The 238,105-nt window shown below is 39.3% G+C and overlaps 4 protein-coding genes and 2 long non-coding RNA genes across 11 annotated transcripts; 4 read left to right on the plus strand and 2 right to left on the minus strand.

The window, feature by feature from the left end:
* The first annotated feature begins 2,125 nt into the window (after positions 1 to 2,125).
* LOC135407043 (uncharacterized) lies at positions 2,126 to 27,094 on the plus strand. The gene is made up of 3 exons (XR_010426658.1): positions 2,126 to 2,782; positions 22,131 to 22,227; positions 26,847 to 27,094. It is a non-coding gene; the product is annotated as an uncharacterized LOC135407043 (long non-coding RNA).
* Positions 27,095 to 34,313: 7,219 nt separating this feature from the next.
* Positions 34,314 to 39,440, plus strand: LOC135407047 (uncharacterized). Its single transcript, XR_010426660.1, has 3 exons — positions 34,314 to 34,369; positions 34,827 to 36,103; positions 39,292 to 39,440. It is a non-coding gene; the product is annotated as an uncharacterized LOC135407047 (long non-coding RNA).
* Positions 39,441 to 78,216: 38,776 nt separating this feature from the next.
* PPP2R3B (protein phosphatase 2 regulatory subunit B''beta) lies at positions 78,217 to 126,185 on the plus strand. Of its 3 annotated transcripts, none has more exons than XM_064646207.1 (14): positions 78,217 to 78,411; positions 79,825 to 80,276; positions 109,213 to 109,398; positions 111,080 to 111,183; positions 111,744 to 111,846; positions 112,609 to 112,683; positions 116,083 to 116,169; positions 116,595 to 116,751; positions 118,647 to 118,695; positions 119,923 to 120,012; positions 120,718 to 120,893; positions 123,511 to 123,629; positions 123,714 to 123,820; positions 124,989 to 126,185. In XM_064646207.1, the coding sequence occupies exons 2-14, from the start codon at positions 79,929 to 79,931 to the stop codon at positions 125,131 to 125,133; spliced, it is 1,746 nt and encodes a 581-aa protein (XP_064502277.1). In that variant the 5' UTR covers positions 78,217 to 78,411; positions 79,825 to 79,928; the 3' UTR covers positions 125,134 to 126,185. The 3 variants fall into 3 exon arrangements, with proteins under 3 accessions (XP_064502277.1, XP_064502278.1, XP_064502279.1); XM_064646208.1 differs by having other exon boundaries at positions 78,217 to 78,361; XM_064646209.1 differs by lacking the exons at positions 78,217 to 78,411; positions 79,825 to 80,276 and adding an exon at positions 94,720 to 95,049.
* Positions 126,186 to 127,526: 1,341 nt separating this feature from the next.
* Positions 127,527 to 184,506, minus strand: LOC135409976 (cohesin subunit SA-2-like). 4 transcript variants are annotated; one of them, XM_064646191.1, is made up of 34 exons: positions 184,369 to 184,506; positions 184,088 to 184,257; positions 180,312 to 180,519; positions 179,674 to 179,758; positions 178,889 to 179,035; positions 176,057 to 176,153; positions 174,980 to 175,056; positions 172,222 to 172,293; positions 169,862 to 170,066; positions 168,650 to 168,801; positions 167,335 to 167,408; positions 166,768 to 166,891; positions 161,044 to 161,142; positions 158,945 to 159,024; positions 150,974 to 151,081; positions 148,952 to 149,060; positions 148,033 to 148,150; positions 147,619 to 147,722; positions 147,083 to 147,175; positions 146,907 to 146,996; positions 145,687 to 145,890; positions 144,055 to 144,131; positions 143,627 to 143,714; positions 142,532 to 142,609; positions 140,763 to 140,855; positions 139,915 to 140,083; positions 138,912 to 139,063; positions 137,996 to 138,097; positions 136,530 to 136,684; positions 136,292 to 136,420; positions 132,431 to 132,621; positions 131,168 to 131,342; positions 130,087 to 130,180; positions 127,527 to 128,551 (listed from the first exon to the last, which is right to left on the minus strand). In XM_064646191.1, the coding sequence occupies exons 3-34, from the start codon at positions 180,335 to 180,337 to the stop codon at positions 128,543 to 128,545; spliced, it is 3,576 nt and encodes a 1,191-aa protein (XP_064502261.1). In that variant the 5' UTR covers positions 180,338 to 180,519; positions 184,088 to 184,257; positions 184,369 to 184,506; the 3' UTR covers positions 127,527 to 128,542. The 4 variants fall into 4 exon arrangements, with proteins under 4 accessions (XP_064502261.1, XP_064502260.1, XP_064502262.1 ...); XM_064646190.1 differs by lacking the exon at positions 180,312 to 180,519; XM_064646192.1 differs by lacking the exons at positions 172,222 to 172,293; positions 180,312 to 180,519.
* On the plus strand, positions 184,189 to 195,302 carry GTPBP6 (GTP binding protein 6 (putative)). The gene is made up of 10 exons (XM_064646211.1): positions 184,189 to 184,926; positions 187,493 to 187,630; positions 188,053 to 188,123; positions 189,694 to 189,824; positions 190,542 to 190,612; positions 191,047 to 191,205; positions 192,127 to 192,335; positions 193,699 to 193,847; positions 194,153 to 194,305; positions 194,606 to 195,302. The coding sequence occupies exons 1-10, from the start codon at positions 184,341 to 184,343 to the stop codon at positions 194,745 to 194,747; spliced, it is 1,809 nt and encodes a 602-aa protein (XP_064502281.1). The 5' UTR covers positions 184,189 to 184,340; the 3' UTR covers positions 194,748 to 195,302.
* Positions 195,303 to 195,520: 218 nt separating this feature from the next.
* On the minus strand, positions 195,521 to 216,209 carry PLCXD1 (phosphatidylinositol specific phospholipase C X domain containing 1). Its single transcript, XM_064646218.1, has 7 exons — positions 215,920 to 216,209; positions 210,395 to 210,542; positions 206,977 to 207,113; positions 204,194 to 204,322; positions 202,894 to 203,049; positions 198,501 to 198,684; positions 195,521 to 197,224 (listed from the first exon to the last, which is right to left on the minus strand). The coding sequence occupies exons 2-7, from the start codon at positions 210,498 to 210,500 to the stop codon at positions 196,932 to 196,934; spliced, it is 1,005 nt and encodes a 334-aa protein (XP_064502288.1). The 5' UTR covers positions 210,501 to 210,542; positions 215,920 to 216,209; the 3' UTR covers positions 195,521 to 196,931.
* Positions 216,210 to 238,105: the final 21,896 nt, after the last annotated feature.

Consider the following 238,105-nt stretch of genomic DNA (forward strand, 5'->3'; position numbering starts at 1 on the left):
CTCATCTCACCTTCATGAGAGTAGGTGTAATAAACTCTCCTCATAGTGTAACAAAAATTGTCACTTGCACTGCAATAGTATAAATTGAGTTAATTAGTCCAAATGGCCCATGCAGTCTATACATTCTGCTGCCTCTTTTTCCCCATGGCCTCAAAGGACATCAGGAACAGTTGTTAGGAAAGCACACAGAGTACAAAAGCCATTTGGAAACCTCTTGCACTTCCAGGACATGGTTGGGTATTTGGAGCTATGAGTGGCCACCACCACATCAGACATGGAGACAGTTCCCAGGCTGGCATTCAGGTCCAGTCCAACTGAGACTGTTGAGACACCATTGGTTTTAATGTACACAGGGAGGTAAGGAAGAACACAAAACACGTGCCTGCAGCAAGGCAGATCTGCTTGGGAAGAGACTTACTTCTCAGGATTTGGGGCTCTGTGAACGCTAAGCCTAAGGGTTTATAAACAGGATTCCAAACCTTCTCTGAAAATGTCACTGCATTTCATCCAAAGAATCCCAACCTGCTGACAATCAAAACAATCTTTTCCAAATCCAGCAATGGCCTTTTCTGTCAGTGTTCTTTCGCAGTTTGTAGGCTTAAATGTCAGCTGTTTTTATTAGAACCCAGTTCTCAAGGAATGCTTAAAATGGTTTATTTGTGACAGCAAAAAATTATTTCCATTTCTTTCATCTCCAATACCTTAAAAAACCAAAAGGATTGCATTTGAACATTTCAAAACTGAGATGTGCACCACTGAAATTGTTCACTCCTGTGCCAATAAAATCAATTAGCACAGCTTCTCAAACAAATTATTTGAAATGTCAATGGGATTTTTTTGAAATCATTCTGTATAGTTGAAAAAAACACAATTACTTTGTCTCAGCTATCAATTATATCATAGTAAGTACCTCATTGCATTGTTTTAGGACTACAATAGATGAACATATAATAGCAATATGAAAATATGAGGTCATCAAATTCAACAGCTTCACAGTGACTCTAACCAAGTATTTTAAGACATTAATCACAGCACTGATTCACAAAAATATGCAATAAACTGCTCACACAGTGTTCATGGTAAACAGCTCTGCACCTTCTCTCCCAGTATTAAAAGGCCATATAGAAAAGTGATCATTTCCTAAAAAAAAAAAAAAAAAAAAAAAAAAACAAAAACTCGCTTCTGACAGATAAATCCCCTTAAGCTAAAAAAAGGCAAATACGATGCAATAATTAGGGTGAGTTATCCAACATGCAAATCAGTTCTCGTGGATTGCTCAGAAGATGCTGAAGGTTATTCAGCAGGTTTATCCAGAGACAGTGGATTTCTTAAAAAAAAATATATCCTAGGAGAAAGCACAATGGAATGAGTGGGCCCTGCCCTTTCACAGAAGATCTAGCTGACATGTAGCTTGCTAAAAAGTGTAAATGATTTAAAGAAAGGCTAAGCAGAAATGTACATCAAGTGCCATTATTTTATCACCCACTTTAATCACAGGCTGCTGTTCAGAATGGTTTGAGATGTTGGTTGTTACAGAAGAGATTTCTGTACCATTATTAGTACCTCTGAACAAATGCGGTGAGCAGGGGGAAAAAAAAGACGGTGGCGGGGAAAGAGGGTGAGAAGGAAAATGTAGCAGCAGTTAAAGCATAGTTTAATAACTCCAATCTCAGTCACTTTCTTCATGTGTATTGTATGTGCAAGTCCATAGTACAGCATAATGTGTCATAATTTGGCCTCCAATTCTGACAGCACTGCTTGACTTGGGCATTAAATCATTGCCCCGAGGAATTCACATTCTGGCAATTCCTGATGGTAGGACTGTCATCTCCTCCCACACATGACCTATCATTTTTGACATGATTGAATCAAAATTAGTCAGTACATTTAGATGTAAATTAGAGACATCCAAGAATAATAATGAGCACAAAAATATAGCTCTGTGTAATTGACACGGCAACAGCTTAGTACAGTCTTCCACAGTGTCCTCGAAATTATTAATATCATGATAACAGAAGTACTGTATCAAAAAAGTGAGAAAACTTTTCCCTTTTTTTTTAGAAGGGCATATTTAACTAACCCTTAAATCCCAGGGAAATCTATAAGTGTTTGCTCATCTGGTATTTGCATTATCCATGTGGTCCTAACCAGAGACAGACATAACCAGACAGCCAAGGAGTGCGGGAGGGCTCTCACATCCTGCCCCAACTCATGTCCCATACTTCCACCTTCTCCGCCATTCTCCCTTCAGTCACCGGTCACTATCTGCCCCGGTGCCACTGGGGGTCTCTGAGGGGGACAGCCACTTGCTCCAGGAGATGATGCCTTCCAAAACCAGGCAGAAACCTTGTGCGCTTCCAAGTCCTGCCCCACAGCAATATTGCACCCAGCATTTTCCCTGCTATAAGCCCCTTTTCCATGTATTTGTACTGACCCAGACTGGTGATGCTGTCAGGAAGGTGCCAGAAGGCACACTGCCCCATGGGCCCAGCTCTCCCCACACCTCCCATTACCCCTGGGGCAGCTCTGTCCGGCCAGGACCCAGCCTACCCTTGGGCTCCATCACCCCTTCCCAGAAGGGAGCACATGAGGGAGGAGGCCTGAAACTCTTGAAGATAAACTACGCCAGTATTTCTCCAGAGCTCTTTCCTTCCCTGAGCAAAGGGCTCTCCATCTCACCACTACCTGGGGGAGTGCCTGCACCCAGAGTGGGTGTGAGGGGTACAAGAAACAGCCACAGACTTTAGGGAAGAGAGACACCCCCAATTTCTCTAAAAAGTCGGTAATGTAACACTCTTAAAGTACTCTTCTGTCAGGTGGGAAGAGGGAGAAACAGGAGCAGCTCTTGGTTTTTCTCCTGTTTCCCCACTTCCAAAATGGTCATGTGCCCTTAAGGTGGGCAGGTGCCTGAGAAAAGGACAGGCCTTAAAGCCAGAGCCACGGTACACACAGGGAGGAGGCACACAAAACTAAGATTTCAAAATATTTCCAAGTGGTTTCTGCCTTTTCCCTATGAAATGCCATCTAATGTTTCTGGTGGTGGCACTTTGCCCATGGGGTGTGCCAGCACTGCTATCCTGGAGGAAAGGCTGCCCACCATCGCCTCTTCCAGAGCTGCAGGGTGCATCACAAGGGTAGAGCCTGATTTTGTTCCCATGTGCCCCATAGGAAAACAGGTAACTGTTTAGAACGAAAACAATTGAGTCTTTTTTTTTTTTTTTTTAAGATGGTGGGAGCATTTACATGTGTTAATGTGGCACTCAGTGATCTTGATAACCCAAGTCTGTATTACTACCTTGAAACAAACCTAAAATCTCCTGGGGTCATGCCAACATCTCAATGGTTGCGTACTGAGTATCTCCCTAAAGTCTTTGATTACCATGTTGCCGGGGGAGAAAAGAAATTAGCTGGAACAATTTCTGTGTCAGTTGTCTGTGATGAAAGAGGAAGTGCCCAAGATTACTATGTCCTCGATGTGCTTGCCATACCTTCACTCAACAGAGATGTTAATATTTTGAGCAACCAGGTGAAGCAAGTGCCAAAGCTGTTTCATTGGAATATGTTTTTCTGGAAGCTACAAATCATAAAGCCATTTCTGAAACAATATTGCAAACACTACAAAAGTTTCCCTGTGCAGAGTATATATGGCCAGAAACACTGCTTCATGAAAAAAGTGCTGATAAGAAAGAAAATTGTCTGCCTCTTGCAACTCAGTTTTCAGGGCTAGTTAGTAACTTGTACACTGAACACTGGAGTTTTCAGGAGCTTAACACCTTTGAGAACATGGTTAATGAGGGCACACAATTTGTGAGACTTAAATGCCAAAGCTTACTGGGTGGAAAAAAACTCACAGTATACATGATCTCACTGGTTCTGTTTAAACAATAAAAATAAAATCCAGGAATATTTCTGAGAGAGAAGAGAAACACAAGCAGTTCTTATGTACTTCAGACAGATGCTTACCGTTATTCTCTTTGACAGGAGTTGAAGGTAAAATGATTGTTTTCTATCTGGTTTTGACCCTGTAGTGTCACTGGATAGTTACTGCCTTTTGAGTTTGCCATACCACCTGTGCTAAAGTATCACATCTCACATTCAGAACAAACTCAGTACAGATTGTTTCTTGGGGTTAGAAATGACAGAAAAGCCAGAGAAAGTAAACCTAAACCCAAACCCAGGTGCATCTTGTGCCAGCTTTGGCTGGAATTAGCTCTGTAGGACCTATAATAAAGTTCAATTGGACTCAGGTAAGTTGGCAGCAATTACACATATGTAAAGATTGTGTACTAGACAAACATTCTCGGTGATATTAACAAATCTATGCTAATTTAACAAAAATTAAGCGCATTTCAAAATACTGTTCAGATTTGATGAAGAATTCTACTAAGAGGACTGACATTTGTGAATGTAAAATAATGTTCTCTGGTAACAAAGGGCTTTGAAATCAACACAGAATGCCTAGCTTTCCTTCAATGACTATGCCTGAAAATGGCTATCATCTCCCACTTCCTCTTAGCAAGGACTGACTTATTTAAAAGGCTTGTCTATTTTTTTTTTTGCTCAAGAGGTGTTGCTTCTAGTAGAGATGACCATTGTCATGGGAAGAAACAAAAGAATAAAAATGAGGTTAAAAAAAGGAAAGGAGGAGTCCCTTCTTATTTTATTTCCCTATGGGGAACTGAAGAAATAGAGGATGAGGAAGATTGAGAAGTAAATATATAAAGTAGGAGATAGGAATAGGACTGGAATGCCTTTTTGGAACAACATTATTGGCTAGGTTCAAAAGTTTCAGGAGAAGGAAAAATGAAGAAGTTGGCAAAGGTCCAAGTGAAGCACACTCCACAATTTATGGGAGGTGCAGCTGAGACTCAGGGAAGCTCCAGTGGACTGCCAATGAAAATGAGCATGAAGAGGAAAGGCCTCCATTTTAGTGTTACCAGAGGTGAAAATCTAAATTCACCAACTACAAATTCAGGGTGAGAATCTCTCACTAAAGTTGAAAATAGCCAAGACATAAACCCTCACACTTGACAACATTCTATTTTAAGTCCTTGTATTTAGCTTCCAGTCATACTGGTTCTGATAAGTTTCCCTTGCAGTCTGCACTACATTTAGCAATCAAAAAACTCAGAATAGGGACAGAATTCAACATTTCTAAGCAGCCACAGAAATGAAACATGATTTTTGTAGATACTTGAGCAGGCTGCTAAATGTTACAATAAGCCCAGACCACAGACCCCTCATATTTGCAATTGTTTGACTGACTTTCAGGCATACACACCTCACATTTGAGCCCTACCCCTTCAAACACCTTATAGCGTTAAATCAAGGGGAGAAATAGCCTAGCGTGTGCTATGCTGTGTTTCTCCATGCATCAAACTGGAAACTGTTTTCTTGCTTAGTGACAACACTCGGGTGGAATTACCTACATGAAGGATGAGAAATGCTCTGGCAGGTGCCTGCAGCATCAGGACCCTACTCCTTAGTCATCCAGCTGGTTGTGTATAGTTTGGCATATTAATTGCCAAAGCAACACTTACACTTTTGTATCTGCTTTTTTTCCCATGTCCTACCCTAATGGTACCAAGGAAACCAAATGCAAAAAACAAAGGTATTAAATATTACATTATAAGAGAGAGCATAAAGTGCCTTGATAAAGCTGACAAGCCAGCCTTGTGGGAAAATGTTACAAAAATAATTCTCTTGCAAACTTTAGCTATGTTCTTTTGAAACGAGTCTTCAAAAATTGAGGCAAATCCCACCTCAGTTTGACATGCAACAATAATAAAAGACACACATGATATACAAAATTTCTGTCTGATAAACAGATCGACCAAGCTACATTAAATTAGGTAATTAATACTTACTTAGTTTGCCAGACATGTTTAGGGGAGCAGCTGATTCTTTAAAATGTCAGTATGCATATAGACAATTTCCTCTAGCATTTCTTTACTTGCCCAAGAAAAGCCCCATACACTTAAAACTACAGGATCTCTGTATACAGCTGTATTTAATGATTGCCTCAACATTGTATCAATGACTGGTCTAACTAGGACAAGGTGAAAACCCGCCTCCAGCTCTGTAGAGGCAGGAAAGCAGAGTGTATGTTTATTATCACCCCGGTGAACAGAAATTCACAACTAAAATAATAACACATTGTTATAAATAGGGCAACTCAAAATCCACCTGAAGAGTATCAGTACCTTACAGAAGCGCTTCAGCAAAATAAACTATAATAAGCCACATGAAAAAACTTCTTTTTGTAATAGCTATTTTAATCTCCTTTGCCATCCATAGGTATTTTTCCTTGTACTTCCACTACAGCAAATGGGAAACATTTTGAATATTCTGAAGGATTTCAGTTTAATAGTCTTCATGGCACCAGGGGAAAATTCTGTTACTACAGAGCCCTGCAGAGATGATAGAAAAATGGTCTTAATCCCAGATTATGTTCTGTTTGCCTCAAGTAATCAGGATTTTTGAGTGGTAATAAGTATTCAGCAAAAAACATTTATCTCAAAAAAACCTAAGCAAACAAACAAAAACCAAGCAAAACCCCCAAACTTTCTTCCCCATCCTACCTTTGAAATTAACTGACATTTTCTGATTTTCAGAATGTGTCATTCTGTGACATTGCAGGATTTATGCAACCCCTGATACCATCTGTGTCACAGAAAGACTGCATTCTGGAAATTCTTTAGTAAATTAACAAACACCTAGAAGATTTCACAGGAGAGAGAAAAACTAGGAGTTTCATACTCAGTTGGCTCCTCTTGTATATTCCTTAATGTGGTTCCCGAAGATATTCTCACAGAAGTCTAACGTTAACTCTGTTTTCTTGTTAGCACACTTCTTCTTCAAATAATGATAGAGAAACAAAAATTTGTTGTCATATTATGTGACAATATTTCACAGTCTCACATATATTCTTTATGTATAGAAATGCATTTTCACAAGGACTGGTGCATTGTCTAAAAGATTTTTGATGGGTAAAAGATTTGCATGGGAACAGTAACTGGTTTTATTTGCAGAGTTCCAGATCAAAATATTTTCTTTAGACCATATTAGGTGTTATCAAGGTTTTTAAATGTCCCCTTCATTCACACATAATCAACAAATTTAAGAGTGAGCCTCAGGAAAAGATCATCTTTTAATTCCCCGGGCTACCTTGGAATATATAGTATTTTAACTGCCAGATTCTCAAAAGTTTTCCCTGAACCCTTTACACACGTTGTCCATCTGCATCTCTAATACCCTTGTTCCTGAATGCTGCATCGCTCTTAGACCAGTGCCACAGATGTCTTTGACCAGATGTTGAAAAAAAAGTTCTCAATTGGCTGCAGTACAGCTGACCTTGTCTTGGATTTTTTTTTTTTTTGTTTAATTTATTTATTTATTTTACTCAGTTCATTCTATAAATCTTTCATCTGCAAATTGAATAAGGAAAAAATGAGCAGTTCATATGAGCAACCTATGCATATTTCCTGTCAGAAGGTGAACTAGGTAAACTCAAGACACTCTGAACAAACACACCTCTCTTTATTGTAAACATGATAAATGAGAAATTACCCAAAGTTACATTCTTATGAGCACAAAAAAAGAGAAACCAAAAAAGTGTGGCTGTTTTAGAACAAGTTCAAATGTCCTCCATAGTAACAAGTACATTTTTTAATGAAATACAGAATTTATCATGGAGATATATCATGCCTCACAAGAAGCCACTTGCCATGTTTTGAGGTAAAGGATCACATGGCAAACAGCAATCACATACCTTAGGTTTTGAATATTCTAAAGACACTAACCTCTACTGATCATTTTTCTTCTTGTTTCTTGCATATTTGATCATCAGCTAAATAATAGCATGAACTCTGAGACAGTCATCATTAGGCTTCAGAGTCAACAAGATATTGAAGTGAAAGGATGGAATATAGGCCATTCTGAGCTGCTGTCTCCAGTTATTACAAAAGCTAGAGGCAACACAGCATCAACTTGCTGTCAGTCCAAGTGGGGAAGGCTATTTTTGCAATTATATGCTAGAGGCTATTTTTAATGAAGGATTAGAATTTGGAGCACAAGATGACAGCTTCCTAAAACAATAGGACTTGTTCAGCTGCTGTGAGCCAACATCATTCATCTGCTGAGTCGTGGCCCTGATCCGTCAAAGCACTGGATCTTCAAGGAGACTATCTGCATATTTTTCAGTTTTATTACTTGAACACCTGAGAGCTTTTTGTCATGGGCAAGAATGCCACTCTGAAAGTCACTGTATGGACACTGGCAAAACAGCCCTGTCCCTAGCAGCTTAGAGTCTAAGCTTTCTTCAAGTTTAGGGTTCTGTCAGATGAAGGACTTCCTGTATCTCCTAATCCAGTTCTAGTAACGCAGATGTTATGAGACAGTGGCCAGGCACAGTATTTCTCTCTTCCAAACTGTACCAGTTAAAAAAATAGCCAGGGAGAAATATTAAAATGACAGTAGAAAACCCTTCCTTGGGCTGGAATACGAGTAGGAAAATGCAGTTTACCAGCTCAAAATTCTGAATCCAAGCTGGTATTTTCTTCACTTAGGAATAAGAATGTGCTCTGTAATATTCTATTTTAGAAAGTGCACTCTATTCTAAGGAGTCTGCAGTTTGGCTTCAAAAGCCACCAAGTTCTTTATTATGTAATTAATTTACTCCACTAAAACATACTGCAAATTCCTTGGCTGAAAGCAACAGTCTTATTGAAGGCATAAGCTGGATTCTCAGCTGCCAACCCTTCAGCTTAGTGAAGTAATGGAATTAAAATGGGCTTAAATTGTCATTTTTGGAAGAGCTCTGTTTCCCTTAGTGTTTTGGCTCATCACAACACGGATTGTTGACATGCACAAAAATCTAATGCAACATGGTGAGTCAAATTATTTGGCTAGTGACACTCTGCAGAAGTCTGTCACTGTGTTAATACCCAGATTTGATATATTTTGGAAAAATGTCACTGTATGTCCAGTGTTCAAGCTTTTTCTGATGGGAGTATAGTGAAAGCTATCGGACTTCTTATGTTGCATAGAATACTCTGGCAGGCACTTACCCTGAAGTTTTGTCATCTTAATTTAGCATGCAACTACAGAATATTACAGAGAAATCTGCAGATAAATTAAAATAAACAAGCTCCAGTGTGAGAACAGCTCAACAGGAACTCAAAGTGTCTTACAGTGGCAAAAAAGAACAGCCCTTTTATGCTTAAACAGGGAATGTAGGAACAAGAGAGGGTTAATGACAATGGTGAATACCTGTGGTGTCCGTGCTCTAAGAAGGAAATGGAAAAAATTAAAAGTGTGAAGAAAGCATCCCAAGAACTAAAGAAAATGCTTTATACTCTAGGAGCTCTGTATATTTATTTTATTGAAGCAAGACTGAGATGTTACGTGATTTCAGTAACATCTTCTCAGGTAGCAAATACTGTAAAAAATTCTAGAAGAGAGAAGTATAGCAAGAACCCAAAGGCTGGGAAGCTTAAGCCAGACAATTCAGATCAGTATAAATGTATCTGGGGTTTATGATGCAGGACAGCGATTAAGCTTGGGAACCCTCTACCACTACAAATAGTAGGATTCGTTTACATTTTTGGACTTCTTCCATGTAAGACTGGTTGGCTTTATGAAGATATTCTTTCACCAAAGTACAAGTTATTTGGGTTCTATATCTGTAATTTGGGATACGTAATGGTTTATGATAATACTAAAGGCTAGACGAGATGATTACTTCCTGGCCTTCAACTCTACATGTTCTGGGAAAAGAACAGATACAATTTCTACAGCAAGGATTTTCTCTCTCCATTAAAACATTCAAATTTAAAATAAACTCCTCCTTAACAGCCTAATTCTGCCAACTGAGAAAAATGGGAGCCTAGGTTGGCTAATTCTTGTTTGAGTGTGTAATATCAGATTAGAAAACTCAGCCTACTAGTAGGCAAACGAGATCACAGTCCCATTCTGCTCAATATTATATAAACAGGGAATAACCAATAACCACTGCTCCCAAGAGCCTACATTTCAAACCTGACAAACAAGAGAAAAGTATAGCATTATGACAGCAAATGTTCTGTTGATGCTACAGTTATTTTTCGTGAAAGGGCAGTGTAGCAGGAACACTATCCTCCTAAGGACACAGCTACCTGCTTTGTCTGCATCACCTTCAGTCTCCAGGGTGTTAGTAGTGGGATGTCAACAAGGGGGAAAAAAGTTACTACAAACAGGTGAATGTCACATCTTTCTCCCAGTACCAGTCAGTGTTCACTGGCAAGATATTTAATTCAGTCACTAAGTAATCATGGGTTATGAAGGGAAAAAATAACAGTACAATAAAACATAATTTCCAGTCCAAGTTCTAACCAACTGGGTCATTCCAACACTATTAATTCATAATGTCTGTGTGTCATTACAGCAGTGTCACAGTTCCAGTGGCACTCACGTGAATTACTCCACACAAGTTTTTCCCAGCTAAAAAGATGCATCATAAATAGAAACCCCATAATTGTCTAGTAGTCACAGAGGTTTTTTTGTATGGTACATGATGTAACTGCTTATGGCAAATGAACCACCTCTAGAAACTATAATTGTTGCCATTCTTCTGCACCATATGCATCCTTCTGCACCTAAATGCTTCCTATGGCTTCCAAGTTAGCTAATATATTTGCCTGCATTTGATTGCATGTATATTTCTAATGTGTGGTTGTGTAGAGCATTATTAGAGAGATACAGAGAAGATTAAAATGTAGTAAAAGAAGAATTAAAATACATCCAGTTAAGCATGAGCAAACATACACACGAGGTAAAAAAAAGTGTGCAGAATGACAAAATAGGTTTTCCACAGAAACTATGTCCCACATGAGGTGCCAAAGGCTGTCACTGTCAGAAAAATCACCCCACAGAACACTTGGGACACCTGGCCACTCTGTAGAGGATGCTGGGTTCACCCCAAGTGAACATCCAAGGCCCCACATCCTGACTGCAGTGATTGCACTGCTCCATGAAGTGCCTTAGCAAGGGAAGTGTTTCAGAGAGAGAGACTTTGGCTGATCTCTATCTGTCCCATCACTCCAGCAGACAGGGTGGTTTGCCCCTCCATACATAGAGCGAGAAAACTACAAAGTTTGGCAAATATGTGCTGGTTCCAGTTGGCTTTGTCTGTCTGAGTTCCACCTAGATAGTTATTTGATCATCAGGCACCCCCAAGCCTGATATGGCATGCCTCTTTTGGGGGGTTTAAATTAAAAAACAAATTACAGTAGTTAAAAAAACCAATACAGTTTGTGTCCTTTGAGGGCAAGGTTTTCAAAAGCAACTAGTGATTCTTGAAGGCTTCCATATGACATACACATGTCCAGCAGAGACCTCTTTAAAGTGTCCCAACTTCCAGAGGTTAGATACTCTTCAATTCCTTAAAGTCTAGTGCCTTTCAAAGATCTCAAGATGAGCATTCAAATGCTGAGAAGCCTAAAATCAATAAACTGCTCTGAAAAACTTGAGCTAAAAAATGTACCTAACTGCAAGAGATCGATTTCAGCTGCTTGACAGAAAAACTCAACAGTTGCCTTTTCTGAGGCCAAGAGCAAGGCTTACTTTGTGTGATAAAGTGTTCTCCAAAAGGAACTCATTGCATCTGACGTAAAATTAACACAGGGCATAGAAGATCACAAAAGACTATGACCTTTCTCCTATATAAATATTTAATCAGGTACTTGACCTCACCGGATTACAAATTAACAGTAATTGGGACCCAAAAGGTTTCCTCCTCTTAACAATTTTTTTCAATTGAACATGTTATTAAATTGGTTCAACTATTTTTTTTTAGTAGAAGGGAATTTTTTACTTACAAAAAATATATTGAGGGACATTAGGAAGGCTGTCATCCCTCTTACGAGTTCTCTGAATCCATGTGTTCCTCTTCTTCCACACAAAGAAAGTCACCCAGCCTACCTAAGTTTCACCTGAAGAGATTGTAGGCACAAGGTGCAATGTTGTTTGTCCTGGACCCCAAATCCCAGACAGCAACTGAGATGCTTAGAGACCCCAGTTAATATCCTTTTCATCTTATACACGTACACAACAGAAACAGGGGAACTTCCTCCAAAGCTCTTGATCATTTTTTGAAGCAGCAAAGAATGGATTTTGATCTAAGCTGGGACCTCACTTCCAGTCAAGACAATGATTTTCCAGCCTGGGAATTTTGTTTGCAGTCATCCTATTAAATAAGATGCACATCTCATAAAGATTAAATGGGCATGTCCACTCACAGTGCTCATGAGTCCATAATCCGCACTCAAGCAAAACTATCACTGAAGTTTCCAAGAGGATTTTTATTTGCCCTAGGCTTTCTGAATCCAAAAATTGTTTCTTTCTTTCTTCATTAGTGCAGCAGTCTCTACTGTTTATGCTATATTTTTATCAACAGTGCAATTATTCACCCTGCTTTTTCAAAAGTTCATAAAACATACGGAAAAAATTCATATGAGAGGGAATAGCCAACACATTTATGGGAGAGGACTTTTGCTGGACATAAAGTAATTTGGTTCAGCTGTATACAAGTTAAAAGAGAAGAAAAAACAAATACAGCAATTTTGTGGAATTCGCTGCTTTTTCTTTACATCTATAATTCAAAAACAACTGTGAAATGACAACTGTGTGTTAGCACAGATACATTCTTATCGGCAAAATGCCATGGGCATGATTGCTGCCCTGCCCTAGAGGAAAAATCTCCGTGTGATGATGACCTCTGCCCTCCTAAACAGGAAGGGTCTCTTTCCCTAGGACTACACATCTGCAGCTTCCATTTCAGCACTGCACAGTTGCAACCCTTCAGATCTAATAAAACCTGCTTTGGATGTCCAGAGACTGACTTGGATACAGAATATGAAGAAGAAGCCTGTGGAAGGAACAGCTCAGAGTGATCCTATCAGTCTCAGTGGGAGGCAGTTTTACATGCGAACTGGCCACAGCATAAGTGAAAGAACTCAAGAAATGACTTTAGGAAACAGGCCTTCAGATTAGTTCAGCTATTTCCTGAGTCAATGTCAATGCCAGAGCTGATGGAAGTAAAAAGGTGACTTTGGGCTCAGCCTTGACAGGCAAGTACCAGTGATCAAAGAGACATGTTGTTCTTGAAGCTCTTCGGTGTCTGTTCTTCATGTCCTGAAGACCAAGGTCATGTTCACTTGCACCCTGGCAATAGCCAAAAACCATGTTAAACACCAGGCCCTTACATGCTACATGTGCTGTACCAGCCTTGTGCTGGGCTAGCTAATCAGGGAAATTCTCCAGCTCTTTCATAGGGTGACCTTGTAGCTCTAATTTAAAAAAAAAAAAAAAAAAAAAGGACAGGGATATCAGCCAAATACCAAAATCTAAGTAAGTTTTCCTATAAGCACAGTACCGAGGTGATAAGTTTGTCTGAAAGTCCATTCACTGGCTCAAATCCCAGAATGTAAACCAGGTCATGTATCTTCTGACAGCAGTCATCTTGCCAAAGTCTGTATTTCTGGGCTGTGGCAAACACCTGATGACTGTTACAGTTCTGTGTCCATTCTGACTTCTCAAGGCTATTTGCCAAAAATCACAGTTATATGTTGTTCTTTGACTGAAGTTTGTTTATGTCTCAGGTGTCTATGCAGACTTGTATGGATGATTTCCCTTTTTTTTTCCCCCCAGGGTTCCCTTGTGCCAAGTGTTTCCTCAGCAAATTCTTCCTTATGCAGAGAGTGTGCTCTGGTGTGCCTCTGATATCTATGGTTAAAGCCTTACTTGAGTCTTTATGGTACATATGGGTACTTATGGGATTTGAGATGCCCTAATGTGTCCACCATGGCCTCCAGCTCACACTGTAGTAATACACTGTAGTAATATACAGTAGTAATACAGTAATATACTGTAGTAATACTCCTTTAAGCCTTGTGGATGTTTCAGGTAGTGTGTGCATCTTAAATAGAATAAGAAGCCTATACGTGGGTGAGGGATCAAGCCTTTGATGTCTTATGTTAAAATGCATACGCTGTAGAAACATTTGGGAGTTCAGAACTTGTGAACTGAAGTACAATAATAACCATTCCCTTTCTTAACAGTTATGCATCAGCTGTAACACACTTGATCACAGCTAAACCTGTGGTCTTTTCAATTAGTTATATGCCTTGAGAGATGCCATGCTTATCCACATAAATCATGTTTCACTTCTGATTTGGAACCTGGAACATACGAATAATACAGACATTACAAGCTAACTTACAGAGATCCTACTTGATGCATTTAAACCAGTCTTTATTTATGTTCACCATTTATGATATCTGTCTTCATCTGTGAAAAAAGTGCAACTTCAGCAGTATGTTTTTCAACTGGTAATTCCAAGGTCTCCTTGTTGATGAATGTCCTTCCTACATTTTATTTTGCTTTACTGTGGTAACTGCCATCCTTGTACTTTTTGTGACTGATCTCCAGATGATCCAATGTGAACATGAGAAGTGTTTTCCATCATTCTCTGCTTATAGTTCACATGACTGCTTGCATAACTCATCCCACATCCAGGGTAAATACAGAGCTTCATATATTTGTAGTGGTCATACGCTGCGTTATAGTTCATTCTAGGTCTTGTGGTGGCTTACAATTACTAGTTAATGTCTTAGAAGGACCTCCCTATTCACAGCCTCCTCTCTGCCTTTGAAAAAAAAAATTGCAGTAAGTTTGTTTGGCAATGTTTCACCGAGTCCTTTCCTGTGTTTCATAAAAATGGTCTGTGCTTAGTGTCTTGTCTTTTGATTCCAGACAAAATCACAGAACTTTCTCTGGATGTTGCATGTTCTGCTTAGAATATGCATTCATACACTTGTCCTATGTCACTGTCATGGCCCTTGAGGCCTCTTTGGTAGATGAGTTAGGCATCATTTGTTTTGTGGTCTATTTCTCTCACTAGCTTAAGATTCACGATTTGGAGGTGTTCAGTTTAAGGTTGTTTCTTCTTACAATTTTCAGTATTCTCCACAATTCTCCACATCCTGATGTATTCTCCACATTCCTGATGTTCAGTAGTGCTGCTGCCCTTTTGTCTTATGTCATTCACATGTATTTTCATCCCTGGGAGACCTCCTAGTGTTTGGGTTGTTGTGCTGCAACACGCTTCTGGTGGTAAATGGATTCCAAAAGGCAATCTCAGGAAGCGGCATCTGAAAAATGGTGATTTGAAAGCAAATTTCAAAGCCTTCAGTGTCCAGGGGAGTCTGTCAAAACCCTCCCTCTGTATCTAATCTTCTGAAGAACTTGCCTTCTGCCTTCTCAGCAAACATTTCGTTCCTTGAGGGCAAATGAAAATCCCCCTTTTTAAAGGGGAAACATTGTTCAGCATCTTGTGGTCACTGCAAAATCTAAGGCCAACCCTTTTTGCTAATTTTCTCCACATCTACAAAGAACAAGCCTATTTTATTGCCCTGGTTGATCCTGTGAATGAAGCCATCTGTTGTCATGTTTTGCTGCACTTTTATTAGTGCCACATGTAAGAGATTCTGCATCTTCCATTAACTGTACCTTGAATGTCACCAGGTGACCCCTTTTTTCTGCAAGCACACTTCACTTCACGCATTGGCACATTCCTCTCTGGTTCAGGTTTGTTTCCAGGGCTATGAATCTGGGATTTGGCACACATTCCAGTGACGAGACCAAGTTTATGCCCATGGACTACTTGCTCTCCTTAGTGCATTACCACAACGTCTTGTTTTACTTTTTGTGCCTTTGAACATCAGTGACACTTCACACTTGGCCAGGCCTGGAATTTGTCCCTTGCTTTCAGATTTCAGTCTCACCTTTGACTTCTCCAACTTTATACTTTCTTTTGAACAAGTGTGTTTTAGTTTTTCTCACTTCTTTCATTTTTGCTCCTGGGCCTAATTTGTACATCACATGGAGGCCATTTGTGCTTTGTTTTATTCCTCATTCTTTTGACTTTGCAGCATCTTTCTTTGTTGAGCAAATGCACAGCTCTCCTCTGCACACTATTTATTAATTTCATTACCTTCTCCAGTCTAAGTGTTTTTGCAAACGTATGGCTTCTTTTCCTTTCTTGATACTGGCACATATACTGGACCATTTTATATCCATTCACATCAGCTGAAAAAGCTATTTTTGTTCTTTAAAAAAAAAAAAGTACCTTCATTTCTGCTACAGACCCATTCTGTGTTCTTAGACACGGGCCCAAGCACTTAGTCTGAACATTGAGCTTTCTACTGATTCACCACCAAAGTGTGTAGTTTTGAACGAGGGTACTTTTCAATTCACAAGGACTGGCCTGCTAATTTTGAGTCTATGCTAAATTACTCTACTGTTCCATCGTTATTATTGATAATATCTCTTCTAGAGGCTTTTTTATCCCCTGATGGAACTCTGAAGATCAAATGCCCATGTCTTTCACTTTGCTCTCATGAGAAATGAGGTACTTCTATGCACCAAACTCAATCAAAAACTGTGTTCCTCTTCTGTTTTGTTTGCCTTTACAGCTTTCATATAGCCTCTAAATATCTGCCTGAGTTTTCCCCTTACCTTTTCAGCATTCACTATAATCTTAAAATATTGGAAAATTTTATCTACTCCAAGCACTGGTTCCTTAGCAGGGAGAAAAACAAATTTCTATTTTTCTGCTCAAGGATCAGCCCCAGTTGGCTCAGCTTTTGTTTTTGTTTTTCTGGACTCTGAAATAGATCATTTTGGTGGTCTGCTGATGAAATTGGAGAGCTACTTTAATTGTGTGTCTATGTGACGAAAGCAACGTCTCCCATCCATAAGTCAGAAACAACTCCATAATCCACCCTGTGAGTGATCACTGCACTTCCAGCCCTTGCACCTCTACAGGCAATCACAGATTTCCAGACCTGCCAGCTCTCCATCAGTTTGTGAAAGTTAGTCCTAATGAGAACAGGGAAATGTCACACCAGATTACACTTCCCTGGATTTTTTTGCCAAATCCAAAGCTCTGTTTCACTTTCCTCTTATCATTTGTTCTCTTTCTTGGACTCTTAACACCCTGACTTGAGGTGCGTTGCTCAGGTAGACCTTCAGATTGGTGTGACAGTCAGGCAAACTACTAAATTTGGAGCTGCAGCTGGTAGAGCAATGTTATACAACAGGCATCACCTGTAACTTCCTACTTTTGCGATGTATTTTCCTGGAAACCTGTGGCATTATTTTATAAATCAAACAAAAATTACCATGAAAAATTATGAATCTGTGTAACAGCAGGTTTGAAAGACAAGATAGCACATTTGGAGCCAAACAAATGGTCAAGTATTTAATATACTGCAAGTAACCTGAACAAACCTAATAGTTTGTCTCTCCTTTTCTCTGAAACTGCCTTGCCAGACTTCCTTCCAGGCTTTATGCAGAACAATTTTTAATAGGATAAAATAGTTTTGTCATCTCTCCTAGGTGAGAAAACACCTCATTGACATCATCTCCATGAGTTATTCCTTGGAGTTCTTTCTGCTTCGCTCACTTTGCTCCATATGGATACAGAGTTTTACCTCATATCTGGTGTTAGCACAGTGATGGAAAGTTGCACAGGTGGACCAGAAATAGTTGACATGTTTGGGTTGGAGTTGTGGAGTTTTTTTCCATTTATTTTTTCCTCGTGAAGGTAGTTAACTGTAGTCCCAAGAAGCCCAGTGTAAGCACTCTGAAGTTCACTTAGTACTAAATTAGGCCAGTTTATCCCGGAGAAGGACTTGCCGTGTAGCTGTGGGACTTTAACTGTCACCACGTTCCTCAATAATGCAGCAGCCGAGAGAGGGCTGAGTATTGTATTCAGCCATTTGAAGTGTGCAGCAAGGTGGGTTGTATTTTTCATACAAAAGTGGGCATGTCAAAGGGGTTACAGTGTGAGTGGAGAGCTGTGATGAGAGGGAGATAATGTTAGGACCATTGTATTGTGTTAAAACCTTATTCTGAACCTGAGGTTTTTCTGAACTTGAGGTTTTTCTGGTTTCAGTCAGTTTCAGACTGCTTTGAAAAATCATAGTTCTGATACCTTATTTTAAATATATATACATGTATTTAAAAAAACCCCAAACATGCTTCAACATACTGTTTCAAAGTATGCATGCAACAAGGATCCCAAATGAAAATACTGATGGACTCTAATTCCCTTAGAGTGGTTTGCTCACTTGTTTGCTTTTGGAAATGAAAGAAATAATTCCAGCTTTACACATGAAAGAGTGTATTCTCTTTCATGTTTAATTCTTTATTCTCATGGTTTGACTTTATTTTAAGAGTCAAAATATTTGTACTCAAACCAGCCCAAATATGTACCTATGGTCGAACACTAAGGAATCTCATTCTTGTGTACATCATACAAACCCACTCAAGCTACTTAGGCACCTGCACGTATTTCCAAGATGGAATTGAAGGGTTTGGGGATAAAGGAGGTGTCCGGAAACCCCATCCAAAAGAAGACATCAAGTTTAAATTTTACCACCAGGATCAAACTCAAATTTAAATTTAAATTTCATTATATATAAATATTTTTCAAATAGTTTGTCTTTAAAATATCAACGATTAGTGGGAATTTTCTTGAAGCCGTGACCATCCAGATGTTGTAGCATAAGAACAGGAAGAGAGTCATGAGCCATATAAAAAGACTTGGATGCAAAAATGTGAGATTAGCTGGCCATACATGTTATCCAATAGGCATGAAAAAAAACAAAACCAATGCAAATGATGGGAAGTCACTTTTTTGCAAGTCTTTGCCTCCTTCATGAGATTTGAAAGCATTTTTTTATTTTTTACATAATTTTATCCCTGATAATTTTCCCATAAGAATTGTGCTTAATTTTAACAGTATCCACTGTCACACCCTTTAATGCTAAAAAATCCTGTTCCTTTGCATGAGCCTCTTCTGCTAAAGTAAAAATATGTCATTACCATGCAAGCAGCCCATCCCACTGTGCATTTCACTTGTGCATTGAGTGTTCTCTGTAAATAAGAAGTAAAACCTACAAACTCTCAGCATCCAAACAATTGTTTCTTTTAACATAGAAACTCAAGTTAAGGTCTAGAATAGGCAGATATTAAACATGATTAGGCTAAATATACGCCTAAGGACAGCTTTATGGTAATTCTATGTACCACCCCCTCCACAGTCCATTGAGTTAAAAGCAAAAGCACAAACATGAGGCAAACATGGAAAATGCCATTACAGTATTTTGAGAAAAGCAGCAATCCAGTGTCTATGAAAATTTAATAACCATTGACTTTTTTTTTATTTCTTACTGCAAATCCAGGACAAACTTTTATTTGACAACCATATGTCCTTTAAAAGAGATCCATAAGTCTTCAAATAACCCAGACTGTTCTTCCCTCTCTCTTCCCCTCTCTCTCTCTCTCTCAGTCTCTCTCTGTCTCCCCTTTTAATGCCCACATCTCCACTATCAGGAACAAATATGATTTCTGATTGAACATCACTTTATTTGCCAGTTCTGTGGTCTTTTCTTATCTTGTTCCACACTTCTCAGGCTTTGTGGTTAAATTATGTATTAAGGTCAATGTCAAAACACGGAAGATCTGTAATCTACAGGGAGCTCCCTTTTATTCGTTATTACAGTGAAGGCTGAGCGCAACTGTCAGGGAGCTTGGGATGTGCTCAGCATGGAGGCTTGCTACACAGCAGGGCTCTACAAAGCCTCTCTCCTTGTTCTCCCAGGACGAACCCTTGATAGATTTACCCAGATAACCCATCTCACTTTAAAGCTCTCTTGTCTCTGCTTCAATCTGAAAGCTGTCAAGTGCACCTATATAGTAATGTCATAAATCAAACGTAAAATGTGTACACTGGAGACACTGCAAGTGTCATGTATTCACTTGTACTTTGAGATCTTCTAAAGTAAAATGGTGTCAGAATAAGGAAGGCTGGGAGGAATGTTTTTTTCCTTAAAAACGACAGAATATTTGAAAAGGTTGGCTGTAAACTTTTTTTAAAAAAGTTCTGTTTTTATAAAGCCAAACTCTGGTTTATCCTAAATTAATCAGGGACAGCTATTTAGTAAACAAATAAAAAAAAATAAAAAGAAGACTTCCAAGATATCTATCTGCAAACAATGTGATTTAATGCAAGACCATGTATTGATTTTGTTTCTTTGGTTTTCTTCTTGACAAGCATTTGTCAACATGGATTTGTATTAGTTCTCAGGTTTGTTTATTAAAGACTCATCATTCTTTCCCTGAACTAGAAACAATTCTCTTGCAGCAGGAGTACCACATCAGAGGGATCCTAAAACAAGACACTAAGCATGACAAGAAAGAAAAGAAGCCCTCTGTGTGGAATGTACCATCACTGAACTTAATTTGTTCCTTACCTTTAGATAAAGAGAATTTTAATTTTTTATTGGCAGAAAAGCTTGCTGCTTCATATTTAGTGGAGTCTGTATTTTACTTTTCCTGTGGGAGGAAAGGATTGCATTTGCAACAGCCATATTGCCTCATAATCAGATAATTTCTAGCAAAACATCCTACAAAATTGCCTGTGCAGTTCAGACTTTCTTGACTTTAAATGTTCTGGTTCAAAGCATATCTATTTTGAGGCCAGTCTGCATATGACACTTAAGTAAAGGTACCTGTGAATCATACTGTGTTGGGAGATCATTAATCTATGTATTCCATACTGCATCTCAAACAAGTTTACATCATTAATCTGCAAAGAGCACTAGCATAACTGTGAAAGAATCTCACCCATAGAAGCCTTAAAAGAGGACTGTGTCTCCTTTTAAATCATCTGGAAGTGAAAAGTATCCAGTTCAGCTGGGATCCAGAGTGTGTGCGCTTTCTGGTGGAGGGCAAGGTGAGGCCCAAGAGGTGTTCAGCTCTGGAGACAGATGTGTGAGCCTGAGCTATAAACCAGCTGGTGCCAAAGGTCACCCCAGCGGGTGCCAGATTTTTAGGCTGGGGAACCAGCCTGAACAGGATGCGATACTAGTTTTTTCATTCCCCTCTTCAGTGCTGGTTGCAAATCTCTCCAGCTCCTTCACCAAACACACCTATGGTCTGCTTAGGTTCATGGAGGTATTTGGACCTCTTGAAGCTATAAAATCATTCACCTTTATTTCTGGTATTTATGACATTACATCATGCAACATTTCAAAAGGCTTCAGGTACAGGGAGTGACTTTCCCTGTAGTCCATACTACTGACAGAGGTAACTTTATTGCATGAGGTGTTACTTTTGCACATTCTTAATTATATCTTTTGTCTTGTTTTCATTTAAAACAAAGACCCTTCTGTGTAATAGCATCTGTTTCGTCCTCTTTGAATTTGAAAATGATGCAGAAATGCTTGGCCATCAAGATCTCAACATGATATCTCTGTGGAGACCAATTTCAAGAACATAAGTCTGCCCACCATGCTGGGTCAGATCAGAGGTCCATTTGTCCAGTATCTTCTCTCCATCTGTGACCAACCAAAGAGTACAGAAACAAGCCAAGTAATGATACTCCCACTAAACTGCTCACAACCCCCAGTAATTTGTCATTGAACAACCTCCTAAGCCAAAGATTGTGTCTGTATTTAATAGACATCAATTGACATTTCTTTCATGAATATGTCCATTCGCTGTGTCACTATTCAAATTTAAGCATCCACATCAGGAGTTCCACAGTCTAACTACACTCTGTGTCAAGAAAACCTCACTGCACACTTTTGAATAGTTTACCCAAGATCCATAAAATGGAAAAAGAGCAGAGGAATGCCAAAAAGAACCTGAGTTAAAGGAAGCCAGGAAGTGTTAGAGGCTGTCTAGTCTTCTTGTCATCATCTGGAATCTTTTGATTATTTCAAGCAGGAGAGGACCTTGTGCTTTTTACTTTGAAGTGTAACTAGATCTACAACTCTATTAGTGTTGTTATGTAGAAAGAAAAGGCTTACGAGAAAAGCAGTCCCAACTTCTGCATCTCCTTTACTAGGAGAAATTTGCCTGTTCCCTCTTAAATATTTTATTCATTACTGAAGACAAAAAAAATCTGAAAAAAGTTTTTTCTGCCATTCTTCAGCCATATTTCTTTGGGGTAATCCCTAAGTGTTCTGTGTTACTGAAATTTAAATGACTGTGATCTCACCAATTGTATTTCTGCATTGCAGGTTTAAATTCAGCTAAAGGAGGCATTGGCTATGACAAAGAAATTACTTTAGCTGTGTGCTTCAGTGGATGAATCCTTGTATACCTCCTCTTTCTTAGGTGAGTAACATTCTACTGAGACTGGTTATTACTAAAATTAAGAATGTGAGTGTTGAGAATCATGATTTCCCAGACTGTTGAAGTACAGAAAAGGTACATAGAGATGTGCTTTTAGATAAACATACAGTTTAAGATATCTAGAGAAAGTACACTTTTCAGTTAAAAAATTAGAAATTGGAATAATTTCACTTTCTTTAGCTGTCCGAGAAAATAAATACCAAACAATGTTCAGATTTACTCAACCCTTCCTCACAGAAAAGTTCTTGTAGCCTCTCAAAAGTACCTCTGGGTTCCAAGAGGACCTTGAACTTGTCTGTTTAATGTAGTAACTATTCTAACATGACTTTTTTCCCCTTTTTGTTTTTAATAAGAGACAAGTAGGTTTGTTGTTCAATGATTTTCTTTTCACAGAGGTCAGAGGGTATACCCTAAAAGCTCCTGGTTACATTATTATCAGCAGTAGCTGATCAAAGGAGGAATGAACATTCAGAAACACAAATCACATTATCATCCATCACCCATATTTTGCACTTCTACATTCTTTTCAGTGTCAACATTCCTAAGTGGCAACAACAGTAAAGAAAAGTCACTGGAAACCCTGCAGATTTTTTAACAGGTCACTCTAGAGAGCAAGTTTAGGGCTTTATCTTTAAATTCATGTTTTTATATTCACAAGTCTGTGAGTGTCAGGCTCACCGCTGCTCCACTTTACATGTATGCTTTCCACTTCAGAAGGAAAAGCCATGGTGCATCTGAAGCAAACCCTATCCGAAGAGCCATGAAAATAACTTCTGACTACCAGGCCTAATTAATGCCTCCATGCTGACCTCTACATCCAGCCCATATCAAAAATGTTACAGCAGTGCTGATTCAACATGAACTCAAGATCAGGCAAGACCTGGTACTAATGAATACTAATGAACAGTAATTACTGGAACTCTGCCACAGAAACCCACTGCAGAGACATATGCTAATGGGCTTTACACGACCAGACACAGGACTTCATATCCACTAAGAAACTTTTAGTAGCCTGAAAGCAAAAGGAACCATATGCCACATGCCACCCTGTTTGCATCCATTTCCTCCCTTACTCCCTTGTACCTGACATCCAGATTCTGTCCCCCCCCCCCATACAGGCCAGCTCAGACTCAGCTCAGTTCTGATTTACTTTAGCAGGCACATACGGTCATTTGCATCAACTTGGTAGCTGAGTTTGCTTTTCTGCTCTTGGTTCTCCTTTAATATGGGCAAAACTCTCTCCCTGAAGGCTGAAAGAATTGGGATTGTTCAGTCTGGAGAAGAGAAGGCTCTGGGAAGACCCTGTTGCAGCCTTCCAGTATTTGAAAGGGGCCTATAAGAAAAAGAGGGACAAACTTTTTAACAGGGCCTGCTACAATAGGAAAAGGGATACAGGTTTTAAACTGAAGGAGGGTCGATTTGAATAAAATATAAAAAAGAAGTTTTTTATAATGAGAGAGGTAAAACACTGTAAGAGGTTGCCCAGAGAGGTGGTGGATGCCCCATTCCTGGAAACATTTAAGATCAGGTTGGATGAGGCTCTGAGCAACCTGATCTAGTTGATGTCCTTGTTCATTGCAAGGGAGTTTGGACTAGATGACCTTTAAAAGGTGTCTTCCAACTCAAACTATTCTATGATTCTGTGAAACCGTAACCTAAGGCAAAGGAATTTTAGAAAGACAGATCTTCATCTGTAACAATTGTGCAGATAATGTTACATGCCTGCTAAAAGATTTGCACTCATCTTTGAGCACAGTACACTGTGACTGGCCCAGCTGGCTCCCCCTGAGAACACTCAGCTACCAGATTATTGCTGATCATAGCTCACTCAAGCTGTTTAACAAGCCCTGAATTTTCCACATGTTAGTGGTAGCTTCTGTGCTGGTCTGCATGTCCATAAATATAGAAAGGAGTTTCAGGGAGGAAAAGTTAACCATCCCTGCCAATTTCTATGGGGACAGAAAGAAAAGAGAAAGCACGAGGGCACACAGAAAGTTTATTTCTTCACTTGACTGCATGCTCCTACCTCTCCTTATAAGATTATTGAGGGTTCAACTTTTACCTGCCAAGAGATGATAACATAGCACATGATTACCTGATGTAAGGAAGAGAAATGACAGACATGACAAGCAACTGCATGCTGGGCCCTGTAGGGTCATGAACACTAAGGAACACAGGGATCTGTGGTGAGCACTGCCAGTCATCCGGTACCCAGCTACAAGTTTAGCTGTTATTTAGCACTCTGTCCATTCAGATATGTTGTTCTTTGTAACTTTTTGGTATTCAGTTATTCTCCAAAGGTATTTTCTGTCTCTAATCCTCATTCCTGGCCTTTTTCCACTCCATTTGCCCCTGATGTATGCAGAGGTGCCATAGTAACTAATGGTTCCTCATAATTCATGTTTCCTCTGACTTCAGACTTCACTGTTTGGTGAATTAGGATGGAGAGATTTTTGTGTTTTGAGGCATTGTTTTAGCTGGTGTATTCACTCAGCAAGAGTAATGGCTACACTTGCTAACAAATAAAGTTTCTATCCTTTTGGCTAGAACAGAAATATTCCAAGTTTTTCCCCTTTAAATAAAAACCCAAATTCTACAGAATCAGAACCTACCACGTAACCCATAGAAATGCAATAAAGAACCATCCCATGGACAACCTGTTTGACATCTGGTTCTTACTTCTGTACTTCTGCACTTCTGCATCTCCTCACCAACCTTCTCTTACACCTGTTGTGTTCGTATCTCGTTAATGAGCTTGAACTAAACAGGACATCACAATGAACCCATAACAGTCAGCAGAAACAGAGGTGTATTTGTCAACTATACTACTTAGGAAAAACATGCACCTCCCAGCTGAAAGACCTCAACACACTTGGCCTTCAGTCTGAAAAGACAAGCAACAGAGTTGCTTTGCTACCGCCCAGTCAATATATAAAAACCTATATTCCTTGTCCTCTAAGATATTAGTGAAGTTATCCCATTTCTAGAAATTAAGGGGTACTAAACTTTCCTTGTTTTGTTTTGGGGGTCTTTTTCCCTAAGCAGAAATATGATTTTTTTTTCCTCATTTTCTATTGTCCAAAATTAAGAAATCAGTTTAACTACAGGTGCCAGGATCTGACTGCACTGTTTCTGGAAAAGATCCACAGGATCTTTAATTAGCTACTACAAGCTGAAACAAACAACTGCAGTGTCTGCCTGCTTTGGCTGTAGAGCTGCTCCTCTTCATTTGTCCATCAGAACAGCAATCAAGCTGTTAAGCTAGAACTGGATTTTCTCGATCATGTTTTACAGAATTTAGTACATTAACATTTTTGGTCGTCTTCATCAATGCATTCCTTTTTTCCACATTTCTCTCATACGATATTCCTGTAGCTGATATATAAAATTCTCAGTGCTAACAGACCAGATTTCAGTTAAACGAAGGCTGTACATGCTCTGTGAAGTCTCTTAGTTCGACCATAAAACATTGTAAGCATTCATTAACATTTTTCAAACTATTCAAGAGCAATCGGTGAGATATACCACCTAGTAAAATCATTTAAACACCTGCTGATTTCAGTGGAGCCAGCAAGTATATCTGAAGGAAAGTGGTCCTACCACCAAGGTCATTCACTCATCATGCATATAGTCCTACAGCCTGATAATTTCTCCTTACAGCTGTTTGGTGCCCAGGTAGACTTTGAGGACGTGGGGTTGAATCTTTTGATATATGAAATTCTAGACAACATTGGCCCTAAATCTTGTCAACTGCCCATTTCTTCTAGCAGAGGTGGGGGGGGAGGTTCACTTGCAAAGACTGTAGCAGCAAAAGTCAACTTTGAGGACAATTTCATTCAGCCTACTAGTCACAAGAGACAGGTGCAGATTCACTAGAGGACAGACAAGGACATAGCTCTCAAACAGTCAAGGCCACTGCAGCATAGACATACTCAAAGTCACATGATGATGCAACATTTGCATACCTTTCCCACTCACTTTGCAGCTGTAAAGGACTCTGAGAAATTTTCATATTATATCAGATCATCCAGTCAAAGATATTAGTTTCCCTTACAAACTTTAACTGAATTGTAACCTTACATCCACACAGGTACCACAACACATCAATTATTTCTTTTTATAATTGCTTTAACACTAGAAATATTCCTGAACTGTGTATACACTTTACTTCAGGCTTTTTTTTTTAAGAGGTGTTTTTGGATTTTATATAGTGCTTTAGAGTTCATTAAGTCACAGAAACACAAAGTGTTACAGCAACTTTGGTACTACCTGTACCATTAAGTTCCTTTAAAAATATACTGTCCATGTCTGGAGATGAAAAGGGTTGAGTTCAATGCCTTGAATACTTTGATATCAACAGTGCAAGAGTCACATATGAGCAGAAACAGATCTGCACATTCAGCGATAAGTTTTGCCAGAAAGATTCCCATCCCACCTGGTAGTTTTTTATTACACCAGAAGACAAAACTTCTAGCTTGTCCTGTGGAGAACATGCTAAATTTGAGAGCGTTTTAAACACTGGCTTCTTTCAAAAGCTCATCTGCCATTTCTGAGGTCTTCCTTTTTACATGTGGTAAAATTTTATGTGTATTTTTGTAAAGGATTCCAGGTTTCTAGGAAACTTAGAATAGCTGTTGCTTCATTCCTAAAAAAAAGCTTCTCTGAATGATTAATAATCCATCCCTTACTGCACGTCTTGTTCCTCAGAATTTGAGCAGTCTGGTAAGTACCTGAAATGCTTTAATGTTTCAAAATACAGCATCTTTTAAGCCTAAGTGAAACTTAGCTTCAGCCTTCAAAGTCAAAACAAAACAAAAAACACTGGCAATATGTAGTGTATTACCCCCTTCCGAGCCTGTTTCCCATGTCATGTTCCTCAGAGTGCTTCACACATGTTAGCAAAGCTCCACACTTCTCTGTAGTACCAGATATAATTATGGATTTTTTAAATATGGTGGAATTTCTGAGGGATGAACAAGTTAAGCAATTTTAACCACACAATACATCAATTCTAGATTGGGACTTGAGCATTAAAACTTTACAGAATCAGGTTGCAAGTTGACTCAACACATCATTGACAACCTTTAAAATATGTGGTAAGCATAAAAACATTACATGTTCAAGCAATGGAAACAAATCAGATGGTCAGCAAGCAGGATTTTGCACAGAATTAGTCAAGATGAACTTAAGGGATTCAAATTTTAATGAAGGATGACAACAGGTCTTGTGCTTGCAACTTGAATTCTTGAAGACTAGTCCAAGGTTATCAAGCCAAAGGTCAAGTCAGGGTGAAAAAGCATAGATCTTGCAGTGCAAGTCACAGCAAAACTACAATCCAAAGCAGAGTAGAATAAAATATAAAGTATGCCAGATGTAGATATTTTAAAAAGCTAAGGAAAATTATGATCCTACAAATCTCTGGCTGACATCACTTCAAAACTAGTAGAATCCAACATACCCTTCCCATTACTATCTGGTTATGGGAGCGTTAAGCTGTTAACAGTTATTACATCATCAAAAAGGACATTGCTTTAATATGCTGTCAGAACAACATGCACTCCTTAAATATTTCATAAAGAAATGAGAACACCGTAAGGGGAAGCAAATGGTGTTTTAAGATACATCTTGATGGTATCCTTGTATTGCATCATTCAGGGCTCATTCAGTGAGCAGGTGCTTAAATAACATATTGAAATCACTGAAGTTTCTAGTCTGGAGGTGGACCAAAATAAGTGTGTCATGAGAATGAATCATTCATCTTTTACATTTTGTTGTAAATAGCAATGAAAAAGATCTGGACTTGATAATCAATGCTGAAAATATTCAATGAATTCTGCAGATTCAGTGAATGGTAGGAGTATCTGCTTATCTTGGTGACTGCTTGAAGAGTATTGTTACATACAGATGCTTGCCTAAGTAAGCTTTTCCACTGACTTTACTGCACCATAGACCAGGTCCTACAGCGCTGCAGTCTAATTTAGTTACAAAGAGATTAGGGAGTTTTTAGTGTATTATTAAAGACATGCTCACTAAGGCTCAGTGTTCCCCTGCTTCTTTATTCAATCATAGCTTGGTACTATTGTTTTTTATTTCTATCCAGAAGTGCTGCCAGTCTGTGTATACAGCAGAAATCTCCAGAGCTCTGGCATTTAGCTTCCATGTAACACCTCCTTTTGTTTTGCCACTACTAGCCTTTCTGCATGCCTGAAAGTACCATGGAGTCAGGGAACAGGCACTGAAATCCTGCTACCCAAAACATAATGGAGAAAGAGCAGAATTTACTTTTTAGTCAATCCCTGACTGTACTGTGTTGTCCCTGCAGATACCATTCTGCTCTTTTCCCACTGTGTCCACACTGTCAAAAGTGATAAGCCAAAAGCTTTCTTTTATAGAGTGGAAAAGATATATTTCCCAAGTCCCCTTTCAGATTTGATTGTACCACTTTTATCATAGATGAGATTAATGTGTATATGCAAGCACTCTTCATTCTAGATTCTTTATTTTTTATTAAAACAACCATTTACCAATTTTTGAATAATTTCTTTTTACTTTTGACAAAGATCTTCGTGATTCTTTCTCTGTTTCTTTTCTGAACTCAAATATTCAATCCAATTAAATCATCGTCTTTATCCAGTATTTAGCATGAAGAGTCTCACTGTTTAATACATGCAGTCGTCTCTTTCTTTTGTGCAATGCTCAGTTTTTTCTTCAACTGTTTGTACCTTGAGGAAGATACATATTTCATCAAAAGACCCAATAACACATTAAACACATAACTCCCTCGTACCTTCAAAAGATCATACCTAACCCCCTCTTAATTTGGCGAGGTACGCAGCCTTCATCCAGTTTCTGCTGAAGACAATGAAAATATAAAGTCCATCTTTAAAGGAGGTAATTCAAGCCCTTGACATGCAACTACAGCAAATCCAGGCTATATCCAGAAGGAGACATTATTGTCATAAATGGAAGAAGACATCGGTCTTGAAGCTATACGTCTGAGGTTCTCATGTGCTTAAAACCCATTAAAACTACTCCTTTAAAGAAATAGAGATAAAAAGCTCAGAATATCATGTGACACAATATAACCTATCATGACAATAAATCAAAGATTCTGACCATGATTACAGATATTATCCCTTATTACTTGCAAAAGAAAATATAAGTCAGATATCCTACTTTGTATCCAGAATTTCTCTAGTGGCTTAGCAGCTTTCTAATGAATATCAGCTTAAAATAAGCTCATCTCCTTAGAGAACTGCCTCTGTGAAGGCAATATTCCCAGAGAAAACCCATGACTGCTAAATAACCTTTGTTATACTCATATGGCAATGATCTATTGGCCTAGGAAGCATGTACATTTTGTATAATTTTCAGTAAAAGGTAATTTTTTCCCTGGGAGGTTTTAAGAAAATATCCCTTTTAAATGTTGATGTAAAAGTAATTCTCTTTCCTTGCTGATTAACAAAAAATATTGCTGCTGTGGAGGAGAAATGTCAATGAATGTGACAGCAACCTTGGCTTGATTTGAAAAACAGTAGAAGAAATTAAGAAGACTATAAGAGAACTATACAAAGGTAGTATTTTCAAAACAAACTACTTAGATGATGTGAAAACTTTTAAAATCTTGCATGTAAAAAATTATTTTTATCACTTCTATGTATTTCATATCAACTTACATTGAAGAATCCTAGCAGGCTCATGATGCAATTTTTATTCATCCCATGAAAGCTGTGAGAAATTTAACACATATTATCTTCTGCTAAATAAAGCAAATCAAAAGAAAATCCATTATTATTTGACTACACTTTTCTGACAGCTGTAGTGCAGTAATAGGAAACTTTTTCAGCAACTAATCTGTATCCAGCATAATTACAGTATTTGATAGTTTGGTTTTGACATATTTGTTACTTACCTCATTATCTCCCTATAAACCTAGATCATCATATTTAAAAATCCTCCATCCATGCTGAAAAGTTTTAAGCAACATTCTTTCCCTTGCTCTTTCAGTACCTCTGGAATCTGTTATTTGATTAGTGGATGCCCTGTCCTCATTTAAATATGCTAAAATACTCACCTCTTCTGATTAGCAGTCTGCCATGCAAAGCCTTTGTGTTGCACTTTCTACTGATTTGTACTGTATTTCACCAAGATCCAAGTATGTGTCTCCTCTTTTCTATTGAACTCATTTATCTTTGATGGTCAGCCTTACATGTGCATTTGGTGTCAAGTGCTGGAGAGAGAAGCAGTCACAGAAATGCCTCTGCTTCTTACTCTTAATTTTAGTACTGAAGGGAATGTGGATTCAATGCCTAGCAATTGCCTTTCAAGTCAGCAGCAGAACCACAGATAATTATCAGAGTTTGGATTTGAAAATACTGTGCCAGACAAAAGGCTTCTTGACAAGTTAGCCTCTAGGAGGTGGGAGAATGTAGCAGGACAAAAATCACAGTGGCCTAGTACAATGAGAAAGAGTAGTATACAACCAGTTCTTGGGTCAAGATGCCACAGTGGTTTTCTGACATTGTTGGTACCATTTCCCGCCCAGAGTAGGGAGGGTTGTATGGGTGCTCTGTGCCTTGCTGTGCCAGTATTTCTAGGGTTTCTAATAAAATAAAAGGTCTTTTGGCCTTTTTCCTGCTGCTTATCTTTCATTTCAGCTGATTTCAATGCAAATAAAGAGCCAAAGCTGTAGTTACTATACACGTCCCCCACCGCAAAGACAGAGGAAAACCTGACTTACTGAGGCAGTTGATAGCTCAGTGGAAAAACTGAAGCCTCCAGCACCCCTTTATCACTGGCACACCTACTGTGCTAACTGGGCAAATGTGGGAGGTCTGCACTGACCAAGCTGTCCCAGCAGGGAAGAGAAAGACTAGGCTCAGAATTATGCTAAAAACTAGACTTATATCTTCAGGTCTTCAGGTCTTTTGTATATGCTGAAAATCTTTAGAAGAGTAGACAGTAGAGCTGGAATCACTCAGGTGTCAGCTCTGAAACATTGTCCTTAACACCTTTGAGCAGGTACACCTAGTTTTTTGCTAGCAGTCTTTGCTTGCCTCAGATGAGCTCTCATGGAACAATGTGCATCAATCTTGAAAGGTACACAAGGCACGCAGCACATCCTACAGAATCAAAGGCGTCACACCAGCATCTCTCAGGTCAGAACTGAGCCTACAGGCTTTAAAGCTCTGTCAACATTCTCCGATAGCTGTTCAAACCACTTAGTTGCATTGGAAGCATATGTGTAGGCATCATACTGCGGTCAGCATAATCCGTACAAAAAGCATACCATCTGCAGAGCACCCAAGCCCAACATCCAAATTTAGCTCTGCAGTTCCATTACAGCAAGGCCAGGAACGGTTAGTTTTCCTCTGGGATGAGTAGACAAGCTGTGTTTATTCTGCCTCTATCTCTTGCAGCTTTCCTGTCCGTGTGGCTGCTTTTGTCCCACTCAGAACTTGTAACAAACACATCCAGGTGACATGGAGATCATACAAAACCTTCTGCAGTCCTTCCATCCCAGAAAACAAAATCAAGTTTGGTCTTAATGGACAATCAACTACATGCAACTAAGGAGTGGGAATGAGGGCCAGGGGGGAAAGCCATCCCTAAGTTACTGATTAATTTGTGACAAACGATACTGAGGAATTATTTACAGGGGAGAATGCTGAGATCCCATGAGGCAGGAAGGGATCTTTTGGGAGGGAAGTGTTGGCAACTCTAGAAACTGAGTGTCCATCTCTTGATGAAGACCTAATTTTTCAGTGTGCAAAAACAATGAAAAAAAGAGGAACAAAAAGAAAACATTTTCCCCTAGTAAGGCCATCTGATAAAAACTGTTCTTTCATCTAGCATTTGATACTCAAATGCACTTTCCCATTCACAGTTGGATGGAGATTTTTTTCAAGTTCAACCCTAATTTATTTATCTTAAAGCAGGCAATGTACTGTAATTTTACAATAAAGGACTCCCAATCAAAGCTTACCTTATCCAGAGGTAATTAATACAAAGATTGTTGAATTAAAGATGTGAGTCTTGACACTTTGGCGGGGGGTAAGGGACATGGTCTCAAAGGCACAAATTATGCCTGAAACAGACCAATTAACACCATGTATCTTCTTTTATGTTAACTTCAATTAAGGTTTCTTAAAATTTTTAAAGTTATTTTCTTCTTTACAATCTCAGAATGTCAGAAATGTACATCAAAGAAAAACGCTTCAGTGTGAACACCATAGGTAACGCTCATTTGCACACAAATCTGCATATTGCAAAGCAGTTCAGAGCCCATTTTGCATGAATTATTGCCGGATGTGAGTCAATGAATTAAACAGCTAAAAAATAACAACCATCCAAGCAATGATAAGCTGCATCTACTTATGTTGACATAATGAATTTTGAAAAAAAGCACATCAGAATTTGAGTTAAGTTACAATGGAAAAAAAGAGGTGATTTAAACTGCAATGCTAGTCAGGCCTGTGTATTTTACCACACTTTTCAAATTCATTTTGTTTATCATGTTTCACAATTCCTGCACTGAAAAAGGATATTTTTTTTTCTACCAGGTGAAACAGAAATGGATAAAATTTCACACTCTCATCTCTCTTGGTTTTGGCAGTGAATCCATGGACTTTTTTTCAGTATGTCATTTACGTAACTTTTATTCTGCAGTCAACCATCTTAATTTGCCACTTCATTTGCCAGAACCTCCTTCTTTTCCTTGTGCCAGTGCAAGCGACATATTTCTGAAAGTGTCATAGAAAAAAGGAATGTAGCCTAGCACAGCTACTGCAGAAATAGATGACTAAAGAAAGAGTTGATTCTTTGAAGATTTAAAGTCTAATCACAAATAAATAACCAAATAAAAATTAAAAATCCAAAATTTTCAGTATAAAGTCTTTTTTCCAGAGTCAAATCGATTCCTTCTAAAACCTGTATGTGGCTCCCACTGACTGCAATGTGCTCATTCCTAATCCGAACAGGCTGCAAACAATGGACTCCTCTGCTGGGGCCTTTTCTTTTCTCCTTCACAAATTCCCCACCCATGGAGTAAGATTTTTTTTTCTGAGCTTGTATGCTCTTTGTAATTGTTTTACTGATTGCTTTTATTAATATATTTGGGTTTAAGTATTTTCCAGCAGTATTCATAATGAGTGTTCCACAGGGCTTTTGCCATTTTGAATTCAAACCCCAGATTGTGTGAGTGGTTATATATGTCAGTTGGCATTCTGCTTCTCTCCTTGTTGGATTAACATCCCTCTTATATAAAGAATAGTATCTTGAGAAGGTTGAAGTTGACTACATTTTTCAAAAAATGAGAGAGGGATTTAAGGAGAAAGTGATAAGTAGGATTGCAAAAATTCTGATTGTACATAATTGGAATATATTCCACAGTGAGAGTGGTTATGAATGTGGCTACACAGAAAGACTGTGCGATCTGTCTGTCCTTGAAGACATTCAAAATGCGACTGGAAGGGCCCTGAGAAGCCTGATCTCATTTGGAAGTTAGGTCTGCTTGGAGCAGGGGGTTGGGACAAATCTCCTCCAGAGGTCCCTTCTGACCTAAATGTGTTCATGGCTCTAATCTGTGACTCTACAATTCAATATGAATGGAAAAAGAAATGCCAAAAATTGACTGGGCCAAAAGCCTGATGTAGTTAACAACAATGTCTAAATTTTCCCACATATTCTTTCTGCTCTCTTAATAGTTGCCACACTCACTACAATGCTTAAGCCAGTGACAATCTCCGAATGCATGCCCAGAGCAGAACTTGGGTGGTTTTGTGAGTAGTGTGTTTGGCTGTGTGTTGCACTTTTCTATAGGTTACTACATTTATTATAGTAATTAGAGCAGTTTGTCTTTTAAAGAGGTTTAAGAGAACTGGAGCATGAACCCAGCTTCCACTACATTAAAAATTACTTAATCATTCCCGACCACTACAAGAATGAGTAAGAGTTAAGGTCAAATGCAGGTTTTGTATGTACTTTGCTCTCTAAAGACCCTCAAGAGTTTGGTAGTTATAATAAATTTTACACCTGTATTACCTCCATCTTTTTATGTTTTTGATCACAGGGCAAAAAGAAAAAAAATGGGAAGAAGAAAGAAAAAGCCAGCTCAGCTTAAATTGTAAGGGCTCAAATTCCATCTGTTTTAGCTCATTTTTTGTCTGATATGTCAGTATTTTTTAAAGACCAACTGTGATAAAACTTATCTTTGATCAACAATTCTGAAAACCCTGGCCCTTGGCCAGAACTCATCTGTTTCTCAGTTTGGGCTCAATTAGAAGTCTCTACTTTTTCATGAACTCTGTCATGAAACTCAAAGAACTGCAGCTTCAATGGGAGGGGGCCATCCTGTCGAGTTACAGGCAACTTGTGTTACCCTTGCTACCTAAGTAAGCCTTTTCCTAAAATCAATTACAGAGCTTCATTCTTCTGAGCATCCCAAATCTTGCTCATTGGGATGAAAGAAAATCCTATTTGACTGAAAGTGAATTTTGGCCTTTGTAGAAGAGACATCTTAAATTCTTTTGGTTTTAAACCAGAAAAATTCTTTCTGTAATTCTGGCTCTTTTGTTTCTCAGCTGCAGATTGAGAAGAGAGACTGTGGTTGCTGACATTTTGCCTGATGATTGGATTGTACCAGCAAGTTGGTGTTTTCAATGAAAAGCCTGTGTACAGACACTTACCTGCAAGGAATGCAGGTGGTCTGTGTGCTATTTTAGGATTGACAGTGGACCATTGTCCAAAAAGCATGGAATCACTGGTTGAAACAACCACCATTGCTACAAAGTAAAGAGATGTCCATTTAGCACCTCTTCTGAAGAACACAATATCTGACTAGGAGGCCCAGCCATTAGTGTTTACCACCATAATACTCAATATGAGTCTGACTCCTGCTTGTACAACCTCAAAGAAAGAAACAGAGCTACCAAAAAAAAAAAAAAATAAAATAAAAAAAATCTTCTGCTTATGCACTCTTTACGTCAGAGTGCATTAGAGTCAGAGTTCCTCAGGACATAAGTAATAAGTATAATGTATGCTGCCAGTCATCTGAAAAAAAAAAAAAAAAAGACTGAGGCTGTTGGGCAAGTAGGGCAATCCTACACAGTACTGTACCAGGGCAGGCTAGTAGAGGAAGGGCTTGCTAGTCGTGAACATTCAGTTAGGGACAGGCTATTAAGGCTATTTAAGTACCTAAACTCCCATTAGAAATAAGCTGTGAGGCACATGAATTGGTGCATTCAAATCTCAGGAAAACACTGAATGCTTTAATCTGTGGCCAACCCCTTACAAACAGAATTGCAGAATTCAGTCTGCAAACATCATCATGAAACAAACCCTACAGAATTCTCACAATTATTACTATTAGACCAAGTAATCATCTCCAAAGGTAAATGATGGAAGCACTGTTGCTTGAGTTATTTAAAGCAGAATTGGACAATTCTCTAGGGAATATTTTGGGGGGGAAAGTGGGGACTTGGTTACAAGACTTAGTTGAGACAGAGGCTATAAATGGGAAGACATTAATGCAGTGCAGCATTACTTAAAAAACAGTGCTGTTTTATGGGGTTTTTATAATCTGAAACTAAGGAAATTCTTACTTCCCACAGCAGTCTCTGCCACCCTCAGTTGCTCCTATTACATTGACCAGTAATAACGCCTTGTGGCTTTTCATTCATTCTACAGTGCTGCAACTTCTGCCTTTCTTGTCATCTGATGTCAGAAACAGGAAGATCTTGTACCTTTCCCATGAGGTTGTGTATGGCTTTTGATTCCAAGGTTTACTGCCCACATGCATTCAGTTGATCCAGCAGGGCTTGGACCCTCAGCACGGAAGTCTTAGAGCAATGCGGTAAAAGTAAGCACAGTTTGGCATCTCTGTTCTATACCTTCAAAATGAGGACTGTGTAAAAGAGTCTCCAGTCTCTGCAACAAGCTGCAGATAAAGACGTGTTACCCATCCATTTAAAAGTAGACAGCATTTCAGTCCATACTTAATAGGCTTTGAAAGGTGTTATGTTTTCTTCTGGGTGGTAATATGTATTTTGGTTCAAGTAGTTGGAAGAATAAGTTCCAGGTTAACAAGATGGACACCTGGAAATAGTGGGGTGTTTCCTCAGCTCCCCATCATTGTAAGGATTTACATGTAGGCAAGTGAAGGTAAAACAGAGGTAGAAAATGTTTCTGGATCAGGAAAATCTGTGCCATGCCTCCCTACCTAAATGTAAAGACATGTACCATGCACACAGCACAGAAAAGCCAGATTTTCAGGTAACATATGCTATCCACAGTGGCAGGATTTCAAGGGAATCCGTACCAACAGGAGACTTTGATGACATCTTCTTCCTTTGTCTGATTTTTGTTTGCTTGTTTCAAGAATTACTTTTGCCTTGTCAGCTCAGTCCAGAGGCAGTGAAATTCAGACCCATAGCATCATTACAGGCACCAACATACAGTACAGTTTATCATTAAAACAAACCTTTTCTACATGGTCTGACTCATGTGCACTTCCAAGATACACAAGTTTCATTCTGAATTCACCAAGAAAATGGGATGTGACATCAGTATTATGGGATATTTAATCACTTCTGACCCACCTGCACACCTGGCTTGTCAAGGCCATGTGATTGTGTTCTCCACCAGCTCGCAACATCCTCACAAACATCACTTGGAGTGAGAACTTACTTTCTTCTCTTAGATTTTATGGTGTAGGTTAAAGATGAAGCTGAGGAAAATGTTCTATAGGCACATGCACTAGAGCTGGGCAGATGGCTTCAATAGGCTGGGTGGCATGCACACATGAAAACAAACATGCTTGAATGCACATGGGGAAACATTCTGCTGGCCTAATTCCCATCCTTCTGTCATCCATTTTTCTTGTAATGTAGCTATGCTTGTCACATTTTCCTTCAGGAATAACAGGTGAGTTTTGAGGACAGGTATGTGAAATAGCTACAGGAGTGCTATCAAGAAAATCAGTGTTCATTAAAATAAATAATAGCAGCACTTCCACTCTCCCCATGAATGCACAAGGGGACACATTGTGAAACACATCAAACCATTTACTAAGTCTTGTCTCAGTTCTTGCCCTAAATCCCACTGCTTCTTACTGAATACTAGTCCTTTTTAACAGTTTAAAAAATTCTTGGTACTGTGGCATTCCAGAAAGCACAAGCCATGCTCAGACCTCTCTTCTAGCATAGCCAATGTCTTTCTTCTGCCTGAGCAATGGTATTCTACTGCAGCTCACACAGAAGAAAAGTCCATCACTGCGACAAGTAGACCTTCAGAGACCAAGGCCCACCCCTTCCTGCCACTGCTGTGTGTGGCCTTCAGGCTTAAAAGTGCTTTCATTTTGCCGCAGCCACTGTATGTTTTAAGCCAGAATGTTATGCTAAGCATTTGCAAAGAAAAATGTCCTTCTAAGTATTGTTTAGGCATCCAGAATGAGGCAGATTCAATGCACATGATGCAACAAAAATTATCGCTGCCCTGTTTCAGCCACTTGCAGACACTGCACATAGAACTGCTTGTGGCATCTCAGCAGAAGAAAAGAAGCCCAGAAATTGACCAAGGAGAAGAAACACAGACCCTTCTTTTTTCCCATTCTGAAAGAAAACTTTTAAAATACAAAGACCTGCATTTCACTCCCCCTGAGTCTCGTACATGGTCAAAGTTCTTTCAGTAACAGTAATTCGATTTTAAGCATAGGAATGCACAGAGTGCTCCTCCCCCACCCCCGACCTGCACATAGAGATATGCCACAAGATGTTTTCCAAATCCCTCCTGCTGAATCAGGTTTAAAATCAACACACAAACAGCAGAACACAGGCTACGGTTGCTGTCCACATTAACAACTTCTTGTTGAAGGTAGAATTAGCAGGAAGGCATTTTCCCATTGACAAGAGGTAAAAAAATCACTGTTGCACTGTCTCTGACATAGATTCTGAAACACCACTGCTTACCTGTTCTGATTACTTTTATTTCAAGTGATTTATTTCAAGGATCTCTCAGTTCACTCAAATACAGGTCCCCAGCAGAAAGCAAACAGACCATAAAAACAGAGTCAGCAGGTCCACTCTTATCACAGCTTAGTCTTGCCCAATGTATTCATTTTTCTATTTCCATTTGCCTTTACGGCCACATATTGATTATTTCCCATAGTTCTAATTAAATACATTTGTAGCATGGATATTTTCGGAGCTGTGACTTCTTCCAGGACAATAGTACAAGGAAAAAGAAATTCATGTGACTATCAGGCTAAAACATTTGAATCTCACAAGTACTAATTTAGTGGTGGACACTGATGTCAGTCTTATGTGTCATTGCTATGCTAGTACTTTGCTCAGAAAATTGTCTTTAAGGAAGCTGCTTTTATCAATATCACATGATTTGGCAAATTTTAAAGGCGACTTCTGGAATGCAAAGGTAGATTTCTGAAAGACCATTTTAGGAAATGGAAGCTTTTCCTGGAGACTGCTAACTCTCATACCCCTCAGAGGATTTTCATGTGACACTTCTCTGCTATTCACTACTCTTTATAGCAAATTCCTGTGGAAATCTGAAATTATAAAGTGGAAAAAAAATCTTGGGTTTATTTTGTAGTATTGGGGGGTAGATTCTTTGTTGCTTTTTACGATACAGTGAAAACCTGTCTGACAGCTGACTCTTGTGACAGAGCACTTCATTTTTTCACAGCGCTGAGCAATCTAGAAACAACTGTCAGCTACATACAAAGGTGTAGTAATTAAGTAAATCCTAAAAGTCCGTTGACTTTTGAAATAATGTTTTCTACAAAAGTTGTGTAGCAGAAGGCAAACTAACCGACAGGTAACTGTCCCAGCCACAGCTGTAACAGCAAGGCTGCTTCTGCCATACAAGCAACCGTCTATTCAGTGCATTAAGTCTCTTCTCAATAGATTTTGGATAAAACAGTGCAATTTCAAAGCTGCAATTGAGAAAGGTAAACATATGCATTAAAAGAGTGCAAAATGTCTTCTGCAATTAGCTGCTTTTTTATGTTAAAGTTATTCAATATTTTTGCAGAGCACAAGGCAGAGAAACAAGAGAGGTGAATACAAGGAAGATAATCGCTTCTGTTTATCCAAGAAGTCCAACGTTCACACTAAATACTTCTTCTTTAATTCTTTGAAAAATGAGTCATGAAATAAGCGCAAGAGAGAACATACTCATGACTCAGGTGAGGTTTAAAACAGTAGTATACTTTCGGTCTCTTTTTATATCATTTTGCCAGTGTTTCCTTGGCGTGATGCTTGTCTGTAATGCAGTTAGTTAAAAGGGACCTGATTCATCACTTCTTCCTCTCCTTCAGATAGTAATATCTGAGAAAAGCACCATCAAGACAGAAGGAAAACATACAATGAAAATAACTACTAGAGATGCCAGGCAGCATTAACAAGAGCTCAGGGAGAGATTCAGAAATTAATTACATCTAAGTAATTAGGAAAGTCTATTTCTTGCAAGTTTTTTCCTCTAGCACTTGCCCAGGACTTGTGGATAATATTTTTGCCCTTCCAGCTAATAGCATTTAGGGTGGAAAAAATTAAAGCAGATAATTTTACATTTTCCTGAATTCCAGTGGGCTCTGAGTGGATCCAGAGAAATAAGTCTAACAAACTGCTAGTGCAAAGAACAAGTTCAATATTATATGTATTGAAATGCTGATTTAGGTATCGTATCAGTAGATTATACTGTCATCTAGTGGCAACTACTTAACTTGCATTCCAAAACACTGTAGAGCGGTCTACAGACTGCAGATTCCTATCAAGAACTTTTCTCTTGATCATCTTTCTAAAACAGTCAAATGATCAGGGACACCTTCAAGGGTTATCATTGAAAATAAAAAGCCCCTAAAAACTATCTCAGAAGATGCATAGCCCACCTAAACTTATTCTACTTTCTGAATAGTGGAAGGTAAAAATCATAAAAGTTAGAGAAAAAACAGAGCCCTCTATCGTGATGCAAAGAAAAACATACAAGTCCCTAACGCATCACATTAAGACTAGTTGGTGATATTTTATTCTTTTTTATAGGAATGCATTTTACTTGGATGTCACTGACATAAGAATGCATAAAGTCAAATACTAACTTGGAAATAGATTAAGCAATAAAGGCAAAGGAATTTCCAGATGTTCAGAGAACAGAAGTAAATGGAGGGAAAAGGACAAATTCGTCACTATATGAATACGAGCAGTGGTTTAAGTGTGATTAAGAACCCACAGGCTTGTTTAAGAGCCACAATTCTAAGTGTCCGGTCCATTCTAACATAAAACTGCCCATAAAATAGTTGATTAAAGGATTGTTAGAGTCTATTGACAGAGCCAGACAGAAAGAGCACAGTGGCATTAAACAGTTTGTCAGGCAAAAGTACTGACCAGTCTGCTCAGAGAAGCAACGGATTTAAACATCAAAGCACAGAATTCTTTCCCCTCCTGCACCCCTCTTGCAAAAAACCGCAAACAAGACACACCATACAAATCCATTCTAGATTGGATTTTAAATCATTGTGAGAAACATATAAATTCCTTTAAAATGGGTGGAAAAAATCAGTAGTTTTCAATTTTCTTATGTGACGAACCAAAGCATAAGTCGGGAATACTCTGCTATCTTTTACTTTTCTGAAGGATAATACAGATATGAAAGAGATCTGGAAGAGAGGAGAGGAAGACAGAAAATGACAAAGAAAGAGCAGACTTAGCCTGAGCAAACACTGAAGGGAAAAATGTACAAGACCTTTGGGGCCAGATGCTGACTGAAAGCAAGGAGTGTGGACACAGAGGCTGTGTATTGCTCTTTAGTTCATTCTGGTGTCCAGAGATAGGGATGGGTAAGAGGCACAGTCCAGTGTCTGTGACCTTATCCTGCAACAGAGATCCCCTGCATTCCTCACCCACGGATATAGCTCTACCTGCCCAGGGAGCTGTATTTGCACCCAAGAAGCATCTCTTCCTGTACTTACAACACCACAGATTTAACCAGCCCTTTTGAAGAAGGGTCATGACTCTTACAGTCAGGTTCTGCCTGCAGTGCTATTCCAGTGTAACCATAGCTCACACAGCTCACATGTCTATGTAAGAGAAAGCAGGAGTGAAAAGTAATTTCTAGCCTGCACCAAGAAGTCTGTTTTTCAGATATGTTGCTCTTATTGGGCATTTTTTGTTGGGTGTTTGTTTTGGGGGTTATTTTGATTGTTGTTTTTAAGGCAGATGGTTACACTGTTTTTCCAAACTATTTTATGTTCCACTTTTTTCACATCCTGCTATTTTGTTTGCTTTTGTGGATTGTTGTGGGAAAGATACTAATGTTTGCTGGACTAGACCTTTGGTTCGGACTTGTGCAGATGTCCTGGTTGTGAAATCCTGTGTACTCCATTATCTATCATCCATCTCCCAAGCCATCCAGTTCTCCAGTGAATTCTCTTTTTATGGCTGTAACAAGGAAATTTTCTGGCTTTCAGAACTCATGAGGAAAGGCAGTGTTCTATAATTTATTTATACTTATATTTTTGTAATTTGCACAAATGAAATGATCTACAGGAAGGGATTCTCAGTAGTATAAATACATGTTATCACAAAGAACACATTTGTAACAGCATTAAAGAAACTTCAAAACTAAAAAGCATTTTGATTGCAGCAGTCCATTTAATATGCATACCCCTCACTGAAATTAAGCTACATTAGCTAATCAGCGAAGAAATAAGAGAAGCAATATCTTGGTGTGAATTAACAATGCTGGTTCTGCAAGACAGTTAATTGAGATCTGAAACATAGGGAATTACAAACAAGAGACCAAAATATTCAGAATTAGAACACATTCTGAAGTCTGACAGCACTTCTAGTCAACGAAAAAATTCTCATTTTTTAGGTAGAAAAGCATGACCAAAAAATCAAACGCCAAGGCACGACAACTCATTCATCTAACTGTGGCTGTAGCTGAGCTTTATGGAGAAGGATAAGGGCAAAAGGAGGAGTAAACTTTTCATTCTGTGTTTCTAGACCTTTATTATCATATGGTTACTGCTACCAGTACTCACTGCCACAAGAGCAAGCAGTCCTGAACAAGAAACTCCTGTATTAGGCACTGCACAGGAAAACACAGGCATTTCTTAAATCCCATTCAGGAGACAACAGGTGGATAGAGACAGACTATGAATTGCAAGAACTTAAGGGGGAGGCAGGAGAGATCAGTCCCAGAGCATGGGCAGCCCAGCATTGGTCTGTGCTTTGAGAACAGCATTTAATTGAGGATCCTAACACTCTCCACAGTGGGATAATTGGATGGATTGTTTCCACTTCACAGATGGCACAATCTCAGCGAAAATATTAGCTGAATATGCACAAGTTTTATATATAAATATGATGATTACTGTACTGTACTGTACTGTACTGACACATGTCAGGGAAGCCTGTGGTACCCCACAAAGGTGCTTCAACTATCCAGATATGATGGTCAGAAACCAAATGCCCTTCAGCATAAGCATGCAATTGTGCACAACAACATCTCTTCCACATACTGCTCTCTGCCCAGCTCATGACAGAGCAGAGGCCTGGCTTGAGTCTGCCCATTCTCAGCCCCTTGATTTAATAGCGAAGATGGCAGCTCTGCAACATATACCCCTCTGCTATAACCTTATAATTTAAGACACTACTAAATAACTTCAGTTTTAACTGCTGTAGCAGCACAGGAATTATATTCTTATGCACCAACTTAATGCTCATTTTGTACACTGTTATAATCTTATATTGATTACACATTGTACTTTTTCATTATTTTTTATATAATTAACTCTCAAATACCAGAACACTGGGAAGACTGCAGACAAAATTATCCAGATAAAGCAAGAACATGGTCAAACATGATGCAAATTAAGTTGTAAGAACCAGAGTAAATATATTTAACTTTTAAAAAGTTGATACGAATAATGAGGCAGTAAATATAGCGAAAATGAGGGGGCAGGGGGAAGTGGTTAATCCACAGCTCAAATAATCTTCACAGAACTAATGAAAAGTTGGTTGGCCATGTTTACACCTGCGGTACAATTCACAGCTGCTCTTCTGATCAAAAATTGCAGGCCCTGGCTTGCTTAGGCCTGGGACTGTAGCAACTAGGGGAAAAAATTAAAATCTTATCTGTCTTGGTGAGGCAGATCCAGTCTCTCATGGATGTAGAGTTTCTCAAAGTGCAATTAGTAAAGGTAGAAATCATGGCTGGTACCTAATGCTTTGCAGGACATCGATGTCTAGCAGACTACAGACCTCTGGAGGTGGAAACTAATGGAAAGCGGCTTCCAGGTTCCACATGCATGCTGCACTTTCTTCAAAGCATCCTTAACCACTGTTGGACTGAGACAAATTCCAGCCTGGCTTAGCAGTAATTTTTGGGGCAATTCTACAAAATCGAGCTGTGCTTTATTCTCTTAGAACTTGTTAAGGACAAAAAAAATTTAAAAATGTTTCATTTTCCTGCAACAGCAAGAAAGAAACTTTGCCCCATCTCTTCCAAATACAGGTATCAGTTCCTCTGTCCTACTACTGCAGTCACAGATAGGTTTTTGTGCTCCGAGTTTTGTTCTAACAAAGAAGTAAAAGCAATAAAATCAGAAAATCCATGGATATTTTGTGATATTTTGAAAGCTGCTCTGAAAATATTATCTCCCATCCAAATCCTGGTCCCCAAGACCAATCCCAGAAATCAAGGCCAATGAAGAAATCACCGAAGAACATAATGCTATAGTTTTCAATACTGACTGAGAAGGACCAGAAAAAAGTGCCATCTGGAGAATTTAGAGTTTGAGGCTTCTGCTGTAACACAAAAACTTACTTCAAGAGCTCCTTCTAGTTTTTGACCTTAAAAAAAAATTATTTACTTCAAAAGGTTTGGGGCATTCCTGAAGAATCAGATTTATTTATTTGCACTGCCACAAAAAGCTTCAGAGGAAAACTGGATATGTGCCTGGTCCTGGATCTACTCTCAAAGAACTTACAATAAAAATGGACAAGACAACTGTATTCCAGTTTTACAAGTGTGAAACCAAAGCCTCAAATTACACTGAAAACCCATTACAGAGTTCAAAATTCAATTTACATTACTGAACCTGATTTGGTGCCTTACCTACAAATATCTCTGTCTTTTAATTGTACAAATTTACTTTATAATTTGCATCATTTACAAAGGTTATTAAAATTGACAACAGAATGTAAAAGTTGACAGTTTAAAGAATTAATAAGAGAACAAACAATGCAGTCTTGTGTCCAGCGCACATTCCTACAGCCTAACTTCTGCTGAAATTCATCAACACGGGAGTTCCTCTTGACTAGGTACCAGTGGTGGCCTACAGCCAGCCAAGGGGGACTAAATAGCACTCAGCTGGCTGAGGCTGGTATGACACTAATGTGTCCACAGCTCTGTGCTAGTACGTCAAGATTCGTCCTCATTTAGACAATCTCTCTGACAAGAATGAACTATCTTGAACAGCAATATCTTAGTTATGAGAAGATTAGTAATGGCAGAGGAGAAGCAGAACCAGCAGGCGACATTAATACCAACCATACATACATGTGGTGAAGCACTCTCCACTCATTCTGTCACTTCCCAGTATGGCAGGGGCAGCTCCAAAAAATTGACATCTGGTAATGCAGGCAGCTGCTCTGGGCATTCCCCACCCAGGGGATGGGGAGACAGAACTCCAGATCCTCTTGCAGACACTGTTTCTGTATTTCATGATAAGCACCCTGGGTGAGCGCTCCCATTATTAACATCCCAAAGACTTAGTCACAAGAGACACATAGAGATGCAGATGTGTCCCAGGGTGGTTTCCATACTCAGCATTCACAAGAGCATAAGTTCAGGTGTCCATTCATCATCTGTGAATACACAGTGCTACTTGAGATGCCTCAGGGTATCTGGCCCAGCCTCCAGCTGTCTTTCCAGAGACTGGATGTCTGCTATAGGACCTGAGACAGGATTGCTAGGCTTGTGTAAAAGAGCACTATTTTTACCTAGATCCACCAGAAAGACAGGAAATTACATCTGCTTGGAAGTTTTGTTCTAATAGATTTCCAGAGTTTAGCTAAGTATTTATAAAGGATGGATCTCAGCAGTTTGTTACTAACTGGAGTTTGATCCTAACTGTGAAAGATGTGAGCTTTCCTTGGGCTGCATTTGCTGTTCAGTATGCTCACAGGGATTTGTTCTTACCTCAGAGCTTAGAGCTCTCTGAGGCATGGAGAAGATTTGAGCCAGGCCTTTCTAGTCAAATAACACATTCCACAGCCACATGTCTTTTAATAGTCCCAAAAATCACATCTCCTGCAGAATTGATCATATGATCTATTTTAGGCAGTCCCACAAGGAGCAGGGAGTTGGACTCAATGATCCTTATGGGTCCTTCGAACTTGAGGTATTCTATAATTTTAATTACAAATAAAGCATCTGATACATTAAGCATATTTCCTTGGTTATGAACCAACACTTATTTCTACTGATGTCTTGGTTCTTTGTAACTTGCCACAAGCAGCTTGGACAAACAGGAGGTGGTTTACTTGGATCATTTACTTTGAATATTTGATATCTGTGACTTACATTGGGTGATCCCTACCTTAGATCAATACTCAGACATTTGTCCTCCTTGATCAGATGACAAAACTTAGTGAGAAAAAAATAGACAAATAGATAATGAACAATAACCGCTATTTACATTAATATTGCATTGCACCTTACTTAACCCCAAACCCAGACATTAACAAATCCAATGTAATTGACAAGCCACAGTTTAAGAGGCCACAGACATTGTCAAATGCAAGATGAGTAAAACCAATTTTTTTCCAAGTCCTTACATGCCGCATCTAGGCAGCTCTAGTCTATACTTCTTTGGTGTCTCTAAAAAATTGGGTTATTTGTACACACAATCAAGTTTTTTATAAGCCAGAGGGACACAAAATTGTAACAATGAGATTTTGCCTACCTCTTTTCCTTTCACCTAAAAATTAAACTCACTCAGTATGTTTCTGCAGAAACTTTACTAAAGATTTACTATTTTGAATAGGGGCCAAAAATCATAAAATTAAAAACTTAGGACTACAGAAATAAAATTAATAGCCTAGTGTGCCTGGGGGAGCTTATAAGGAACTACCATAAAATAATAACAACAATAATGTTCATATATAAGAAAAAGGGGGGGTGTTCACATGTTTCTGTTTGTTTATAGTTTCTCTTGGAAAGGTGTATTACACAATATAAAGCAGTAAAGCATCCATGAAAATTATTTCTAAAAGACACAATAAAGAACATACAGAAAATACTAATGTTAACTGCTGTCAGTAATAATTTCATATATCAGGTACGCTCTTTCTCACATCATGTGCATCTGATGGCAACTGCTTGCAGGACTGAACACCTAGGGCATGATGGGCTTTGAGGGAGATACTTGCTGGTACAAAGGCACCACATGAAGTGATCTTCACATTCTTGTGGAGCCACTTAAAAACCTCTTACAGGGAAATTTATTAGGACTCTGTTATGCATAATATAAACTCACACATAAACACTTTCGGGGTCCTGATCCAAAGTCTACCAAAACAGCAAAAATCTCCTTTTCTTTTGATGAGTCTGGCATTGCCTCTCATTTTTTTGAAGTCCAGCTCAGGCCTTCAGTTGTATGATGGCAAACCCCAGCTTCACAAAACTTGTTCATGACTTCCAGAAAATAATTTTCTAGCTAAAAATGGAAAGACCTTCAAATAGTAATAGTGTGAGGTGTTGCCTTCTGGTCTTTAAAAGCTATAGATCCAAACGTATTTACACCCCGTTTTTAAGTTGTTCCTGCCTCCCTAAGACTTAAAAAACCATCCTGCTTTTGTTAAAGTGTGTCTCTTGCTCCAAGGATCTAAGGCTTTAAGACAGACATATTTTGTGAAAGCACAAGGGTTAGCTTGTATTGACTTGTGGTTAACTTGTGTTAACTATGCTAAATAAGACTGAGCCATAGATCTGTGGGAAATAGTATCACTGAACAGTAAATTTGACATAAACTGATTTTCTGAGTGAGAATATTTGCCAAGTCAAATCAACTCTTACAGACTGTTTTAGAAAAAAGGAAAGGAAGAAGAAATGTCAAATATGTCAAAACACTTCTCAATATTTTGTTCAGCAAAACAGACACCTTGAATCCTCATTTTCCAAATAAGACACCAGTATTTTCTATTTAGAAAGGCACTTCTTCCTTAAAAATTGAATTGAGCTTCAGAAAGGAGATGTTAGAAAGCATTAAATAACCTGATAATTAAACACAAGGAATTGCCTCAAGTCAGTTGGTCTTGGCATGGTTTTTTAAAATCAAAATCTTCAAATCCATTGTAACTAGCTTCAAGGAAATCCATAGCTTCTTGTCTGTGAGGAGATGTCTTAGTAGTTTGAAATGATTAGGAAGGACTTGCCTCCCTAAATTTCCAGTTTTGACAATGTTTCCTCAATGACCTTGAGTACATCACTCAGCCATCTGTGCTTCAGCTTCCTCGTCTCTCTTCTTGGATTTTACTTGGATTCTGTCGAAATCATCTTGTGTCAAGAATATTCATTTACCAGTATAGATTGTCATTTACTTATCAGTTTATCTGTGACAAGGCTGTCCTGTAATATTATTGTAACTGGGGAAGTAGAGGTTTATATGTATTTTTATCCCACTATGGATTATAGGAGGTTTCCTGGTGTGGTTATTTCCATTCCTCTAATTAATCAAGTGATTCTTCTAATGTGTTTGTAGGCATTCTCAAACTGTTCCAGCTCATATTTGTACCTCGGTGTTTCCTTCAAAAATAATTGTATTGAACTGTTAAAAATAACAAAGAGAAAGCTTATTGTATGCATAGTGCAGCATGCAATTCCTTCCCTGATGGGGGAGGTTTCTGGCATGACCTACTGCATGCTCATGCTTTTGCTTTCCTCTCAAGGAAGTTGAGTTTCTACAACTGAGCTTTAACCACCAGTGAAATACCACCCCTCTGTGGCACTGGCCACTACAAGCAAGGTGAAGCAGCTCACACAGAAGCAGGTCCTTGTGCCTAATCTGTGCTCTGGCACCTCTCAGAAGTTTTGCAATATCAATTACTGGGACTGAGCCATCAGGGAGGTATTTGCACACAGTAAGTTTCCAAATTCTCTTTCTATGTATCCCACTCAGTGGCCACATGGGCTGCCAGGTGGCACCTGGACAGACACAATATGAGGCCTCTGCTCCCAGGGGAACCATGTGGATTGTGGCCTTGCTGCCAGGCACAGTGGCAGCCCCAAGTAATGCAATTTCTCAAGCATTTGCTGACAAAACCTGTCTCCTCCAGCAATAAGCAAGGAACAAAAATATTGGACAATTCCTAGTACCCACGAGATTCATTTTGTAGTAAATTGAAGAATTTTGCTCCTTAGCTACAAGAATGTGAACAAATGCGTTTATCTAGCTTACGCATCGATTATTTTCTACAATGCAAATGACCTCTGGCCAAATTCACACTCTTCCTAGGACCAAGAAAACCTTTCAACTCTGTCCTGCCTCAATTCCTAAGTAAAACAGTCCAGGGACTGTTTTGTCTCACATATGCCACCATTAAACTCTCCCCAGCAAGGTGGCCAAAGTCCAAATCATCTTACGGCAACAGCCTCAGGCAGGCACCAGGCTGCCCAGCAGAGCACCTGACTGCCCCAGCCAAAACCCACATCCAGCCCCTTGCTGAGGCTACAGACCCTGTACTGCTACTGGAGCATCTTGTGGGCACCAATGAATTTATCTGGGAATATAAGGGAGAATGGCACAGCTATCGTCTCAAGAATGGGATGCTGACACTAGTAGAGCTAAATCACATGCTCAGGGTTGCAGCAGCTGCCTGTGGGAGAGGCAGGCAAAGGGCCAGGGCACTGCCTGGCCACCTGAGCAATTTTATCACAAATCTGTCTTCTGAAAAGCCTCAGTATGCATTCTACAGCCTCTCTAGATTACAAATTATCACAGCAACGCTCCGCAAGCACGGAAGGATAAATCTTCAGCTGATGTGAGTTCAATTAAGCTATGACAATAGCAGGGGAGGGTATGACCACATGTACAAGATTTCACAGTTAAGGGAGAAACCAAGGGAAAACTCAAAAGTCACCTGCAGGACCTACCTTCTTTCTATGGAAAGCTGATTTCATAGTTCAAGGACCATCTGTTTCACAGTTTTCCAGTTTGTGATAGTGAGCAACAAATGAAAACACTTCTTCCAAGCAGAAGTACATATATTGGGAGATATTATTTGTTAAACACTTTAAATTAAATTATAAGTTTGATTGAGGGTAACATTATATGTAGCTTCATGGGTTTTATTCAATTCCAGCAATCATACCTCACAAATTCTTAATAGGAATTCCAATATAGGCTTGGCTGCTTTGCTGAGCAAAGTGGATTTCATCCTCCATCCAAAGATAAGCAAATGCTTAAATTTGCAAAGCAAATTTCTTGAATTCTTCCTGGAAGAGAGGTCAGAAGAAGCATGAACTTCCTTTTCAATCCTAATCCATAATTCTATTTTAATCATTTTTCTATTAGGCCTAGATTCAGATTTTTCTGTTCCTTGCTGAAACAGTTACAGAATATCTTGCATCATCTCAGCCTCTTAGAGAAATAAAAATATGCTTAGCACCACAAAAGATGTATTTAGCATGAAAACCCACAAATTTGACTAGATGTTGTTACATTTGTTAATATCTCTTTCAGTGCATGAACCATATTTGTGGAAGAGGGAATCTGCCCTGGTTTCCAAAATAATAATGCATATTTTTAAGAGAGCATTGTATTTTTTGATAAAGACTTTGTTTTATAAGGTGATACCCTCTGCAATCATCATATAAGCTTAGTTTTAAAGACACAAATTTGATTCCTGATGAAATATACAACAAAATTGCAATTGAATTATCCGCTAAATGTTCAGCACCTGCCTTCTTTCACCGCATGCCAGTATGGACAACCTTTCATTCATATACTTAAACCGTGTTTATAACTTCCCATAGGTTCTGAAGATACCACAAAAGGCTGATAATTAGTTTACATGCTACAGCTTTTCTTGGAACTCTATAGTTGCACACTGGCTGTTTGCAGTGTTCTTGTTTGTCACTGCCAGGCACCACCACATCTGCCTTTATACTTGCTGGGCTCTGCCTGCTATTATGATATCCAGGTGCTTTTTAACATAAAAATACCTTGATTTTAAATAGATTAGGGGAAAACATTTTGATCAAAAGATGAAGTTTTTAATTGTACTTTCAATGAAATAAGTTAATCTGAAGCATGAAATAGCCCCAGTCTTCAGAAACTCCATTTCCTATGAAGGGACATCTCCCAGAAGCAAATCTTCCATCACTGTTTGTGATCTGTTCCAGACAAAGTCCCAAAGAATTCGGTGGAAGCTCATCTTCATTGACTCTAAGGCTTGTTCTCCATGACTTGACAATGTGGATGATCAAACTATCAGAGACGTCTGAGGAAACACACACATTTGCTGTGGCAGAATGGCAAAAGCAAGACATATTAACAGCCACACTGCCACTGCTGTGCACTAAACAACCCAGCAGAGAAGACTCTTAAAGAAGAGGGATTTTTCTTTGGACATTTCATTTGTCTCAGATAATAATTTTTATTTGTCTTAGATAACATTTTCTCAGAGCATATGATTCTTTTTTTCTTTTTTTTAATGGCCATTACCACAACAGTACCTCTGCAAGAAAAAGATGTGGTAAGAAAAAAGACACTTAAAAATTTGATTTCTTCAGAAATTTGGTGTTCCCCAGAACTGATGTGGATTTGTTGGTTAGGTTTTTTTAACTGGCCTTGAAGAAGCACTGCTACATGCATTTTGGCTGGTTAGAAAAACCAAGCAAGAATGACTGCCAGGTATTTGAAATGCTTTCCCATCTTTTCCATTACACCAAGATGAATATTGCCCTCTGCTATAAACACAGGGCCTGTTCACATTACCATCAAAGTTAGAGGCAAATTTCCCATTGACTTTAACAGTGGAACACAAGGCCTTTACAAAACAGACAGGGCACCTTTGTATTTCTTACTGAATAAGAAAAAGAAAAACCTGAGTACCAAAGCCTTTGATCAAAAAGAAAATAAACACATCTTATGGGCTTTTTAATAACTTTTTCCCCAATAAAAAGAGTAAAGTTGGTCTGAAATTATTATACCTGTTTTAACAGAAAGCATATTTTCTTTCGAGCCAGGCATTATATCATTCCACCTATGAACCCAGAGATGTAATATAAAGTAATAAAGAGGAAATACAATATAAAGTAAGATTCAGACATATTAAATTGCTTAATGAAAACACAAGGGGAAAAGAGTGAGTAGAAAATATGGTTTCTTTTATTGAGAAAAATCTCCTTTCAAATGCTTAATCGATAATAAGGTTCATATTTCCTGACATTTTTTACATTTTTTAGAAAATTATTAAATATCTTTTATGAATATAGATTGTCATTTTTTCTGCAGCCTGTCCTGGCAGCATCCTGGATAGATTGTTCTCTGCTTAATCTGGTTCCCTTATGCCCCTGATTGTTCTAAGCAGCGTATTTCATAGTTTCGTTTCAGATCATTCTTGTCACTGAATTCTATCCAGTAAATGTAAATACGTACTTACAAATGCACCTGGGGAAAAGGAAATCCTGCAGGATCATGTTGCTGGTAATTTGGAGACAAGTCAAATTAACACTTGTTAACATTTAACATTTTTATGGTCTTGTATTGCAGAGCTATAGATTGAGGCTATAAGAGTATTGTAGTCAAACTACCAATATTCCTGTTTCCATATTCTTTGACCCTAATCCACTGTCTACAGGCTATTAAATATCTGGAGTCTAGTGACCAGGACAATACCCTCTGGGGAAGAGGTGGTAGGCACAGATGGGGAAAGCTGCAGGCAGCTCTCAGCCACATGAAGATGTCAGAAAGTTTGACCACTCCCAGACTGGCCCATTTCTTCTCTATTTTTTATATGACCTGATGTCAGGACAGCAATCCCTACACGTATGTGAGAACTGATGTTTTGGACTGCAGGCACCCAAAAAATGAGACCAGGGACAGTAGACACAATCAGGAACTTGTGGAAGATAGAGGTCCTTCTGGACTGGCACCTGATGTCCAGCTGGAAGGCTTCCAGCACGGCATCTATGCTTAGGTTGTACTTATTCTTTGTCAACTGGTCCCAAACTGAGATTAAAAAAAAGGCTTTCATGATGACAACAGGCTCTACAGGGTGTGTGATCTGCAAATAGCCAGACCTCCACATTACCCCACCCCAAACCACTGGGGATGTAAGCCCAAAACTCTCCCTCCCTGGATGATACCCCACGGGTGTCACTTGAGAGGTTACTAAAAATGAGTGAATATCATCTTTAACTGCACTTCACAAATAAGAGGTGGGAAAATAACAGTGTACAAAGTGCAATATCTGGCTTGAGCCAGACCTGTGGCTGAGTAGCAGGCACGTCAGGGTGCTGGAGCCCTCCACATACTACACATGTCATGGAACACCAGCTGCAGGGTAGGAGCAGCCCCTGGAGATGCTTTGGATGGTTGTGCTGGGGTGAGGGAAGTCACAGAGGGGGGTCAGGCAGAGAAAGAGCAACACACTATAGTGTATTGAAGTAATTTTATTTACATATTTGAGTTAAATTTGGCTAGTTTCTAAGGAGTATCACTACAGGCAGTGTGTACATATCACCTGGAGCATCATTTCCTTCCATTATAAGTTTCTAATAATGGTTTATATACAGAAATGCGGTCAAGCTAGAAATAAGCTGTCACACAAAATGCTGACATCTCTAAATATCAAGAGTATCTGAGAGATATTTTTTCCTCATTAAAAATATTGCATTTGTTTTTCTCAGAGGAAATAGAAATCACAAGAAAAATCAACATTACATTACCTAATTTTTCTCATTTTCATTTTTAATTCCCACAGCATGGAGCTGAGACAGCTCTGCTCCTTTGCACTGAGTGCCATGACAACCAACAGACCCATCAGGTATCTGCATTGCCATTCTGTGTTACCTGGGGAAAAATGTACACACCAAATGCTCAAACTCTTTTTAAACCTATTAAATATAAATAACTAATATGATTTGACCTAGATAGCTGAATGTAATGTACCATAACATCCCAATATAAAAAAAGACCCTAAGTGTAAAAGCTTTCATAAACATTATGGAGACTAAGTAAAGTTGCTACAATGACTTCATCAGTTGAATTATAAGTTTTCCTCCAACAAAATGCTTTCAACATCTAAAATGTGAGCACAGCGTTCACGACCTTAGGTACAAATTCTACACTATAAATGCAAAATTCCTTTAACAGTGTAATTAAACTACTTCGAACATGTACACTTTTATAAACTATAGACATCACAGATCTGGATAATGCTATCCCCAGACAAAAAATATATTTTAAGTTGCCCTTAGAGATCTAGCTTTTGCACCTTATTGGAATCTAAAGCACAGAAGTAAAATACCATAGCTTTTAGCAGTATTCATCTATGGAGATACATACACAGTCAAACACAAATAAGCAAAATGATGATATATTAATTTCTTGCCACTAGCCATTACACAAACACCACTTATGAATAGATGTATCCAATTCAACTGTCAGTCCTGTGTTTCTCTTTCATCTTGCGATTAATTGACAAATGCTAGAAATTCCGTGTGATACCAATGTCCAGTGCACCTTTAATGTGCAAACATCAACAATATATCCAGTTTTACTTCTTGCCCTTAGAAATTATGTTATAATTTTCAAAGATATTTTATTTAAATGTCCTAATGTTTTCCCTAAGAACCACCATCATCGTTCTGGCAGTTGGCTTTTGCAAGAGAATGTAAGATTCTCATCTGAAAAATGACAGAGAGCTGTAAGACCAAGCTCAGGCTCTTCAGCTGATGCAAAGTATTCATTTAATTAGCACATCTTTATCTCTGCCAAATTTAAATGAATGCCTTTCTTGTTGATAGAGGTAAAAGACCTAGCACTGGCACCCTTGACCAGTAACTGCTTTAAAGAGGAAGGGCTTAGAGTTCTCTGGCTGATCTTAACTTTAATCAGTTTAATTCTTTGGTTCTCTAATCAGTATTATTGTATTATCTCACTCTACTGAAGCCTTCCCCTCAAACATTTCTCCAGTCTTCTTCCCTCATATCATCAAATTCCAAAAGTCTTTATTTTGGATTTGATTTTTTTTTCCCTTAAATGTCTCCCTAAACACTTAATTGCTTTTTCAGTTCCCCAGATAACATCCAGGGACATTCAAGCATTAATGGCTTTTCTTCCAGCTACTGACCAGCCATATAAATCCGCTCACACACCACAACTCTTTTCATGAAAATTGGGTTCAACTCTGTCCAAACTTCAATATAAAATCTGTTCAAAATCTGCTGATTTAAACCAGTGTGCCATAAAAAACACAGTTGCCAATGCAAACTGACCACCTTTGTGACCCTAATGTTTTGACACATTTGAATCTGTCAGGAAGTCCCAAACAAATGAATTTCATTTGTAGCTGGGAGACAAATAAAATTATTTTGGGCGGAGGTTTCCCCGTAAACTAATTCCATTAGCCTCAGCTCTGCCTTTCATCTGGTACCACATCCATTTATCTTCTGCTCAGAAACAGGAAGAGCAGGCTACTTCTTCTGCCATCCCTGATTCAGACCACATGAGCCCCAGCAAAGAGGTACAAGTTGGCTTGAGCCCACAGGAGCTGGCAAAATCAGACCAAGCTACTCTCGCAGAAGTGCAGCAGAAAGAAGGACTGTAGGAAAATACAACTAAACTGCTTGTACATGTTGTCCTTTATGGAATATTCTACAATCTATTTAAAGTTCTTATTCCTCTCCTTCTTGACAATCTAAGGGGAAAAAAAAGATAAATCTTTAGTTAACATGTGAAGTCATCCCAATTATTCATTTTTAGGAGTTTTTATTTGTTTGTTTGTTTACAGCTGTTGCAAGAGAATTTCTTTCAGTGCCTGGCTGCAGTTTCCAACAGAAAATGTCATAAGTGGAATTAACTACGTACTAACCAGTACGTATTAACTGCGTACTAACCAGGTACTCAGAGCTGCACCATAGAAAACTATGTTATCTGGTCATCCCCTGCATGTTACCCCATATTTGTCCAGTATATTTGCCCCTATATGACCAGTATTAACTGCACTCGACTATTTATGAAATATATGTACATTTCTATGCGCAGGAACAGAAGTGTGAGAAGCGTGTTTTCAGCAAGTGAAGAAGTCTAACTGAATGATGCACAAGACCATTAGCCAAAGCCCTCGGGGAGCCAAACCAAATATATCATTGCTCATACAAGAAGAAGCAGGTAAAGAGGATAGAAAATGTAAAATTTTACAAACTACAGGACTATGGTCTGACATTGCAGAACATAATAAGCAAAAGCAAACAAGGACAATAAGTGATGTCACTGGTAGAGAAATCAGCTGAATTACATGCATAGGCAGAGGTACACAGTTCTGGGAATTCTGTATTTTGGAACTAACAGTGAACTACTTTTGCTGAACCAGTGATTACCAGCTCTGGAATGGTGTACCCTTTACAGGCAGGTAATATTGCTGAAAACCAATTTTGGGTTTCAAATGAGGGTGTTGGCAAAAACCAGTGGAAAATCTGATATGTGGGTAATGTAGGCAGATCCATTCTGGTCACCAGCAATGTGTAGCCAGACCATAGAACTTCAGCTTTGCGTGCAGTACTAACTGCATATCTCTACAACAAATTCCTCCTGGGTTCTTCAGCACCCAGCAAAATACTTGCTTCTCCTTCTTGTGCACAGTGCTAAAGTTACAAACAGAAGTTCCTTTAATTTATTCAATATGCTGTCCCCTTTTCTACATTGTGGTTGCACTGGATTGCCCTAAGCCCAGGTTCACTCTGCGTTTCATAGAATCAGAGAATCATTAAGGTTGGAAAAGATCTTCAAGATCATTGAGTCCAACCTTTGACTGAGCCACCACCATGTCTACTGAACCACAGCCCATTCCAATGCTGAACCACCCTTTCAGTGAAGAAATTCTTCCTGATGTCCAACCTGAAAATACCCTGGTGCAGCTTGAGGCTGCTTCCTTTTGTCCTGTTGCTGATTGCCTAGGCGATGAGACTGACCCCCGCAGCTACAACCTTCAGGTGGTTCTAGAGAGTGATAAGGTCTCCCCTGAGCCTCCTTTTCTCCAGGCTAAAGAACCCCAGATTCCTCAGCCGCTCCTCATAGGACTTCCTCAACTTGTCAGCAATGAGAGTTAGGCCAGTATCTGAGCCCTGTTTCACACTGCTCTTTTAGATCAGAAGACCATATGAGGATTGTGTGAAAATAATAAAATGAGTAACTCATCACCTTCCTTTGGACACACAAAACTGAACTTTTGATTGGTGCAATAACAGGGAGAGGGCTCACTGCTTCAGTGAGCAAGAAGTCCTGAGCCATGTTTGTGGAAGCATGGGATAGACATGCCACCCAAGCTTCTCAAACCTTTCAGTCCCAGGTGAACATCATAGGAATCCAAGACCCTGTTGTGCCCTGTTTGCATTTCAAACACAAATCATATGTATCCCACTCCCTTTCTTCATAGACTGCAGCCCACAGAAAAACAAGATATAAACAGAGCTGTTTTCTTGCATCACAGTGCCACCAGTGTTAAAGCTTCTCTGTCTCTCACCTTCAGCAAAATCTTCAGTCTATCAGTGAGAATCCTTGCTTGGGGTTCAAATAAGAGGGAAAGGAGGCTTGGTATGGTATTCGCTATATTTAATGTATGTGTGAGTCAATTTCTACTGCATTTAAGGGCACAGAATTGGGCATCTGAATTTTCCTCTTCCCTCTATCTCCTCTATCAGCCCAATGCTGCTTTTAGACATGTTATTTTCTGGCTTTTTTTCCCCTTCATTTTCATTTTCACTGTCATTCTCTCTGTCACAAGAATCAGTAGATACTAATACATGGGCAGGGGTGTCTGCCTTGCAATAACTTTTGGAGACACGGACACAGTTTATTAATTTGTCGTATATCTTTGAATCTTTGGCTGATTCTTTTCCCCTTTGCTCTCTTAGGTACCTTCCAGGGCCTCATGCTGGATAGCACTGAGAGGCTATAATGCACATCTTTGTTTTACTTAAATCAAGTGGTCAGGAAAAAGTTTTCTGTTTATACAAATATAAAATCAACTTTGCTAAGTATTACACTCACTTGTACCATGTCTAGGAATAACGAAACTTGCTCCTTGGTTTGTCAGACAGATATATGTAAAAATATTCCTGCTCAAAAATTCAACAACCAAAACCATTGTGAAAATGAGTTTTGCCACATGGAAAATGGAAGATTGCTAGTTTCCCAGTGACTGTCAGTTCCTTCTCCTAAATCTGGAAGATGACAACAGAAATGCTGAAAAACTATTTACAGTCTCATTTACAGTATTTTATTCTGTCTTATAGCACAATGCAGTTAGAAGCAGGGACACACACAATTCTATAACCTTCTCACATGATAAAACAGATGGACTGAGAAAGCAAAAATCAAAGAACATATGTTACAGGAGTTTCACCTAGTATTTCACAAGCAACAGTTTCTGACATTTAGAAGTATGGCCACACTTCCCACCACAAATGTCTGTGTAAATGCAATCAGTTTATACCAGGAACCACTGACCAAGAACATCTGCTACTCCTAATAGCAACTGCCTGTTGTATACCTTGTTTACTGACCTATTCCATAAGCTGCTTTGTTTACGTGAAAAAAACACCAAGATTATTCTTCCACTAACACATAGACAACAAAAATCTTGTTCCTAAAAACATGTTATATAAAACACTGGTTTGCTTTTTCAGCTCTGTCTGCCAAAATCTGTGCCTACTGTAAGGGTACAGGATCAGGCAGACTTGTCAGTACCGCAATCTGTGAGAATGAATATTGTCAACTTCTGAGCTGCCATCAGCAACAATAAAGGACAAAGAGTGACAACAACCCTTACACATAAATACTAGTATTATTTTTGCTGAAATCAAGGACTTCTTGTTTCATGGTATCTTTACAGACTACACTTCATATGCATTACATTAAAGGAAACAGTTACAAAGCAAGAATATTGTTACACTCCTTTTTATAGGTATATTAGAAATTGTGCAAAAGGAAAGGAAAATACTTTTTTAGTAGACCATGGAGACAGTATTGCACTTCAAGAGAATAAATAGTCCAGACTGATGCAGCATTCAAAAATCCTTCCTCTGCACAATCACAGGTTTTATTTAGACATTCAGAGTAAGGAATATTCTGCTGTAAGAGACATAGATGCCATTTGTTACTGGGAGAAAAGTCTTTCATGAATGCTTGTATAAGACAGCTTTATGTGTCTCCAACATATCATTTACCTGATTTCCCATAAATACATTGCTGTTTCAACTGCCTTGAAAACAGTAACAAAACCAATGGCACAGTCAGTCAGTCATAAAAATACATGTGTTACTGCCTCACAAGTAGCTCAAAGCTGAAATTTCTATTAGAAGAAAAAATAATTAAACAATAGATTGGAATTGCTCATTTTAACTCTGACTAACTCTTCACAAATAGTACAAAAATTCTCTTGTGATTTGGAAATCACATTTTAAGTGAATGAAAAAGGTGTCATGGTTTGAGATAGCTATCTCAAACCATGACAAAAGGTGATGAAACATTACAAGGAAAAAGTGAGGCAGACACGTCTTTTTACATGAGAGGAGAGTACTTATACTATGTCATTATCATTTGAGAGAGAAGGAGATATTATCTGATGTATCAGTTTTGATAAGGAGGAGAGAGATGATTCTTCCTTCAGTGAATAGGTAACATAGATATCCACAGATTTTTCTTAACTTTCAGCTACAAATACACTTGCATGTTTTCTCCTAATAGCTGGTGATGCAATTTATAAGCTTCACTTCAGAAACAGCAAATCTGATATCCCCAGTAAATGTTTGGGAATTTCGTAGTGTTAATGACGTAATGTATCATAACAAATGTGACCTAGAGGCACTGCAGCAGCAGGATGTGCACAGGATGTGCACAGCCTCCGGCATGTGCAGGTGCCAAAGAGAAGGAGAAGTACAAAAATCCTTTCCCTTTTGCATGTTCACATCATTTCCATTTCCTGAAAGACAGGATTAGGCACATGTCAGTTATACCAGGTCCTACAATGTAGGGAAAGGAAAAGGGTCCTTTAGCTGTGGCAGTAATGGGAGATTCTTTATAGTTTTCTTAGAGATTTGGAAGAGCAGTCTTGCAACTGAGGTCGAGGTTGCAAGAGAGGTTACTACAAGTTTCCAACTTTTAAGCAGTGAGGACTTATGAGAAATGGAGAAGAATTTTCTTATTCTCTCTCAAAATAAAATTCACCTGGGAGGCCTTTGGAGACTCTAGTGCTTCACTTCTTTAATACAGCTAGAAGTATTCCGTCTTGTTTCTACAGGGTGAAGAGGAATAGATAAAGATAACATGCACAGATCCTTTACATCTTAAGTTATTTAGAACAGATGAATTTGAAGTTTCCTTATTCATCCTCAGAGGAATTGTCTAAGGAGTTCAATATTCACAGTTATGTATTTTTAAGCAAAAAACTTAAAATTATATCAGTAGCCTACAAGCTGATGAGTGTTGTATGTCCTGTTGATATAAAAGCCCATTCAAATAACTGTGTTTCGGCCTTTGGGGATGGCAGGAAGGGAGGCTTTAGTTGATGAACTGCACAGTTACCACTGAGGAATCCCTGCCCACATCTCTAGCAATATAATTTTCATGTTCTTTCTTCAGCACACAGCAGCATGGTCATTAGAGAATATAAGAAAGAGTTTCCCAAAGCTTAATAGGCTTCCGCTTCCTACATCTATCAGCACCTTGTCCACAGTAAGCCTTTGTACTTGACTATGAACCTACAACTATGGGTTTGATCTATTTAGTTGAGGTTTTCTAGTTTTCCCCTTTCATGTCCCAGGAGGATGCTTTGAAAGTCCTACCCTCTAAAACATCACCTGGAGTTCAAAACTCAAGAGTTTTCACTTGGTGCTTAATTTTTCCTTTTCACTTTCTCCACCAGAACCTCACTTCCCACCAGGCAAGGCTGACAAGTCCATCATCATGCATATGTATTATACTCAGCTGAATTGTGTCTTTGGCAATCAGACTGTGGAAATAAAAGGTATGGCCTAAAGAGGATTTTGCTTTGGTTCTTATTTACTTGTAAAGTAGAAAAGAGGGAAAGGGATGATTCTTCTCTCTTTGTAAGAGACAAAAAAAAAAGTGTGGAAATTCTGTATCTACCAATCTGATAACTTTTTTTAAGAAAGACTGTTCTGCAACACATCCATGTAACCCAATTATACAATTGGCTTTATCATTTTATGTGTATTTCTTTCTTCCCAATGGCAAGCTAATCACTGCACTTTGCAGTTATGCAAAGCAACTTCTTGGACAAATTTTGCTTTAGAGTTTTACCAAATTATAGCTGTGTTTTAATAAGTCCACAATCCAACAGACAACAAAGTAAACACGGAAAGCTCTGCTGGAGCTAGATTCTCTCTGGGCTTTTCAGCTGTTTCAGTATGTAAAATGATTAGTACATGCGTACATATTCATGCACAGGGGAGAACAAGTTCAGATTTAGCTGTCCATATGCATATGTGCATACTACAGTACCTAATTTGTTGTTAATAAAAAAAGCTAATAAACAAGGCTTTGTGAGTTTACTTTTCCTTAGAAAGGCTCAATAGACACAAGTGCTGGCTTTCTCCTAATCTGCTCTCAGCAAATAACCTCAACATAACTTATTCTACCCACTGAAAACTTTCACTGTTGATCAGTTTAAAATTGATTGCTCTTTTCTTGTTTACTGTTGCAATAACAGGTCTGCAGCTGAAAGAAAAGAGCTTTATTCTTATAAATAAAAGAAGCACAGTCATATTCATGTTAAGATATTTCCCTCATATTGTAGAGTCATAAAAATGGAGAAGGAAACTGTTGGAGGGAGGGCTTGTCATTCTGCAAATTTCTATTAAATGGATGAAACAATTTCATGGAGTATGAATACCCAGTTCTGGCAGTTGCTGCCTGCTTTTACTCCACTTATATGTTACTGAATAAAACTGTCTTCCACTACATCTGCATCTTTAACTGTCCTGGTTAAGCAGTATCCTGCTGGCTGTAACAATAGGTTTTGCTGAAGTCATTGATAGATCAAGGTGTTCAACATATCACTTAGACTCTGATCCAAACTATATCGAGATAACTGATGCATTCCTTTTACCAGAGTACATTTCACATCGGTCACCTGGGCAGGCCCTTTTTCCACCAGGTGTTCTGTAACACTCTACGCCATTTGCACACTTGGCTGTTCAGAAACCATGGTGTTGACATGTGTCTAGGAAATTCCCTTATACCCAAGGTCTACACAACTGCACACTGCTGGCTAAGGCCATGTACCCTTAAAGTCAAAGATGACCCTTCCAGTAATATCAAGGGGAGCAGGAACGGATCCTTCAGTCAGCATACCATGACCCACAAAGCCAACACAATCTGTGAGCTGCTAAAGTTGAAAACTGCAGAGTGAAAAAAAAGGTGTGTTACATGTGCTGGGACAGCCAGAAAAAAATTTCACCTACTCAAGTAAGTTCCCTTCAGATGTCCTTCTCCAAAAATATATCTTCTATTCTTTCTGGACTTCTCTAGATATCTGGTTTATCTAAATTTGCTGCTGATAAAACAGCAGCATAACATACTGTTAAGCATTGATGCTAATTTTACAGGAGTCCAGCAGGGGTCATATGAGGGACAGCAACTTTTTTTTTTATACCCTTTTTCCTCCATTCCCTCCATTCTCCAGGGGCCACGTAGCCACAGAGGAAAAAGATAAGAGTCTGAATAGCTGCAAGGAGCCTGGCTTATCCCCTGGGCTGCCATCCATGATGCCGAGTGGTCAAAAGCAATTGTACAAGCGACTTGTCTCTAATGATACCAGCCATTCCACAAGGACATGTTGGTCTAGCAAAGTACCTTGTCTCGTACTCCATCTGTGTAATCTTTTCCCCACAGTGAAATACAACAGGGCTGAGCTGAGCTTACTTCCTCACCCATTGGGAACTCCTGACTATTGAATGTCTAATGTCACAATTCTAACACTGTGTGGAAAAGGTGTTTGATACTTAAAAAGTCTTCCCAAAAGTATTTGATTAAGTAGGTCAGTCTCTTGCCTAGACAACATGGTTCCTTCACTTTACTACAGAGCAGCTGTTAGACTGCACTATCAAGCAGTGTTTTACCATGTAAGCAATTTGCCTGCACTAAGGTGACAAATAAATACATGTGGCCTTTAAATGTTTATCTCTGGCCTTTTACATAATTTGTTTGGCCTTCCAAGTCCAAGCTGCCACCCAGTCTCAACTCCCACTGAGTTCACCTGAGCTGAGGATCTCCAGCATCTGCTTACAAGAGAGAGACAGTGCAAATCATCCTTAGACCCTTTGTATAACCCTTTTCCTTCTTTGTTGCCTGTGTCTTCTGGCCTATCTGTTTTTAAAGCAATACCTCTGAAGGGAAGTGAAGGTTTTCTATTATATTTTGCCTCTGCCCAACTACCACTTTACTGCATAAGCTCTATTTTGCTGCATTCTCCAGCAGTCCGTAACAGTTAGTTAAAAAAGAAAGTTCCTCTCTCTACAATCCAGGAGGTTGACATTAGTTTTAATTCCCTTTCCCAGATCTTAGGATTTAATCATCAAACTTCTACAGAAGGCCTACCCCATAGAACTTCACTCCCAAACACTGAGGCTTAAGTTTGCTTTGAAACATCAAGTGCATTTATTTTATATTTATCTTATTTTGGTGTCATACCTTTTCATTCTAATAATCACTTGGTTCAATTTTCTGCACTGTATATATTTTCTTTTGTTCCCATCACCCAAGTAGCTGTTTAATGGTTAGCTATAAATTTGCATTTGTTTGATCTCAGTGTCTTTCTGCCTAAAGAATTAGTGATGCTTTTGATAATATATACTCCAAAGGTATATTGTTTTGAAAAACTCTTTTGACCTACTTGTTTCCATTATGTCTGAGGTTTCTGTCAATGTGATTTCTCTTTATCATTTTTCTTCCCTTCCCTTTACCAAAGCCTGATTTTCTTCTAACAACCTATTTCAATTCAGTAAAACTCTTTTTATTTTTTAATTTTCTTAGGTTATTGAAGTCCCCAGATTCCAAAAACATTAATATTACATTTTGTCAAATAGAAGAAAGTTCAGTAGATTTAAACAGAACCAGACTGAATAATGTTACCTATGTAATGTACTTTTTCCTTTACTTTGAAAAATTCAGCAACTGTGGATGAAATTCTTGTTCCTGTGATAGGTTGAAAGGAAAATTAAAGTAAGTCTTATTTCATTAGATATTAAATAGAAAACTCTTTGTCACTTAAAAAAAAAAAATCAAATCTCATTATATAAGCAACATGCAGACACTCCTGATCCATCTAGTAGGAATTTTACTTTAGAAAAACCGCAATCTTGCAATCCAATCTGAAGAGCCCTTTCACTTCCACTGAAAGCCAGTGAATCTATTAAGCACTAGGCTTATAAAGGTGTTCTGGCACTTAAAATACAGAGAGGAGCATAATAAGATCTTAAAAAATCTAAAGAAAGTGAATTCCCACTGAAGTAATCTCATTCCAGTTCATTTCTGTGTCTATAACACAGCCCATTAGATTTTAAATGAAATAAGGCAACAAAATTGAAACATAATTTTAGTTTACAAAAAAAATAAATAATCCAAGAATTGAGATTTCTCTCCCATGGAAAAGGATGCTTTGGGGAGTGCTTGGGTCATTTGTTCTAAAGGACCAGTGAATCTGGGAGAAAATTATTCTTCTCTATGAACTCTGTCACACGTTCAGAGATGTGCTGGGTACTGTATCATTGTTTCCTAACAATACCAACTGCATGTGCTCACAAACAGGTAAAAGGCCTCATTTCACATCTGCATATACAATCTTTGCACCATTAGAGAACCAAGGTTGTGATTGCTAATTTCAGTTTTTTTAAGAGAGACTACTAAACTCAGAACTGGTATTTGTAGTATGAATGAAGTGCTCCTTAGAATTAAAATATATTTGACTGTTTGTTTATACATGGCACCATCTATTCTAACTAGAAAAACTATAAACAGTTATGAAATGATAAACTATTAAAAATTATCACTTACCAAATACAGGTTTCTGTAAATACCACAGTGACTTTTTCTTGGAAAGAACAAATGTTTAGGAAATGACTGCAAGCTAAACTGACAAATACAGACACTGAATAAGAACTCCTGAGTCATCTCAAACTAATTTTGCAAATCACTGTGTAATTTACAGATCACATTCATGAAGTTGCTAAATTAGCATTCCAGGATATCACTGGAAATCTCCTTTCCTCTAACATTACTCTCAGCATTAGCTCAAATGCCTTTAACAAGAGGAAACCTACCCCGCAGACACAGGTGTACCGGCAGCAGAGACACCAGCCATGCAGCTGAGAACTGAGCAAGCTCAGCAGTTCTTCGCTAAAGCATAGGCTGGATGTGTAATTGTTAATGTGTCAGAGGGCAAGGTCTGGTTAATTTTATAAGTTCTTGGTATCTACACTAAAACAAATAAAGAGAATCATTAAAAAAAATAAGGATGGCATAACATGGTGCTACGGCATAACACCGCTATGCTTCTACAATTATTTTGAACATTTATCATTTAATATTATGAGTTAAGGAGGGAAAAGGTCAGAAATTGTTATCACAAACTGTCTTAGAGGGGAAACTGATTACAAACATTTGAGAATTGTTCTTTCCTAACACGAGAATTTTATCCATACAAATTACTGCAATTAGATATTCATTATCTCTCCCCACAACTGATGAACAAGTTAAAACTGCAATGGTTAAGGCTATGGAGTGGTTAAGGCCACTCCATTCTCATATGGACTCTTACTACCTCTTTATAACCGATTAAGAATGTTTTCTGATTTATACTTTAAAAAAAAGTTTAAACCGCTTGACAAATATTCCATTGTTCTTATACAGCTCAGTGCTGCCACTTGTTTGGGAAAATGAAAGGTAAGTTGAAAAATGCACCTTTTCTATTTTCATCTCTAATTGAATTCTCTCTTGACCCCCTTATTCCCCATGGCTGTATTTCAGGTTTTGATGATAAGAAAAAGAATTTTGTATTTGGATAATACAATTTTCTCACTTGCCTTCAGCGACCTTCAGCTCAATTTCCTCTCCCTAGAGACACTGTATATTATAGAATTGAATCAAAATCCTTATTCATAGAAAAAAAGTTCCAATTTAATCTGAATATTCAGCATTTTACACTGGTCAGGGTGATGGATGGCAAATTGAAATGCTTTTGGTTCAGGTAATCAAATGGTAGAATTCAGACTTGTATTGAAAAAAATAATGAAGTCTATTCAATATTCTCATAAGGTGCAAAAAATGCACATTACCTGGTAGAACTGAGGCTTTTTCTTATTAGCTAAAAAATAACATCTCCACTGCAAAAAGTATAGTAAAACATTAAGAATTTATGTAGGTTAGAACACGTGAAAAGCAGCCACCTTTGGGGGAAAATGCAGGCATCTTCCTAAGAATGCTCAAGCAAATGAGTACAAAACTAGGGGGAAAACACAACTATTCCCAGTATGTACCTGCAGTGTTCAGTGGTGGCTTACCGAAGCCTTTCAATATGTTTTTAAATGCTTTTAGAGAAAGAAATACAGCCCTTTTAATCACTTCAAGTGGTTTGATATACTGAACTACTGTAATGCTTCATTTCCATCCCCAAAAGTTTTGTGAAGTAATGTCACCAGGTATCTCATTATTTCCCAAGGACTACCGATTTCATTTTGGAAAACCATCTTGCTACTTTTGAAGTTCAACTCCAAAACAACGATTGATTTGAACAACTTCAGCTTGGTACCACCCTATTGATGCAACTTGATTGGACATTTGGACTTGGACAAGATGCCTCCAGGAAAACAAGAGGATAATGACGTTGCATAAATATAGTTTGGTTCAAAAATTCCATCAATAGTTATTTTCTTTCCTTCTAGAGATGCATGGAGTTATGCTGTTTGGTTTCCAAGTACTCTATTCCAGTTATTTCTTTTCTTTTATCTGGCATATTTAAGCCACAAGGAATGCCAAATTGGCACCACTAGCATTGAATTATAAACGTAATTGCAGCAACCTAAATGTTAAGGCACTGTGTTAAACATGAGGTCCTAGACTGCCCCTACTGGTTGTACTACAACTTGTGCAAACAGAGAAGCCTCCTCCATGTTTTTCTCTCTCACTCCACACAACGTGCACCTGGTGCCCAGGCGTTAGTTATCCAGGCCAGGAAGATGAGGGGAATTTCTGTTCAGAGGAACTTCCCCAAACCTGGCAGACATGAGGTGGCCTTCACAACTGGGGAAGAACATTTTTCATCATTTTTCCTTCCTCCAGATCACAAGCAGCTCACAGGAACAGCACTCAAACTTGAGCTTCCTCTGTGGAAACAGAGAGCTCTGCACAATGCTGGACACACTCACAGGGCTTTTATTTTCCCTATGCAACCTGTCAATGGAGTTTCCCATAACAACATGTTCAGTTTCACAGCCACAGGGTAAAGATGGAGTGTGAAGCACACGGAAAAATCATGCACAGAAACTCTCAGGAGCAGGGTAAGTGCTCAGATTATCAAGGATAATAGCTACATTAAAAATACTTACAATTAGAAGCTCTTAATATTGAACTAACTCTTCCAAATTAAGAAACATTGGCAGGAAGTGGTGAATGCTAGCAAGAACAGTAACTTGTGATCCACAGCACAGTCATGGGAGAAGAGCTGAACCTAGGGAGACACACAAATATATTCATTTCAGTTAAGTCCCAGATTAAAAAGAATAATAAAAAATGCATTTTTTCAACCTTCTTTGCAAAAGCAATTTAGGAACCAAACATTACATGCAATGCTGTATGGTATGAAGGTGGTTATGCAATGCAACCCACTAAAAGCTACACCCATGAATATGAAAATAAAGCCCAATTACCGTTCCCAGATCCTTTACCTCCTCAGGACTTGCAGGAATAGAAGTCATTAAAATGCAATATTTTATAGGTTAAAGTGAATCAAATACCAAATGGATACACAAAGTCTGGGGTGTTTTACATAATCAGAAACACAAAAATGAGCTTAAGATGTCATAGAACAGGATTTAAGGATGTCATTTTGAAGTAATTAAAGTAGAAGTTTGACCTCTGTCCTGAATAGGATGGGAAACAAGTGCATAGTTTCTCTGGATCCCTTTCCCTCACATGGCGTGGGGAGGCCCAGTTCTAGTTCCATTTCCATCTGAGGAACCATTCCGACGTCTTGAAGGATAGGGAAAGGGAACTCCAGCATCAGGGGTTTCTTCAGGCCCTGAGCCTGGAGGGGAGAGGTGCCCTCCCCTCTTCTCCCCACCCACCTAGCTCCATGGCCTGCACGGAGACAGCACACACGCGTGGAGAGGAGGCAAGAGGGGGTTTATTGTTGGGGATGTTACATTTATAGGGTTTAGGAGGATTTACAGAGTAACCAATTAGAAGTCTCAAGGGGCTTACAGGAACACATAATCACAGGAAGGGGTTAACAAGGTCCAATGAGAACACCTTAGGACATCTTCCCAGGACATTCCCGCATGGGAGATAACAGTTGCTGTGGGGGGTGTTGGGAAGAAGAAACATGTTTGCAAGGAGACCACAAAAAGCCATTTTGAAACATGTTTAAACAACAGTTTTCTCATATAATGCAGGTTTAGTGCTACAAGTTTCAATTAACCTATCAGCTGCATTTCAAGGTCTAGAACAATTAATGATATTTGCTGCATGCGCTTATTTCTTCTGAGAGTTATTTGGAATTTCTTTTGTGAACAACTGCGTGGGAATATAAAAAGTATAAGACGTGTGACAGGAATTTGTGCAGTTCTGTACAAAAGAAAATTAGAAAAATATTTTAATTTTGTTGAAAAGTTGCATTCCAATCTTGATCCTTCCAGAAAAGCTCTTAGAACCAGTCCCTGTAGAAGGGCTAAGTATGGAGTTAGGACAGTAAAGGTATGTGAGGAGGTGCTCAAAAGACAGAAATGGCAGCATTAAAATACTAATAAAAGCTGGTTTCATTTTACCAGGGGGACTATTCCCAAAGGCCATATTAGCCTGTGGGCACTAAGCCTCACAGGGGAACTTTCACAACCAAGGCTCTTCTGGAGGTGGGTCAGATCAGGAACCGAGGTCCAACCCAGAGAAGCCTGCATCACCCAGATAAATTTAGCCCTTGTGAATGCTCCTCATACATCCAAATTATATCCTTTAGCTGCAATTATTTTCCCCAGGATCATGTGGAATATTATGCAAGCTTTGTCTTCTTCCAGCTTGCACTTTTCTCATTTCCATAATAGTCCAGTATTGGATCTATACCTTGGCAGTTGCTGGCTGCTGTCACATTCACTTCCCTTTTCAGCTAATAATATTAAAAGCTAAACATTAATTACAGGGACTATTTCTCTAACCTTGTCTCTGGGACAGAATATTTAGTTGGGAACAGTATAGTCTGTCACAGCTGCAGTCTATTTGATAAGTGCTTCTTAAAAGCCAGACTAAGTGTCTGCTGGGAACCCTGTCTCACTGACAACTGGAGGAGCTGGGGGCTTTTAAAAGGAGCAACGTGGCTCAAGGAAGCCATTTGTTAGTGCACCTCCAGTGCTTTCCACAGAGCAATGGACAAACATCGTTTGTGCAAAATACTATGTCCCAGCATTCCAGGGGCGTTTGTTCTTCCTCTGTAGGCTCACCCCAGTGGGCGTGGAGGGGAGCAGACGTTCCCATGTTAGCTGGCACACCACATGTGAGCTGCTGATACGCTGTGCCTTGTTCACTGCGAATGTACGCCAGCTTGGGTAGGAGTTTAATAAAGCAGCTGAAGCTAATACCATTTTTTGGCACCACATGAAAGAGTTTGTTGCAGGGTCACATATATGCATATAAGGGGTCATGTACCAGCAAATTTTCAGGAAATAGTAGACATGCACATTATTAGACTGAATTGCTGTCTGGCTCCAACATCTAAAATATGTGACCAACCAGCTCTTATCCTAAGTCTCAGCATTCTGATGCACTCAAATCAGAAAAACGTGTAGGTTTTTTGTGTCTTAAAAGAAGTTTCTAAAGAAGGAAAAGAATACAGAAACACTTGAAGAACAATAATGCTGAATTAGTACCCCTACTGACACAATATTTAGATTAATAAACACTTTTCAAAATCCAAGATTGCTTCTAAAATCTTGATTTTAAAGAAATTAATCTGAGGCTCATATATATATATTTAATTAGGATTTTTAAGCCATTAATTTTGTATTTCCAATACTTTCTTTGCAACTACAAGGGCTCTTTTTAATATACACATTTAATGGAAGATAACATTATTTCATAATCATAAGACTCTGGAGCTTTATAAGAAAAAACACTAAATCTTATTAAACCTGTGATAAAATTACTGGTGTTGGCAATCTTGCAGACATATGCCTAGAGCTGCACAGTGTTTTCCTCCTCTAACTACTGTAACTAAAATGACTTTAATGAGAGCAAAAGAATGTGGCTCTGTCTGCCCAGAATATTTTGGAATTTTCACTTTTCCCTAATGAAAATGAAAACAAATACTTTTTTTTTTTCTGTAAGCTTTTATGGACATCTGAACTGACTTTTGTAATGAAGAAGGATTAAGCAAACTCAGGAAAATTATAAATGTGGTTTGTATTAGTGTCCTAATTAGCTCATAAATTTAGAAATAGTTAATCTTTTAGTTTTGCTGAATGAAAATAGCAGTCAAATTGCAGATCAGATCTTGTAACTGGAGTAATGCAGTGCTGAATGAAACCCCCCAGAGCATAGATGTCTGATCCCATACCATTATGAAAAATGGAAATCTTGCTACTAGCTTTGAAGAGCACAAGGTGAATTTAACCAAAGTTGAAAATATTACTCAAGTAGCCAGATACTTAGCAGATAATAATAAAAAAATGTGATTTATTAGGTGTGTGCTTCTCATTGTGTTGCAATCCAAAGATTAACTATATTAATTATTTTTAGTTCAGTGAGCTAATTATAGCAGTGGCAGCTAGCATAATTCTGTGGTTTACTGCAGTTTCCATCTAACGTATGTATGTACATATGTACACAGACATTCTAAAACCATGCCTTAGAAATATACATGTTATTACAGAAGCAGTTGTGGGTACCAAGTGATAAAAATATACTTGTCCATTACATGATTTCCATTTCTTTAGAACTGCAAAAACAGAAAAGGAGTTGTAGTGGGTTGACCCTGGCCAGATGCCAGGTACCCACTAAAGCCACTCTCTCAATCTCCCTCTGCAACTGGACAGAGGAGAGAAAAAAAAAACTAGCAAAGGATTCATGAGTTAAGAGCTGGGAGAGGTCAGTTACTGATTACCCTCACGGGCAAAACAGACTCAAAGTGGGGATAGTACTTAAATTCATTACTAACAGGATAAGAGCAAAAGAGTGAGAAATTAAAAACCTTCCCCCCACCCCTCCTTCCTTCCATGTTTTCCCTTTTGTCCCCCAGCGGTGCAGGGAGATGAGGAATGGGTTTATGGTCAGTTGTTGTTTCTGCCACTGCTCAGGGAGAGGAGTCCTTTCCCACTCCTGTGGGGTCCCTCTCATGGGAGACAGTCCTTGATGGACCTCTCCAGCGTGAGTCCATCCCTCGGGCAACAGTTCTTCTCAAACTGCTGTCCCATGGGTCACTCCTCCATGGGGTGCAGTCCTTCATGAATGAGCTGTACCGGTGTGGGTCCCCTGCAGGGGCCACAAGTCCTACCTGGCAGAAACCTGCTCCAGCGTGGGCTTCCCCCTCCATGGGCTGCATGTCCCCAGCAGGACCCTGCTCCATCTTGGGCCTCCCATGGGGTCACAGCCTCCTTCATGCATCCACCTACTCCAGTATGGGCTCCTCCATGGGCTGCAGGTGGGTCTCTGCACCCCGATGGTCCTCCATGGGCTGCAGGGGCACAGCTGCCTCACCATGGTCTGCACCACGGGCTGCAGGGCCTCAGATCCGGCGCCTGGAGCACCTCCTGCCCCTCCTTCTGCACTGACCTTGGTGTCTGCGTTGTTGTTCCCATGTTCTCACTTCTCTCTTCCCTGGCTGGAATTCTTTCTGCGCAATACATTCTGTTCTTAAATATGTTATCACAGAGGCGTTACTATCACTCCTGATTGTCTTGGCCTTGGCCAGCGGAAGGAAGCCTGTCCTGGAGCTGGCTGGCATTGGCTCCATGGGACAGGGGAAGCTTCTAGCAGCTTCTAACAGAAGCCACCCCTGTAGCCCACCCACCCCCCCACTACCAAAACCCAGCCACAGAAATCCACTATAGGAGTACAGGCACTGTGTTTTACACGGCCTCCTCAATAATCTAATGAAGACTGCTCTGATGAAACATAGAGAAAAGTTGATTCTATCCCAAAACAAGTTTAGGTCTCAGTTCTTCTGGCTGGGTCCTAGCCAAGTGATGGAGATGAAAGAGCCAAGTACCTGGCATGGTAGCAGACAAGCAGCTGGCAGACACTGCAGGATGCTGCATACAATAGCTCAGAGTCTCCTCTCCCCTTTAATGATTGCACCAGGATGAGGTTGGAAGAGAACTGGGCTCAGTAACACTCAACGTGGAGAATGAATGGACTCCCATTCTCACACCCCATAAACATCCTCATGCACACCTTGTTAAACATCACCCCAGAGACTGCATTTCAAGCAGTTTTTCATAAACTCCATGTGACCTGGATACAATGCTAGATAAAACCATCGGATAAAATACAGCACTTGAAGTATGTGAACCTGGGATTAGAAGATCAGGGTGACTTAATGCGGAACCAGCCTTCACATCTGGACTGCTGTTAAACATTGCCCAGTCCAAGGCCCCTGTGGGAGAAAAACCAACACACCGATAGTAATTCAGTAAAATGTACCAGAACTGTTCATTGCTAGCCCTGCAGTGATATGCAGCAGGAATTAATCTAAAAACACGATGGCAAACAACTGCTAAACCAATTTTGTTCTTTGCTTTCTAGTGCACCTGCTCTTACAGCATCTACATTTTATACTCTCTTTTTTTTTCCTTGCAGAGATGTAAATGTTCCCACATTAAGCAACTGCTCCCATAAAGAGATAGCCAGTGACAAGGCATTAGAATCTAATTACACGGTGTGTGTGATGAGGAAACAAAATGTGTCTTCAAGTACAGATGTTTAAATGCCTCTACTCATGACACAAGCTGGCAAGTTAAAAAGCATTGTGTAATTTTATCTCTGCTTTGCTCTTAAAGAGTTGTACATCAGCAAGATAATAACCAGATCCTATATTGCTGCAGTATTCCACCTCAAGGTGGTGGAAGACAGAGAAAATTCAAGCCTAAAGTCTCAATATCATGCTCTTCTGAGAGCTTTGCTGGCTGCCAAACATGTGCACCAAGTCAGCATTGCTGACATTTTTTTGTCTGCATATGATGCTACTTCTGGAGGCCATATGACCTGTAGTTCACCATCCTAGCTCTATTTTTGGTAAGCTGCTGCAAGAAAGGATGGAGTGGCCTGGTTAGCTGGTATGGATGCATAGCTTAAGGCTTTCCCAGTTATTACCATTTTCTCAGCCTTTCCTTTCAGTTTAAATGAGACAGCGTAAGGCACCCAATGTCCTCTCCATGCTCCCCCAAAATTAGTACCAGGACTAGGAATTTTTGTTTGAGTGACAGTATCCCAGACTTTATCTTTCACTTAGTGGAAAGAAACATTGACACTCTGAGTGAAGTCTCTCTGACTGCATACCATAAGTAGGTTTAGAAGGAACGTCACCTTGGCAGCACAACCTCAATGAGCTCTTCTGGCCAAAATTTTCAATAACAGCAACTTAAATAAAAGTGACTGGTTTGCCAGAGACATTCAGCACACTTGCTTCCTACTAAGTTAGCACATTGGGAAATCAGGACAGTTATTTTAGTGCTTATATATAGGTTAGAACCAGATTTCAGATTTGAAAGTTGTGAAATGTGTCAGCAAAAGCATTATAAACACATTACAAAAGCAAAAGCCTGACCAAAAGGCAACAGTTTAAAGAGGTACTGTAGTTCTCCTCCCTATATAACAGGCTGTCACGATTTAACCCCAGTCAGCAGCCAAGCCCCACTCAGGCAACTTGCTCACTCCCCCACCAGCGGGATCGGGGAGAGAATCGGAGGGTAAAAGTGAGAAAACTCATGGGCTGAGACAAAGACAGCTTAACAGGAAAAGCAAAAGCTGTGCACACAAGCAAAACAAAACAAGGAATTAATTCACTGCTTTCATGGACAGGCAGGTGTTCAGCCATCTCCAGGAGAGCAGACCCCCCTAACAGTGACTTGAGAAGACAAATGCCATCACTCCAAACATCCCCACCTTCCTCCTTCTTCCCCCCACTGAGCATGATGTCATATAGTATTGGATATCCCTTTGGTCAGTTGGGGTCAGCTGTCCCAGCTCCCACTTTCCTGTGCACACCCAGTCTGCTCACCAGAGTGGCAGTATGGAAGGCAGAAAAGGCCTTGGCTCTGTGTTAGCACTGCTCAGTAATAACAAAAACATCTCTATATTATCAACCTTGTGTTCAGCACAAATCCAAAACACAGCCACATACCAGCCACTGTGAAGAAAAATAAGTCTACCCCAGAGAAAACCAGCACAAAGGCATATGAAAAGCTCTAGAATAAGGACTCATAAAGATCCTGCAGTGAACTGCATTTTGATCTCAGGCTTGTGTTCCACTTCAACCTCCCCCTCTGTTGAGTTATGACAACTCTGCTTTTGAGACCAGATGAGACTAAATCTAACACAGGTGTGTAAAAGTAAATATAATACCCCAAACACATTATTCTATCTAACTTTAGACTTCTAAAATGCGGTTGTGTATACCTCAGATACTAATTGAGATTCCTGTTAAATAGTGGAGAGGAACAGAACTTTTAAATCATGTTACTTCTGACCTAGGTTACATGTCTACCTCAGGATAACATTAATCAGGCCTTAGAAATGCTGTTTCACTCCCACTAGTACAGAGGGTGTGGAGACGCCTCTTTAATACCCATATGTCCAAGTTGTAGAGACCCAAGGTTATCAGGGAAGAAGCCCAGCCTTCACTGCAAAATGCTGATTAGGAACAGAAATATTCCCTATGAACAGCACACAGTTACAAATAAAGGCAAAGGGGGACCTTGATATATAGCCAGGAGTGTATACTGGCAGTACTGCTAATCACCTTCAGAGACAAGACCAGTAAAATAAAGCCAGAAACAAGCTGTATGCAACAGAGACAACAAGATCTAGAAGCTCATGTGGCTCTTCAGCTTCTCCATGAGGATTAGTAGCTCCACACACTGTACAGAGGGAAGTACTGTGCTACAAGGATATACTAGCGTGGGTGTACTAACTCCACTGCACTGTGTTGTTAGGCCCAAGCACTCCTGTCGTTAATTGGCATGAGCTATATCAATACACCACTCTCTTGCACTTGTTAAACAAGTGCCTTACCTAAAGTGTAGTGTGTGTCTTTTACAACAATGCTAAGTGTAACCCCATCACTAACCTTTCAGGTATCAGTTGGATATTGCACACTCAGTTCTTTATTATTCAATATTTATTCAGGGGATTTTTAAAGGAGCCCATCCTTAAACCAGGTAGATACATTTCACATAAAATGTAAGACACTAGAACAGATTTTTGTTTTCCCTACATTGAAAGCAACATAGAAAGGTACAGTTTCTGTACTTACTATGCCAGCAAGAACATGGAAATAGTGGTCAAAAAGGAATTTCAAGTTTAAATTCTCAGTGAAAGATCTGAACAAAGAGGTCCAACTTTAGTACTTCTCCATTTTTGGCCAAGCCTGGACTCCTCTATCTCTATAAACACACATCCCTAGCAGTGAATACACTGCTGAGTAGACCTAATTCATTCAGAGACACATTCAAAATATCCGTGTGAATTGCCAGTATTGGTATAACCTGGTGAGGATGCCCAAAGTGTCTTCTGTTTAACAGAAGGCATGGAATTGATTCCTCTCTCATACCAATGTTAATCATGACAAACTCTAATAAAGTCAGAATTAGAATGGCTTTGAATATACACTAACATGCATGAGAGAACACTGTGACTGTGTATATCTCTCATAGGTGTTTTTTTTCTTTTCTTTTTTCTTATTTCTCATGTTCCTCTGAGAGATCTCATTGACAGTTTCAACAAAGGGCATCATCTCTACACAGATAATATCCAACTCTACAACTCTGTCAAGTCACTCTCTGATCCACTTCTTGCCACCTGTCTTCAACGTGTCAATCAACAGATGGCTACACCATCACTAAGGAACGCTTCAAAGGCATTCAAAATGTTTTAAAAGTACTCTTTGTTCCATGTCTGTTGCTCTGCTATCAGTCTTCTTAATTCAGCCTTCAGTTCTCAGCCAAAAATCTTGCTACTGTCCATAACACGGGGTTTTCTTTTCCTCTGCTTTAAAGCTAGTTCCATAATATTTACAGATTTATCCCTACTTTGACATCTGCTTCCTCTGTGTTATGTTGAATGTTTTACTCCAGCTTAAAGTTATGGTGTTTGGTCCACTTAAGCTTTCCAAAAACATACTTTCCAGCTTCACCAACCAATGGGCAGGAAACAGAGTACTGCTCTACTTCAAAAAGTGGAGACTCTCTCAAGAACTTCCACCACTCTACAGGTTTCCTGGAATGCAGCATCTCATTTAAGACTTGTGAAAATATATTTCAGTGTCTACAGCAGTAAGTCAAAGTTCTCTGGTACACTTACAAGAGTTACACTGCTTTTTGCCAGATGACTCTGTTTCTACAAAAATGTAATTCTGCTATTATCAAAACATAATTGTGTTGGACTGTTCTGGATTTCTCTCACAGCATCTCATCTTTTGTTTCTCCTCAGCCCTTCATCTCTGTGCCCTTTGTCCAAGCTTCCAGACATGAGAAGGCAAGCTCATTCCTTCACTTACATAATCGATTTTAATCTTGTCTGCATTTTTAAGCCTTCCCTTCAAACCACTGTAACATGCAACTGGTATCATCTTTGGTACAGCCTCAGTTGCACAGTAGTAACGTTCTCAGGATTTGTGATAATAACCTGTCAGAAATCTGGAGTGTCTCTCACAGTAAAGGAAGTGGCAGAATGGTAAAATGGATAAACATGAGCAAATGAGCAAAACCACAAGAGCAAAATTCAGTGTAGTGGAAGTAGGGATCTGATGTAAAAACATGGATGACATGCTGAAGTACAAAAAACCAAGGAAAAGAACTATATGGGGCAAGGCTCAGCTATCTAAGACCCCACTGACAAGTGTACCTAGGAAGCCTCACAGAGGTGTCCCCGAAGGCTGGCAGCCACAAATTTCCAGTGTATATTTTCCAGTGCAAAAAAAAGGCTGCAAACAGATTGGCACAGATGGTTCACTTAATAAGGGGATTATTCTTTTGTTTGTTACTGCCTCCACTTCTCCTTTCATCCTATCATTTGCAATCCCATAACACTAGCACTAATCACAGCAATTGTGTAGAACGGGCATTTACTGTTCACCTTTTAACAGCATTTAACAGCTGGAACAGCTCACACACTTTCACAGAATCACAGAATGGGTAAGTTTGGAAGGGACCACAGTGGGTCATCTGATCCAACATCCCGGGGGATCCAAGCAGGATCATCCCACAGCACATTGCACAGGATTGTATCCAGACAGTTCTTGAGTATCTCCAGTGCAGGAAATTCCACAACCTCTCTGGGCAATCTATTCCAGTGCTCAGTCACCTGCATAGTAAAGTAGTTCTTCCTCATATGCAGGCAGAATTTCCTGTGCATCGGTTTCTTGCTGCTTGTTCTTGTCCTATTGCTTGGCACCACTGAGAAGAGCCCGGCTCCATCCTCTTGGCACCCTCCCTTCAGATACTTACACACGTTAATCATGTCCCCTCTCATTCGTCTCCTCTCAAGGCTGAGCAGGCCCAGCTCCCTCAGCCTCTCCTCATTAGACAGATGCTCCAGTCCACTTATCCTCTTTGTCACCTTCCACTGCACCTGTTCCAGGAGTTCCATGTCTCTCTGAGGAGCCCAAAACTGGACACAGCACTCTTGATCCAGCCTCACCAGGCCTGAGCAGAGGGGAACACCTCCCATGACCTGCTCTTCCTAATGCACTCCAAGGACACACTGCTGGCTCACAGACAGCTCATTGTCCACCAGCACCTCACACAGTGTGATTCTTGGGGATGGTCCTCTGCAGGGCTAGAAGTTGGACTCGATGATCCTTGTGGGTTCCTTCCAACTCAGCATATTCTGTGATTCTTCAGAGCCACTTTCCAGCAGGTCAGCCCCCAGCCTGTACAGGTGCCCGGGGCTACTCATCCCCAGGTGCAGGACACAGCATTTGCCTTTGTTGAATTTCAGACAGTTCTTCTCTGCCCATCTCTCCAACCTCTCGAGGTCCCTCTGGAGGGCTGCACAGCCCTCTGGGGTATTGGCCACTCGCCCCAGCTTTGTGTCGTCAGCGAACTCGCTGAGGAGGCATCTGCTTCCCCATCACTTTGCCAGCTCCTTTCAAAAAACCAGCCAGTGAGGAGCAGCCTGTGAGCTGCCGCAGCTCCGAGACACCGAGACCCTGTCTCAGCTCTAAGCTCGGCACAGGGGGCGGCGGTGCCACCGGTTGACACAGGCGGGGCGGTCCCACCGCCCCCCCCACCCCGGCCCGTCACCATGGCGACCGCCGCCGCGTCCTGCGGGGCGGAAGGGCCGCCCTCTCGCGAGACGCCGGGGCCGGGCCGGAAGGAGGCGCGTGTTTGAAGGCGGCGGCGGGAGGGGCGGCGGCGGAGCTGGGTGGGGGTGAGCGTCTGTCTTTCGGGACACTCCTGCGGCGGCGGAGCTGGGTAGGGGTGAGCGTCTGTCTTTCGGGACACTCCTGCGGCGGCGGAGCCGGGTAGGGGTGAGCATCTGCCCTTCGGGATACTCCTGTGGCGCGGAGCCACCTCCCCCCTGAGCTGCTGCTAGGGGCAGGTGCCGGCCCGAGGGACCGAGCGTGTGGCGGCGGCGGCGGTGGCGGCGGTGGTTCCCCACTCCCGGGGCGGCGCCGGGCTGGCCCTTCCCCAGAGCCGTTTCCTCACACGTCGATGGTGCTCGGGGCTGGCCGGGCACAGCCGCGGGTGTCGTGAAGGTGTTGGTCTGACAAAAAGGTAGCGAAACGACGTGACCTTCAGGTTCAGAGACGGAGTAACTGAACTGCTGAGTGGCGACAGTTCAAGTGATGCGGTGTTATAGGGCTTCCAGTTCTGCCACAGGATGAGGATGAGCATTGGTTTTTAATAGTATTGTTCGTTTGCTAGATGTTATTCATTTCCAAATTGAGGTGCTTATTTTAAGGCTTCTTCAGCAAAGTATTGACATATAGAATCATAGAATAGAATAATTTAGGTTGGAAGAGACCTCTAAGGTCATCGAGCCCAACCATACATCTTTACTGCCTTATGCATATAGATCAAATACTGACAAAGGCTTTTTAAAAAAAACCCAAAAGCAAACATGAGGAAGCATAGTTTTTGTTTAAACTGTACCAGATCTCGATAGTAACTTGGTTCTGTTAGCGTTTCATTCCAGTCCTCTATCTCTCTCTAAAAAACAATATGCATTCTGTTTGTTTCAGTTGAGTAGCTGAACTTGAAATCATACTATCCCAATTCTTGAGTCACATTGGGTTTTGCATTGGTTTTGAAAAACTGTAAAAATGGATGTCAAATATCAGTTTTTAAAATATTGAATGACTCTGTGATACCAAGCTTTGGGTATTCAGCTGGGCATCATGTGGGGGGATTGCAATATTTTAAGTCAGTAGCACTGACCTCTGAATGAAAATCGAACCTTCAGTCTTAGTTCTAAACCTCTTGACTGAAAGACTTGCTTCTTAAATCTTTCTTGTTCTATCATCAAGGCTTTGCATAAACTACTTAGACATTTAGTTCTTAGCGTGTGCAAGTCAAGTCTTATTCATCGTAATACATTGAGGTTTAGCACATTATTAGAGGATATTTGTTAGATATCTCTTGAGAAAGTCCAAGTGCAGTGTCTTTTTGTCCAGTCTCCATCATTTAAACAACATGCTTCTAAAAGAAGTTATCTATTATTTAGAAGAAATTATTGGAATTGAATCTGACTGATTAATGGGTAACACTTATAAAGTGTTGTTGAAGTCACGTATTAGAATGTAACTCTCAACTCCTGGTGGTATCTTGAGGGAATAAATATCAACACTTGGTTAAAACTGTAAGATTTAATAATCATATTTTTCTTAACAGGAACCATGAAGTCTGTGAAACACTAGAAGTCAAGTGGAATGTTTAGATGATTGTCAAATCTTTACTTTGAATTTGAACCAAGAAAACAAAGAAACTGGTAGAAAATGTCACCTGGGAAAATTTTGCAACCTGCAATGAAGATGAAGGTAGATGAACTCTTTTTGTGCTGGTTGAGTCAGCCTGCAACTCAGTCGACAATAAAGGACTGCTTGAGAAGAGTCAAGAATGAAGAGAAAACAGAGATTGGTAATGCAGATTCAGGAAACAGTAAAAATGAGAGGTTCACTAATAAAAATTCCAATTCCAAACAGTCCATATTAGGAGATACCAGATTGCCTTTAATGTCCTTCAGTCCTCCTCAGCTTTCTACTACTCTTCCATTGGCAACTCCAGCTACCTCAAGGAGCATTTCTAATGTTAGAGCAACACGTCAATCCTCAAGAACAAAAGTAGTAAGTTTGTTTCTTACTTATTAGACTTATTTGTTTAAATGGAACTGCATTTTGTGTTTGTGGTTTTGGTAAATTATGCAAGTAAGTAGTTTCCCCTCAGGAGGTATCTGGGGTGGAGAGAAGCAGCAGCACTGAACATAAAATTTCAATATTTGTGTGTCATTAGTTTTAACGGTTGGTGGCCTAAACTTCCAAAAGATTGTCTTGGCTCCTTGCAGTCTAACTGTGGACAAATGTAAGTCCTCATGTTTGTGCTCCTTTTATAACGTACTGCCTTGACTGCAAATATTCCTTTGTCTAATGATACCAGGCACTATTGTTAGTACAAGACTCAAATTTGGCCACACTGAATCTGCATATTAACAAAGTAATTGTTTTGGTACTGCATGGTACACTCAGTGCTTCCTTTCTAATGAGGTCTTCATTTATAACAGACAATACCCTCTGTGCAAGAATGACAACCCTGCCCCCAACCTGAAATACTCTTTTTAAACTTGCAGTTCAGTTCAATCTAGTTTCTAGCTCTTTTCATAAATAGTAAAAAAAAAAATGGATAGAAAATTATGTGGTGTTTGACAAAATTAAGCATTGCTTATGTATGATCTGCCTTCATAGGATCACAGAATTATAGAATGATTTGGACTGGAAGGCACCTTCAAGAGCATCTAGTTTCAGTCCCCCTGCTGAGCAGGGATACCTTCCACTAGAGCAGGTTGCACAAAGCCCATCCAGCGTGGCCTTGAACACTGCTGGGGATGGGGCATCCACAACTTCTCTGGGCAACCTGTTCCAGTGCCTCACCACCCTCACAGTAAAGAATTTGAAGATTTTCTTCCTAATATGTAATCTAAACCTACTCTTTCAGTTTAAGTCATTTAAATCCTTGTCTTGTCTCTACATGCCCTTGTAAAGAGTCCCTCCCCAGCTCTCTTGTCAGCCCCCTTTAGGTACTGGAAGGTGCTATAAGTTCTCCTCAGGGCCTTCTCCGGGCTGAAAATCCCAACTCTCTCAGCCTGTCTCCATAGGCATGGTGCTCCAGCCCTGTGATCATCTTCATGGCTCTCCTCTCGACTTGCTCCACCAGGTTCACATCCTTCTTACAGTGGGGACCCCAGACCTCGATGCAGCACTCCAGGTGGGGTCTCAGCAGAGCAGAGTAGACAGGCAGAATCACCTCCCTTGACCTGCTGGCCACGCTGCTTTTGATGCAGCCTGGGATACCATTGGCTTTCTGGGCTATGAGCACATGTTGCTGTGTCATGTTGAGCTTTTCATCCACCGGCACCCCCAAATCCTCCACCTCAGGGCTGCTTTCAATCCATTCCCCACCCTGCCTGTATTTGTGCTTGGGATTTCGCTGACCCAGGCAGGACCTTGCACTTGGCCTTGTTGAACTTCATGAGGTTCATGAGGACTTCGAAGAGTTGTTAAGAAGCATGCTGTTTGTGCTATAGGACTATAAATTCATATCTTTTAATAATACTGGGAAATTGTAAGAGGTCATCACTCCCAATTACTCTACATACTTTGGTATCTAACTCATTACACTGGCCAAACCTGCTGTCCCAGGGAAGCCTGCTCAGGTTGGTGAGGGTAGAGAGAACAGAGCTGAGGTTGTTTAAGAGTATTGGTTATTTTTAGTTTGTTGTCAATGTGCCTTGAGTGTGTATACTTACCTAGCTTGACAACTTTAAGTCCCCACTTCTTAGCTTCAAAACATCACACTTCCAGTCTAGTGTTTGTTTAGATTGGTTTTTCAATAATATGGACCTCTACTTATGTGTAATTACCAGCCAGACAGCAAGCCATGACAATTGATTTACGTATTTTTTTATGTTCACACCATTATGTTTTACTGCACATTTCACCTTCATTTCTAGTGAAATGCAGAAAGTCAGCAGATGCTCAGTTTATTGTATTAGATAGACGCAAGCAAAGGAAGAGTTGCCATTAAAACCCACTGTTACTTGATGTACTTGATTGCTAATTTGTGTAGTGTAACTTCTCTTCACGTGTCTTGGTTGATTACTTGAATAAGATCCCATAAAGAGGAATTAGAAGAGATTAATGAAGAGTAACATTCTTTACTTAATTGGAATTGTTTATATAGTGCTGAGAGAAAACCTAAGAGGGTTAAGTTTTTGATTGCCTGAAGAAGGTTAGGCAGGGGGAATTTCCAAGCAGTAAGAAATTTATTTATGGCTTTATTATTCAGCTGAACTGAAGCTTAATCCAAAAGTTTCTTAATCTTTAAGTGTAAATTGCATTTGCAGCTGACATCAGATCTTAAATACCACCAAGAGTTGCATAATTGCATGTGTACACCATGACTGTGTTTTCTCATAGAAAGCAAAATGTACCCTATTTCCTGTAAACTACCCGCTGCAGTGTCAAAACTAATGCATCTGGTTTTGTACACTTAATTATGTTTCGGAGATCAAATCACAAATGGTTTTACCTACCTCATATGAGTTTAAGTACGTTTGAGGCCCTCATCTCACTTCTAGAAATGCAAGAAGCTGTTTCAGATAGCTTTTTTAAAAAGAAAGCTTGTACCGTAGATCCAGTAATACAGATTTAAATTCTAAATAGCAGTCCTAGAAAGTGGTAAAAGTTAATGTGCTTAGCTCTGTGTGCCCAACAGTGATATTGGGAAAGAGCTTTTACATCCAACCATAAAGAGCTGGAAAATTATTTCTTTTAGGACTATATAAATCAACTGAAGCATCTTATTAAACTTTTTCTTACTGTACACTGGAATTCTCATAAAACATCATACAAGCAGTAAACTCATTTTGGCATGATATGTTTTCAGTGTCAGTGAGCTGAATCACTGCATTTGATTATGGGTAAGGTTGCTGTATTCCTTTTCATGTGTCTTAAAATGTTCTTGCAACTTTTTTGAAGGACACCAAACAATAAAGCTGATAACAGAAAACTGCCATGCTCAGGTTATTACCAGGTAGTAAATATGAATGTGTAGGAAAACATTTTCATACTACAGGTTTCTGCATTTATTAGAAAAACATGCTTTTCAGAATGGGAAGCATTCTCAGAAGACCAGTCTTGAATCTAACTAGATATTTAATTTTTGACACTTTAAACAGTAGCATATGAGCAAAATAAGTTGATGTGCTGATGGCTACCATTAAGCACTATTTATTCAAGGAGATCTTTCTTTTTTTTAAGAAGTTAGTTTGTAATTGAAGTCTGAGGGTTATATTTTTATCCAAAATTCAGAAGTTGCCATGTGTTTTGCTGAAACACTTATGTCTTGTCAGAGGAGAATTTGCCATCTTTCAAGATAGTTGAAGCCCTCCACTAATTAGCAAGTCTAAAGTACTTTCTCCAGTAATAAAAGAATTTACAAGATCTTTATATTAAAGATGAACAAAAAACTGAAGTGCTTCAAACAGGAATTATTTCATCTGAACAGGCTACTTAAAACCATATTCAGAGTAAACTATTGGCTTAAGCCACATGCACATTTTGAAATCTAGACAGAACTCTACCATGAAAATCTATCTTATAGTGTGTTTTAGTGCAAGTGAAAACAAAACAGTGTTTGGTTAGGGTTTTAGTTTTTCCTTCAGAGGAGGTGCTTTGCACTACTTGCATGGTTGCCATTCACAGTGGGGTTGTTGTCTGACTGTACCCATTGTACCAACACTGTACTTGCAAAGTTCTGGTCACTTTTCTTATGTGATGTGAAGTGCTTGCTAGCACTTCTTATTCTGCAAGCAGTCCCGTGCTAAATCTTAAAATAACAGAAAATCAGAGACATAGAAAAATTTCAACATTCTTAAATATTTTCTGAGTATATTGTTGAAGAAAGGAAATTCTAGAGCTGTAACTTTCCAGCTTGAAGAATAGCTGTTGTAGATTTCTTCTAACCCTCATCACTACTGTACATGGATTTAACAGTGTTTCTGGTGCCCTAGATTATATTAAACATATGGGGTGTACACAATTGTACACTATTCATCACATTGTCACAAATGCCAGTCCTCAAGGCCTAAAAAGTGCCATAGGCAAGATGTTTAATCCTAACCAGCTGGTGTACAAGGCATCTGGGGAAACAATTTACAGAATTCCCTATGGGCATTTTGTGGGGTGGTGGTGCAGAGAGAATGTGATACGATGTGAAGTGCTTGAAAGTTATTTTCCGTTTCTCTGCAGGGTCAACCTTTGATATAAAGGTACTTCTTGGAGTGGTTTCCCTATATTCTTTGCTCGATAAGCATATGTTCACACTTGATATCCTGTGACAGTTAAAGCTTATTGCCTCATATTTCTGTAACTTGTAATTTTTTTTTTACTATTGTAATATATTGCTGCATAGCTTTTTTCATCAATAATATTCTTGCCAAATTTTTGTTAACAGTTACTCGATTTAAATGATGTAGTACTGCTAGGATCCATTTTAGTTTAAAGGGGGACTAGAATTAAACCTTTTAACATTGACCAAAGTTTAACACCACTAAAAGAGTTGCTTTTTGAAACAAATAGTTCTGAGGGCTTGAGTTAAAGTGTAACTAGGCTTGTACCTGCATCCATCAGACCTGTGGTACACTATGCCTGTCTTCTGCAAGTGTGCTGGCAGTGTCTTTGGGGACTACCTTCTATTAGCATGGGGAGAAACAATGTTCATAAAACATGCCAGAAAAATAAGAGGAATGACAGTGTTTGAATCCTGTACCCTGCTCAAGTAGTTGTTAAGCTTTGATGTTGGCCTTCACGTGTCCAGCGTCTGGTCGTATTTGGTGTCTGCATCTGAATTGCTGCCATGTATGCCTTAATACTAGAAGCAATACTAACTACTGAGCCTGGGTTATGTAAACTGTATTAGCACTGCACTGCACACCAGATTACGCTGTGCAGGACTGAGTGTGGTCTAACACATACGCTCCCTAAATCTGTATTATGCAAAGATAGTGTTACTAGTGCCGTGTCCCATCGCTAAGTGAGGGAGGGTGGTGGACTTGGCTTTCAACTCGAGCCCGTGACTTAAAGGGAGACTGTAAATAACCTGATATCAAACTGATGTACTTTTACAGTGATAACAGTGTACTATGACAGATGTCAGCACTAGTGTGTTCACAATAAAGCTCCTTCTATGGTGCCAATAAAGCAAGGGCAGCCAAAAGTTCATATTAAACTCTAGAAGAGTGCAGCTATAGGTGTTCCTATAAAATCATTATTAGTTTCAAGTGTAGTGAAATAAGAGTAGTCAGCACAAGCAGTGCTGCTAGTATGTTGTGTTAATCTTCTTAAGCTTTGCTGTACTGAGTAGCTTGGAATAGAAGAACCATTATACCGATTAGAGAACTATCTGTTCTTTTTATTTATAATTGAGAAACTTAATGTTATTCACTGTTGTAGCTTTTTGATAGTGCTCCTTATTCTATTTGCATCTTGTACCCTGGGATATAAATGTTACTTTTCTTAGCAGTTATATTAATTCTGTTGAGCTTTGTTAGAAGAAATAGTGAATTGTTCAAGTGAGAGTTGCACTTGAAAGTATCTGTCCTACTGTAAACTCATATTTCTTATATACTGCATCCAGTCTTAAGAGTTTTTGGCATGTCTAGTGCTGAAAAATGGAATTCAGAATTATGTGTGGCTTTCTTGAAATTTGAAGTTCCCCTGAATCCTGTCAGGGGACAAATTCAAATATTTGGATGAAATTTATTAATCATAGTCACTCCTTTTGAGTAACTAACTCTTATATAGCTTTGAACGTTTTTTGTTTGTTTTTAAGATCAGTACTTAATTCCAGTTGCTTCTCTGTCCGGTCTTTCAAAACATATAAGCTTAATTTTAGCTTTACATCAGCCATTTAAACATTTATTCTTTTAACTGGTGTTCAATCTGGGAGGAAATTAGATATTGATATAGAGGAGATAGCTTTCTCTTTTTTCCTTCAGTGATGCTTGAGAACCCATCTTATATTTTTGAGAACCTTTCCATATGCCCTACACTTACTCTGTCAGCAAGAAATACACTTGAGGCCAAAACTATATATGGACTTCCTTCAGTACAAAAGTATAAATGCAGCTCATCCAGTGTACTGGTTTGTCCACTGATTGACCTAGTCAATGACTGCACAGAATTTTTCAGCAAGCCATGTTATGAGAAAAATCTACAAAATGCCAGTGGTAGTATCATATGGCCAAGCCTTGGGAGATTTAGAGGCTTTGCACACACAACTGTGTTAAAGTTGCCTAACTTTCATTGAAGTCGTTGCATTGATTCGAGGAGATACCAGTTAAACGCACTCACTGTTTTTTGCAGTCAACCACAAAGGTTACTAAATTTAGTGTTTTAACAGTGGCATAATGTGTAAATAACTCCTTTGTGTTGGGCTGTATTAGTGTGGTGTTCTTGTCTTCAAGTTAACCACATGGTACCAATGTCTTGGTAGATAAGATCAGTTTGTATTCTGCAAATGACAGATACAACTAAAAATGGGTCTATAGAAACCTAACCAGTAACTAAGAAATGTTTTTAAAAGTGTGTTCCAGTACTTCATCTTAGATGTGCCCCTTTTGCATAGCAATCACCATTCTATGTAAAAAATAGCTAGAAACTATAGAGCCACCCAAGTAATATTTCTAGACCACAGGTACTTGCAGGGTGCTTGTGCTGTTGAGATATGTGTTTAATTAACCTTGTGCATACTGTTTAGCTTCATTCATATGGAATTAGACTTACATATTTGTTCTATGTAGATCTAACTAGTAACTTTGGCTGATCTCAGGCAAGTGAGATGAGCTGGAAGTCTACAAGGAGATTTTCACAACATTTGTAAAAATCTATATGCTGGGGAAAACCTCATGAGTGGATGTTGAGGCAATCCTTGCAAAATATCTGTACAACAGAGTTGTAAATGTGTTCACCGTAGAACTTGTGAAATGGCTTGACTTCATTTGTTTTTTTAATTCAGCAGAACCAGGAGAACAGTTTCTAAGCAGTTTTATCCATTTAGAAGCTAGGTTTATATTGATAAAAAATAAATAATCTTCTAAATTTTATAAACATATCTGCTAGATATGATCATCACTGATGTATTGTAAATAACCATCCTTGTGGCATACTTCACTAAGAAATGAGACAAACTATTTGAAATTATGCACTATTGAAAACAATTAATGATGAACTAGATTATTCTTCCATCTACTAATAGTCTTCATGAATAGTCATCATATACAGCAAATACTTTGTCTTGTGTTGTAACTTCAGATTTTAAACAAAAAATTGCTAGGTTTGTGCTCTTAATTGCTTTTAATGCACTAAAAACACCACTTAAAATTTTGAGTACCTGCTTATTTATGAGGTGGCAAATCTAGGCTTAGTATTATTTTAGAAAGATTTTCTAGAAAAAATATTTAGACTTCACATAAAGACCTAAAGTAGTGGAGATTGGAGGAAAGTCAGTAGTACTGTTTCTGTTCTGGCAATGTATTTGTGGTGTTATACCTCTGTAAGATGTCGCATTCCCTGGGTCTTTTTTCTTCCTGCGTAATGGTTGCTCCTTTAGTTATACTGAAAGATAAAGTTCACTTGGTTAACAGTGACCTGCTTCTTTGCTCTGCCTTCTTTCTTTGCTTTGTCCTTTGCTTGCAAGTTTGTAGGTGCTTAACTTTTCATTTAGCACTGTAGAAATCAGTATAGTTTCTGTCGCCTCCATTTCCTGAATCAGCAATATCACACTGATACAACACAGTAGTGTTAGATCAAGAGTATGTCTTCATAGAAATTCATAGAAATATCAGAAATCCTGGTTTTGATTGGTAAATTAACAATTTGTGAATTTACTGACAGACTTGTAGAACGAAGTCTGTGTGTTAAACTTCCCAATTTGTTTGTTTTACTTTAAGATCCTTGGGGAGGGAAATCTCAAGCAAAAGCATAAGCAAGAAGCTGTCTTGCAGCTGTCACTGACTCAAAATTATTGTCTTGTGATTTCAGGGACTAAATTACATGTTGTGTTAGCCTGTGATGCTGGATTTAAAGCAGTGGTTGTACTTTCATACACCAATCATTCTAGTTTGGGAAATGATGTTTTTGAAAGGATTAATTGAAAATTCAGTTAATGTCAAAATTATGGAAGTACTGAACAGTTGGTGCAAAGTTGAAATAAGTTGCTGGACAATTATAAAACGTTGTCATTCATGTTCTTTATACTAGATTACTCTGTCCATTTCTAAATTAAGGTGACACAAGTTAAATAATAGCAATGTAGAAATTACTAATTATCCATAACAGCCAGTGTGACTTTGAAAAGTTGTAAAATATGTATCATTAGACTCCGTAGTAAAAGCTGCTGTCACCTGTAGGAATATCTCAGTGGCATTCTGAATCAGCCTGAACTGATTCTTTTCAACCTATTCTGCTATTCAGAGGCTTACATTGGTAAAGTTACAGGTGTATATATTGTTGGCTGTAGCTTCCTCTGTGGATAGTCTCTGTAGCATCACAGTTCATCTAAAATATAAAACCTCAGCATCTTATTAGAGCAGGTGTGACTTTAATTTGTGTAATCCATACTAGATTTTTTTGCTTATGTCTTTCTCTCTAGTCGCCACCTCAGCAGCATCAGTTTGGGTGATCCTGGTTTTCATGATCGGATGAATAGGGTCATCTGAAGATCATGAATAATAAATAGGCTCCACCTGTAGAACTATTCCAGCAATCTGTTTCTGTTAAAATTCAGTTTATGCTGTACACAAATAAAATGTCAACTGATAATGTTTTTTAAGATGGCTGTGGCAGGATGGTCCACCCTGAACAGACCTAAAATCCAATAATGTGTACTATGCAAACCATCATGCAGGCCATCATGCAAGCTATCATGCAAGTTCAGCTGCTGGCACCAGGGTGCTGTCTTGGTGTTAAATTATGCTGAGACCATCCTGGTTCACCAGACTTCAAATATACATACTTTTTTGCAAACAAGATGTGACAGATAAGCTAGTCTGTGAGCTTGTAAATCTGTGACTACCAGTCCATCACTTCATAACTATAAAAGCCCAGTCCAACTTCCATATAGAAGATTTTTTAACATACTTCCTTGAAGTGTGGAGCTTCTCTTGTGAAGCAGGGACACCTCTTCATGGTTATTCCCTAGGAGTTAAGAGAAAGGGAGAGTTCTGCCCACTATCTTGTGTGGTGAGTTATATCAATCTCTATTTAATAATTATTTCTTTTGCTAGCTTCGATACAATTGCTTTAATATAATTGCTTTGTTACAGTGCACTATATTACTTTGTTATATAATACTCTACTAGTAGATTTTTAGCTTTTGCACTGTGTAGTAAATACTTCTGATTAAGATCTTTCGTCTGTTCACCTGTTTGTTAATTTGTCATAATAAATTATTTATTTATATAAATATATCTGTTTTGCCAACATTAAAACCTGTGGGACAAAGCGGTTTAATCATACCTCTGTAATTCCTTTAAATTTAAGCTGTTAACACAGTCTGAGGCTAAGGTAGGATTCAGCTGCACTTAAACCCTTCCCTGAGAAGGAGTTTAGAAAGTAAGGGAGTCCTTTCTGCACCTCGAGACTTACCAGCAAGGCTTTGCTTTTTAAAACTTTGTCTAAGCCTTCCACTCTCCAGTGACAATGGCAGAGAATTGTTCAGAAAGGTATATAAACCATTCATTTACTGTCAGGCTCAGGTTTTATAACATCTGGTGTTGATGCTTGCTGAAGTTAGTCAGCAATCTAAAAAGGCCCATGCTATGTCTTTGGAGTCCAGGCTGTGTAATCATAGCAAGGTGACATGTATCTTATCTTACAATCTGATAACAACCCATGGCGTGGTGTTCATACATGGCATTCTTTTGGTAATGTGCAGAGAATCTGATCAGCCCATCCTTCCCAGCCTACCAGCATGACTACACATCTGACATCTAACTGCTGTCTTTTTATTCACTGTCTTGCCTTGTAAGAACTCTGGATTCTCCCAGCCTACCTGGAAAGAACTTACAGGCATTGCTCTGTCTAATTCAAGAGTACTGGAAAATGTAAATAATCATTAGAGAAGATGTGCACATGCAAGACTTCCTGTTCTAAGGGGGAGGCATTGCATCCTCCAAGAAAAACAATGTGCATCTAGGCCCAGATTCCCATGAACTTCTTTCGAAGGCAAAAGCATCCGTTTCTTCCTATGAAGGTAGATTTCTTAACTGCACAGAGTCAACATCCAGCAGTTCATCAGTGTTGCATGTCATACTCAAAACACTGTCCATAACTTTAAAGCAATCAGTTTGCATAGCTGGTAGCTGAGTATGAGCATAATACCTTGATTCCTTCTGTTATCTATACATGGTAGACATATCTCCCTTGGGTTTTGTCAGTGTACTGCTGAAAAGGTGGGACTCTTATCCAAAGGAGATTTAGGGATGGATAGTTATACTTTGTTATTCTGTTCAGCTCACAAATGCATTTTCCTCTTGTTCTCCACTCATGCAAAGCAGTTAGAAATGGGAAGTTGCTAGCAAGAAGTTAGTTCCAGGATCTTTTAGTACATAAAAGGCCAGGTATGGAACTATCTGGTTTAGAAGTAATTCTTGATAATATTTAATAATGGTGATAGTCTAGTCGCAATGTTTTGTGAGGGGAAAAAAAGAACCCAGCATTTCAGGGGGGGTTTTTTGTTGGGTGATTCTTTTGGGTATTTTTTTGTTTTGGTTGGTTGGTTTTGCGGTTTTTTACTTGTTTCCTTAGTCTGGCAAAGAATTGCTTCTTTTATTTGTCTGTCTTCTAGTATATTTATGTAATTTTTCTTTGTATTTCCTGCCTCATAGTACCTGTGTTTTAGCAAGCACCCTTGGCTCATTGACTTGTTGTATATCTTCCTGAACTATTTGTTTTTACTAGTAGTGCTTTTTTTCCACCTTAAACCTCTGAAATATATCTTTAGTACTAAGTCATGCTCTTCCATCTTTTTTCTATTATTGAGAAAGGTGCTACCTTGCCTTAGTGATCTTCTCTTAAACTGCTGTGTTCTGCCCCTTACTAATCAGTTATTTTGGAAAGGGTTACACAGTTGCATAATAACCCTTTACACTGACTGTTGTGGTGATAGTTCTCTTTCCACAGCTGACCTAGGAGTCACTCTTACTTTCTGCAGCATCCCAGGCTAAGGGACTCTATTTGGTTCTATGCTGTTGCCATTGGGTTTGGCCATTCAGCCTTATTTAAACTGCCTCCAAATGACAGACTTTCTGTCATTTTGGTTCATATGTTACTGGGTTGAAGACTGGACCCCAGTAACTATAGGTTTTGTATGGCTGAATACATCTTATTACATATTTAAATTATTTTCTTGGGGGCTTCCTGTAATGTTGGGATGCTTTTTTTCCAAAGACTTGAGGTCACTTCCCTGTAGTGTCTTAAGACTTTAAATATACAGTTGGCGTATGCTTCTGACAAGAAATTCTGTTTCTGTAGGCAAATACTTGAGGTTTCTTAAGGTATTCTTCAAGTTTCTATTTCCTCTACATTACCCAAAATATTGTGCTGTTTGTGTTGTGTTACTCTTGTGTGTGTTCAGATCTCTGTTAAAGTGGTAAACTCTTTAGCCACAGTCCCTTGAGTCGGATCCATTCATAGTGTATATCTTTAGCTTTGGAAGGAAGCTCTGAGCATGCATCTTCCCCTCTGTTTGTTTATCTAGCTAATAATAAGCTGCCAGGATACTTAAACAGCTTCGTGGCTGGCATCCAGCCCTTTACCCAGTAAAGGATCTTGCTTTGGCTTTCACTGGAGAGAATTCAGATTTAGAATAAATGTAACACAATACTTGAACACTCCCAGTTCAATCTGGATGGGAGCTGGCTTTCCCTTTTTCCTATGGCTAATTCATGACTGAAAAGGTTAAAACAGAGATCTTACAAGATTCTTGGCCATATTGCTCTACAAATACTTGGTCTCCTTAAATGTGGCAATACAAACTTCAGCTTTACCTTCAGCTGGTGAACAGGAGGTGATTAGTAGCTGCCAGTGTACTTAAGTATACTCAACTGCATGTAGCTTCTTCATATAATGCAACCTGGGAACTTTTGACAACTGTGCTGCATCAATGTATGTAATGACCACTAGGTTTGAAAACATAGTGCTAAAACAGTATTAGGCTAGCAATGGGATTGACTTAACATCTACCTTGAGCAGTGAAGTAATATTATTACAAAGCAATACAGAATATTCAAAATACTGAATGTGGTTTGCCTGTTATGTGATGATGGACCCTTGAGTTCCACTTGAATAAAGGAGGGAAATATACAACTCTTTCCAGTATCGTGTTCAGAACAATTATTTCTTACTGAGGCTCCTTCAGCAGGTTCAGGACTGCAGGTTCAGGACTTCTAATGTTTGGACTGTAGCTCCAGTCTTTTAGGTTGGCTCTCCATGTGACAGTCTGTCATCCTAATGACTTACTACAGTCACATCAAACAAGACTGTAGCAAATGGAAGTGCATCACCTGGTGAAAAGGGATGAAAATAGAGAGCAATTTAGGTGAGAAAACACCTTTGTTACCTCAAGTATGGCCTATTTTGCCTAACCTGAAACACAATCTGCCTTGCAATACAACCTTTCTGACCTTCCACAAATATTTTGGTCTGTGTATCTGTTGCCAGAGTAGGATTCCTCTCCTACTCTAACACCTCAGTCCTTCATCTCAAGTTCCAGGCATGCTGCTCTTGTGTGCTGAATGCCCAGTTCCCTGCTGGCTTCACTGTGGCCAAGGTTTATCCCAGGTTAGTTGATTTAGTCTTCCTAAAAGACAGTGAGTGACAGCCAGTTTTCTCAATGCAGTTTGATAGTCTGGTCATGCCAACCACAACGTCTGACTCTTGCCTTGTCAATTCCTTTCTTGTTCTTCCACTTCCGAAAGAAATAAATATCTTCATAATGAGTTGCAATAAAAAAAGCAGAGGGAGGGGACTGGATACTAAATTAAAACCGAGAAAACAGGTGTTTTATCATCATTACTTTGTAACAGTGTGTGATAAACTAAAAAAGGATCCAATTAAGACAAATCATGTTTCACTATCACTTTTTCGTAGTTTCCTTTTCTTAATCATACAAGGATATTTACTGTGGGGTTTTAATGTACTGTTACATGACAGAATGGCTATGATTGGATAAATAGGCCTAAGATTATATGGGAGTAAAACAGTGCCATCCAGTAAGAAAAATCTCAAACGTAGTGTTGAAAGAATTATTTTAGTGTTTCTTGGGCTGTTTACATGTTTGTGTAATCAAGAAAATGGCTTTATTTAAAGCACGAAGAATGAAAACAGAGTAAGATTGGCCAGATCTTTCTTTTTATATTGTTAGTAACTGAACTTGGGCATGACAAGGTAGGCATCATACCATTATCTTAAGAGAATTTTGGGGTGCTGAGAGTGTTCACAGCTTGAACTGGAATGGTAAGAATTGCCATACCCATAACTGCAATGGTGATATTTGGAAAAAAAAAAAGTCATCAAAATAGGAACATTTCTTAAAGATTGCTGTGATAAAGGTATACCCATATAAAACATGAAAACTTCACCAGTTGTCAGTTAATGTACCTAAAACTGTAAAGGAGGAAGGACGGAAGGTCACTTCAATTTCCACAAAAGCTTATCAGATTTCTATTTCCATGAAGAATATTGATGTGGACTAAAACTTGGCCTCATTACCCCCATAAAATGTATTTGAGATTCAATACACTGAAAATAGAGTAGAGTGGTAGCTGACTCTAACTTTAGTGCTACTGAAACGTGACAGGTGTGCAATCTAGTATGTGGATGTTAATGTTTAGAAAGCTCCTATCTATTTAAGCAAACAGAAAAAAAGTATCCTGTCAGCTTTTTTCAAATTTTCTGACATCATTGGTATTTCTAATGTAGCCTTTTGGTAAAAAATGATTTAAAGCAGCATTTCAGTGTAGTAACATTTGCCTCTTTTCTGCTACTGCTTTCTGTCTTAGCATTTATATTGTTAGATTCTTTCAATACAGTAACTTACATCTAGATGAATGTAAAAGAAGAATCTTTTTACATGATTATGTGAGCCACTCTGAAAGTCTACAGTTTGTTGTTGCCTTCGTTTTGCCAGTGTAATAGGGTTCCAGCTAAAGGGTGAAAGAATTTAAAAGGAATTTAATTGCTGTGTAATAAACCTTATCCTTTGGTGAGGTACTTCATTGAAGCTAGAGAGTGAGTGTTTTGTGACAGAAGGGAAAGCTGAGGGGGATGGGAGGAGGAGGAAGCTACAAAATAACCACGACTGGCCTCTCTGCATTCCTGTAGGGCTTGCTTTTTTTAAATTTGGAAGCTGCTTTTATAGATGCTCCTCCAAACAGGATTGTTTTTTTTTCATACTGTCCCATTTAGACTTTGGAATGCATGGACGAAAGGGCAGGCCCCCAAAGTGACTTTCCAATCTGTTTTTGCGATTCCAGCCAAGTTCCCTTTAATGTATGGAGCGGGTGAAGTTGAGCTGACTCTTATAATATCACAGAACTCGGGCGCAGCTGCTGCTTTAAGTGGCACTGTGTGATAATACAACAGCTCTGCTATTTACTGGGACTCAAGTGCCTGGACTGGCAGACAGAGACATTACATGAAATCCGAAAGCATGAGGATAAAGGAGATTTCTTTACGGCAAGATCCTGATCTAAGAAAGGAGTTGGCATTGCTAGCTCGAGGATGTGATTTTGTTTTACCTTCTAGATTCAAGAAGAGACTGAAAGCTTTTCAGCAGGTCCAGGTTTGTCTTTCTGTTCTTATACAATTAAGTTATTGTTGTCAGTTTTACCTTCACAGCCACACAAACTGGCAGAAATATATGGAAGTTCTTGCTAAAGTAATCCTAAAAGAAGGATTTTGATAGTCTGTTCCTTATATGTTGATTTCTTCTGTGTTTCAGAAGACTATGCAGGTAGTTTTCTGCAAACAAAAAATGAGAGTTTGCTGAAGCACATATCACAGCTAAAGTACAATGTTTGCACAGAGGGATATGCAGTGGAAAGTTGGTGCATTTGTTGCTATTAGACTTTTAAAGACTGTTTTCCTTGATCTGCATAATCATGATCGGCATGCATTTCCTCAGGGGATTTAATTTACCTTTTACTGGAACTGTGAATGTAAAATACACTGAACTAGGCTGTAACTTTACTAACGCAAACATAATATGCTAAAAGGTGCTTTCATACTTACATGATGATCCCGAATTCCTTTAGATTTTGGACTTTCTATTTGGATGAGAGCAGTTGTTGCTACATGGTTCACACATGCCTCTGCTGTTTTGCAGCAGTCAGTTAAATCGACCATTTTAAAATGAGCTCATAATTGAGAATAGAAGTATTTGAAATGTAAAATTAGAAGGAAAACTACTTATAGAGTAACTGTTCAAAGAGATTATCTTTTTGGAGTGAGAAAAAGTGTGCAGCTTTTTTTTGAGAAATTGAAATTTGGTATTTCCTCAAACACACTTTAAGGCATTTGGTGGTATGTGAAAACATTCACTTTGTCCTTACCTCACCCTCGCTTCTAACTCATATACTGAAGGTATATCAGCGATGGCATGTGTGACTTTTTTTTCCCCCTTTTATCATTAAGGAAAGTTTATCAGTATAATAAAAATTACATTATCTTAGATTTTTTTTGCTTTAAATCATTCTAAATATAGCCTGCTACTTAATTTTGAATTCAGTGCACTAGTGTCCCTTTCAGCTGACCTTCAAGAGAGGGACATAGAGCACTATGACCCTAAGAATGTGTTAGCCTTCTGACTTCTATATTATTTTTTTTTTAATCTGACCTTTATAAGCAATGTTTATTCCTTTGTGCAAAGCAGAATGCAAGTGTTGACTGTGCTGGTTTATACCATTCAGCATAAACATGTGAATGAAAGGATTTTTGTCATGTATCTTTTGTGCTGAAGTGGAGACAGAGAAAGGAGCTTGTTGACTAGAGACAGCGTGAAAAGAAAATGCTATCTTAATTACTCAAAAATTGTGGTAGCAGTTAATATTTAGGTACCTCAGAGCAGAAGGCAAGTTTAGTCTAGTCATGTCATCCTGTTGTGAAACAAACACATCATTACCTTGTGTGGTGCCTCTTAACTTGATCCGTCTTTCATCGAATGATAGTTGGATCACTTGTACTTTTACAGGGCTTTTTTATGTTGACCTAGAAAACATCTCAGTGTAGTATGGTAATTCATACCTACAAGCAACTGTCTACTTTCAAAAACAGCTTGTCTAATCTGTAGGGTTTTCTCTGTTTTAGCATGCTACTGGCTATAAACTTACAGTGCAGACAATGAGCAAATATTTTTGATTTATAACCAGACTTGCACTTCCAGGGTAAATGGTAAATGTAGAATAATGTATGATAAACTACCTTAATTGGATTACAAAATTCTTTGAGCAAAACAGAATTAATAGAAGAATAAAACTAAAATATGAGGTCAGTCATGGATTAGTTTGAAATAAAATATTTTATCCAAGGTTCCTTTTTTAAATGGTGCTTTGCTTCAACTTCATGATTTTAAGGAGATGTTTTGGAAGTACCTTCAAAAACTAAGTATGGGTGCTAGTAACTGTTGATACAGAAGCTGGGCATTCTTTACCTGACACTTAATGTTAATTTCAACTTGACCTCATAGGTTGGGTGCATTTTAAGGAACAGCTATTTATCAGCTACATAATCCTAAGCCAGTATCCTAAAATAAAAAATCAGTAACGGTGGTGGAGGGTGAGATAACATGTGGCTCAACATCTGTTCTGAGCTGGGTTGAAGTGACTGGGTCTTCCACAGGTTCCAGGAATTCTAAGGCAGTGGCTTTTCACGTAGGGCCATGTAAATAAGTAATCTGTGTAGGTAATCCCATCTGGTTTAGAAGAGGTGGTCATTAGAGCATAGCACATCAAGTTTCTTGAAAATCTTTAAATAGACAACCAGTAGTGAGGTGGGTTATTCTGGAAAGTGGTGGAATAGACTGTTCTTCAGTTTTTGTTTATTAGTGAAAATTTATAAAACTGAGCAAAGTAGGGCTTTCTGGAAAGATCTGTTTCTCAAAAGGAGGATAAAACAATACACAACTGTTGAAATGTTCTCTATTACTTTGGGGAACTGAATTTTTTAGTAGGTAACTCAGCATAAAAGTAAGTAGAACTTCAGTCCATCTACTCCTGACATTGGTTCTAGGACCAAAACCTTTCTTAGGTACTTAACACCTACAGGATATATTGAACTGGAAATGCAGCACTTCAAGAGCCACTGTCCATCTTGCTCATCAATTTATCTGAAACTTTGGAAGGAGAAGAAACTCACCACGTCAAATGTACTGGCAACTGAAAGATGTGAACTGAAAGGCTTAATACCTGCTGATAGCTGAGCAGCTTGTTTTGGCTGGTAACATTCCTACCTGTCTGAGTTGGAATATAAGCACCACTATTGTCCCAGCTATGTGAGGAAAATATATCTGAAGTTTGAAACAAAATTATAACAGAATATAATACATCTTTGTATGTGACATGCTTATACCTGTGTAACTCAGTGTTACTTAAACTAGGAAAATAAGTATTATTTTGCTGCTTAGGGGCCACATCACCTAACAAAACAGTTGAGTTCTAACTTTAAAACCAGACTTTTTTTAAAGTCAAATAAATTTGTGCTGAATGTAATGATTAAAAAAACGGAGGAGTGAAAAAAAAGCTGGCCTAAATTTTGAATTAATCCTTTCAATATCAGTGCCAGACCTGAGTGCTGGCATGTTTTCTGATACTTTTAATGCATCATAACTTTATCTGCTGTTAGTACTTGGTGATTCCTTGTAGTAGTTGTATGTGTCACAACTCCCTGTGGAAATGGAGGACTACTAGTTTCCTGACCACCTGTTAATGATACTAAATGCTGCTTATACATGCTATTTATGTCAGCTGTATGAGGACTATTTCTTCAACTTCTGCAGTGCCTCACGAGATTGGCTTTCTTTCTGAGTGAAGTAACTTTAGAAACTGGTGCCTCTTGATCACTTTTACACTCACTTGTTACCAAAATGCTACATAAATGCTGGTGGCATGTTCAAGACAGCAACAAATACAGAGTCTGTAGGTGCTAATGTGTGCTGAGCTGATGTGTGGTTGTGATGTAGAGCACCCAGTTATTCTTTTAGTCATGAAGACAACATTCTCATTTCTGAGGAAAAAATAATTTCAAAAATTTAATTGAGACGGTTGGTTTTACAGCTGTAAATCAGAAGTATGTTGTGCAACAATTAGAGACTTCTGGCAGCACAGCTTTCCTGTTAACATCAGTTTTCCAATTTAACATCGTTTGTAGACCTTTTAACACCCCAGAGGGAGGACCTGATACTCATTTTTACATAATACCTTTACATCAGGCACACAAATGCTTTGTTAAAGAACACAACCCGAGTGTTTGCTGGGAGGGCCAGAGATGGAATACAAATCTCATTCCAACTGTAGCTAATAGTTATACTTGATGCTAGCTTGCTGATACAATGCCAGTTTTCCAGAGCTAATGCCAACACTTAAGACACAATGAAAATATATAAGCTGCTTGCTGAGCCTTGCTAGTCAAGATGAGGCTTTCCATAAATGGAAAACTACTGGATTTCCATGTTTTAAGCTTTAGCCTCTTAAAGGAAGCTGTAAGCAAACTGGTAGGTTTTTACTATTTCTGCAATGGAGGCTCCTGGTTCAAACTTAAAATGTATTGCTGTAATTAAATTATTATTACAGCAAATCTGTACTGTTTCCATAGAGAAGCCAATATGGTGCAAGTTTGTTTCAGCTTATTTGCATGCATGTTTTAAGAGTCTAGATGTCAGTTCCCTCGGCAGCTAAGTCTTGTGACTCAGCAATTCAGCATTGAAGAGTTCTGATGTATTTATTCTTCCCTTGGAATAAAAGATCTGCTATCCTTTTCTCCATTTTAACATACTTCCCATGCCTCTGTAATCAAATGCTACTAATACTAGATGTTCTGTGACTGTTGATGCTAGAAAACCTGAAACAATTTGGCACATCTTCATACAAAATGTCCTTCCATTTTACAGGGCAAGAGGGATATGAGATTATTTTTGCAATTGTCCAGATCAGAATTTTTCGGGGCACCACCAGGCAAGCAGTTGACAGAATACTTGCTCCAACTGTTGACTTTGCAGCTCAGTAGCAAGGCTAAACTTGGTGATATTTTTCTTCTTGGAGAGCATTTTTCTTAAAGTCAATTGCATCGAGTGATTGAAACTTGTTTTGTTGTAAACATGGAAGGATAAAAAGCTATTGCAGAGCTTAAGTGGATGTCTGTCTAAGCTGTACTTGTTACTTTTGATGTTGAACTGATGTCCTGTCCTGACAAGGGCTTTTTTTCGGTAGACAGATGTTAGAATTGTCTCAGATGTAACTAACTGTTGGGGACTTGGCTGTGTACAATCAAAATGATCACGTACTAGGAGGATCTTACCAGCTTGTCTGCTGAGAACAGTTGGGGTAACAGAATATGCTGGACAGAAGAACTGATTTGACTTATGATCAGGGTATTTTCCGAGTAGGAGTATTTTCTGAGAAAGCTGCAGATATATGGCAAACTGGATATTAGTGACTGGGGTGTACTTAATTTAACATAATTCATAAACTGGAGACTGTTTGACAGGCACTAGTAGTCATACAGTGACTAATATTTTTCACTACTTCTGTCTTATCACAAAATGTAAGAGACATTGCATTTCACGGGGTAGATTTTTCTGAAGAATCTTGCTTTTTTCCGCTTCATAATCTGTACTTTTTTCCATTTTTAAATTAGTAGGGCATTTGGAGGAGATAAAAAATATTTTCACTGGTCAACCACGGCAAACTCTTAGAGGGTCCTAACTCTAAAGCCTTTGATAAAAGTTTTGTCAGCAAATAAAAGCAAGTTACTGATGGACGTGCATGTAATATGGAAAGGTCTTGTGTTCCTGGCTTTGAGGGGAGGGAGGTAACTACCTTCATCCATTTTGTCCCAACCCCAGGTCTTTTCTGAATAAATCAGTAAACTCTTCTTACCGCATAACTTTTGATATTGAAGCTCTATGTGACTGTACAAAAAAAACCCCAAACCTGTGCAGCCATGTTAAGGGGCATTTCTGTGGCAATAATGCTTTTGCAATTGCATCCTCCAGTTCCCAGTAGGACTGCATAATTTATTTATGTCAGCTATACCAAACTGCAGATCAGGAGAATCCCAGTGTTTCCAAAATCAGAGTTGTAGAAGAACTTGGGTGAGAGATCTGTTAGTGCAGCATATATATTACTGGAAGGGAGAAGATTGAGAAGTGTGTGCTATAATAGTTAGGTATCGTGCAGAAAAATGCCATTTTACCTTAGATGAAGAGTTCAGTCTTCACTGAACTAGTGAAAATCAGGTTTTGACCATTTGAAAGTTTCCCAGGGTTTCCTTGTTTATTTTATGCTTCTTTTGCATGTGTGCATGTGATATGGCTTGCCTGTGGTGGCCGTTCACACATGCTTTTAGTTGAATGTGGTTTTAAATTCAATACCCCAGATGGTAGTTTCAGGTAGCAGCTTTTCCTGGATGCCACTACCTACTGTCTCCTCCTACATGAGAATTAACGCATTTTCCCAAATAGGTTTGTGTAGATGGTTCAAAGTTTTGCATGCTCTGAGGCTTCAGTAGCTTTTTATTGAGGCTCATTTTGGCTGTTTCAATTTGTCTTGGTTAAATAATTAAGAGTAACTAGCTGAACTACTACTTATGCTGCTGTCTTTAGACTTAAAATAAGGGGAGAAATTAGCTTCAGGTAGCAAACAGCTAACAACCCCTTTTTTTTAACCTCAAAATCTGAAGTTACCATACAAACAGTATTTCAATGACAAAACTCAATTCTAGTTTGTTAATAAGCTGAACTTTCCAACACTGAATTGTAAAATGAATGTGCAGTCTTATCCCTGTCACTTTGTAGCCAGGGATACTGTAGAAGGATTGATATTCTGCTGTTGATGTTTGGACCACAGTAGTGAGTCACTGCACCAGAGGTACAGTAGAATTAGATCCTGAGTGATTAAAAACAAACAAAAAACCAAGGAGCGTCCAAATCTACTAACTCTTGTGAGCTTTCTGTTTGTAGTTTGGCCACCATTTGCCAGAACAGAAAGGGTTTTACTTGAATCAGGTTGTCAGTGGACAGCAGAAGGAACGGATCGGTTTGATTCACTGTTTGTTTTATCTCAGCTTCCAGTAACAGTGTCTGCACTATGAACTTCTGAACACAATAAGCTTGGCATATAGACAACCCAAATATAAAAATGGTTATATCTTCTTTCTTATATACTGTATGCAAATTAAGATATTGAATATTGCAAATTTTTTTCTCATAACACATAAAAAATTGTATATATTTTTGGACCATGGAACTCTAGTTTTAACTACATCATAATCCTCCTTCCTTCTGCATTCCTTAGACTTCATTTTTACTGTTACCCAGGATCCTTCTTCATGTTACTCCTGGCTGCTCTAAACCTCACCGAATCTCTTTTGATTTGCTTGTGGAATTGCTACTTGTTGTAACATGTCAATTATACCAAAAAGGGACAGAGCTCTATCTCTGGATTAAAGTTAGTTTAACATTGAGGGTTATCATTTGCAGTGAATCACAAGACCAGATTACCATATACTTTTGTACAGAAATAGACTTGACAGTAAGTGGCCAAGAACATGCATAAATAAGATGAGAATGATAGTTTGTGTAAAACTGAGATGAGTGCCCAACCTGCCATGCAGGAAGGAGACTCCCAACATATTTATCTGGTCAGAATTTGAAGGTGAACACAGATTTCCTAACTGGAACACAGACTGCTTTGTGAGGGTTTCTGAACCTTGCATTAATTCGGGTGATAAGTATGTATAAAATCAGAAACCGTGTAGTTTGAAGTACTTTTTTGTCTTCTAATGGTATGTTGCTAGAACTTTATAGAAAAGTGTATTAATTTTTGCATTTCCTTCCCCTTATTGTAGCACAAATATTAACCAAGTAACCAAGACTAAACTAGATGAGCAAAATTGTCTGAGTTAAGGCTAACAGCAGAAGTAAACTAGACAAAAACTGCATCAGGGTTAAAATTAATAGATGTTTATCTCTTACTGTGAAAGGAAAGAGGAGCATAAAATTAGTCTCTATATAACACATCCAAAACCAGCTGTCAGACAGTGACTGAAGGATAGCAAGCTGAAGACCAGGATAGAAGGAAGCAACTGGCAGTAAAACATTTGTTGCCAGAGGAAAGACTTTTACAAATATACCCTGATGACTGGTTTTAGCATAGGTTAATTCTCTGTAGGTGTCTCTGAGTTTGATCATTCACATATGTCTTACATTTCTGACTAAGTTAGGCAAAATCAGTCACAATCTCAGCATGGTTTTAAGCCTAATTTAAGATGATTTTAAACAATACTGCCACAGTACTCCTCTAACCTTCCTTATGTTAGCATCAGAACCATGTTGCTTCTAAATTGGCATCACCTGTGTGAGGTTGAATGAAGACAAACGTAGGGTGGTGGGGGATTAACTTTGTTTTTTAGCTGTTGCGGTGACCTGAGGCAATTCATCATATTGCTTCACTATCACTGGTGACACATGGAATGGTAGACTAGAGAGTTTACTCTCTAGTTAAGCTAGTGTGGGCATGGGGGAAGATGCAGGGGTGCTGTGGTGTAGCTTACCTTATGCCATGCTGTAAAACTTCATTATTAAGCTTTCAGATTAACTTACTGTTTTCAAGTTGGTTTCAAGCACAGTAACTAGATTTTAGAGTAATAGAACTTGAGGGGGGGGGAAAAACCAAACACAAATTTTGAAAGTTTTAAGTTGTCCAAGAATCATCTTTCAAAGAGGAAAAAATACTGTTAAGCATATGAAGCTGAATGGAAAGTGGTACAGTCAGTGGAATCTTGCACTAGTAAATCTCATTAGTTTGGCTGGAAAGAGGTTGATGAGGAATATACAAGGAAAAAGCATAACTTCTTCAAGAGAGCTGATGTTGCAAAGGACATGTTTCTCTGGGCTTTTTCTGAGAAAAGTTCTGGTAGTAACCTTACTTTACCTATCCTGAAGCAGATTTCTGAAGGCACTTTAACATGCCAAAATATTTGAGATGTTAGAACAGGTTTTTCAGAATCAATGTCTCTCTTTCAAATGAGACTGAACCCTTTTCTAGACAATAGTAGCATAAGTCTTTTACCTGGTGTTTTTAAGATTTAAATTCCATAAAACTACTGATAATGTCAATTGCTTATCTAGAGGGAAATGCTGAGTTTCACTGTGCAATCAATTAGTAAGTTAAAGAAGAAATATTTCTGTGATTTTATTGGCCAGACTTAGATTGTTGGCTATAAAAGGTCAGAGAGGTGGGAAGGCGGGTTAGGTATTCCTTTTGAACCTGCTTACTGATAACATTTTGTTACATTCACAATTACTACTTAGCTTTGATAGGCTGGAGGACACCTTGTATTCTAAAGAACTTAATGAAGGTAATAAAAGTGTTACCCTTTGGGTAACATGTTGGCTTCCATTTTTTGTTGTGTATTGGGGAACGTTATGCAGTATCTGGTTTTGTTGTTGGGTGGTTGATGAGCATGTACATGGGTGGTTGCAGGTATGCTAGGATTTGAAAGGCTGAATGGCATACCTCTGCAGAAAATCCTCTTAGCTTATTATGCACTTTGTTTCACCTAGGTAAGTTTAGTGTAAAGTGACATATATAAGAAAAGAAAAAAAATCTCTTTAAAGTATTTTTGGTATGTAATGCCATTTTTTGTATGGGATTATGGTGCATGACTTAGTAAAAACCTAAAGTGAAGTTGGGGTATAAATGTGAGGTATAATTTTTGGGTGTCCTGTTTTGACCATGTTGTATGCAATCCATTGACTTTTCTTTAATATGGACATCCCTGTGGAAGTGCATGTCAAATACTACAGCAGGAGCTGACTGCGAACTCCATAATTCTGTTTTAAATGTTTGGGGGTTTGTTTGTTGGGTTTTTTTTCCAGAGAAACAGGCAGAACAAATGTTGTTGTCTGTCAGATATTAGAAAGCATCAGCATTTCTGAATGAGGTTGTCTTATTCTGTAGTCATGTCAAAAAAATGCAAATACTGAATCAGTTCAATCCTGATAGTGATAGACAAGGGGGAACAGTTTTAAACTAAAAGAGGACATTAGGAAAAAATTCTTTACTGTGAGCGTGGTGAGGCACTGGCACAGGTTACCCAGAGAACTTGTGGGTGCCCCATCCTTGGAAGTGTTCAAGGCCAGGTTGAATGGGGCCCTGAGTAACCTGGTCTACTGGGTGACATTCCCTGCCCACAGCATGGGGAGGAGGAGGGGTGGGGTTGGAACTGGATGTCCCTTCCAATCCAAACCATTCTATGATGACTCAATGACCTTGTATCCTAATCTCTAAGCTGTCTAAAAAATATTACATTTATAAACATATTTACCTTGCCCCCTTTTTCAGCAAATCCTTTTTATGTGAAGTTTCACTCACTTGCATTTGAATTGATATATTCAACCCCTTTGTGGGGCTCAGTATTTCTAGTTGACAGTCACTACATGCAAATGTCAGATCTAGACATTACTGAGCATACATTCTTAAAATATCTGGGAACAAGCTCCCCCTTCCTTGTTATTTCAGAAATACATCCTGTAGTTGAATGACTGTATCCTAGCATCAGCTCTTTCTTTCAGTGGAGAGAGAAGGAAAAGGGCACCCTTTTAAAATTCCTAATGTCTTTATTTTTGCTTATAACAAAGTTAACTGCTGAGTGCAACTCATCAGTTGGTATATGTTAGAAGGCTATCTAGCATGAAGAATGAATTTCTCTGTTTGGAATAAGATTCATTGATGTTCTCTAGGGTATACTAACAACTAACAATATATACTGTATTGTGATTATAATATTGATTTCATAATATTATTATTATAAACAACTGCTGAAAAAATCATTGGAAAAGGATCTGGAAAGCTGCAAAACAAAATCAGAAGTTTGCCCTTCGAACAGTGACCCCCAATGAGGTATAAACTTCCACTTCCTCCATTGTAAAAGTCAAGGCAAGTAAGTGTTGGATGGCTGTGGACAGTCCTTACAGTTCTATATGTTGGGAATGAAAACTGGTTATGTATTAAAAGTTCTCTTGAATTGTCTTATAGACAAATCTTACATAAGTTTTTTTAATTTTATTTTTATGTTAGTACAATCAAGAAGTTTTCAAGGAATCCTCACTTCCCATCTGTTACATAAAACCTAAACTGCAGTGGCGACTTCACAGTACAGTTAGAGATTCTGGATTTCATATATGCTTATTGCAAAGGTTAATGCTCCCTTCAGTCCTGACACTGCAGCATACGTCTGAGTTATTTACAAGCTTATACACCTGCTTTCCTTAATTCCAAGGATGTTATTCTTGGTGCTATTTCTCAGAAAGTTGCAGGGAAAATTTTCACTGACCAAACCAGTCTCTTTTGTCATTTTAGCTTACTGTACCTGTAAAGTAAGGTTTTAACTTAAAGCCATAGATGTAGATTACTTTCTAATGTTAAATTAACCATTGAAACGGAGTTGTTGTGTAAAGAGATTAACAAACTGCTCCTGCAAATTTTCCAGTCAAAGATTTGATGTTAACAGACTTCCAGCAGTTCTTGTTAATGAAGAAATTCCCCGGTTAAAATTATAATTAATTTTAGAACAGCTTAATATTAGTGCATTTTAACTGCCCTGAAATAACAAAACTGACTGTTTTATCCGTTATGCAATATGTGCATCTACAGAAGTAACTAGTAGCTGAAATTATAGAAAATAATGAAGTTTTTAGAGCCCTTTTAGTATCACTTGTTCCTTCATTAGAGCACATATAGCAGAATGGCCTCAGTTGTACAAGGAGCCTTTCAGTTATTGTATGGGATTCAGACTGAAAGAAAAGAAGAATCCCTGGCCCTTCTTGGAAGGTGAGAAGAGGGAAGAGATATAATACCAACTTTGCAGTGCATTAGTTGGAGCTGATAGTTTTGGACGACCTGTTTCTTTCTTTGGTACAGGCTCTTATCCCTATGTTGACTGATACTAAGCACAATTCAGTTGCTGGTGGCATTTAAGAAGCATTAGTGTGCTCAGAACACAGTGAAAGCTGTGCTCTGAGGTTGGTTGCTGGGTTCCACAAGGAATGTTCAAGGGCATTTTGTTTTGTGCCCTAGAGAGTATTCTTACTAGGTACCTGTATATAGGTACCAAATAAATCTATCAGAAGTTATTGTGAAGTGATCATACACTTGCTAATGCAAATGAAGCATTTTTATAGTTTCATCTTTCACCAACCTTGAGAAACCAGCATAGGGATAGTTAATTTGTCTTGCCTTGAGAGGTTTGTAGTCCATACTTGCTTGGTTTTAGAGCTGAATAAATATTATATATTTTTACAATAAGCATGCTGAATTCAGTCATGCTTAAATATAACATTTTCATCTTAGAAAAATCAATTTTCTTCACCGATATGTTTATTTTCAGTTCTGAATCTGTTGCTTAACTTCTTCCACGTAATCTTTGTCTGTTGTAAACATGTTCCAGACTGTAAGATGAAAAATGAATAATTAAAAAGCCTTTACTTTAAAATTCTGTTAGATAACATGTACTAGGATAGGTTTTATTACAAATCCTGGATTGACATCTCCACATGTGTTTAAGAACAGCTTTTAACCTGGACCGATGGAAATTATTTATTGTGTGCTCTGTGCTATCTGAAGTAATTAGTAGTTTCTGAGAAAATATGAAGTTTCTGAAGAACAAATAGCTCTGTTGATAGCTTTTCTTTTTGTCTTGCAGTTTTTTTCCAGTGTAGTCTTACCTCTGCCCCTACCTTTCCTTTCAAAAGAAATTTTTCTTTTTTAATCTGAAGGTCTAAATTTCCCTGGCTGTGAATTTTAAAAATGCCTTGCCTGTCTGTACTAGGCTTCCTTGAAATACTGTTTTACCTCATGTTACCTGCAACATTCAGGGAATGTTAGTAGCCTATGATGTGCACTTATCCTTCCCTTTTTCTCAGATGAGCCACACCTCATTGGGCACCCCTGAAGAACTGGAACACCTGCCACTTCGCTGGCCATTTGAGCAGCTCGAATGGGAGTGGTTATGACAGAGTCAGAGAATATTCCAAGTTGGAAGGGATCCACAAGAATCATTGAGTCCAACTCTTAAGTGAATGGCCCATATAGGGATTGAACCCGCAAGCTTGGCATTATTAGCACCATGCTCTGACCAACTGAACTAATCTTATGTTAATCCAGGCAGTTCTTGTAAATGGGGAAGAGGAGAAATGGGGTAACTGCTAGGGCTCTTCTAAAGTTCCGATGGGCAGAACTCGGCTTCTAGAATGAAACAAGGTGTTTACCCAGTTACAGACATTATTTGTAGCGATGGTGGTAATGTGACTTAGAGAATAAAACATTGCTATCTTTATAATTCCCAAAAGTTTGGAAGTTGAAAGGGATTTTTGATTCCTTGTGGTGCTTTTATTGTACGCTGATGCCTCATCAGCTGGACTACTGAACTAATGATTAGATATCAAAAGTTGTTATCTACAGGATTCTTAGCAGATGTCAGACATTGACTCCAAGTGTCACAGATTCAAGGTAACTTTTTCCTCTATGAAATAAAACTTGTGTCACAGTTGAGGTAATTCTGCTGCTCTGGATAGGAATGCTGGCTCAAATTCAGAGGAGGGGAAGGAAAGGTTAGTTCAGGCATGTGTAGCATTCCAGGAAAGGCTCCTGGGTTGGAGCTCTGCAAATTAAAATCTGCTGTCCATAAGCACCTACTTCTTTCATTGACTTATGGAAGGACCTTGACTGTGGTAGGAAGCTGAGTATATTTACAGGCACTTTGGCAAAGATGATAAGGAGTAAAATGAGGGTTGGAGGTTTTTTTAGAGATATTTTGGGTTTATTTTCACCCAATTCTGAGAGATAGAATTCAGGATCTTGAACATATTCAACACTAGGATGAGTCACCATATAGCATTGTTTTTCTACATTTGAATAGTAGTGTTGGGATTAAAGACTTCATCTTTAATTGCTAATTTTGAGTTGCTTCTTAACTTTGTTGTTACTTTGCCTGTTATCTTTGCTTCTCTGTGTTATTTGACTTCCTTTTGGAAACTAACTACAAAGTAAATTCTTCTTTACTGAAACTAAATGTATTTAAATAAATTTCTCCTGTTATTGGTCATCTGGGGTTTTTTTAGTGGTATGACATATCACAATTCTTGAGAAATGGATTTCTAAGCTCTCATACTATAATTGTGTATAATTTACAAAAAAAATCCCTCTGCAGACATCATTTATTACTTTATAAAATCTGTCATTTTTAGGAGGAAAAAAAAAGAAAATCTTCACTGTAACTAAATTAAACAAGTTGGTGGTTTGTAACAAAGTTGTCATGCTTATTTCAAAAGCTTGAAGCAGTAAAAGTAGAAATATTTCAAAAGCAAATTCTCTCATAATCTGTCCGTTAAGCTAGAAGTTGAAGGGTTTTTTTCTGAAACACATAATAAAACCTGAGTAATTTCAGATGTCTCCAAGAAGCTGTCTTATCAGTCTTGAAACTTCATATGCTGAAGACTGAAGTTGTCTTTATTTAATTTTTAACATCCTAGAAATCTTTCGAAATGACAGGTTTTGGAAATACTCATTAATTTTTCCAATATGCTCTCATTCTTAAATAGCTTGTTCAACTTATAATCTGAAGTCTTTTTGAAGGTGTGTTTGAACATATAATACCAAGAGATTTAAGTTGTCTGCAGATAACTACATAATTTCATTGTACCTGACTGTCAAATGTGTATTTATCTATTCAGGTTCAGACAAAGAAGGAAGAAACTTTGCCACCCTCACATAGTCAAAACATTCCAACTTTTTATTTTCCTCGAGGATGTCCTAAGGAAAAAGTGAATATAGATGCTGTGATTGCCAAAATTGAGAAAACTTTCTCTGAATTTCCAAATGAGAGGGCAACATTAGAAGATATGGGGAAGGTTGCAAAGGTGAGAACTTGCTTACTGTACTGAATGCCTATGGAAAGGAGAGTTCTATGTGCTTTGTTTTTTTGTATTATGTGTTTTCATCTCCTACAAGTTAGTATCCAACAATATTCTACATTGTTGATACACATAACTATGTGTATAATTTTTTGCATTAACTGTGTATCAAATGACCTGACAAAAAGAAACAAACATTAAACCAAAACTTGAACTCCTTTTTTTGCTGCATAGACAACCAAATACTAAAGAGCATATTGTATGCTGTTCTGCATTCTGTATTGACCAAGAGACTTAAGGCAAAAGCACTGTTAATATCTGTTTTGTTTTCAGGTGTCCACACTTTTTTTCATTTGGCAGTGTCATGAACCTCCACTGTAAAGACACTGAAAGACAGAATGGTTTGGTAACTTGAGATTATAGCTCTCTAGTTATTACTGAAGAGCTAATTCAGAGTTATGGTGGAGTGACAAAATACTGAGCTTAGAAAGCAGCAAGTATTTTTAAACTTTTGTGTAACAGACAATAAGCTAGTAAAAATAAACATAAATTTCCATTTTTTTATGTTGAATCAGTGCTTGAAATATCACTGCAAGCCATGGTCTTGGTAATGAGTCTCAGGTTCTTATCCCTGTTCCTGTCACTTTGCATTTAAAGTTCAGGGTCTAGAAAATAGAAACTAAGACTTTACACAAGAGCAGGACTGGGGGTTCAGAGACTCCTTGTTTGCTCACGGAAACTGTTTAACCACTAAGCTCAATGATAGGATCCCTGTCTTCCACAGCTCCATCCAACATAGAAGTGGGGAGGTACGGAAGAGACCCTTCCCTCTCAGCAAGGAAGGTGGAAAGGTCCAGTCACCTACAATTCAGTGATGAAAGGCACCCTCCTGAAGAATAATACAAAGCCTTTCTGTCTGTCAAACTCACTTTTTGTATTAGTTTGAAGTACTGGTTAAACTACTGCATGAGAAGCAACTGTTCTTTTCCTTTGGTGACCTTATACGTCTTGCAGTATTCATAATCTTATTTGAGATTCTTGGAGATGCCAACATTTCTGAGCTCTCCCAGCTGTAGTCAGTTTTAGGCAGGATAGGTACTTTGCTGTTATGGCTGAGGAAGCTTGGAGCAAACACAGAAACAGCACTGTAGGTGTACATGGGAGCACTGAAGTGGTGAGGGTGTAACTGGTACTGCTGATCAGGGCAGGCCAGCCTACTACTTAAAACTGAGTAGATGTGCCATGCATGTGCAAGGATGCAGATGAGTTGAGCCATCCTCTGAGACAGACAAAGGTAAATTTTCTCCAGTTCAGAAGTTTTGTTACTGTTTGTGCCGTCTTGAGGTTAGCTTAAAGATAGCCAGCTCTTGAGCGGAGCTTATTAACATTGACTCCATTCAGCTGCTTGGAGCATGGACAGAGCAGACATGCAAGTGCTTTCATCTGTTAGGAATGCTTCAAGTTGCACTGTGTTTTGCTTTCCACTTTTGGACTTTAGCCTAGAGCAGTTGCTTAAAATGAATTATTTTGGAAGGCGCAGTTGTTTCAGAAACAATTTTTAAACAATCTGTGCCTTAATGTTTTCTTCTTAACATTTGTAAAGTGTAATTTTTGAATGATCTATAAGTAAGGGAGTAACCCTCAGATAAAAAAGCAATAAACTGACTTGATGTACACTTTATTGTAGGCTTGTGAATGCCCACTTTACTGGAAAGGTCCCTTGTTTTATTGTGCTGGAGGTGAACGAACAGGATACGTGTCGGTTCATAAATTTGTTGCAATGTGGCGGAAGTAAGTAGATTTTTTTTTTTTTTAGAAGTACTGCATTTTTTTCATTGAAATGTGATATTTTAAGCTCTGAATGCAGTCTCATCTGTAAAGGGAAATAAAACACTTTGCCATAATCAGCCATTGACAGCAAACTTCTACATGGGAAAATGTAACTAAATAATACTTTAATACTTTACATAAACAAACAAATCTTCATTTACAGAGGTTATAGATTTTAAAATGTATGGTAAATGACTGGCTGTTTATGGGAAAAGTGGCCCTAACTTCTAAATGCCAGTTCTGGACAAAATGCCTTTTATTCCTTCTAGTTCTTCTCTAATTCTAACTTTTAAATATCTATTCATGTAATCAATTACATGAGGTACCCACCTCCTTTAACATAAATGTATGAGACAGTACTGCTTTGATAAGTTCACTTGGAGCCTAGTTTGACATTTGTAATTAGCTTTTGAATTAAATGTTGTGCTCGCAGTTTCATAGGCCTTGCTCTAGGATGCCTGCATGAGGTAGCATGATTAATTTTCTGTGTAGAATATTAAATGGAAATATTTACATTTCAGAATACTTCAGACCTGCTATGATGATGCTGCAAAGTTTGTTCATCTTCTTATGAACCCTGGATGTAACTACTTGGTGCAAGAAGACTTCATTCCTTTTTTACAAGTAAATTGCAACTGAAACTAGTTCTGGAAACACAACAAAATGATGAACTGGCAAAGCCCTGAATTTTTTGACCTAAATGTACTTTTTCATTGTCATCATTAAAGTTTATTGATAATATTTAGTGCAACTCACTTTACAGGGTCCACTGAGATGGTAGTGAGTGACTTGTTTACAGTTAATCATTTTGTATAAGGTGAGGACTTTTTTTAAGAGCTACAGTAAGATGCAGGGGTTAAAAATTGCTTGCAGGAATACCACACTTATTGGAATCTTTTATGTTTAGGAAGGCAGCTGAAGTTATTTAAGTCAAGGTGGGCCTTAGGAGGGCAAAGGAAAAGTGGCATATGAATTCAAGACCTGATAAAGCTTCACTGAAAGAACAGTAAACACCACCTTTAGTAATGACTGAATAAAACCTAAATTGACTTTACTGACTCATAGTCAGCCACAAAATTACAAGCTACAGCAGTCAGCAGTGTTCAAAATCTTTAGCCTATCTAAAATATAGGCCAAAAAATTCTATTATATTTCTAAAATATATGAAAGCTTTTGTTTATATGGTTCTTTAAAAGATAATTTTATTTTTAAGAAGTCTGGAGTGTTATTTATGTAAAGCATTTTGTAAATGAAGTTATTATTAATGATTGTGGTAGTTAATTTGAACTGTTTTGGTTAAGGAAGCAGATGTACTATTCTGTGCTAATTGTTTTATATAGTCACTAATGAATACTCTTTGGGATATTGTTATTCCTTTTTTTGTAGGATGTGGTGAATAGTCATCCAGGCCTTTCATTTTTAAAAGAAGCGTCTGAATTTCATTCTCGGTACATTACAACAGTAAGTGATTTGTGTTTGGAAAAGCTATTTTTTTGTTAAATAAGTCAAAATTAGGATTAATCAATATGTCTAAGCATCTTTGTCTCTTGAGAAAAGTAGAGTATGCTGTCAGTCTTCATTTCTACATAACTAGAAATCTTGTGAAGAAAAACTATGATGCTTAAGAAAGAGTCTTTCTTAACATCTATAAGAAATTGCTGAATTTAGTACTAGTGATACTGAATTGTAATAGTGTTGGATAAGTTAATGAACATTAAGCAGGCTGTTATCTTAAACACTTGATTGTGGCTGTAGACTGTACTCATTAGAATCTTGACCTTAATCTGGGATTAATTAAATGAAATCTTGAATGAATCATCTATATTAATATGACTATGTTCAGTGTTAAGTGAAATAATGATAATATTGAAGCACTCTCCTCTCTGGGGACTTTTCTTCCTAAGAAGGTTTTATACATGAAAAGTTTCATTCTGTCTTCCCAGGGTTATGTGACTGAAGTATTTTTTCTGTACCCAAGGGAAGAATCAGTGACATTAAATTTTCTCAACTGTGGACTAGACAGCTGATTACACTGAAGTCTCAAAAGATTAAAATTCTTCAAAATTATGTTCAGTTCACTTGATGTTCAGTGCATTTGAAAACTAGCTTAATGAATATGCTCCAACAAAAAACATGCAGAGTTGTTTATCTTTTATCCATCTTATATTTTGACCCAGGCTAAAATTGTGGAAGCTTTTTCTGAGAGCATTTGGTTTTGATTTGTTATATCCTTCTTACAGAGACTTGCTGGCCTATCAAGTACATCCTGGTGCACTAGATTTTGCTTCTTGTTATAACGATTATGTGAGCTCCCAGAACTTTCTTGTCCATTGTGGCTGAAGGAAATGTTCTGCTTGTGAGCTCTTTTGTTGCTTAATGGATTCTGGGTTGTATCAAAGCCTGTTCTGGCTAAAATTGTGAAAGCTTGCTGCCTGTTTTAAAGAACAGTAGGAAAGAAAAGGTCCTGCCATTTTCAGTTGCTTTTCTTTGCAGGAACTAGCAATATTAAATAAATTAGTCTAGCAATATTGAATAAAACAGTGCTGGCAGTACTTCACTAACAAAATTTAGTGTAGTCTTCAACAGAAATTGGTGCTTAAACAAAAATCCCAGAAGTAAACTAGTATGAATATGGCAACAATATTTGGAATACTAATTTAAAGATTCGGAAATGGCAGGAGCACTCTGCCCTTTCTTGTCATAGTTTAGGATGGCATAACTGTTGCCTGATACAGTCTTCTAAAATTCTGTCCTGCAAGTTATTACTGATAATTATGGATCATTTTCCCTAAGATGAAATAAGGCATTACTAATAAGGCCATTAGTTTTATCTCACTACATGAAGTTTTGTCTAAAGGATACTTCCAGTTGCAAACCAAATGAGCCATTCTTCTGCTGTGTTTTTATATAGACATGGATATATATATGTGTGTGTATGCATATGCATTACATACATCTCTTTAAGCATGTGTCTTGTGTTGTTCGGCCATGGAACCAATCTGTTCTGTCTGCTGATTCTATAGTATAAATTGGTTGGTCAGTGTACCAGTAAGATTAGGTACATGTGGCCAAGATGAAGCTGAAATATGTTAAAAGTGTTTGTCCTGACAAATGAGATACTACATTTATTCTGCAAGGATGTTATGTGCATATCTGAACTATGAATTCTTGAAATTGTAATCTCTGTATTGCACCATTTCCTCTCTGCACTATGCAGCATAGTAAACAAGGCAATTCTCTGACAATTTGCTTATACTCTGCCTCAATTCACTTTAGAAAACAGTTTAAGTCTGTTCCCAGTTGTCTTTACCAAACATGCAATTTTGTTTTTATTTTTAGACCAGTTAAATGTATAACAGATGAGATAATGACATGCAGATGGATTAAGTTGCAAAGCTAAGGCAAAAACCTTTTTAGAAAAAATTACTTTGTAGTACAAGCCAAAAATGGGCCTTCCCTAAATCTCACAATTAGAATTGAGTTAATTAAGTTTCAGAAGTAGGATAAGATGTTCTTCTATCTGGAGTTATTGAACCGGCTGTTCTTGTTCGAAGTAAGAACTGAAGAGCTTGCTGCTCTACAGTTTACACTTTATGTTAAAACTTCATAGATAAATTACTCTTCTATTTGTAATTCAGAAACTATTGGTTAGTTTAAACTATTGATTTACTGTAATTAAAATCTGAAGTGATAAAAACTTAGTCTTTAGCTGGGAGGACATTTTAAGTGGGGGGAAGGGCTTCCTGCAGAGGTGGGGGTTTTAACTGGTAACTGCTCTGTTGCAAATGAAATGCTACACATGCAATATTGAGTCTTGCCAATTAGGGGGTATAATTAATCACCAGTTGAGCAGTTATTGTTCATAACATGTTTAGATTTTTTTGTCTGTTTTTGTTTAGTGGTGAATGACTGACTTGAAATGTATATCTGGTTGACATAAGTCAACCTAATTGAGGTGAATACTGAGTTCAGTTAAGTAGCAGAAAAAACATATTTTTAAATCTTATGTTTGTAAACTAAACCCAAGCAAATTACACCAAATGCATGAGTTGTCCAAAATAACCATCAAACCACTTAGGTTGGAGAAGACCTGTAAGATCATCAAATTGATGTACATGTAAAATTGATTTAAACAACAGTCTTGGGTACTCAACTGTATGTATTTGTTTCTGGTTCCAGTATCAGTCAAGGCACAAGAACTACTCATCTTTCTTGCATAGATTTTTTTTTATTATTATTATTATTCACTTGAAAATATTCATGTACTGCTTCTAATGCTATTAACAGGGTTTTTTTCCCAAGAAACTTAAAATAGAGTAAAATTTAATGGGGGAAAAACATTCTCTCTCTGCACCTGCAGGAAATATTTCTGTCAACTGTTGATTAGTTGTGTTTGTGGACTTCAGAAGTAGTAACATCTGCTGTATTCTGATCCTTAAACACTCCCAATTCTATTTCTGTAAATTCATTTATGAAGTAAAACAGTCTTATAGCAAGCATACAGTTCTTTTAATCTGAAGTAATACGATATATTAATATGATTATTAGATGATGTCCTGTAGATCTGGAAGACTAGGAGGTAGTGAAATTGCCAATAGACCTACTTTGGATAGCATACAAGTATTCTGCAACATTACTGAGTGAGATATGGGTACTGCAGCATTGAAATAAGACTTATCTACATGAGTTTAGATATAGATTTAGGAATGGGTTGGTAATACAACACAAGAGAAGCCTGTTAAGTAACTAGAAGAATAGAAATAGGGGAAAGATAGAGCTCTCTAATGCTAAACTAAGACATCATTAACAAATGTTTAGGAGTCATAGTTAAGATTTCTTTCCATTTGCTGTTTCTTGCAGGTCATACAGAGAATATTTTATACAGTAAATAGGTCCTGGTCTGGAAAAATAACTTGTAACGAGCTCAGGAAAAGCAACTTCTTGCAGGTACGTAATAGGTAAAAAATTACAAGACAGTTATTTCTAGAAGTTTTAAAATTGCATTAACTAATTGCTTAAGGGAATAACGTAAGTAACATTTGTTCCTTTTCCAAAAAGTAGTGAAGACCCAATTGCATTAATTCTCATACATTAGAATATGTTTGAATGTCATTTCTTCTATCTAGAGGTGTATACATGAAAATGCGTTTAGCAGAAATTGGGCTGATATACTCATTCTTCTGTGAATGCATTAGTTTTCTACTATGTGTGTGTTCAGTCTTTGCTGTCATGCTGTACAGTGTTCTTTGTCCCTGAAGATAAAAATTGTTCCACTGAAATAGCATTAGATATTAACTTGGTTATGAGAACTCAGATCATTCAAAACATCTTACAAACTCTTTAACGTGTTCTGTTTATCCTTCTGATAATAGAATGTGGCATTATTGGAAGAGGAAGCTGATATTAACCAGCTGACAGAGTACTTCTCATATGAACATTTTTATGTTATCTATTGCAAATTTTGGGAGCTGGATACAGACCATGACCTCTATATTGATCGGAAGGATTTAGCTCGACATAATGATCATGGTATGACAAATGAAGCACCTTTGTTTACATGTATTAAATGACCTGTAAACTTTCAGCTGAGGAAGTGGTTAAATGCCAAGGCCAGTGTTCATGAGTCTGTTGGTGTTGGTATAGCTGATCCTGCTGATTCTGTGAAATAAAGCAGGACAAGTCATCTGTGATGCTGCTTTGCATCTACCAATACTAGATTTGAGGAAAATTCTGAGTTTTAATTCTGATCTTGGTGAAGAAGTAGAGGAAATATCATTAAAGTACTGGTGTATTATAAATGGTTGCATTTGGCAATTTTGTGTTGTTATCTTGGAAACTATCAATTATACTGATATTATTCAAGTACAATGGCTTTTATGGCAAGGTATGAAAAGAGTAGAAAAGGCAAACATACATTCAGGTACTTGGCTTATTTTAAAGTTTTGCTAACTTAGCTGCAGTACATTTTGTTTTAATACTATGTAGCACTAGTTAGCAGGTTTACGTTTCCTACATTCATAATATGCAGTGACTGTGATTCCGTAGTCTTGAACTATTTTAAATATTCTTGTAGCTTGTATGGAACTGTTGAGGGTTTTCTAGGTGCTTTCTGTCCATGGTCATCTCAATAGTGTTTCCTTCAGGACTGGAAAGCTTACTTAAGCACAAAGTGATTATGGAATATTGTCCCATAAAAAATCCCAAAAAGAATAAATACAATTCTGATTGCTTTAAAAATTTGCCTACTGAAGTTTGACTATGCTTTAGGACAATGAGGAAGGAAATCTGCTTTCGTCTGAGTGGCTGCTCTACTTAGCACACTACAGAAAGAAAGCACAACTGATATAATGCCACTTGCAACTTACTTTTGCATCCTTTAAACCATGGAATTTTGGTTGAAAGTTAACGGCGGCTGCTTAGTGAGAACTAGACTAAAGACTATAAAATGGGTCTGATAACTTCACTTTAGTCTTTTTGCCTGTCAAAATTAGATAATCTGGTTACATCAATTTTGTTACATCAATTACTCTCCCTTTTGTACTGTTGCTGGACTAAATTACACTAGATAAGCACTTCAATATTTTCTTACATGTAAGTATGTAGCTGTTGTTGAGAAGGTTGAAAACTTCATTATTTCAAAAGACCTAAGAAGCAGCACCATATATGTGTGAAACAAATTTGCTGTCCTACAGTTCTGGGGATAAATATTAAGTAGGCACTAGTGACCTTACTACAATGATGTGGTGATGGCATCACCATAAGTACATAAAACAGATCAATTATCTGAATTGTTAACCACCTGCTTTAATTATCAGTATTTCTACAGTGCTGAAAATTTATTTCAGAGCTAGAATAATGAGAAGTAATTTTTCTTCTATGAGAATAGTATCATGTGCTGCTTTGAGTACCATCCACAAATTCTTAAGGATAAATTGAATATCCTTTACAGAGGTAGTGCTCAGTTAAGACATGTCTCTAAAATCCCTGAAATGGTTTCAAAATAGAAGCATGGATCAGAACCATGTCAGAAATAGATCCCTGGCAGAATCAGTTAGATATGTTTAGTATGTATGATCGTGCCAATTCCATTTTGGCTCTTTGCCAAGGTCATGTAAAACTTAATGTCACTGGAAAACTTGATTTACTTGTCAAAGAACTGGTAAATGCTGTCTTATTAATCAGCCAATTTTATTACTTTTAGTACACTACTATTTGTGTATAGAATCTGATTTCCAAGCGGGTTGGTTCTAGCTTTGCTTTGGAGACTTTGTGTTAAGTGATTCTCTCCAAAAGGACTAAAAGGGATTAATGAGCTTTCTCACAGATGTGTATATAAAAAGGGTTCCAGTAAACTCTCCAACTAGACAATACAAAGCAAAAATAACTTGTATTGAGTTGACACTGTTTTAAACCTTTTTTCACAGCAATTTCAAATAGGATGATAGAGCGGATCTTCTCAGGGGCAGTAACAAGGTACTTAATTTGTATGCTGATCTAAATCCCATTTAATATTTGCTTGTTAAATTGTATGATATTCCCAGAGAAAAAAATGCCTTCCTCTTGCAATGGAGCAGTGAATTTCAAGATTTATTATTAATTTAAAGTCCAGTAGTACTAGAGTCCTCTTGGAACCTTTGGCACACTCCAAGTTCTTCACTCCCCTTTCTTTACCCTGGATATTGTGTGATTTAGCAGGGCTGGGAATGAGGAAGGGAAGAAATGTTGGCATCATTGTTTTTCCATCCCTCAAACCTGTAAAATGTTCAAAGGGAACTGGGCTTTTAAGTACTACTTGTAAAATAAATGCTTATTGCATCAATAAATTTACAAAAATGCCTCTGGTTGAGTTAATTTGCATTTTTTCCCCTTTGGATTGACTTCCTCTTGTGTATTTATGGCATTTTATTCATTTTTGAAACATATTGCTAGCATGGTATCTGCAGTTAGAAACCAACTGATAAACAGAAATAACAAAAGCTGAAATGAGTGAAATGACACTTGACAGGCATATGTCTAGAGCTTACTCCTTTATATGAGTTTTTTGGGCAAGACAAAAACATATACCATATTTTCTTAGACATCTTGAAAATAAAACAAAAAAATTTAGGATTGAAATGTAATATATCTAGGAACTGCCTACCTGACTTTTTACCAGACAGGGTTGACTCTGTGTCTTCAGAACTTATTTAGTTGCTCTGTTCTGTGGTATGTGAGTAGAAACAGACAGTTATGTTCTTGTCATGGACACTTACTTCCTGAATGTTTCTATTTCATTTTCATTTCCATTCCAAAACTTTTAGCTACTGGAGTTCTGTAAAGCTTTAAGTTCTCATCACGTCTACCTGAATAGAAATTCTAAGAAGCATATGTACTTGTATATAACATATCATTACAAAATTAATTGAGATATCTCTTCTGTTAACAATTAAGCAGTGGCTTTGCTGCCCAGGGAGAAAGTCCTTGTAGGACAGTGTGCTACTTTCCAGCTGCTCCCCTCTTTACCATGGCATTAGAAATAGAACAGAGCACACAAGCTCCTTATCCTGAATGATCAGTGTCATCTGTGACAAGTTATCTTACGAACACTGTGTTGTTTAGGAGTTCATAGTTAATAGCAGCAAGGAAAATAATCCTTACTTTTGATTAGTAAAATCTAGGTTGTTCTAAAATAAATTTTCTCTTTCCTCATTGGCCTTCAAGAGGTAGAAAAGCACAAAAAGATGGGAAGATTAGCTACGCTGATTTTGTCTGGTTTTTGATATCTGAAGAGGACAAGAAAACACCAACTAGGTAAGAATAAGTTTATGTTTTAACAGAAACAAAGACTGACTTTATTGCTTTTCCAGTCCTTAGATGGGGACCACTGATGCACAGCTGGAACTCTGATGGAAGAAGCTAAACTATAAAAACATGAGTGGAAAACTGGCCCAGTTCATTGCATCATTCTTATTTATCGGTGTCTCCTGTTGTTGCTATTTTCATGACTTCTATGAGGCTAATTCAATGTTATTGTTCCGTATGCTGTGTGTGGCCTGCTTATAGACAGGGTCATACGTAAAGGAAATTGTAGTTGTTTCATGATGCCAGTGACTTTGGGAAGCTGTGCAGCTGGTATTAGCTGTATGATATTGATAAGAAACCTATAATGTGACATGTTGAACAACAGGTTCAATGGCTTGTTCAATATGGGAAAAAAACCAAAATACTGAAGTTTTGATGCATAGTTCAATTTTTCATTGGCTCCCTTTTTATTTTTTTAATATAAAACCATGTGTTTTAGTCTTCTCCTTCACACAGTTAACAAATGTGTTTTCAAGTGCAATACTCGATGGCAAATACCAGAAACTTTTACCACAGTAGGTGGTGTTTAATGACCTTCTATGGCATTATGGAATGTAGTCTTAAGTCTAGTTTTGCCTTTAAAAGAGGCAACGTGAATTCTTGAAATTCTGTACTAAGTTTTATAAACAGCTCTTTGCTAATACTGAATTTCAGCATTGAATACTGGTTCCGCTGCATGGATCTTGATGGGGATGGTGCTTTGTCTATGTATGAATTGGAGTATTTTTATGAAGAACAGTGCCAAAAATTAGATAACATGGCCATAGAACCTTTGCCATTTGAAGACTGTTTATGCCAGATGCTGGATCTTGTAAAGCCACAACATGAAGGTAAGAAAATCCTTCTCCATCTGTATCTTCTGTTTCTCTGGGTTTAGGAGTTAGTGCACCTGTAAGAGCACTGAGTTGGTCATACAAATAATGTGCCTTGAGGTTGTCTTTTCACTAAAGTCTGTTAGAGCTTATTAATTGATCTGTCTTCCAGCAGCAGGCAGGCACTCTTTCAATACTAAAATTTAACATGCTGCTTTAAAATTCCTTGTAGGCTTTTACTTTGGGCTTGTAGCCACATTTAGTCTTAAGTGAAATCTTATCACTGTCTAACTGAGGTGATGCTCTCAAGAAAAGCTCTTGACTGTTCACCCATTCTCTCACCTGTTCCAGGACTCATTTAACTGAGCTTTCTTCAGAAGGAACAGTTTTTAAACAGTGTTTGTCCCTGTAGATCAGTATTAACTTATTTTACATGAGAAGCCTAAGCTGCCCTTAGGAAATTCTTGACAAGGGGCTTAAAATTAAGTGAATAATAAACTGTTCTGGGTTTTTGGCTACTTTCTATGTCCATTTGAACCTTCATAGACCTGTATTCTACTCTCCTGCATTTGACATTGTATGAGCTTTTGCTGATGAAACTTCAGTTTACATTTTATGCAAGAAACATTTGTCTTTTATTGAGATGTGATTTTTTGCATACTAAGGGAATTGAAATGGCTCAAAACTAGAACTTAAAGCTTCATATTCTTATTTAAACCAAGTTTAAATGGATTTGCTATGTGAAAACACATTTCTAAAGGCAGATAAAAAATTGTAAATGAAAAAGAAATATGAAATGTGATTCATCTGGAAGCTCAGTCCTTGATATCAGTGGAATGAAGTCTTAGACCAACATTGTATAGTGCATGGGGGCTGGGGAGCATTTAAAATAAAGTGAAGCAAGCTCTGAAAAGCACATTTATATTAAATGGTTGCTTACAACCACCTCCCAAGCTCTGTAGTAGTTCCCTTCCAGTCTTGTACGTTATGCTTCTGAAAGACAGACATTTCCAATAATGTGTTCTGCACTTCAAATGAAACAAGATTGATGTATCTCCTTTGTGTCATGAGGATGACAAAAGAAGGCTATGGAACACAACCAAGATGAGTTATTTAGGGCAACAAAAATGAAAGCCAACAGTGGCTTTTTTTTATATAAAAACTGATATGATGTTTAAAAGGTGGATTAAGAAAAAATTCTTCTGCTTTCCTAATAAAAAACTATCAGCAAAAAATAATGTTTCACCTGGTAGATTTGAAACAAGAGATGATACTTTCGTAAAGTTAAGGCTAAAATGTGGTGCAGTTTGCTACAGGATGCTTATAGAGACTTTAATTAATTCCTTCCATTTCACTCTTTTTCTTGGTGTTGGAGGGACAGTGGAAGGCATCTACATGAGTGTTGAGTGTCTGAGCTCCCAGTGCAATAAACAGAAACTGGAGAGCAAATAAATGAACCAAATATAGGAGTCTAACTTAAATTGGGAGCTTATATAACTAGGACTCAAATCATTTGCTTGGTTGTGGAGAGTTGCTGCCACTTGAGATGGCCCAATGCATGAGACATCTGTGTGGGTCTGACAGATACTGCACAGGTGCCATGGGGGATTTGTGTCGTTCTGGAGCACCAGCTCTAAGCCAGAATATACTGAGGCACTTCACAACAGATGCAAGTGTGGCAACCATTTCCAAATGGGATTTGGCTTTTGCTTCCCTGTGATGTCCTTGACTTATACTTTGTTAGAAGCTGGGACAGTATGCTGAGAAAATATTGTTCCAAGTCTGGCTTTTATTGAACTCTTCTATAACATCTTCAGTTAGTTCCTATTTGATTGACAATGGAAAATTGTCTGTATTCCATGTGAATCAATAAAGGGGAGTTTTAAGGATAGTCATCTGTCTTCCCCTGTATATTTCATATTTTTCAGCCTTTCTGCAGAAGCTTAATATTCAGCTTTGAAATAGGGTAACATTTCTGAGCAACATGACAAATATTTCTAATGTTTAACAGATCCATTGATTTGAGTCTTTAAAGTATCACTCTATAAAAATCAAAGAAAACACCTCTGAGCATTTAGCTTTCCTCTCAAGCAGTAAATATTGATCAGGCTGGACAAGTGTGGCAACCTTGTCTCTATGAAAAATTCATCTGTAGGAAGCATAGTCACACTGTCATCTGTGTCATACATTTGTCTGTTCAAGTCAGGAAAGGAAAAGGGCCACTGCCATAGGAGATTCCTACCTGCTACCCAGGCACTCCTTGGGAAGGAATTGCTAGCTCACTGGAGACTTCTATCTCTTGAGGAAGCTTAAACAGTTACCTTAAATGACTTTTAATAGGTGAGGTAGACTGCATCTCACTCCAACATACCAAAGGACAGTGTGATGATAGCCAAAGCAAGGAACAAACCTGAAACATTTAAAAGTTTTGTCCACTTTGAAGGACACATCTCTAGATGTGTATTTCATCTATTCACTTCTCTCCCATTGCATTGAGCAGCAGTAACAAATGTTCTCGAGCAATGATGATTGAATAATGATGACTTAGCTTCTGAATAACATTCCTCCTCTTTGGAGAAAGGTAATTTTAGCTCTAATTATTTTATCTTTAATTATGTCATAATATTTTTTACAGGAAAAATTACCCTGCATGATTTAAAGCGATGTAAGTTGACAAATGTGTTCTTTGATACTTTTTTCAACATTGAAAAATACCTTGACCATGAACAGAAGGATCAGTTTTCTATGTTGCGGGTGAGTATGAAGCTTTAAAAGTCTTTATAGCTATGTGCTTAGCAGTTAATACTTTTTTGTATAACTTGCAATGTGATTGTTTAGGATGGTGAAGGTGAAAGTCCAGAGGTCTCTGACTGGGAGAAGTATGCTGCTGAGGAGTACGATATCCTGGTAGCAGAAGAGGCAGCAAGTGACCAATGGAATGACGGGTAAGAGTGTAGCACAAGGGTTGGTATGAATCCTCTCTAAAAGAAAAAACAAACCCTTCTCAAAAATATGCCATTAACGGTGTAGGAGACTGTCAAGTACAGGTGTGTGAGCCAAAACTGTTGTTATGGTAGAATATGCATCTCTTTTTCCAAACCCTAGTTTTTAAATGTGTTACTTGGTGAAGTAAACCTTCAGATGGCTTTTGTTTTCTGTTTAAATCAGCAGTGAACTTATGGGAGGAACCCAAGGTGCTGCTCTATTTTAGTGTTCATAGTGGATTCTTAGTATTTAACTCTTCTTTGCCCTATGTCTTTCTCTGAAATAACACTTCCCCTAATCAGCACATAATGGCTTTATAAACTATGTTTAAATAACACATACCGCAGTATCTAAGGGTCATTCTCTGCATAGTCATGTTAAGTAGAGGGAAATAATCAGGTGTCGAGATGAGATTCAGTAGTGCTTGGGAAGACATGCATGAACCTGAGTCACCCTAGCCCAGGAAATGGTCAGTTCTTTAATCTGACACTATAAATCTCCACAGACATTTTTTTAAAGGATATGAATTACAGATTGATCCCACATAAAAAGTGTTGAAGCTAATCTTTTTAAAATATCATTCACTGACTTGAGTTAGTTATCCATCTTTGCATTTGCATCACCAGCAGGTGGTTATCAGTAGTTTCTGATTAAACAGTTGTCTTTTGCTTTCCAGCATCTGCTTAAAAACATGGCTGCTATTGCTTCCCAGCACTCACACAAATTTTAATAAGATTCTCAATTCTGTATTCTGTCTCTTTTGTCATATCAACTGCTGTAGTTTGTTCTTCATAATTGAGCCTCATTTCAGCTTTCTTGACACTTGAGGGGTTTCTGGCAAATACTTAGTCTTATTTCTAACCTATGCATAGTCCATAGAGCAGTGTGTGCTTTGAATCCCCTCAGTAAAGCTGTGTATGGCACGGGGAAGTTCTGCATATGATGCAGCTTAAATTGATGTAATTATTACAGAACCCTAGTGCTGCTTCTCCTTACGTGTTTCTTTACTGTAAATATATCATATTGGAAAATACGTTCTTCTCGCAGATGCCTTCTTAGTGTTCCAACTTTTAGGTGCTCCCTGGCATAGACAGACTCTTTCAATTTCTTTTTTGTGTCTGCCGCTAGGTATGAAGCAGAACTGAATCCTGTAGACCATCAGAAGGCCAATGTCCTAAAGTATCAAATGGAGAAAAGACCATTTTTTGAAATGCCTTCCCATCTGGCTGATGTAGACTTGGATGAATATGACTATGAAGAGGATTTTGAGTAGAGGTTACTTATGGTCAACACTTGCAGAAAAGGACAGTCTGCAGCAGGTCTGCTACACACCAATACGTTTCAGTGGGGTTTGTTTCCTGGAAGTCAGCTTAGTTTTGTGCTAAAAATATTTAATCACTACACTACCTTCTAAGTAAAAGAAGCGTATTTGTATGGTATGATGAAAATTTTTGTATTTATTCAATAGTTTATAGTTTTTAAAATAGATTAAAATATTTATTTACAGATGTTGCATAATTCCTTTTTGGAAGAATAACAATATTTGACTTTAGAGAAAAGTAATCTACTGTTTTTTAGAGAACTGTATAATTCTCTCAAAGTTGACGTGTGGTGCACTGACCATCTCCGTCCTGCCTGTGAACAGGTATTTCTGTCCTGGTGTGGGAGGTAAGGAGACAATTTATACCTGGCCTGCAATGCGCTTACACTCATAGACAGCCCTAGTGGTTTTATGCCTTGGCAAGGAAGAGACATGACAATGAGTGCACAATTCAGTGCTCATTTACAAGCAGAGTTTTGTTTGACAGGCTGACCACATTAGTAGTATACAAGGAAAGCAAATGCCCAAGACAAGTTGCTTTTCTTCTGTGTAGTCCTTGTTTGCCCCAAATTTAATTTTGCTTGCCCTTTTAAACTTCAGTCTTTTCATTGATGTTAATCATAAAAAGCTTATTACAATGAAGTCTGTTTTAGTGTTCATACTTGATCCAAAATCGGTGTGTTAATTCATGTAGAAGGAACCAATTTTTTTAAAAAATCCTTTGTGTAAATGTTACTTGATAAGTGATGTGCACTAATTTGTTGTGGGCATTCAATGCTTTTGTCTGTCCCCCCCCTTCGCTTGTTTGCTATTGACACATTCCGTGAATTCATCAGTGTCACAGCAGCATGAAATTGTTGCCTCACTCTTAAATGTTAAACAGATTTTGTTGGGGGAAAAAAATGTACAAAAAGATGTAAGTTATTTTTTTGGTTGCAGTGTAGATCTTTAAAATGTTTAAAAAACATGTTTGTATTTTCAAATAAAGATTTTCCTACGTGTAATGTAACACTTCTAATTGTTACATACTGCACACAGTAATGTCTTACTACTAAAGAACAACTCACAATAGGATGGGTTACACAGGTATGCAGTCTGGGTTGATAATGACAACAAGCTGCATATTCAGAGCAATCAGCCTCTAGCACGTTTTTCTTCATCCAAAAGAGAGTATTGCTGAGCAGCTGGGAGTGGTGCAGAGAAATCTGTTCTCCTCGACTCACCACACCATCTCTTGTACAGACCTACACACCTGTGTATCTTAAGTAATGAAACCTATTGCTAAAGTGTTGGGGAACCTTACTGAGGAAAACTCAAGTCATTTTAATACCATTCAAAGGATTCTTAAAAAAAAAGATAATTGGGGTTGATTATTCCAATTTTAATAGAGACTCACCAATGTCAAATTTCTCCACTGTTAGTTGGATACCTTTTGCCCATGGTCTTTTAAACAGTAAAGATACACAGAGCATTTATGTTAAGCTCTGTTCCCTAAGGTGCTGTGGGAAAGGATGAGCAACCACCTTTTCTACGTGATCCTGAACATCTGTTGCAGTGCAAGAGGTGGTGGCCTGCTGCTTTTTCCTACCTGAAACCCTTCCTAAAAATGGGGTTTGTAAATGGGCAATGAACAGCCACAGGCTTTCTCAGCACACAGTGACATTTCTCTGTTACACAGAGCTATGGTGCAAGGTCGATCTCTCCTGCAGAGCCTGTAGCTGTTGCTGACACTTTGTGTTTAATGAAGTGCCTGTTAAATCCTACTCTCTATTATACTTGTGATAACCAACTCCCTTCTCTCCTAAGAAGAGCAAATTATGCTGTTACTGTGGAAGTGCCTTTTCTTACATGAACTATAACGATTACTGTACCTTTCCCCAGTAGGGTAATTCCCATACAAGAATTAAAGCAGCTGTATGCTTGATGTGATCCCAGGGATAACTGTTTTCTTAGTCAAGCTGTATTCTGCCTACCTGGTGCATGCTTAGGCCTAAATCCACAAATCTAGATGGATTAGGGAAACATCACTACCATGGTCCAGGTATGGGGAGTTACTGACCAAGTCACAGGGCAACTAAGAACTGCATTATCTTAGGAGTGCTACCTCACCCCTTGCATTAGCCCACTGCACCCCCAACTACACAAAAGGAAACATGGGTTTACTGTTGCCAATTCAGAGTACCCAATACCTGGGAGACAGTCATGGCTTTCACTTCCATGTTTATAGGAACTCCCTTCTCAGCCTGTTGAATAACAGAACAAACAGGAAGGCCAGCAGGCATTGCTGCTCTTCTTTCCTCCAGACATAGTGTGGGAGTAGCACTTGCACATTCAGTACTAATGGATAGCAGTAGTTCTGTAGTTTATTTTACACAGTTGCAATCCAAAATATATATATATATATATATATAAAAAAGCTGATAGCATTACTGCAATATACAATTCCATGGAGCAGCGCCAAAGTGTCAGTGAAAGCACCCACCACTCCCCCACCTACTGCCTCTGAACAGTCTTGAGTGAAGATCATTTGCAAACTCTTAATGAAAAAACCCTACTCGTAATTATTTACAGTCTATTTACATTGTCTTTCCAGGCTTTACATTTTCCAAGTAAATACCACATGATCGCTGTGTACAAGGGATTTCTTCCAGAGGAAAGTACTCAAGTCAGCTGGTCTGCTGTTTCTTTCTTTGTTACTTAGAAGCCTTGATGCAAGTCTCCTGGGAACATGTCCTGATGCCCACAGACCACTAACCACATCTCTCTAAGCAACGGAATTTAGAAATACTTTCAGATGATTTGATCCAGGTTTTCCATTTTACAGGCAGGAAATGGCACTTGCCGTCACCCAGCAGGTCACAGTGTTCATAACTGGGCCAGGCTCCTTCCTCCCCAGCATCAGGTAAGAGGAAACAAGTAGATATCCACCTTGGTTTCCTCAAATGGTGAAGAACACATCCAGTGGAACTCTGCCCCTGCCCTGATTCGAACAAACTTGTCTCACCTAGTTCACAGAGTCTTTGATTCAAAATTTGTCTATACCCTGATTCCAGTCCTTCAGTTGGTAATTTTTCCAAGGCAGCATCAAGGACCAGGATGCAATTGAGTAACGATGCTCCTAACACCCACAGCCTTGGAAGTGCAGCAGCCACGTGAGTAACGCCCACAACCAGCAACAGGGAGAAATCAACCGCAGTGCTACGAACTTTCTGGTTCTGGGTGGATGCCCACAGGCAGAGATTCACCTTGATACGTGTCTCCTGCTGTCTCAGTGGATGCCCTCACAACCACATTTTCAAGTTAAACAATTTGCAGAAAAAAACATAGTGTGTTCTTGGCTTCTGTTCATCCTCTCAGTGTCTTAACTGTCCTATACCATAAGAAAAGAGAAATCAGTCTTGTACTATAAAGAAGACATCATGTCAGAGCACATAAGGAATCTGAATAACATTGTAGCATCTAACCATCCGCCAGCTTGGCCATAGAGCCAGCTCTTGGAAAGAACTATATTTAGCCTCCACAAAAGGAAATAAGCATTTCTATACCCCAAGGAGCCCAGAAAAGGCACTACAGGGAAAGGCCACACACTGGACAAGTAGTGCATTTTATATATGGCTTCAATCTCGCTCCATGGATTTAAATTCTTCTATTATCTATCTTCAGTAGGAGCTGCTCCAAGTACGTGGTCCAAACAATCTACATTTTAACACACATATGACTTGAAGAAAAGGTAGAAGTCCCTTTTTTCCTTCTAGTCCTCTTTAAAAACAAAACAAAAGAAAAAAGCCCACCACTCATATGAAAAGGAACCCTTTGATCAACTTTAGAGGAAAAACTCAAAAATCATGCAAAGTCTGAATGTGGCTGTTAGATCCCAGATAACCAGAGCCACTGGAAATCAAGGGGTTGCCTTACTCACTGCAAAAAAACTATCTGCCAAACACTGAGTTAGTGGCATTCTGAAGTGCAGAGAGCAGGGCAAAATACAGGAGAAAAACCTGAAGGAACCACTCAGGCTCCTGCAGTGGCTGACACAGTAAACCTTTAGAGGACAGAAGGGCTGTGCATAGCTGCAGCACAGGAAAACTCATGGCCTGTCTTCCCCACTGCACCCCTTTCTGTACAGTCACTCTGCAAGACCCTGCTGTACAATGTCCTATTTGAGTCCTTGCACTCCACTGCCTCAAAGGCCTAAAAGTCTTTCTCTGCTGCAAGTATCCATTCCAGGGCTGAGCTGAGATCCAGGCAGACAGCTGCAGCTCTGCCAAACTTTGATCCCAAAGGCAATCAGTGCCTACAAGACAACCCCCCGGCTACACTGGCTGCCACTCCAAGCCCACAATGTTCTCATGCTTCCCTTCAAATCCCCAGCTGCTTTGGGGACAATTTAATCTGCCCAACAGCCTTGACTGGAAAAGGGCAAGAAACATGGGACGCTCCAGCGAGAGCCCAGGGCTGACCAGTGATCAGACACATTCTGAGTCTTTCAATCCAAAGAGCACAATGCAAACACGATTTCTGAAGCAAATATTCCCTGCAGGCCACGCAGCAGTGCCATCTCTGCAATGTGTTGGTAACACAAAGCAACTGCAGCAAATGTCTCTTAATCGGGAAGCTTCACAGTATGGCAAAAAAGGAAATGGGATTCTCCTCTTTAACGCATCCTAGCTGGCGTTCAGTGTACCTAAGGATGTCTAGATGCTACAAGAATTGCCTTAAAATGCAGATCGAGGTGAAGGAGGAAACTACAGCTACAGCTGGAAAGGGAAGAGTGGAATCCCCCTTTTCTCATCCTGAAAGGGACCACGTAAGAGCAGCCCCCTTTGCTGCTAGATGGTTACTCAGGAGTCTCTGACCTCACATTCACTACCTCAACTACAAGTGGAAAACCTGAGCCAGAATTACCTGATCTGCACCAACAACATCAATATCAACCTCTTCCGCTGTGCCTCCTGCTTGACCGTTCTCTGAGACATCTTCTGTCTTAATCTCATCTTTGCTGAAAACAAAAAAGATAAACCAAAAAAAAGTTAAGTCTTGAGAAAGCTCATAACAGAGGCTGTACATTGCACAAGTGCATTTAAGGCAGATACTTCTGCTGCTGATATCCATGTAAGGTAGCCTAAAGTTACTGGCCCAGAATTTCCCAGGTATGAAACAGGTTATGCTCTAAGGAATTTCCAATAAAGCATTTCAGAAAAAAAAAGATTGATTTAAACAGGGGCTACCTTCATGTTAAATAAATTTTTGTTCTATTTTACTTGTATTCACCAGGTCCATCTAAAAAGTGTCCCTGAAAACCTGGAAAAGTATGCATCTTTCTGAGATTTATATCTCCCCTTTTAACCTACCAGTATAGGAAATGGCACCTAACACCTCAATAAATTACCTGTATGAAAGGGAACTATTGCAACTGAGCTCTTTGATTGCTTTACAGAGCTCAGAAGTAGACTCCAGACTCCCTATTTCTGCAACACTTCTCATATCCAAGTTCCATGGGGTTTCACTTAGGCATGTGTGCCTGCTGCACACAGACAGACACTTCTCTAAAAGGAAGCCACCAGTTATGCAATAGTTAATAGCAAATCTGCAGAGACAAAGAATCCTCTTTCATTTCCAGAGATGCAGAAAACACTTATCATCTGGCTGCAGCAAACAGCCAGGGAGTAACCAACACCACGGCCCCTCTAATCAGGACAAGAGAAGAGGCACAGGGGACTTTACTCCTTCCTTGTCTTTTTCTCTGTACACTCAATATTAGTCCAAGAAGGCATGGAAGCCCTGTGACAGTGGCAGGCTAAAGCAGCAAATGTAGATATTGGACTAAGGAAACATGTCCTCGGGACAGTGCCCATAAGAAAGACAGGAGGGGCACACATCCTTTGCCCATAAGTATTATAAAAAAACAGAAGCAGAGGTGGATAGATAGACCCCAACTGTCAATACCAGGACAAGTGAAGGAGCTTGTAAGACATAAAACTCTCACCAGTATCTTCTGCGTAGCCCTCCTGGACAAAGGAACGGCAAACGTTCCTGCAAGCACATCTCTCGAGATTTCAGCCTCTTTCTGTTTTTTCCTGCTGCAGAGGGAAGCTGGGAAGTGCACTGCTGTCCTGGGGCTTTGCTTGCTACTTCAGTCTGGCTGGTTTCAGGCAAAGACCCTGGAACAGACAGCAAACAGAACTGCTCTTCAGCATCACCCTCAGAGGTCTTGAGATGGACATTTCCAGCATGTTCCCCACAGCAGTGAAACAATGGGGCCAAGCTCAAAAGGAGATCTGGAGCAAAGCATTCATTTATTGAAGGAGACAGCTAAAAGCCACTTAAAAGAAAATCCATTTAATTTGCCCACTGGTCATTTTTGCAGTCTAGATTTATGAACTTGGCCCTGGTCCATAACCGCTATCTGTACTGCTGAGTCTATATAACCCTCAATAAAAGAGGACCTTTGGGGACACAAGGGAACAAGCTCTCTGAAGGCAAGCCACCGAGAAGAAAATGTACAAGAAAGGATGAGAAAGAAACTAAGGGACACTGGAAAAATTTCCTTTCCTCCACATATGACTGCACATGTCCATAGCACTTAGCATTGTTATTAGCAATTGTTTTCATATTGGTTTTATTACATTTTAACTAAGTCCCATCATATCCATGCAGTGAATATTTAATTACAGATTGGAAGTCCATGAATGCTGCTAAAGTTTGGATGCAGCCCACCAAACTATAACTCTTAAAAGCAGGAATATAATCTTACAGGCTCCCTAGAAATTCAACAGAGAGAAAAACCCTAGAAGATGATTTGGCTGAAGTTCATCTGGGCTGAAGATCTGAATCAACTTCTGGAAATGCCTCTCCTGTCTCAATTACCTACAAGGCCCCTAAAGCAACAATGCCCTTAACAATTAAAAGCCATCAACAAAGTCTCAGTGGCACAGACAAATGCCAGATCTCAGTACAGAGCAGAATTCAGATAATCTTGAATTCTGCTCACTCAGAGTTTTCAGCCCAACCTTACTGCTATTGAGTGATGAAGGGGCCTTTAACATCAACAAAGCTGGAGACAAAAACCCCAGTTTGAACTGTAAAGTCCCAACATCCAACTCACTGTGGTACTGTACTGCTAATGCAAAGCATGAAGTGCATTTTAGCAAATGCAAATTTGGTAAAGCAAAGCAAAATAGCAAGTACAGCAATTTTGACAGACAGACAAAGCAAACACAGCTGATCAAGAACAGGGAAGTTTTCATACCATTAGACAATTTCCTTTTAAAAGAAGATGTCTTAGATGTGCCCATAGGGGGCCACTCTCCCAAACTGCCGAGGGCAGAGCTCTCCTCATCTTCATTTGCCAATAAAGAGTTTCTGTACCAGACCAAGGGCTGCCATCCATCTCCTCTGCAGGGCAGTGGTTCTGTTATGTACCTCTGTAAGTAAGTGTACCTGGGGAAAAACAAAAGCAAGCATAAGGAAACTCAGTATCTTTCCCTTCAACATCTGGGGCAGGTATTGCTAGAAATACCTTTACTCTCTAAAGGTGCAGACAGAACTGTTGAACAAAGGGCTTCCCCCTTCTCTGAAATATCTATTTAAAATACAGATTCCTTCAAAGCTAAAAGAGTGCTTAAATTTTAGCGTTAGAAACAACATTAGATCCACAGAAATTACAAAATTACATCAGCTTATAGAAAGAATTTCCTGTGCAGGGAAAGGCACTGCCAACTGCTGCTGCCAGTAGCAATTTGAATGGAGCAGAATTCTGTGAGGATGCGCTCCTACTGCTGGCCTTTTCTGCCTCATGGACTGCATCACAAAGGGGATCCCAGGTGAGAGATGCTCCTTGTGATTCAATAGTACAGGAAACAATAGAGGTCAGGAAATGGGGTATTTACACCATGAGTGCCTATTCTGTCAAAATTTAAAAAAAAAAAAAAAATCAGTTAAACCACTTTTCTATAGTATCATCTCAAAAACAATCCAATTCTTTCAGCTTCTCAGTAAAATTCCAAGTGTCTGCAACAAGCAGTTAACAGCTCTGCAGTTATGACAACACGAGGGATGTGGGAAACATTGTTTCAAATCCCTGTTCTGTCTGATTCAATCCAGAGACGACTTCAGGCCTTCCTGAATCCCAGGTGAAGCTATCACCTTTTCTGGAGCAAAGAGGCCTTCTTCAAACATTCTTTTTGAAAAAAAAAGGACATTTCTGACAAAGTCTTTCTGACCCGTTCCTACCTCATAACAATAAGAAAAGAAAGCCAAAGTCTGACTTAGGATTAGAAACTGGATATTCACCACATTTCAGCTACAGTTCATCACTTTGAAATCAAGCCTAGTGTCACTAAAACAAACCCCACCTTAGCAAATACCAGAAGTGACAGTTCTAACGCCAGCCTGTACAGTATATTATTCTTTTTGTGATTAGGAGAGTGGCCTGGAAAATATCAGACATTTCATTCACTTTGCAAAACAAGAAAACCAGTGCTGAGAGGAGGTCAGGGTAAGCACCGTCTCCAAAACAATTTCTGGCCTTGGGGGGCCCCAGGGATCAAGAAACCCTGGTAATGGAATTTGTTGGTTTCAAACAAGCACATATTGTAACTACAGTTTCAGAGTCTAATGCAACTGCTATCAATGTTAATGGAAAGACTCCTACTGATTCAGGAATCAGGCCCTTCATGCTGCTTGCTATTCAGCAATTCATTCCTTGTGTGCATTTTGTGGTACAGAGCAATTGACAAGTCAGGTATTTTACTGCTACAGCCTAAGCAATTACAGGGGAGAGGGCTGAAGTCCATATACTTTGATGGTGTTGAAATATAGCCCTTTCTAACAAATGCCCATATTCTGTATCTCATCTGTTACAGGTACGTTCACATATGTTAACATACAGACTTGGACATCAATCCTATGATTAATAAGAAAAATGAAAATAACCAGATGTTTATTTCTAAAAGTTCATGTTGACCTAAAACATTCCATTCAATAATTTATGATAGAGATAAACATAAATATTTCTAAGAGGAAATATAATCTCCAGCCCCTGCAAGGCACTTTAGGCTTCCCAGAATAGAAACTGTTATTCTAGAAACATAGTATGAATGTACTTGTGGATAAATTGCAATTTCCCCTCTTGTGATTTTTATTGTTTCCCATTTGTTCCCAGCAGCAGTGGGAAGGTCCAAAGCAGTAAGAACTGAAGTCAAGTGTATTCTCTGCTAGATTCTGTATTTCCCACAAAACTTTTCAATCAATAAACCTACCTGAATGTATGTAACACATTCAGGAATATACTTCTAGAGCATATCCTCTGATCAAGAGGTTAAATATAGTCTTAGGAAAAGAGTTGAGCTAAATCAGGATTTAGCTTTAAATTTGCCCACATCAACAATTAAATATTTTCCACTTGTTGAATTAGAAACTACTCCTTAGAGGTAAATGAAATGACAGTTTTTCAAGTATGGATTAACAGAAAGCTAATTATTGCATGGGTGTCACCACAGATGATGATAGTTCTTTAAAATCCATACAATATGGACACAGTTATACAGAAACTGTACAATCTGGGGCCTGGAGCACTTTCCCTATGAAAACAGGCTGAGAGAGTTGGGGTTGTTTAGCCTGGAGAAGAAAAGGCTTTGGGCACAACTTACAACACCTTCCAGTACCTAAAGGGAGCCTACAAGAGAGCTGCAGAGGGATTTTTTACAGGAGTACATAGAGATAGGACAAGGCTTTTAATGGCTTTACACTGAAAGAGAGTGGGTTTAGATTAGATATTAGGATGAAATTCTTGACTGTGAGGGTGGTAAGGCAGTGGAACAGATTGCTCAGAGAAGTTGTGTAAGTCCCATCCCTGGAAGCATTCAAGGCCAGGCTGAATAGGGTTTTGAGCAACCTGGTCTAGCGGAAGGTGTCCCTGCTCATGGCAGGAGGGTTGGGACAAGATTATCCTTGACATCCTATGGATTCTGTGAAAACCAGTTTTAGTTTTAGATCTCAAAGATTCTCATCTGAGAAAAATGCAAGAATAGAAAAGGAAGTTACCAATACCCATAGATTATCCCCTTTATGTTTATCAGGGTTTGTAATCAGTATATGTTAGCTATTTTTCTTCTGCATTTTGCATTCTGGGTTCGAATTAATGTTTTCAAATGAACTATCTGTGTAGCTGGCAATTGTTAATAAATTGTGTTATGTGAAGTAACAGGAAAGTAGACATTTTACCATTCTTGACCCATGTTACATAAAACCTGGTTGATGATCCCCATGAAAGTTATCCTTCAACTTAAGACAAAGCAACACAGGAGCAACACAGAGCTCAGCAAGATGTGATAGTTGGGGTTTTTTCCATTTCTGCTGACTTTCTTTCAAAAGTGAAACTTTCCTTGTCATGTACTGGAGTGATTTGCTCAGAAATTCAAAAAGGCGGATGTGTCTTAATGTTTCATCTTACATTCCCAGGTCTTCAAATATGCTCTCAGGAAAATGGAAATACCTGGGTTTTACAGTATCTATAAATAAAATACTGAAATGCAGAGACCCAGATCCAAAATAAGCAGCACTGAGAAAGGAAGTAATGCTAAAGGTCAAATAGAAGGAAGAATGTTACTTCCTTCTGAAAATTGACTGGAGCTGAGGCAGGTGAAGGGAATAAGAGACATACATCTCTCCACTCAGACATATAATGCCCCATGATGCCAAAATAAGGCTATCATTCTTATTAAATGTAAATATTTAAACCACTGTAAAACACGGGCCCACTGATCAGGGCATATTTGCATGTAAATAATAAATTCTTGAATTTAAATATCCACATTACGAAGATGTCACACATATATTCCAAATATACACCATGGAATTCACGTAATTGAGGCCTGAAGCTGTGGAATTAGATCATTACAAAATAATGATCCATGCACTGTTTCTTCCTGAAATAACTACTACTACAAAATTCAACAAGTGTCTCTCAAACAGCCTCAGGGACAGAATGATTTCAGAGGTCTCTGAAAAGCCCTTGAGCAAATTCTGCCATACTGGAGCTCAAGTGTCCTGTGTACAGGGATACACAAGTCACAGACTGTGTATGATGGCGTACAAGAACTTAACTTACACTAGTCTTTTGTCTGGCTTTAACAGCTTGTTGGAAAATTCACTGATGATTAACAGAAAGCCCAAGTTAGGAGGCAAGCATTTTCCATCTACTCCAGTAGCTCCTTGAAAAGCAAATTCAATCCCTTCCCTATTGGAAGAAAAAAATAGAAAAAAAAAGAACAGAGTAATAAAACAGTTAAAATAGACAACTAACAAAAGCAATGACCACAGACAACGTGATGTTACATGGCACATACTTGTGTATCATGGCTATAGATTCTCTAGATTTCACTTGGTCCCAACCAAATGTTAGTGAAAAGCGACGAGCAAGTTCTTTGATGTTTGTAAAGGAAGCAGAGGAGAAGTCCACACCACTACTGCTGTCTTGGCTTTCTGCATGTGTCTGAAACAGCTGCAAGAGAAGTCTCAGATAAGCAAACACAGGTAATCCAACAGACAAACAGAGCACCAGGAAGACAGAGAGACATGCACAGCAAGCAACAGTTGCCTTACACGGACAGAAGCCTTACAAAAGAGCAGGTTAGTCAATTGTTTCTGAACTGCATGAATGAACAACAACCACCAACTTGACACAAAGGACACAGGTGAGCTCAACAGACAGGAACAAATCAAAAAAAATAAAAATAAAAAACAATGTGCATAAACAGAGAACCAATTCCTGAAGATGATGGTTCCACTGACCCCATCTCCTCTTGGGACTTCTGAATTAACCCCCAGAAGCCTAATTTGCCTGAGAGGCTTTCAGAGTAGCAGAAAGCTACAAAGCAGCAAGTCTGACAGCAGCATAGTCCAATTTCTGAGAGTGGGTCAAAAGCACATCTTGACCCCAACTAAATATGCTTTGGGGTTTTTTCCTAACAGAATATGGAAGTAGCTTCTTCTCTTCAACCTGTTAACTTTCAAGGTCAAGCGAAGGCCAAAAAGGGCCTGTTGTCTATGTGATACCTAAACACAAAGTCCTGACTATGTCAGCAGAATATATGTAGCCAAATGCTGCTTAGCCTCATCTAAGCTCAGATTTCAAGGGCTAGTTCACAGATCTAAGCCCTGGCAATGGGTGTGAAATAAGCAAAGCTCATGTATCAGTACCCTCTGGGAGGAGCCTGCTCTCTGGATTACAGCACGACTCCGAGCTACAAGCAGCTCTGGCCATGGGCAGAGCAGGAAAAACCAGCTGTTAGAATAGCTAACTGGCTATCAGTCAGAAGCTGCAAGCCACAGCAACTGAGACCCTTCAGAAGAGCTGCAACCCACTTTTCTCCAGAAAAAAATGCTGAAAATACAGGGGGTTGGAGCTGACCAGCCACAGGCACATCCGTGGTTCCTCAAATTCAACAGAAATTTAGATAATCCATAAAACACAGCACAATATCCTTAACATTTATTAATGTTAAAAGAATACTTACCATGTCCCAAGAAACACTTCATAATCTCACATCAGTTCTAACATACTTGAAGATTAAAATCATGACCAAAAAAATCAAGCACAAAATTACCTTTTAAAATTGATGTAATGAATTTAAAGGAGTTTTAATTATGACATGCAAAAACAACATACACACAGAAAGGCAGGAAAGGAAATAATTTCTTTCACTAGGTTTTCTAATGATTATGAATAATTATGGCACGGTAGGTAAAAATCTTCACTATGAATACAGCTGTTATAAGTCCCCCTAGTAACTTACTTTAATCATAACCTTACCTGCTGCAGACAAAGAATCAGTGTCTTGGCACTCTGCATTTTGTTATTGTGTCTCATCTTGCTTAACAGTTCTTTAATTATGTCTCCAAAATCATTGTAGGTCTAGTAATAGCAACAAAACAAATGAGAATTATCATTACCCTTCTTTAGCACTGGAAGTACACAAAACATGTGACTGTTCATGTGACACAAGAAGTTCATAAAACACTCCCAATATCCGAACACACAAGTTAGAAGATGAAAACTGGACTTTTTACATTATATCATACGTAAAGCAATGGGATACTCCTTTAAGAGTAATGTGAGGATTAAAGTTTTACTGAAATTATTAAGTATTAATTACAACAAAAGAACAAAGCCTCTCTGGGAGAGAAAAAGAGAGATTTCTGCATTTAACCAGTGCCTGCCAAGAAAGTAAAGAACAAGATTCACATTCAGGTATTTCCAAAGTTCTGTTAGTTGACTCAGGAAAACTTCCCATTTTGTTCTCGGCTCTCCTGAAACCCAATTCAGAGTGGCTGAAGCTCTACTAATTGTTTAAACCCCGGACTCAGGTGAAATGTAGGCCAACTTCTGTGTGAGTCGTGTGAAGTAACTTGAGCGCTTCAGTGTGAGAAGCTCTACATCTAGAACAGTCCCCAACCATACACTGCTTCTTTGCAGTGGTCTCTCTGGAGAATGTGAGGAGTAAACATATTCTTTGCTCAATTTTCAGTTGCTTTGTCTGCAGTGAGGTAACTTTGTGGAGCCAAGGGAAGAGATTTGCCCTACTCCTGCTTGATTTTATAGCCCTTTTATGATTATATACGGATTCTGATCCATAACGCTATTAACATCACATCTTTCACAAACACTGGAGTCACTTTCAAAAACTAAAATGCACTGACAGGGAAAGCAATCTTATCTAAAACATTACCTTCACATAATACTTATAGATCTCAGCAGCTGCAGTCATCTCTACCACATTATACACTATTAACTTGCAATATGCTGCAAGAAGACTCCGCTTTCTGTGCAAGTCATCAAGTTTGCAACTTTCATCCTTTTTCTCTTCCCCTTCTGTCAGGTCTAGGGAAACAAAAGCATTTTTTAGAGCATGACACTTGAACTTGGCCTCAGAACCACAATGAACTAACAATCTGTTTTCAAAACACTCCCAAAAGAAACCAGCCTTTACAATTACAACCTCAGCACAGCTTCCAAATGTGTTTGACTTTGTACACAGGCATGCAGTGATAGGACAAGAAGGAATGGCTTTAAACTGAAAGAGGGTAGATTTATTCCTTAGATATAGGAAAAAAATCTTGATTGTCAGGATGGTAAGGCACTGCAATAGGTTGACCAGAGACTTCGTGAATGCCCCATCTCTGTTCAAGGGCAGGTTGGATGGGGCTCTGAGCAACCTGGTCTAAATGGAAGGTGTCCTGCCCATGCCAGGTGGTCTGTAAGGTCCCTTCCAACCCAAACTAGTCTATGATTCTGTAAAATCTGCCCCACAGCCCCAAAATCAAAATCCACTAATCCTTTATTTTGATGGCTTCAAAGGGTCCACACACTGAGAGAGCCACACTGCAACACTGCAAGGCTTTCCTCTAATACCATCATCTGTACCACAAAAGTCAGTCTACCAAATACTTTTACATTCTCACCCATCCCTGCATTACTTCAGCCCTTTTTATCCTACGAGTAAATTGGCAGCTATATCCTACGGTTAATCCACAGATCAGTGGTACAGATCAATGAATAACAGGTCAGCCATTTTGTCTGTAAAGGGGCCCAACCAGAAAAAAAAAACAAAGCAACCCACAAAACAACGATGACAAAAAAAGAGGCCAGCGCCTTTTCCTGATACATTCACTGCAGATGACAAATGATAGCAAAAGTGGTAGATTGTTTCTCTGGTGATTAAGATGTCTAACCTTTTCTTTCCTCTTCTTCATCCACAAAAACATGTTCCCGGATAAACAAAAACAGTTTTTCCTGAAGTGACGTGTTAGGAAGATAACCTAGAAGTCCAATTGTTTCTTCCTTATTATTTGAATCCTGATGACTCAAAATCAGCAACCAGTCACAGAGTATCATGAAGACCTGTACCAAGCAGACAAAGCCAAAGTAGGATACTGTGTTACTTTTCATGCCAACTCCACTTTTCCTCTCCATCAAACACAGTCTAGCTTCCATCCCACTTCTTCCTTGCAAACTAAAGATTTCTCTTTGCCTCAGCTGTGGTGAAATGCCACAGCTAAGCCCTTTCAAAATGTGTACCTTAGGAGATGCAGTGTATACAAGTATAATGTATGAACACCACCTAAAGATTTTCAAACTTCCATGGGAAAGAAGAAGAGCTCCATTATGTTGGAATATCTCTCTTTTAACCCATGAATCACTGGACACTTTCTACATTTTTTTAAGTAATATACATAGCAAGACATTAATAAAGCAATGATAGCAACCAGTACACTGATCAGTCTAATCAGAAAACACAATGATTATCACTCAAATTCAGGCCTTGATTCTGCAGATGGACCCATGGAGACACAGATCTATGCTTGACTAAAGCACAAACTTTTAGTATTTAACTAACATAAGTTTAATTTTTCTTTAAAATAAATAGTTAAAGATTGGGGTTTTTTAAAGAGTTATTTTTCTTTTAAGAGACAAAAACATAGCAAAATCGGTAGAAGGAAATACCAGTATGAAAAGAATGGCAGCCACTTAAAAGGAGATCTGAGCATGAATGCTAGTTAAGTGATAGAGAAACACAAACCTTTTCTCTTACATCTTTTTCCTTATGTTGGAGGAAGCACGTGCAAATCTGACTGAAACGTCTCAGCTCCCTTCTTAGTGGAAAAAGAGTCTCCTAAAAACGTATTTAGGAAAGGTGAAAGGATCAGCATGCATGGCACTATGATTCAACAGAGAATTACAGAATAAACAATAGTTGCATCTTTCTTCCACTCATATTATTCATTTAAGATAGCACAGCTGATAACAATATGAAAGAAGCTGACATCTCATGGTACAACATCTTACTAGCTATGAACAACTGCATCTGTCACACTTGCTGAAGCCAGTGGTATTCAGCAGGTCACAAACTCTTTGTTTCTCTATCTGTAGGGTGGGCAGCACATATTCCCTTATTCACTTCATCTTATCCTTTTAAAGCAGTGGTAACAATGGAAGTAGAGTCAGGTCTATCCCACCTAATTTTCAGTGTTCATTGCCTTCTGGAGTTGCTTTTCTCCCCCTCTCTATTGACTACAGAGGGAATGGAGTTTAACTTTGGCACTCAGAAACTTAAGACACCTCTGTTTGCTGAGCTGAATTGAGCATGAGGGACTGTTTGCCTAGAGCCACACAAAAGACTTTCTGATCCTCCACCAGGTCCCAGCTGCACTACACTGAGCTTTGAGCTCTCAGTGTAAGAGGAATGCCCTTACAAGAGGGCTGGCTTTCATGCTATGCAACTGTACATTTATAAGAAAGGGGATCCATCCCAGGACATGCTGAGGAGAACCAGGGGAGGGGCTATACATTGCCTTAACACTGCTGGGGGAGGAGCGAGGGGGAAGTAACAGTCCTAGAGCTGCTGTTCAGGAAATGGTTGGGTTTTGGGCAACATCCAGACTTGGCCCTGCAGAGTAGGCCGTCACAATGTGCTTCCAATCAAAATCTGCTCCTGTATGAAAGGCCAAATTAAAAAATGTGCTGCCCCATTACCAGTTAAGCTAACTGTGTCTGGAGTGAAAGTCAGAACATACTAGAGCAGTGAGAGATGTGGACATCCACACAGGAATGGAATGGGACAGGAATAGACAGTGAATCAGTCGCCAAATGGGTAATCTCCCAGCTAGCATTTCTCACACAAAACACATGTCCATGTCAGCGTCCTGTCCTGTGTGCACAGGAGCACCAGGGAAGGGGACAGAATGGCAGAAGGAGCATCACTCAGTGTAGTCAGAAATCACCATGAAGAGCAGTCCCATAGGTACACATTCACAAGTGAACCAATGCATAATAGAGTTTTCCTTTTTGGTGTCTTAAGCTAGTCTGTCTTCTGAAATACCTGCCAGAGCTTGGCACTTTATAAAATCAATTACAAAAGTAAATTGTCAGCTGAGGAGAAAAATTACCCCTTTCCTCAACCTTCTGCCAGAAATATGTAAATTAAAAGAAGCAAAAAAAAAAAAAAGAAAAAAGAAACTAAGCAACAGGACTTCCTGGAGTTTTCACTGAATATTCTTTGTTGCTTAAAACAAGAAAACAACAAACTGTTTGGCAGTGAAACAAGTTCTTTATCTCCATCAAGCCCCTGGAGTTCGATGCACATGTTTTGTAGTAAAAAAAGAGGTAAACCATTGTTCACTTATTCTCCTGCGGACTGAAAAAGCATAAACGCAATTTGGTTTCCTCAAGAAAACACACAAATTATCTTCTTATAAAGCCTGGTTTTTTTCTGGCAATCTGAGAACAGGAAAAGTAACTTAAACTTCCAGAAGCACAACTCTGGGTTTCAAAGTTACGTGAGCAGCCAACCTTGGTAGAATTTTCTGAAACTGCAGATAGTTGCCACAGGAGAGAAAAATAAGTGCACTGGAGAGCTGGCAGGATAATCTGAAAATAAAAACACATGTCCTTTATTTACAGGAAAGGCTCAACAGCAAAACGTTTAGGACTAAACAAAGCATTCAACCCTGACATTCTGCATGCTGCTTGCACGACCATTTCTCAACTGTACTTAGTCCCTTAAAATTAACATAATAGGTTTACATACAAGCAAACACTGCCCCCTGAGACACTTCATTACTATGGTGCTGCTTCTGCAGAACTTCTTTGACATCTTGATGAGTTCAAGGAAAGTAACCCACGTACCAAAAGTGTGTTCACAGAGCCTAACTTCAGCTTAGCTTCTCATGATTTCTCTGCAGTCTTTGATGAAAGGCAGGACTACTCCAGAGAGCAATTCTGAGCAGAAGCCAAATCTTGGTACTCCGATGCTCCATCTAAAGGAATCCACCCTACCTACTGGCTGCAGGCTCTCTCTACTCAACTAAATTTCACCTTTTCCCAAAAAACCCTTCCATTTCTCTCCTGAAAACAGGGAGAGAACTCCTAGAGTATTTCACCTTGTAATCCTAGAATATAGAACTCCATCTTGGCACAGACAACGCTTGAGTTGAGGCAATCAGACAACCAAAAGGCTGCCATTGAGACAATTGGTAATTACAAACCATTACACCAAGAGTCAACATGTAAGTAACAGGTCCAAAGTATTCCAATTTCTGGTTACATGCAATCTAAAAAGGGGTCCTCACAGTCCCAACAATTTCATATGTACTGAAAATGAAACAGTGCAATCATTAGAAGTACTGAACATGACAAAAGATCAATCCAGAAGCCAGATGATTATCACAGTTCTGGACAATCTTCAAAATAAATTAATATAAAGGCATGAATTTACAGATCACAACAATGTTATACCAAAGACAGCCTCAGTGTCCAGGATTGAGAAATGGAAACAGTATCTTCCTGCCTCATAGGACATTGATATGTAAGATTATTTAATACTTTCTATTTTTTTGTGCTTTCATCAAGAAAAACCTCTTTCACTGTTAAATATTAACAACTCACCAGAACAGGCAAACTCCCATGTTCCATTTCAAACACCAGGAACCTTAAAGTCTTGTCATACAGATTCCATTTGGTGAGATCATGGGCACTGTAAGTGAAAAAGTAATTATAATGATACACTAAGCAAGAAATGGAGTCTCACCTGACCAGACAGGTTAAATGTATCCTATTTTTGACTTCAGATGATGTAGAATAATAACATTAAACAACTAAATATTAATTATAAGGGTGGAAAAGTATGTTTTCATGATCTAACACTGCAACCTTGAGTATTCACAACTCAACATTAGACTTCTCTTTGCAGAAACAGAGAGTTTCATTCCTATGCAAAAAAACCTATTAAACCCAAAAAGCAATTCTCAATTTGCATGTGTAAGGTCGACATTTTAAGTATATGGGAATGTAAATTGTGTAAATAAACATCTCACTTATGAAAAGCTGCTACTCTTCTCAAAGCAGAGTTCATCCAGGAAATTGCTCCTGCATCCATACAAAATTCTCCTTCCTAAATCATGAAAGTTTGGGAAAGACAAAGCAATTAGCCAGAGAAAGGAAAGGGCACTACTATGTTCTCTTCCCAACCAACCCACAAGCTTGAATCACTCTCCTCCAGCCCTCCCATGTACCTTCACCTTTAACCACCCTACTCACGTCTTCCTCTACAGTAAAAACAAAACAATATAACCGCACAGAAATTTTCTATAAGGAAACATCTCTGTCATTAATAACCCCATGGCAGCCTCCCTAGACTGCAGTATTGCTAACACAGAGTAAAAACTAGCAATTAGGTTAACATGGTCCTTCACACAGTTAAGGATCTCTAGAAAGCTAACTGTTCACATGGTGCTGACCTTCCTTGCTTCCAGCTGCCAGATCACATTCAAAGATAGCTAAAAATATATGAAATACTTTCCCATAGATGCAATTGCTGTAGTTTCCACAAGTATACTATGTGATTCTGGGGACGATATATACAACCAGGAATTAGAAGGGAGGGATTCCAGGAGAAAAATCTCTTTATTTAGATATGGATCACGCTACGGGGGAGTTGAAGAATCCCTGGTCTAGCACTTATCTTGTTTCTCATAAGTACACATTCTACCACATTGACATAGATCTCTATTTAAGGCCAATAAAATTAATCCAATCTGAGGTTAGGGGATTTTTTGGCTTGACACATTTTACAATATCCCAGTGTCCAATAAAAACCTGCCAGTGTTAACTCTCATACCATGGCATGACACCTGTTCATGACGGCACAGTTGATCAGATCAGCTGCAGGCTTCTGTTGTTCAGTTCAGCCAGCAAGCTATTCATATCACCACCAGCTGTTTCTGCTTTTTAGACCTAATGAAAAACTTTGAGGGAGACTCTGCAATCCTCCTTCAAGGGGAAAGTCATTATTTCAAAGACCCCCAAAGCTATGAAATCTGCACTACAGACTGCTGTTTACTTTTTGTTCCCCCATACAGCCAAAGTGACAGTACAAAGGGCATCTTGTGTACAGTCAAATATATAGAAGTACAGAAACATATCTTTTGGGGAACAGTCTCATCACTATAGATACACAGCACTTAGTAGCTGATCTTGCCATAGTTTCTTTGGCACAGTACTAGAGTAATTATAAAGCAACTATAGAGCTTAGGTCCAGAATATTTGGTCTGGAACTTATTTTGTTTCTCCTAAGTACACATTATCTCACACTGACACAGCTCAACAAAATAGTTCCAATCTGAGGTTAGGGGATTTTTTGGCTTGACACAATTTACAATATCAGTGTCCAATAAAAGCTTACCAAAAGACATAAAATGCCCTGTTCTGGTGTGGACTACTTTGTTTATAATTTTCCTCACTCTATTCCCGCAAAAATATATCTGCCTCATTAAAATATGAACAACCAATCTTTCCAGAGGTGCAAACCCATCTTTCAAAGTTCTGCTCCCTTCAAGCAGAAATAGCAGGCAGAGAACAGTTCCATAACCCCCTTTATTTTTTTGTCTCCCTTTTTTTTTTTTTCATAATGAAACAGTCTGGTTACCTCCACAGTGAGTCACACTCACCTTTTGCCAGAAGCCATCTAGTAGCCGGTTAAGCTGTTCCATCAACTCATCTATCAGTTGAGTTCGAGCACAATCCACCTGGCTATAAATGCCAATTTCTTCACTGCAGAGGATATAATAAGTCCTGGAGGAAGCCTCGAGGACAGACATGTCAGAGTGTTTGGCCACAATGTTTTTTACCTCTCTCAGCAAAGCATCCAAATGCTGCAGGAAATAAAAGGGTATTGTAGGTAAATTGTACAGAAATCCACTTATGCTTTAAATCATTTCAGTAAGCCCATATATCCCTGTAGGTCATATAACCAAGATGCAGTCTTATAACCAAATGCCAGTCTAAGGAGCAGAGGGGCAGGATTAGAGGATACAACTTTTTTTCTGTGTTTATAGTTCTTTTTCATTATTATGTCTCTAGATCTTCCTAAAGAATGAAGCAACTGCTTTATATGCTACTTCAGCAATATGTGTTTAACACTACATGAAGAAAAAGGCAGGGAATAAATTATGCCTTTCCAAAGAACAGGTGTGTCTCCAAACAATGAAATTTGTCTCCCTTAGCAGTGGAGAATGGAGAATGTTTCGGATCATGTCAGCAACTGGGGTCTTCACTCCCAGGGAGAGGAGGTAACTTCTGCTGTTCTGCTGACTCTCTCTCTTCCAGCTAACAGTTCGTGCTGAAATTAACCTAGGCGTGTTTGCCTAACATTACCTCCCTGTAAACATTCCTGTTTAAGAATACATTAAGCTATTTCAAAGATTTCATCTATCCATTTCTGACCATGCCTTTCCCATCAGCAGATATACTATCTCCATTCTTATCTTTCAGTTACTGTCATCCCCCAGCAGCTGGGAGTCAGCCTTCAAGGAGAATGAAATCTATTCTATAGTAAACTCCTGGGAGACACCAACTTAGACACACAGCATAACCCACCCTCTCTCCACCCAGCAATGAAAAAACCCAGTGCCGGGCCCACCACACGAAACCACAAACCATCACCCACCAGAGCCAGTCACAGCATATCAGAACTGACAAGCACTATGGCTTTTCTTTGACAGCCTCAAATAAAAAACTAAAGCCTGCATAAGACCATTTCCCCTATGGTATGAGACATTTCTTTGTATTTCAACCGTCTCCTAATTGTTCCGAATCCCACTAAACTCTCGACATTGTCACATAAATTTAGTACATTCCACGTGAACCAATTACCCCAATTGCTATTCACCTTCTCTTGATGTCCTGTACTGTAAACATCTAAATCATAATACTGAGGAATCTGCAGAAGATTTGCCACTTTTTGTGCATCTGTTGAATACTGCAGAGAAAAAAACAGGATATGAGTATACTGCAGGAATTTTAATGAAATATTTAACATGCATTCACAGAGCAGCTGTTAGTTACCTTTGCCAAGAGCTGAGGAAGCACCATAATAAAGTGTTCAGTAATTTTGGTACAATCTTCCAATTGTATTTTCTTCTCTTTTACTGACAGAATCTGCAAATAAACCATTTTGTTTCAATTGCAAAATCTCTGAGATTTGAGTAGAATTTTACATGTAACCCAAGGTTAACTCATATGGCATTGTCTCAAGAATATGAAGCTAAGATAAAGATACTTTTCCATGGAGAAAACCAGATGCTTTATTTTTTTTTTGTTAACCTTAAAATAGATGCAAATCGTTGTACAGCTATATCTCATGGATAAAATGCTCATCATTTGTTAATAACAAGCTTCAAGTGGCTCTCCTCTAATGCTCATGTCCTTCAACATCCACTTCTAATAAGATCTAGAGATCAAAAGACACTGCGTCATTTCACAAAAATATGCCATTTTATTTCCTAAGATGCATCTCCAACTAGAAACATGCTATCTGGCAAAGATCATAAGGCAAAGAGAATGTGATTACAGGAGAATAAATAAGACTAAGAGGCACTGACTTTTTTGGCTGCACCTCTGCCCACTGGAGGATGACCTTCAGCTGCTTCTCTAACCGTTGCAAGGATAATTTCAATGAGAGCACTTTCCTCGGCATCGCTCAGTGCTGTAAGTAAATCAGTCTCAGCATCACAGAAAATAAAAATTAAGATGAAGCAGCAGCCTACTCATTTATCTGAGCAATTGTTTCTAAACTAACATTACATAAATACAGAATACTGAATAAAACAAATGTGTTGATATAAATATTACATTGGCAGTGCATTGAGTTGCATCTGCTTTTGTGACACTTGGGGACCACAATTTGGGATCAAATGGTACAGCAATATGAAATGATCCTAAACTAGCTAAGGCAAGGTTCAAAAAACAGTATGGAGAGATTCATTCAGAAACAACAAAGCTCTCTGCTTACCCACCTTCTCCATCTTCTTCAGCATTTTTTAATAGAAGAGTTGTCATGCACTCCCAGTCCTTCAGAAATTTGCCTGCCCAGTCCCATAAGCTGTCTATAAGGTATGCAACATGTTTGTGTAGCTAGGGATTAAAAACATAAGCTTACAGAAAGTAAACACATCAACAAAAGAAATACAGTTTCATATGTTCCTCTCCCTTTTTCCAATGACAAAGTTTTGTCATTCACACATATATTCACACAGACTATTCTAACATATTTTGTTTGAGGCTAATCAATATTTAAACATGTCTTCAATCTGATACAAAGAAGGAAAGTGGGGAAAAAAAAGCAGGAAAAGCAGGAAAAAATATTTTCTCTTTCTAGGATACCTTTCCTTTGTAATTTAAATAATCTCCTTAAAACTAGCTTCTGTATTGCTCTTATATTGCTCATCATAACACCTAAAAACCCAGTCATAGGACTAGAAACGAGTTATCGATTAAATTCTTTGCAGAAAGATTCAAAACTGCTGTGCCTGAGACACTTTGGCCAGACACAGGCCTGCACCACTGCAAAAGCTAAATAGTGAAGTACAGCACATAAGCTGATAACGGAGCATGAAGCCATGGTACAATAAGGCATACACACCTGCAGAAAGACATGGACACAGATCAAAAAACCCTCACTCAGTGGCATTGGTCTTTCAGGTTGTTTTCAGAAACTGCTTCAGTACTGATTCTCTCCATTAGCATAGTTATAAATTAGTTTTAATACAGAACAGAAATGTCTTAATTAAAAACTTAACCTAGAGAGCAAAAACATTCCAAACACCAAACATTTCAGAGCTCACCACCAGAAATTGCTTTCAAAAGGAAGCCAATACTTAATTTAATATGCAATGATGGATTTCAAGTGCTCACTGCAGGGTCTATTCTCCTCACCTCACTCTCCAGGAAAAAGTGTATTAATCTTTTCAACTGGTCAGTACTTGCCCCAAACTCTCTTCCTCCTTTGGGCTGAACTTCTTCATCTCCCTCAGAAATAAGCAGCCTGCCAACAGAAAAGGAAGTCAGTCCAGTTCTGCCACATTCTCCTTATACTCATTTGGCAATGTAACACTAATTCTGTCAAGATCCCACAAACTGTATTCCTCCCAAGTGTCTACTTATTTACCCCAAATAATATTAGACTTTTTTACCAGATGAAAGGAAAAGAGAGTAGATAGTTTTCCATTATGAGAGATCTGCTATCCTTGTGGATGCAGAGACTATTTCTGATAATTTCACAGGTACCCTGCCTACTTTCTGGACAATAGATGCAGATTCCACAGAACTGATCATATAACGAGGTAGGCATTTGCTCATGCTTGAAAAGGGGTTTGCTCCAGGCCAAATTTAAACCTTAGCAACAGAGATGAGATATTACTATACAGCCATTATTCACATCACAGTACATCTTGGAACTGCACCTTCTTAAAGAAAGCACAGTATCTTGTATTTATAAGAGGCAATTAGCTTCATAAATATAGTGGAAAATCTGTTCTTCCTTTTCTGTCTGCAGTATGAAGCACAGGATGACACTTCAATTTCCATTTCCCCCTTTCTCCACAATGGCTGTGACTGTACTACTCGTGAAAAGTGCTAATCCCAAAATAACTACAGGAAAGCCATCCCCTCAGATTACTGCAAGGCCCAAAAGTCTTGGATTTAAGAGCTGGACCACATTATTAAACATCAGTAAAAGCTTATACTTTCAGGAAGTGCTTCTGCTGGTATAATTTATGCCAACTAAGTAACCTAAGTTAAAATATGCAGACATTGAGGAGATTTTGTGCAAACCAAGAAGCAGGGGCAGTGGGGGTGGAAAGCATAAGCATTTAAACTAAAACTTTTAACAGTATGACCAGGGGAAAGGAAAGTGTCACTAACATCTCTAGGACACTAGAATGAACATTTCTATACTGGTAGAAGTGCTGGAGAGAAGAACTGGGCAAACAAACACAAGGATGAGGTTTACAGGGTCAAGGTGACCAAACTGCACTGGCCAGCTGAGAAGAAAAAGTAAAGTTATTAGCGCAGATCACTTTGATAATAAAAAGCAGCAGAGTTCTGAGATGAAAAACACCTGATTTATGAGAGAATATTAGGACCAACACAAAAGACTAAGCCTAGCAGATGTGAGAGCAGACTTGTCAAAACAGAAATTTATCTCCATTTGTCTTTCTGCTGGACTTGGCTCCACAAACTCAAGAATGTCAACAATTCAGCTAGATAGGAAAAGACAACTAGGAGGGGATTATGCATGTGTGGAAACACAATTATTATTTCTGAATTTTTCCCCACAAAATTCTTGCCAAAATATTTTTTTTTAAATCCTTTTTGTAAGGCAAAATTATTTCTCTCAGCTGTAGAGTCAGAATATTTATCTCTTCTCTTTTAGCTCACCAACTCCATTCATTTCATGCAAACATTGTTGCCCATTTATAAGAGTTACTCCTGGGGAAGATAAACCCTGTACTTCATTAACCTGACAGAAAATTGGGAGGGCTTTTTAATCTGCTGCCTCTCTCATTATTCAAAGTATAAGGCAACTTCCAAAGGGAGGAGGCCATTTTTGTGATTAATCACCAAAGCTGTGGAAAACCACAGATGCCAGGTGACAGATTAGCTTGTAAGAAGCAAAGCAACAAGAAAAGAAAGTAGAAAGAAAGAGGGTATGCTCTCAACATAGTATGGCATTTGTGGATCAGTTAGCAGTTTCATATTCTCCATGTTAGTCTTGCTGCTTTTCTCATGCTATTGTGCCAGGGCTGTGCACGGAAACATGCAATTACCCCCAGACAGCTTTTTTCTTCTGATTCAGCACTTTCAGCAGTAAAATGAATGCTTAATGTCCCCCTTAAATAAATCCACCTTAATTCCGAAACAAATGAGAACATGCAAGAAGTAGGCAGGCAGAGATACCTTTTATAAAGGAATTCCCCAGCTGCTACTGCAAGTGGACGGTGTGTGGTATAAACAAACTGGTATAACATTTCACAGTCTTCAGCTGATAACACATCCTCACAGTTCCTAGGCAAAAATAACAACGGAAGTTATAGTTCAGGTTTATCTGCAAAGAACAGTATGAATGCTACGTCCAGCTTTTACTAGACCTGATTCTCCACAGCCATGTCACTTGTTTACAATGCTACGTTTTTGTAGGGCATTTCTAAAAATGCTCTCAAACAAAATTGGCAGCTTTCTTTTACTCACTGTGTATAGAAACAGAGGTCTGTGCAAGCCATGACAAATCAGGCCCACTGCATGGACAGGAACATTAATTTAAAGCATAATTACAGTTGATCAGGGGTCACAGTAAAAAGAGCAATAGTAATAAAACAGTAAAAATCATGCCTTTGTGCTCAGATGTTCACCACAGAAAATAAGAAAAAATACAAAGCCTTCATTTAGCAGTACAAATTATTTTTAAATTATTATTACAGTATTTTAAAACCTATATTCCATTACATTAGGCTTGTACAGAGACACACGTAAAAAAACCCAAAACATTCTTGAGAGCATGCTTATGACTGTGACCTCTCTGCGCAAACACAAACACTCAAATGTCACAGATTTTTTCATTCAGCTACACATCTTGAGAACACTACGTGCCAACTAGTAAACCTAGAACACTCTATGAGGTAGAAAAGGTATTAATTTCAAACTTTTACAAAAAAAGAAACTGAAGCATCAAGGCTGAATAACCTGACAAAGAGATACCAGAGGAGTGAAGCCTAAAGCAAGGATTACAGTTTCAAAGTATGTGCTTCTTACAGCCACAGTAATGTCATTGGATTAAGCTACTTCAGAGAATGAAAGAGCAACATGAGATCCTTACACTTACTACACCCAGGTGAGAGGAAAGGGGTTTTATTTATCACTGCATTCAATTCTCAAGTAGTAACAGTTCAAAACCAACTCCACCTGTGGTCCAATACCCCCCTTTACAACTGAGGATTCATTCTCTTCGTTTGCTAGGATTGATGTCTAAAAACAATCAGCAGTCCTTCCTACACTCTCCCATTTGTCTTCAACCCATTACATCCCTTAGCATCCTTACAAGTCATAAAGCCCCAAAACATCCTTCAACCTGACTGAAAAAAACGTGAGCTCACATTAGGTGAGAGTATCACTGGAGCACCCATTAAAAAGGTCTTAAATAAAAGTGCTAATGGTATGTCTCCAGAACTGATGGATCAATATTACAGGATAATGCTTGCCCTCAACCAAAAAGAAAAGCTCCCTTACGTACTTCAGGCAGGTTTTGGTGGACTCCTTGAACATGAAATTCCCTTCAGCATATATTTGCAGTAATAGGACATATAGAAAGTGCTCTGAGTACACATTTCATGAAATCACATAAAGGAAAATATTTATGCTACTCATTCAACCATCTACAAAACTGGGGAAATGAGTAAAAAATGTGTTTATTAATGTTAAACAGTAAGAAATTGAAAGACGTAAAATGGTGCATTAGAATATATGAATAAGCATTGGTGTGTCCTGTGAACCTATGAATGATCAAATATATTAAACTTCTGCAAGTTTAACAAGTGAGAGTAAAACAAAGAATGACAACAAAGAGCACTTACAGGAATAAAAATACATTATATATCAAGTCTTTATATTAAAAGACTATGGGGAATTTACAGAAATAAACCAGCAGTCTGACAACGTTTCTTTCATTCTTTTCAATGTCAATCTATTATTTAATTCTTTTAAAGCACTGATTTCCATGAGGATGTCTTTGCCATTTTCTCTCAATATTTTTTTTTAAAAACTGTGGATAGCTTGGAAAAGAAGAAATTTCTATACAAATATACTGCAATCTAGATTGAGCTAACACAGAATCACAGAACAGCTGAGGATGGACAGCACCTCTACAGATCACCTAGTACAACCCCCTGCTCAGAAGAGGATCAGCCAGAGCAAGTTGATGAGGGTTGTATCCAATCAGGTTTTGAATATCTATGAAGTCAGAGACTCCACATCTCTGGCAACTTGATTCAATATTGAACCACTGCCACAACGAAAAACTTCTTCCCTATGCTTAAATGGAATTTCCTGTACGAACATGCCAGACAAATGTACACATTTTTTATATTTGAATTTTTATATTCTTTATATTTCAGGTTTTCTCTTCTTAGCACATTTATGGAAACAGTGAATGCAATACTTGAATGTCTCTATTTTAAAAGAATTCTTTGCCTAAATTGTTCAGATAGCTCAAAGAGTTCAGCAATGTGCTTGCCATTTCTCTGGGTAGAAACTGAGGACTCTGCCTTTACAGTACTAATGTAACTGCCTTTCCACAGAAATTTTCTATCCTTAGGAAAGGACCTGGCAGTCCTGGTGGACACCAAGTTGAACATGAGCCACCAATGTGCTCTTGATGAAAAGCAGGTGAATGGTATCCTAGCCTGCATTAAGAGTGTTACCAGCAGGTCTGGGGACATGATCCTTACCCTCAGCACTGGTGAGGCCACACCTGGAGTGCCAGGTTCAGTGCTGGGCTTCCCAGTAAAAGAGACATACTGAAGAGAGACCAATGAAGGGCCACAAAGATGATCAAGGGATTGGAGCATCTCTCCTATGAGGAAAGGCTGAGGGACCTGAGACTGTTTAGGTTTCAGAAAAGAAGGCTCAGGTGGATTTTATCAATATGTGTAAATATCTGATGGAAGGAGTAAAGAAGATGGAGCCAGGCTCTGCTCAGTGGTGGCCAGGACCAGAAGCAACAGGCACAAACTGAAACACAGGAGGCTCCCTCCAAACATCAGGAAACATGCTTTTATTGTGAAGGTGACAGAGCACTGGCACAGGCTGCCCAGGGAGGTTGTGGACTCATCACTGTCAGAGATACTCAAAAGCCATCTGGATGTAGCCATGAGCAATATGCTCCTGGTGGCCCTGCTTGAGTAGGAGTTTGGACCAGATGACCCTTCTAACTTCAGCCATTCTGTGACTTCTGAAATATCAACCTCCTTGGTTTTGACTTTGTCTTCTAAGAGGTTAGGAATTTGTCCCATTTACATTAATCTACAGTAGTGTTATTTCCTCAAGACATGCGTAGGTCAAATGCAATAGTTCTGGCTGCAAAGGAAGCAACCCCTGATGGAACAGAAGCAAAGGTGGGGAGAAGAATCCATTTTCTTTGCAGCACTGACAGACACTCATGACACCACTTGAGCACCTTTTATCTTTTTGTTTCTTGAATGGGAAGGAATACCTGTGTGTACTACCACTTTTCACATACTGTTCAATCACTACTCTCTGTGATACACTGAGGTTTATATTCATAACTTCCATACAAATGAGTGCTTAGGCATTTTACTAGTCTCTGGAAGTAGCAGCACTCGACTACATCTGCCACCACCTGCACTAATGCTACCACAGTAAATGAGTGCCTTTCTTTCTTACATACATAAGCTGTTCAAAGAATACTTCAAATACAGCAACAACACTGCTGCAAATTTACAGCCCTCAGAAGGCCAAGCAGCATATAAAGGTTAAGCCAGAAGTTCCTGCAAGTGTTTAGGTGCCTAAAAATAAACAGGCATGGCCTTCCACATACCAATGTCATGACATACCATTTTCTCTGCACTTCAGCACGACCATGTCACAAAGAAGAAGTTGGGATACTCTAGAGGGAGATCACAGCCTGCTTTTGTTCTGCATATGGCACTAGCTGAAAGATTTCATATCTGCTGCTTTTTGTTTCATTTTGCAAGAGGCATGACTGCTGGAGTTTCCTGACTTGGGCAGCACTGTCGCTTCTATCAAGAAAAACCATTAAAATCACAACAGTAAAATGAAAACACACCTGATGCACTTCTCAGAGTTTTGCCACCCTACTCTGTTTTTAACAGCTGTGCAGGGAAAGATCTGGTACACATTATGGGGACACTGGCAATCCCAGGTATAGCATCTCAATCACAAAAGAATCAGTCCATTTTGCATTTAAAATTAAGTCAAGTTAAATATCCAAATCTGACAATACATTGTAAAAACAGTATTTGTGCACTGAGCACTATCAACCAAAAAATACATGTTGAAGCTGTTCTAATGTCTGCAACAAAATTTTAAGTAGAAAAATTGGCTGATTTGTTCTGTTATCTCATTCTCACTCCCCTGCTGTCATTGCAGGTATTTCAGGACACACTTTGGTGATCAGCAAAGTGATAACATGGTTGCTACTACAATATAACAGTAGTCCTTTCCCATCACTTTACAATAGGATTAGCCTGTTGCAATATACTGTGATTATGCTGTGACAGACCGATGTGTTTTGCATTTAAAACTCAGTTTAATTTCTAGTTACATTTAACTAATGTAATACAAAGTCATTTTCCCCTATGCTATTTACATATTCAAGCTAATTGTAGATTTGTGCTCCTACCCGTACCCACTTGTAACCTTCCCCCATACATCTACCTAATTACTTTTGCTGCTCTTTTCCAAAATCCCTCTACTCTTTTAGGTAATTAAGCACACAAAAATTAACAGAATTGTCTAGCAGTAGACACACTAATCTAAATTGCCTCCTAAAAGGCAATGTTTTCAGTAACATTCCATGGTCTCTCACTGTCACTCATATTTTCTCCCTCTATCTCCTTTCTAGTTCTATTCCCTGTCAGATCCTTTGCAACATTAATGCTAACAATTATGCATAATTCAGTACCATTAATAATTTCTATTATGCTAAACCTCATATGTTCATTTCAGTTTTAGGATCGCATCATGCTTTGTAAATACAGAAATCCTCTAGCCCAAAAAAACCCCAGAAATCTACTAGTCCAAAGACATGGCATTCAATTGAAACAACATGCAACAAACAAGAAGAAAAAAAAAATCTCAGCTCACAGAGACAGACAAGAAGAAAATACAAATATGGATTTGAAAAAAAAACCCAAGTTTATGCATAGCAAGAGGGTTTTGAATCAGCGCTGGGAATATTTTTTAATAATGTAATACATATAAGTCAGTTGAAAAGATCGGTGTTTCCACTGTCTCTGTAGCTAGCAAGAGAGAATATAAAGGCCAGCATAGTAATTTTATGGGCCAGTAGTACAGAGTAGTCAAAGTATATTCCACAGGACTGGAATGAAGTGATGGTTAAGAGATGCTCAAACCTGCTATCAACATACATGGAGCACAGCTCTGCTGCAATTGTGAAACATCTTAAAACAGCTAATTGGTGATGAGGTCTTGCTACTATATTCACCCAAAAGACAATTATGGAAGCCAGTAAAAGCAAGTTACTGACACAGTAAATTTTCCCCAAGAAAAAGCACCCAGTGGACTAATAGGGGGGAAAAAGCTATTTCTGGCCTTGTTTCTTGCCAATTCCCGTCATAAAACAACAAAATATTTATTCCAAGATTAGAGACATGTTCTAGAGGTCAGTACCTGACCAGTTAACATTATATTATTTTTTTTAAATGGTTCCAATCATTTTTTTTAATGATTCCAAATCGAATATAGGGAATTTATCAGGTAGAGATTTTTGCCAGTAGCTTTAAAAATAGAAACTTGATCTGAAAGGTCTTTCACATCTCATTGAAAATGCAAGTTGGGCCACTAGAATACAGTTGCCAAATTTGCAGATGACAAAAATGAGTCATTCACAAGAGAAGCCAATACAGCATGACAGAAATGGCAAAAGATTTAATTACATCAATGCATACTAGTAGACATGCCATTTATGCAAGCTGTCATTTATTACTCTATTGTCCCTTCTAAGGCAGGGGAGTTGCTGTCCCCAACCCCATTTCATGCTTTACTGCATGTATCAAGCAGCATTACTGCTCAATATCCAGATACTGGGTTTGAGCTATGAGACACAACTATTTGAAACACAATAGCTCTGAATGTCTTTGCTTCTGCAATGCCAGTAGCAAGTCCTTTCTGCCACTATTGTAGGAACTAAGGCATCAGTTTTTCCCTGCCAGAAAAACATCTTGATGCAAGGCTCTTATTAAGAAGCCTCTACATGTGACTGTCTATATTGTCTGCATTCTCTTCACACAGGTTTTACAGACTGGTCAGTACTAGTCTTATCAAAGAGAAGAGCTGTCATTGAATTTGCTTACTGAGCCCCCAGTTCCCACTTCCATCACTCCAATAATTAAGCCAAATCAGCAGGGCTCAGAGTAACTGGGGGGTACAGTGGAAGACAGGAGGATGGCTATGCAACAGATGAGCAAAAAGAAAGAAAAGAATGTATTTGCTAGGCCTCTATACAGCCTAATTAAAAACTATTTCAAAATTTATTAATTTTACTTAGGAAAACTACATTTTATGATGGAAAAATGTCATTCAGAAAACTTTAGAAGGCATTTATTCACACTGAAAATCATATTTAAGCAAAATTAGGAAAAAAGAGCTTCAGGGAAAAAGAAACATTGATCAAACTTTTATAGCTGCAGCTTGCACTAATGAGAATATGATCTCTTATAATAAAGCCAGAGATGATAAACAGCTGCAGTGCCAATATAGCTCTTGTTATTTCAGATACAGAACAAGAGCAGCCCTAAGTGGTGTTTGGAATCTTTGTACTTCAACAATGGTGAGTTGCTCTTCCTAGCACAGGGACACATTACACATGGACACAGCATTGTGCTTTGTTCCAACAGCACACCACAGGGAACCAAGGGATGTAAAAATGGACATTGTCAACACAGAAACAATGTAACCACAGCTACTATCAGTGAGGCCCAAACAACAGTCCTACCTTCAGAAAAGCGTATTGTGTTCACAGCATCATATGCTGCTCTGATGTGCCTCCTGAAGGGGGACTGGAGAAATGCCACTCAAACTAGTAGACTATAAAGCAGCACTTCAACATACAAATGTACTTGAAATTTAATGTAAATACCTGCAACACCATATTAATTGGTCCATTAAGGTTTACGTGCTGAGCTATCAATGACTAATACTTCTGTCTTAAATGGAAAAGCAAATCCCACAAGGCTAATGGACAATGTGTCATGCTGTACATGGAAGTTAAGCATCTGCATCAGCTGAATCCAACGTACACTCAGAGACAGAAAAGATACTGACTTCCAACATCTCAACTGTATTACCAATGAGACGGGAGTGAGGGTTTTATTCACATTTTGCTTTGAAAAAGAGGGACAGAGAATTTATTCTCCACATGTTTTGCAAATAAAGCCATGTCTAAAATAAACATGCTGCTCAAGGATATATCAGAATAAGATTCTGTAAGAGTAAGTCTAATTTTTCCCCACACTTCCAGCTTGCCATTATCCTACCAAATCTATGGCTGGGAGGTAGATTTCCCAAGAAAACAACTTTTCTGTTAGTTTTCAACTTCAGCAAAACCAAAATATCATACACTTCATCATTTCTTGCTGGTCAGTCTGCTGTGGGCTCAATGGCTCCAGATTCTCTGCCATGGAGTCAAGAATCTGAAAGTCCAAATTCTATCAACAGCCTCAAAGCTCAAGGCCTCCTGCATTAGGTGCAGAGACAGGGAAGCTGGCAGAGTTCTCCGAGCTTCTGGTCAAGGCCTGGCAACCCTAGGACAGAAGATGGGGTGGGGACCCCATATTCAGGGGGAACTTCGTCCAAGAGAGGCAAATGCTCTATTTGAGAAAAGCCAAAATGAAAATGTGGCATTTCCTTTCAAGACGAAGCATAAAGACATAAAAATGTAGTTTTCAGATTGAATCTCAGCACAGGGGTTTTCTTAACAATGGTATTTCCCACAGAAAGAAAATGCCACATCTTGGGCAGCTTATCTGTAACTCATATCCTGCCAGTAGCAACTGTTTCCCAACAGGTAACTGATTACAGGAAGACTCATTAGGATTGTATCTACATCTTGTTGCCATTAAAACAATACAGTAAATTAAAAAAGAAATTATTTACTGTGACATAAGCATCAAGAGTTTCATGGCTTGAACTGCTACTTCATGGTCCTTGTCCAGAGGCATGGACACAATTCGATCCTAATGGATGTAAAATGACAATAAAAAGATGTAACATGGTTTGTTCTCAATAAATACGTATTTTTGCTACAGCTAGATCATCTACACTAGTACAGCAGAGATTTATTTTTATTTCGGCAGCTATTTCCTAAGAGACATAAGGCAACTTGATTACTACCAAGTAGTTCCCCAGCCCCTGAAAATTAACAGCATGTTAATTTTTTAACTGAATTAATCATGCAGTAATATGATATTTTTTATAGATGTAATGTATGCATTCACAAGAAATCAACTACAGTCTACAAATTAAAAGTGACTGACAACTTGTTTCTAAGATGTTACTATTGGCACTTCAGCATGTTAAATGAAGGTAAGCTTCAAATTACAAGCATTATATAATCAGTTTCTCCCATCAACAGTGAAGTGCCTGTACCTACACATTACAGAAGCCAGTGCCTTGCTAGAAAGATAATTAGGACTTAAGTCATAAAGGCACCTCCTGGAATAGCAGCAATATTCCTGACCTCCAAAATGCACACTATTGTAACTTGGTACACATGCAAACATCTCAGAAAACTGGGAATTTTCCTGTCCCGTGTAACCAAGAACTTGCACACCTCAGTGTAGCCTATATCTTTAAGATATATTAAACCTTTAGACTTGCTTGACTGGGGACTAACAGCTTTCTCATTTAACATAAATCTCTAGATTCATTTTACTTTGCACATTCCTTTTTCTCACAATTCAGTTGCAAGGTGTGTTAAATGCACAAATCCTGAGTTCGAACACTCAAGGGTAACAGAGATAACATGTGAAACTCACTCTTGCAGGAAATGGATTCATGGTTATAGGATTGCATTCCCCATCACTCAGAAAGCACGATTTAAACTTTGAAACTTGTATGTTGCCTGTAGCTGTTTGGGTTTCTTTCACTTAGAGGGGAAGGAGTTGTGTTTGGGTGGAGTTTTTTTGATTGGGGGATGGAGTTTGCAATGATCCATTTACATTGCATCCTCCACACAGAGGGAGCTTGCAGTACAGACAGACTGGAGCTATTTCATCAGTCTTTATTGAATACCAATCCTGTGGTTACGCAGCTTGCAGCAGACAGAAAGATAAGGGACTACCACATAATCATTTAAATCAGGGGTCGATCTTAGATAGACAAGCTTCAGTCTGAATAATTTATTCTTAAGATAGCAATATTAATCTATTTCTTGTTCTTTGAGGATGTGCTATAGGTATTTTTCACTATTAGCAACTGCTTAGATATACAGATAAGCCCTGCACCTTTGCAAAAAGAACACAAATTAGCACCACATGCAGGCATTGATTATGTACTGATGCAGAAGGACTGAAATATCAATCACATCTTGAGCTTTCTTATTCAAATACTGAAAAGGCCCAAACTCACTGGGATAAAAGTAGCTGACAAAATCATTACCAATTTAATCCAAGCCAGGATTAAAAAAAGTAAAGGTCTTACTTCTTAAATGAGTCAGGATGTTGAAATATGATAAAGGCAGTGTACAGTGCCAGTGCAGCCACAAAACACTCTCAAACTTACTGTGTATCACCTGACTTGATCAGAAAGGAGATAAGGGATCCTGCTTCAAGATTCATACTGACATGGTAGATCAAGAGAGAGCCATTCCCACATCAGTGTGATACATGGACAGCCAGTCCAATATCTACAAGGTTAACCCATTATCTGGGGCAGCAAAAAAAGGGACCTTCAGCATATGAAATTGTCATCTGCCAAAGATCCTGTAAAAAATTTGGGCCATTCTGGATGAATGGTGGAGGTAACTGACCATAGTGCATGCTAACACCATTTTGTGCATAAACTAAAGTGAAAAGGAATATTCCACAGAAACAGAGGGAAACACCCCTGCAAAATCCCTTCATCCACTCAGTCAATCAGGCTGTTTCTGCAGTTCCTGTCAGTCAAGACAGTGGGGAGATCAGCTCTGATCAAAACATTTGACCTTGTGTATACACCTGGCCTAGACGTAAAAAAAACAGCAAACAGTAATTTACCTTGAATCTGCTAGTAAAGAGATCCATCCTGGAAACAAGTTCTTTTCTGCTATAAATTCCCTGCAGTCCCAGAAGACACTTCAACCGCACTTCAGCTTGCTACAAGACAAAGACAAATAGGCTAAGAGTAAAAAACATGTATCTTTGTTATTCACTACTGGCATTTCTATTATGTAAATAAGAGTTCTTTGTGGTGCCTACAGCAGGCTATCCAAATGCTGCCTTATCTCCTTTATTAGTGATATCAGTACCATCTTGTTTGTGGTATACACACTTGTCTCTCTCTCACACACACAGAGGAAGCCTGCAGTGAGCCAAACTTAAAGGTAACATCAAAGTTTGTGTTAGGCTCCCTAAGAGTCAAAGAAACTCTCACAGACCTTGCAGTTAATAAAAGCAACAGAATGCAAAAGATACAGGGATTGTGCTATTCATCTGTTAAAGATACAAAGACAAGAGTATGGGTGACCTACTTAATACAACCAGCACTCTCCCATACATCAGACTTTGCTTGCTTCCTTTCAGCTGTTGTCTTGGACAACTGTTAGACACAGACAAGGACTCCAAGAAATTCTGGATTACTCTGGATTCCCAGAGGAAGAGGCACGCTCTAGAAACGCACTGGCTTGCTATTGTGGGTTCTTACAGAGTTGTGTTATGCCTTTTCCCTATTTCTGTTTTACACTAGAACACTGTATTTTAAGCATTCTAAGAAAAGGGTTCCTTTGAATTTGGCCTAATTAGTTAATTTAGGCTAAACATATTTATCCATGCAAGGTGTTATTTCATATTACTAGTACTGTTGCTTCATGGACACCTCAAAAAGAAGTCTTTTCCTTATCCAGCTTTTAAATTATCTCATGCATATTGCTACATCTTTCAAATGACAAAGTTTTAAATAGCATTAGGAAAGTAATTTTTAAGATCCAACACAGAAAAATGACCGTGTTCTGTAAAATTATAATGCTAAGGATATCAGCAGAAACACTTAAATGAACTGCAGCCTTTGAATCAGTTTCTTTATATTTCTTTCTTAATTCCTCTTGCTAACAATAGCAGTAAGAATAATCAAGGAAATCCAAGAAAGGAGACCACCTACACATAGGCTATCCATTGCTACAAGTTCCTGTTCACCTGCTTAGATGGAAAGCCAAGGATGATACCCAGTAGAAGGGTTTGCCAAACAGTTTTGCCTTTTGCTAGAAATATAACCCAAAAGATCAACAGGTAACAACGTACACTGTTCTTTAATCTGCCCATAATACACCAGCAGTACTTACTCTATATTTTACTTAAACTTTAAAGTCTCTGAGGAAGAGACCGTTGCCTGCTGCTTCCTACAGCCACAGGGGCTCCGCAGCACAGAATTCACTCACAAACAGTCCCAAGTTGGTACCCGTCCCTGCACACTGGCACGAACTCAGCTCAGCCAATGTACAGCAATCTTGGCTTCAGCTGCACTCGGTTCTTTTCCACAAGGCTTTGCTTGTGAATAGGGACTGAATTCGTGCTTGGAGAAAAGGAAAGAAGTCTGCAATGGCTTGCTGAATATAGCCCTTGGTATGTAGCGAGTAATGTCATTTGTCAGTCAGGTGGCATTCAAGTGTGGATCTGCAGATATAAAGTTTAATACATTAAAGTATACCATCTCCCTTCTAAGATACCTGTTCCCACCTGAAAGCTCTCAGTCATAACCCTTTATGTGTATGTTTCTTTTAAGTGTTGAGAAAATTAACTCTAGTAACTAGAAACACATAACTACTTCTACTCTGACTACCTCTGCTATTTTCCTATGTTTTCATCTACATTTTCTCCTTCTCAACCACTTCCCCTTTTCCAGATTCAACATTCCTCACAGTTTTAGAAGAATGTGAAGTAATTCTGAATTATCAATTTTGAATTAACTATTTCACTACTTATCTTCAGCTCCTTTCAACACTAATATTAGCAAACACAAACACCCAGCCACCTTATCTCCTTGCCAAAATACCTGCCTGTTCAGTCTTCCAAAGATGTGACAGAGTGAAGGCGAATTATGTAAGCACATTTTCAGAATACTCTGAACACACACACTGTCCCTCAGCTGTACCATAGCATATTTCGACCCTGACCCGCAAACAGACTGGCAGAAAACAGCAGCAAAGTGGTGGGCAGCTCTGACCTCAGAGAGCTCTACATGGGCTCCAGCACTGCTTAGACACATTCAGTTATGAGATTTCAGCCCCACCACTATCACAGAGATGGGGCCACTCAATAAACCTTACAAATACAGGCTGGGAGTTGGATGGTTTGAGAGAGTCATTGAGTCATTTTTTACTCCTCAACACCCCCCAGGTTATAAACTGGGGAGATCCACTTCTGAATTATTCCTCAATAGCAAAGACAATCCACCTGTCCTTTGAATAAAACAATTTAAAAAATTGCCCTCCCCACAAAAAAAAAATCCACACATATGAGCAGAAAACCATTTGAAGAAATAAGTATTTCAGAAGTAGCCAGAACCATGGGATCAGTTTCTACAGCCATGTTGGACAGAAGGCAAAACTAAAAATGCTTTCAATTTCCTGAAATTTGCCAGGAGGATCCCATAGTCAAGACACAGAAGTTCGTTTCAGCAGAAAGTTCCTGTTTCCATGGGATTTCTTTGAGTGTTTTTCACAGTCTAATGAGAAAACCTCAACAACTTGCCCTGAAGTTCCAGATAAAGCTAGTCTAACATAGTAGGAGATCCCAAGTGTTAATCTCCATCCTCTCTGCCTTCCTGATTCCTTTTCCCATCCTTATTCTTCATTGTCTTGATTTTTCTATCTTTAACTCAGAGCTTTTAACATAGCACTTCCCTTCAACACCTGCTGCTCAAATCAGCATGGGTTTAATTGGATCTGGATACTGATTTAGGTACTACATATTCCCTTGGAAGAACAGTAGAGCCTCTGAGTACAAGGCAAGGGCCTAGGTTTCACAAATGCAGGTGACTGGGCTTATATATAATATCCAACTGCAAACAACTATCAGAATTATTATCAGCTGTTCCCTGGTCTTCAAAAATAAAAAGTTAAATTATTTCTGGCAGATGAATATAAACTACTTGAAAGCATATCTTTATAATGCTGTTCCACAACTCTTATTGGGGCAAAGAGAGCTTTTCACATACAATTTTGAGCATCTTATTTTTGATTTTGAAGAATCTTCTTGCATCTAGAAAATAACCTTTCATGTAAAAATATAATGTTTAATATCAAATTATAACAGCAAAATGGTATCTCATGGGGAAGAAACATTGATCATCTTCAAATAAAAGACTCTGGAGACAAAAATGTTAATTTTATACTTACTTCCCCCTCCTCTCTCCCCTTTAAAGCCTCACAAATAACTGAACTTAATCTCTGTTTACAGCACTGTAGATGATCCTGGCCAGGTTTTCCCCCATCCTTAGAATACTTCCGTGGTTGTTCCACTCTGGAACCTAAATTATTTGGCAAACTTCTCCGTAATATATACTAAAAGAAAATTGGCTCTGGGAATTAGCAGTTTCTTGCTGCCCACCCCCAGCAAGATGGGACAAAAATGCTTATTAAGGAGAAGTAGTGGGAAATTACATACATATGTATATAAAAGCACTGCTGCCCCTGCTGATGCCAAAAATGCCCTGTTCTCCTTTTGAAATCAGGTAATTTGACAGTGGCTGCAAATCACAAAGCACTGCCAGGACTGCAGCCACGAGTAGTGGCACACTACCAAGTCTCAAGCAAATGTAATATATGGAAGACTCCCCACTTTATCTCACTCTTATTGCATCTGCTTTGCTTTCAGATAAAAAGCTTTAGAAAAAAAAACATTTCCAGTTCCCAGTAAATGGCACTGGATGAACTACGTGCATTAATCAGAGACAACAGCTGTTAATTTTCACTGTACAGTACTGCAAATGAATATACGTTATCTTCAAAAATGACTTGATTTTGAGAATTCTCCAAACTGAACATACACTAAAAAGATATTCTGATCAGATAAAATTTATGCAGGAAAAACCCAACAGTCCTTGACAGATTTGTGGTCCTAAAAACCCAAATGCCGCCTTTAGAGGAACGGCACGATGCAGGGAAGCAAGAGGCCTCGTGCGACCCCTCCTGGCCTTGGCAGCAAACTACAACTTCACTCACAGAACACAAACATTGCCCAAAGCTGGCACAAATACCAGGATGTTTCAGGATGTACACAAGAGCTATATACACCTTCAAAGGTGGCCTGCAGAAGCACAGTGTGCCAATTTCTGTAATCAGCCATTCTTGATAAACATTCCTATCCTCCTAAAATCTCTCATCACTTTAGAAGCACAAGAAAAAGCATATTTTCACAGAATCACAGAATGGGTCAGGTTGGAAGGGACCTCATCTGGTCCAATCTCCTGCTCACGCAGGGTCATCCTGGAGCACATTGCACAGGATTGCATCCAGACGGTTCTTGCATATCTCCAGTGAGGGAGACTCCACAACCTCTCTGGGCAACCCGTTCCAGTCACAGAATCATAGAATCAACCAGGTTGGAAAAGACCTTCCAGATAATCAAGTCCAACCTTTGATCCAACACTGCCGTGGTTACTAGACCATGGCACCAAGTGCCACATCCAGTCTCATCTTAAAAACCTCCAGGGACAGAGAATCCACCACCTCCCTGGGCATCCCATTCCAATGTCGGATTACTCTCTCTGTAAAAAATTCCTTCCTAATATCCAACCTAAACCTCCCCTGGCAGAGCTTAAGACCATGCCCTCTTGTCTTCCTGAGAGCTGCCTGGGAGAAGAGACCAACCCCCACCTGGCTACAACCTCCTTTCAGGTAGTTGTAGAGAGTGATGAGGTCTCCCCTGAGCCTTCTCTTCTCCAGGCTGAACAACCCCAGCTCCCTCAGCCTCTCCTCACAGGACTTGTGCTCGAGTCCCTTCACCAGCCTCGTTGCTCTTCTCTGGATCTGCTCCAGGACCTCAATATCTTTTCTGAACTGAGGGGCTCAGAACCGGACACAGTGCGCAGTCACATACACAGTAAAGAAATTGTTCCTCGTGTTCAGGTGGAACTTTCTGTACATCAGTTTCTGTCCATCGTTTTTTGTCCTGTTGCTTGGCAGTTTGGAGTTACTGACTTTTTTGGGGGTTTTGGGTTGTTTGTTTTGGTAGGTTTTGGGGGGGTTTTAAATGTGCCTCTACTCAAAAAGAAAAAACAAATATACCATAAGGAAAAGGAGAAAACTCTTTGAGAGGTGGCTGGACTTTCTGTAAATATTTTCTATATCCATCTAATTCCAAATGAGAAATGCAATATTGAAGACTATTTACTATAGACAATATCTATTTGTTCATTTTTATAAATTTAAACAAAATTTTAAATGTCCATCAAGCATAAAAGCAGAATTTCAATCAACATTTAACACCACCTGTGCTCAATGGATATAGGCCAATTTACAATCAGAAATAATTCCCCATTCGGTAACATATAAAAATAATTGCACACAGAGGGATACACACAGAACTGGAAAAAATGTTCTCTGTTATTTAGTGTTACAGTGGCTTTGAAAATAAAACCTGAAATGGGGAAGAAAGTAATTTCTTTTTTGTACCACTACAGTTTTAAATATCTACTCTCAAGAATTTAAATGTTAGGATTCTTCAAAAAAAATTTTCAAAAAATCCCCTGTACTACTCCCAGTAAGAAAAACTTTAAAACTTTACCTTATCATACAGCATCCATCCAACATATTTTAAATAGCTATCATTTAAAAAAGCATCTGGGTATGTTTTAATCCAGCTGCCAATTTCTTCAATGCAAGTCGCTCGGATCTCAGGGATCACATCACTGTGAAATTATAAAATCATAATATTAATACATTAAAAATCAATTTAAAAATCAATTCTATTATTTGCAATATTTTTATGTTCTGGAATTGCAAAAAGCATGTATTATTCAAAATATTACAAGTATTTTCATATTAATAAGTTAGTCTTCAATCAATACTTAGACCACTTTTAGCCACAAAGTTTCATGCAATAATTATTTTGCAATTCCTGATATCATCTCAATCACAAATGCACTGCTCTATAGCCAGCAGGAAGAACTGAAGAAGCATACTCAAGAGGTCTTTTCATAAGCCCAAATCCTTTAAATTAATTTAACTGCTACACTTTCCTTGACACCATCAGTGCCTCTAGGATGTTTAACTTGATTCTCCTATCTGTATAATCTGAGCAGGAGTTTCTTGGGAATGAAGATACACATCACAGCTTTATTTTTACTCTTACCGGTAACGGTTTAGAAATGTCCCTTTGAAAATAGCATTCATCATGTTCTGTACCTCTAGAAGCTTGTGCTCATACTGAAATATAAAGAGAACTGAATGTTAATATTGGTCCCACAATTCACTACACGTGAAAAATTTGCAGCAGGGCACTTGGAATACTACTGTGATCAAAAAGGCTGGTGTTTACACATGGTACCAACATAAAATGAGTGGTCTGTATCTACACCAGCAATTGGGCTATTTGTTAGCTATGTCCTGAGGAAAAGTTTATTGGATACCAACTGCTAACCTGGATAATAAGGAACTTGTTTGATACAGTGAGTCCTGATCTATCAATATGCAAATGATCTTCACATATAGGTCCAAATTCTGGTTTTATGTATTTGAACAGAGATGGAAGAAAGGCATTTTCAAAATACATCAATTGCACAATGAGCATGTATTTTAACTGAGCCCTGAAAATCTAGATATGAACTTCTAAGAAACCAAGCCACTTAATAAAAACATTTTCTCATCAACAGCATCAGAAAGGGTGACAAGTTTGAGTTTCCCCCCAACACACCCACTTCCTCTGTCTTTCCCATAAGATCAGTTTTATGATGATACTAAAACACCCTGTCTAACCCAGACACTCCTTCCCATAAAAAAGGGGTTGTTTCTGTAACAGAGAAGTCCATGGACATCCAAAGCTTAGAAAAGAGATTAGTGATTCTAAGGTCAGGAGACAAGGAACTGTGCTTGATCTTCATATATCAAGTCACCTCCTTCTTCAAGTCAGAATTATTTTTTAAAGTTACAGTTCTGCCTCTGGGAGTTGAAAAGGAGCTGTTTGTTTGAGCAGGGAAGAAATAACAGAAACTGAACAGCAAAAGTGATACAGGACATACCTGAGTTAAGTCTGTTTTTATAATGCATTACTTACACAGACATGTCAGTTATCCTGTGTCCTTTTTCATTCTTTGCTCACATTTTGGCTTGTAATTTGTACAAACGTATACAAACCTGCACTCCCACAACACCAGAGCGATTGAGGCAATTAAATCTGTGCGTAAACCCACATTTGTGCAAAGATCAAGGGCTAACAATACCAATTTAAAGAAGTAGTTACCAGGACAGACATCAGAGGTTAACAGTACATAATGCAGTTATTACGTTAGTCATTTTTGTACCACTTAATCCAGCCAGTCACACCTGCTCTGCACAATGCATTAGATAAACATATAAACCTCAAAGAGCTGCAGTGACCCAAAAGCAAGCAGTCAGAAATCCCTCTTTTTACATTTTCACACATCTCCCATACAAGACACCTCCCTAACCTCTTTCCTTTTTCTCTCCAGCTGGTCAAGTCTGTAACTGGTCCTCTTGCCACTTATCCTCCGCTTCTCCACCTCATATAATCTTTGAGCATTGTGCTTGTTGACATCAAGGTTCAGATGGACGCTTACAACTGCCGTCAAAAGTTTCATTGCTGAAAAAGAAACAAACCCAACACATTTAGCTTAGCTCAGAGATATGTAGCATAAATATATTCACCACTTTATCACAAAAAGGATAAGGTTAGCCAAATCCATTTTATATCCAAATTATGAACATTACTGGATTATTAATTTATTTTAAAATACAGTGTTTATAAAGGCAGACAATTTTCAAAAAAAGGAAAACTAAGTTCTATTTCTGGTGATTTACAACTTTTGGTCAGAGTTCTAGTCAGAGAAGTAATTTACTGGGCAACTCTTCTTAGCTTATGTAATTCTGACTTTTCTGCAAAAGAATCTAGAATTGTGGAACAGCTGATTTTCAGTAACTAAAAAAATAGAAAAACCAGGGAAGCTCGCTCAGAAAAGGCTGGGAATCTTAATTTTAATGGAATTGACAAAAATTCATATTCCCCTAAGGATTGCTAGATAGTTTGTATAGATTTCAAGTGGGTTTTTTGAGTCTTCAAAGCAAACAGCATACTAAATTATACTTTAAGTGCTCTTTGCATTGTGAAGAGGGTATTTACTAGCTTTAGGGGGAAAAAAAAGTTGCAGCTTTAGTATCATCATGCTTCATGAGACAAAAATGTTCTTTTTAGCACAGAGACCACAAAAATAGCAGCTCTCCAAAGGAAGCTTTTTTAGGTGAAGAGTTTAATGCAACCTCATCACATTAATCAGTGGAGGGAGGAAAATAAAGTAGAAAACTATGAAAAAACAGTTACTGAAAAAAAAAAAGGACTCAGAACAGCATAATTCTAAAGTTAGTCATGTCAGACACTAAAGAAAATTTCTTTATAAAGAAAAAATTGAGCTAAATCTATCATATCTAAAGCATCCAAATTCCATTCAGATATACACGGGAACAAACAATTCATATTCTAGACAATTGTATAACATATATTAGGAGGAAGGCACTCTCAATGCGTAAGAGAACAACTGCTCCAGTAAACAGAGCTTTTCAATTTAGAGCAGTTTTGTTTGTACACAAGACAACAAAACTCTATCTACTCTAAATATTACCTCCAGCAACTCTGCGAGTTATTTTACCTGCCAAAGTGCTTGTGTGTCTAAATGCTCTGACCATGGAGTCCGCTAAGCCTGTAAGCAGCGAGATGACAGTGTCCATCAGGTAGCTATCATACAGGATGCTGCACTGGCACTGCTGGACAAGCACTGCAATAAATTCACAGAAATTGGCCTTGAACTTCTTCCAATAGGGTCCTGTTCTGATCAGTGGGTAGTCTTCATTGTCCTGTACAAGAAAGAAAAGTCACACTAATTATCTTTGTGCATTCACATCTCTCCCATTGAATATGAGAGAGAGTTTTGGTGAGTTTCACTTCATGCCCCCAAAACTTTTTTCATGGTTATTACTCCAAATCAGGGACAAACAACTAGGCTACAAGCAAGCACAGAGACAAAATAGCTTCATCATAGCTACCCTGTCATGACAGCTCACATTCGAAAACAATGTACGTGAGGTAGCTGTGAACAGACAGGAGGAGAGGGCATGTGAAGCCAGAGCATCATAAATAACTTTCAGTGGCATAAACTATGAGCACTCATGGCCCCCTCTACTTTCTCACAGGTAGTAGTGCTTCCCCACTTCCCTGTCTTTCCTCTTCCTGTAAAAGCATGGTAAAATCCAGGCAGAAAATTGAGTGTAAGTGGAGACAAACAACTGCAGTGTGAACAGGATGGGACTGTTTTCCTCAGTAGCACTGCCAGCTTAAGGAGTTTATCAGGCTAAAGCTTACTGACATAGGTGTCATTCACCTATACCATCCACACCAGGGTCTACAAAAACCTCCACAAAAATAGTAAGTAGGTAATAGCTTTGACATTACACAAAAAGCAAGTTACAGTAAAACCATAAGTGTTCACAGTACAGTTCATACTGCCAGGAGGAAAGCAGACAGAGGGAAGTTCAAATGACTTCTCACACATGTGAAAGGCACATTAGGAAGACTGTAAATGGCAACTTCAGACAGTGTGAATATTTATTTCATTTACACATCACAGATCCCAGGAATGTTTCAGAATATGAATTTGCATCCTGACAGTTTCCAGGTGTGAGTGGAGCCAAGGAACTCCAAAATTTTACTCACTATGCAAAACTTCATCCTGAAGGCAGGCCACTGTTCAGCTGGTCCTTCGCTAGGTGGTCAAACACCTTCTCAGACATATTCTAACTTACAGCTTCACATCCAGCATAATTTTTTGTACTTAAAAAGTACACTTTATGCTCTTCTCTTGTAACTTTGTTTCCAAAGCACAGGAGTCACGGCTTTCTTGAAAAATAAATGCAAACCCAGACTGATCACAGGGTTGGCCACAACCTAAAATACACTGGAAATCTGGAATTTGGGATGTGTTCCTGGTCAGGTTATAAGAGTCTAGTTCAGAGCCTAACAGCAGCAGCAAGTGCCAAGACAGAAAGGGAAGTTCTCATCAAGCTCCATTTAATGCTCCTTGATCCTGACATAGACAATAGAAAGACAATCTACAACTTCAAGAAATACCTACTTTACCACCATAACTTACTCCTCAATCTGAAAAGCAGCACAAATATACAAAATCTCACTTTTCAAGAGCATTACTACTATCCTTGTTTATTGCACTGGGATACTGTTTAATGGTAACATGCATATTGTAAACATATAGACGACACAATGGGCACATCGCCTAAAGTTAGGCACCTAACTTAGGATTCCCTTAGATTCCTTCCATAACCAGTAGAGAAGTAGCTCTGCTTCCAGAAATCAAGTCAGATTAGGCACTTCACACAGGTTCTTCCAGAAACTATTGAAATCACTCAAGTGAGTGATGTGAGCTCCTGCTCTGACTCAACCTGGAAATGTTTCCTTCTTTCATACAGAGTCTATGTAAACAGAGGAAAATCAAAATCAAATGCCAACAAGGAAATGAGATAAATTCCCCACAATGCTGCAATTGTTGTATGGGAAAGGGCATTGCAGAAAAGCTGATTCTGCTCTCAAAATATTCTTCCATTTCAACATTTATTTGAACAAATCTGTCTGCCAAAACCTCTGTGTGCATACGCATGTGTGCACATACGCATGCATACACACACACGTGTGTGTAGAGCTTGCTGGAAGGGATGGGGAACATTCTTGAGCACCACTGCAACTTGATACACACCAATCTGTTCAAAATGCTGATGTCCCATCTCTTTGACATAAGTAGTAAGAAACAGACACTTTAGAAGTGTGTGTTCATCCAAACCAGGGGTCTAAAACAGACCTGATGAGGCACCTCTAGAAGTGCACGATTATCTCCATCCACTTTAAGATGACTACTTCTGATGTGTCTGCCTACACCGGAAACAGGACATACAGCCATAGAAACTGCTATACTTCAGTTGCAGAGAACCACAACAGTCCTACCATGTCCACCGGCCAAGTAACTGTCAGGATCCAAGGATAGGCCATGAATTTCTTGTACTGCAATCCAGTTTCCTGTAATGCAGGAGACAAAATTTTGAAAGCTTGGCGATGAAATGGCACAGTTAATTCATCCCCAGATTTACAGGGTTTCCTGTTGTAAAACTTCATGAGCTCCCCCTCTGCCCAACTCTCCAGTCTGTTGAGATCCCGCTGAACAGCAGAACAACCACCTGGTCTAGCAGGTAATCCTCCTAGCTTTTGTATCATCTGACAACTTGCTAAGAGCAAACTCTGTCCCACTGTCCAGGTCATGATTCAATATGATAAACAGCACTGGCCCAAATATCAAACCCTGGGGTACAGCACTAGTGACTAGCCTCCAACTGGACCTTGTGCCAACCTCATGGGCGTGGTTGTTCAGCCAGTTTTCAGTCCACCCAACTGTCCACTAAACTAACTCAATACTTCACCAGCTCGTACATGAGAACAGTGTATCAAGTCTTACTGAAGTCAAGATAAAAAAACATCTGCTCATCCCTGCTCCTCCACCAAACTACTCACTTTGTTATAGTTGGTTATCACGTTGGTTAAGCACAATTTCCCCTTTGTAAATCCATGCTGACTACTCCTGATCACCTCCTTAACCTCCATGTGTTTGGACATTACTTCCAGAATTCATTGCTTCTTCACTTTCCCAGGGATCAAGGTGAGGCTGATCAGTTTGAGTTTGCCAGATCTGCCTTCCTGCCCTTTCTGAAAACGGGAGTGACGTTTGCTTTCTTCGACACTTCAGGAATCTGTCCCAATGGCCACAACCTTTCAAAGATCATCAAAAGGGGCCTCACAGTGACATCGGACAGTTCCTCAGCACTCCTGGGTACCTTCTGTCAGACCACATGGTTTTATGTATGTTCAGTCCATTTAAGAGTTCCCTAAGTGGACCTCCTTCAAAGAAGGTAAGTAATCCTTGCTCCAGACTTCCCCTATGGTCTTACAGACCTAGTATTTCTGAAAGCCAATCTTACCATTAAGGACAGAAGCAAAGAAGGCATTGAGTACCTTGGGCTCTTCTGTGTCCTTTGTCACAAGGGCCCCTACCACATTTAGCAGTGGACCCATGTTTTCCCTGGGCTTTCTTTTTCTTTTGTTTCAAAACAAAATTTCAAACTAACAGAACTGTCTTCTTAAAACTCTTACTTGACATCCTGAAGCATTTCACTAGCAGATTGTCCCCACAAGTCAGTGTCTCAATGTTTGTTACCAAACAGACAGCTTCACCACCCAGAATATTTATATATTCTTTTCTTGTTGCCCTTCCTACTTCTTGCAAAATTCAACTCCACTGACATTTCCCACTAACACTAGTGAAAATTTTAGGAGGAAGCATTGGTACAAGGTTGCAATTATTTAACTGAACAGCAATGCCATGGTTGAATCACTGAAACCACCAGGAATGAAGAATTACATAAAAACCTTTAATTTTTCAATCCTCTGAATGCTAGAAACAAACAATAAAAATTAAAAGGCAAGATGAGGTACTCGAGCACATACACGGCAATATTCTCCACTCTCATTACTACTTTCACTACTACTATCATTTAAAAAAATGGTTTTGAAATAGTAGTCCTCTATGGCATCATTTCTCAACTAACTTAATCACTAACTGACATTTCCGTCTAATTTATGAAAAAGATAAGAGAGAACTTACTTTCTTTATATAGCATACAGAATACAGTTTCTAAGGTAACTGCAGAACCTTCCTTTTTGCCCACCAGGACAGATGAAAAGGTTACAGAGCTGTAATACTTCCAGGATGATGATAACAACAATCACATGTTTGTATCTGTCAGAGTGCCTACAATTCCATGAGTGTTAATCAGGCCTAATTTAGTTGGCAAAGAAGTGCCAGATTACTAATTCATATGGCCAGACACACATCGGATCATTCCTGTCAAAAATTAGCCCAAGAACTACTACACTTCTAAAATGAAGAAAACCATATTGACAAATTCATCCTCTGTGGGAATTTCTACAGCAGCTGGTCTTTGAGAGATGCTCAATTAAAGCAAGGCTGATGGCTGCTGCTTGACAAATCAATTCAGAGGTGACAAATACAGAAAAAAAAGCACAGAAGCAACTGTGAGAACGCTGAAGAAAATTTAATGTTGCCATAATTAGCCAAGGAGCAGTCAAGCAGAGAAGCATCATTGTAAAGCTGCACGTTTTTCTTAACAATCCACAAGAAATGATTCACCATTTTTTCAAAATTATCTAAAAAATTTTCTTCTTTCATATGACATAATACAACTATTAAAAATCAATAAAGCAGAAGGAACATATTCAAACAAAAATGTCAGTTAAAAATATCTCATCGGTAATCTATATTAGTATTTTTTAAAGGACCCATCAACCAAATACCAAAGGAACCATTTACTTGCTGAAACACCAAGTTATATTTACCTGTAGGAAGTCACTACCAAAAGAACTCCTAAGAGAAAGTCAGATTCAGGAAGACTGCAGTTAGACAGCCCTAATAACACTCTCAAAATAAAAGTGACTTACAAAAAACATATCCTGCTGCTGCTAAAATGGGTCATTATAACACCAAATTTCTCTTCTGAAAAACAGGATTATTTTTCTAAATTAAGGAAACGGGACACAGCTCCCGATAAGCAACAGGAACTCTGACCAGGTTGGCTATTAAGGTAGAGCCTATTATTTATATAAAAAAGGCATGCAAAGTCAAAGCTGTGCCTACCTCATCAAAGGTCTCTGTCATTTTTCGCATGACATCCTTCTTGTGCAAACTTTGAAACATCTCTGCTGTTACCATGCCTAGGAAAGTAATGTTTTAAAAACAAGAATTATCAACAACCACACAACATTAATCAAGTCCAAACCACAGTAAGGACTTTATTTCAAATTTAGAAACACCAAAAAAGGAGGACTCTTTTTTATTTATCACTACACTGCTATGGGCAATAGATATATTAAGAGACACATAAGTTCACTGATAAGAAAAAGTACTGATGAACCAAAACTGAAATTCACTTTAGAGAAGTCTGCTCTGTGCTGTCTGGCCCTGTCTCTATCCACTCGTTTACTTCAAAGATTTACTAAAATTTTGCCCACTGCTAGTCAAAGACCCCAGAATACTAGAGAGAAGGCATATTAGGCAAAGACCTGAAAAAAAAAAAGTGTAAAAGGTACATTTCTAGCTGTCTAAATACACTCAGAAGTTTCAAACTAACAGAACTGTCTTCTTAAAACTCTTACTTGACATCCTGAAGCATTTCACTAGCAGATTGTCCCCATAAGTCAGTGTCTCAATGTTTGTTACCAAACAGACAGCTTCACCACCCTCTGGTAAAAAGAGCCACAATGAGGCAATGCATTGCTTTTCTAGCCACCAAAGCAGGGAGCTGAATTTGTTAGCTGCTTCTTTTCAGACAAAGATACCAGCAATACAAAATAAACTCAGAAATTACAAAACAAATGGCAACTGAAACACTGGATTTTAATTAGAACACTCATCAAAACCATCTTCCCTACGTGGGGATTCTGCAAAGCGATGTGACATGCCACTTCAGAAAGCTGACCTTGCAAACCACGTTCAAATACAACTCTCAGAGCTGGAATGCTGTGAACACAGAGTCAAAGAGTTTAACCAGCAGCATTCTTTACTATTAGTCCTGCCCATCTGGAGTTTGTCTTAACGAACAGTACAGATTATAAGTGCATGATCTACTGAAGAGAAAAATTCCATTTTAAAAAGCACACTTCAGAGTATTCTCATCCACAGACAATGGAAAGGGCTACTAAGAGGGTAAATTACCTTGACAGCCTGAGCACTGAATGAAGAAGTTGATCAGATCTAGAAGTGCCACATTCCTGTCTTGTTTATAAGCTTCAACCCAGTCATCTACTACAGACTAGAACAGATTAAAGAAACTCATTAGTCAGGAGCTGAACACAGTATGCTGTACTCCACTGACAATATCCATAATAAAGACACAAACTAACACTGTTCCATCTCCATTAAATTATAAAAACAAGAATAAACTCCACACAATTCTGTTCCTTTTCTAATAGTTTTAAAAACTCCTTCTGGGGCAAAATGAAGCCTTAAACTACTGTAGTGGTTTGAACCAGGTTTTCCCCTGAAGCTAAGAAAATGTTAAAACCCCAGGGGGTGGTGACCCCTGGAAGTTTTGAAGTTTTGTCCAATCTGCGCTCCTGCGAAATGTAAACATACCACAAGCAAACGGAAGAGAAGGTTAGTTGTAGTTTGGTTGTAGAGGTGGTAGCCGTGTTCTGAGGCCACAAGGAGCAGAGGGCAGAAGCCCCAGGGGGGCTTTGGCCCCCCAGCCCCCAGCAGGGGCTGCAGGGACCTGGAACAGCATAAAGCTGGGCTAGGTACCTGCAGGTGAGAGCTAAGAAAGTTTTCTCCACTGTAAGTGAGCAGAGACAGAGCAGCAGCAGAAGCAGCGTCCAGAGACTATGGCTAAGAGCCAGGACAGACAAGAACTGAACCAAACAGCAAATGGCATGCACTGCAGAGAGGACTCTTGGAAGGAGAGCCGAGAAAAGAGTCAGCAGCAGAGCTACAGAGTTTTGGGGGTAAGAACTGAACCAGACCCCCCAAACTCCTTGGAGACCCCTCACATCCTAGAAAGGAGGGGTGAAGTGTGACGTGCACTGCAGAGAGGAGCTGAGAAGCTCAGAGTGTCCTGGGAAGCTGGACCGGGACGGAGAGGAATGCAGAGGGGGGTGACCTTGGCCTTCCCCCCCCCCTCGCCACTGCTGCCAAGGTGGCAGCCTGAGACAGAGCACAGGAGCTCTGGTAGAACTCTTGAGGCAAAGGCTTTCAACTGAATGCTGCCCAAGATGTTCTGACTCAGGGGTGAACCCCCCTGAGGAAGGGACTTTCACGAAGATGCCCCTGCACTTTGTGATATGCCTGTGGTGAAGCGAGTTTTGACCCTGCTGGCAGTCCACAGGTGAGGCCTTCACTTGGAGTCGAAGGAGAGCCAAGAGGGGTGAAAGGAGACCCCCTTGCATCTTGAAAGACCCTCGTTTGGAGACGACGGGCCAAGGGCCTTGGAGATCCCCTTGTGTGTATTGAAAAGAAATCCAGCTACAATAATCCAGCTATCAGCTGCTGCATGTGAAGAGGACAGATGACTGCTGCCGTAGAGAAACTGCTCAGAGACTAGAAGGGATCTGTCCTTCCCTCCTGGACTTTTATTTGGAGGGGAGATCAGATCCATTGTAAATACTTATGTCATGGTAGAGATAGTTGTGATCGTGTGTATAATGTATTGTAGTATTTATTTGTACAGTCATTGTAATATATTCCTTTTCCCCCATTCTGAGTCTCGTGTTTTGTCTGGAAAAAAAACCACATCTTATAGTAGGTTGAGATGGGGGAGGGGGCTTAGACTAGGGAATTAGATTTTGGGGACCTCAAACCATGACATCATAACCACAGTTTTAATAAATTTAATATAAAAAAAGTCATCCTCCTGACTTCTTGCTAGTATCAAAGTAACAGTTTAATTTAAAAACAAACAAATAAACAAACAAAACAAAACCACATATATTTAACCGCTGCACCATCTAATAATTAGTATTAAATTATATACCAATTTTCCCTGGGAGCTTTCTTCTCCAGCACTTCGTTTGTGCAGTAAATTGAAATAGTTCACATACTACACTTAAACGAAAAAACAACTCCAGATTTCATCTCTGGTGCAGTACAGCCTACAACCTGTGTGACACAGGCCTCCTGGGACAAACCATCCAGGCTTCAACCCCCTGGTAGTGCTACACAGGTCTATTAAATTCTAGCAGCAGCAGAGCTCAAGCTCTACTGCCTTTCCAGGACCTTCCCATCACAGTTTGCATAGCAGAAGGCGAGCTCTTCAGGGAGCTCTACTGAAGTTAACACAGCTTAAGCATGGCAAAAGTCCATCCACACAAACATCTTGGAAAAACTAAGGTCTCGCATTCAAAATATAAATGTACTTTCCATGCATGCGTGCACAGACACACATACACTTTGCTTACAGACACTACACACTGGAGACATAGGTATAACTGTATAAAAATATTTGGGGCTCCAGATTTTCATACACATACACAAACATAATGTATACATGTGCTCACAGAGTATGGGGAGGTGGGCTTCCTCACACTGAAGCTAACTATATAGACACACAGGAAACCTGACTATTATGCAAACTACTATCAAACCACATTGGAATAGAGGTAAAAGAAAAATACCAAAACGAAAGCACCTAGGGAGACAAAAAAAAAAAGGAAGGCCTGATTTTCAGCATCCTGGACAACTAAAATCTGCTACTGATGAGACTTTTCCACACTTTTTAAAATAATTATCTTCTAGTATGTTCAGGCACTGCCTTAGGAACACTGCTTCAGGTATAATTCCGTTCCTCTTTTTACATATCTGACAGCTACTTTTTGACTAATTTCTTGAAGACGCAAGATGCTCTTTTTAAGAGTCATGCTCATAACAGTTGTTCAATCAAACATGTTTCTTCCCCACCTATGCCAAAATGTAAAAGCTACACAGTATAAATGCCTGAAATACTGTTTATCCATCTTCCTTCTACCAAGAACTTTCAGAATTCAGTGCTAGAAATACCTGCATGGCCTGCTTCCCCATGCTAACCACTTCAAACAATGTAACTGCCTCAATGACTTCGCCATTCTGCAGCCGGCTCACTCTCCTGCTACTGGTAGAATTCCTCCTTATGTTTTCACACTGTTCTCGGACCTTCCGTTTCTCTCTCTGAAACGAGCCAAGCAAAGAAAGCACGTGAGAAAACGCAGTGCACACCAGACGTTCACAGACACATGAATTATCCCCTAACAATGAGTTTATTTCACCCTTACTGCCATCACTTCCCCAGGCTGCTAACTTTTATCCCCCAAGGACACCCATAAAGCTTTCTCAAACACAACTGTACTAAAAGGGAATGAAAGAAAGGATTTATCTGCTTGAATTTTTTCTCAACAATGAGTCATAAGCATAGGAAGGTATAACAGGAAAGAATCTTCTGTACAGTTGTATACCACCCAGAAGGCAGTTTTCAGTATCAGCTGTAATTTCTGAAGAACAGACAGCAAGCACGGAGACTCCTCTACATCTTTTCACTCTCAGGTTAAACTCACAACCTGCAGATCAACATCAGCTGCACACCAAGCCCAGGGAAGGAAAATCACATGCTGAAACAAACTGAGAGCCAGTATTGAGGTTCTGATGCCAGCCAATGGAATTTGAGGATCAAGCTATATCCAGTAACTAGATTTTAGATGCGCTGAGACTACTTTATGTAATATCATTTTTGTAACAATGGAATGAGACAGAAAATAAATTCTGCAATTTAAGTAATTAAATATTTTTTAAAAGTTTTAAAACTGACTTACTGGTGTTTTCAGGTTGCCGTTTCTCACACAGGTGCCATTCTGCACAGCAGACTCAGGCACAGTCTCATCATGGACAGCATTCACTCTAAAGTGTAACAAACATGTTGAAGGGGTTAGCAATGAGAACACGGAACTACACACTTCAGCACAAACAACAGAAGAAAATAAAAGCATTTATATGTATTTTAGCATTTTTAATTAATTGTTTGGAAGTTATGGCATTTTGTTACTAAAAAACAAACAGCAAACTTTAAAAATACAACAGGAATTTGGGCCTTTTTCAGACTATTGGCTTTCCTGTAAGATATACGAAAAATCAGAAAACTAGGAAAACTATCAAAGATATCAAGGAAGTAGAAAGTAAGTAAATGAAACAGAAAGCTGATGTTGACTTAGTGCAGCCTTTGTTGACTTAATAGCTTTGCACCATGAACCAATAACACAAGTATGCATTCATTCTGTGGGTGCTCTAAACAAAACAAAGCAGTAATATTTGACGGGTGTACAATTTAAAATGAGAGGAGGAATCTGGTTTATTTTGTCTATAAAACATGCTGAAGAAAAAAGACACATAAGAAATTTCATTTGCAGGTCATTGCTAATACGATGGAGGAATAATTTTATAAAGAAAGATGCACCTTCTGGGAGATCTGAAGCCATACATTTATCTGCAATGAAATCATGCCACTTTTCATCATTCCCAATGCTAACAATGTGCTTTGCCAAAGGTCACATTTGAGCAGACGAGCTGGATCCCACTTGTGCAGCAGGTCCAGTGCTGGAAGCTGACTGCTATGGCCTCCTTTTAAACTACAGTGGCCAGGACATGAAGCCAGTTGACTTGTACTATAAGAAGGCACAAAAAGAAAGTAAATATGAGAGTGTACAATTACTTTATTTTTATGATATTGCTGCAACAAGAGAGTGTGCTAACACAAGTGACCACTTTACAAAGGAAAAGACAGTGTATTACACTGTCAAATACAGTCAGCTCTCCAGTATCCAGTGTTGGCTAATGCAGATGGAGAATTAACTGTGATATGGATGCTGAGCCAGCTCAACTCCAGCAAGGTTTATCAATGCCAGATAAGCATTCCTGTTGTTCTACTTCCCAAGACTGCTTTGCAAAGCAAATTCTGAGGCTGAATAGCATCAACTGCACGACCAAGGTCCTGATGTTATTTTGTCAGTGAGAGCAGACAGAATTTTTTATTTAAAAACGTCTCTGTTAACTTTTTTAATCTATTGAGACACTTCAAGAAGCAACGTAGAATTATGCTTCCAAAGGCTCCTATAAAAATTCTATATAAATATAAAATTACATAAAAATGTGCAAAATTTCTAAATACAATTATGTAAATGCTTACCTTCCCTACAGAGAAAAGTCTCATGAAAGTTAAATTCAATTAACCAATTCTCATAGAAAAGTTCAAACCATGCCACAATGTTTGACAAATGGAAGCAAAGAAAATAATTAAGGATGAACTAATCCTTACATCAGAACTTCTAGTCTGGACTTTTGCATGTGAAAAGTAGAATGAACCATAGTTCACAGCTGAGTCAGCATGATATAGGCAATCATTTGCAAAAGTTTTCAAGGGTCTTGACTTATAATTGTGAGTCACAGAAATTAAGTATCTCAAGTACCACCAGAGCCTTCCTACCTGAAAAGAACAAGCGGCAAGAGACAGCAATATGTATTGCTTTTCTGATGCCAGTTTGCTCTTCCCAGATTCTTCTACAGACCGCAAAACCAAAAAGAATCCAAATATGTTTGTCAAGTAAATGGTTCTCCTTTGTGATTAAATCTCTTCCCTCTTGATTTCAAAGCAGAACGCAACACTATGGGGCTGGACTAACAAGTTCTCACTTGCACTGTTTCACTAGAACTACAACTCAGATGCAATCCAACATGGGTTACCTGTTTCTCCATTATACCTCAACATAACACTTAACACGCTTTCAAAAAGTTTTCCTGAATTGTTTACAAGTAGTCTTTAGCAACCTACTCCATCTCATAATGAAAATAAATGCACTGCATTTGATTACAGCAACTATGATTGAGTTCAAGTTGATTTAAAACATTTAACTAATTAAAAAATCAGAACTGCTGCAGGACAGTTCTGTCAAGTACTTGTCTGATCACGTACTGGTTTTAGTACTTCTGTCTAGAACTTCTTTGAAGTTCTAACTCATTCATCTCTTTCCCAAGAACATCCTGAAGGATGGCACTGCAGACAGTGTCTACTGGGCCTATGCTACTTACTTTGTATCTTATGCAAGACAAAATGTACTTGTAGCAAAAGGGGCTCAACAAAGCAAGGGAATGCCTGGCATATGGAACAGCATGTTACCAAAGCTCAGCAAAACCTGCAAGAGTGAGAAGAACACTGATCTACAGCTTCCTCATGTTGGGCTCACAATGCCAAATAAAACAACGTATCTGGGATGAAACCAGAATAACTGTCACACATGCAACGAAACATGTCTTAAACACTCAACAAATGTAACTAAACACTAAATATTAATACTAGAAATCCATTTGGTTTCTGAACTGGTTTGGTTATCAGCACGCCACAGAACACAGCAATGCCCCAGGAAGAACTACAACAGACAACCTACACTAAAGTAGAGGAGTTTTAAAATTCAAATACTATTAATACTCTTGCTTCTCTTTTCTCTTCTCTTTTTTTTTTCCCTTTTAATACTGATGTTTCCAGTAAGGCTATTCATAAGGCAGGTACGTAAATATTTGCAGGAACTAGACCAACACCAAGAAACTGAACCCCATAAAAGCACTTAGCAATCAAATGAGATATTTAAATGGAGTTTTTATTTGCACAACTACATTTCTGTTGAAGAAACTGTTAAAAGAATTATAACATCACCTTATCCTCTTGAGCAAAATAGGAACTACTGTACCTAGTTGAGGAGGACATGGGGATCACTTCTGCAGCGATCCCTATCCATAACTCCATCTAACATCTTTTCAACTACAGGAGTGCAACAGTAGGTTTAACAAATTCTGAACTAGTTAGGTTTTTATTTCCACCCCCTGTTATTCTACACCTGAATATTTTTGCATACATAAACCCACTGCCTCAAGCACTGGAAGAAACAGCTCTTAGCCATTTAGTTTGCTTCCATCAGCATTCAGTAAGAAAGCATAAGCCGAATTCCCTTCCTATCTCATCCTAATTTTCACCTTTATGCTCAGTTACATAACACTCAGAGACTAATTTTTACCTTGCACTGTTGCCACAATATGGTCCTTTCACTAGCACTTGAAGTATTACTGATGAGATAAAACACCTGAAGTAGGAAGGAAGCCAAGTCCTATGTCTAGTCCTCAAACACAATACTATTGTGATAACTTCTGAACTCAGTTTTGGAACATTTGGTGACTAACACTTAATAAGAAAGCTATCTGTTTACCTAAAAGATAACATTATTCCTTTAGCTGTGTAAAAAGAAACAATTAATCTATGTTACTGAAAGAATCCTACACATAGCTTTTTTTAAATTATAAATTTCAACACAAGAGCTTCATCTTTAAGAAGCAACATAAGAAGCTCCACTAAACAACTATCAGGTGCCTTCATGACACTTCTGAAGCTAAAAGGCTGGTTTCAAATGAAACATACTTGAAAGGCCATATGGGAACCTATATTAACTGTCATCATGGACTGCAACTCTCTCAGCTTTCATTAGAGCACAATGAAGTAAAATACCTGGAGCACACTGGCTCAGGTGACAGGATCAGCAAAGATTGGGCTGCAATGAGTTCAAAGCACTCAACACTGGACATCTAAGAAGCTTTGAAACCAAACAAGATATGCCCAAATGTTTTAACTTTACCATTTATTTACTTATTTATATCTGCTCTAGTAGAACTTCTAATTATCATTCTGTAAATATGAATACTTTAGATCATCTCAACTGATGACTGAAAAATACATTATAAGAGGGAGAAGACTGGGTTCCTGACAAAAACAGCTATGCCCCCTCCAGTCCCAACAGGGAGCCTATAGATTACTTAGTACTCTTCCCCCTCAGCATCCTCAAATTCACCACTGAAGGAAACACATGCACTGACCATGAATCTGCCTTTTTCTTTTTTTTCAAAGTAGGTTCATTTGCACTACAGTGAATAAGGCACAGAAAAGCTTATAAGGCCAAGGTCCCTTTCAAACAGCATGAAACACTACATTAAGAGGATGCTAAACAATATACATAAAAGGGAATAAAACTAAGACATTAGTAAGAAGACATAGCGCACAGCAAATGCCTTTTTTCCCCCTCCCACCCAGAATGACACACTGTAGATTGTCGCGGTATCTGCAAGGCACAAACCCACGGGGCAGCACCCTAATTTACCAAATAAATTTTATAGGCAACCTGTGCCAGGTCTTACTTTTGGCTGGGAAGGCTGCTGACTGCGTTGAGCTCGGCTATCATTTCCGCTACATTCTTTCAGCAGCACAGACAGCAAAGTTGAGACGACCTTCTGAAGGAACTTCACCGAGATCGAGAGCGTTAAAAACTCATCCCTTCGGCTCTCGCGGGCGAAACAGCAGCCGAAAACTGTCAAGAAAGGAAAACAAAGGGAGTTAATTCCAGGCAAACCGAGGCAGAAGGCCCCTCCCTCCCCCCGGCCGCAAAAGAGTATGAAACAGAGAAAGAAATTAAACTCACCGGCGCCGCCCCCTCCCTCCCGGGCGCTCCCCCGGCGCGGCGGGCCCGGGCCCCGCGCTGCCCCGGCGTCAATCACGGCCCTGCCTGGGCCCGTCGGGGGCGGGGAGCGCCGTCACATGGGCGGGCGGCGGCGCTTCCGCGGCGGCCGGAAGGACGCGGCCGGGGACGGTCCCTCCCTGCCGTGCCCGGAGGAGCCGATGGGGCCCGGGAGCCTCTCGCGGTCGCTGCTGCTGCGCTGCCGGCGGGCGGCGGCGGCGGCTCTGGGCGCGCCCCGCTGGCACTGCCGCCCTCTGCCCGCCCGCCCGCTCAGCGCCGCCGCTCGGCTCGGGGCTCCGCACCCGCCGGGCACGGGCGGCGGGGGGAGGCGCAAGGGGGCGGCGGGCGCCGGCGGCCGTGGAGAAGAAGAAGAAGAGGAGGAAGAAGAAGAGGAGGAGGATGAGGCAGAGCTGGAGGAGCTGCTGGGCCCCTCTCCGCTGGCCCTGGAGCCTGGCGCGCAGCGCGTTGCCATCGTGCACCCCGCGGTCAAGTGGGGCCCGAGGAAGTCGCCGCTCACCACGGGTGCGGGGGGGCGGGCGGGCTCCCGGAGCGCTGCGGTGCGCAGGAATACAGCCAGGGGACTGGGAATGAAGTACTCTGGGAGGTGGTGGGGGTCACCGCCCCTGGAGGTGTTTAAGGAATGACTGGATGCAGCACTTAGTGCCATGGTGTAGTTGATGGTGTTGGGCCTCAGGTTGGACTCGATGTTCTCAGAGATCTTTTCCAACCTAATTGCTTCCGTGATTAGTGCCAGCAGTGTGAAGTGGACCCTCTCTTACAGCGGAGAAACTGCCAAATGCTGTTTGCAAAATGCAAGCTCGGATAAAAGGTCTAGGTCGCTCTTTCCTTCTTGACAACCTTTTAAAAGACAAGGAGCTGTCAGTGAGTGTTGGCAGATCTGTGTTTTGACTTGTAAATCATACTAACTTTGTATCTTTGATGGCAAAACATCTCAGTGCAGGGGTGCACAGGTTCCTTAGGGAAACAGCTGGGTGTCCCCCCCATTAGCTGAATGTTAATAGCCTTCAGCCCTGAACCATGCTGCCTGGCCATTTGGGCAGGAGACCTTTGACCTTAGGCTTGCCCAGCAGTTGGCTGAAGAGCAGGAGTACTTTGCTGTCCAAAGAAGAGAGTGCAGTGAAGATGAAGTCTTGTATAAGTCCTCTCAGGGACTTAAAGTGGTTATGCAGTTACTTAGTGATGCAGTCACCAAGAAGTCCTCTGTAAGGACCTAATTTAGGACTACTATTAGATTTCTCTCAGAAATCCTTGTAGCTAGCTAATACATGTGCTCTAATCTTGCACAATTAAAATATGTGATGTATTTGATTCTACTCTTCAAAGTAATTATAAAGTTACAATAGAAAGTATTAAGCATCTTGTAAGTTAGCTTTTTATGTACAGAATCACAGAATAGTTTGGGTCGGAAGGAACCTTTAAAGGTCATCTAGTCTGACCCCGCTGCAATGAACAGGGACATCTGCCACTAGACCAGGTTGCTCAGAGCCCCATCCAACCTTACCTTGAATATTTCCAGGAATGAGCCCTCTACCACCTCTCTCAACAACATAGGAGAGGTTCAATCTGTCTGATCATCTTTGTGGCCCTCCCCTCAGCCTCCATTAACAGGTCCATGTCTGTCTTGTGCTGGGAACCCCAGAGCTGGATGCAGTGCTCCAGATGGGCTCTCAGCAGAGCAGAGGGCAGAATCACCTCCCTTTACCTGCTGGCCACGCTGCTTTTGGTGCAGCCCAGAACACGATTGGCTTTCTGGCCTGCAGACACATTGCCAGGTCATGAGGAGCCTCTTGTTCACCAGCACCCCCAAGTCCTTCTCGGCAGGGCTGCTCTTGAGCTGTTCATCCCCCAGCCTGTATTGATACCAGGGCTTCTCCTGACCCAGGTGCAGCACCTTGCACTTGGTCTTGTTAAACCTCATGAGATTCCCATGGGCCAGCTCCTAGAGCTTGTCCAGGCCCCTCTGGATGGCAATAGACAATTTATATATGATATCTATTCTTGTATTCGAATTTATTATGTGATGAACCTAAATGTCATTTAGTTTTATTAATGCTGCTAATTATAACAGATTGTCACATTGCAAAATAAAGTTTATAACCTTTTCAGAATTTACGGAAACACTCCTATTTTGCAACTGAAAAATAAGTAAAATATGAAGGCACCTTTCTGTCCAAACATGCAGAAGAATAGCAATGATCCCTTTCCATTTTTTGAGGCCCTCCAGATGAAGAGCCTGAAGTCGGAAAAAATGTTTTGGAATGATTGTTGAAACACCACAGATAGAACAGGAAATATTTGCGTTTTACAAGAAATACTAACAATATATGAGGAGAAAGCGGATCATGGTTATCTTTCAAAATACATTATCTTTTGGACCAAGGTAACCTATTTAGTATATAAATTACATTTTGCTATCTAGAGACACTTGATAAATCTGTTATGAGAAGAGGAAAATTTTGGCAAATCAAGACTGGATCTACTGATCTGATGTGCCCATGTAGTGTTTTTCAGTCAGTTTTACAAAATCTTCAAAAAATAAGTGATGCACCAGAATACAGGATTGGAATTTGCTGGTTCTAGCAAGTCGTAAACTAGTGTAGGTCCTTTACGAATAAGTGGCTGTGAAGTAAGCAGCAGGATATGCCATGTTAGTAATTCTTAAAATACTGCCTCAAAACACCAAGGTGTTAATCACATGGTTTTGTGCTTGTCTGAAATAACAGATTTTCCAGGTAGTTATTATTTGCACTTGTTTAGCCAAAAAGCTTGGTAGTTTCTGTCAATACAATTAAAAATTCTTCTAAATCAACAAACGCAAAAATAATTTAGACTGGCAAAAAATGCTTTGTGTGATAAAATTGCATCAAACTATTCAATTACTCTGATTAGAGGTAAGACATTTTGCTCCTTGTGCTAGAGGTTAAAATAAATACCCAAGTAGAATTTTAGTGTAGTGTAGTCTTGCCATGTTCATGCATGTACTGTAGTTAATGGAGATCTGGGCAGAGTTATGATGGTACATTGTAATCTTTATTTCTTCTTTTTTATTATTGTTATGTTCCTGAAGCTGAATTACAGATTGCTGAGGCCGTCGCTCTTGTAGATACTCTTCAGAATTGGACAGTTTTAGATAAAATAATTATTCCTACAAAAAATCCTGACAAGAAGTTTGTTTTTGGCAAAGGGAACTTTCAAGTTTTGACAGGTAAGGACTGAGATCTTTCAGCACTGAATCATTCTGAATGCAAGACTTTGGCGGCTGAACTGTTTAAGGATAGGTGTGAAAGCTGAATAGAGGGAGAATTTTGTTTATCCATCATACACATTTGCAGACAAACTTCAAATAATGTTTTAAGGTTACAAAAGCAATACAGAATAGGCATTACCTGTGCTCACAGCAAATGTGTGAGGCAACTTAGTAAGTATATATGATGGACATAAGCGAAACTGGCAACTGTTCTTGGCACAGTATTAAATCAGTGCAATTGCAACTGTTCCATGATCAAAGAATATGGTGCCATTTGACGTTTTATGAACATTCTGCTCAGTGCAAAATGGTTTATAGTCTGGGAATTTTAAAAAGAGAATTTACATGTAACACTATATTTTGCAATGGTTATCTTTCAGAAAAGATTAAAAAATTGCCACACCTGACAGCTGTCTTCTTGAATGTGGAAAGAGTATCTTCACTGACAAAGGTAACTGAATACAGTATCAAATAATATTCTTTACATTGGTATTGTTTGGAAGGTATTGATGTTATGAGAAGCGGTCAGTTATGACTCTGAATTTGCAAGTGGTAATATATGAAGGCACAGGACTGAGTTTTGTTGAAATGAAACTTAATGCCTATTGTGTTTGTCCAGTTGATATATCTGTTTGCTAGCTCTAGTGCATGGAATTTTTCAGCAGCCTAGTATCATTTGTTATAGACTCATCTCCCACATTTGCCACTGCCGTAGTTAAAATGCTGGAAAAGTTACTCAAGGTCTTGTTCACAACATGGTGGTTTTATGAAGAACGTCAACATTTTGGAATAGCTATATGCTCAAGTGCCTATACCGGAACTGGATAATGTCTTTATTTTCCTATAGTTCAGTGGATGCTCAATTGTAATTTGAATATGAGGTGTAAATTCAGAGCAAGATTACTTTTTAATGTTTCAAATATTTAAACTTTCATTCCTAACCCTTAAAAAGAAATGCTGAGGGGCGGAGCGTACTTCTCTTTTTTAACACTGGCAGTAAAATTTTTGGTGCGTGAACTGTAGATACTCTTTTGAAATGCTTAGACAAACTGAAATAAATACTTTTTTGGGTTTTTGTATGTATAGCATCATTCAGGGTGTAAAGTGCACGCAAACTCTGCAAGCAAACATCAATGCTTTGCTGGTAATTTTGAACGCTTTTCCTAATTATAAAATGAAGAGATGGTAAGTATCTCTAGTAGATGGTTATCTCAAGCACTTCCTTTTGTTGATGAAAGGGAAGTTGAAATTGTTTCATTTCAATTTCCTAGTTTTTATTCTCTGAGTATGAGTTCTTTTAGTACTGGATTTGCTATATTTTTCTTTTCACAAATCTAGATCTTAAGAGCAATTAAAGAGACTTGATTCAATAAAGTGTTTGAGAATATGTATACAACATGTATATATGGATATGTATATATATACATGGATACACAAGCATTCTGAATTTTAGAGTTGACATAGGGAAACTAGTGCATACTTTTAAGTGTCTTTTGCTGAATTAGATCAAGGGTGAGGGATTTTGGTTAGTTGGAGTTTTTAAGTATTTTGTGAAAAACTTACTATTAAATATTTTTCTTGCCTTCCTCTCTATTTTTTTTAAGTTTTAGTGATCTTTTTCTTCTTGTTTTCCTATGTTATCCCTATCCTTTCCCATTCCAGTATTGCATAATTATTTTTTACAAGGACTTAACCACTGAGATTCTTGATTCTGTGATAATGCTGTAAGAGGTGTTGCCAGAATCCATTAAAGGCAATGGAAGGATTCTCGCTGAATTTGATGAGCCTAGACATAAAGTTCTACTTTCTAAACTCTCTTCTTAACTCGTTTTCTTCATGGTCAACCAAATTTTGCCTTTGCATGCTCATAATCCTTGCCCATCCACTGAAATGGAATCCTGAGATCCTCTGAGTTCAAGTGTCCGTCAGCTAACTGTAAGTGTAGTGCTGTGTAGGAAATGATCTAGTGGTACTGCGAGGGACAGAAGACATCTCAATTATTTTGTCTTACATGGCTAAAGAAAGAACTAGAAGGTGCCTGGGGTGTGAAAGTCTTTGACAGATACACCATTGTACTTCACATTTTTCGTTGTAATGCCCGGACTAAAGAAGCAAAACTGCAGATAGCTTTGGCCGAAATTCCACTTCTCAGGTACCTCGAGCTGTGCAAATCACATACTGATATTTACACATTTTAGTGACTATTTCTTTACAGTAACAAAAATAGCAATACTTTCTTTACGGTACTGTAAAGAAAAAGTACTTTTACAGTGTTTGCATAGATTGATTAGAAAATAGAAATGTTTGCTATAATGTCATTGTTTTAAGCTGACAGGCAAAACCAGAAAGTGTTCAATAGATAGTCTTAAAAAATGTTTTTATCAGGAAAAGGTTCCAGTTCTTTCTAAAATGGAAGATGAATTGCAAGAATATGTAGTAATTGGATATGTGTATCCAATATATGATATTGATGGGTTTAATGAGGAAAGCTATAAACAAGGAAGATTAAAGGCATTAATTCTTGTCTGAATTTTCCACAGTTCTGCATTATGTGGCATAGAAATGTATACATGGCAGTTGATGAGAGTTGTGGGGATGCATCAGAGGTATCTTTGACTCTCTGAAGTTTCAGAATAGCAATTACAATTTGCTGAGAGAGTTGCATGCTTCGTCAAACCACAGTTGAGCCAGGAAAATCTGGATTTTTTTTGCCAGGCTTCTTGCCATGAGCAGATTTTATTTACAGCTCAGTCATTTGCTGTTTTTATTTGTACTGTCAGAATACCACTACTGCTTCACATTTTTTAGGCATTTTAGGATAGCTCAGTTAAAGAAAATTCATTCTAGTTAATTGTTATTCTGCTGCCAGGTCAAATCTGAAAAATGAGGTGTCTCAGCGAGATCAGCAGAGAGGTGGATCACGATATATCATGGGCTCAGGTAAAGTCTAAATATTCTCATGAATTAGAAGATTTTTTTTCTTCCATAACCTTTAAACAAATGTAGTTGCATCTTACTTGCTTTGGAGGAAGTCAGGAGGAAAAACTGTCCTGCGTGTTCTGCATCTAATTAAGCAAATGTACAAAGCAAGTTAAATAATAAAGTTTTGGTCTGTACTCTCTCAGTAAGTGGTCAAGAACAGACTATTTCCTGCCACAGGGGTTTATCATAAGTGTGCATGGATATTCTAAAGTACTTAGCATATATTTTAATAATTACTTACTCTGATTCTTAGGCAAGAATACATAGCTTTAGTTGCTTATTTCTAACTTCATATTCCCTAGTGCTAACTCACTTGCTTTCCAAATGCACAACACTTAGTTTACTTTTTCTCTTGTAAACTATTTGGCCAATTATTCACCTGTATTTTTCAGGGGAAACATTTCTGGAGACACAGAATCGTATCTTGAAAGAAAGAGAACTTAAAATTAGGAATGCCCTGGAGAAGCTAAGAAGAAAAAGGTCTTTACTTAGAACTCAGCGCAGAAAACGCGAGTTTCCGATGGTCTCAATCATGGGCTATACTAACTGCGGTAAGTGAAACCTCCTGAAACTGTAACGGGAAAGAGATTATATTGTCTAATTTTTAATTAGCAACTCTAGCCAGAATCTCATTTCTGTGTGAGTAGGCTTCATATTTTAATTAGTTTTTAAACTGTGTAATGAATTTATGTCAGTTAGGTTACAGTTAGGAAAGCAAATTAAGCTGCTTGTTTTTTTCAGTCTCGGAGACATGTTTTGGAGAAATGCCTAGCACCTGTTGTGCCAAAAAGATTTTATATATAGTGCTGAAGACTGTAGTGTTGGTGTCCCTTTATATGAGACTACTACTTGATCAGAATGGGTAGAAAAAAGTACATAGGTGTTTAGATCACTGTGAAAGTTTGAGGCATAGGAAGAAAATTGAGAAGAGTTGGCGGTTGATCTGAGAAATGTGCTTAAGAAGCACTGTAGCTTTTCATGGATTATGTGTCGTGTTTTGAGACGTGTTCCTAAGAGAATATAAATAAAGCTAAACTGGTTTTTTGTTTTTGTTTTTTTAAATTTGAATTCTTACACAAGGCATAAATAGACTTTGGACTAGACACTTTTTTCCAGGTTACATTATCTTAAGACCATTTCATGTTCTTATTCAACAACTTTATAAAAACAAACTTACCTTGCACAAAGATGTGGGTAGGTCACTTTACGGATCAAATCAGTCTTTGATCATCTTGTGATTTCACAGCATAGCTTCCATACATTCACCTTAAACCCAACTCTGAGTTATAAGACTGTCTTTGGATTTCCTAACATCATATAGATAACTGATCACTAAATTACTAAATGATCACATTAAAATTACTAAAGTAGATGTGAAAATATGTTACCTCACACAATTCACCTGGATCTTACAAATGACATTTTTACTTGAAACAAGCCATTAAAATCTTGTCCTTTTTTTATTTAACTAGGAAAAACTACTTTGATCAAGGCCTTGACTGGGGAAGCAGGACTTCAACCCAGGGATCAGCTGTTTGCCACTCTCGATGTTACAGCCCATGCTGGCTATCTGCCCTCACATATGGCAGTTATTTATGTTGACACCATTGGGTTCCTGACTGATCTTCCACATAATCTGGTTGAGTCCTTTTCAGCTACATTAGAAGAAGTGGCTTACACAGTAAGTAGTTGACTATAAAAATTGAGAAATCAAATTAATTTCCTGTTAGATAATCCTCACCCCTTCAAAAAAGGGGAAATTAATTGACATGCTGCTCTTAGTGAAACATCTGGCTGACTATAATAGTTTCCTAAGAAAATGATGTATATATCTTACAGTAAACCAGTTTTCTGATACTTGAAATTATGCAGAACATACAGATATGAAGAGATTTTGGAAAGGGCTTATTTGGAATATACGTGTCCTTCTCCCTGATATGTAAAGCAGATAAATCAGATTTTGTTGATTAAATATCTGAACAGTGCACCTGAGTGAGTTGAGACTAGCTTTCTTAGGAGCTAAAAGTGAAATAAAACTGCTGAAATGATCTGGTTTTAACTTAAGGTTTCCTATAGCACTAAAAGTGGGTGATTGTGATGTGATGCAGGCAGCACGTAATTAACATAAATGTACTTTTCCAATTAATTTCTCATTATTTTCCTGTGTTATAGCAAAGTGTAAAGCTGCATACATACACACAGACATTTAAAAAAAAAAGCCTGTATCATCAAAGGTAATTAAATTCAGTGGTGGCTAGATGCTAGAATGCTTCTGAGGATTAGATTTCACCAGGGCTTTCAAAGCCTGGCTGAAACTGTCTTGTTTGTTTTTCTCCAAAGTGTTAAATGAAAGGCAAGAAATTTGTTTCTTACTGATTTTCAAAAGTTTAAAGCAGTGTTTTGAGCAAAGATGATGAAACATTTTGAACGCAAATATTGAATTTGGTTGCTTGGTTTTTATCATGGCAAACATGATTGTGTGCATACTTGAAACTGATAACTTCTGTATAAAGCTTTTTAATTGAAGCACCAGTAATAGTATCCTGAGAGCTAAGCATAAGGATAATCTTCTGCATTTTGAATGTAAAAATAGAATTACAAGTTACATGGGGTTTTTTCCCTCCATTTTTGAAACATTTTTTCTGCCATTACTCTTCTAAAAGTGCTTTTTAGAGTTCACTCTTTTTTTCCTCTGGTGTTGTTGAAGCCTTATCGTTACACAGCCTTGTCTTTGAAAAGAATGGATCAGCTATTACTTGAAATATGAATTCTGTAGCTAGCTTGGTTGACAGGGTTTGTTTCAGGTTTGTTGGAGGCAATTTGTGCTCAATGTGAAGTGAAATACTAAGCTGCTACAGATTTTCTTCCATCATGGTCTAAGAAACAGAATTGGTTTAATAGTGTTTGAGTATTTAATTTTACAGTGCTAACCTGCCAGTATATTATCTAATGGATAGGGAAGTGTCTTATATGAATAAGCAATACAAAAATGGTGGAAAATCTCTACAGCCTGGTAACTGGTGTTGTATATTGATCCTTGCTAGGATCTGATAGTTCATGTGAGGGATATTACCCATCCAGAAACCGTCCTCCAGAAAGCAACTGTTCTGTCAGTTCTGAAGAATCTTAATCTTCCCAGCCATTTATTGGACTCAATAGTAGAAGTTCATAACAAAGTGGACTTGATAGAAAGGTAAGCAGGAGATGCTTAAGTGTACTTAAACACTTCTTATGTTCTAGAAGCTCTTTAATTCTTAGTCTAGAAGAGCTCCCACACTTCAGAATACATTTGATAGTGTTTCTCAATCTTTTACGTATGTAACTATGGTCTTAAAAAGAATTAATTATCTTTTAATAACCAAAGAAATCACTTTAGTCATAAAAGAAGTGGCCTCTGTAGAAGGTGCCAGTATAAAGTAACTCAGTTAAAATTGAGTTTGGAATATTTTCACAATCTAATCTTCATGAACAAACGTGCTAGGCATTATTTTCTTTCAGGTATAAACCCACAGAAGAAAACGCTTTAGCTATTTCTGCTCTACATGGGCATGGTTTAGAAGAACTGAAACAAGAAATAGAGAAGAAAATACTGACAGCAACAGGGAAGAAGATTCTGACAATTGATGTCAACTTAGAGGGACCTCAACTAAGGTAAATAATTTTGAATTGTATGAAGGATTTGGAGAAATACGACTTAGTTGTGCATGTCCTAAACCTTCCAAATCATATCATACTGATTTTAATCTGCTTAAGAATGACAGATATAATTATCAAAGTTTTCTGACCTACTGACAAAAAATAGCCCCATTAGATATCCTGGAGAAGTGAAGCGAAGCACTTCATCTTTTCAAGTGTTAAATTACCTAGATAGAACATGTTGACCTAAACCAAGATCATACTTTATGCAGTGTGTCATACCATTAAGATGCTAATATGCTTTTACTTTTACAGTTGGCTATATAAAGAAGCAACAGTTCAGGAAGTAGAAGTCCTGCCTGAAGATGGCACAGCCAGGGTGAAGGTGATAATCAGCAGTTCTGCTTTTGGCAGATACAAAAACCTCTTTCCCAACAGTAAGATTTTCATGTCATGAAACTGAATCTTCTTCTAGGAAAAGAAACTGGTATCATTAAGAGGATGCAAAATGAAGTTAATGACCTGTTAGTCCCAGTGTTGAGAAGTTTATTTTTCTTCCCTTATTGATGTTTTTGACACATTTTAGAAATGGACACTGTTTCAGAAAACTTCTGTTTGGAAACAATGAGACCTTTGAGCTTAATTTTATCAGCAAGTGCAAGGACAACACTAAATTTTTAGTGTTAAAACTGTTGCTGGCTATAAGCTGTGGACCTCAAACACATGGAATGGCATCTGACTTAACCTTCAGAAAAGTACCCAGTTCCTTATATCATATAAGTAAAGCTTTTTATCCCCTTTTTCGAAATAAAATATTTATTATAGTTGTTTCAGGTGATCTTTGGAAAATGAAAGTAAGTGAACAAAATATTGTTGTATATAAATAAGTATGTATTCAAGCAGAATGCATGAACATAAACAAAATAATTGCCATGTCATATTGCAGTGAAGAAAAAACTCCATAGATTTGTATATTAAAGTATTGAATAAAGTTAGCTCTGAACATCTTTTACCCATGCAGTTTTCTTGCTTACAGTAATTTATCCAAAATACCTATTACTGTGTCAGTCTTGGAGAAGACATTTAGGGTACAACAAACCTTTCCACAAAGGAAAACAAAAGAAAAGAAACCAATCACAACTGATCTATTACTTGAGTTATGAATTACTACTGGGAACCAATAAAACAGTCAATATCAGGAAAGGAGAAACAAAGCTATTGCAGTCCATATTACACAGAGAGATCAAGTTTTATTAGAGTAACAAGGGTACAAAAGATAGGCAGAAGAACATTCTGAGTTCTTCTGAGTACCTGTAACATAACAAAAACTGAATGACTACTCGTTATGAAGTACATAGAGTAAGAACAGGATGCAAAGCACTGTAAAAAAGCATTTAGGAAGTCTTCCTCATAAATGTAATGTTTAATTTTTACTCCTGTGTATTCTGCAATTGCAAGAGATTCCATGAAGAGGTTGCATCTTACCCTTTCATGCTGAGCAGTTTAGAGAGAGTTTGATACAATGGTAAGTAGCAATTGATTTAAGACTTCTGCAAACATTAGCATCTTGTCAAACATCTGAACTTAGCTTTTGCATATAAAGTGCATCTAAAAAGTGAGGTATATAGATGAAGCTGCATAGTCAGTTTTACACAACGACTGTTTTTGGTTTAGTTCTGATGCTTGCTATTTCTCTTGCCTTCGTGATCATCTGTTATTGCACAGTTCATTTAGAAAAATAGAATTAATATGCAATAGCAAACAGCATAAACCCCTTACTTGTCACATAAGCAAAAATTACTTAGTGAGAGGGAAAATAATTATAGAGCTACTAAAATAGCTAAATCAAAGATCAGATGTGAAACCCCAAATGAGCATGACAGAAGTGAAGAACCTGCATTTCTAGAGCAGTTTGAGTTTAGGTAAGGAATTTGTTTCCTCTGTTTACTTTCAGTGTAAGACATACTTTGGCAACACCTAATAAAACATTTGACACAGACAAAACTGACTAGGGACCTAGTTTTGGTATCTTTATCACTTCAGAACTGGCATGAGTAAGTGTGCAAGTACACATACTGTTTACAAATCATAAATAATTTTGTGACTACTCTGTTGGTAAGGCAGTTCACAACTGATACTCAACACATTGGTGTATACATAAAATCATGTCAAATTGGATTGTCAATACAGTACCTTTGATATATCAAAAATATTTTTAAACTTCCTTTTAAAATATGAAAACAGACAAGTCAGTTTCACACTGATATAAAAGAGTAAGAATTGGGGATGCAAGTATGCAGAATATCCTTATAAGAAAGATAAAATCACTAAATAATTCATGCTGCTACTGGCATATTTCTCCTTCTTGGTCCTATGTAAAATAAGATTAAGTTGTTGGGACTTTCAATATTGCCTGCTGCTACAGAATCAAAACATCTCCAAATAAATTACACCTATACCATAATTTTCTGGAGACTTCAGCAAGGTCCAAAGGTCTTGAAACTCAGATGATGTTGAGAGACCTTTTCTTACTGAGCCTTTAAAGCATCCCTGGTTTAAGTTAAATAGACCTTTATGGGATTCAGGATGTTTACAGAAGAGCACATTAAATGCAGACAAAGCCTTTTTAGCTTTTCACAGATTAAGAAGCAAAGAATGAAATGTTATTTGTTCCAGCTCCTCTATTTTGACAGTCTAATGGAGGATTAATTTTTGTGTTAAGTTCTATCACATCTTTGACAAAATCATTGTTTCCTATAAAGTCTCCAGCAATTATGTTAATACATTCTTTTTTTGGTCCTGGATACTGCTGCTTTATCCAGATTTTCAAGCATGGAAGACTCTGGAGTGTCATTTTCTTCAACGATCCAAATGGGTGTAGGAGAATATACCCTAAGTTTTCGGTAAGGTTAATCCCTGCTACAAAGAATTTTCCTGAAACAAAAATCAGAAAGTGACACATTAAATATTCTTTTAAGGAGAACAGAAACTGCTCAGTATTGCATTAGCTTCAGATCTTGTTCCAGTGGGAAGCATTAAAATACTTAAACTTCACACTCTTCCTGTATTGTTTCATATTCCTACAACTGATTCAGTAGACTGTCTCCCCTTGTTGCAACTTCATGCTGTAGTAAACAGTTCCTGAGCCACACTTGGTTATCTAACCATTCCAGTTTAGGTAAATTTGTCTAACTACTTTTCCTTTGTAAATTATGTTTGTTTCTGTGAGGGTTGCTTCCAAATGCTTAGCCTTCCCCCATGATGGATGGAAACAAAGGGTGCACCACATGAGCATTTTCCTTTGGCTGGGAAGCACTTTCGAAGCAGCTTTCCCCTTTATCACCCTGTGCGTTCCCATCAAAAGCTACATGAGATGTTATGAGCTGAATTTCTCTCAGATTATACTACAAAAGCATGCTTAAGTGCTACTATTTGCTGGTGCAACTACACTCTCCACGTACTGTTCTTGTATCCATAGAATCGTAAGGTTGGAAAAGACCTCCAAGATAGAGTCTAACCTTTGACCAAACATCAAACCACGACAACTAAATCACAGCACTAAGTGGCACATCCAGTTGTTTCTTGAACACTTACGGGGTGGTGACTCCACTACCACTGTGGGCAACCCATTCCAATGCTTAACCACCCTTTCAGTGAAGAAATTCTTCCAAATATCCAACCTGAACCTGTCCTGGCACAGGCCTGAGGCCATTTCCTTCTATCCTGTCACTTGTTGCCTGGGAGAAGAGGCTGAACCCCGGCTTGCTACAACCTCCTTTCAGGAAGTCATAGAGAGCAATAAGGTCTCCCCTCAGAGAAACCTCGTAGGAGTTTCTTTTCACAAGGGTAGCAGAACGCATTTCTCTCATCATCTGTGCTGCCTAAAGCAGCAAGCTCTGGACTTGAGGAAGCTGCATCCTACCCGTGAGGTGGGTACAACAGGGCCAGTGAGCCGGTCTGTGCTGAGGGCCTCCTCTCCGTGGGATCACATAAGGGATGTGGCTGCCACAATTTATATAGTCTGTGCACTGACACACCACCACAGATGAACACTGCACTCACCCATTGGTGGGCAGAGCACTCAGCAACCACGGGCACACAGCATGCACAAAGGGGTTATACCTCATAAGGTTACAATCACCCAGTTTCCTGTTTGTTTTGCACTGCTGTAAGCACCCCTTCTTTCTTCCAAGCAACTCCCTGTGCCTACCTGGACGGCCCCTCCGCTTCATGTGCTCTAAATACCGGATAAGAGCACGAGTGGATGTTTTATTTCCCCACCAGTATGGGATCGTAGGCCACAGCTCACAGTGCTCCTTCAGTTCCATGTCCTCTTCGTACGAGACTATGACCTGATGGCCCAGCTGCCACATGGTCCTCAGTGTTGGCATCACCTAAAATAAAGCATGCTCGGGTTGAAGTCAGCAACACAGCAGCGTTCCCAAAGTTCGAATACTGTTGTGTGACATTACCTTGGCACAAATTCAGTTCAGATAAAGCTTTTAAACAAGCAGCCTGGTAGGTCAGGGGCTGGGTTACAAACTGCAGGGGCAACAGGAGCCTGATTACTTCAGCAAATTCCTCCTTTTCTCAATTCAACTATGATAATGTACATAACTGAAGGTCTTACACCTGCATAACCATCCCTGTGTCAGCCCTTGTGCACAAGCCACTGCTGAAAATTTGTTGAGAGAGGAAGACACAGACCATCCATGGACAAGGAGACAAAGCCCTACACGCAGCTGTAGGAATGCAGACACAGATGAAGAAAAGCAGGAATCATTTTGGCAAATGCCCCACATTGATGCATATTTGGCACTGTAGCCATTAAAGAAAACTGAACTGCTTAAAACTTGATAAGACTAAATGTCAGTCTCCAAGAGCTACATTAATTCTGATTTCTTTAAGTGGAAGGTTTCTGAAGTTGGGATGCTCCAGACATTTTGAATTGAGAGAGAGGAAGACTTGGGTCAGAAACCTCTGACAGACAGATGGGCTGAAACAGGTCTGTTAAATTTAAGTATTTCAATATGAAATGACATTTTCCAACCCTCAGAAGTTACCATGGGAGAGAATTGAGACCCTCTGACTAATTTAATTTGCAAAACCAACATACTTAACAGGCATTCTTTTTTTTAAGAATATTGTGGTTAAAAGCTATGTCTGTTGCTTATGAAAAGGAAATGGTGGCTTTTTGATATTCCAATTAACTTATTAATTAAAATAAAAGCCAAAGTCAGTTGAAAATTATTTACGTAAATATTTGAAGAAAGCCAAGGGTTGAATGAACATGGCAATCCCTCTTACTTCATCCAAGAAAAACAGAATGCAAGCCTCAGTTAGGTCAGAAAATACTGTAAAATTAAGGCACAGGCTACTAAAACTACAAAACTCTGTGTTTGACTGAAGTTTTTGCTTTACTCCGCTGCCTTTCTAAAGCTAGAACCTCTTAAGCAAACAAACAAATAAAAAGTTGTGGAGTAAAAGCAGAAAAAAAAAGCTATTAGAAATGTGTACATGAGCACAGGTGCATATTTTGCAAACAAAGCAGAAATGAAACTGTACGTGTCTGACAAGGGATTTTTAAACCCTAGTAATCCAGATCAAAGGAAGACACCTTGAATAGTTAAGGCAATTAAAATTTTAAACACAATGTAATATTGTCACGCTGTGGTCTGTGCCAGTACTACATACAGACCTCAACCTAGCAGCTGCTTCATAAACACTTTGACACTTACTCTTCTATAATGACAGAGATGCAGTATTGAAAGACAATAGATAGCAGTTTATTTTAGAATAAGTGAGTAAACACTTTGATATTTGATATTAAATCTGAATCTGTGATCCTGGAAAATCCCACAGTTGCCAAACCTGCAATGGTACCACCAGCAAAAATGATGAGATCCATTGTGCTGGTCACAGACTCCATACAGATAAAGTCTTCCTGCTCAAGGGAAGTACTTGGCTTGTCTTTTCTGCAGTGCCACTCCTCCCTTCCCCTGGACACAATTCAGAAATGTTCTTTCTTTGGTGAAGTGATCTCAAACCATTCTTTCAACACCTTCGTTCAACGAACTATCAGCAGCAGCTCACCCCTTTCGCAGTTAACGCTTTTTCTGGCCATGTATCTGAAAGCAAATTTGACCATCTTCTCCAGTATCACTCTGCTCATCCACAACTTACACACTCAAATTATTTGGGGAAACAATAGAACAGTGTCACTCAGGTCTTCAGTTATTCAGCTGAGGCCTGAATATTCAGAATCCCCTAGTTTTGCTGAGAATTGTTCTATTTTAACTCTGCTGTACTAAATGCTTTGAAATGGTAATACTCACTGTTACTTATACACCAGCTTCAAAGGCTGGATTTGAATCACAAACAGGGTCATCATTCTCCTGTACCACTTACATCTCCAGAGAAAACCCTCTGTTCCTGTGCATCTTTGAAATGTTAATTGTTTAACTACTAAAAGCTCCCATACCTCATAAAAAAAAAGGGGGGGGGGGGGCAGAGGAAACTAAAAATCTCAACTTCTAAAATCTATCAATCAAATATTTTCCGATGATTTAAATTAAGGCTTTTCTGGAAGTTTGGATGACTGAAAATCTGGTTGGAAGGTCAGCTCCACAAAAAAAAAAAGTCAATGCCACCAGAAATGAACTGAGGTGCCGTTAAGAGGGACCTCAACTGGCTGACAGAAACCTCATGAAGCTCAGCAAAGAAAAATGCAAAGTCCTGCACCTGAATGGACTAACCCTACACACCAGGACAGACTGGGGACAGCTGGCTAGAAATCTGCTTTGCAGAAAAGGACCTGAAGGTTCTTGTAGACATCAAGCTGAACGTGAGCCAGCTGTGTGCCCATGTGGCAAAGGTCAGCTGTAAACTGGGCTGTATTAGCAGAGGTACAGGAGGCAGTCAGGAAAAGGGGTTCTTCCCTTCTATTCAGCAGTTGTGGAACTGCATCTCAAACACTGTTTCCAGCCTGGGCTTCCCCACTACAAAAAAGCCATTGATGTGGTGGATGAGTCCAGCAGCATGCAACCAGAGTGAGCAGAGGCTAGAGCATGACACACAAGGACAGGCTGAGGGAGCTGAGTCTGTTCAGCATGAAAAAGGGAAGACTGGACAGGTCTTACTGCTGTCTGCAAATACCTAACGGGGAGATGTAGAGAAGACTCCAAAGATATGTGTAGCAAAGGATGGCAGTTGGCAGACAGGAGCTACAGCAAGAGAGGTTCTGATCAGATAGAGAAGAAAAACACTGTGAGAGTGGCCAAATGTTGGAACAAATGTTGTATAGAAAGATTGTGGAATCTCCGTGTTTGGAGATAGTCAAGAATGGACAGGACACAGCCCAACATAACTTTGAAGTTAGTCCTATTTTGCATGGTTGTGTTGGACCAGATGACATCCAGAGGTCACTTCCAACCTAAACTATTATAAATAGCATAAAAATTCATTTATAATTATTGCTGTGAAAAGGCAGAAAATGGGTTCTTTAAATTCTATAAACATTCTTGTACTATATTTATAACACACATACCTTTTCTCTTTCCTTTCCTTTTCCTTTCCCCTTTCCTTTCCTTTCCTTTTCTCTCACACAGGACAGTGGATGACAGTTATGTCTCTACTATTGTCCCACAACTGTTCATCAACATATATGACCAGTCAAATTTAATTCCCTCTTCTGTCCTAGTTACAGGGGCCAGGACCAGTTTATTACTGTGTGGGTACAATCAAAACTGTGTGTATTCTACACTCTCTGTGTCATTTCTGATGGACTGCTAATAATGGGTCATTTGCAGTAGCTGCCTAGGGCACACCTAATGACTCAGCTCTGGGGAGACTCAGCCTGAGGGGTCATCTTTGCTAATGGGCCATACTGGACTGACATAATAGGCAGCTGCAACACCTAGACCATCACAGACAAAAAAATATCCCATGACTCACAGAATTAAATCACCCATTGTGAAACTCCTGCCCTGGCAGAGGTACTGGGCATTCTCACCTGAACCTGAGCATATATAATCTTGGGGTTTGGGATTTCTGGTACCACCCATTGGATCCAGAAGAGGACCAGAACTCCAACAGGACTGCCACTGCCACTCTCTACAAGACTGCGATCATTATGTCAGCAGAACTGCAACCATCACCTGGACTAACAGGTTTTCCTTTTGCTTTGCACCTAGGGGGCCCACGGTGATGCTCAGCACAGGGGCCAATGAACATTGTTCTGTTCTTGTCCCAGGGTGTGGGGTTATACATCTGGTTTTGTGGGTTAAAACCAGTTTTTCTCTGTATCATTGCATTTATTGTGATTTATTTTTAGTAAATTGTAACTCTGACTTACAATCTCTAGAGTTGGGTTCATTTCTCCCACCTGTCTACTTTTAAACCAGCACACCTTCTCACTGTGGAATGTAGGTTTCCTTTATCTCCTCAATTTTATTAGGTAAACACCTATCTCTGATGCAGCAAATGTTACCTTTCCTAGGTTAAAAACTCCGTGAAAGTAAAATATATCTAAAAATTTGAAATCGTAGATCTCACTGTAATATATCATTCTTTAAACAAGGAGAAAAAAAGGATCTCATACTTACATTCCTGGGACACAGTTTACACTGGAAAATCTCTTTTATACAGGCAACAAGATGACTGTGAAGTCTCCTGGTTAATCCATCAAAATTCCTGCAGGCTAAGATAACAACTTCCTGAGGATGAGCTTCCAACCACCTTAATACTTTCCACAGAGTATCCTAGAGGAGAGAGTTATGGAAACTTATAAAGTTATCTCTGCTATGCAGGGGAAAGGGCATAAAATCAACAGAGCATTGATGGTGGAGTAGACTCACAATCACAATCATGAAAATCAGTATAGATTTCTGGAGGGGGCCATCAGACTGCCCAAAAGGGGTTCCAGAGAGATGTGTCCCAGGAAAACCTACTTTCACAGATCTGTGCCAGTTTGCTCTGGATGTGGTTCTGGCACACTAGACTTACCAGCTTTGTATTTTGATAATATCCGTGAATATCCTACTGCCTATAGGCAGGTTAGCAGTAAACCTAACTCCCCAAGCTTCTTTAGGGACAACCAACATGTCAGTGGCAAACTCAAAAACAGGGAAAAGTTCTGTGCTTAAACATAACAGGACTCATTTTCCCCCTTTGGTATGGGCAATGAGAACTAAATGAAGATCACACATAACTAGCAAAGTACAGACATTACATCTGTTTACAGGAGTGTGCCAGACACCATGAAGTCTCAACACATGAAGAGTTCAGATTCATGAGTCTGAAACTGAAGTGTAGCCAGTTACTCTGCAAATTAAAAGCTTTATTAGCTGACTGTGCCTGGCTGTACAGGTCCCAACAAACGGAAAGAAGATGTAAAGTATTCCAAGATGACAGAGCACATGCAAAGACCAGCTCACAGCAGTTGCTTCACAGCAGCTGTCATTTGATCATAGGATCCAGATCTCTCAGTCTTTCAGTGAAATATTTCTTTTTTTTTTTTTTAAGAAAAAAAGGTGTTTCTGTGATTTTTATTAGGCTTTTAATGCCTTCTTCTCTTTAATAACTTTTCCCCCTACCAGGAAAACAGCATTGCCCTGGGTATCATCCTGGGACAACATAAGATAAACCCCACAACTTCAGGCATTTGGTAGGGGCAGTGGAGAGCAGGCATGACTGGTTTGAGGACGAGGAGCTCATTGATGTTCCAGTATCAAGTGCAGCTGCTGAAATTAATTTCCTGCTGATTTTCTCTAGTTTGAAGTCCTCACATAAGGAAAACAAATACCCTACTTAAAAGACCTTGGACCAGCATTTTCAGATTATGATGGATTATAAATAAAAGAAACAGCACTGGTTTTATAGCCATCACAAAGGTAAGAAAAATACCTGTACAGTAACAGTTGTGTAAACCATATGCACAAAGTACAAATTCATAGACGGATCGTTAGCCTTGTGGGCAATCCTGAAATCCAGGTATCTAACTCCAGCCTCAAGTTGCTCTGTCACAGTCAGGACCTGAAAGGTGAAACAGAAAACAAAGGTCCTGAGAGCTTGGAAGGGATTTGTTTCTTTAGTTTAGAAAGCTGAAAAAGGTGTACAAAGTCAGCCCTATGACATTTTTCTCAGGTCTTTTGTCTTTAAAATGTCACTCTATGGCACCAAGTTGCAGCTTTGAAGTATCTCACTCTCTTAACAAGAGGAATTAAAATTTCCCTGAAGAGTATACTGCAGGTACAGATTAGATTAATTTCAGAGCACTGCCCTTGTTGTGTTCTGAAAGCAAAAGATCCATTAACCTGTGCATAAATACATGATCACTCGTCACACAATTATTCATATGAACAACAACTGCAGGATCAGCACCTTAGAAATGCTGCATTTATTTTATTAGATCAAAGACTTTACTGTGGTTGTCTCTGCAGAGCTCACTCATCCTCAAAAGAAGGAAAAACAAAAATAGAAAAAACTAGTGATTATTGCTCTTTTTCAAGATAAAGTTTCTTATAAAGTTTAAATTAACCTGTAGAAGTCCTACAAAACAGAGGTAGTCCTCTATTTCCACTTCCCTCAAACCTCTTCCTCTGGATTTGAGGGCTGAATGGAACAGGTGAGAAAGCTGTTTCTGGGGCAAAAAGTCCCAAATGGTATGTGTTTTACATCTATTAAGATTCTCTTTGAGTAAGAAAACAGAATCAATTTAATTAAATATGTTTAAACACTAATTTGTCTCAGTTCAACCTTCTATGTACAACACTAGCAGGTTTCAGAAAGCATACACGGGACTGATATAAGCCAGAAAGGATTCAACACAAGGCATTGCTCCTGAATAACCACAATCACAGCTTTAGGGCTGAGACAGAACTTATGACACATGGCAGGATGCTCACCCTGCCTAGCTTCAACCACCTAACTTCCTGGTTTTTGGACAAGAATTTTATCTCCCCAGGCTGTGCCTGTGGTTCTGGGCTGAGACAGGCCAGCCCCACGTGCCCTAGGATTCAGATGGTGCGGTCGGTCTGGCCAACAGCTCTCTCTGTGCCTGCTGGGGCTACACCAGGCTGGAATAGTTGAAGGGGTGATCCAGGCCCCTTTGCTTGGAGCATGTTGGAGATGGGAATGTGTGTGGCTGTAGGTCACATATAACCTTTCTAGCCAGAAAGAGCATCAGGTGAAACAGCTGCTGGAAATTGCCCTTTAGATGAGTCAATTTCTTTCTGTTGACAGCATGGGAAAACCAGACAAACTAGACTCTCTAATGAGTCACCTGGGTTTGGATACTGAATCAGCCAGTGTGAACATTGCCCCCTAAAGGGCAAAATTTAAAAGGAAGCCCTGGGAAGCAATGCTGCTCGGTGCTGCAGGCATTCAGAGCACGAGTGGAAGTTACACAGGAAAGATTTGGGCCTTTAGACTGACACCCATAACAGCCAGGGCTCAAGCAGGCACCTCCTCCTGGGCACTGGGCCATCCAAGAACCTGTGGGTCCTACCATTAGTAGGGCTCCTTCACGTGTGTTCTGGATACCAGTGGGTGGAGTTACCTCCTCACAAAGATAACTGGAGCACCACAGAGGTAAGGAGAGTAGGATTGCAGCTGTGCCTCTTTCCTGTGAGCAGTGGGCCCCTTCCCACTTGTCACACTGGATTTGGACCAGAAATCACAATAATGATATTAGGAGATTGTTTGTCACCAACAGTGTCACTTCGCCAGACAGAAACCTACAAGTGAGGAGATACCTAAATCTTTCATTGGCTTGAGTCCCAAAGCAAAAAGCAGTTCAAGGTAAATAAGACTGTGCTAAGCAAGTGCCTTTCCACATCAGCTCATCATTGCCATTACACATACCCTGGTAGTGTCTAAGATTCCAGTCTACCAGAGCTGCACAAACACAATAAAAACTTAGGCATACTTATTAAAATTTATCAATTTTTCAGTTTTAATTCCATAATAATGAACTACTCCTTCAGTAAGAAGAAAAGCATACAGATTTTTGGCACCTCTTTCATGTCAGGAAAGTCTCTTCTTTGGAAGAATCTTCGAAATCTCTAGCTTAAATCACGATCCCCAATTTTGTTTTTAACATACATTTGTATGGAACAAAGAGCTAACTACTATCTTAATATTTGGACATTTAAAAAAATTAACATGAAGGAACACACCTTCATTCTCTTAATCTTTATGGGGAAAAAAATTCCTTCATTGAGGGATTCTTCTGATTCCGCTGCTGGATGAAATACTCACGCAGTATGGATGGGGAAAACAACTGACATCTCACACAACAGTGATAGAAAAATGACAAGCATTACCTTCTGAACAAAGTACAATAGAAAAACAATGGGAAGTGGTGAATTAATCCTTTGGTTTGCTTTGCTTGCATGTATGGCTTTTGCTTTACCTATTAAATCATCTTTATCTCAACCCAGGAGTTTTCTCACTTTTACCCTTCCAGTTCCCTCCCCTATCCCACGCAGAGGCAGTGAGAAGCAGACGTGTGGGGCTGAGTCGCTGTCTGGGGTTAAACCACAACACCCAAGCACAGCATCTGAGGAGAGCTCAGATTTCTGGGCAGCAGGCTATTCTGTCATCATGGCGGAGCTTGGCCACTCTCAGCCCTGCAGCACAAGCTTCAACTTTGCCAAAACATGAAGAGAATGCTAAATGACATTTACCTGTGTGATAGACCACTTCATGATAATGGGGCGCACAATGCAGGGCATACATTTGTTTAAAAACTTCACCACCTTGGATTCATTGCCACTAACAGCAGATCTTTTATCCAAACAGTAGGTCATAGTGTCATGACTCCCTGTAGAATACAAAAATAGATGTACAGAAAATCTCATTTCTTAACTACTAAAGACCACATTCCACAGTTATATTGCATGTGCATACATGATACACCACCCCATTTGTAAATCACACACTTATGTTGTCTGACAGCCTATGTCGTTATGGCAAAAAGGTGGGCTCTTTTACAGAGGTTGCTCACTTGACATTAATAAGCTTAGTGTGAAATCTTTGTGAAGGCATCAAGATTTTCCAAGAAAATAGTCCCCATCTAAACTACACATCATTGCTTGCCCAAAACCACAATAAAATGGCCTGTTTCAAATAGCATCTTTCACTGAAATAATAATCTTGATGTGAAAACCCACTTCTTTTTTTTTCAGAGAATAGCTGAAGGCTGAATTTATCTAGAATTTGTCCTGTTTTCAGAGCTGTCCAAATGCAGGATTTCATTCTCCAATCCCATCATCTCTGCACAGGAAAATATGACTGAAAGCAGAAATTAATCTTCTTACATTCTTGACTGGACCAACTCCTAACTTGGCACTTTAAACATTTATATCTTAAATATCTGGTAAACAAGCCCTCCTGACCTAAACCCTCAATACCCTACAAAACCAACGTAAGAGGTGGGTGCTTGAAGGTTTCAGAGGTAAATTCAAGTGCAAGTTTATGTGTGATAGATGAAAAAAAATCCATCTTCTATGCACTTCAAAAATTATCTGACTCTTTCCAGCACAGGGGCAGCCTAAGCAACAGAGCCAAGTACAGGCTGCCCAAATATTTGATTTCTTTGAAGTCTTAATAAATCTGACACATCTCTTGCATCATACTTAGATGAAACTATTACAACTCGCAATTTCTTCAGGAAACCAGTGATTTTGCTAGCTTTGTCTGTTCCGTTATTTCTTTCAGTGTTATAAAGCATCAAAAAGAAAAGCCAACAATTCAGTCAAGTGACTTGCTTGGATCTTTACAGAGTGTCTGCAAATGCATATTTTGGGATTTTAGGTCTGGCTTCAAACAAATTGTTTACTGTTGCTAGGAACTGCCTTTTTGAATGGTCAGTCTTACTGGTGCCTATGGCAGTATTTCTAATAGCCAAAGAAAAAAAGACAAGATTGTTTTTGAATTCTTTTAAACTGTCAATAATAGTTTAATGTCTTACTCTATTTTTTCACCTTTTAAAATCCACTTTCCATCTATTTTCCTGCTTGAGACACCCAAACCAACCTCATTGCAGATGGAAGATCGATATTGTGGGCATGTAATCAAAGAAGTATGTCTTAGAACATGTAGGAGTAATTAAACACCCATGGACAAAATCCAAGTCTGAGAGAGGTGAGCAGGATTCCATCAATGGGCGTTGCATCCACTGATGCCAAACAGCAAAAAGATAGTAATCTTTTACTTAGGATTGTTCTTGTGATGTCAGTGAGTTACAGTAATGAAAGGAAGATGGATATACCCATGACACAACAAATATGATGCAAAGATAGTGAGCTAGCACCAAGCCAGGTAGCTTCAGAGCTCGAATCAACACCTCCCCAGAGGAACTGTGCTGGATCTGGTGCAAGCACAACACTAATTACTGAGATTTGCCTCTGCCTCCTCATCACGCTTTCAGAATGCACTCTGTCACATTCATGTTTCTTGCATGACTTCTATGACATAAACTTCCACTTCCAAAGTGTGTTTCCTCCCTTCAAAAACCTGCCAGAGCTGTCTTGACCTGGTTGGTCTTGATCTGTTTTTGTTCTGACTTGGGCTAGATCAGTTTTGTAGGTCAGCTGGACAGCCACCAAAATATTCCAAGCTAATAGCCTGCAATGCTCTGTAAAAGTCCTCCAATGTTTGCTGCAATGGGCTTGCCTTCAACTATTCTTTTCTTCATGCCTGTTCTCCCTGCAGGCATACTCACAAGAAAACAAACATTTGCAAGAATAACAAGGTCACCATTAGGAGGAGAGCCAGAAAGTCAAAAGCACACATCAGCAGGTTCTCCACTTTCTACAATGTCCAAGAAACACCACCGTGAAAGCCTTTTAGAAACAACATGATTCCTTCTCTCCAAAAACAAAACCCCACCGAGCATGCAACTGACTATTTGAAGGATTTTTGCAAGATGAACAAAAAGAAAAACAGAAAATAGGAGGTTAATACTTTCTTTCTTCTTTCCAAAGACAGATACATATTTTCTTCTCTTGATGGTTAAATGAGAAATTCTAGGGGTTTTTTAATAACATCTATCCTGGGTCCTATTATATAGGCTTTATCCTAAACAGACGTGTGCTTGTTCTGTAGCTAACATTAACTCAAATTACATATCTAAGAAGTCACCTTGAGATAAGTTTATAGGTTTAAATTTTAATGGAAACAAACCCAAACATCTACAGTTCTTGAGTCCTCCTAGCGCTCCACTCACTGAAGACTAGACTTCATACTGTTTCTCAATATATGTCTTTCCTAAAATTAACCTATGATCCTGTAGCTTACACAAAACATTAATCTACACACTGTGCTGCTTTCCACCCAAACTACCTGTCACATCTACAGATATGAGAGAAAACATGGGCTAGACATTTCTTTTGTACCATTTTTGATGTGGAGGCACAGGGAGAGCTCACAGCCCTCCAGTGCCTCCCCATGTTCCCAAGTTACTGTTATACTGTAACTTCTTTGACAGAATGAGGGTGAAAAAATGTCAAGGTAGCAGGAAGAAGCAACATTATGACCAAAGAAAGGCTAATGATACACAGGTGTCACTTAGCTGCATCTACACATGGTAGGATAAATGCAGTTTTTGCAAGCAGGATCATGTAGCACAGTCTACATAAATAAAAACATGTCAATTAAAAGTCTCAATTCTCCTTTTTCCATACCTTCACAGCCTCTTTTAAGCAGTACAAAGAAACAAATAATAAGGCAAAATGTTATTTCTCTCCTTTTGGAACCATTTCATTACATAGGAAGTGGCAAGAATTAATTAGGAAAATTTCATCAATGCCCAGATAAGCAAATGCTTAGATTATTAAAACTGATCTGGCAAGACGATGCAGAGGGATTGAAAAAAAGTGCCTCTTTTTTTCCTTTTTTCCCTCTCCCCTCTGAGAAACCCCAAACATTACAGACCAAAATCATTCACACACACATAACATCACACAGGCCCTTCCCCAAAGCCCTTCTCCCACACGTTGACCCAAATTGTAAACATAGCCATCATAAAATGGGACAAACAGGATGTTCCAATGCTTAAGTGACAAGCTAACAAAACAGTGGAGAGCAAAAGTTAATCTTTACCTGGAAGAGCTAAGTTATAGAGGGGAATATCCCAGAGCTCCTCTGGTAATCGCGACATCCATTGGCCATTTTCACAGCACATGTGAATGAAGGTCTGCAAAGGCATTTTGCATTAGTGCCTGCCTGCTCTGGGACTTCATAGGGTTTTCTGGGAAAAGAAAAAACATAAACCATTCCGTATACTGTGGTTGAATTAATGACATTTCACCTGTGCAGAATGGATTTATAGATGCAAAAAACTGTCAATCCTTCTCTCAGGTAGTTGCAGCAAAACATCAAGAGTTTCTCAGCCACAACATAGGCTTCTTTTGATGACATTGTCTCTCAGCACAATGCCAAGGGAGGGCTCTATCTTCAGTTTTGTAAATTTACCAAGTGAAAAAAAAAAGCAGAGCCAAGACAAATATATGCAGTTTCATTGGTATGAAGAAATTACTGTCTACACTGGCTATTGTGAAATCACAAGGAGTAACCTACCTCCAGAGTGAAACCACGTCCATTCCTTTACCCTTTGCAGTCCCCGGCGCACGGCAAGGGGACTGATGGCAGGGCTGGGACAGTAGCTGGGTCTGCTCCCCTCAAGTCCCTGGAGAATACTTACCTTAAAGGATCAAATTGGGTGTCACAACAGTACTGCCATGAAAAGCCTTTACAAAGATGTCAGGGTACTGTATTTGCAGGTCATGCTGGCTTCTGGGGTCAAAGAGGAAAACCTTCATCTTCTTATCTCTTGATCTGTTCTTATCACCCCTATGAGTCCATGATCATAAGTACTTCAGTTTGCTCAGATCCTCCTGAAAATTACTCTGGAACTGTTCTTCTTGGATACAGGCCTCTCCGGGATTGTCCTAGTTAGGATAGCTGAAACCAGTTCATCACTGGATGGGTGTAACCCAAAACTGTGTATTCTATAGCCTTCCAAGCCATTTCCCAGAAACTGTTATCAATGAACCATTTACACCATCTGCACATAGAGTCTGACTCCTCAGGCTATAAACTAGGTGCTAAGAGGCCTGCGAGATAGGAGTTGCTCTTGTCCTCACACCCATTAAGGAACCCCCCCGCCCTGAGGGAGGTACTGAGCATTCCTGCCTGAACTGGAGAATATATAATCTTGGAGTCTTGGGACCTTTTTAACCACTTGTGAGATCCAGAGGAAGACTGCAGACCACCGCTCTCAACCAGACTGCAACCACCACTTTTCAACCAGACTGCAATCACCACTCTTGACCAGACTGCAACAGCACTCTCACCAACAGGTTTTCCCCTCTCCTTTTCCTTTGGACTCAGGGGGCCCAAAGAACACCACTCTCTTCATGCCCCAGGGTGCTGGGTTATATATTTGGGGTTTGTGGGTTAAAACCAATTGTTTGTCTGTATAATCGTACTTATTGTATTATTTTATTAAATTGTTATTCTGACTTATAATCTCTCTTTTGAGTTGAGTTCATTTCCCCTGCTGGTTTACCTTTAAACCAGCACAGGGATCTTCTGCAAAATTTGCAATGGTCATGCAGGAGTGCCAGTGGATGAAACCCAGATGAGAAATCATGGCATCACCAGTGCCTACTAGAGTTATTCTGTTCATTTTTCAATTTATGATTTCCTGGACGATGCAGAACATGAAGATAACCTCTTCATGTCTTTTTTTCATTTTTTCTAGGATGTTCCTGAAGTTTAAGTGGTGGTTTGGGGATCAGAGCCTTCCTTCTTCTCACTGCTTTTAAGGCTTTAGCTATTTGTCCACAGTTAGTGTGATGGTTTCTTTTAGATCATGGCATAGTGACTACTTTCATTAATACCAGACCTTTCTTTTTAATCTGTTTTAAAAAAGCTGTGCCCGTGAATGATTCCTTCTTATCTTCTACAGTAATGGCAGTCAGATATGTAATTGTGCAGCTTTTGTACTCTGCAAACACCTTCACTAGTCCCTGATCACTTTTGCTGCATCTTAGCACATTCATTCAAGATTGCTTCTCCCCAAAGTGTTCTTCAGATTACTTTGAGGAGGTGGTTGTTTTTCCTGAATATACAGCTGAGCCATACTGCTTATATGAAGAGTATTTCCTTAAACACAGTGCAATAGATTTTTTTTTTTTTTGGCAACTTCAGGAATTGCATTCCTAAATTTTATGTCCATACCACATGTAACAGATAAAACCTGCTTTTAGATGTGCCAATAATTCACCTGCCTAGCCTGCCTTGCTGTGCCTTTGGTGTGACTTTGAATGGGTCTCTCTGAGTACAGTCACCCCAGTTTAGATTAGAATGGAACTATGTGGGATGAAGGAAATACCTGGCACCCCTGGCACAGTGACACACGCTGCACGTGTCCAGTGTGTAATCTGGGATTTTCCTCCTAGTGAAGAGCAGCTGCCTCTGAAGTTATCCATACACACAAGGCCTTTGCGTAAGCAGGAACAAAAGTGGTTTAAACTCTCTCTTGCTTCCTTTGTCTCCTTATTTTAAAAAAAATGTATTTGATGGGTCTAGTGCAAAGTCAAGTGGAAAAATGCCCACAGATTTATTTTGGAAAAAGAAAAAGCACAGATCCTTTTTGTCCTGCATAAGCAAATGGTCTCTATATGCCACATCTGCTAGTCTTATTCTTGGAAAGACATTCAGATCTCAGGCAGATCAACTCATCCATGGCTCTGTGATTTAACATGAAGAACTGCCTCCTGCAGATCCCTTGTTCAGACAACATATGTCTGCAGCTAATTTTGCCACCTTTTGCTGTGTTTTATACTTTCTCAGACTGCGCACCACTGCTCACCCATGGCTGCTCTACTCTAGTCTCTGTACCATGTAGCATCAGTGTGGGCAGGGGCTTCAGGTGCTTAAAACGGCATTGGTGTTCAGTAGTTGCAAATGACTGGATGGTGTCTATCCTTCTCCAGCTCTGAAGCTGACAGGAGCTGTGAGGCTGCAACACTCCAGCATATGGCAGCACTTATGCAAGTTCTGTATGCCGGCTAGAAACTTAACTATAATCTCTGGTTTTCCTCTCTTGCTTATGATCTGCAGCCCCCTTTGGGACTGCCTAATTCTCTAAGGTTCCCCAAGGCCATCCACATCTCCTCAGAGCAGGCACACAGCCCACCAGGGAGCAGCAAGACCCATAAGCCCCATTTGGCAGTCACACCTTGCCCCAACATAAGCTCCTTTGCACTGAAAACACTCCCAGGATGCGACCGAGGGTGCAGTTTTACCTGCTGCCATCCTCTCCTCCCATGGTGTGCTCTCACTGCCTTGCTTGGGCTAACGCAGGCACAGTCCCACAGCTAACAGAAAAAGGTGTTTTTCTGTCATGTTAGTCCCTTTCACCAGTTTATCATTGACTCAGGACAGCCCAGCACTGGCCCATGCTGAAGAAGTCTCTGCAGAGGCACTGAGCCTTGCAGTTGGCTTTGACAGGCTGTACAACAGGTCCATTGGCATTGCTCAGCCAAAACCCACAAGCAGCAGGTTCTCAGCCTAACACAAGCTGCCATCAACGCCCAGCCTAAGCGGGACCAGGACACTTCACAAGGAGTGTCCTGCTGGGCCGGGAGAAAGCCGGCAGAGAGCAGAAACATCAAGATCAAGATATCCTGTGGGCCTGCAAACACAGACGTGTTTTGAGATGAGATCAACATCTCATGCTCTTCTTTCTTCGACCTCCTTCCGCAGCACCTGGGGCTGGAGATGGTAGCCACCAGCAGGGCAGGAACTGCACCCTGACCATCTGCTAATCAAGTCCTGTACAAAAGTGACTGGACCAGATTTTTGCTTGATCCCCTGCACAGTGCAAGCTCTAGCTGTTCACACTGTCATCTCTAAACTCAGCTGCTGACTTGTGCTTGACATGTAATATAACCTTTAAGGGTACAGCCAAGGCCTTCCTGGAGGAATGAAACTGCAACCATTAGCTACTGCCTCTCACGACTAAATCCTAAACTTCACAAAGGAGAACTTGTGTCTTCATTCCCTCTTCTAAATAGGCAAGCCACCCTACACATGCTGCTGTGATTATACTGTGCTGGGTTTACATGGCAAGGTTTTGGCAGTGGGGGTCTACAGAAGTACTTTGCAGGAGAAGCTGACAGAAACTTTCCCCACGTCCAGCAGAGCCAATGCCACATGGCTCCAAGGTGGACTCACTGCTGACCAAGAGTAAGCCCATCAACAATGGTGGTAGTGCCTTTGGGATAACGGATTTAAGAAGGGAAAAAAGTTGCTGTGCAACAGCAACTGCAGCCAGAAAGAGAGGAGTGAGAATATGTGAGAAAGGCAAGTCTGCAGACGCCAAGGTAAGTGAAGAAGGAAGGGCATGAGGTGCTCCAGGCACCGGAGCAGAGATCCACCTTCAGCCTTTGTGAGGCCCCACACTGGAGCTGGTGAATGCCCAAAGGAGGCTGTGACCCCATGGGAAGCCCATGCTGGGGCAGGCTCCTGGCAGGAACTGTGGTCCAGTGGAGAGAGGAGCCCACGCTGCAGCAGGTTTGCTGGCAGGACTTGTGACCCTGCGGAAGGGACCCACACTGGAGCAGACCATGAAGAACTGCAGCTCATGGGAAGGACTAATATTGAAGTTTGTAGGGAAGAGTGTGAGCAGTCCTCCCCCGGATGAGGAAGGAGTGGCAGAGATAATATGTGAACTGTCCCCAGATCCCATTCCCCACCCCCCCTGCAGCACTGCAGGGGGCAGAGGTAGAGAAAATCAGGAGTGAAGTTGAGCCCAGGAAGAGTGAAGGGGTGGGGCAAAGGTGTTCTAAGATTTGCTTTTTATTTCTCATTACCCTATTCTGATTTGATTGGTAATAAATTCAATAACTTCCCCAAGTCGAGTCTGTTCTGTCTGTTATGATAACTGGGGAGTGATCTCCCCCTGTCCTTATCTCGACCCAGGAGCCTTTCCTTATATTCTCTCCCCTGTCTTGCTGAGGAGGGGAGCGATAGAGACACTGTGGTGGGCACCTGGCTTCCAGCCAGAATCCACCCACTCTAACTACCCTCCCTCCCCTTGTTCAGGCTAGGTTTCTGACCTCCTGGGTGTTCTGCATGCAGGCAGCAATTACATTTTGAGGGCAGTACCGGGACACATGCAATAAACAAGCAATAAAACATTCAAAGGTGCAAAGCCGCTAGAGATCACCATCCTCCAGCCTCGGGATACCGAGACCATCGGGCTGATTCGCTCTCCCCCTGGCTTTGCCCCGCCGACCCGGAGCGCTGGGCCACGGCCAAACCTCACGCGTTTCCGGGAAAGACATGTAATTAATGAACAATTGACGATGACATCAATAAAACATTTGCTGCAGCCGACCCAGAAGCTAAAAAAACCTCACGGGAACCACAGCAAGCGCTGTGACGAGAGCTATCCGAACAGCCACGGCGAGGAGGGCGCCGCCAGCCCCGCCGGGTACAGGGGTACTACGGGCACCAGGGACACGGCCACCCCCGCCCCGCGCTGCCCTCGCCTCCCGGACCCTCCGAGGAGCCGGATGCCACCCTCCCCTCTGCTTCGCACTTGTTTTACTCACTCCGAGGGGCGATTCCGTTTCCATCCCGGCTCTCCGGGAAGACGTGCGCTCCCCAGCTCGCCCGGGGCCCCACACTGCCCGCTCCGGGGCGGGACGGGGCTGCCCCGCCCGGGTCAAGTGACCGCAGGTTTGAGGAGGGTGAAGGAGGGACGGGAGGGATGAGGAAGAGGAGGGGAGGTGGTTCTGGTGAAGTGGCGCTGCCCGAAGCGCAGAGGTGAGCCGCTCAGTGGACTGAAGAGACATGATTTCGGGAGGAGCCTGCGGGCAGGGACAGGCGGGGGGAAGCGCCAAGTAGCAGTGTGTGCTATGCTTCTGCTGCATTTGAAATCTATTAATGCAAGAAAGCTTAAAATAAATATTTATAAACATATACATACATAAAAAGTACCTTAATTTTCTGTTTTGTTCGACAAAGCTTGTCAGGCCCTCATCTGTGGTGAAATTCGCTCATGAGGGCACCTCGCAGAAACCTGGGGAAGCTCTTCAAAAAGCTTTTCTGTGTAAGGAGAAAGGAGGTAATTAAGTGAGTGAATGGCATGTAGAGGCAAACATGCAAATCCTCGGTGCACTTTTGGAAGCAGAGTGCCTTCTCAGCCTTCCCAGAGAGATAGAGAAAGGCCCCCTACTTCATCTCCCTTTTCCAAAAACACACTAAAACACAGTGATTAAAGAATGGCAAACTGAAACTCCAATGAAAAGAATGGGTAGAGAAGAGCAATTCCCCTTTCTCCACAGGGCAGCATTCCTAGAGGGTCACCTGCCATGGAACTGGGATCATACTGTGGTCAGGACTAATAAAACTTCAGGCTGTTGCAGTGTTGTGCTTCTTCATGCAAGGATGTATTTTCCAGATACGCCTTTTTCGCTATCTCACTTTTGCATGAGGCAGAGCAGCATGTAGGTACAGAGCAAAACTTGCTGTGTCACCAATAGCAGCCAGATTAGGTTAACGTTAAGCTGAGTGATTCCCACTGGTGAGTCCTAGGATGGCAGGGCTGCATGTGCTTCAGAGTGATGCCACAGTTCAGGCTGCTGTTTATATATCAGTTCTTACAGAGTATCACAAAACTAGGTGGATTAGATGCAAAATAGTTGTGCAGCAGTTCGTAAAGCTAGGCACGAAAAGGGCAAAATGCCAGAAGGGATGAAGGAGAACAAAGGAGAAGGTAAGAAAGAAAAGATACTATTTGATGGCTGTGTGGTTTTGCACCACCATGATAGAAAGCAGCTGAGAACAGTTACAGAGAAGTATTACTGTGCTCTTCATGAAATTAAATAAATGGGAAACTATCTCAAACAGAAAAAGCTAGGAGGACAAATCAGACAAAGTCAACTTTAATTCTTTATTTACTTAGGAAGTGAAGACTATGGAGGTGTGATAAAAAGCAGTCAGCCAGCCTCTGGATACTGTCACAGTGAATAAAGTACAGCCAGACATGGTTCTGGTCTTGTGAAGCAAACCTGTGTGAAGATGTTGGGACTAATGGGCAAAACACAGAAAGAAAAAATTAAAATCTATTTTGATGTGGATTTGAAATGAGTAACAGAGAACTCAAAAGGAACCATGAAACTGAAATCCCATATTTTATTCTTTACAACAGGACTTTACACCCTAGTAATGTGAAGAGTCTGCTGAATGATGTGATCTTACAGGTCTCACCTCAACAGAAATACCCTATCAGGAAATCTCAAGCCCTGCCCAAACCCTTCTAATACCCACCCTTTCAAGTCTGAGTTTGGGTCTCATTTCTTCTTTGTTTGCACTGGAATTACTAGAGATCCCAAGAGAGTTGCTCTTAGTTTAGTTCTGTGATCACAATCTCTCAAGAGGGATTTAGGAAGCCCAAAAACCAAGGAATGACAGGAAATTAATGATTAAAGGAAATAAATTATTAAAGCCCTGAATAAGCATGTCTCCTGAGAAGCAGTCAAGGCGAGGATAACCTTTTGCAGTATTTGCAGAAATAATAATAAACAGATTTCAAGATGAGGAAGCAGGGACATGAAAAAGCCCAAGATTTACCCTCCTCACAAAATAAATGTCTGCATTAAAAAGGCAGAGTGGAGTTCAAAAGACAAAGAAGGGAGAGCTTACCCAAAAGGAGCTTATCAGGTTTTGAAGCATTCAGTGCTGAAGAGGCTTGAGGCTGGTAGCACCTGAGAGAGCCCAAACAGGCAGATGCAGAAGCCTCAATGTGGGCATTGATGGAAAAGCAGGTCTGATTTATAGCTGTGGATCAGAGTGAAATTTCTGGTTTGTTAGTCACAGTGATAGCAGTCATAGAGCCTTAAACTGGACTTTATACATTTAAACACTTTCGCATACCAAAATACAATGCTCTCAGTATGAGAGAAATCAACTCATTTTCCAGATGATATAGAAGTTTATGAGAATTTTTGAAAATTTACAATTATTTTGGATGTTGCATGAGACTTCTGTGTTCCATCCCAGTATTTTCTTTTTGAATATGGTGTACCTTTAGTCTATGCTGTAATGTACAGAAATACCACTAAGGATTTAAACAACCTTAACTGAATTCCCTGGATTTTGGGTGTTTGTTCTGAGGATGTTTGCAACACCCTGGCAATATGTGTGTTTGCTCCTGCCCTGACTTACTGATAAGTCCTCTCAACCTTCACCTAGTTTCTGTCTTTGGGAACAAGCAGGCAGCTCAATCTCTGAGAGGAGGTTGTATAGCTAGTGGCAGCAGCCACAATAGCTCCTAAGAGTGGGGGAACTGTTAAGGAGGCAGCCTGCAGCACCAACGAGGTCACTGGGCAATAAAAAGACCTGGGAAGAAAAATGCAGCCTAGACCTGCTGGTAGCTTGAAACTGGTTCCCTGTGTTTGGTTCTAGAGTTATGAGACCACAATGGCTACTCCAAGCTTACAATGCTGTGAGCAGGATGCAATGAGGATGGGGAGGCACACTCAGGAGCCCTCCTTTGCACCCGGTCCTTGTGCTTGGGGCTGCCTGTCAGCAAGGTGCCTCTGGCAACCTGGCACCTGCCGGCAGGAAACCTGAGGCAGAAGGATTTAGGTGGGATTTAGGTTGCCCAAACACACTGCAGTGTGCCAATGGCATCATGAAGAAATAGCCCTGGCTTTATTTGCAACAAGCAAGTTCAGTGATAAAATTCAGTACCAAGTAAAAATGCTACTGTGATGGTTAGACATGGGGTACAGTGACACTGAGAAGAAAAAATAGAGTTTTAGTAGCAAAAATTTTAATTGAAATTTTTTACAAAGAAAAACACGGGAGAAAAAAAGTCCTCAAATTTCTCCAACCTGATCCAGTCCCACCAATGTACATGAGACCTCAGGGAAAGTAGATCAAGGTGCAGGCAAAACAATTTTCCTCTCAAACAGAAGCAAATCAGATTTTAATTTCAACTTAACTACACCAGTAGGCTACAAGAAGGCTTAAAATGCCCTAAAATACATTTAGTAAAGCCAACTTACTTCATGTCTGGTACCAGCAGTGTTTAAAACTAGACATGAAAAGCCCAGACACGGGAGAGCTGCTCATAATGTCCTACCTGGAAGAGAAACTTAAGGGGGAGATAAAACTCTCTCCTCAGACCAAGCATCTGAGAAGATATGAGCAACGAGAGAACTGGGCTTTGTTGCTAGAACCCAATAGTGAGAGACAAGCTGGGGAAACACAAAAAAATATATGCGTTCCTGTCCACTAGAAAGTTACAGGGAGAAAGGAAACCTCCACCTCCTCCTCCTCTCATTCCTCCTTTTGCCCTGTTAATTTGTTATCTAGCCCTTCAAAATTGTGCAAACAAGGTAAATTCCTGAGCTGTTTTCTCACAGCACTCCCCATTTTGCATGAATCTCTGTCCTTTTTTCCTAACTGGAACAGGTCAAAACACAAAGCCCTCTACTCTGATGCCCAGATCCCCAGAGAAGCATAAGTGACTCTAGACCAACACCTTTCATCCACAAAGGCAGCTCTTAGATCAGCTTGAGAGGCAGCAGCCTGGGTAGGACAAGGTTGAAGCACTACCCCGGAAAAGGCAGGACCACCAAGAAACCATGCCCTGTCCATGTCTTTGCTATGTGCAGCTTCTAACTCATTAGCAGACCACAGGGAGGAGGAGGAAGGACTCTTTATGCTTAAATTCATCACTATGGTAAAGGTGAGGAAGTGAGTCTTGTGTCCTTCAGCAGCCATGAACAGCATCCCACCTTCTTTCCACTGTCTACAGTGAAAATTAGGCATCTGTGTCCTCAGGGACAAATTTCCAGTACCTTTGACTCCAGGCAAAGGTTGGAGCAACAGTGTCTGCGTCTTTAGGCCATCCAGACTTTAACTCCTGTGGTTCTTATGTCATTTAAGTCTTGATGTCTTTAGGCTCATAATCAATCATTGAGGAATAAGTGAATATTCTTCTCAAGCCGATGAGTTCTTTTTCCCCCATGCATTACTGATTTGTACTGTCAATCATAACCATAACCTGCCATGGAGCAAGACCTTTTAGAGGCCACACTTCAGCACAAAGATGACTCACAAGTCAATACAGGTCAGATAAACTGGGTCCTTGGTGCAGAGCCAGTTCTACTCCGTGCCCTCCAAAACTGTGTCTGTCATAGTTTCATAGACTTGGTGCTTTTTTTTGGTCTTTGTGTGCATTTCATATCTATTGGGGCCCAACAACAAAAGCATCCGAGGATGGATGTCTTAGGCAGTGCAGGTATAATCTGTGGTGACCTGCAGTAAAGGTTCATCTTCCAACAGACCTTCATATTACAAACAGTGCAAGTCATCCATGGCAGAGAATGTAGAGTTGGTAGCAGCTGAGCTCATGATGTCAGCCTGGGTCAAAATTACTAATATTAAAGGCTAAGATATACAACAGAAAAATGACATAAGGTTCCAAAGGGGCCAAATAACCTAAGAAAGTACTTAATCTCTTATTCCATTTATTTATTTTATTACAGAGTAACAAAGCACCACATTGACCTCGCACATTACCACAGGGCAGTAATTTATAGCATAGTCATTTATAAACTACTTGACATATATTACTGGGCCTTTTCTCTATCCACATGGCCTAAACCCCACTGTCCATTGGTAGCTTGTTTTCCATTGGTACTGCTGTTAGAAATGTGGAGCTGAAAAGTTGCTCAGGGGACACAAGGACTGTAGCTACCGGGGCAGCCCCACCCTTGCACACTCAGCTCTGCTGGAGGCATATGTACAAACATTCCAGTTAATATTTCCCACCAACAGACCATGTTTTATTTTGTCTGAGCTAATTCATCAGTATTCAGACATACAAACAAGAAGACTCATCTTTACCAAACTTTATAATAGTATGATAAATACCCTCCAAATTGTTATATGGCATTTTTAGTTTGGGGATGTTGCTAGCACTGTTCTGCATGACATACAGACTGCAGTGTTGTCTGGCCACAAAAGCAGATTTGCCAAGCCCCAAAATACAATGTTAACAAACCACCTTCTGCTAAAAGCAGTGGTAAGAAGCCATTCCAATGCACTGGAAGCTCAGCAGCTGTCTGCATGAATGTCACAATCAAGACAGAGGAGCTGCTCTAGCAGTGACCAAACCCCATCTGACTGACAGTTGTTTTCACATTTAATTTTCCACAGGAATTCTCTTTCAGGTGGACTCCAGATGCAGTAAGACTCTTCTAACTGCCTCACCAGGAAAAAAAATCCACTGCCTCTTATAAACAAATCAAATCCTACACAAGACTTAAGTCTGAAAACTATTTGTTTTGAAAATTGGCTTTTCCATGGATATTCCTGACTGACAGGTTTTGCTGTAAAAAAAAAGCTGGGTTTTTTTTCTTACAATTATATATCTCCATATCTATTTTACCTGCAATGATCATGACAGGGGTAATTAATCAATTCATAGTAATAAAGCACAGTAATAATATGGGCACATTTTTTACAGCACACGTTAGAAGCTACAGGAAGCAAGGATATTTGTGGCAAGTTGAAATGCAAGTTTTTCCTGTTCCCTGATTACAAGTGAAGAACATGATGGCACGCCCACTGTTCCCTGTTGCACTTATTAACCTTTTTTATATGATCAGCTGTGTTAGAAAGATGAGAGAATTTCATTCAGTTCATGGGCATGATGAGAACCATAAGCTACAGCTTCAGACATTGCTATAAATATACTTGAAGCATTTCCAATCCCAAAACAGTCCTCAGGTCCTCTGATGTAAACAAAACTTTGTATCAGGCTACAGGGTTTAACCCTTATTTTCAGTCTTTGCATCATATTGAAAGGAAAGTCAGGGCTCAACTAACAGGAAAAGAAGGTTAACATAAATCCAAACAATTGATGGTTTATAGGAAATAGAGTTTGGCAACTAGGGGTTTTGCTCCTTTTTGGGTTTTGTTTGTTTGCTTTTGTTTGGGTTTGGGTTTTTTTGAGGAGTAGGGTTTTTTTGAGGAGTAGGGTTTTTTTAGGGAAATTATATTTATGCAGTTGCCTAATCTGGTACAGTCTTTCTTCCTATTTTGTTACCCCCAGCACTTTTTAAACTACAAGCTGAGTTCAACCAAAATTTTTTCAGCCACATCATGAGGTTCTTGAAAACAGCCTTTCTTCTTTGTTTTGATAACCTGATTAACAGCCTCTGGAGTTTTGGGCCAAATGCAAAGGAGTGGGTCTGACTGCAACTAGGTGGATATTTCTGCTCTCTGAAGGGAAACAGAGCACAGTGCTAATAAAGCCAAGGTTGTGGGTTTGAACCTCGTATGGGCCATTCACTTAAGAGTTGGACTCAGTGATCCTTGTGGGACCCTTCCAACTCAGAATATTCTGTGATTCTGTGACATTGTTCGTCATGGAATCCTAGAATCATTAAGGTTGGAAGCGACCTCTGAGATCATTGAGTCCAACCACTAACCCAGCACTGTCATGTTCATAACTAAACCATGTCTCCAAGTGCCACATCCACAAACCAAGACAGCAGAAAGTTCAAGAAAGGTTTGGGATTTTTTGCTTTCTTCCTACAGAGGGGGACTGATTGCCTTGCAGACAGCTGCACATTATAGGGTGTACTTGCTGTTGGTACCCTGTCTAAGAGGGTCCTGGTGATTCAGCTCTAAACATCTATAGGCCTTCAGGTCTATAGGCCTTTACATCTAAAACCCTGCAGCACTGCCTTGTGTAGTTGTGCTGCAGCACCAAGTGGACTAAGCCCTGAACAGCCCGTCCAGCCCCAGAGCTGCCTGGCTTTGTCAGGAGGTTGGAAAGGAGACCCCTATAAGGGCCCTTGCAGCCCCAGCAGCACCATTAGCCTGCATCCACATTCCAGGTCAGGAAATGGGATCAGAAAAACAGAATTAGAATGAGGCTAACAGAGAGTCAAGCAGTCCTAACCTCATAGGACATACAGCTTGCCAGACTTAACTTGATTTTTAAATTGGGTTTCTTTTTAGCAGGTAGGTTGTATGCAGCCACATTGTCATACATCTGCCTCTCCTCTCATCATATCTTCTCTTTCTTCCCAGCAGTTTCTGAATACAAGCTAACTTCCCTCTAAAATCAACAGGGATAAAAGAGCACATCTAGCATGCTGATTGTCTAACCTATTTCAGATTGGCTCAGAGACATAACTGCTACCAAAGTTTTCCAATTGGTTTCCACCTCCTGGAAGCCCTTCCTAAGGACACCACATTACTAAAGACTAACATTAGATTCCTGCACTTTTTCAGTGGAATGATCATGGTCTTCAACCTCACTTTCTTCCTGCTGCTTGTTCCTTTCCTTTTCACTGATGATCATCTCAGTGAGGAAACTCAGTCATCTTTGAAAATATCTGCTTTCCTTAGTACAGTCAACCAAGGGATGCAAAAAGCTCTGCTTCATACATGTTCCTTTCCAAACCTGCTTTCTCCCACTGGAACCTGTGATCTGCCAGGACTAGGCCTACAGCTTGGGACACAAAGCTTTTCTTAGCTCTGGTGTTGAGGAGCACAACAGGGTTGTGTTCCAGACCTGTGTCAAGGTAAGATCCAGCCATGCACACAAATCTCTGGGCTTCTCATTTCTGCACAAGGAGTTTGAGCAAGTCCCCAAATTTGGACAACCAGGAGAGAGCAACCTCAGGACAGAGGAATCCAAAGACATTAAAATTTTTTTGCCTGTGACAGGAAGCGTGATAAATTTAAAACAGTCACGTGTGATGGCTCACAGTGGCACTGCAGTAAGGCAACTGTAGGGAAGTGAGTCAGCAAGATTCCACCATGCTGGAGACGAAAGCTAGCGGCTGGAGAGCAAGAAGACAGCTAAAAGTGAAACATGGTTCTGCTAACTCTGCATTCACATTTTACCCACCCAGTGGACTACTGAGAAAGGAAAGTGCTAGTGCCACATTCCTACTATTGCAGCTTGAAAGCAGATTGTGAGACCATTAGTTAAAGCTATGAAATCGCTGCCAGGCTGGGTGAAAGGGAAAACAATGGCTCTAAAAGGATAAAAATTTTTCTGAGAACATATCCATAAGGCATCAAAATATATGAAGCTCATTCAGCCTTCACCCAACAGCCCTATCCTCATTTTTAAAATCAATGTAAGCAAAAAATCCCCAGATTATTTCAGGCTGGCAGCTGTTAGCATGAGGTTGAGAAATACAAGTTCCTTTGCTCTTACAGTCTTAGCTCCCTTTGCTCTCACAGACAGAGTTTAGGAGAGGGTAATTTTAGAGGACATGTAGGATACAGCTGAGCAAGCATATTTATGCAGAGGTCTCTATGTTCCCTTTCTTTGCCTTGCTTATCAGAGTGTGACTACCTAGACAACCAAAACTAGTGATGTGCTTGTGTCAAAATGCTTGTGTACAACAGGAGAATGGCTACTTGCAGCTTACCTTTGCTCAGGTGTTACTTATGGGCTCTGTATACCACCGAGATTCATCCTGATAGCAAGCATTGGTGGTCAGGATGTGGTTCTTCCCTCAGTTCCTCCTATGTGGGCTTTCTACCAGTGGTTTCAAAGAGCCAACCAACAGTGATGCAGAGAGACAGATAAACAGAGCTGCTGTCTTAATGTCACACATTAGTAGAACCAGCCCAACAGCAGAAGTCCCCAGATTTCATAAGGCTGTGGCATGATAATGTCTAAGCAGAAATATTTGCATGGTCTCCACTTACAATTTAATCCAACACCTAGGGCAAAATGTCAGGCTATTGTCTTGCAAAAGTGCAGAGCGATGTCAAGGGCCGTAAAATTTCTTATACAAGCTTTCTCAATTCAGGCTCAGAAAAACACAAATAAAAACATTACTCATACTCTGACAGAGCAGCTGAGGCTCAGCCATCACTTTGAGCAGCTCATGAACAGGCATGTCCCTGCATATTCCTGTCCCTTTCATCTTGACTACGCAGGTCTTGTCCAAAACAAAAGTCAACAATTTTGCTTGCTACATAAGAAACCAGGGCCAGAGAGCCTGTTTCTTTCTACACTCTTCTTAAAAACTTATCTCCAAAGGCTACCCATGGGCACAGCTTCACTTTGAAACACATGCAGACTGATAGGAGTAGAACAAAACATGGATTCATGTATTTTCCCACAGTTACTCAGCCTAGAAGTCTCTAGGGAGTTTCTTAAATACACATAAGCTGCATGTGCAGGTGCCCCCAGGGGAATGGAGAGGAACACAGATATCTCCTAGACAGAAAATTCTCAAGTACCTAGCCCTTGTATGGGCAGACAACAAAGGAAAGCTCCTCATACTAGGACAGCCATAATTCACATAGCCACCTCGCACTGTCTTCCCTCCCTACACAGAGTCTTCATTTTCCTGAGGGTATCATGCTCTTTAGCAGCATTTTGATTACTTTACCCATAAGATCTTGGTCTCACCTAGAGTTTCATCTAAACCAAATCTGGTTTGCACCTGGAAGTCATTCCCATCAGAGGAGGTTTGGAGCCACACGGCAGGGGTTTGGAGCCACACAGCAGACGTTGTGGTAGAGAGCAATCTCTAGAGAGTAAGTCATCCCATCCCAAACTAAAATCAGATTACAGCCTAGGAAGGTCCATTTCTATCCACCAGGTTACTTTAATGCTTTTGGCAACCAGCTTCTCTGACAAACAATCTCCACGAGAGAAGAAGCTCTGATTGGACCTAATTGGTCACAGTTGCTTTAGGGTGTTGCAGAGAAGAAGTTTGTTGACACAAACCAACACTGCATGAACAGGTATGTCTGATGGTTCATATTGGATCAACACACTACAGGATGATGTGGCAGTACCAAACAGGCTGGAGTCAGGCATGGGCACACCATTCACCATTAGCCAGAGCATCTGACAGAGATGATGTGCACACTCTTTCTTTACAGCCCGGCCTTATGTCAGCCACAGAAGGACAGACAGCCAATACCTGGTCCATTTCAGCATCTGCTGGTTCAAAAGAAATCACCTAGATCTTTTGGCATATTTAGAAAATCTGATTGAGAGATTTTCAGGAAATCAACACCATGTGTCATTATGTCCAAGAACTGTGAATTGGTTGAAGAGTCACAGCGTTAGATTTACTGTAGCTTTGGAGTATGGCTACCGATTCTGCCTCAGGTCTTGTATCATCTATTTTCTGGAGTATCAAATTCAGCATTTAAAAGGAGTTTCAGTAAGAAAAGACGACACCAGCAGAGGTCAGCACATCACCACACTCAATCTCCCCTAATCTTATCTGGTAAAAAAAGGTGAACTTGTAGATGATAGAGGTTTTTTCAAATGGGGGAAGTGATTTAAAAGATATTTTAAGCAACATCTTTTAAGAGGAATCAGCCTAGTCAGTAGATCATCCTGAGAATAATAACAGAAGAAGAATGAACAACAAAACTCCCTATTTTTAAAGGAAAAGAAAGAACTTTAGTGAACCTAGTATTTTTTGACATTAGTTCCTCCCTCACTCCTCAACCTCACAAACATTTAAAGCAGATGCTGAAAATAAATGAGAAGTTTATAAAGTTGCCCTATGGGGTTTAAATTTTAAGAAAAGTCACTAACATAGCAGGAGATGTTTCTTATGAATGACAGTTCACCTTAAGACATTGTCTTCGCATCAACAAGCAACTGTACATGGAAATATGCAGTTGGAATGGATAAAGCCATTTGTAAGAGTAAACAAGAAGTTTGCTTTCTGCCCTATTGAGAAGCCCCTAGTGACAGACTGTAGAAAATAGCAACTCTTTCTCAGTGACCTGCTTCTTACAGAAAATCAAGAGAAAATTCCTAGGATAGCCACTCCAAAACCACCCCAGCAGCTTTGATGGCTGCCTGCTGAGCAGAGATCACCTACACTGAAGAAGTGGCAAGGAGCTGACTCAAGTTACTCCCACTCACACTTGTGAAAGTGGATGCAAACAGACATCATTGGCATTGGCATTGAGTGGGAGCAGGATGGAGCAACAGCAGCAGCAGCCAGAGGAGGAAAGATGAAGTCTGAAAGGCTTGCTATCAGCTTTCCGGGGCACTAATTTTTGCCTGCCCTTCTTTCAGGAGTTACTCTCACTAATTCCAATTACTAACCCCTACTTCAGTCCCCATGTCACCAAAACCCACTAGGTGTTAGTAGAGTAGCAGGTAGCAGATGGGATTCTGCTCCAAATCCCTCCAAATCTGCTGGAGTTCTTGAACAATCCTGTTTATGCCTCAGTTACCCAAGAGTGGAGATGATAGCACTGATCTCTCTCTGGATATTCCAGGAAGATGATCCTTGTGTAACTGTACCAAGCTTTCTTTAACGGGATACACTCAGAGAAGTTGTAGTGATAGAACAAGGAGTAATAGGTACAAATTGCAAGAGAGGAAATTTAGGTTAGATATTAGGAAGAAATTCTTTACTGTGAGGGTGCTGTGATACTGGAACAGGTTGCCCAGGGAGGATATGGATTTCCCAACCCTGGCAGAGCTCAAGTCCAGGTTGGATAAAGCCTCAGGTAACCTGGTCTAGTGGAAGGTGTCCCTGCCCATGGCAGGGACAGGGTTGGACTAGATGGTTTACAAGGTCCTTTCCAACCTTTAACCCTTAACATTCTGTGGTGCTGTGATAAATTGTGGATGTCCCATTCACACTCACAGTGTTCAAGACCAGGTTGGATGGGGCTTTGAGCAACCTCATCTAGAGGGAAGTGTCCCTGCCCATGGCAGGGGGACTGGAACTAGATGATCTTTAAGGTCCCTTCCAACCCAAATTTTTCTATGATTCTATGATCAACTGTCCCTGTTGTCCTTTATACCTCACCATCGGTGTAATGAACATCATGAGATGCAGACAGGGTTATTAATCATGAAAACACAGAGCACAAACAAACTCAATAATCCAGTATTTTAGGCAGCACAAACAGTCTACAGTCTTAGACAAATTTAATCTACAGCTATTTCTGCCCTTCACAAGTGGTACCTACAGTGGCAGAACAAAGAGTTAGCTGCTCTTTTGATGTGACATGGCTTTCCATAGTTCTCAAATCCTGTTGTCCTGCTGTAGGGAGAAATTCCACGGATTTAATAATTTTGTGTTGGCTGTTGCTCACATCCTCATTGTCTTCCAGTACTAACTAACAAATAGTTTGTTTTATCAGTTGCTCAAACCTTTTCTGAAAGCAGAAATTAAGCTAGTGGCTGAATCATACCCCAATCTGCCTCTCTCCTTGTTTAAAGACAAGCACTGTTTTTTAATTCATGAACCTTTCAAGACGTTACCTGCCCATCACACACTTCAAGTAAAACATTTGTATTCAATATTCCATTATGAAAGTCTTTAATTTCTTCATAAGAAAACACATAATCCCTCACTGAATTGAAAAACTCTGATCTCTAAATTTTTCCTTTCCCATTCAAAGTTAATATCTTTACTGATATCACTGGTATGAACTATAAAACCTATCAGTTGAAACTGATCATTCTTGTAAAGACTGAGGCAAAAAAAAAAGTTATTACGAAATTTAACCGTCTGAGTATCATCTAGCAATATCTTTTCCTCTCTGCTGAATAGCTGACTAATTCACCCTTCCTTTCACCTTCCCTCTGCTACAGCTGCACTTCTAAAATGATTTAAAATTATTTATACCTCTTGGCAGATGCATCTTGTTTTGAGCTTTGACTTTTTAAGATTTTGTTCCTATACCTTCATGTTATATTTATCACTCATTCCCAGTAGTCTGACCCAGTTTCTGCTTCCAGCTTGATTATTTCTTGTGTTTAAGGTTCATGGGCAGTTCGTGCTTTAATCAAGCTGATCCCTTACTGCATTTTCTCTCTTTTCTTCACAGTGGGGTAGTATACACCTGTGGATGGATATTATGTTACTGTGTGCATTTTTTGTAAGGCACTAACACTTCAACGGCATTTTCCTTCACATGAGATCTTGCTTACCCGTTCTGTGAATCTATCGAAATCTACCTCCTATCCTCAGCTGCTATTCCTCCTTCTTCTCCTGAATGCTCACGGATCTTTTTTCTTATGGCCACTTTTCAGTGGACCTTCTAGCCTCAAATTCTCAACCATTCCTCACAATTGTCAATGAATATAAAAGTATCTCTATTTTGCTTGTTTACTTTACTTCTTGAATCAGAAATATTTTTTCTAATGCAAACCAAAATTTTCCAAGCAATCTGCTATATTTCTTTCCCAGCAGATACTCTTCATTATCCCCAGTAACCTTGTACCAAATGTAAGGGTTCTTGCCATCTTTTTTACCCCGTAGTTCTTTTCTGTTTATGCTCCAAACCTTCTAAATAAGATTCAATTTAAAGCTATAACTTGCATTCAGAGACTGTGTTTGGGGAAATTTGTGTCTAGTACGTGTTTTGTTTGAGAGGAACACAAAGATCAGTTTCAGGACAGCTTCAGCCATTGACAGCACAACACAGAACACACGAGATTTTGAAGTAAGGTCATTTCATGTGCTACTGATGCGGCGTCAGAGGGTAAATATGACAGCAAGCAAGTCTAGATAGTCCATGTGCTTGCCCACAGCCAATCTGGGGTTTGCATACAGGGTCTGAACACTGGAAATCAGTGGATCTAGGAGTATGCCAGGCTGCTGGCTGCTCATGTATGTCCTCTTTAAACTCATGGTAACATCGATGAAGCACATAAAAGGCAGAATACTTGGGAGACATGCTACAGTAAAAGAAAGCCTTTTTGAATATGGCTGGACATTTCCCTGGAAACATGACATTTCTTAATATCAAAATCCCAAAATATACCAAGTCTAGGTAATTGTGTTAGCTTGAGCGCTATGAGTAGAAAGAACATTAAATATATATATATATATATAAAATATATATATATATAATGTAAAAATAAGGTAAATCTATAACACTAAATATTAATTTCATTTTATTTAAATAAGCATTGAGGATTTTTCAGTTCATAAAAATACAGCCTAAGAATAAACCAGTAATCTAATAATATTATATTTGTCATGTACCAGCATACAGGCCATATGTCCATAGCAGAGGCAGGTGTGGAAGTTGTCATTTCATGTTAAATAATTACTAGTCAAATATAATGCAAATGATAAAATGTAAAGCTTGCAAGCTGAAGTTAGGTCCTAAGCAGACTTCTTGCATGCAATAACATAAACAAGATATATGATGTAAAACTGGGTTTTCATGAGGCATAAGGATTTTAATAGCATGAATTTAAAATTACCCCACTGCAGGTTTACCAGGGATCCACCTGTAAAGTGCCAATGGACAAGGTATTTCAGGGGAAGGCAGTAACACCTCTCAAGCAGAAGGCAATGATGAAGAGTCTTCCTTTCCTTATTATGTATGTAGCACAAATGGGTTTTATAGCAGAGCCCAGAAGAAGCCTTATTCTCCATCAGATCATACATAGGGCTTTGGATCATATATTAGCATTTCAGCTTTCATTTCACAAAGAAGTGTTTAGGCATGTTGAATATTTAAAGAAAATAATTAAAAATGTAACTTGATATAATCAATATCTTGATTTCTCTCTGCATCTTTAAAGATCTTGAAGGAATATATTTGAAAAACACAAAATGGCCCATATGTCATAATAAGGTCTTCTCTTCAGGAATGGTAAATCAGTGGTTTTGACCATCAACTTCTATGTTTTAAATAAATTAAATGAAGAAGATTTTTAAATCCTAGATACCTTTAGGAGCATAAAACTTAAGAGAATATAGCAACCTGCACCATAAAACATAGAAACTTCACCAGCTAACTCTTTACAGTAAACACTTCTTGCAGGAAGCAGAACAATGAGAAGGATGCAAGAGATGACCTAGTGTTTTCCAGAAACTACTCAAACCAGCTCAAGAGTAAATAACAGGTATATACACTTGTTTTAGTGATGTAAAGATTAGTTTATGCTAAAGTAATAGAACACTTCAGACTAAAATGGCTCCTCCTGTACTGAGCGCAGGAAGCCTCTCCTTGCAAGTACCATCAGGAATTCATAAGAACTTAAGAGTTAAGTTAGCTTACACTTAACTAAGTTAGCTGAAGATTTCTTCCATCAGTAAGGATCTCCTTCCTTTAATTGCACTGATACCTTATGCCTTGCATTATTCTTCAGTTCCCTGTCATTGTGCGGCAAAGACTGTATGTACGTTTTTAACTTCTAGGTCATGGATGCTTGGTGCTATTGATTTCTGATACTCTTGCTCTTTTTGTAAAGCTCCCTGAATCACCCTAGTTCCTGAGACTGGCTTCCCTCAGCTGCTGTACTCCCTCTGCACTAAGTAAAGTGCCCATCCCCATTGCCACTACCAAAACCTCAGTAACCTTTCTTTTTTTTTTTATTTATGGCTTAAACACAATAAAATAATGTCTTTTAGTGCCAAGAGTAAAAAGCAGAAGAGCAATATGGCTTTAAAATGGCTTTAAACTGTGGGTTTAGAATAGATATTAAGAGGAAATTGTTCGGAGTGAGGGTGGTGAGGCACTGGAACAGGTTACCAAGAGAAGCTGTGGCTGCCCCATCCCTGAAAATATACAAGGCCAGGTTGGATGAGCATCTGAGCTACCAGGTCTAGTGGAAGGTATCCCTGCCCATGGCAGGAGGTTTGAAACTAGATGGTCTTTACTGTCCTTTTCAATCCTAACCATTCTGTGAATCTACGATTCAATGTCTGACTATCTACCCAGAGAATCAGCAAGCAGAATTGCCCAAAAAAGCCATGCTGATAGATAAAACAGTTAAATACAGGAAAGGAAGCATAGGATTGAATAGCCAGAGTGTTGTAGCTTGTAGTAGCTTGTCCCTTGGATAGGTATTACAACAAAATATGTTCCTATATAATAAGGAGCAAAGTCATCCTTCTGTTCCTATACTCAGAACCACACATATTTTGCAAGTAAAGAGCTTAAGAAGCATAGTTGTTCTATAGGCAGGAAATCAAATGAAGCACAGGTCTATCAGAAATTGACAATCTTGTCCCCAGCTTCTCCTCTGTCACAAGAGCCCCAACACTTCTCGACATCCCCAATGCATCCCAATGAAACACGAGAGCATTGCTGTTGTTATTCTAAACAAACATCTGCTGAGGCACCAGCCAGATCCTTCACTTTCTCTTAGCTGGGCCATTAGCCTGGACCTCCTTTCTACCCAGGCATTAGTATTCATTACAAGGGTGGTAACTTAACTGTCTTTGAAACTTCTGCTTGTCTTCCATTTGGGATTGAGGTGGGTCAACAGACGCAAAATTTAGCAGTGGCAACAGTTAGTACTTTTTTCTTTTAAAGAAGGCATAAAATGTTCACTAAAACTCTTAAGGTTCCCCAAACACTTTTCTAATATCACAGATAACACAAACATAGAGTACACAGGTACATGCAGTTCAGAAGGAAGGAGTATTTTAGCACTGTCTAGAGATGGTTACCCTCTGGTAATCTATCACTGGAAAATCTTGTTGTCTGGCTAGTATTAAAAATTAACCATTAAACATTTTCTTCCATTCTTTCTGACTATTCTATGTTATTTTCAGAGTTTTATCTCTGAGACACATGAGAAAGTTTTGATGTTATACCCTCCAGCATTACTTGACTCTTTGGTACCTGATCTGTCTTATAGTCTGAGAAAAATGAAATTTTGCATGAACAGAAACAATTATAAGAGATCTTTGACGTTCCAAGGAGATTTTAGTAGAGATGGTCAGACGTATGTGATAAATATGGTTTATCATACCACACAGACGTATAAAAATAAAGGAACTATCCCACATGCAAAGAATTCTGCCTTTGTTTTATTTGAGATTTGGGGATTTGGTTGTGTCTAATGGCTAAGTGTCTACCTGTTGGATCAGACTTCCTCAAGCAAATGAATCAGCAATAGAAGGAAGAATGTGTTTTGAAGATGTCCAAAAAGAGTTCCAATTTACCAAAAGTAAGCACTTAGTTATTGACATTACAAAATTTAAAAATTCATTTTCGTTAGAGTGGATCTCCCTCCGGAGGCCTTCAAAAGCACCTTTCTCCTACATCTAGGAAGGGAATTTATTTATTATAAAAATTTGTTTGTTTACTTATTTATTTATTTGGAGAGAGAGATTGAGGGAATCACCAGGCACCTAGGATTAAGATACAAATGCTGGAGCTATATAAATGGGTCTCCATGCACTATCCTTGCTTTGGGAAAGCAGAATTAGTGAGAAGTTTTTAAGAGAAAATGAAAACAACAAGCTAGCACCATTGTGGAACAAAATAATCTTCCACTGCTTTATTTCTAAACGTTCTTGTCCCTAGAGATATCAGTAAGAAAGCAAAAAATGAAGGTAAAATTAATACATTTCCATTGTTAAAGGCTAATAAATGAAGTCCCTACTAAAGACAACAGTATTTACATATTCTCTATCTGAGGGTTTGCAGAACTTCTCATTTCTACTCTCATCTCCATATAAGAGAGCACCCTAAATTTTTCCTAATAAGTTCCCAAAGCTTTGTGTTAATGTTATAATACAAACGAGAAAGACAACTAACATGTTAGTCTGGCTAGTGTACGTGAGCAAAGAAAGGGCTGACAAAAAACCACAGTGCCTTGAGGCAATTTCTGCAGCAGAAAATAAATGCTTGGCCTGAACTCAACTATACAGACATAATGTCAAAAATGAAGTAACTCCTGTCTTTAAAGCCCCTGAGAGTCACTGGAAAGCTTCCCCAGACTTCAGATTACACTGTAATTTATTTCTCAGTGATTTTATAGTGAGTAAATCACTGAACTGACATTAAGGAAATGGAGTTGGTTTCCTCTTCCTGACAGAGATTATCTGTGAGACCCTGAATCAGTCATAATGCAGTAACCAAGAGCAGCCCTGCCAAGAAAGACTTGGGGGTGCTGGTGGATAAGAGGCTGGACATGACCTGGCAATGTGTTCTCACAGCCCAGAAAGCCAGTCATGCCCTGGGCTGCATCAAAAGCAGCATGGCCAGTGGGTCAAGGAAGGGGATTCTGCCCCTCTACTCTGCACTCATGAGACCCCACCTGGTGTACCGTATCCAGCTCTGGGGTCCCAGTACAGAAGGGGCCCAGACCTGTTAGAGTGAGTTCAAAAGAGGGCCATGAAGATGATTAGAGGGATGGAGCACCTCTTCTATGAGAAAAAGGTGAGAGAATTGCAATTGTTCAGCCTAGAGAAGAGCAGGCTTTGTGGTGACCTTTTGCAGCCTTTCAGTACTTGAAGGGAGCCTAAAGGAGAGCTGGGGAGGAACTTTTTACAAGGGCATATAGTGATAGGACAAGGGGGAATGGCTTTGAACTGAGAGTAGGTTAAATTAGATATTAGGAAAAGAATCTCAACTGTGAGGGCAGTGAAGCACTGGAACAGGTTGCCCACGGTAAATGTGAAGTCCTGAACATACAAGAGAGAATACTGTTTTTTATAAATTGACACAGATATCCTGTAGTGACAGCACCTCTTAGAGAATAACAAGAGTTACAGTTATCTAGAACATCCCAGGACAGAGTCCAGATAGCTGCTATTAAAAAGTCATAGACATAAAGTTTAATAGGGAAAAAGAAGGCTATCACAACTTGTATAAGTCAAAAAAATTTAATTCCAAATGCTGTACTAATTTCCATTCCACCACAGTTTGATGTATTTCAAGAACGAAGTTAACCAATGTCTGGTTTCTAACTGGGGGCTTGGACCAAATTTTCATGCAGTCAGGTAGAGAATTTCACAACACCAGTCGATCACCAGCATATTTTTTATATGCTTCACAAAATGAGGACTTAACCATAGAATGGCTAACTGGGAACACTATTAGTTTAATATCATCCTATTCTACCTGTCCTGGTAGCAACATTTTTTACAGAAACAGGCCAGCCTATAAAAGGAAAGACATTGAACTTTGAACCTCTATTCACATGAAAATACTCTTGGAAAATGAAAAGCCACTTGCCCTATGAACAATTAACAGGATCACTGCGTGACCTGTGGGGTGACTTTGGTCAGCAGATGGGCCTGACCATTTAAAGTCAGCTACTTTTTCTCTGCTCCCTCTCTCGCTAGTAAAGAGGCCATCTTTACGCTTTCTATAATGAAGTAGATAATCACAACAAGAAATAGATAAACATCATTATAGAAAAATTATTATATCTTCTTATCCATGATTAAGAAGTATTTTTACGTTTTTGCTACCCAAAGTCACAGGCACAACAGTACAAGCCAGTGAAGCAAACCTTACATCCCTGTATTTACCAATTCCAGACCTATGAGAGCACATGGGATGCAACAGCAATGTCAGCAAAGCTGTGATGTTTAACTAGGTTCAGTAACATCCAGGTTGCACTTATGAATATTTGGAGACCCTTGGTTTAGATTGAATAGGTTTTCTCAAAGACATGTCTTTCCAGAAAGGCAAGAAAAGGCAGTCAGGTTCTTCCCAGTTGAAAGCCAATTCCAAACACACACAAAAGCATGCAAGAGAAGTAAGATTTATCCAGCATAGTATAGGTTAAATATACATAAAACATAGTAAATACTTTGAAAAGCTTGTAAAAGGCAGGCTGTACAGACCACTCCCTTAAAAGGGAAGCCAGCTCCCATCAGTCTCTGCTATCTTGTTGACTAGCTGGTTTATGTTCTGACTGTGATCCACCAGTAGGTTGCCCCTTGCCAGCATCCTACCTGTCATGCTTCTCACCATGTAGGGCTGACCCACACCAGCCAAGTACTCAGCCACCCAGTAACCACCTCAGACTCTGTCCTCAGCAAGGACTATAGATACCATATGGTTCCCTTCATGCACAAAAGGAATGAACCCAGTCCCTTCCTTCATGTTTTTGCCCTTTGCCTCAAGGCAAAGGGCCTTTACTTCGCTTTGGTTAACTGAGGCTGCAGAATAGCCCCAATATGGTTTTCCTCACCACTTTGTTGTTTTTTTTTTTAGAAAGTGATATCACAAAACAGACACTTCTGAAATCTGAGGAGAAGAAAAGTAGTGATACTTTGGGTATCAGAGAGAAATTCATCTTCAAACCATTTGTAGCTTGAGAAGCTGCGCTACAAAGAAAGGGTTCCCAAAGCACTCAGACCTTGGAGTTTGAGAGCAGCACACACTGTGTCTCCCTTTAGAGATGGAGGAAGGAGTGGCTGGAAAATCGCAAACCAGCAACCCTTGCTTGCATGCTTGGGGAGGTTCTAGAAAAAAATTATGAGACTATTAAGGATTTCTCAAGTACAAATTGTTTCAAAATTATCTACTTTTCTGGCAGAGCAAAGAGCCTAGCAGATAGGCAATTTTGCAAATAATTGGGTATTTTTTATTAAACAAGGTATCTGCACTCACTTCCTACATTTTTTTTTTTCAAATTAAAGGTTAGGACACTTGACTTGACTCCAAACATCCTGCCTTTGCAATCCTCTCCAGATGGGGTAAACAGGAAATCTTGCATAATTGTCAAGGTTCCTCATACCAGTTTGGCACTGATGTGCTCTTATGAAGCCTCAGTAGATTAATTACTATTGGAATTATGACCAGAGAAAAAAACAACAGCCCAGATGTTGAGCAAATATAACGAGTTGAACATTTTATTTCTCAAGTTGTCTTTGTGCAGCTCTCTGGACTCATCTCTCTTCCAAGGCAAGGTAGGAGTGAGGCAGAGCAATGGGCCAAGACCCTTTATCCTGTTATACCAATTATCTGGTCAAATAGCATAGAAGTAAAGTGCTTGCTAATGGCCTAAAGTAATCATCTAGAGTAAGTGTCTGAAAAGTACCTAATGTGGATTTTACAGTAAACTTCAGGTAACTGTTTTGAAACAATGCATTTTGGAAAATCCTTTTCAATGGCCGAGCATATTCAATAGTACTTAGTGAATGCAGCTCCCTTCTCAGACCTCTGGATCTCACATTTCCTTCTAGACTGTGGCCCAGTTCAACCAGAGGGGCCAAATATACCACCTAACTTTTCCCTATCACATCTACCTTTGAAATGGCTAGGACATTTTCCTGGGGTTTGTGGTTTGATCTGCCCTCTGCCTCATCAGAGCTCAGAACCAGATCTTCTCCTTGTCAGCAGTCCAGAAGTTTACCACATAAGAGAGTTGGGCAATATGGATATTTTCAAAGAAAGAAATCAATCCAGCTTGGTTCTTTCAAAACTGCTAAGAGGGAGTTTTGAAAGAATTCCTCTCCTAACTAGGAAAGGGATTATGGTTTTGGAGAAAACAGCTAATTCTAGAGGTAAGCTGCATACAGCCCCATGTAAACTGTGTTTAACATTTCTGCACAGTTAACCATAATTCCTCTGCTCCTCCACTTACAGGTTATTGGAGGAGATCATCCTTGTGAGACAGTGAGTACTTTCTCCCTGCTCAAAGAGTCTGAGGGCTAGCTCAAGGCTTTGAATAACAGGGGTGAAAAGGTCAAATACCTCAGAGGAAGACACTGAAAGCTCTGGTCTGGTAGATGATGCATATTATTGACTTCTTTGTAACATCATGAAGTGTCAGCATTAAGGATCTGAAAATGTATGATGTGCTGTGTACCTTTCCAGGCAGTAAGAAGATAGCAAATTCAATGAAAAGGCTAAATTTCACTGCCTATCTGCAGGTCTCAAGCATTCTCAAATACTGAAAGGATCGCAGTGGTTCAGTGAATCCAGGATAGGGTTGGGTCATTATTTGAACAGCCTCTAAAAATACATCTTGATGTTGTGCTTTCTGGAGGAGACAGAAGGGGAGGATCTGAAGGTAAAAAGGAGGAA

This window comes from Pseudopipra pipra, chromosome 2 (assembly GCF_036250125.1).
Source record: "Pseudopipra pipra isolate bDixPip1 chromosome 2, bDixPip1.hap1, whole genome shotgun sequence".
NCBI lineage: Eukaryota > Metazoa > Chordata > Aves > Passeriformes > Pipridae > Pseudopipra > Pseudopipra pipra.

Bases quoted from the DNA above. Each gene is read 5' to 3' on its own strand.
- GTPBP6 (XM_064646211.1), top strand. From the start codon at position 184,341: ATGAAACAGAGAAAGAAATTAAACTCACCGGCGCCGCCCCCTCCCTCC. The intron at 188,124-189,693 runs GTAACTGAATAC...ACATGGCTAAAG, and splicing joins GAGTATCTTCACTGACAAAG to AAAGAACTAGAAGGTGCCTG. The intron at 189,825-190,541 runs GTACCTCGAGCT...TTCTGCTGCCAG, and splicing joins GCCGAAATTCCACTTCTCAG to GTCAAATCTGAAAAATGAGG.
- LOC135409976 (XM_064646190.1), bottom strand. From the start codon at position 184,131: ATGATAGCCGAGCTCAACGCAGTCAGCAGCCTTCCCAGCCAAAA. The intron at 148,151-148,951 runs GTGAGGAGAATA...TTTAATCCCTAG, and splicing joins ACTTTTTCCTGGAGAGTGAG to CTACACAAACATGTTGCATA. The intron at 145,891-146,906 runs GTGAATAGCAAT...TATTTCCTGCAG, and splicing joins GTACAGGACATCAAGAGAAG to CATTTGGATGCTTTGCTGAG.
- PPP2R3B (XM_064646207.1), top strand. From the start codon at position 79,929: ATGTCACCTGGGAAAATTTTGCAACCTGCAATGAAGATGAAGGTAGAT. The intron at 112,684-116,082 runs GTAAGTGATTTG...TGTTTCTTGCAG, and splicing joins ATTCTCGGTACATTACAACA to GTCATACAGAGAATATTTTA. The intron at 123,630-123,713 runs GTGAGTATGAAG...GTGATTGTTTAG, and splicing joins ATCAGTTTTCTATGTTGCGG to GATGGTGAAGGTGAAAGTCC.
- PLCXD1 (XM_064646218.1), bottom strand. From the start codon at position 210,500: ATGCCTTTGCAGACCTTCATTCACATGTGCTGTGAAAATGGCCAATGG. The intron at 207,114-210,394 runs GTAAAGATTAAC...TGTATTCTACAG, and splicing joins CTATAACTTAGCTCTTCCAG to GGAGTCATGACACTATGACC. The intron at 203,050-204,193 runs GTATTTTTCTTA...TCTCTCCTCTAG, and splicing joins ACACAACTGTTACTGTACAG to GATACTCTGTGGAAAGTATT.